At 40.2% G+C, this 288358-nt stretch overlaps 1 protein-coding gene and 2 pseudogenes across 2 annotated transcripts; 2 read left to right on the forward strand and 1 right to left on the reverse strand.

The window, feature by feature from the left end:
* Positions 1 to 388: 388 nt before the first annotated feature.
* Positions 389 to 128436, reverse strand: DCX (doublecortin). 2 transcript variants are annotated; one of them, XM_023553904.2, is made up of 5 exons: positions 128058 to 128436; positions 119671 to 120011; positions 19617 to 19719; positions 17287 to 17409; positions 389 to 694 (listed from the first exon to the last, which is right to left on the reverse strand). In XM_023553904.2, exons 1-5 carry the CDS (start codon positions 128419 to 128421, stop codon positions 489 to 491), a joined length of 1137 nt encoding a protein of 378 aa, XP_023409672.1. In that variant the 5' UTR covers positions 128422 to 128436; the 3' UTR covers positions 389 to 488. The 2 variants fall into 2 exon arrangements, with proteins under 2 accessions (XP_023409672.1, XP_010592984.2); XM_010594682.3 differs by having other exon boundaries at positions 17272 to 17409.
* Positions 128437 to 252235: 123799 nt separating this feature from the next.
* LOC100665337 (neuropilin and tolloid-like protein 2) lies at positions 252236 to 254607 on the forward strand (annotated as a pseudogene).
* Positions 254608 to 254860: 253 nt separating this feature from the next.
* On the forward strand, positions 254861 to 255759 carry LOC135227199 (neuropilin and tolloid-like protein 2; annotated as a pseudogene).
* Positions 255760 to 288358: the final 32599 nt, after the last annotated feature.

Here is a 288358-nt window from a genome sequence, read left to right on the forward strand (position 1 = left end):
CAAATGGTTAAAGCTCTGGGTTGCTAATCGAAAGTTTGACGGTTCGAGTCCACTCAGAGGTGTTTCAGAAGAAAGGTCTTAAAATCTACTTCTAAAAATTTAGCCATTGAAAACTCTATGAAGCACAGTTCTACTCTCACCTACATGGGATCTTCATGAGTTAGAATCAACTCAACAGCAACTGGTATCTTTATGTTACTTCCATCAACTGGTGCCTGGGGATGTAAATTGCCTTTACCACCTTCTTGGCTATGTCTCTGAATTGAGAGGTAAGTTCTAAATACAAGCCTGAAGCTACTGCTTTGTGACCCCTTGGCTCAAAATGGGTATTTGGGACCTTGGGACCTCTTTCTTTTGTTTAAATGTAACTGGAGGTAAATACACTGGAGGTCAGAGAAGTAAATAAAAGTGACTTAGTCTTTGCTGATATTCCCAGGACTTCAAGCTAATGGAGCCAGAGGAAGGGGAATTCTGGCCTTGATGTCCTGTTAAAGTATAATGGAAGAGAAAACCCTCACCCAGCCGTTGAAATAACTTCCAAGAAGGGGATTGGAGCCCTCAGTGCAAAGGGGTTTAGTAAGGTATAAGAGACATAATACCTTGTGCTTCCGGAGGCTGCCAGGACTGGTGGGCGTAGAGATGGGAGACTGCTTAGACTTGGGGGTAGAGAGCTGGCTGCTGGAGGTTCCATTTGCTAGTCCAAGGCAAGAGAAAAGGAAGGGATAAAAATCAACAGCACACAAAGGAACAAATAATCCTTCCCCTCCAAAGACACTAAGAACATTCAAACAAAGTACACAGACAACCTTGGTGATTTGATGAGTAGAAGGTGAAAAACACATTCCTCAGAGGGATAAAGACTGCAATCCTCAGTTAATTAGATCCCGACGCAGTACAAGGGGGTAATCTTCCCACCCTTTCTCTGAGTGCTTTCCAGTTGCAGGGGTCTGTTTCTTTTCAAAGCTTTTTTTTTCATATTCATTCCTAGCCTTGGCCCTAACAACATCCCTGGAAAGTAGTCTGGGAAAGTCTTATTTTGCTTCAATTTTATAGGTGAGAAAAGTGAGGCACAAATTCATCATGTACTTTACCTTAAAGGAGAAGAAATGGGGGTTATTTGGACCAGGGTGACATGGCAGATGAGGGACAGCTCACTGTCAATCTCTCTCCCCTCTCTTTTTCTGCTTATCTTTTCCATACTCTCTCTTCCCCTGCCTCCCTCCTCTTGGGTGAAAAGAACAGAAGGAAAGAAAGAGAAAAGGGGCTCATCAGGAAAAAGAATTAAAGAGAAAGTCAAAGAAAAACAGTGAAACACAAAGTTTCAAACAGCACAACGGGCAGAGGCAAGAGTCAAAAAAGAGAGAAAGAGATTAGGAATGGAGAAGAGGGGAGACAAGGAAAGTACGGTAAGAGGTTAGAAGAAGAGAGGAATGAGGAAGTTCAGTAGAGACAGAGAAGGGTAGGCTATGGTGGCCAGAGTCAGCGTGCTCACCATTTGTCTCTAGTCAATACAATGCTGAGAATGAGATGACACATGAGACTGTTTATGGAGATGATTTAGTATTTAACTTCTTCATATCCCATTGTGCTTTCAAATTGTTTTATAATCCCTGGCTAATGAGCTTTTTAACATTCAATCATGAAAAAGAAATGTGGTGCATTGAAATGGAACAATTAAGCAGCTTTCAAAGTGGATTCATGTTCAGACATCTTATGCTAAAGTAATTTAAAAAATCTAAGGGCCTTTTTTTTTTTAAGGGCCTAGCATTATTAAAAAGAAATATTCTGAAATGTGTATTTAAAAAAGGCAAATATCCCAAGGGGGATGAGGTAGGAGGGAGAAGAGAAGAGAGGGGAGGAGAGGAGAAGGGAGAAGAAGAAATAAATAAAAAATTTTAAAAGTAAGGCAGAAAGATGGCTTGAGAGTGTTGCTGTTAGTCTTATAGGTGAATCATAAACTGCTGCATAATGAATATTTCCTGAGGATATACTTCCTTTGTACCACTTAGGGTACTAGTCCCCTAGGTTCTGGAACCTTCACTTCAACTGCAGAGAGGGAGGAGACACCAGTACTATAGTGGTTGCTGAGCTTATCCAGGTGAGCTGAAAAGTGGGTACTTAGGCATCCATTGTCTGGCTCTGCCTGTGTGTTCAGCTGGCCTTGAACCCAGTCATTACGGGGCTTCCTCACAGTCAGGGCTTCCTGGAAGTCATTCACTCATTTACCCAGTAGTTAAGTAGCACTTTCTATGAGCCAGGAAAGGTATTAGACCCCGGGTTTCAAGATGAGTAAATCACTGCATGAGGGGAGGCAGGCACCAATACAGTGGTTTAAGTGGTATGACAGTCTTGCATAAGGTGTTATACCCACCCACTGCCGTCGGGTCGATTCTGACTCATAGCGACCCTATAGGACAGGGTAGAACTGCCCCGCAGAGTTTACAAGGAGCGCCTGGTGGATTTGAACTGCAAACCTCTTGGTTAACAGCCGTAGCACTTAACCACTACACCACTAGGGTTTCCATAATATATTATATAAAAAAAAAATGTATTATAGGAGCCTAGAAAAGAGGCTTCGAAACCAGGGGGCTGGGGAGTAGAACAAAGGGAGGCAACACCTGAAAAAATCTTGAGAGATGAACCAGAAATAGATCTATATAGACAGAATGTAGACCAATGGTTGCCAGGGGCGGGGTTGGGGGAAAATGGAGAGTGCTAATGGAGAATCCTTTTATGGGGAACAAAATGTTCTAGAATTAAATAGTGGTAATTGTTGCACAACTCTGTGACTCTGCTAAAACCCATTCAGTGGTACAGTTTAAATGAATGAATTGTACGCTATGTGAATTGCTGGTTAGGCAGAGGTGATAAGAAGGGTATTCCAGGCATGAGAATTACACCAGCAGGGGCAAAGACAAGAAGGTGGGAAATAATACAGCATGTTTTCAGAAGTGCAAATAGCTCATTGTGGCCCAAGGATAGGGTTCCAGCTAAGTTCTGAGAGAAGAGGCTGGAGACTAAAGGTGAGGGCCAGACCCTGGAGGCTTTATGAGGGCCAGACCCTGGAGGCTTTACGTGACACACTAAGAAGTTTTGGTTTGATTTCTGCAGGAAAGTCACGGAAAGATTTTTAAGCTGGAAATGATATGATTAAATCTGTACTTTAAAATCGTTAGTCCAGCTGTTCAGGCAAGATTGGGGTTCAGGGTGGAAGCAAAGAAATTGATTAGAAGACCATCACATTATTCCAGATGAAAGCTGATGACGGCTTGATCCAAGGCAGTGAGAATGGAGAGAAGGGAATGGACTTGATGGAACCACCCTGTGTCCCAGCACTGTGCTCAGCACAAGGTGGTAGATAGGGGCCCAGAGCCCAGATAAGCTTACAGTGCTGTGTGCCTACACCACAGAAAAACACATGGCTATCGAGCCAATTCGGACTCATAGTGACCCTACAGGACAGAGTAGAACTGCTCCATAGGGTTTCCAAGGAGTGGCTGGTGAATTCAAACTGTGGACCTTTTGGTTAGCAGCCAAGCTCTTAACCACTGTGCCACCAGGGATTCACACCACATAAGCCACCCCCCAAAAACCATGGCATGTACCAAACAACACAGAGAATGTGAAAGCCAGACTTCGCCAAAGCAGTACGCTTTCTGATGAATAAATGAGGCACTTGGGAAAGGCAAGAGCCTGTGGAGCCACAATGGGGCAAAACAGTCCATTACTCTTTTCAGGAAATGGAAGAAGTTAATGGTTGAAAGAGTTAATGGACCACCTACAGCGCCTGAGGGCCTCTCCAGCAGGACCTGTCCTATGGCATTCACGATAAGGAGTAATCTTAGAGACCTGTCAGAGCAGACACAATGGAAGTCTTCCCAAAAAGCCCTGACCTCTGCCGTGAGGTCTAGTGGATGTAGGAATCCTCAGGTAAGTTCCTCTGGCATTTTGTTCCACTTGATTGCTGTGTTATATAGAGCATCCTTCTGTAACAACAGATCGTAGTTTCCCAGCATTTGTTAGCCACACTACAAAGTAGGATGGTACTATGCTCTCCTAATACAGAAACTGTTTTTGTTTTTAACCTATAAAGTTATCTAGCTGAGAACAGGCCCACTGGTCTTGCCAGAATATGTGAAATGTTAAAAACAAGTATGTTTGTATGTGAGTCAGTTTCCATCTATGGGTTATAGATCTGAATGTAAGCTCTTCTGTAACTTCCAGTTCTTTTTTCAATATCCCCTGAAAATCTTTCACCAAACACTATAGGGGTAATATAGAGATACTTATTCCATATGTGCCCCTCCTATAAATTCTCTGTATATATTTATATGTTTAGTTTATATATGTTCCCCTCACTCTGCCCCCGTGTTTAATAAAAAATTAACCTATCTGTAAATAAAGGACATTACTTTGCCATCAACATTCAACCAGCGTTTCTGGAAATCGGTTTTTAATCATTTAACTGCCACTCACTGCATTGTTACAAAAAAAATTCAGGCACTTTCCCAGACTTCCCCGATGGAATGAAACCCAAAGATGGGCATAGAAAAAATTAGAAAATGTAGACATGTACAGGCAAATGTAGATTCCTTACAAGCTGAAGGAGTCCCTACATTTACAGACCAGATAAAAATGTATGCACATGCTTATTTTTCTATGGGTTCTGTGGGAAAAAATCTGGGAGGGTGCCCTTTGATATGGATTTTGGAACCAATTCATATACACATCAAGCAAAAGCAGCAGCAGGAAATAATGTAAATAGGGTCTGATGAACTGCTCCTGGTCTTGGATTGGTAAATGCATGTGGAAAGCTGTCACATTTCATTTTGAGAGTGGCTGGAACTAGCACCATTATTGGATATCCCTCATTTTCCTTCATTCTTCTTTATTAAGTGCCCTTAGTGCTTGTCTTTGAGCTTCCATTTCTCAGCTACAATTTGGGAATGCCTTGGGGGTCTTTTCTCTCTTGGATTTTTCTCATTTCCCTCCTCAGAATCACAGGACTATCTCACTACTGTCACCTTTTATTTACACAGAGCCCAAACCTTTCATTCTTTTCTTCTCTTTGTTCAGTTGTTTCCCCCCCCTCCCCCGCCCCTTGCCACAGTTAGGGGCAGCAAAGTCAAGATTCAAATGCAGGTCTCTCTCATTCTAAAGCCTATGCGTTTTTTGTTACATAGCCCTTCCTTTTGAAAATAAATTGTTTCTGGGACTCCTTCCTATGACAACTTTCTGATGAGGGTGGGGAGGAGGGAGAAAAGTATGGCAGAGAAAAGAGAAAGGAAGAAGGTAGAGGCAGATATCAGCGCTTACACTCATTTTCTGTGCTTCTATCCTATTTGATCTGTTTTAGATTAGAACGTGGTTAGCAAGAGCTTGCTTTCATTCTCTGAACTGACTGGATACCATACACCATGTTATGAAACAACAGCGGACAGAACAGCTAGTATGGCATGTAACTATCCTCGCATGCCACAGAGGTCTCTGGGAAGTTGGTATCTCTGCCCTGTCTGTCACCCTCCTCAGCTGGTGCCCTTCAGCTATGCAGCACAAGCTTGGCCCCACACAGTCTTGGCTCACTGGCTTTTCTGAATGATTACGCCTGTTGTTGTCTCAGAGTTCATCTTTAGTTCCCTAGATCTGTCAGCCTTTCCTGCCAGAAGGGAACTAGTCCAAGCGGGATGGCTGGTAGAGCAACCAGGCTTATTTACCTAGACTTTCAGAGATTTAAATGGATGGGGAAACCCTGGTGGTGGAATGGTTAAGGGCTAGGGCTCACCAAAAGGTCGGCAGTTCGAATATACCAGGCACTCCTTGGAAACCCTATGGGGCAGTTCTACTCTGTCCTATAGGGTCACTATGAGTCAGAATCAACTTGACAGCAACAGGTATGGGGTAACGGGTAAATGTATGAAGAGAAAATGGGTTGCCAGAAGTAAGGAATAAGGTGGCGGGAGTGGGGGGCAGGAGGTCAGTTCTCAAAGAACAAGGAGAGAGTCCAGTTTCTAGAGTGGGTGGCCAAGGATAGAGCAAGGTCACCAGCAGAGGAGAGTTGATGCTGAGCTCCCAAACTCTGGATCCAAAGAGTTATGTTTTTCGCTTGTCTAGAGGTTGGACTAATTCCTGGAAACCGGGATGTAGCTGCTTGTAAGTGGAGTACAAGAGGCCCCACGTGTAGTGATTAAAGAGCTGTCTGGGCAGCGAGGTAGACAAGTCATTATACTTCTGGGTTCAAGTTTGCATGGTCAGAATAGTATATGAAGGAAAGGTCCAGCTTGGCATATGCTTTTTTTCAACCTTTGATAGAGAGCAGACTGATTAAATGTTCCTCCACTTAGCCCAACTCAAAAATCAAGCCTTTTGGTTTTGGCTTGATGTCTATTTTGAAATATTGCTCACTGAAAACAACCCTAGTCTACCAAGAAAGCCATCATAATAATCTTGGAGCCCTCTTAATGACTGGAGTTATATTTCTGCAATTCTTTTCAAAGCATTTGACCATATATAAGCTCACCTGATTATCCTGATAACCCCAAGATATGGTGGCTAGGAATTATTGGTCCCCTTTTAATCACAAGGATAGAGAGGCTCAGACTTGCTTAAAGGGTATAAACTCTGCTTCTCTTCAATAGATGGTGGCTTCAGGGATTTGCTCACAGAATTCATTTCAAAATTCCCTTAAGGTTAGCACATTGCATACCTCCCACTGTGACCTTTTATGATTGGTTCTCTGCTTTGTCTCCTCTAACACCCTAATGCCTTGCAGTGGGAGCTCTCAATAGACAATTCAGCCACTTTTTCATTTTTCCTCATATTGTGAGATGCTCTAAGCTTTCCTTCATTCCAGTCCAAAGATACCCCATTTTCTCCCTACGTATACAAGAAGTTTTTTGGAAGGCAAGCCAAGTGGAAACAAGGTGGTTTCAACTTACTTCAGATGAAGGCCAAGAGACAGAGCCTGTGGTTTTCACACATTTATTTCAAAGAGCCTCTGGGCTAGATGTCTGGATTGGTTTGGTTAATTGTTTCTGCTCAGTGGAAAAGCTTTTGTCCTCCCCAGACTCATCCATTAGGGAAGTGAGAACTGAGAGCCTGGAAACAGTCCTTCACTGATTTGATCATAGTGTTGGCTCTTAGGCCAAACTCAACCATAAGTTGTGAGACACTGTAGCTTGAGAAGATGGAATTTGAATTTTAAATCTATTCCCTCCAGAGTCTTGGATGGCATGCAGCTGTAAATCCTTTAAATAAGAAAAAGTAAGAGTCTTCCCTGTTGCAAAACAAATATACACACCCAATCCTGCAATATTTTGACACAAATAACTTTCCCTCAAGAAGAGGACATCTGTAAGAGGGCTGATGGAAGTGCCAGGATTGTTTTCCCAGACCTGACAATGCTGTCAACATTTATTTCCTGTTGAAGGTGGCTCTGCTCTGAACACCCTTCTGGTACAGCAAGCTTGCTGTCAATGTGCACTACTGTTTTTAAGGGGCAGGAACTAGGACAAACTGTGCTGTTCTTAATTTGTGGAAAGAACACAGGCTTTGGAATAAGACAGATAAGGTTTTAAATCCAGGCTCAGCCATGTACTAGATGTTTGATCTTGGGCCAGTAACTTAACCTCTGAGCCTCAGTTTCCCCATTTGTAGCAAGTCAATAATAATAATGCATACATCAATTGTTATTTTCAGGATTACAAGACAGACCATATATAAAATGCTTAGGCCAGTGCTGGCACATAGGAATGACTCAATAAATGATATCTTCTATTGGTATTACTATCGCCATTACTAGAAATGGAAGGAATTGAGAAACTATGTAAGGTAGGTCCCAACTTAAGATGTATTTGAGTTATGATTAACCGCACTTACGACTGTCTTGGGTTTTTTTTTTTTTTGGTACATCTTATGGTTAGTAATATATACTACATACAACGTTGCAGGATGTAATGATGTTATCATTCTCAGATGTTTACTCCCAGATGTTCAAAGATCGGATTTATAAAGATACTGATAATAAAAGGCAATAATAACGAAAACTAAAAAAAGGTATTTGACTTATATCAGAACCAATTTAAAATTGAGTCATCAGAACGGAAACCTGTCATAAGTCGGGGACTACCTGTAACATGTAGGTCCCAGGCTACATCCAGTTCCACAGGGGATGATCTACCACTCTATGCAGGCTGAGAACCAATTCTTTGGCCTGCCCTTCAGGCATTAAAGGACTGAAGTTTTCCTCAGTGAAACCCACTATTACTGGTTCTTGCATTTGATTTGTTAAACAAAGCCTGGAAACCCTGGTGGCGTAGTGGTTAAGTGCTATGGCTGCTAACCAAAGGGTCAGCAGTTCGAATCCGCCAGGCGCTCCTCGGAAACTCTATGGGGCAGTTCTACTCTGTCCTGTAGGTCGCAATAAGTCGGAATGGACTCTACGGCACTGGGTTTGGTTTTGGTTTTTGGAAACAAAGCCCAGAAAACCTGGTGGCGTAGTGGTTAAGAGCTCGGCTGCTAGCTGAAAGGTTGGCAGTTCAAGTGCCCCAGGTGCTCCTTAGAAACTGTATGGGGCAGTTCTACTCTGTCCTATAGGGTCGCTATGAGTCAGAATCGACTCGACGGCAACGGGTTTGGTTTCTTTTTTGGTTAAACAAAGCCCTTGGCCCTTTGCTCTTCTCTGCTTTCACCCTCTCAGCATTATCATGGGAGTCAATGAACGCAACGTGGAGCCACTGAAGATTTTGGAGCAGGGGAGTGACATAATGAAACTGGTGTTTTAGGAAGAGAAATATGGTGGCATCATACCAGATGGATAAGGGAACAGAAATTTGGGGCAAAAATACTACTACTTAGGAGTTTGTGGAGTAATCGAGGCATCAGATAATGAGGGAAAGAAAGGGACTGTTGTGCTAATAATGTGGGAGATGTTTCAAAGTTTCAACAACAACAGCATGTGGTGGCATGGAAGATTAAAGAGTGGAAATGGTCAAAGATAGCACCAAGGTATTGAACCTGGCAAAAAAAAACACCAGTTGCTGTCGAGTCGATTCTGACTCATAGCGACCCTATAGGACAGAGTAGAACTGCCCCATAAGGTTTCCAAGGCACGGCTGGTGGATTCGAACCGCCCAGCTTTTGGTTAGCAGATGTAGTCCTTAACCACTGAGCACCAGGGCTCCATGGAACCTGAAGAGGATGAAAATTTTATTGTCAGACAGTTGGAAGGAGGAAATGATTTTGATTTTTAGATGCGTTGTATTTGACACATATAAACAGAACTGCCTGGTAGGCAACCAGAAGGAAGGTTGGGGCTAGAGATGTAGATTTATGAGCCTCCTCCCTCTACTCTGACATCCTGTATTCATCACCACCTCTGTTCCTTTCTTCATGCTTTTCCTCCTGCCAGAATCGTCCATCTCCTTATTAATCCAAATACAACCGTCCTTCAAGTTACAGTTCTTCCAGAAAGCCATCCCTTACACCCAAGTCCCAAAGACCTCTCTCTGCCACGAACTCCAGTAGTTGCAATAGCAATTACTGCCTGTATCTTTCCTTCATTTGGCATTTAAGCAAATCATTACCATGAACTCTTATTTAGCAGCACAGTGCAATGGCTAAAATTGTGGACTCTGGAGTCAAGCAGACCACCTGGGTTCAAGTCTCAGCTCTACCATTACTAGTTTTGTGATCTTGGGCAGATCACTTAACTTTCCTGTGCCTCAGTTTCTTCATCTGCAAAATGGGGATAATAGTACCTTAAATTAGTAATACAAACAAAGTGATGAGAACATTTGCCTGGCACATAGTAAGAACTATATAAATATTTGTAAATAAATAAAACTAAAACATATTTTGGAGCCCTGGTGGCACATATATACTGATTCTCCAAATAAATTATAATTTCTTAGTGACAAGGACTTGGCCTTATCATTCTTTTTCTTCATAGCACCTAGCACTAGTAGGTACTCCACCAAAACTTTGGAGATACAGTAGTGTTTAGACACAAGTCTCAGGCTGGGGCAGGCTTATAGGACTCCTGTTGTGGGAAGATGGGTAAACACCATCATATACCAAGCCCTCTGGAGTGTTCAGTAGCCACCATTATATTGCTTGCACCAACCATTTCCTAAGCGGCTCTCCAATGGCAACGGGAATGTTGTCTTAGATATAGGCCAGTTCTTCTACTTATACTGGATATGAACTATGGTTTTAGAAAGAATCAGAATGGGGGGGAGGTAAGGGAAGTTTTTTTCTTCCCACAGCTCTGCCAAGGGCATCACTTCCCCCTTGGAGTGACAGCAGGGAAGCTGATGGAACCTCTAGGACAGAGCACTGGAAACAAAGGCACCTAATTATTCATGGGGCTGTGCTCAATGCAGAACAAAGAGAATGACACAGACACCAACCCCACCCCCAGCCTCCCCACATCCCTGCCGGGGAGGAGGTGGAGGGAAGAAAGCAGAGAAGTAAGACTCATGCAAAACAGATCTTTGGATTCAGGAGACTGGAGACCCCGGACCCTCCCTGAAGTTAGTGGAACACTGCAAAGAATGCCTGCCTGGAAGTCAACAGAGCTAGCTAGCTCTTGGGTACTAAATAAGTACGTGACATTGGGAAAACCACACAATATTGAACCTCTTTTTATCTAACTTCCCCAATCTAAAAAAAAAAAAGGACAATTATCCTTTTCCAACCTAATTTATGGTGCTATTATGAGGGACAACTGAAATGATTACTTGGAACTGTTGTGCAAAGTTCAGTGCATTTAATACACATAAGGGATTGTTATCTTCAACCTCTCTTAGCTGGAGAAGAAAAGTATTCTTGTGCTGTCTAATACAGTAAAAAAAAATACAGTAGCCACTAGTCATATGCGGTTTTTGAGTACTTGAAGTGTGGTTAGTCAGAACTGAGATGACTGTAAATATAAAATACAACCCGATTTCAAAGAATGTAAAATATCTCATTGATAATTTCTCATATTGATTATGTGTTGAAATAGTAATATTTTAGAGGAATTGAGTTAAACAAAATATGCTATTAAAATTAATTTTATGTATTTGTTTTTACTTTTTGAATGTGGCTACTAGAAAATTTAAAATTACATGCATGGCTTGCACTTGTTTGCATAATATTCCTATTGGACAGAGCTGGTCTAGAGAGTTCTGTTCAGGAAGGTCAGAATGGCCAGGTCCCTCCAACTTAAGCAACCCAAAGCAGCTTGTTAGGTTCAGAAGAGAAGGGCCCTGGGAAAGTATTCCCCTAGATACCCTCTGCTGTTTTGTATCCCTCAACACCCCCACCCCCCTTTCAAAGGCTGTATATTTTAGTGGAGAAGCCATTCTTTCTTGGGTGTTTGGGAAGAGGGAAGGTTTAACTTTCGGGAATAGGTGCACGTGGGTTGGGGGAAGGTGGATGGGGAACACTGATTCGCTACAACAATGGCTTACTGTTAAAGAGTAGCAAATTAATTATCACATTATAATTCTCTCACCCTGCCTGGGTGGGTAATTAGCTTCTTTAGGGACTCCTTAAAAAAAAAAAAAAGGAAAGAAAGACAAAAAGGGGAGGGGGGGAGGAAGAAAAGACTCCTTCCCAGCAACTAGTTACTTTGTTCTTTTAATTCAATTTCAATTCAATTGGGGGCAGTTACATAAAGAGAAAAATTAACACATTAATGGCTGAAATGGAAACAGAGCAAGACACTGGAAATGTCTTCCTTTAGTTCTGCTGAAGCCATGATTACTTTTGCCCATCAAAATGGGAAGTCCTGGGTTAATCAAAATGTGGCACTGCATGAACTTTCCTCAATCCCATAGGAGTCTTCTGGGCTCCGATTTTAGTCACCTACCACCGTCCCTTGACCTGCTTTAGAGAAGACACGGCTAATGTGACGTGGATTCTAAGAGTCCATCAGCTCTGCCAGTGAGAATGAATTCCCTGGAGAAATATAGGAGCCCTGAAGGTCCAGTGGTTAAGTGTTTGGCTGCTAACCAAAAGGTCGGCAGCTCGAATCCACCATCCGCTCCTTGGAAACCCTATGGGGCAGTTCTACTCTGTCCTATAGGGTCGCTATGAGTCGGAATCGACTCAATGGCAACTGTTTTTTTTTTTATGGCAATATTATATGGACAATCAAATCCTTCCTTAACTTGAGTTTAGGGCTTAGCAACAAACATTCCATTTGGGACAAGCCTGATATCGGCAGGAGTGGAGATTGAATTTGAGAGGATTAAAGTAGAGGAGTTTTGATTTATTTATGGGGCAGAAGAGGAAAGAGACAACTTAAGGACTAAGGAATCAAATTATGATGCAAATAACAGACCAAGTAGCATCAATTTTAGCATCAATTTACTAAACCTCAAGTCAAACTGAACCCAGATATTAACTAAACTATGAATTGGATCAAATATATGTGTATATATATATATATATATATATATATATATATATATATATATATATATAAAAGTCTAGCAAACTTGTTCAAACCAGAATCAAACCTATATATTTTCTAATAAACTAGAACATCAAAACATTCCTTTAACTGAACCCAAACTGAACCAATGTTTCATTTGGTTTGAGTCCCTGCTAAAGAGGAAAGTTTTGGCTTTCTCTTGCCTTCAAAGGAAGGTAGTAAAAATTCCCTGGAAATGGTCTATCTTCTACAACCTTCAGCTACTTGAATTGATTTCAACTCATAGTGCCCCTATAGGACTGTCCTATAGGGTTTCCAATGAGCAGCTGGTGGATTCAAACTGCTGAACTTTTGGTTGGCAACTGAACGCTTAACTACTACACTACCAAGGCTCCTTCAGCTACTCAGGTTGAATGAAGTTATGTGAACTAATCTACAAGTTCCTGATCTAAGACAAACTAACACAGGATGAAAACTGGGTGGTACTCCCATGTCCTAAAAAGGACAAGGAATATCAGCAACACCCAATGTCATTATTCTTTGTTTAAATGTATATTATCCTGCATATGTCCCTTGCTAACAGCTCAGGAAAATGTTGACATTTTGGGAAACAATTCTTTCCTCCTAAATCTGAAGTGTCTATACAGGAAAAATTTGTGCTAATGGAAAACTCTGCATTGTCTATAGCTCATTCTTCTGGTTATCGGCCTCTGATTCTGTAGGAGCTATTTTATGACTCTGTGAATTATAAATACAAGTAGTCCCAGGGTTAGGAACAAGATCCGTTCTTGAGTAGGTCTTTAAGGTTTTGTATGGAAGTCGGGACAGTGCATATGGTTCTTACTTAGCCTTACTTTAGTGCAAAAAAAGGCTCAAAGTCTATTCAATGGTTTAAAAGCTGCACATGCAGCAAGTGAAGGTGATGGTGATGAATTTATTGGGAGTAGGGGTTGGTTCAATCATCTCAAAGTGAGGGCAAATTTACAAAACATTAAAGGACAAGTACTAGTGAGTTATTGAGAGGCCCGTAAGTCCGATGTTCGTGACCCCTAACCTGGGGATTAGCTGTAACTGATAACAATGGAAAATTATTCTTATCTATAGACATGTAAATTATATCTTGCCCAAAGAGGAAACCAAGGCTTAGAGAAGGTAAGAAACTTGCCCTAAGTCACAAAACTAGGAAGTGATATAGCTGACCTTAGAGAGATGTCTCCATCGCCTCTTTCATATCTCCCTCACATTCCAGCTTGGAACGGTCCTGAGTGAGGGGTGTAGGTAGGAGTTGAAAAGGGTGATGTCAAACTCAAACCTTACCTGAGGTTTCATTTTGCCTGAAACCAGCTTTGCTCCTAGGGAATGTTGACTGAATGGATGACTTTGACTGAGCTTCAAACTGCCATGGAATAGGCAAGTTAATATTATATGGATTCCCCTGCAACCTTTTATAACTGAAATCATGTGGAGGCTCTAGACACATCATCTGAGATGAGCCCAAACATTCTGGAAATTGTCATGAAGGCAGTCTAGGCTGGGGTTTGACTTCATTTGTGTTCATGAACTATCCAAAATAAAGATTCCAATTCTGTCTACCGAGAATACCATTTTTGATTGTCTGCTGCTAGGGAAGAGGAGCTGCTTGTAATCCTGGTACCGATCAAATAAAGTTCTCTTTTCTCTCTTAAATTGGTTGCTCTGTTTATATTGTTTATATTGTGAAAGAGAGGGAGTTGCGAAGGAGCAAGAGCAAGAGCAGATATTGCCTGCCTAAGTCTGGGTTGAGATCTATTATAAATCCTTTCAGTTTGAAAAATATTCATTAAGTCCTATATTCTGCTGTCTCTAATATCTTAGAATCAATGAGGTGCGTATTTTGTAAAAGAAGGAGAATTCTGTAGGTATCATGCTGGAGATCAATAATGTGAGTAGCCCAAATGGTTAAGTGTTCAACTACTAGCTGAAAGGTTGGTGGTTCAAACCCACCCAGAGGCACCTCGGAACACAGTCCTGGTGATCTGCTTCCAAAAGGTCACAGCCTTAAAAACGCTATGGAGCAGCTCTACTCTGTACATATGGGGTTGCCATGAGTTGGAATCAACTCCATGGCAACTAACAACAATGGCGAAACTATGTTTAATTACAGGTAAACCCCACTTGGATACAGTCTGAAAAGAGAATCTATTGGCTTTAAGCTGTCACCTAAGCATTTCTAACTAATGGGTTATGTGGTGGTTTAAAAATAGGTCCACATCTTCAGACGACGGGGATTGGACTGGATTATAAGATAGAAAATGATACTGGTGAGGAGCGAGCTTCTTGGCTCAACTAGACACATGAGACTATGTGGGCAGCTCCTCTATGGAGGGGAGATGAGAAGGCAGAGGGGAGAGGAGCTGGCTGAGTGGACACAGGGAATACAGGGTGGAGGGAAGGAGTGTGCTGTCTCATCAGGGGGAGAGCAACTAAGTGTATACGGGAAGGTGTATATAAGTTTTTGTATGAGAGACTGACCTGATTTGTAAACTTTCACTTAAAGCACAAGAAAAATAAAAATAAATAGGTCCACAAAGTCTTTGATACTCTTCCCTTCAAGAGTTAGAGCTTAATTACTCACCCCTTTGACTATGAGCTAGAATTAGTGACTGCTTCTAGTGAATAGAATAAAGCAGAAGTTTTTAACAGTGTGCAGCTTCAGAGACTAGGTCCTAAAAGGCACTGCACCTTATTCCGTGGTCACCTTCTTGAATCACTTGCTCTGGGGATAGAGCTTGCCAATGGCCATGTGAGTGAGCCATCAGATCACTGCAGTGGAGTCTTCATATCAATGCAGCCCCTGCCCATATCTTGACTGCAACCATATGAACGACCCTGAGCCAGAACCACCCAATTAAGCTGTTCCAGAATTCCTGGACCACAGAAACTGTGAGATAATATATGTTTGTTGTTTTAAACCACTAAGTTTTGGGATAAATCATTTCACAGTAAAAGAAAATTAATATAGGTGAGAAGTCTCAGAAATGGCCAGTGATATTTCTGAAAAATAATTAGCTAAGAAACTGTTGCTGGACATTATGAATTTGTTTGGCAAGGCCCTGTTGAGGAACTGGCCAAACAATTTCATTCTCAATCCAAGTGTTAAAACCTAGGTATTTGTCATTTCAGCAATAGGAATTTGCTTAGATTCATTTGCTACTCTGCGTACTTGACCAAATGTCAGCAAAGCACATATATTTTTATTCCTTCAACAAACATTACCTAAATGCTCACTGGGTCTCTAGCACCATGCTAAGTGAAGTAGGTGCCTTTATGCATCTATTCATCCATAAACATTAATTGAACATCTACTAGGTCCCAGGTACTTTGCTCAGCACTGAGGATACAAAGATTCCGAGCCCTTGAAGGGCTCATAATTTAGATGGGTCGGTAGACAGGTAAACATATACTTTACAACACAGTGTGATGAATGTTATCCCAGAAATGCGAATAGCATGCTATGGTATTGCAGAGAATGGAACGAGTATCTCTATGTGGGATCTTAAAGGATGAACTGGAGTTTTCAAGCAAAAAAGAGTGGTGGGATAGGGGGCTTGCATTCCAGGCTGGGGTAGGGAGGGCAGAGCGTGCAAAGACATGGAAGTATGAAAAGTCTGGGCCGTCTTTTCACACTTTAATTCCCTCTGCCTGAGAATAAAGAGATGGTTGGTGACATGCGTTCTCCTGGCAGTGTAAGGCAGGCCAGACAGGCTCTTTTTCTAGGAAACAGGAATTTCAAAGCCAACAGAAAGCTTAGGCTATTCAAGCTGCCTGGAACTGAAGGAAAGATAAAAGGCCCTTCTGCTCTCTCTCCAAGGCTCTCAGGTTAGATGAATTTCATGATGAAGCCTGAGCCTTGGGAAGACAAATGTGCAAGTCTTCGGGACCACATCATTTCCTTAGTGTAAAGAACTCAAGTTGTCTGTGTATGCGTCTACTAAGCATTTGAACTTGGACTTCTGTGGCTTTTATTTGTAACAACATTTGCTATACACACATGAAAAACATTGCCTTTTAGGTCAGTGTCGCTCAAACTGCAGATTCAAGTCAAGATTAGGAGCTTGTGTCAGAATGTAAATCAACATACTGCCTCCTACACCAAGAAAATTTTGCTATGAAAAGGAAAAGTCAGCTGAACTAGTTTGCTCAGTGGCATAGTTGATTCACATTTAGAACAAGCTCCTAATCTCATCACAGACTGAAAACAAATAGTTTATGGGTTGGCAGTGGCCCACAGGCCACACTTTGAGTAATATGATTTGAGATAACTCACTACTCACTAAATAAAATCCTATATGACAAATCTCTTTGATTCCTTTCAGAACCTGCTCTATGTTTTCTTTTCTCATTGTGTAAATGATGTGATTTCTCCTGTTCTCCTTTTTGTTTTGCCTTCAAGGAAATCCAGAGTCAAATTTGAAGCTCAAGTGCATCAACTATGTTGACACTTTTGGATGGCACTTTTGACGTTCTTCTTTTTGACTCTGTTTTTTTAATTTCCAATTTATATCTGACTTGATTATTCATTGAATATATTTTTTGCTGGACAATGTTGAAGATGATGACAATGATGACAACAAGCATTACAGAAACCATGGCAAATAGACCAAATTTCTGGTCTGCATCCATTTTAACAGAATAAGGACTGTGGCTGTGTCTCCATGACTCCACACAAAATTTGCCTGTTCTGTTCTCTGAATTGAGGGAATTGGTATCATGGAGACACAGTGGTGTTCATGAGGAACTCATTCCTCTGCATGCAGAGGGTGTCTGTTTCCATAAATGAAGTCAGCGTGCACAGTTAGGAGAAGGGCACTCACCGTCTTGGTCGTTACCTGAGTCAGCTGGAGACTTGCTCCGGCGCATAGGGCCAGGGCTCTTAGCTGAACTCTTCTGAGGCGTTGGGGATGCCTTTGGGCCAGCTGTGGCTGATGGATTTCCCTTCATGACTCGGCACTCTGAGGGGAAAGCACATACACAGCTTAGCAGAGCCAGGGGAGAACTGAGGCCTCTGGAAATTGGAATAACCACCATAGGCCAAAGCACCTATGTGGCCTAGGTGGTCCTCATTGAAGGAATGATGGCTCTGGCGAGAGGTGCTCAAGAAAGATTTTCAAAAGTTACCTGGTCTAAGCCAGGTGTTTAAATCCATAAAAAAGATTATGGAAATAAAGGGAAGAGTTCAAAAGCAAGTCAAGTCAGGAATTCAATAGTCAACTCAATCATTTGTGTATATAATCTAATCATGTATCAGGATAGCACCTGTTGACATGTTTAAATAATTTCCTTGGAGAAGAGATTGACAGCTCAGATGTTGCAGCTACGCAGATGAAACATCTATGAGTAATTTAAAAGAAGGGCAGGGAGTTACCATTTATTGTCTTATTGCCATGCATTATAATTGGCACTTTATGGATATCATGCCATTTTATGTAATATGAGCATTACCAGAACCACCACCTTGCAGTTATACAGTTCTTTTCAGTTTTCAGTGAACATTATCATAATCCCACATGCTAGTTTAATGAATAAATAGGCCAGCATTGAATCTGATAGTCAGAATTTATAGAAAGCTTGGCGGTGTGTAGGTGAATCTTCCAAATGTTCCTGCTACCTGTGCGAGCCCCAGTCTGACACACTTGGAGCACTCTTTCTATACAGGCCACTCAGCATTCTGTTATGATAAATCTGGGCACTGATACCAGTTACTGTTGAGTTGATTCTGACTCATGGCAACCTCATGTGTTACAGAGTAGAACTGTGCTCCATAGGATTGTCAATGGCTGATGTTTTGGAAGTAGATCGCCAGGACTTTCTTCCAAGGCACCTCTGGGTGGACTTGAACCTCCAACCTTTCAGTTAGCAGCCTAGTGTGTTAACGGTTTGCACCACCCAGGGACCTAAGCACTGATAATGATAATTTATTAGGAGAAGTATTATACCCATTTTGCCGATGAGGCTACAGAGAGCTTAAACCTCTTGCTTAGGGCTACACAGCAAGAAAGTAGCAGAACAAGGGCTAGAATCCAGGTCTCCTGAGTCTTAATCTTGTGGTTTTGCTATTACAGTTTTCTCAGCTTTGTGCTATGATGCTCAAAGTGGAACAAAAAAAGCTAGGTAGAGGGTAGTCTTCTCTTTGGACACTTCCTTATTGCCTCCTACTTAAAGGTACATTGCAATGTCAATTACCCAGAAAGATTAGAAGATTTGTTCTGGTAAATTGAATTTTATGGAAAACTGAGTTAATCAGAAAGTTCTTTTTCATTTGTCTCACCCCTTGTTTTGGTTGACTAAGGATCATGCAGCACTTTAGTGACCACTGTTCAGATCTAGAGATGTAGATGTTGTAGGAAATTGGACATTGCCTAGGACTTATTTAGCTATTTTATGGTCATTTTCCCTTCTTAAAGGTGACACAGCAAAAATGTCACCTCTTTCAGGGTGTTGGTCATTTGAGTTGTTTGTAAAGTCTTTTTTAGTAGAATTCCCTTTGTTTTTCTCATACTGTACTCTTCCTAAGCAGGAAACATGTATTGAATGTGTCTTTCCGTGAGGATCACATCCAGACCCTGTTGCTGTGTGAGGGAATTCACCGTTAACTTATACATCCAGAGTTTGGGCTCAAGCAAAGGGAGATGGGCAGATATACTCTCCTTCCTGAGATTAACAGTCCTCTGGAATCCTGAATCACAGAGCAGGCTGAAATGAAACAGCAAACCCAAAGGTGGGAAAAAGGAAAATGTTGATACTAAGAATACAAGTGGAAAATCTTCTAAAATGGAACTATCAACATGTGCCTAATAGCTGGAGCGCATTGAGTAGAAAAAAGTATAAGTACAATATCTATACGGTTTTGTTTCCATATGTTCCTTCCCATGGTCTTATTGGGCCTGTCAATCCATGTGACATGTTATGTGGCTCAAGAAATATGGCCACTATTGGGGCAGATGGTGAGTTTTATTGAGTTTGGAGGCTGGGCATCTGGGACATCCAGTCAACCTTTCGCTTAGTGACCCATGTAACCAAATGTACAAGAGAAAGTCTAATGAAATTTGCCCTTAAGGGACTGTGCATGGATGTTCTCCAGGCCATATGAATCCACAGGAATCCTAAGGGATGGGCTAGGGGGGACAATGGAGCAATAAAATCCAGTGGTGGTCCTTACCATTTTCATCCAGAGAAAAGTCATCCTGAGCATAGCGAAATTTTTCAGGACCACAGGCAATAAACACATCGTCATCACCAAAGAAATCATGGAGACAGGTAACCTGTGGAGAAAGCAGAAACATTGGATTGGTATTCGATGGTCTTGTGATAATGAAGCTAATACCATGTTCACAGGAGAGCAAAACTTCAGTTGTGGGCCATCATCGCCAGCACCCAGGGATCTCCTTTTTCTCAAAATACCTACCACACTCAGTCTGCACCATGGCCCCTAGTGAAGGGTTATATACTGTCATTGTCTTTCAGTGTTGCATATGTAGTAGTCTTGTTTCCATTGCATTAAGATTGAGACCATCTCCAAATGGAACGTCCCCTCTGAAAAAAAGTCAGCAGAGGGATAGCCCCATAAATATCACCCTTTTTTAGAGCCTCAAAGACAGGGTGCTCCTGGCCTAACTCTGGGACCAGAGGTCTAGGCTGAGGCTGATGAGAAAGACCTTCTACAGCCTATGGTTAATAGACGCTATGGATTACCCCAAGAGAAGGTCTTCTCTTTTTCTGCATGAGTTCTGAAAGAAGGATATCAGTTCTCAACTGCTCCTTTTGGACACACAAAAATTATATTTGTGCTAAAAAAGGGCTAAGAATCTGGTAGTGGCCCAGAAAACTGTTCCTCCCTGAGGACCTAGGAAGGGGAAACTGTGCTGACCACCTCAAATGTCATCAAGAGCAATGGGCCTAATAGGGTTGAGGCTCTACTGTTAAAGCCATGTTCCCAGAATATTTCCTGCTCTCTAATGCCCTACACATTGCTGCTTCTTCACAATAGAAAGACAATCTCCCCAATCCCTTTTCTGGACAAAGAAACCAGGGTCCTTGGGAAAGTATGCTGCTCCCTGCAGTCTCCCTACTTCTCGGCTTTCATAATTACATCTGATAATTAGTCCAGCACATCAGGGAAACCCCAGGAGAAACCAGAATCAAAACATGCTTATCCCAATCCTTAGCTTGAAAGTGTTCAAAGTCTCTAATTGTTCTAAGCTTCCCATTGAAGCTGCCAGCAATGGCTTTCCAAAGGCAGAGTGCTCACAAACTAACAACAGCTGGCTGGGTGCAGAGAGCAATATGTTACATATGAAAAATGTTTATATTAATAACATCATCCCCCCCCACCCAGGGTCTATTCAATCCCAGTTCCCCCAGCCAAGATGATTGCAAGCCTTACACAAAGGAAGAAATGCTTAAAGAGTATCCCCATTGTCTCAGCCTTCCAATCATCCAAGAGATGCTAAAAGAAGGGAGGGAGACTTGGAGGACATCCAGGGTCGTTCCCACTAAGCTTCTTCCCAACCCTGGGTCTTGAGCTCATCAAATAGGCCAACGCTATTCTTCAGCACACTTGTCCCTCACTCATTTATTCTCAAACATGTAATGACAATCATAGCTACCACTAATGAATGCTTTCTCTGGGACAGGCACCCTGCTAAGTACTTCCATTCATCATCTCATTTCACCCTCAAAATAACCCTAGCAGTAGACATTACTGTCATCCCTATTTTACAGGTAAGAAAACTGAGGCCCAGAGAACCTAAGTAAATTATGCAGGTGGAAAGTGGTGAAGCCAAACAAACTTAGATCCATCTGACTCCAAACCCTGTGCTTTTAACCATGAATGTATGGAGCTCACAGTCTGATAGGGTGAAAGACATCGAAACAGAGCATTTCAATTTGAGTGAGTGCTCGGATCCATGTGAGCTGCTGATTACCACATCCAAGCATCCCAGACACTGGCTGGCACTGTTAGTTCCATAAGCATCCTGAATATTGTGCTGGTAGCAGACCCAGTGGCAGAAGTTACATGGCTTTGAGCCCTACTGTAGGCTCCCAACTACACCTTGGGCCTTGCTTGGCTCAATAAAATCTGGAGCCACTAACTTTGATACATCGCTAGACGTCCAAATTGAGCGACTCTTGCCACTTCCTTGACCCTGAAGATCTCAGCTACACCCTCTTGTTCAAGACTGAAACCTGACCCTGGCTGGCTGGCTGCCTTTCGTTTGGGTCATGAGTGAAGGAAGTCTCACCATTGGGCAACCCTCTGCTAGTGGTCTCTAGGATATGGCATACTTCCAAAACAGCCTTGTTTCAAGACTTACCTATATTTTCGTGTGTATTCACCTAGTCCTTCCCACTAGAGCACAGGTTTCCTGACTGTAAAGGCCAAGTATACCCCTCCCTCTATATCTCTTCCAAGGAGCCCTGGTGGTACAGTGGTTAAAGCGCTCGACTGCTAACCAAAGTGTTGGTAGTTCAAACCACTAGCAGCTCCCTGGGAGAAAAATGTGGCAGTCTGCTTCCATAAAGATTTACAGCCTTAGAAACCCTATAGGGGCAATTTTACTCTGTTCTGTAGGGTCACTATGAGTCAGAATCGACTCAACGGCAGTAGGTTTGGGTTTTTTGGGATATCTCCTCATGGTTCCTGGTAGAGGGCTAATCACATAGTGAGGATTTAGCCAGGCTGTTTCTGCCTCAACTGCATGCAAAGGTGATAAGGAGAAACATCAGAGGCTTTGCAAGGATGTACAAAGGCAGAAAAATAGGAATGAGAGAGAAAAAATCACGGCCAACAATAGAGATTAGCATTTAGAGGTTTGTAAGGTAACACAAATACACAAATTGAGGAATAAGAAAGGAGAATTGACTGTGAATTGAGAAATTATTTTTTACCCAACTATACTTTTTTTATGCTTATTAATTTTAAAACTCAGATGAAAAGGATGTTTTTCACGGAAAACCTAAATAATCAAATTCACTGAAAAAGAAATAAAACCCACTGCCATTGAGCCGATTCTGACTCATAGCGAGCCTATAGGACAGAGTAGAACTGCCCCATAGAGTTTCCAAGGAGCTTCTGGTGGATTCGAACTGCTGACCCTTTGTTTAGCAGCCATAGCTCTTAACCACTATGCCACCAGGGTTTCCAAAAACCTAAATCAACTAATAGCCATAAAAAAATTTGTGAAGACTTCAAACAGCAACCTTCCCCACAAACGGCATCAGAGCATTCATTTTGGAGGTATTTGTGGAAATTTCTTCCCAAGAAGAAAAACCAAAAGCTTAAAAGCAGCCATCGAAGTCATATGCCATGATACTCTATTGTAGAACGATAAAGCCTTCACAGATTGCTCTGAGGGCTGCTGTTGCAATGACCCACCCTCCTTCAACCTCAGGCCTCTCCACCCCTACCGAGGCTTTAGGAAAAGCCTTCGAATAATCAACCACTCCTTTGGGGGAACTTCTAAGGAAGGTAAAGCTACGTATGCTTCTGACAAACTCGCAATGGTGTGGCTGGATTCAAACACATTCATTATGCAATCTAGTTGTTCAGCATCAGGCTTCTTGCGTGATCTTGCCCCATATTTTACTGGCTCCCAAATGTGGATACATTCACATTGTGCATGTAGATACCCAGCTTTCTCAAATGCCTTGGATATTGAGACATAGCAGGCCCCTTCTGTGTTACAGGGTTGGAAAAAATAGAATGATCTCCATCTTACATATGCGGAATCCAAGACACAAAGAGTCTAAGTGACCCAAGGATATACTACTGGCTTATGGAAAGTTGGGACTAACACTGAGGTGTCCTGCTTCAATTCAGGGCACTTTAATTCAATTGCCTGAGAAAACATGTCTTCCTAAACCCCTAACTTCAAAAGGTTGTATATAGCCTAGAGAGGAGAGTCCCCATTTGTTCTGATCAGTGCCCCATACGTGATTAGCTGCACTTAATCATTTTACTGGATTGAAAAAAGAAAGCTTATTTACAGATCGTATCTTTAATCTATGGACAAGAAAACTTCTATTCACTACTGTAACTGGCAACTAAGGTGGGAAGGGGAAGGAAAAAGAAAAGGAGTAGGAGAAGAAGGAAGAAAAAGAAGAGGAAGAAGGAAAAGAAAAGGGACAAGGAAGTGAAGAAGGAGGAGAAGAATAGAGTGTAAGAAATAATTCTCAGGTGAAACTCACACCTACTTACACCTGCTTTTTAAATTTCCATGGAGGTAATGCAACACAAAGAAATCCTGGTGGGGTAGTGGTTAAGAGGTAATGACTGCTAACCAAAAGGTTAGCAGTTCGAATCCACCAGGTGGTCCTTGGAAACCCTATGTGGCAGTTCTACTCTGTCCTAAATGCAACACAAAGTCCATGGTTTTGTAAATTAGTTTTTTTTTTGAGATAAAATGTCCATCATTAGATAGCAACAGAAGTGGTAACAACAATTGTCATTATGATACCACTTACAGCATCATCAGAGATCAAGGGTCTTACTGACATCAGCTTCAGCACAAGTCACACTTGGGTATTTAAGTCAGAGAAGAGAACACAAAAGCATGACACCTTGTCTTTGTAATTAATGAACTGCCAACATACAATCAATAAAGTCAACTCCCATTAACATTAACCCAATGTTCTTCCTTTTTTTTAACAGCAGGTGTTGGGGGAAGGGTGGCCAGCTTGGACGTGCAGTAATGTGAACAGTAGATTATATGGCTGGTCCAGTGGCTTAAATGTCAAAGAACCAATGGGGAAATGAAGACAACATACCATGGTGTGGGAAAAGTTTGAGTCTATTGGCTGCAAATGGAAAATTCACTCTATGACTTGATTTTTTTTTTAATTTTTATTGTGCCTTAAGTGAAAGTATACAAATCAAGTCAGTCTCTCATACAAAAATTTATACACACTTTTCTATATACTCCTAATTGCTCTCTCCCTAATGAGACAGCATACTCCTTCCCTCCATTCTCTCTTTTCATGTCCATTTGGCCAGCTTCTGACCCCCTCCACCCTCCCATCTCCCCTTTCAGACAGGAGATACCAACATGGTCTCGTGTGTCTACTTGATCCAAGAAACTCACTCTTCACCAGTATCGTTTTCTATCCCATTGTCCAGTCCAATCCCTGTCTGAAGAGTTGGCTTTGGGAATGATTCCTGTCTTGGACAAACAGAAAGCCTGGGGACATGACTTGATTTTTAACTTGATTAGATTCCCTATCTACATATTACAGATGCTGGCAACTAGTTCTTGGATGTGCCTGTTGCTGGTAGAGTATACATTTCACCAACCAATTGTTCAGAAAGAAAAATTATCTTGGGAAGCAAGGTTGTGCTTGTCTATCTATGAGATTCCCCTTTAAAATCCAAAATATTTTCATTGAAAGTTCAATTCCACTAATGTTCATTCATTAATTACTTACTTTGGAAAAGGAACTATGTGGGAGATACAAAAATATATTTAAAAAAAAGGCCCCTGCCTTCAAAGAGTTGACAATGTAATAAGCAAGTAAGAACTACACAAATAATTGGAATACCAGCCAGATTGTTTTTAATATCATTGTAGAGGCACAAAGAGCAAGGGGAACAACAGCAGGACAAACAAAACAATTTTAACAGTGAGAACTGGGGAAGGCTTCACAGAAATGACACAAAATCTTAGTCTTTAAGGATGGATGGGACACAGGTTGATGGAGATAAGAGTAAAGGCACTCCAGGTGCAGTAAGAGCATAAGCAAATGCAGAGATCCAGGAATGTGCCTTTTACTTAAGAGTCCTGGAATAAAGAGCTGTATCTTGTCTGCTTTAGTCAAAGAGATTCTGATCCCCAGTATGTACAACATAATTTCCCAGACCCATCTGCCAGCCTTCTGCACAGACAAAACAAATATTGCCTACTGGCAGAATTCAGGGTGAAGAGAAGGGCAGAGAACGTCTACGGGGAAAGGAGCCGCCCGAATGGTGAAGAAGAGGGAGCCCTGTGGCAAGGAAGACAAACCACACTGATTTCCCAGTCTTGCCTAGAGTTCGCACTGCTCATAGAGAGTGGCTGGCAACCTTCACAAAATGAGTTAATGAAAGAGTCAGTAAACATTACGGACGAGGCTTTTTCTAAAATTTACTGCTACTTTCATTCTGGAACATTTCCTGTCTGCCAACCCTGGACCAGTTCCAGTCAGAGGTTGGTACAAGTTGGATTGGTGAGCTGTGGCAATGTTTCTGAGACCCCAACTTTCTTATCAAACTTGTTTTCCTGGGGTTATTGTGAAGTTTTACTGGTGGCTTTCTAACGCAAATATTTTTGCCTGGGCAAGCAGCTGCTTGGTTCTGCAGTGCCTCTCTTTTGGCACAGATATCTCTGTTTATTCAATGCTCTAAAATCTCTGCTGAAATAATAACAATGCCACTTGCATTTGCATAATACTTTTACTGTTTTCAAAGCACTTCCACATTTACAATATCTTATGTTCTCTCCTACACCTCAATTCTCTCCTTAACCAAATCTAGTCTGTCTTCCATCTACAGAACTCTACCAAGACTGCTCTTATCAAGGCAATAGTGACTTCCATGTTGTCAAATCCAATGGTTACTTGCTTCTCTGGCCTCAACTTACTCAACCACTCAGTAACATTTGACATAAGTTGAGCAAACCCTCCTCCTTAAATGCTTTCTCCTCTTGGCTTCTAGGATACCATACTTGCCTGGATTTCCTACTACTTCACTTAAGCTCCTTTGCTGGATTACCTTCTTCCAGACCTCTCAATATTTGGGGTTTTGCCTTCAGGGCAGCCAAGCTTTTATATATTGCCTACTGCTCTGGTCAACTCCTGGTTCTTTCCCACTCTCTCTTCTTTTCTGCAAGCTTGGCAATGCATTAAAAAAATGTTTGTTGCAATTTATCCAAGATTTAGTTATTTGGAAGTAGAAAGGGTTTTTAGAATAGTCTGTCATATTACAGAAACTGAGGTCACGTTTAACCTATTCAGAGAGGTCTTCCTTACCAACCAATCTAAAGTAGCACTGCCCACCTTCACCATGAGAATCTAGGCCACATGAGAGCAGAGCCCTCATCTGTCTGGTTTACCACTGCACCCCACTAAGTTCAAATGTAAAAAGTCACATATTTAAAAAATAATAGCAAGAGTAAGAAGAGCCTGAAAGCCATAATTAAATCTTATTTTCATAATTAAGGGTACCAAAAACTCATTGCTTTTGAGTTGATTCCTACTCTTAGTGACCCTATGGGAGAGAGTAGAACTGCCCCATAGGTTTTCCATGGAGCCGCTGGTGGATTTGAACTGCTGACCTTTTGGCTAGCAGCCGAGCTCTTAACCACCGTGCCACCAGGGCTCCCTATAATTAAGGATAAATAAAACCATTTCCGTTGAGTCAATCCTGACTCATAGTGACCCTAAAGGACAGAGTAGAACTGCCCCATAGGGTTTCCAAGGAGCATCTGGTGGATTTGAACTGCTAGCCTTTTGGTTAGTATCCAAGTTCTTAACCACTATGCCACCAGGGTTTCCACAATTAAGGATATTGAAGTATAATAAGGTTATCTCTAGACCACTAGAGATCACTGTCCTCTGCAGCATGTAGAGGAGAAAGTCATAAAAGACAAGATTGACTTGTTTACTAAATTCTAGATCTATTTGTTTTCTAATTAATTTGCCTAAAAACAACACAGCACCAACACCATCCCCCACTAAGACCATTTGTTTAAGTGCCTCACTTACCCTGAGGGGTTTGGTCCTTTTTCACTCTTTCACTCATCAAAGCATGCTTTTCTTAAGAACACTGATCATGTCTCTAATTTCCTTTGTCATGCCTCGTGGTACCTAGTGACCCATCTAAGTATGTGACCCATCCCAGAACCTTAGGAAACAGTGTGGATGTTTGTGGAGGGAGGGATTGATATTCTCTTCCCACTATCTTGCCATCCTCTGAGAATTCCCAACCCCCTGCAGCCAGTGCAAGTCATATAGAGGTTGACTTTCTCCGATCCTCCTGTACTACATCTGATTGGGTCTCTCTCCATTCTTGCCTGGTGAGGAATGACTGGTCCTCAGAATTAGGATGAGAAACTGCAGGAATAGATCATGTCTCTGTCAACTGATTTGTTCACAGCTCTTCTTAGCCTCACAGCCAGTGGTGACCCTCCTTCTCACTCTATTCTGGAATTTCTCCTGAGAAAACTCAGCTAGTCTGAAATCTAGGTTATCAGATCTCAGTTGAGGATTTGGTCCTCCAGGTCTTTCTCAACCTTTAAAAAATTTATCATTGAATGATGAAAGGCCATGATGACTCCATGTAGCTTTTGTCGTTTTATACTTTGGCAAGTGCTCTCACCTCCACTACCTCATTTGGTTCATTAGTCCCATTTTTTACAAATGAAGCATAAAGGCCCATCAACGTTAGGCAATTTGTACAAGGTTATATTGCAAGTTAGTGACAGAGCTGATACTAAAACTTAAGACAGTGCATATTTCACTCTGACATACTTGGTGCCTAAGGTATCCAGCAAAGGCACTTATTTCCTAAACATGGAGGAAATAAAGTAGGGGACTCTGGGTATCATGAAAATACCAGTGGTCTGGGAAAGAGGGGCCCAGGAGGGGAGATAGGAAGGAATAAGACTTTCTTCCAATTTACCAGGAGCTCATTGTGATTTAATAACCCCAACTAGGCAGTGCCAGCTCCCCTGGAAGGCTGGCAACCCCTCAATGCTCAGGGGTGTTTTTTCCTTAGCCTTTCTTTGCCATTTCCAAGAGTCTCTGTGTCTGTTCCCACTGGAGGCCTCTCAGGATCAGAACAGCTGCAGAGGCGCTGGGGTTGAGCTCCTGAGTCCATGCCCAGGACCGACACCTGCCCCTCCACGGGGCCCTGGGGACAAGTTGGCTCAGAGAAACAGGGACGAGACAGAACTCCATTCATCAGAGAGAACTGGTGTGGAAAAACCCTGCTTGATTCCTTGGCACCACTAAGCTCTAAGGCTGGCCATGGGCCACACACAACTCCTGGTTCTGTTTAGTAGGGTCATTTAACATAAGAGAGTATGCTTGTAGGTCCCTTTGCAGTTATTGATTGCATTTCACGGTTATCTGGTGTCTACTATGCACAAAGCACGAAGGAGGTATGACTTTGGAACTCAGTAGGGGAAGGAAAGGTATGTTAAAAAAAAAGAATGAAAGTTTACCTAGATTCTAGGTTAAACCCTGCCGCTGACTTCACTGTGGAATCTTGGATAAGTTACTTTCTTTCTGGGCCTCAGTTTCCTCTGCTGTAAGGTGAAGTTGTTGGTCTAGAGCCTTTTAAGTTCTGTCTTTTGTATGTCACCCACAAGCCCTTTTGAGAATTTGATGAAAGTTATGGATTTTCTCCCCAGAAAAACAATGTGTATGCACACATATATAGCTACTTTTCCATATAATTTAGGGGGTTTAAGGATCCCCCTGAAGCTCGGCCATGGACTCCAAGTTAAGAACATCTAAACTAGTTGATTTTTGAGGTCTCTTCTAGCTCTGACAGTCTATGAAACATTCCAGGTTGGACACGGTTAATGAGCAGAGACACCAGGGCCAGAACGCTGGCAGCTGTCGTGGAATCCCAGAGGCTTAACTATACCCCCCTTCCCAGGCTTCCTGAGACTCCAGTCCAAGGGAAGCAAAAGGATATAAGCTCATTTTCTGCAAACTGAGTCCAAGGGAAGCAAAGGAGTGCAAACTGATTTACGGCAACCAGAGACTAGAGTGTGCATGAGATGATTGCCTCCCAGGTTGCTGGAATTTAGCAAGGAGACTAACTTTGTGGGAGAGAAAAGACACGTGAACCATGGCCTCTAAATGTTCCTCATGGTTTAATGGCGATAGGACAAAAAGCATGACTACCCAATTGGCAAGGAACACACAGCTCCAGTGTAGATGTTCTGAGATGGTGACTTAGGAGCTAAATCTCAACATGACTGCACAGAATACAGATGGCCATAATCCCCTCAATACTTACATAATATATTTTACCACACCAAAAAAAAAAAATGGGGGAAAAGCAAATAAAGTAATTGGGTGTATGTATCAGTTAGGGTCCCAGGAAACAAATGACACACTCAGAGCGGATAATTTGAGTAGAGCTTAATAAAGGGGGTTGATTTAAAAAGTATGGGCAGGGTATAGAGAAAAAACAAGAGATACTACAGTATTCTAGGACTAGTAACAGTAAGGTCCATTACCACCCTTAGTCCTGAAGGAAAGAAGGGAGGGAGCAGCTACCAGAACCCAGAGGGAGGGAGAGAAAGCATGACAACCATATAGAGAAGGTTCCCTTATGGGAGCTGTGACCTTCAGGCAGCACCCAGCAACCCATTAGGCCGAGTGCCAGGCAGTAAATAGCCTAACCTCACTCTTCTCTTTACTGGTGCTCCCCATTGGTCAAACTCAATTAGAAGTCAAAAGACAAAGGAGCCTATTGATATAGGTCAGCTTCCCAGGGCACAGAGCAGGGTAGAACAAGGTAGGTAGACAGTAGGTCTGGAAGGAGGGTCTGGAGAGTAGGTCTGCCACTGTGGGCAAGAAAAAGGGACTTTTGATGTAGCCTAGACGATGACATCTATCCAGTGGAGACTGTGACATTTGGGCAAGAATAATCAAAGAGGTGTGAACAGCAATTAAGCAATAATAATAATACCATTTTGCATTTATAAAAGCCTTTACACATTTCATGCTATTTTCACTCACTGTCTCATCTGAACCATATAGTTACCATGCAAACAAGCAACCGATTTAAAGATGAGGAAAGTGAGGTTCAACCAAAGTTAGGTGATTTGCAAGACTGAATGTCTATAAAGAAAAGGATGGAGACTAGAACTCAGGTTTGGAGTCCTGGTCCAAGGCCATTTCTACTACATCATATTGTCTGTATCACGTTTTAGTCCACAAAGCTGTTCTGGCAGGCATTCAGAGGATTCCTATTGCTTCTGAAAGATATGAAAATCCACCAAAAGGACAATCATAAGGAAAAAAGCACATAGAATTCTAAACCACATTTTTAGGAAAGGGTCAAGTATGCTGGATGGTGAGGGACAGGCTGAGTTGAAAGATAGATCACTGAGTACAATATCCTTTGCAACTACTTTCCAGACCAGAGGTTCTTAGACATAACTCTTGCCAAAGTGGCCTAGTCAAGGCTCTCAATCCTCTTTCTCTTTTGTCCCTTCTGGTCTCTGTGTGTCCCACCTCATCAGCTTCCAATACTTCTAATATTTATACTTCCAATATACAGGATATAGTTAAATGAAAGGAAAGAACTGAAAATGAATAAATGACAAGTTCAAGGTAAACATTAAGAAAACAGAAACTTAACATGCTTTTAGAATTCAACTGCAAAAAGTGAAAGTATTTCAGATTTGTCCCAATTTGAATGTAGACCATCTGTTAAGTGTTCAAGAATGAAAACCATGAGCAGATCAACCCCTATGTTTGCAATTAAATAGGATGTGAAGAAAATTCTGAGGGTTCAATGCTCTTAGGAACTGCAATAGTGTCTAATGGAAGAGATGAGCCAGGCGCTGGATATGAAAGAACATTTGGAAAGGATGAGATTCAGGTGTCTATATCTGCCCTTCATTTTGATCATCATTCTTAGACTCCTAGCTCTGAAGATGGTTTAGAAACCAGTGAATCCTAGAAGGCCCAAGACCAATAAATGTTCACAATCCACGCTTCTAAAGCAGTGGTTCTCAACCAGGGGCAATTTTTCTTCTCCCTTTTACCAGAGGACATTTGGCAATGTCTGGAGACATTTTTTTTGTTGTCACAACTTGGAGGGGGCCTGTTACTTGTATCTAGTGGTTAGAAGCCAGGGATGCTGTTGAACACCCTCCTATGCACAAGACAGTCACCCACAACAAAGAATTATCCTACCCAAAATGTCAGTAGTGCCAAGGCTGAGAAATCCTGCTCTTGGGCATTTGGTGACTGTTCAGATATTACCCTAGCTTTTTTTTTTTTTTTTTTTATGGTCACCACAGTCTTCACTAAAAAAAAAAAGTTGCTATGGAGTCAATTCCAACTTCTGGTGACCCCATGTGTGTCAGAATAGAAGCATGTTCCTTAGAGTTTTTAGTGTCTGATTTTTTTTAGATTGTCAGCCTTTCGTCCAACGCACCTCTGGGTGGATTTGAACTGCCAACCTTTTAGTTAGCAGCTAAACACTTATCCATTTGCACCACCCAGGGATTCCACACTCTTTACTACCCACCTTTAAAGATAAACTCTATGGGGCAGTTCTGCTCTGTCCTATAGGTTCGCTATGAATCGGAATCAACTTGATGGCAACGGGATTATTTATTTTTTTTTTGAGTTTCCTTGCTCTCACCTAAGGATTCCAGGTTGACCACTCCCTAGAGTTAGCTCCATCTCAGCAGACTTCTGGGCTAAGACAGAGTTTATCTCATTTCCAAGGTTTTGTTGTTATTGTTGTTACTATTGTCCATCGCTATTTAGTTTTTGACCCTTGGCCTTGCTTTAACCCTGATAGAAGCTTATTTCCTGGTTCCTAACTACTTGTCTGGTTAATAACTCACAGCCTGCTTAGACCTCTGGCTTTTGCAAAGCCCTTGGCTCTTCTAGTCCTGGCATCCTTCCCAGGCTCTGAGGTCCAGTTTCATCCATGGTTGCAGTATAACACTGCCTTACTCATTCCATTCTGGGATGCCAACTAAGGTTTGGGTTGGTAAATACACTAGACCTGCTGCCTCTTGAATTTGTGTGAGAAAATTGTCAGCTCCAGGAAAGAAACAACTCAATGAAATATCGCTAGTACAGGAGGTCTTCCTTCCATCGTTGTCAAAGAAAGCTGCAAGAGAGAGAAGATGCATTCTGGGAGAGCACATTTCAGAAGACTTCCATGTCAGTGTCAGTTGGCTTAAGCAGACAGAAAGATGTCCTACACAATGGTGTTTTAGTGCCAGTTAAGCATCCACTTCATATTTGAAGAAGGAAAAAAACAAAAAAGCTGAGAATAAATTGAATAAATTGCAACCTCACAGTTGAGATATTATCTGGTTTATCCATTTCTCAAATGTCTCCCTCACATGCCTGGAAAATAGCGTAAAGAAGGAATTTGAAAGAACAACAAAAAGTATAAGGATTATAACCATGAAGGCAGTAGGATCAACTGCTATTTTCCTAATAAACCTCCATTACTGAATTTTGAGATGCAGGGTGGTATTTTGGACAGGGGCTGTTCCTTGTCCTGGTTCCATCACACATTGCTGTGGGATCATGGGCAAGTCACTTAAACATTCTGTGCTTCAGATTCCTCATTTGGAAAATGGAATGAATGTTACTTTGAATACCTCATAGTGCTTTTTTTTTTAGAACAAAAAGAGAGTGTGCATATATGAAAGTGCTTTGAAAAGTATTAGTGGTATATGAATTGAAATTAATTTATTATTTTGAAAAAGATGTGTGACCCAAGGGGAAATGAAGGTGGATAAGGTGGGAACATGAAAAGGCTTTGGCAAAAAGAGAGAGAGAGAGAAAGGAGAAAGAGGGAACAAAGGAAATAAGGAAATACAAAAGAAAAGAAAAACCTTATTTGGATTGTCTTCATCCTTTTCCATAGCACCCAAGGACTAAGAAGGGTAAACCATTGTCTTTCTCTGCCCCTATGCTCAAATACTAGCCAAAAGATTGGCTGTTTGAAGCCACCCAGAGGTACCTTGGAAGACAGGCTAGGTGATTTGCTTCCAAAGGTCACAACCTTGAAAACTCTATGGAATAGTTATACTCTGCACACTGGGGTTGCCATCAGTCAGGATTGACTCGTCAGCAACTAACAAATATTAGTTAGGACTAGCAACTATAGTCCTAAATTCTGAGTATAGTAATATCTGTCTTCTTCTATAGCATCCCTGGGTGGTACAGATGGCTTGCAACCAGCTGCTAACCTAAAGTTTGACAGTTCTGGAAGAAAGGTCTGGCAAACTGCTTCTGTAAAGATTACAGGCAAGAAAAAGCCCTATGGAGCAGTTCTACTCTGTAACACATGGGTTGCCATGAGTAGGGGCTGACTCATTGGCAACTTTTTTTTTTTTTTAATCTTCTTTTATAAAATTTCTATGGAAAGAGACTCACCAAAGACACTTCATAATACAACCCAGAATTGATTTTTAGTCAAAAAATTCTTCTGAATTTGTTCACTTATTCAACAATATTCACTGAGTAGTCATGATAATTCAGCCACCATACTGTTAGGGGTACAGGAAATAATAAGATACAGCACCTATCCTCAAGAGATTGTAGTCTGGTGGAAATTTCTCAGCTGAGTTCCTTCTGTTACAGTTGAATTCTCTTCTTGCACCTGACCTACATTTAATGGTCCAAAAAATTGACTTTTGGACCTTGTTTATACAATCATCTAAACCACTTGGCCATTCCAAGTTTTGACTCATACCAATTGCTTTTTGAGCCTGTTAAAATTGTGGACTTACATGATTAAATCCATGTCCCCTAAGAATTGGGGAAAAAGTCCACGTGTTATATCCATCGGCAAAGAAGAGCAACTTTCAGGTTGCTGGAAAAGGACGAGCTAGCTGCAAATTTCTGATAAGCTAATTCATGCTAGAGTGTCCATAGTTTAATCTGCATCCTGCTCGGGTAGTGTGGGGGGCAGATGCCTAGAGTGGATCCTATCTGAACCCTAAGGAATGAAGCTCTAAGAGCAAGCATTTCATATCACTTAAAATTTAGTAAAAAAAGATTTGAGGACCTTTGAGAGCCTCTTCAAATCTCCCTCTACATGTAAAGCACCCTTAGAACTCTGTTTCCACCTCCTTTTAGTTCATCTTCCCATTATGCCAAGCACCATTTTTTAATGAGCCAATTGGTTCAAGCACAGCCAAAAGTCGAATCCACAAAGAACTAAGGCTGAGACGAAATATTTCTCTGAAGACATCTAAGAGGAAGAGCTAGTGAAAATCCTGCATCCTGCTCCCTCTTGAAATCCATTCCACCTCCCACAGACAGGCAGGCCTAGTCACAAGTTTCAGCAAGAATGCAAATTAAGGGATGTGTACAGGAAGACAGAAATAGACTGTATAAAATGGCAGCCAGTGTGATCACTTGGAAGGAGTTCAACGCAAACCTTTCCGTTGCAAGCAAACAGCCACTGTTTACAGTGGTCCCTTGCATGAGCTGCTGAGATCAGAGTCCTGCTTTCAAAGGTCCCCTTCTCACTGTTCCTCTTACCAAAATAAGTGGTAGGATCTACACTGAAGAGACAGGAACCTTCGCTGGACTAAATCTGCATGGTGAGATTGCCCAGTCACAATAAAGACCAGGTCCATTGCAGCCTCCACAAAGCAACCCACAACACTGGATGGGGAGACAAGCTGCAGTCTTTTTTGCCTCATTTTCTTTGCATTTACAGTAGAATCAAGGTCATTTAATTAAAACAGAGTTGGAACAGAAAGTTTGGATGAATTTCATTTTCCAGTTACTGAAGGTTAGCCTGAAATTCACTTATATTTTGGTTCCAAATCTTGTTAAAGACTTAAAAAAAAAAAAGAACCCCAGATTCTGGCTATTTGCCATTCTCTCATTAAAGTAGCAAAAAAAAAAAAAAAATTGCTACAACATTTTCAGGATCACATCTTTGAATCTCCTAGTACCTAACACAGGACTGGGCAATAGTAGGTCTACAACAAATCCATTGCTCTTAGGATTCCAATAAATCACTATTTTACTGTATTTTTTGTGTGTCTACATAACTGACGTCCTCTTTTTTTTTCCAGATATTTACAACCTGAAATGCATCTATCATTAACCTAATATCTTCAATTTTTTGGAAACTGTTTCCTGTTTTGCTTATTATCTCTGTCACTAACAGTCATTGACCTAGGCCCTAACCCAGAACTTGAGGGCAGATGTGCATTCTTCTGGATGTTTTTGTGCTGAGGCTACACTTTAGCCATCCAAATTCAGCTCAGAGGAACATAGCGCCAAGAGAAGGGGAAAGGAAGAGAGATAGGGAGGGCCATATGAAATGCTTGCTGAGCCATGGCTCAGAGAAAACTGCCTCCCTAGACTTGGCCGTCTTTCTAGGCCAGGCCTCTGTCAATAACACATTTATTGGCCATCCTGACTTCAGCCTCTGATTTGCCCAATTTAAATATACTTTTTCCAAGAAATAGCTCTCCTAGTCATGGCCCCTGACCATTACAAATAATGCTGTTGAAAGGTCCGAGTGAAAGAGGCCATTTTCTCCAAATGAGTCACCACCACCTGGAAAGTTCTTGGAAAATGGAAGAGGTGCCAGAAGGCTAAAGACAAGGAAATGCTGTCCTAATTTTTGAAAAGGGGGAAAAGTATATCTTAGAAAATATAAGCCAATAATTAACTTGATGTTAATCCCCAGAAAAATTCTAGGAAGATTTACTAGAATGTTGTTTGTGAGTACTCAAGAGAAATTATAATCAGTAGACATAAACAAGGACCGACACAAGCCATGCCCAGCTAACTTTCTTTTGATGAAGTTAGATATCTGGGGATTGGGGAGTCCATTCAAGAAAACATATTTTGAACACTAACTATGACCTGGACCAGCACTGGCAAAATATTTGTTTTCTGAGCCCATGGCAGATATCATTAACCCCTCAAAACCCTCTTTGCCATTGAGACCCTACTCAATCTCACAGTCCTTTTCAGTAGGCAGTCACCACAGTGCACCAATCACCCCAGGCTCAGGGCCTGAAGATGCAGAGAATACATAAGATCCTTAAAGAATTCACAAGAATAAGCGAAGTGAGCTAGGTATTATAATTTTGTTATACTATAGAAATGAGAGCTATCGATTCTGCTTCAAGGATAAGTAAGAGGGGCTGAGGAATACTTCACAGATGAGGTAATATTTGAACTGGGTCTCAGTAGTTGAGTAGGAGTTCTCTAGGTAAAGGAGGTGGAATGCCATAAAATGCAAGTCTACAGTTTTTTAAATTAGTTTTTGATTATATATTCGTTGACAAATTGAGGAACTGAGAGTTGCCTGTCTTTGTAATGAGTTATATCCTTAATTGAACAGTTATGCCAGAAGAAAATTGAGTAATATTTGATGACAGAGTCAAAATTCAGAAGGTTTTCAAAAGGCAGGACTGATGGGTCAAAGCAAGAGATTTCTAATGTTCCTTTGAGCTCTAGGAGAGATTATATTTACTATATTAATAAAAGTAAAGTCCTACATCTAGATTTCCAAAATTCAACTGTATAAGTATAGGGTGGTGCAAAATGGATATTTAGAGCCACCCTATTATTTTACTTGATCGTGGGGTTAATATGAGTCATTAAGGCAGAAGGTTAAATAGTGAGGAATAGCAATGGCACAGTTGAAAAGATCTTTGGAATGGGAAGTAGGAGAACCAAGTTTTAGTTCCATCTCTTCTACTAAGTAACTGGAATCTTTGAAAGTCATCTTTCCTCTCTGGGCTACACTGTCCTTTGAAGAAGTTGGACTCAATTAGTGGTTTTCAAACTATATTCTTGGGGTCTGATAAGAAGGAAGTTGAAAGGATGGAGGTTCTGCATCCTCTATTGCTTCTGTCATTTTGACCAGAGAAACTCTCTCTTACCTGTTTTAAGAATTAGGGTTCTGGCTAGAATTTTATTTGTAAAAAAGATTTCATTGCAAGAAATAGTATTTTTTCAACCACTTAGTTCTAACATCACAATCTTAGACTACATTGATAGGAGTCTGTGTGTGCATTAATGAAAGAAATAGTTTCTCTATACTCTGAAATGGTCAGATTATATCTGAAGATTCTCTTCTACTCTAAAAACCAACCCACTGCTGTCAAGTCAACTCTGACTGACAGCGACCCTATAAGACACAGTAGAACTCCCATAGGGTTCCCAAGATTGTAAATCTTTACAGAAGCAGACTGCCATATATTTTCCCATGGAGCGGCCACTGGGTTCAAATCTCTGGCCTTTCGGTTAGCAGCTAAGCACTTTAACCACTGCACTACCAGGGCTCCATTCTTCTACCCAAGGTACCAGGTTTTGAGAGGGACATTGGCAAAATGGACTGCATTTAGGGAAAGATGACCCAGAGAAAGGTGGTGTGAAGGAAGGGTCTGGGAAGCCCTGCCGTATATATAAGGAAATAGGAATGCATATCCTAGAAGACAGAAGACATGAAGGGTATGATAGCCAGGAGAAGGATTTGCCTTATTCTGTTTAGCTGTCGAAGACTGAACCAAAACTACTGGATAAAAAATTTTCAGAACACATTTTGATTCACCATAAGAGGGAGTATTTTAATGAGTAGACTTACAAAATAATGAACTTTCAATAAGATAAAAAATGAGGTATGTATTTTTCAAATTAAAAAATATCTGTTTTTATACTGTTTGTCTCCTCAGAAAAATCACAGAAAATGAACTAATTTTTTTTTTTTGCTCTAATAAGATAGTTCAGCAAGGTATGTACAAGGTCAACATGCAAAACCAATGGCCTTCCTAGCAACAGTCAATTTATAAAAAATGTTATGGAAAAAAATACCATTCGAAATAGCAATGAAAATCATAAAATACCTAGGAACAAATCTACAAGTGTATTAGACCTATGGTAAAAGCTAAATAAGTCGTTACTGGAGTAAACAAAAGAATATCTAAATATTTTAAAGATGTCAATTCTTCCTAAATTTAGCTGTAAAATTTAAAGTAATCCAAATCAAAGACTCATAAAGATATTTACAAAAATTAACCATCCAATTCTAAAGTTTATATGGAAGAGAAAATATAAAAGAACAGCCAATAACATTTTGGAAAAAAAAAATAACAAGAAGTGGAGACTTATAATACCTCACATCAAAATAGGCTATAAAGATATAGTATTTGAAAGAGGGTAGAATAAGTCCATGGAACAGAGATTATGGATGAGTCCAGAAACAGAACAGAACAGTGTGCATATGGAATTTAGTGTATCATCAAGATGACACTTCCAAGTAGTGGAGAAATAGTTATTTTATAAGTTGAATTGAGACATTGCCTATATATGTGGGGAAAAAAAGGAAACCCCCTTGACCCTCTAGGTCATACCAAACACAAAAAATAGATCATCTTTGTGTAAGGAAAGCCTTCTTCAGCAAGTCCCAAAACACAGAAACAAACAAAAAAAGGATGATGGTAAAATTCAAAACTTCTGTACAAAATGACATAGTAAATAAATCTAAAACACAAGCCATAAGATGAGAGAATATGTGCAACAATTTCAACAAAAGATTACATACTATAAAATATCCTATACATTGAAAGAAAAAAAAAACTATCCAATAGAAAAATGGGCAAAGGAAATAAGGATGCAATAAATTAATTAGCTAATTAATTATTAATGGCTAAAAATCATGCCCTTCTAACCTTGATAATATCAGGGCAATGCAAATTAAAAGGGCAATTATGTATTATTTTTTACCCATCAGGCTGTTAAAAACTTAAAAGACTAATAAGCAGTGCTGTTGAAAGTATGAGAAGCCGGGTGCTCTTAGACATGATGGATGGGAGTGTACATTTATTAAGTCTTTGGGAGGAAAATTTGGCAGAGTTTATCAAAATATAAATACATATTCCCTTTGATCCAGTAATTCTCCTTCTAGGAATCTATCCAATAGACCTATAGACCTGAACAAAACAAAAGAACAAAGACAAAAACAAAATGTACAAGGATGCTTATTGCGATATTGTATGTAATTGCAAAAATTGGAACCAAGCTAAACATCCACCAACTGGGGATTGTAACTATGATATATCTATACTATAGAGTACTAGGAACCCTGGTGGTATGGTGGTTAAGCATTTGGCTGCTAACCAAAAGGTCGGCAATTCGAATCCACCAGCCACTCCTTGGAAACCGTATGGGGCAGTTCTACTCTGTCCTATAGGGTTGCTGTGAGTCAGTATCAACTTGACAACAATGGGCATGGTCTGGGTTTTTTTAGAGTACTATACAGCTGTTCCCCCATGTGTCTGTCAGTTTGTCCTACTGTGGGGGTTTGTGGGTTGCTGTGATGCTGGAAGCTATGCCACCGGTGTTCAGACACCAGCAGGGTCACCCATAGAGGACAGGTTTCAGCTGAGCTTCCAGACTAAGACAGACTAGGAAGAAGGACCCAGCAGTCTACTTCTGAAAAGTATTAGCCAGTGAAAACCTTATGAATAGCAGCGGAACATTGTCTGATATAGTGCTGGAAGATGAGCCCCCCAGGTTGGAAGGCACTCAAAAGATGACTGGGGAAGAGCTGCTTCCTCAAAGCAGAGTCGACCTTAATGATGTGGATGGAGTAAAGCTTTCGGGACCTTCATTTGCAAATGTGGCATGACTCAAAATGAGAAGAAAGAGCTGCAAATATCCATTAATAATCAGAATCTGGGATGTACAAAGTATGAATCTAGGAAAATTAGAAATCGTCAAAAATGAAATGGAACGCATAAACATCGATATCCTAGGCATCAGTGAACTGAAATGGACTGGTATTGGCCATTTTGAATTGGATAATCATATAGTCTAGTATGCTGGGAATGACAACTTCAAGAGGAATGGTGTTGCATTCATTGTCAAAAAGAACATTTCAAGATCTATCCTGAAGTGCAATGCTGTCAGTGATAGGATAATATCCATACACCTACAAGGAAGACCAGTTAATAGGAATATTATTCAAATATACGCACCAACCACTAGGGCCAAAGATGAAGAAATAGAAGTTTTTATCAGCTGATGCAGTCTGAAATTGATTGAACATGCAATCAAGATGCATTGATAATTACTGGTGATTTTAATGGGAAAGTTAGAAACAAAGAAGAAGGGTCAGTAGTTGGAAAATATGGCCTTGGTGATAGAAACAATGCCAGAGATCGAATGATGGAATTTTGCAAGACCAACGACTTCTTCATTGCAAATACCGTCTTTCACCAACGTGAACGGCAACTATACATGTGCACCTTGCCAGATGGAACACACAGAAATCAAATTGACTACATCTGTGGAAAGAGATGATGGAAAAGCTCAATAACCTCAGAACAAGGCCAGGGGCCGACTGTGGAACAGACCATCAATTGCTCATATGCAAGTTCAAGCTGAAAGTGAAGAAAATCAGAGCAAGTCCACGAGAGCCAAAATACGACCTTGAGTATATCCCACCGGAATTTAGAGACCATCTGAAGAATAGATTTGACGCATTGAACACTAGTGACCAAAGACCAGATGAGTTGTGGAATGACATCAAGGACATCATCCATGAAGAAAGCAAGAGGTGACTGAAGAGACAGGAAAGAAAGAAAAGACCAAGATGGATGTTGGAGGAGACTCTGAAACTTGCTCTTGAATGTCAGGCAGCTAAAGCAAAAGGAAGAATTGATGAAGTAAAAGAACTGAACAGAAGATTTCAAAGGGTGGCTCAAGAAGACAAAGTAAAGTATTATAATGACACGTGCAAAGAACTGGAAATGGAAAACCAAAAGGGAAGAACACGCTCGGTGTTTCTCAAGCCAAAAGAACTGAAGAAAAAATTCAAGCTTCGAGATGCAATAGTGAAGGATTCCATGGGGAAAATATTAAATGATGCAGGAAGCATCAAAAGAAGATGGAAGGAATACACAGAATCATTATACCAAAAAGAATTAGTCAATGTTCAACCATTTCAAGAGGTAGCCTATGATCAGGAACCAATGGTACTGAAGAAAGAAGTCCAAGCTGCTCTGAAGGCATTGGAGAAAAACAAGGCTCCAGGAATTGATGGAATATCAATTGAGATGTTTCAACAAATGGATGCAGTGCTGGAGGTGCTCACTCATCTATGCCAAGAAATATGGAAGACAGCTTCCTGGCCAACTGACTGGAAGAGAGCCATATTTATGCTTATTCCCAAGAAAGGTAATCCAACCGAATGTGGAAATTATACAACAATATCATTAATATCACAGGCAAGCAAAATTCTGCTGAAGATCATTCAAAATGGTTGCAGCAGTATATCGACAAGAAACTTCTAGAAATTCAGGCCAGCTTCAGAAGAGGACGTGGAACCAGGGATATCATTGCTGATGTCAGATGGATCCTGGCTGAAAGCAGAGAATACCAGAAGGATGTTTACCTGTGTTTTATTCACTATGCAAAGGCATTCGACTGTGTGCATCATAACAAACTATGGATAACATTGCAAAGAATGGGAATTCCAGAACACTTAATTGCGCTCATGAGGAACCTTTACATAGATCAAGAGGTGTTGTTCAGACAGAACAAGGGGATACTGAGTGGTTTAAAGTCAGGAAAGGTGTGCGTCAGGGTTGTATTCTTTCACCATACCTATTCAATCTGTATGCTGAGCAAATAATACGAGAAGCTGGACTATATGGAGGAGAAAGGGGCATGAGGATTGGAGGAAGACTCATTAACAACCTACGTTATGCAGATGACACAGCCTTGCTTGCTGAAAGTGAAGAGGACTTGAAGCACTTACCAATGAAATCAAAGACCACAGCCTTCAGTATGGATTGCACCTCAACATAAAGAAAACAAAAATCCTCCCAACTAGACCAATGACAAAATCATGATAAACGGAGAAAAGGTTGAAGTTGTCAAGGATTTCATTTTACTTGGATCCACAATCAACAGCCATGGAAGCAGCAGTCAAGGAATCAAAAGATGCATTGCATTGGGTAAATCTGCTACAAAGGACCTCTTTAAAGTGTTGAAGAGCAAAGATGTCACCTTGAAGGCTAAGGTGAGCCTGACCCGAGCCATGGTATTTTCAATCGCATCATATGCATGTGAAAGCTGGACAATGAATAAGGAAGACTGAAGAAGAATTGATGCCTTTGAATTTTGGTGTTGGTGAATATTGAATATACCACAGACTGCCAGAAGAACGAATAAATCTGTCTTGTAAGAAGTACAACCAGAATGCTCCTTAGAAGGAAGGATGGCGAGATTGCGTCTTACATACTTTGGACATGTTGTCAGGAGGGATCAGTCTCTGCAGAAGGACATCATGCTTGGCAAAGTATAGCATCAGCGGAAAAGAGGAAGACCCTCAATGAGGTGGATTGACACAGTGGCTGCAACAATGAGCTCAAGCATAACAACGATTGTAAGGATGGCGCAGGACTGGGCAGTGATTTGTTCTGTTGTAGGGTCGCTATTAGTCGGAAGCGACTCGACGGCACCTAACAACAACAACAACAACAAACAACAACAACAACAACATGCAGCTGTTAAAAAGAATGCAGTGGAAATATATGTACCCACATGGAAAGAGCTCTAAAAGGTGCAAAAGCATATAACAGAAAAATAGATATTATGTGATCCTATTGTTTTTTTTTTGTTGTTGTTGTTGTAACCAAAAGGTCAGCAGTTCAAATTAACCAGCCACTCCTTGGAAACCCTATGGGGCAGTTCTACTCTGTCCTATAGGGTCGCCATGAGTCAGAATCTGCTAGGCGGCAATGGGTTAGGTTTAATTTGGTGTTGATTTAAGAAGAAAAACATATTTATATCTATCTATATATCAATATGTAAACCAAGGTTTCTCAATCTCAGCATTATTCAGGGTTTTCCATGCATTGTAGGATGTTTACTAGCATTCCTGGACTCTACCCACTAGGTGCCAGTAGCACCCCATACCCAGCTGTGACAACCAAAAATATGTGCAGACATTGTTAAATGTCCCCTGGGGGGCAAAATCACTCCAATTGAGAACTACTGCTATAAATGTATAGAAAAAAAGGCTAGAAGGATACATATTAAACAGCTAATCATGGCCACTTCTGGAGAGTGGAAGGGGGAGTAGGGAAGGAGAAAGTAGGGGACTTTTCACATTTCCTCTATATACTTTTTTATTTCTTGAATCACCTAACAAATTATAAGGGACTCATACGTTATGCATGTTTTTAAAAATAAAGCAATAAAAAAATGCCCTTCTTGTCTCTGGAGTTGTTCATAGTTTAAAGGATCCCTGGTAAGAGAATTTTATTTTGCCTGTAAGTTGAGACGGATTGACCTCATAAAATTTATTCTTTGGCCCTAAAAAATTCCGTGCTTCTAAGAGGAGAAAGGGTCAGTATCTTTAAAATGGCCTGACTTCAAACTCCTGCTTTCATTTCAACACATTTTAAAGTTTGGTTTTATTAATTTCATCTAAGCTCCTCCACTGTTATTATAAATCCAATCTTCAGGCCTGTTGGGAACTACCTCCCTGTAAAATAGGAAAGAAAGAAAGAAAGAGAGAGAGACACCAAAGGTTCATTTGTAGCTTCTTGCTTCCTCTGTTACTGGGTTTATACCATCCGTATATTTCATTTATAGTAAAATTTACAGTTATAATGCACAATTTTAATGCAGGGTTTACCCTTATCATAGCTGACTGGTTCTTGTTCTTCAATGAATGATGGCAAACATAAGCATGAAAATGAAATTAGTGATACCCAAGCCAACTGCTTTATCTAACTCCTGAGTTTATGGGATTAGCAATGGTCTCACTGGAAATCTCTGGGTTCATAAATAAGAGCTATTCCAATTAGCAGCAACTGTCAAGCTGATATAGTAAAAGCATTCATGGTTTTGGGGTGCTTGTCATCTCTGCATCAGGATCCTGGGTCATATGGGAGAAACTGAGGATTCAGTTAGAATCATATTTTTGCTGTTGATGGATAGAGGCATAAGGTCTTACAGTAATTCAGGGCAAAAGACAAGAAGTCAAGAGCAGGCGAGTGGAAGAAGGAGTAGGGGTTAGAAAGAGGTGAAATGGGATGGGTGAGAAGAAGTAGAGAGAGAATTCATAACAATTCTCTTGAATCAAAGCTTGAGTCAAAGTTTCTTTAGAACATTACATTTGTTCTATTTCCAGCATCTTTGCAACACCCTTCATCCTCTCCAACTTCCATGTCAATTTTCTTTGAGAGGCAGGATGAGTAATATATTGGCAGATTTCTGGAGCCATTAAAAGAAATGTCCTTGTCTCAGATTTAATGGTAATGCATTCCCCAAGTCGTTTAGTACCCCACCCCCTCACCATCCCAGCTCTACAGCTCGCTGGCACAATTTTCCCCATATGTCGCAAGGAGCAAGATGAGCCTGTGGCTCCTAACGAGCATCCCTCCTGGAGAAGACAGAGGCTTTGAGATCGTAGGAAAATCATAAACCATCAAAGGCAGGTTTCATCCTTGGTCATTTCCAACCTTCCTAGATGAAGGAGCTGTTGGTGGATTGAGGGGATTCCGGTGGCCTTATGGAAAAGTAAACTGTGTAACCACAGGGCCTATCTGGGGTGAGAGTAGAGAGATGATAAGGTACCCTACTCCTCACAAATGCCTTCACCCACCCCCTGCCTGAAAACCTGGGTTCCCCCATGCTGAGAGCGTCAGAGCCACAACTATTTGTTTAGTCAACACATGCTATTCGGTACTTATTATGTGACAGATACTGTGCTAGGTTCTGAGGATATATTGATGAACAAAAATAGACATGGTTCCTGCTCCCATGTTGCTTAAAGACTGATAGGGGAGACAGGTATCGACCAAAGAGTCACCCAAATAAATGTAAAATTACAACTATGATAAGGATACAATGGTGAGGTACATGGTGCATATAACAAAGGAACATGAGTTAGACCATCTACCTACCTATCTACCTCCCACCCACTTCCCACTCACTTAGAAAGGAAGATCATCACCATAGTAGTTTATGGTCAGGAAGGGCCTAGCCTGCCTGAACTTTGGGAAAGTTGCAGATCTCCCTGCTTTTCCCCTAACACCTTTGCTGGAACTCATGTGACCGGTTTTGAGGCTATTTGCTGCATCTCAGACACAAGCCAACTAAAAGTATGATCACACAGAAGGTGCCCCCTACAAGGGGGGTGGTGGCAGACAGGCAACATGTTGTAAGCAGAGATTGAAGTGTTTTAAACCCACGGTGGCCCTTGTCCTCCAGTAGAAAGCAGGGCTCCAAGAGGATAGAGTAGGAGGGTGTATGGGATGAGGTAACCAAAAGGGCTGGAGAGGATCAGAAACGCCAGATTGAGTACAGCCCGATTTGGCCAAGGGCCAGTTCTGGTTGAGTCTTTGGAACCCCTTCTGATCCTGAGATTCATCACAACTGAATCGACCATCTTCTACACCACAAAGGGGCATGACTTACAAGTCCTCTGGTTTCAAATAATGCCCAAGAGCCTTGAGGGAGCTTTCCATCTAGTCTTATTCCTCAGCCACTACATATCACATACTATAAATTTTCCTTGCCACATCTCTTTCCGTTTATGCCCTGGGGGGAGGGGGGAAACTAGTTGATACAACTACTTATTTGCAGTGGTCTCACTCACCCAACCCCATCTTTGGTTTTCTCCTGTGGGCTAGACAACAGATGTTCTTAATGAAGATTAACTGAAATGTAATGGTCCTAATTGCCATTTGCACAGGCTGCAGATACCATCCAGTTCACACGCTGCCTTTCATGGTCCTTTATGCCTCACCACATATCAGATTTGTATTTGACTGGAGCGAATCTGACTGGCAGTACCTGCTGGCTATTCAGTGTCAAGATGTTGGCATGGCAAAGGCTCACAGGCAGGGAAACATAGAGCAGTGGTGGGAATGGGCCTGGCTAGTTTGTTTACTATTACAGCTGCTTTCTTGAGTTCTTAGTAATGGCAACAAAGGGTCATTTGGTCTGGGTGGAACTCAGGATTTGCAAGATGATAAGTAGCCTGACTTCTGTGATTTTATGCAAACCTGATCCTGCTCTCTTTTGTTCTTAAAAAATATTAGAAAGGTATTATAATTAAAAAATGAGCAAAGGATGTGAACACCACTGTTCATAGAAGAGGATATATATGACAGGCTCAGTAAATACATGAAGAGGAGCTCAACCTCATTACAAACAAGGGAAATGCAAATTAAAACACCAACAAGATCGTATTATTCAGCCATCTGATTGGCAAATAAAACACTAAGAAAAATATCAAGAGTCGAAGAGGGTGTCAGGAAATTAAACTTGTGGCTCTTTGGAAGGCAATTAGTAGTAGCTGATAAGATTTTAAATGTGCATTTCCCAGAATCCAGCAATTTTACAGCCCTGGTGATGTAGTGGTTAAGAGCTATGGCTGCCAACCAAAAGGTTGGCAATTCAAATCCACCAGCCGCTCTTTGGAAACCCTACAGGGCAGTTCTACTGTGTCCTATAGAGTCTCTGTCTCAGTTATCTAGTGCTGCTAAAAGAGAAATACCACAAGTTGATGAATTTAACAAAGAGAAATTTATTCTCTCACAGTCTAGTAGGGTAGAAATCTGAATTCAGGTTGCCGGCTTCAGGTGAAGGCTTTCTCTCTCTGTCAGTTCTGGGGAAGGTCCTTGTCATCAATCTTCCCGTGGTCTAAGAGCATCTCAGCGCAGAAAACCTGGGTCCAAAGGATGAGCTCTGCTTCTGGCACTGCTTTCTTCGTGGAATGAGGTCCCCCTGTCTCTGCTCGATTTTTTCTTTTATATCTCAAAAAAGATTGGTTTAACACACAACCTAATCTTGTAGATTGAGTCCCGCCTCATTAACATAACTGCTACTAATCTCATCTCATTAACATCATAGAGATAGGATTTACAACACATAGGATAATCACATCAGATGACAAAACGGTGGACAGTCACACAATACTGGGAATCATGGACTAGCCAAGTTGACAGATATTTTGAGGGGACAAAATTCAATCCATGACAGTCGCTTTGAGTTGGAATTGACTTGATGGCATTAGGTTTGGTTTTTAAATGCATATAGAAAGCTCTGAAAGCCCACATTCACAAAATTAGTTACCTCTGGGAATAAGACTGGGATGGGAGGAACTAGGTTGGTCAAAGAGACCTGTATCAGTTTCCTAGGGCTGTCATAACAATTACCACACATTTGGGTGGCTTAAAATAACAAAATGCATTGTCTTACAATTCTAGAGGCTTAAAAGTCTGAAATCAAAATGGTAACAGGGCCATGCTCTCTCTGAACACCCTAGGGGATTATCCTTCCTTGCCTCTTCCTAGCTTCTGGTGGTTATTGGCAATCCTTGGCTTTCCTTTGTTTATGGTAGCATAACTCCAGCCTCTGCCTTCATCTTCACATGGTTGTCTTCCCTCTGTGTTTGTCTGTGTTAACAAATTTCTCTCTTCTTACGACACCATTCATATTGGGATTTAGGGCCCATCCTAAAGTATGATCTCATCTTAACTTGATTGTATCTACAAAGACCCTATTTCCAAATAAAGTCTCATTCACAGGTTCCAGGGGTTAGGACTTGAATGTATCTTTTGAGGGAACACAATTCAATCCAGTATAAGAAGACCTTCAGCCTTATCTGTCATACTGTAATTTTTTAAGCAGTATGTGTTCACATATTATGTATGTAATTAAAAATTAATTAAAAAAATTTTTATTAACTTTTATTGAGCTTCAAGTGAACGTTTACAAATCAAGTCAGTCTGTTACATATAAGTTTATATACATCTTACTCCATACTCCCACTTGCTCTCCCCCTAATGAGTCAGCCCTTCCAGTCTCTCCTTTTGTGACAATTTTGCCAGCTTCCCACTCTCTCTATCCTCCCATCCCCGCTCCAGACAGGAGATGCCAACACAGTCTCAAGTGTCCACCTGATATTAATTTAAAAATTTTAAAGCAATAGTTTCATTAGAAAATTTGTAAACCAGTGAAAAGGAAAAAAAAAAAGATATGCATAATCTTGCCACTCAGACACAATCTACTATTATAAATGTGATATATATTCTTCCAGTCTTTCTTTTTGTCATACTTTATAGAGTTGTGATCTATAATTTATACCTTGCTTCTTTATTTAATATGGGGTTTCTCAACCTTGGCACCATTGACATTTTGGGCTGGATGATTATTTGTCGTGGGGGTTGTCCTGGTGCATTGTAGGATCTTTAGCAGCATTCCCCCACTCCCAGTTATGACACCAAAGATGTCTCTAAACATTGCTAAATGTCCCCTGGGAGGTAAAATAATCCCAGGTTGAGAACCATTGGTTGAATTCATCATTAACATAGTGTCATGATAAGAATATTTATAACCTATTCCATGTTTCAAAACTTAATGCCAGTGTGTTGTATCTGTATTATCTTCAGATTCTAGTCTAGGATATCCAACCCCAGCTTTAATAATCTGCCCTTGCTTGATGATTACTCTTTTCCTAGGTAAATTGGCTTGGGATTCCTCAATCCTGAACTGTAATCTGAGTCATCAACACTAAAACAATTATACAACTAAAGCCAAGCCTTTTTCCCTGGCATGTGTGGACTAATGTTCAGACCATGGGTCAGGGAACAGGGATAGTAACCAGGAAACCCAGTGAGATTCTAGAAAGTAATCAGTTGAGACATAGCTGTGGGTCAAAGCCACAGGGCCAATGGCCAAGCCTGAGAAACCCAAAAAACCCAGTGCTGTCGAGTTGAAGGCTGAGAAGAGGAAGCCAAACAGCACTCATTCCAGGATCAGCCTTCAGAACAACCAAAATCATGGTTGCTTGGCTAACGATGCTTCTCCCTTCCCTGCCTGCTTTATATAGCCATTAACTAGGGTCCTAGGTAGTCAACCCAGAGGACAGACATAGGCTGCTCAAGAGATGATACCTTCCTGATGAGGTCAAGAGGCAGAGACTCCAATGCCTGTATTCCAAAAGGTAAAGAAGAGGCAATTGGCAGGTATCAGGGCCTACTCTTTAAAGAAACATTTACTGAAAACCACATAGCAAGCACTGTGGTAGGTGCTGGGATGCACAGATGACTATGGAATGATTTAGTTTAAAACCTATTTGTCTCCATAATCTCTGGAGAAAAACACCTCTCAGAAATCAAGATGTAAAAGCAGTGACCTGACCCCTCATTCTGAGCACTTAATTAGACCACATATCACCTTCCATGTTTATATCTTCAGTATTTCACTTTGCCTCCTACTCCCAGGGGATAAAAAAACCCAAACTAAACCCACTGCCATCAAGTCGATTCCGACTCATAGCGACCCTATAGGACAGAGTAGAACTGCCCAATAGACTTTCCAAGGAGCGCCTGGCAGATTCGAACTGTTGACCTCTTGGTTAGCAGCCATAGCACTTAACCACTACGCCACCAGGGTTTCCTCCCAGGGGATAGAGACAGTAAAAATTGCATTGTGAGGCTCTATGACTCCAAGACCCCAATTCAAGGAGAGGACTTAGTTAATTTTCAGAGCACAGGGAGGGGGTAACAAATTTCATTATGTGAACTCACAACATGGAAACTAGAATTTCCTGCTCCCCAAACTCCAAAAATGCTCCTAAGGCCCAGGCTTCTGTGGCTCTGAGCTAAGCTGGATGTACCCCCTCCCCGTGTCTCAGTCTGTCTGGTCCCTCACTCCCCAGTACCCTGCGGGAGTAGACAGGAGTTGAGCACTTTATTTCCTCAGGGGCTGGATCGCTTCCCTGCCTGCCCATCTGGCCTTTCCCTGACAAGATGTTCCCTGATAATTTGAGATCTACAGACACAAGGAAATTGGAGCCAAGAGACTGACCCTGATGTGAAATCTGGAGAGATGATAAAATCTCTTCTTAGTGGCAAAGGGAGCATTGCAGGATATCATTCTGCCTTGTAAATAATCTGCTATCCTCGGAAGAACAAGATGAGTTCACTCAGAGGAGGTTCCATGAGAACATTTTCTTGAAAACTGGGGTTTTATTGTACTCAGGATCAGTCACTGGCCAAACGCTAGACAACCTTCAATCAGCATCCAACAGAGACAATGCTTTGCTGTGAAATACATGTTTAATAACTCTATTGAATGCCTATTTCCTTTGTCTTCCTGTAGTCTTTCTTTTGTCCTGGGCTTCTCTAGCATTAATAGGACCTAAGGGAGTAACAAATTACAATATGCTGTGCAGTGGCCCTATGGGGCGGATGTCACAATTCTGAGTTCCAGCGATAGCCCCATTTCAATTTATAATTCCAAGTCCAGGAATTGCCGGTCATAGTCACAAATAGGAAAAGTCAAGAACAAAATTAAGAATAAGGCAAAGTTTGTCTTATTAGCCTCCAACTTCCTATTTTGCATCCCCTGCCCCAGGTAGAGAGGCCCTTCTTTTCCCAAGTCAGCTAAACCATCCTGCTGCACTCCTTAGAGCCTTCATTCATAATACTATATAAACATTGATGATAGCTAAGTGTGATTTTTTTTCCTCCCAATATATATCAAGCCACAAGTTGGAGAGTATAGGAAGAACTCTTTACCATGTTTGAAACCATCTTACTTGTGCATTCAACTAGCATAAGGCCAGCCGTAGGAGCAGGGGTTCTAGGTCTAGGCCCTGCCATTTCTGGTTTTTAAATAGAATTATTGAAATGGCCCTACCATTTCTGTTCCAATCGTGCCAAACCAACCTCCTGAAATTACAGTGGATTCTTAGAAAGCCACATGTGGTTAGATCGGAGCCCTTTACAAGTGGTTTTGGGGCCTTTGGCCACAAGGCTACATGAGATAATTATGGTTTAGTATCACTTCTTCCAAAACCATAGTCTCCATTTCAATGAAAAAAAAAATAGAAATCCATTTTTCTCAGGCCTCAGGTCCTGTAGCTCTTCACAGAAATGAACAGCGATCCAAGTGGCCTGATCTAATTTAGAGAGTTTCCAGAAGCCTGGGATAGTGCCAAACTATACCATGATTATTTTATCTTCGGGTACTTGGAGCTCTTTGTTTACCATATTCAGGAATTTTGTGGCTGCTTTTTCAAGCAAAGAATCTAATATTGAACAACTTGATAATTTATTTAGGACCATTGGCAATTAGATTAGAAAGAGTAGAAATGAGTTTATGAAAGTGGAGAAATTTAGGAAGAATCCCAATTCCTGCCCTTGTATCTCTTGTTTCAATGTTCCTTCCCTGTTGGTAGAATAATTCCTTTTCCTCTACTATGTGGTACCTAGGCTTCCCCTGTTATCTCTTAAATGAATCTGTATCATCTAATTTAACCCATATATATCTATATAATTTTATAACAGCCGTATTGAGATATAATTCAGATATATAATTCACCCATTTAAACTGTACAATTCAATAGATTTTTGATATATTCACACTTGTGCAACCATAACCACAATCAATATTAGGACATTTTCATCATCTCAAATTGACATATTACATATATCTTTCATATGGAGAAGACAAGGCAATATAAAAAACTAAAAGTTAGGTATAAACTTAGAAAAATGGGGTAAATATTAAGGTAACCACAAAAGAGACTAACAATCCTACTCATCGAAATAAAATACAAGGAAAAAATACTCAGCAGAAACAAAATCAACTACAATGAATAAGAGGAAAAAATATATAAACATAAGCTACTCAACAAAAAAAATTAAGTGGGAAATAAACTGTCAACAACACACAAAAAAAAGACATCAAAATGACGGCATTGAACTCAAACCTATCCATAATTACACTGAATGTAAATGGACTAAACGCACCAATAAAGAGACAGAGAGTGGCAGCATGGATAAAAAAGCACGATCCGTCTATATGCTGCCTACAAGAGACATACCTTAGACTTAGGGACACAAACAAACTAAAACTCAAAGGATGGAAAAAAATATATCAAGTAAACAACAATCAAAAAACAGCAGGAGTGGCAATATTAATTTCTGACAAAATAGACTTTAAAGTTAAATCCATCATAAAGGATAAGGAAGGACACTATATAATGATTAAAGAGACAATATACCAGGAGTATATAACCATATTAAATATTTATGCACCCAATGACAGGGCTGCAAGATACATAAAACAAACTCTATCAGCATGGAAACGTGAGATAGGCAGCTCCAAAATTATAGTAGGAGACTTCAACACACCACTTTCAGTGAAGGATAGAACATCCAGAAAGAAGCTCAATAAAGACACGGAGTATCTCAATGCCACAATCAATCAACTTAACCTCTTAGACATATACAGAACACTCCACCCAACAGCAGCCAAATCTGCTTTCTTTTCCAATGCACGTGGAACATTCTCTAGAATAAACCACATATTAGGTCAAAACGCAAGCCTTAGAAGAATCCAAAACATCAAAATACTACAAAGCATCTTCTCTGGCCATAGGCCATAAAAGCAGAAATTAACAACAAAAAAAGCAGGGAAAAGAAATCAAATACTTGGAAACTGAACAATACCCTGATCAAAAACGACTGGGCTATAGAACACATCAAGGATGGAATAAGGAAATTCATAGAATTCAATGAAAATGAAAACACTTCCTATCAGAACCTTTGGGACACAGCAAAAGCAGTGCTCAGAGGACAATTTATATCAATAAATGCACACATACAAAAAGAAGAAAGGACCAAAATCAAAGACTCATCCCTACAACTTGAACAAATAGAAAGAGAGCAAAAAAAGAAACCCTCAGGCACCAGGAGAAAGCAAATAATAAAAATTAGAGCAAAATTAAATGAAATAGAGTACAGAAAAACAATTGAGAGAGTTATCAAGAACAAAAGCTTGTTCTTTGAAAAAATTAACAAAATTGATAAACCACTGGCCAAACTGACAAAAGAAAAAGAGGAGAGGAAGCAAATAACCCAAATAAGAAATGAGATGGGCAATATTGCAACAGACCCAAATGAAATTAAAAGAACCATATTAGATTACTACAAAAAATTGTACTTTAACAAGTTTGAAAACCTAGAAGAAACGGTTGAATTTCTAGAAACACACTACCTACCTAAACTAACACAAACACATGTAGAACAACTAAATAAACCCATAACAAAAGAAGACATTGAAAAGGTAATTTAAAAACTCCCAACAACAACAACAACAACAAGCCCTGGCCCAGATGGCTTCACTGCAGAGTTCTACCAAACTTCCAGAGAAGAGTTAACACCACTACTACTAAAGGTATTTCAGAGCAAAGAAAAGGATGGAACACTCCCAAGCTAATTCTGTGAAGCCAGCATATCTCTGACACCAAACCAGGTAAAGACACCATAAAAACAGAAAATTACAGACCTATATCGCTCGTGAGCTTAGATGCAAAAATCCTCAACAAAATTCTAGCCAATAGAATTCAACAACATATCAAAAATATAATTCACCATGACCAAGTGGGATTCATACCAGGTATGCAGGGATGGTTCAACATTAGAAAAACAATTAATGTAATCCATCATCACATAAATAAAACAAAAAACAAGAACCACATGATCTTATCGATTGATGCAGAAAAGGCACTTGACAAAGTTCAACACCCATTCATGATAAAAACTCTCAGTGAAATAGGAATAGAAGGAAAATTCCCCAACATAATAAAGGGCATTTATACAAAGCGAACAGCCAACATCATCCTAACTGGAGAAAGTCTGAAAGCATTCCCCTTAAGATAAGGAACAAGACAAGGATGCTCTTTATCACCACTCTTCTTCAACAGTGTGCTAGAGATCCTAGCCAGAGCAACTAGGCTAGATAAAGAAATAAAGGGCATCCAGATTGGTAAGGAAGAAGTAAAAGTATCTCAATTTGCAGACACATGATCTTATACACAGAATACCCTAAAGAATCCTCAGGAAAACTACTGAAACTAAGAGAAGAGTTTAGTAGAGTATCAGGATACAAGAGAAACACACAAAAATCAGTTGGATTCCTCTATACCAACAAAAAGAACACCAAAGAGGAAATCACCAAATCAACACCATTTACAGTAGCCCCCAAGAAGATAAAATACTTAGGAATAAATCTTACTGGAGATGTAAAAGACCTATACAAAGAAAACTACAAGACACTACTGTAAGAAACCAGAAGAGACCTACATAAGTGGAAAAACATACCTTGCTCACGGACAGGAGGACTTAACATTGTAAAGATGTCTATTCTACCAAGGGCATCTATAGATACAACACAATTCCAATCCAAATTCCAATGACATTTTATAATGAGATGGAGAAACAAATCACCAACTTCATATGGAAGGGAAAGAGGCCCTGGATAAGTAAAGCATTACTGAAAAAGAAGAATAAAGTGGGAGGCCTCACACTACCTGATTTTAGAATCTATTTTACCACCACAGCCTGATACTGGTACAACTACAGATATATAGACCAATGGAACAGAATTGAGAATACAGACATAAATCCATCCACATGTGAGCAGTTGATATTTGACAAAGGCCCAAATTCAGTTAAATGGGGAAAATACAGCCTCTTTAACAAATGGTGCTGGCATAACTGGATATCCACCTGCAAAAAAATGAAACAAGACCCATACCTCACTCCATGCACAAAAACTAACTCAAAATGGATCAGAGACCTAAATATAAAACCTAAAACAATAAAGATCATTGAAGAAAAAATAGGGACAATGCTAGAATCCCTAATACATGGCATAAACAGTATATAAAACATCATTAACAATGCAGAAGAGAAACTAGATAACTGGGAGCTCCTAAAAATCAAACATCTATGCTCATCCAAAGACTTGACCAAAAGAGTAAAAAGATTACCTACAGACTGGGGAAAAGTTTTTAGCTATGACATTTCTGATCAGTGCCTGATCTCTAAAATCTACATGATACTGTAAAAACTCAACTACAAAAGGACAAATAACCCAATTAAAAAAATTGGCAAAGGATATGAACAGACACTTCACTAAAGAAGACATTCAGGTAGTTAACAGATACATGGGGAAATGCTCATGATCATTAGCCATTAGAAAAATACAAATCAAAACTACAATGAGACAGAAGAACTAGGTGGTGCCCAGCTACAACCAATGATTGTCCTGACAGGGAACAGAACAGAGAATCCCTGAGGGAGCAGGAGAGCAGTGGGATGCAGACCTCAAATTCTCGCAAAAAGACCAGACCGAATGGTCTAACTGAGACTAGAAGGATCCCAGTGGTCATGGCCCCCAGACCTTCTGTTGCCCCAGGACAGGAACTATTCCCAAAGCCAACTCTTCAGACATGGATTAGACTGGACAATGGGTTGGAGAGGGATGTTGGTGAGGAGTGAGCTTCTTGGATCAGGTGGACACTTGAGGCTATGTTGGCATCTCCTGCCTGGAGGGGAGATAAGAGGGTGGAGGGGGTTAGAAGCTGGTGAAATGGACACGAAAAGAGAGAGTGGAGGGAGAAAGCGGGCTGTCTCATTAGGGGGACAGCAATTAGGAGTACGTAGCAAGGTGTATATAAGTTTTTGCGTTGAGAGACTGACTTGACTTATAAACTTTCCCTTAAAGCATAATAAAAATAAAAATAAAAAGACGACAATGAGATTCCATCTCACTCTAATAAGGCTGGCATTAATCCAAAAAACACAAAAGAATAAATGCTGGAGAGGTTGTGGAGAGACTGGGACACTTATACACTGCTGGTGGGAATGTAAAATGGGACATCCACTTTGGAAATCAATTTGGTGCTTCCTTAAAAAGCTAGAAGTAGAGCTACCATATGATCCAGCAATCCCACTCCTTGGAATATATCCTAGAGAAATAAGAGCCTTTACATGAACAGATATATGCACACCCACGTTCATTGCAGCACTGTTTACAATAGCAAAAAGATGGAAGCAAGCAAAGTGCCCATCAATAGATGAATGGATAAGTAAATTATGGTACATTCACACAGTGGAATACTACGCATCGACAAAGAACAGTGAGGAATCTGTGAAACATTTCATAACATGGAGGACCTGGAAGGCATTATGCTGAGTGAAATTAGTCAGGTGCAAAAGGATAAATATTGTATAAGACCACTATCATAAGAACTCAAAAAATAGTTTAAACAGAGAAGAAAATATTCTTTGATGGTTACGAGAGCAGGGAGGAAGGGAGGGAGAGGGGTTTTCACTAATTAGATAAAAATTAGATAGTAGATAAGAATTATTTTAGGTGAAGGGAAAGACAACACACAATACAGGAGAAGTCAGCACAACTGGACTAAACCAAAAGCAAAGAAGTTTCCTGAATAACCTGAACACTTCAAAGGCCAGTGTAGCAGGGGCAGGGGTTTGGGGAGCATGGTTTCAGGGGACACCTAAGTCAGTTGGCATAATAAAATCTATTAAGAAAACATTCTGCATCCCACTTTGGAGAGTGGCATCTGGGGTCTTAAACACTAGCAAGCAGCCATCTAAGATGCATTAATTGGTCTCAACCCACCTGGACCAAAGGAGGATGAAGAACACCTAAGACACAAGGTGATTATGAGCCCAAGAGACAGAAAGGGCCACATAAACCAGAAACTACATCAGCCTGAGAACAGAAGAACTAGATGGTGCCCGGCTACAACCGATGACTGCCCTGACAGGGAACACAACAGAGAACCCCTGAGGGAGGAGGAGAGCAGTGGGATGCAGACCCCAAATTCTTGTAAAAAGACCAGTCTTAATGGCCTGACTGAGGCTAGAAGGACCCCAGAGGTCATGGTCCCCAGACCTTCTGTTAGCCCAAGACAGGAACCATTCCCAAAGCCAACTCTTCAGACAGGGATTGGACTGGACTATGGGATAGAAAATGATACCACTGAAGAGTGAGCTTCTTGGATCAAGTAGACACATGAGACTATGTGGGCAGCTTCTGTCTGGAGAAGAGATGAGAGGGTAGAGGGGTTAGAAGCTGGCTGAATGGACACGAAAATAGAGAGTGGAGGGAAGAAGTGTGCTGTCTCATTAAAGGGCGAGCAACTAGGAGGAGTATATAGCAAGGTGTATATAAGTTTTTGTATGAGAGACTGACTTGGTTTGTAAACTTTCACTTAAAGCACAAAAATTAAAAAAAAAAAATTACACCCTGTACCCATTAGCAGTCAGTCTCCATCTTCCCCAAGTCCCCCAGCCCTAAAAAAAAAATCAAAACCATTGCCCTCGAGTCGTATCTGACTCATAGTGACCCCATAGGACAGAGTAGAACTGCCCCATAGAGTTTCCAAGGAGCGCCTGGTGGATTTGAACTGCCAACCTGTTGGTTAGCAGCGGTAGCACTTAACCACTACACCACCAGGTTTCCACCCCCTCCCCAGCCCTAGACAACCGTTAATCTACTTTCTGTCTCTATGTTGTTGCATTATCTGCCATCAGGTTGGTCCCTGAGTCATGGCAACCCCATGCACAATGGAACAAAATGCTGCCAAGTCCTGTGCCATTTCCATGATCACTTGCAGATTGGACCATTGTGATCCATAGGGTTTTCATTGGCAGGTTTTTGGAAGTGGATCACCAGGCCTTTCTTACTAGTCTGTCTTAGTCTGGAAGCTCTTCTGAAACCTATTCAGCATCACAGCAACACACAAGCCTCCACTGAGAGATGCATGGTGGTTGTGCCTGAGGTGCATCAGCTGGGAATTGAACCCAGGTCTCCTATATGGAAGTCAAGTATTCTACCACTGAACCACCACTGCCCTCATGTTTCTGTCTCTATAGTAATCCATATATTTTAGCAGGGATTTAGAAAACCTGCATTATCTGAAGGGATGGTCATAGAAGGGGTGATTTCAGGTACCATGACAGGCCCATAAAAGGGAACTTGTGGAGCAGTGGTGGCCTGACAACTGGCACACATCAAATCACATTATCTATTAGCACACATTTCCAAGAGTCACAGATAGTGGGCAGAGGTACATGGACAGCAGATTAAGCCAGCACTGCTGGATGATTCCAATTCCTTCTCCCAGGACCTGGGCCTTCAATCCTTTCCACAAAGATTTCTTTCTTACTAAGGAAGAGGTGAAGTGTCAGTACATCCCCCTACATGCATACCACGTTCACCCTGATCTATAGGTTTCTAACTTACACCAAAGGGGAGTGAGAACACACATGTATTTTGACTGATCCTGCTGCCAGTCGGGGGTAACGAGTATATTCCCAGAGGATCCATCCATTTTTAGCACTACCCATTCCAATGGAAAGCTGCTAAAGGGCATTCTTTTCTGGGCTGGCAGGGTCCATGACAGTCCTCTAGTCCTCTTGCTCCAGTAAGTTCTCTTTGCTTTGTTGCTGTAGCAGCTATCTACAGAGCCGTAGGTGACTTGTCAAGTGGTTTAACAAACATTTTTTGAGCAGCTATTTGAGCAAGGCACTGTGCTAGCTACCAGGCATTTGAAGATAAATAAGACAGCCTCTACGAATCCACCCTTGGTACATCTGGCTTCTATTGAAAATCACACTAGAAATGTTGCCCTATTTCCCAAAAACCAACCAACTAACCAACCAAAAACCCATTGCCGTCAAGTTAATTCTAACTCATAGCGACCCTGTAGAACATAGTAGAACTTCTCCATAGAGTTTCCAAGGAGTGCCTGGTGGGTTCAAACTGTCGACCTTTTGGTTAGCAGCCGTAGCACTTAACCACTACGCCATCAGGGTTTCCAAAAGGTACCTTTTCCAACAGGTACCCCAAAATAAAAGGCATATCTATGTTTGGCTATGTTTAGTTCCTAAAATTCTCATAATGGTAGTCTTTGGTTTAAGACTTTGACGACCCTGTTAAATGCAAGAGACACACGCATCTATTTTCAGCCATGCACTCCTTAGTAGTTTCCCAAAATAGCCAGTTCCTGAGCAGAGCCTTGAGAGGATGGTATTCAAGATAGGCAGGATTTGGTGGAGGGATAAAGAGGGAAGTTAAAGGTCCCTGTTACTCGATGTGTGGTCTGTGGGTGATGCAAAGGCATCACCTAGAAGCTCAGACTTCCTGAATCAGAAGCTGCATTTTAACAAGATTCCTAGGTGACTTGCATGCGCTTTTAAAAAGTTTGAGTTCTCAACCTTTGCATTACTGACATTTTGGACCAATCATCACTTGTTGCAGAGGGCTGTCCTGTCCTCTACCCACCAGATGCCAGTAACACCCCCAACGCAATTGTGACAACCAAAAATGCCTCCAGATGTGGGGCCAAATATCCCCTGGGCGCAAAAATCACTGATCTAGAAAACCACTGGTTGAAAACAACTGGTCTAGAGCAGTCTTTCAGGAGCTCTCATGGCCAAATGGTTAAGCACTTGGCTGCTAACCAAAATGTTGGCAGTCTGAACCCACCCGGCGGCTCTGCAGGAGAAAGGACCTGGTGATCTGCTTCCCTGAAGATTACATCCTAGGAAACCCTTTGGGGAAGTTCTGCTCTGTCTTATAGGGTCACTGTGAGTCGGAATCGACTTGACAACACCAAACAACAAGAACAATCTTTCCTAATTTTTAGTCATTCGAGTATCAGCTTCATAATTTTTGCCATATCCACATATACTTTTATTAAAATTGACTCTGGTTTTTGTGGTCTAAAAAAGTTAGACTCATCCTAAGCAATAATATTGATGAAATAATAGGATTGGTATGCCATTTTTACTAATACATCTAAAAACAAACTCATAATTATTAGAATTTGAAACAATTATCTATAGGAATCATGTAAAAAAAAATCATATGCCCTTGGGTAGACAGTCTACCACCCTTTGGGAAATTTTGGCCTAGCATATAGGTATAGAATAGGGCACACCGAAGGTCCTGGGAGACTCTGGGCAACCAGGAATGTTAAGAGCTACGTGATACCTGGGAGGTAGAGTAGAGCCATTTAAAAGCAAATTTCTTTTTCTATCCAGCCTAGGCCAAGTTAGTAGGTTTGAGTATCAGAACATCACACCTACCTACATTTTGTTGACTCCATGAGTAGCCATTTTGACCTAATCTAACATATGGTTCTAATTTCATTTCCCTTGCTCGACACTACTGGTAACTGCGGGAGTTCCCAAAATTACTCCACTATACACTAACACAAATTTCACATAGTCCTTCTTTGGCCATGTATCAGTTTAATGAAGGAGTCCTTGCTTCTCCTGGCAGAGCTGCCTTCCATATACAGAAGAGAAACAACCTCCTCTACTGAGCTACATCAGTGACACAAAGGCCTGTTCACAGCTTCTCTGCTGCATCAGCAGCCTGTGACCCCTGACACATTGATCAAAGAAGGAACTGTTTCAATGTGACTTTAACTTACGAGTCATTTTTAGCATGAAACCATTCCCATATATGAACCGTTATGGATTTACAGTACTTCAGTTGAGGGACATAGAGAAAGTGTGTGAATGAATTCCTGAGTAGGGTCAGCAGAAAGCACATGGAACCTGCTCCTAGGAGAGCCCAGAATCTGAAACTCTGGAACCCTGAGACTTCTATCCCATTGGAGAAATCTAAATAGTGTTTGTTTGGGAACACAATCCCATACTAACTCCTTATAAATAATGGGCAACAGGACATGGAGGCAACCTTGAGCTTTCTCTTTCAGGTTCTAATCCCTCAGGCACCTGGGAACCAGGCTCAAGATTCCATGGCCCTCCACTCTGTGTTCAGCTCTAGTGGTCTGGTAGATCACTTAGCCAAAGGATGAGAGTGTCAGCCTCTCCAGGAGCTGCAAACTCCTCAGGTGGGGCACATCCTGAGGCAATGATCAGGTGGCTAGGAATGGGTAGGAGAGGGAGGTAGCTTCCATCTATAATTTCTCTGGCACTGTTCATTAAAATTTTCCCCAGATCTGCTTTCAGCTTGAGGAAATGTTTAAAGCTAGGGGCAGAGGGTAGTGAGTGGAGATATACAAATGAGAGGAGGGGTGTGCTATCACTGACTTACATGCAATCATGACATTTTCAGTTTAGTATCCAGGGGCACTGACCATGAACTGTCTTTGAGAGCCTAGAGAACATTGTGATGGTTTTAAAAGCCTGAGGTATGTTATTCATTTCCAAGTTCACACAGCAAAATTGGGCTTTACTCTAGCAGTGGTTCTCAACTCAACCTTGGCTGTGTATCAGCATCACCAGAGGACTTTTTAAAAACCACTCATACCCGGGCCTTATTCAGACTAATTATTTCTGAAACTGAGGTATCCCAGGCATTGGTATTCTTTTTTTCTTTGAAAACACAATCTTTTTTTTTTTTTGGAGGAAGTTTACAGAACAAATTAATTTCTCACTGAACAATTAATACGCAAACTGTTTTGTAACATTAGTTGTTAATCTGGCAATGTGTCAACACTCTCTCCTTCTCGACCACGGGTTCCCCATTTCCGCTCACCCAGTTTTCCTGTCCCTTCCTGCCTTCTAGTCTTTGGTTTTGGGCTGGTGTGCCCATTTCGTCTCATATACATGGCTGAACCACATGTGTTAATGTTTTGTTTTATAGGTCTGTCTAATCTTTGGCTGAAGGGTAAACTTCAGGAGTGACTTCAGTACTGAATTAAAAGGGTGTCCGGGGGACCATACTCGCAGGGTTTCTCCAGTCTCTGTCAGACCAGTAAGTCTGATCTTTTCTTGTGAGTTTGAATTTTGTTCTACATTTTTCTCCCACTCTGTCCGGGGTCCTCTATTATGATCCCTATCAGACCAGTCGGTGGGGGTAGCCAGGCACCATCTAGTTGTTCTGGACTCAGTCTGGTGGAGGCTGTGGTAGTTGCGGTCTTTGGTTTTCTTCATTCTCTTTTGCTCCAGCCATGATGGGACTAGTAGATGTATCTTAGATGGCCACTCACAAGCTTTTAAGACCCCAGACGTTACTCATCAAAGTAGGATGTAGAAAGAGAGAGTGGATGGAGATTATGGGCTGCCTCATTAGGGGGAGAGTAATTGGGAGGGTGTAGCAAGGTGTATATGGGTTTTTATGTAAGAGACCTACTTGATTTGTAAACTTTCACTTAAAGCACAATAAAAATTATTTTTAAAAAAGTAGGATGTAGAACATTTTCTTTATAAACTGTTACGCCAATTGAGCTAGATGTCCCCCAAGACTACGGTCCCCAGCCCTCAGCCCAGTAACTTGGTCCCTCAGGGAGTTTGGAAGTGTCTTTGAAGTTTCTATAACTTTGCCTTGGTCAAGTTGTGCTGACTTCCCCAGTATTGTGTATTGTCTTACCTTCACCAAAGTTACCACTTTTATCTTTCCCTCCCCACACCTCTCTTCCCTCGTAACCATCAAAGATGGTTTCTTTCTGTGTGCAAACCTTTTCATGAGTTTTTATAATAGTTGTCTCATACAATATTTATCCTTTTGTGATTGACTTATTTCGCTTAGCATAACGCCCTCCAGATTCATCCATGTTGTGACACATTTCATGAATTCATCATTGATCTTTATTCCATTGTGTGTATGTACCATAGTTTGTTTATCCATTTCATCTGTTGATAGGCACTTAGGTTGTTTCCATCTTTTTGCTATTGTGAATAATGCTGTAATGAACATGGGTGTGCATATGTCTATTCGTGTGAAGGATCTTATTTCTCTAGGATATATTCCTAGGAGTGGGATTGCTGGATCATAGGGTATTTCTATTTCTAGCTTTTAAGGAAGCACCTTATCATTTTCCAAAATGGTTGTACCATTTCACATTTCCACCAGCAGTGTATAAGGGTTTGCATCTCCCCACGGCCTCTCCAACATTTCTTATTTTCTGTTTTTTTGATTAGTGCCAGTAATGTTGAGGTGAGATGGTGCCTTAGTTCTCTAGTGCTGCTATAACAGAAATACCACAAGTGGGTGGCTTTAACAAAATTTATTCTCTCACAGTTTAGGAAGCTAGAAGTCCAAATTCAGGGTGTCAGCTCTATGGGAAGGCTTTCTTTCTGTGTCGGTTCTGGGAGAAGATCCTTGTCATCACTCTTACCTTGGTCTAGGAGCATCTCAGCACGGGAACCTTGGGTACAAAGGATGCACTCTGCTTCTGATGCTGCTTTCTTGGTGGTGTGAGGTTCCCCCAGTCTCTTTGCTCACTTCTCTGTTTTGTATCTCAAGAGAGAGTGACTGAAGACACAACCTACTCTTGTAGATTGAGTCCTGCCTCATTTAGATAACTGCCTCTAATCCTGCCTCATTAACATCATAGAGGTAGGATTTACAACACATAAGAAAATCACATCAGATGACAAAATGGTGGAAAATCACACAATACTGTGAATCATGGCCTAGCCAAGTTGACACGTATATTTTGGCGGACACAATTCAATTCATAATAGATGGTATCTCGTTGTGGTTTTGATTTGCGTTTCTCTAATGGTTAGTGATCTTGAACATTTCCTCATGTGTCTGTTAGCTACCTGAGCACCTTCTTTGGTGAAGTGTCTGTTCATATCTTTTACACATTTTTTGATTACATTTTTTGTCATAGTCTGTAGGCTCTCTTTTTACTCTTTTGGTGAAGTCTTTTGATGAGCACAGGTGTTTAATTTTTAGAAGATCCCAGTTATCTAGCTTATCTTCTGGTACCTGTGTATTGTTAGTTGTGGTTTTTTATCCTATTTAACAGGCATCAGTTTTTTTTTTAAAGTTCCCCAGGTGATTCCGATTTCTCTTCCAACATTTTATTGTGAAGTTTTCAAACATGTAGTAAAGTCTGTATCACCTGGATTCTACAATTAACATTTTGTTATATTTGCTTTATCACATATCTATCTCTTTGTCCATCCCTCTATAAGTTCATCTTATTTTTTTTTTACTACATTTCAAATTGCAGACATCAGTACACTTCACTATTAAACAGGTCTTCAGGAATATCATTAATTTGAGTTCAATATTTGTTTCTGGTTTCTTTTTTTAGATTACATTTACCTACAGTGAAAGGCACAAATTGTAAGCGTACCACTTGATGAGTTTTGGCAAATGCGTATACTTGTATAATGCAAACTCCTATCAAGATAAAGAAAATTCCCTCATTCATCTTCCCAGTAAATACCCAGCTCCACCCTCCAGAGGCAATCACTGTTCTAGTTTGATTTTTTCCAGGTGGTTCCAATTTGAAGCCAGGAGACCCACTTAAAGGCAGGCAAATGCTAGCTTTCCAGTCCTTTGTAATTGAGGCAGTAGAGCCTGTTGGTCAACTGCTCTGGTGTCAGTTTGATGCCAAATCTCAGCTCAATTAATTGAAAATTAAACCTGTGAGATTTTTGGTAAGCTAACCTTTGTAAACCTCAGCTTCCTCACTTATAAAATAGACACAATAAGAACATTTACCACACAGAATTGATTGAGAGATTTATATGAAATAATATAAGTAAATTAGTAACAAAGCTAACATTCATTAAGGGTTTACAATTTGCTAGTCAACGGCAACGGGTTAAGCTAATTGCATGGATTAGCTCATCTAATCCTCTCTACTGTTTTGGTCCCCGTGACAGATAGGGAAAGAGGCTTAGACAGGGTAAGTAACTTGCCCAGGACCACCACACAGCTAATAATTGGAAGAGCCAGAATATAATCCCAAGGGGTTTGATTTTAAGGATCACACTCCCTCACCATCAACCACCACACTTCTTTATGCCTGAAACACATCGTAAGAGCTCACAAAATGCTATGCAGTTATTATATGCACATTGTATTATAGCTATACTTATGAGTCGGAATCGACTCAATGGCACTGGGTTGGGTATCATTTATATAATCTATTTAGTTACAGTGTCCAAATGAAGGCATGGGACCTCTGACCCAAACACAGAAAAGCTGACAAATCTCAGCAGCCCAATGTTGCTGGTCCACACTTTGGCGTGAGTATCTATATCTATGAGTTTCCGTTGAGCCTTGAGAAACACCAACAATAAAACTAGCCACCATGCTGACCAATATACAAAGCTCCCAGTGACAACATCCCTCAGGAGGAGAGAACTGGGGGAAGCACTTTCTTCCCATTAACACATTCAGCTCCCTGGCACCTCAGTCTGATGCTGCTGCTGCAGTCACTCAGACAAAGGACTTGCTGGAAAATCAGTTACGTCATCGGCTTCAGCTCTGACAGACTCGCCTGGAGCAGCATGATTAACATCCCCCACAACCAGAGAACGGGCAGGGCTAGAGCTCACTCAGGCTACGTTATGCTGCCTTTCCCTGAATGAAAATCCCATTAACTTGTACAGTTATTCACACCTCATTCCAAATGGCTGTTTATGCACATCAGGGTCCATTTTCTTCCTAAGTAAGATGGCAATACATGGAACCATCTTACCCCTCAATCTCCCTTATTGGGTCACTCAATCTAGTAGCCGGGCCTCACAAGCTAGATGATGCTAGCTGGCAAAGAGAAGTGAGTGGCACGCTCTGGGCAGGGCAGCAGATGGGTATCTAGTAGTAAACTCTGTGACTGAGCCTTAAGAGGAAGCATGGTGACAGCTGAAAATAGAACAGTACTTCTTTTATCACTATCAGGAAGCCTATGAATGGCTGGTAAATCAATTTCAAAGCTCTGGAAGCTTAGTGCAGCAGGCAGGCAGCAAAGGGAATGGGGAGAGGATCCCTTCAAGCTCAGTGGCCTCCTTTGGAATTTCAGACTGCCAGGCTTCTTTTAATCATATGAAGGCTATTAGGGACCCTTCTGCCAGGGAAGGAGAATAGCTGGCAATTTAGTTAAATGAATGCCTAGGGTTATGATGAAGTCAGCAATCAAGGGATGCTTTCCAGAAGAGAAAAGTTGATAACACAATACATGAAATGAGAGTCTCTGTTAGGAAGGTCAATGTTCCATTATTGCAACACCGGTGGAATTAATGTCCCCAGTGTAATCACTATTATGATTTGACGCTATCAACTACTGGATCTGTGGTCAAAATACAGCAACACTGACCTCTCCGTCACTATCTTTCTAGCCCCTGAGGGGCTGAGCACCCACTTAGATACAGTGCTGTAGGAATAAAGGGACCAAGTTCAGGTATCAAGAAATCCCTGTCCTGGTTTCTGATTCCACAGAAGAGATACAAGACATTTGTGTGAGTATTGAACAGCAATGACTGGCCCAGCCCTTTAGAAGATTTTGTCTTTATGGATACTTCGACTCTTAACCTCAAGTTTCAGATATTTTATGGATAGACCTGGTCCCTGTTCGGGTTTGTTAAACCAAAAACTAAACCCATTGCCGTCAAGTCAATTCTGACTCATAGACCCTACAGGATAGAGTAGAACTGCCCCATACAGTTTCCAAGGAGTGGCTGGTGGATTCAAACTTCCAGCCTTTTGGCTAGCAGCTGACCTCTTAACCACTATGCCACCAGGGCTCCTCAGGTTTATTAGCATACAAATATGGTTTTTGCTGAGCCAAGAAATGGGAATAACTGATTGTATTTACTCTTGTCTCCAGGAATAATTATGGCTCCTGTGTCACATCTGTCAGGCATGCAGAGCTACCATTAGGCAGATCAACTCCTGGCCAACAAGAGTCTGATCCACCATGTCATGGCTCAGATTAATTCAGGTCTCCTCAGAAGTGAAGTCAAATCTTCGTTATTAATAATAATACTAATAGATGCTATTTTTGAGTGTCTTTACTATGCAACAGGCACTTTACAACAGTACAACTAATTATCACAAGAACCCTGTGAAGAAGGTAGAGAGACTGACATGTAGTAACTACTCAATAAATAGTATTAAATATTATTGTATTCAGTTTACAGATGAGAAAACTGAGGCTCAAAAAGGCTTAGTTATAATCTATTATTGTAAGAGATACTTTAAAGAGATTCAGAACTGGATGTATTTGCCTTGTTCTCTCCTAGACAAACCCAGGCTTACCAGAATAACAGCTATGGATGCCCTGGGTCTGTCCTTTTCCTACTCTGATCCACCAAGTGACTGAAAAATCCATAAAATTACACTGAAATCTGAGAGTAGGTACCCATGGAGGTTATAAAACCACTAGGGACACACAGGAATTTGTTCCAGAAGGTATTAAACCAGAACCCATGCCATAATAAGAACCTCAAAGGAGGTGAAAAAAACCAAGACCCAGTGGGTAGGGCTAGAGAGAGTGTGAGAGTTGGGCTATTCACCTCTATATGAGATCACTATCCACTCATTTAAGCACACCCCAGAGTAGCTTTAAGGAGCTTTCTGTGAGTGCCTAGGAAAGCACACCCTTAAGGCTGCTTGATGATTAAGATGATTTGTGAGCCCTACTCTAGGCTCTTGATTGCTAACTTCATATCTTAGTATTCTCTTCACTCATTCTGCTTACAGCGCAGTACTTGGGGAATGACCATTGCTCTTAAGTAAACACACACTTCACATAGAGCCCTCCCTGTCAGAATAAAATACAGTTACCCAAGCTAGCAGCCTCTTTCTCTGCTACTCCACTAGAAAAGCACCAGAGAAAGGCTCTGGCCTATAAAACAATAAAATTGTCCTGGTCATTCTGACTAAGTGGCATGATGTGATTACTAAATTCATTAGACTTTCTCCAGTAGGAAATGAAACAAGCAAAGGGCAGACTACTACAGCAATCCAACTTCCCCTCCTTTTCCTACATTTCCCACGACAATTTCCAAGGCTAAGAGCAAAACTACGTTCAGCACCATGGACAACACCATTGGATACCAGTTATTGTGAGAAAAGGGCTCGGGGTGGGGGGCTCATTAGCTCCCTGGGTTTCCCCTCTTGTTTCTAATTCCTCCCTTTAGTAATCAGATATTTATAAAGAATGGGGTGGGGTTCTGTACTGTTTTATAGGCAGAATCAGGAATGAGGCAGGGGAGGGCTTTTGGAAACAACAGGTTTTTAAGGAAAACTCAGAATTGAAAGCTTATGGTTGAAAACAACTTAAGTGGATGGAAATGTGTCCTTAGCCAGCTATTCCTGCTTACCAGCACTCCTCTAGACAATCCTTTGTGTAGTGGCGAGAGGAAGCATGCATGTAGCAGCCGGGGGTGTTGCTGAGCCTTGCAGAGACCTACACCCTGACACTGACCTGCTGGCAAGGTGTACTGTAGAAGTCCTTGCCAAAGGTGCCTTAGTAAGAGAGGGGGTGTATGAAAACAAAAGAGGCTACAAACACAAATGGAGGTGGAAATAAAAGGGAAATCTCTGTGCTACGAAATAGAGCCCCAAACAAAAGGAATGTTCGATAAATCCCTGAAGAGGATGGGAATGAGGAGAACCTGTGATTTCCAATAACCAGCTGGTCACTGGGGCTTGCTGAACAGTAAACATTGTTGGATCAATGAAAGTAAGAGCTGAAAGGGCCCTTAAAAATTCTCTAGCCCTGTGGTTCTCAAACTTGAGCTGGCATCAGAACCACCTGGAGGGCTTGTTAAACCACAGACTGCTTGGCCCCACCCCCAGAGTTTCTGAGGCAAAAGATAGTTTGCATTTCTCACAAATTCCCAGGTGATTCTGATGCTGCTAGGTGGGGTACACTTTGAAACTCTCTCTCTAGTCCAATGCCTTTATGATGTAGGAAAGGAAACTGAGGTGTAAAAGAGCAGCAACTTGTCCAAGATCACACAGCTGTTAACAGACCATCTGTCTAATCCTACAACCCAGGTCTCCTGATTTCCCATCATGTGTCTATCCCAGTGCATCACTAGGCTAGTATCTGATGTATAACTATGAGGACAACAATAAAAATGGATTCTGCCTTTTCTTTGTGTGACTCAATACAAATCCCTCTCTGACTTCAGCTTCTGGCATACTGGTAAAAACCAAACAAAAAGCCAAACCCGTTGCAGACGAGTCGATTCTGACTCATAGCAACCCTACAGGACAGAACGGCCCCATAGGGTTTCCAAGGAGTGGGTAGTGGCTTTGAACTGCCGACCTTTTGCTTAGTAGCTGAGCTCTTAACCACTGCTCCACCAGGGCTCCATGCTGGTCAAGGCACTGCCAATTCAGGACTGAGGCTTAACCCTCCATAGCAGCACCAGAATTGGTTTATGTCCCCAATTTTATTACTCTTTTGGTATTAATCTCATACAAAATTTACACCAAATTGATTGCATACCAGGTAGAGTTGCCAGATTTATCAAATAAAAAATACAGAATGCCCAGTTAAAATTGAATTTCTCATTGTTTATCTGAAATTCAAATTTAACTGGGCATCTTTTATTTAATCTGGCAGCTTTAATCCTAGGAAACTGCTGGTTAATTTGAAGAGAGGGAGTTACTTTTCAGCTTGTGGCTCAGCTGGTAATGCCCTCCCCCTGGTTCAAGTGCTAAAGAGGTTAAGGAACACCTGACCACTTTACCTCCCGCCTCTACTTCCAGCCTGCCAGGCTTGTTGGGGCTTTATTGAGCTAGAGTAGAAAGGCTGTGATTTGGAGAGCATCAAAAAAAAAAAAAAAAAAAAAAAGGCAGCAGCAGCTGAACTGATATCCTCCAGTATTTTCATTTCTATGAAAAGTTTGATTCTAGTTCCATGCCCTGTGATTAACCAAAACAAGAGGAAGAGAAATAAAAATTCTGTACAGCTGTTTCACATTGACAGACCTAACACTCTCAGCGGAGAGTTCTTTGTGCTGGGAAATTGTTACCTAGCAACCAGGCCTTGCAGCTGCCAGACTACAAACACTGAAAGCATGACTTATATAAAAGAAGCCAGGAGAAGAAGGGTAGAGTGGGGACTGTATCAATCTGAGCTTTGTCTTGGGGTCTAATGCTGCACTCTAGTGAGAAGATAAACAGGAATAGAAGCCCCTTCATGTGGAGAATCAAATGCCAAACCAGGCTGCTTGGGCTCAGCTTTCTGTCGCCTCCACCTGCTTTAGCAGATGCCCTTACTTGTGGAAATGGGAGCATTGAGGGAGGAGTGGAAATAAAGATGTTTCCCAGAGACTTCAATTACCCTGTGACCCATGTGGCTTTTACTCTTTGACATCAGAGCACATCTTCAATTTTCAATACACATCTCTAATAACTGGGGCCCTTTTTGCCTTGCCCCTTCTGCTCTTCTCTCTTTTTCCCCTCCACTGCTCCATCTCTCTCTCTCCCAAGTAGGAATCAGTGGTCTTCATAACATAACCATGGAAACCATGGCACAAATAACTAAAAGGACTTGGCTTATTTGAAAACCTCCTGGATTCTTGTTCTTGAAAGTGTGGTAAGACTTGAGCAACAGTGAGAAGACAGGATTGGGAGACCAAGAAAGGTTCAGGATGAAGGATAGGAGCCAAGCAGAGGAGCACACCTGAGAGAGCCTCAAAAGCAGGTCTTTGAACGGTTCAGCCGCAGGTGACGAAGTGAAACTGGAACAGACTTGGATTTTTTAAATTTTGGTGATCTGGAACCATAACTGGAATGGGAAAAATTACCGGTCAAAGCCCTGGAATGGGAGACTTGGAAGAGGCATAGTGAGCCCTTTCAGGAGCCTGATGTGTGCTGAATATACCACAGACTGCCGGAAGAACAAAAAAATCTGTGTTGGAAGAAGTACAGCCAGAATGTTCCTTAGAAGAGGATGGTGAGAGTTCTTCTTACTCACTTTGGACATGTTATCAGGAGGGACCAGTCCCTGGAGAAGGACATCATGCTTGGTAGAGGGTCAGCATAAAGGAGGAAGACCCTCAACAAGATGGATTGACACAGTGGCTACAACAATGGGCTTAAGCGTAGCAACAATTGTGAGGATGGCACAGGACCAGGCAGTGTTTCATTCTGTTGTACTGCTATGAGTTGGAACCAACTTGAGGGCACCTAACAACAACAATCTTTACAGAAGCAGACTACCACACCTTTCTGCCGTGAAGCAATTGGTGGGTTTGAACCATTGACCTCAGGGTTAGCAGCCAAGCACTTAATCACTGTGCCATCAGGGCTTGTTGTAACAAACTTAGCGGCTTAAAACAATGTCCATTGATATATCATAGTTTCCATGGGTCAGGAGGTCCTGCACAGCTTAGCTGGGTCCTCTGCTCAGGGTTGCACAAGGCTGCAATCTAGGTGCCACCTGGAACTTATCCAGAGCCCACGGCCCTCTTTCAACCTCATTCAGGTTATTGCAGAATCCAGTTTCTTGTGGTTGTAGGACCAAGATCGCTGTTTTCTTCCTGAATTTCAGCCAGTCAAGATTTTAACTTTTTGAAAATTAACTTTTTTTTAAATAATTTTTTATTGTGCTTTAAGTGAAAGTTTACAAATCAAGTCAGTCTCACACAAAAACCCATATACACCTTGACACACTCTTAATTACTCTCCCCCTAATGAGACAGCCCGCTCTCTCCCTCCACTCTCTCTTTTCGTGTCCCTTTCACCAGCTTCTAACCCCCCTACCCTCTCATCTCCCCTCCAGGCAGGAGATGCCAACATAGCCTCAAGTGTCCACCTGATCCAAGAACCTCACTCCTCACCAGCATCCCTCTCCAACCCATTGTCCAGTCCAAGCCATGTCTGAAGAGTTGGCTTCGGGAATGGTTTCTGTCCTGGGCCAACAGAAGGTCTGGGGGCCATGACCACTGGGGTCCTTCTAGTCTCCGTCAGACCATTGAGTCTGGTCTTATGAGAATTTGGGGTCTGCAACCCACTGCTCTCCTCCTCCCTCAGGGGTTGTCTGTTGTGTTCCCTCTCAGGGCACTCATTGGCTGTAGCCGGGCACCGTCTAGTTCTTCTGGTTTCAGGATGATGTAGTTGCTGGTTCATGTGGCCCTTTCTGTCTCTTGGGCTCATAATCGCCTTGTGTCTTTGGTGTTCTTCATTCTCCTTTGATGCAGGTGGGTTGAGACCACTTGGTGCATCTTAGATGGCCGCTTGCTAGCCTTTAAGACCCCAGATGCCACTCTTTAAAGTAGGATGCAGAATGTTTTCTTAATAGATTTTATTATGCCAATTGACTTAGATGTCCCCTGAAACCATGGTCCCCAGACCCCTGCCCCTGCTACGCTGGCGTTCGAAGCATTCAGCTTATTCAGGAAACTTTTTTGTTTTTGGTTTAGTCCAATTCTGCTGACCTCCCCTGTATTGTGCGCTGTCTTTCCCTTCACCTAAAGTAGTTCTTATCTAATTAGTGAAGCCTCTCTCCCACCCTCCCTCCCTCCCCCCTTTCATAACTACGAAAGAATGTTTTCTTCTTTAGTGAAGTGTCTATTCATATCTTTTGCCCATTTTTTAATTGGGCTGTTTGTCTTTTTGCAGTTGAGTTTTTGCAGTATCATGTACATTTTAGAGATCAGGCACTGATCAGAAATGTCATAGCTAAAAACTTTTTCCCAGTCTGTAGGTAGTCTGTTCATTCTTTTGGTGAAGTCTTTGGATGAGCATAGGTGTTTGATTTTTAGGAGCTCCCAGTTATCTAGTTTTTCTCCTACATTGTTTATAATGTTTTGTATACTGTTTATGCTGTGTATTAGGGCTCCTAACGTTGTCCCTATTTTTTCTTCCATGATCTTTATCGTTTTAGATTTTATATTTAGGTCTTTGATCCATTTTGAGCTCGTTTTTGTGCATGGAGTGAGGTATGGGTCTTGTTTCATTTTTTTGCAGGTGGATATCCAGTTATGCCAGCACCATTTGTTAAAAAGACTGTCTTTTCCCCATTTAACTGTTTTGGGGCCTTTGTCAAATATCAACTGCTCATATGTGGATGGATTTATGTCTGGATTCTCAATTCTGTTCCATCGGTGCATGTATCTGTTGTTGTACCAGTACCAGGCTGTTTTGACTACTGTGGCGGTATAATAGGTTCTAAAATCAGGTAGTGTGAGGCCTCTCACGTTGTTCTTTTTCAGTAATGCCTTATTTATCTGGGGCCTCTTTCCCTTCCATATGAAATTGGTGATTTGTTTCTCCATCTCATTAAACAATGTCCTTGGGATTTGGATCGGAATTGCATTAAATGTATAGATCGCTTTTGATAGAATAGACATTTTTATAATGTTAAGTCTTCCTATCCATGAGCAAGGTATGTTCTTCCACTTATGTAAGTCTCTTTTGGTTTCTTGCAGAAGTGCCCTGTAGTTTTCTTTGTATAAGTCTTTTACATCTCTGGTAAGATTTATTCCTAAGTATTTTATCTTCTTGGGGGCTACTGTAAATGGCATTGATTTGGTGATTTCCTCCTCGATGTTCTTTTTGTTGGTGTAGAGGAATCCAACTGATTTTTGTATGTTTATCTTGTATCCCAATACTCTGCTGAACTCTTCTATTAGTTTCAGTAGTTTTCTGGAGGATTCCTTAGGGTTTTCTGTGTATAAGATTATGTCATCTGCAAAGAGAGATACTTTGACTTCTTCCTTGCCAATCTGGATGCCCTTTATTTTTTATCTAGCCTAATTGCTCTGGCTAGGACTTCCAGTACAATGTTGAATAAGAGTGGTGATAAAGGGCATCCTTGTCAGGTTCCCGATCTCAATGGGAATGTTTTCTGGCTCTCTCCATTTAGGGTGATGTTGGCTGTTGGCTTTGTATAAATGCCCTTTATTATGTTGAGGAATTTTCCTTCTCTTCCTTTGAAAATTAACTTTTAACACTCATGATTTAGTTAGAACAAGCAGTATTTCTCCCATTTTATAAATGTGGAACCTGACAATATGAGTCGTTAAGTGACTGGCTTATATGTTGAACAGTAACTTAATAATAAAGCTGGGATTAAAACCCAGGTAAGACTCCCAGTCAAAGGTGTTTTCACCAGACCATTCTTTTGTTTCTTTAAGGCATTTTAAAATGGCAGAAATGATGTTATTCTTGAAAGAATCCTGTTAGGTTTCTGCTGGGAACCTAACTCCTTTTTTTTTTTTCTGCTCTCTCCCCTTGTCCAAACTATTAGCAATAAGAAATATTTACTGTGCTAGTTTGATTTCCTTGTGTTTTCACGTATATATTTATTTTGAGCTGAATGTATCAAGGTTGGAATATTTGCTTAGCATTTTTTTCTGAATCAAAAGATATTTGGAGAATCCATTTACTTCAAGTAAATGTTTATGCCTTGAGTTTTCCGGAACTGTGGTAGCATACTACAATGTAATTGATGAGGGCTTTTTCCTAGAAAGGCTGTCAAATGAAATCTTCATATCTTTTGGGATTTAGCTAAATAATTGCTTGATTTGCGGTAGGGGGGAGAAGATATTCGGAGAGTCTAAAATATATTGCAAAGGATTGGACGAGGCATAACAGTGAATGAAAGTACCAGTGAAACACAATCCATAATACAGGGGACCTCAAAGGAATATATATCTAATGGGTGAACTGTAAAACAGAATTTCAGGGGGTAGAGAATTATCTGTGTCCAGTTGTATTAGTAGTAAGGTTTTTGTGGGATGAGGTCGGGAAGCTGGCAGGAAAGAATGCAGAATTAGTCTCAAGAACCAAGCAGGGAGCCATCTGTCTGACTATTGTATGAAGACAATCCTGTCCAGAACCTATTTACAAAGACATCCTCTTTAGAAAACAAGTATATTTTATCCTTTAGTTTTATCTGTTGAAGCACAATATGTCATTCTCAAGTATTTCCTTGTGAATTGCAAATGTCTGTGTTAAGACAAGTCCCAGTAACTGTGGTTGTCCAAATTCGAAAACCTCAAACCCACTTATTCTGAAAATTAGGCTACGTGTCAGAAAGAATAAAAAAAAAAAAACTCAACAGAGAAGAGAGGAGGCTTCACGTTTCAGCTTGTATTAAAAGATATTGGTTCTTATTTCTAATCCATTCTGAAGGGATTTTGATGATGGAGGAACATTATTCTGGCTCCCTGATGTAACTACCAAAAGCCCTTGATTCTTCAAATGTACATGTAATCCAAATGCCTGCCAGGAGTTGATAAGGCTTCTGATACATATACATTCAAAACAGAGGAGTTTAGTTGTGTCTCTCTGACTGTTGCTGTATGCTTTAACTCAAATGGATGAGTAAGAGCTGGACAGGTTTAAGATTTTTACATCAGACTTCAGCTGGTTTCACATCTGAGCTTGCAGTAACCTAATTACCATCTAGTGACTACGTGAAATGTCTTTTACTACATCAGTCAGCAAGATAGGGCAGAAAGAACACTGACCTGAGAGTCGAGACATCTGGATTCTAGTTCTGGATGTGCCATCGACCAGCTTTGTAACCTTGGGTGAGTCCCTTCACTTCTGGTATTCGCTGAATAGCAGAGTCTTCTTCTGTCCGATAGGGATATTCATATCCATCCAGGCTTTTTCACAGGGTTGTTGTGACAACCAAAACGTATAATAGAAGTTAACAACTTCGAAAAGTATGAAGTACAAAAAGAAAGTAAAATATTTTTGTTGTTGTTAGGTGCCGTCGAGTTGGTTCTGACTCATAGTGACCCTATGTACAACAGAATGAAACACTGCCCAGTCCTGTGCCATCCTCACAATCACTGTTAGGCTTAAGCCCATTGCTGCAGTCACTATGACAGTCCATCTCGTTGATGGTCTTCTTCTTCTTCCATGACCCTCTACTTTACCAAGCATGATGTCCTTCTCCAGGGACTAATCCCCCCTGATAACATGTCCAAAGTATGTGAATGGTAGTTTCGGCATCCTTGCTTCTGAGGAGCATTCTGGTTGTACTTCTTCCAAGGCAGATTTGTTCATTCTTTTGGCAGTCCATGGTACATTCAATATTCTTCACTGACGCTGTATTTCAAAGCCATCAATTCTTCTTCAGTCTTCCTTATTCATTGTCCAGCTTTCGCATGCATAGGAGGCAACTGAAAATACAATGGCTTAGGTCAGGTGCACCTTAGTCCTCAAAGTGACACCTTTGCTTGTTAACTCTTTAAAAAGGTCTTTTGCAACAGATTTGCCTAGTGCAATAAATATGTTGTTTGATTTCTTGACTGCTGCTTCCATGGGTGTTGATTGTGGATCCAGGTAAAATGAAATCATTGACAGCTTCAATCTTTTCTGTGTTTATCATGATGTTGCTTATTGGTCCAGTTGTGATGATTTTTGTTTTCTTTATGTTGAGGTGTAATCCATACCAAAGGCTATAATCTTTGATCTTCATGAGTAAGTGCTTTCAAGTCCTCTTCACTTTTCATGAGCAAGGCTGTGTTATCTGCATATCGCAGGTTGTCAATGAGTCTTCCTCAAATCCTGATGCCATGTTCTTCTTCATATAGTCCAGCTTCTTGAATTATTCACTCAGCATAGAGTTTAAATAAATGTGGTGAAAGGAAACAACCCTGACACACACCTTTCCTGATTTTAAACAACGCAGTATCCCATTGTTCTGTTTGAACGATTGCCTCTTGGTCTATGAACAGGTTCCTCATGAGCAAAATCAAGTGTTCTGGAATTCCCATTCTTTTCAATGTAATCCAGAATTTGTTATGATCCACACAGTCGAATGCCTTTGCATAGTCAATAAAACACAGGTAAACATTTTCTGGTATTCTTTGTTTTCAGCCATGATCCATCTGACATCAGCAATGATAGCCCTGATTCCATGTCCTCTTCTGAATCCAGCTTGAATTTCTGGCAGTTCCCTGTCGATATACTGCTGCAGCGAATTTTGAGTGATCTTCAGCAAAATTTTACTTGCATGTGATATTAATGATATCGTTCGATAATTTCCACGTTTGGTTGGATCACCTTTCTTGGGAATAGGCATAAACATGGATATCTTCCAGTCAGTTGTACAGGTAGCTGTCTTACAAATTTCTTGGTATAGACGAGTGAGCATGTCCAGTGCTGCATCCGTTTGTTGAAACATCTCAATTGGTATTCCCTCAATTCCTGGAGCCTTGTTTTTCTCCAATGCCTTCAATGTAGCTTGGATTTCTTCCTTCCATACCATCAGTTCTTGATCATGTGCTACCTCCTGAAATGCTTAATATTAACAAATTTTTTTTGGCACAGTGACTGTGTATTCCTTCCATCTTCTTTTGATGCTTCCTGCATCGTCCAATATCTTGCTTATAGAATCCTTCAATATTGTAACTCGAGGCTTTAATTTTTTCTTCAGTTTTTCTACTTGAGAAATGCTGAGCATGTTCTTCCCTTTTGGTTTTCTTTTTTGTTGTTATTGTTGTTTATTGTGCTTTAGGTGAAAATTTACAAAGCAAATTAGTTTCTCATCAAACAATTACTACACAAATTATTTGTGACATTGGTTGCTGGCCCTGGCCCTGCCATGTGTCAACACTCTCCCCTTCTCCATCCCAGATTCCTCCTTTTCCAGTCAATTTTTCCTGTTCTTTCCTGCTCTCTTGTCTTTGTTTTTTGGGTGTGTGCCCGCTTAGTCTCTTATGCGTGAGTGAACTATGGAGCACATTCCTCACTTGTGGTGTTGTTTGTTTAATAGGTCTGTCTAATCTTTGGCTGAAGGGTGAACCTCAGGAGTGACTTCAGTACTGAGTAAAAACAGTGTCCTGGGGCCATACTCTCAGGGTTTTTCCAGTCTCTGTCAGACCAGTAAGTCTGGTCTTTTTTGTGAGTTTGAATTTTATTATGTATTTTTCTCTCACTCTGTCTGAGACCCTCTATTGTGATCCCTGTCGAACAGTAAGTAGTGGTAACTGGGCACCATCTAGTTGTTCTAGACTCAGTCTGGTAGAGGCTGTGATAGTTGTGGTCTGTTAGTCCTTTGGACTACTTTCCCTTGTGTCTTTGGTTTCCTTCATTCTCCTTTGCTTCAGAGGCGGTGGGACCAGTAGATGTATCTTAGATGGCCGCTCCCAGACTTTTAAGACCCCATATGCTACTCACCACAGTTAGATGTAGAGCATTTTCTTTATAAACTGTTATGCCAATTGAGCTAGATGTCCCCTAAGACCATGGTCCCCAGCCCTCAGCCTTCAGAGACTTTGGATATGTCTATGGAGCTTCTATGACTTTGCCTTGGTCAAGTTGTGCTGACTTCCCCAGTACTGTGTACCGTCTTACCCTTCACCAAAGTTACTACTTATTTACTATCTAGTGTTTTTCCCTCCCTACCCCTCCACTCCCTCATAACCATCAAAGATTGTTTCTTTCTGTGTGTAAACCTTTTCATGAGTTTTTATGATAGTGCTCTCATACAGTATTTGTCCTTTGTGATTGACTTATTTCACTCAGCATAATGCCTTCCAAATTCATCCATGTTGTGAGGTGTTTCACAGATTCATCATTGTTTTTCATTGTTATGTAGCATTCCATCGTGTATATGTACCATAGTTTGTTTATCCACTCATCTGTTGATGGGCATCTAGGTTGTTTCTGTCTTTCTGCTATTGAGAATAATTCTGTAGTGAACACGGATGCGCATACGTCTATTCATGTGATGGCTCTTATTTCTCTAGTATGTATTCTTAAAAGTGGGACTGCTGGATTCTATGGTATTTCTAGCTTTTTAAGCAAGCACCAGTTTTCCAAAATGGTTGTACCATTTTACATTTCCCCCAGTAGTGCATAAGAGTCCCAATCTTCCCACAGCCTTTCCAACAGTTCATTTTCTGTTTTTTTTTTTTTTAATTTGTGCCAGCAATATCAGGGTGAGATGGTATCTCATTGTAGTTTTGATTTGCATTTCTCTAGTGGCTAGTGATCGTGAGTATTTCCTGAAGTGTCTGTTAGCTGCCCGAATGTCTTCTTTGGTAAAGTGTCTGTTCATATCCTTGGCCCATTTTTTAATTGGATTTTTTGTCTTTTTGTTGTAGAAGTGTTCTATTTTCCTATAGATTTTAGAGATTAGACCTTTGTCGGATATGTCATAGCCCAAAATTTTTCTCTAGTCTGTAGGTTCGCTTTTTACTCCTTTGGTGAATTCTTTTGATGAACGTTAGTATTTAATTTTTAGAAGATTCCAGTTATCTAGTTTATCTTCTGGTGTTTGTGCATTGTTAATTATGGTTTGTATACTATTTATGCTGTATATTAGGGCCCCTAGTGTTGACCCTATTTTTTCTTCCATTATCTTTATAGTGTTTGGTTTTATATTTAGGTCTTTGATCCACTTTGAATTAGTTTGGTGTGAGGTATGGTCCCTGTTTCATTTTTTCATAGATGCACATCCAGTTTTGCCAGCACCATTTCTTAAAGACTGTCTTTCCCCCATTTGATGGACCTTGGGCCTTTATCAAAATCAGATGACCATAGGTGGATGTATTTACATCTGGGTTCTTAATTCTTTTCCATTGGTCAATGTGTCTGTCATTGTACAAGTACCAGGCTGTTTTAAGTACCATAGCTGTACCCTTTTGGTTTTCTAACTCCAGGTCTTTGCACATTTCATTATAACATTTTACTTTGTCTTCTTGAGCTCTCTTTGAAACTTCTGTACAGCTCTTTTACTTCATCATTTGTTTCATTCACTTTAGCTACTCTATGTTCAAGAGCAAGTTTCAGAGTGTCTTCTCACATCTGTTTTGGTCTTTTCTTTCTTTCTTGTCTTTTTAATGGTCTTTTGCTTTCTTCATGTATGATGACCTTGATGTCATCCCACAACTCGTCTGGTCTTTGGTCATTAGTGTTCAAAGCATCAAATTTATTCTTGAGATGGTCTCTAAATTCAGGTGGAATATACTCACATTTGTACTTTGCCTCTCATGGACTTGTTTTCTTCAGCTTCAACATGAATTTGCATACAAGCAATTAATGGTCTATTCCACATTCAGCCCCTAGCCTTGTTTTGACTGATGATATTGATCTCCGTTGTCTCTCCACAGATGTAGTCGATTTGATTTCTGTGTGTTTCATCTGGCAAGGTCCACGTGTATAGTCACCATTTATGTCATTGAAAAAGGTATTTCCAAGGAATAAGTTGGTGGTCTTGCAAAATTCTGTCATGCAATCTCTGGCATTGTTTCATTCACCAAGGCCAAATTTACAACTACTAGTCCTTCTTTGTTTCCACTTTTGCATTCCAATGACCAGTAATTACCAATGCACCTTGATTGCACACTTGATCAACTTCAGACTGCAGAAATTGGTAAAAAATTTCAATTTCTTCATCTTTGGCATTAGTGGTTGGTGCATAAACTTGAATAATAGTTGTATTAACTGATCATCCTTTTAGGCATATGGATATTATCGTATCACTAGCAGTTTTGTATACTTCAGGATAGATCTTGAAATGTTCTTTTTGACAATGAATGCCATGCCATTCTTCTTCAATTTGTCATTCCCAGCATAGTAGACCTTCACACTTTCACATAGACTTATATCATTTAAATTCACAATAACCTTGTGCATTAGGTAAGGCAGACAGTGAGTCATTCAGGGCAGAGAATTGATCTTATTCACCTTAATATAGTCCCATGTTAATATAAAATAAGTTGCCTTTTGTTTACCTAATGTCTGAACCTCTATGATCCTTATCTGTGATTTGAATTGTGGTTTTGGTGAAGAATATTGAATATACCATGGACTACCTGAAGAATGAACAAACAAGTCTTAAAAGAAATACAACTAGAATTCTCCTTAGAAGTGAGAATGGGGAGACTTCAGCTTACTTACTTTGGATACATCATCAGTAAAGACCAATTACTAGAAAGGACATCATGTTTGGTAAAGAAGAGGGTCCATGAAAAGAAGGGATCCCCTCAATGAAGATGGATTGACACAATAAGCACAACAACGAACTCAAACATACTAATGATCATGAAGATGGCACAGGGCCAGGAAATGTTTCATTCTATTGTACATAGGTTGTCATGAGTTGGAACGAACTTGACAGCAACTAACAACAACAACCACAACCCTCATCTATAGAAATCCAGTGTTTCAGAAATATCACCCTTGGTCCATTGCCTTCCTCTGTGGAGCTCACTATAGCCTCTCTTCAATTAGAAGGCCTTTCCAAATTAACCCCCACCTGGGCCTAAATGGGAGCCCTGGTGGTGCAGTGGTTAAGAGTTGGGCTGCTAACCAAAAGGTCAGCAGTTTGAATCCACCAGTCACTCCTTGAAAACCCTGTGGGGCAGTTCTACTCTGTCCTATAGAGTTGCTATGAGTCAGAATCAACTCCACAGCAATGTTTTTTTTTTAAGTTTGGGCCTAAATTGCACGCATTCCTTTAGTACTGAAACCAAACCCAACCCCATTGCCGTTGAGTCGATTCTGACTCATAGCAACCCTATAGAAGAGAGTAAAACTGCCCCCATAGGGTTTCCAAGGAGTGGCTGGTGGATTCAAACTGCCGACCTTTTGGTTAGCAGCCCAACTCTTAACCACTGCACCACCAGGGTTCCTCTTTAGTACTTGCTACTCACTAAATCACACTTCACTGCTTCATTCATTCACAACAATCATTGAACATATACCATGCTCCAGGAGCTGTTCTAGGTCCTGAGCATAGATCCATGATCAAGGCAACGCCCCTGCCCTCAGCAGTTGTTTGTATGTTACTCTTAAAAAATTTAAGGCTTTGTTCTAGGTTTAGAGCGTGCCATCCTAAGTAGATTGTAAATACCTCAAGAGTAGATACTCTGTTTCCTGTTATGTATGCAGTCTTCCAAGTGTTGTGTATTGTAGAGTACAATACTCTAAAAATAAGAGATTCCTACTCTTGTTTAACTACTGTGTAAGACTGTCACAGTTCATTATCCTTAATGGAATCTACTATTAAGAAAGCCACTAATGAATTGGAAAGGTCCGGCATTTTGTTTATTCTTTATATTACAGGCAATTAAAATTTATTTATGTCTGGGACTCTTGCCAGTTTGGAGTTCTCTCTAGACATCTCCAGGAAGCAGCTTAAGCTTGCGTATTTGGGATCTTCTAGATTTGAGTTACAGAATCATAGAATGTTAAGAATAGAGAGGATATAAGTATTTATAATGTTTGCATTATGGAAGGAACATTTAGGATATTATACCAAAGTAGAAACTGAGATCCAGAGTGAGGCAGTGATTATACTCTAGATTACGCAGCTTTTTAGTGGCAGAGCAAAAGTCTCTAGGTCCCATTGTCTAGGACTCTTTCCACTGCTCCTTTCTCTACTGCAGGGATCTGCAAATGGATTCTTTTTGTTAAGGGCATTATGGTAAAAACAGCGGGTATTGTGAACTGCATAAATATCTTGCTCATATTCTTTTCTTTTTTCTTAAAACAACTTGTAGTTTGCTGGCCCCTGATCTATTGTATTGTAATGGAAAATCAAGCTCTCCTTTGTATTCCAAAGGGAGGTGTTCTAAAGTCTGCAACTCTGCTCAGTCTTAATTCCTTCTAATTATATTTCACTCTGATTACTCTTGTTTTGTACCCCCACTGGCTGCGCCTTTTGTGTGAAGCTTTCGAGGGTCTGTGTCTTTGCATTTATGCTGTATGTGTTATATACACAAACCCAGTTACCCCACACCATTCTGTTCTGCTTCAGAAGGGACTTGACAAGGGCAAGGGCAATATGGAGAAGATGCTGTCATCCTTGAAAGGCACATTCAGCTGGGGGGATGGGAACTTATTGATTTAAACAGATTTTTTGTTTTGCAAGAAGGGAGGGAGAGAAAGATTCCTCAGTCTGACCTCAACGTCCCAGCAAGTTCCCTGTGGAATAGCCAACCTCCATATTGCTCTGTGAGCTGAACCAGAGCCCTAGCTGCTAAACTGGGGGTAGGGGGGTGGGGTCGGGAAGGTGGGCTGGGGGATAGAGGGCTGTGAATTTTTCAGCTTGCTCATTATCAGCTATTCTCTCTGGAATCTGAGTCCTAGCCACAGTTTGGGCCATGAGAAAAATCTGGAAGCAAGGGTGGCTATGCAAGGTAAAACCCCATGAGAAGGTCCCCTCTAAATTTTTACCTTCTACATCAGTTCCTCCCCAATCCTAGCCACCACCAGTTCTCAGGTGGTGTTTATTGGCAAAGCTTTTGCCAATAAACTCTTCAGAAGCTAACAAGACAGTACTGGTAGCATTCAGAACCCAACTCCAGGGTAGCATGGCTGTTGCTAAGGAAGATGATGGTTGGGGTTGAGATAGTGGGATTAATTACCACTGAAAATATACATGATTAAAACCAGTCCCACCTCCTTTTCTCTATATGAGCTGCAGTAATCCGTGTCATTGCTAATTAACTTCCATTCCGTCTTCTCTCAGCAGCCTTCTGCAGGGCTGCAGGCTAGATGACAGAAACACTTCTAGCCTGGAAATAAATTATGCCATCTATCAATCCCCAGAAGCCATTCCTTAAAGTTGTTGAGGAAGCAGATCACTATTTCCAACTTCGAGCCCACCAAGCTAGAAAAAATGCCAACTATCGACATGCGTTTTATTAGGTTTTGTACAATTGTTGTACTGTGACCCTGGAGAGCCCTTGTGGAGACACAGAGAAGACAAGCTTTTTGGCTTATTCAGATGCAGAGCTAAAGATGAGATGTGGAGTCTTCCCTCAGCACAAATGTGCAGCATGTGAGTTTTCTCTTTAGTTTCACTTACCGCCATGTTTCCCACAGTAGGCTGTCAATTTGGAAAGGCTCAGAATAGACTGTAAGAACTCTAGAGTAGTAATCAAAGAATGTTGCTGTTGTTAGTTGCCATCAAGTTGATTTCAACTCATAGTGACCCTATGTGACTGAGTAGAATTGCCACATAGGGTTTTCAAGGCTGTAATCTTTACAGAAGCAGATGGCCAGGTCTTTCTCCCGCAAAGCCACTGGGTGGGTTCAAGCCACTAACCTTTCAGTTGACATCCGAGTGTTTAACTGTTGCACCACCAGAGCCCTATGAATGGAGTTGCTGGTGCTACGCTGACCTGATAGCCCAGTGGGTGAAATATGTTGAAACTAAGGGACGGGAAGGAACCTGCTTGGTATTTCTCAATTCACAATTGGTAGATACAAGAAAGTAGCCCCCTCTGGGACTGAATCCTAGGTAATAGCATTCTTACTCACTACTTAGCTCAAGTGAGCTCACAATACCAGCCCAGGAATCAGATAATCCAGGATATGCAGGGCCAATTTTCCGTTAGATACAGTAGGCAAAGTACCTAGGGACCACAATACTTTTAGGGCCCAAGAAATGTTTTAATTTATTTTAAAATCAGGAAAATATATAAACTGTTAGGTCGTGGAAAATGTTTAAATATATAATGTTAACATATTCGTACATATACCAACACAGTTGTAATTTTTTATAGAAGAAGGGACCAACAAAAGAGAAAGTGTCTAGTACCAACAAAGTCATAATATATCCCTAAGTATTATCACCTGTTCCTGAAGACCCAAAATCTAAAGGGTAGGATGGCCTTCCAGAGAACCTACACTTCTTTTAATCAGGGGAGTCCCTGGGAAAGCACAAACCTCAATTCCCAGCAGGCGACAAGCCAAATGCTTGAAACTTCAAGCAAGGCAAGGCTCTATCCTTTTTGCAAACAGCTAGAGGAAGTTCACCTATCAACTGCCACATTAAATAAACTATGGAGGCAAAGACTGCCAGAGGGAAGCTTTTTATCAAGGCTGCAATGTCTCTGGTGAGTAAGACCAGAAATGTCCTGACATAGAAATATTTATATACTACTTCATCAGATGAGACAGCCAATACTTAGCAGAAACAGGGGCACTAGTGTGCCTATGCAGACACAAAGAGACTGCGGGAGGTACTGGTCTCTGGCCCAAAACCTCTTTTAAGGGATATTGTCATGCTGGGTGAGCTACTCAGCCCCCTAGGGCCTACCAAATTGTTGCCAGCTGGAGAAGCCTGCACTTGGTACAATAGAAAGTGTGCAGTCTATTTAAGTGGCAATCACTACTTAATGGCAGTTAGGTCTAATTAGTAAACCTGTCTCTGATTCCTCCAGCGAGATCACGGGATAGTGGGAGGAGTGCTGGTTTCTATAGGACTAAATCTATTGTGAAAGCTCTAAACCTGGCAATGGAATGGATATTGCTGCCCCTTAACACTTAACACTGGGTTAGAAAATCCAAACTTTAATGCCTGTAATCAAAAGAACTCTTCTAATCTCTTACAACTTTGGGAAACTCTTGAAAGATCCTGCCAGACAAATCTCCCTTTTTATTCAGTTTCTCCTTTTCCTTCTAGAGTCTACATCAGAGATGATGCTCTCAGGCCCTGCCCTGGCTATACATGAGTAGGTATTACCTTTGTGGTGACTGTTGGTACTCTGTCCACAAAGGTCCCCTCGCCCCAGTTTGGTCCCCTTGTCAAAATATCATGGTGTCTGTTTTCTTTCTTTCCATTTATGTATTCCTTTGAGCCTTGCAGGTTTTTTCATTTTTCAAAATTCACTGATTAAAATGCAAATAAATACCTGAGGGAGAAACCAATGAGTCCCAAAGTGGATTCTACCATATGGTCATAGATATTATTCAAAGAACACAGCTTGGGATTCAAGGGATTTTATGGAACAGTAACCTAAACAAAATCAAGCAGATTTTTTAAAGGTCTTCTTGGAGTCTTTGCAATGTCACTAAGCTTATTTGACCAAAGAACAGCTGACCAGGCTAGTGTTATATGTGACACAATTTGGAAAACATGGTCTGAGCTGATGGGAGCTAACATAATAGTGAGGATTGATTTGTTAGAGCCTTACCAACTGAATCTGTGAGCTGAGATAAAGGCTCTGAGAAAATCAGACCCAGACAAAGGTTTGATCTATCTGAGGATAGGGTTTTAAGAGATGAGGTCGGACAAGAGTACAATTGGACTAAGGGGCTAGCCCTGTATATTAAAGTGCATATGTGATGTAAGTTATATGAGAAGGGCATTTCAGCACTCATGTATAATAAAAAAGCTGACAAAGAGTAAGACCCTAGGATACTGGGCAGGTAAATTTTGCTAGACCTGGAATATGGGGAGCTGCCAAGCCTGACCCAATCGTGACTCCATCTGCCTATTCCTGACCCAAACCTGGTTCCATCTGCCTGTTCACCTCTGTGAGTCTTCCTGAGTCAGGCCTTGCACTCCAGTTTACTGGAGAATTTTGCCTCCTGTTCCCAACAATAATGACTGTTCAAATCACTGGGACTTAAGTGGCCTAATACCTTAAATCTTCATCTTAAATAGACCCTGATGGTTACATTTGATACAGCTGCCCACTCTTGCCTCAAAACTACTCTCTTAGCCTGTTTGGACTTCATATAGTTCTCCATGGTTCTTTCAATTTGGGGAGTTTATGACTTTTTGGACTGGATGTCTAGTCTATTTAGAAAGCCTCTTTCATTCTGGAGGGTTAGAAAAGCTAGAATGGGACTCAGATAAAAAGATGAAAACTGACTTCTTGGGATTTCCTCTATTCTAAAAAAGATGTTAAATACACCTTCATGTGTTCCTTTTTACTGTTTAGGCAAAAACACTGGGCCGAATCCCTACCCAGAAAAGAGTGTACATTTGGTTTTTTAGATGATCCCTTAGGGTATATATTTCAGAAACCTGAGTTTGGTGGGCAAGTGATAGGAGGTCAAGCAACCCTAATACTCAGCAATTCCATTTCTAGGTACATACCCAAAAGAATTGAAAACAGATACTCAAACAAATCCTTATACACAAATGTTCATAGCAGTGTTATTCACAAAAACCCAAAGATGGAAACAGCCCAAATGTCTATCAATGGATGAATGGATAAACAAAATGTGGCATAACCATACAACGGAATAGTAAAAAAAAAAAAAAAAATTCAGCAATAAAAAGGAATGAGGTACTGATACACACTATAAACATGGTGAACCTTGAAAACATACTAAGTGAAAGAAGCCAGTCATAGAGGACCACATGTTGTATGATTCCATTTATATGAAAGGTCCAGCACAGGAAAATTTATAGAGACAGAAAGAAGATTAGTGGTTGCCTAGGGCTGGGGGAAATCAGAGAATAAAGAGATGCTCCAAAAACCAAACCCGTTGCCATTGAGTTGATTCTGACTCATAGCAACTCTATAGGACAGAGTAGAACTACCTCATAAGGTTTCCAAGGAACACCTGGTGGATTTGAACTGCCGACCTTTTGGTTAGCAGCCATAGCTCTTAACCACTATGCCATCAGGGTTTCCTAGATAAAGAATACAGGTTTTCTTTTTGAGGGAATGAATATGTTCTAAAATTTATAGTGGTGATATGAATATACTAGAAACTGTTGAATTATACATCCAAAATAGCTGAAATGTACAGTATGTGAATTATATCTCATGAAAGCTGTACATAAATAAATACCTCCCCCCAAAAAAACCCAACATTTCTGGGCATCTCCCTAGATACCCACCACCACCATCCCTACTAAGCTTTACCCTGAGAAGATGGGACAAGCACTTTTTTTTTTAGTGGGAAATCTAGGGATCCAGAGAATGAGGGGCACTGCCAAGAGACAATAGCCCCTTTTATACTCTCTTAAAAGCCCTCTGTTGCTTCTCCTAATGAATGATACTTAGCCAACTTCACTGCTGTGGCCTTGATGTGAGTCTCTATTTCAGAACATCTATATAGGAAAAGTTCCTACTTTTTTGTTAGTTCACACCTACAGTTCTTAGAAATTCTGGAAGCCTTGAGGGGATTGGGCTACTAATCTTTGCTGCCAATGTGGCATCTGGATATAAGGATAAGGGCCACTGCTATTTCTAAGTGTCAGATTATATTTTTAAAAATCTGCTTTATCGGTGGCTGTGGCAGGGTGGTGGTAGTGTTCGGCCGCAGTTTTCTCAGGGAGAAGCAGCCACCCACACAGCCTACTCACACCTCCGGAACCAGAGAAAGAATGGTACTCTCAGCAAAAGCTAAGTACTTGCATATATTTTACCATGCCACCCACCCCCAAGCTGGCTTCAGTGGCTGTTGATTTCCCTGGGCCTGAAATAGGCCCATTTGAGCACCCTGAGCCATGCTCTCGGACTTGGAGAAGGAATAAATTCACAACAGGGGGAAAAGATAATTTGCTAGCTCCACTAACCTGGGGATCTCAGGACAGAAGCGGTTCCTGTCCAGGCATAAATGGTCCGTGGGTTTGAATACCTTTCCCCCTGCATGGACCTGTGTGGGCTATTCCAGGAGAATAGGCCCTTGCTGGCAAACTGCAACTGTTTCAGCTGTGCAGTGGAGAGGTGGGTGTTTGATATCTGACACGGCTTTGCCTATTAAACAGGGTCCTTACCTACCCACGGCAGGGGCCTAAGGACTGGTGGCTCCTCTGAGGTAACCCAGCCCCCATGACAGAGGTCCAAGGATAACTGGTACCTCCCAGTACTTACAACCAAAAGCACTGGGTGCCCATGGTCCATCTGCAGAACCCACCCACCTGCACGGTCTAGGGAAGAGGAATGCACTTTCCTCAGAGACACTCAGGGGACAGTTCTCAGCTCCCTGCCTTGTTCAGAGCATGACACCCTGCTGCAACCAGATACCGGTACCTACACCAAACATCCCTGTCCCTCTAAGACTGTACAACAGAGCCTGCACTACACACTTGATGACCAGCAACCTGGACACGTGAGCTGAATCCACACAAGAAAAATGAATGGACTCATAAACTCATATACTTGATAACAGCTCTAGCCATCTGGTGACAGGACGTCAGAGCCCCAAAGGCAAAAATAATGAAGCTAGCTCACTCAAGCAACCCGTTTGGGCATACCAAAACAAAACAAAGCGAGAAACTAGGATATGGTAAGCAAACATAAAATAAACTAATATAATAACGTATAGATGGCTCGGAGAAAACAGTCAATATTAAACCACATAAAGAAGCAGACCATGATTGCTTCAACAAACTCTCAAAACAGAGAATCAAAGGAACTTCTGGATGAAAGTGCCTTCCTGGAATTACCGGATGCAGAATTCAAAAGATTAATATAAAGAACTCTTCAAGACATAAGGAGGGAGATCAGACAATACGCAGAGCAACCTAAGGAACACACAAATAAAACAGTTGAAGAAATTAAAAAGGTTATTCAAGAACATAATGAAAAATTTAATAAGCTGCAAGAATCCATAGAGAGACAGCAATCAGAAATTCAGAAGATTAACAACAAAATTACAGAATTAGGCAACTCAATAGAAAGTCAGAGGAGCAGAATTGAGCAAGTGGAAGGCAGAACTGGGGGCCTTGAAGATAAAGCACTTGGCACCCATATATTTGAAGAAAACTCATAAAAGAATTTTAAAAAATGAAGAAACCTTAAGAATCATGTGGGACTCTATCAAAAGAAATAACCTACGAGTGATTGGAGTAACAGAACAGGGAGGGATAACAGAAAATACAGAGAGAATTGTTAAAGATTTTTTTGCAGAAAACTTCCCTGATAGAGTGAAAGATGAGAAGATATTTATCCAAGATGCTTATCGAACTCCCCATAAGGTAGATTTTAAAAGAAAGTCACCAAGACATATTCTAATCAAACTTGCCAACACCAAAGATAAAGAGAGAATTTTAAGAGCAGCTAGGGATATATGAAAAGTCACCTACAAAGGATAGTCTATAAGAATAAGCTCGGACAACTCGGCAGAAACCATGCAGGCAAGAAGGCAATGAGAAGACTTATATAAAGTTTTGAAGGAAAAAAATTGCCAGCCAAGAATCATATATCCAGCAAAACTCTCTCTCAAATATGAAGGTGAAATTAGGACATTTCCAGATAAAAAGAAGTTCAGGGATTTCGTGAAAACTACAAGAAATACTAAAGGGAGTTCTTTGGTTAGAAAATCAATAATATTAGGTATCAACCCAAGACTAGAACACTGGACAGAGCAATCAGATGTTAACCTAGACAGGGAACACAAAAACAAATCAAGATTAAAAAAATGCTCAAAATGAAAAAACAGCGATGTCATTATGTAAAAGAAGACCACATTAAAATAATAAAGAGTGACCAAGAAATGTAGTCATAGATCTTTCATATAGAGAGGAAGGCCAGGCGATATAAAGAAATAAAAGTTAGGTTTAAACTTAGAAAAATAGGGGTAAATATTAAGGTAACCACAAACGAGACTAACTATCCTACTCATCAAATTAAAATACAAGAAAAAATAGAGACTCAGCAGAAACAAAATCAACAACAATGAATAAGAGGAAAAGACAATATATAAACTACTCAGCACAAAAAAATTAAGTGGGAAAAAGAAACTGTCAATGACACACAAAAAAGACATCAAAATGACAGCAGTAAACTCATACCATCCATAATTATGCTGAACGTTAATGGACTAAACGCACCAATAAAGAGACAGAAAGTGGCAGAATGGATGAAAAAAAAACACGATCCGTCTATATGCTGCCTACAAGAGACACAGCTTAGACTTAGAGACACAAATAAACTAAAACTCAAAGGATGGGAAAAAATATATCAAGCAAACAACGATCAAAAAAGAGCAGGAGTGGCAATATTAATTTCCAACAAAATAGACTTCAAAGTTAAATCCACCACAAAGGATAAGAAAGGACACTATATATTGATTAAAGGGACAATACACCAGAGGATTAAACCATATTAAATATATATGCACCCAATGACAGGGCTGCAAGATACATAAAACAAACCCTATCAGCATTGAAAAGTGAGATAGCTCCACAATTATAGGAGGTGACTTCAACACGCCACTTTCGGTGAAGGACAGGGCATCCAGAAAGAAGCTCAATAAAGACATGGAAGATCTAAATGCTACAATCAACCAACTTGACCTCTTAGACATATACAGAACACTCCACCCAACAGCAGCCAAGCATATTTTCTTTTCTAGTGCACATGGAACATTCTCTAGAATAGACCACATATTAGGTCATAAAGCAATCCTTAGAAGAATCCAAAACATTGAAATATTACAAAGCATCTTCTCTGACCATAAGGCCATAAAAGTGGAAATCAACAACAGCAAAAGCAGGGAAAAGAAATCAAACACTTGGAAACTGAACAATACCCTGCTCAAAAAAGACTGGGTTATAGAAGACATTAAGGATGGTATAAACAAATTCATAGAATCCAATGAGAATGAAAACACTTCCTATCAGAACCTTTGGGACACAGCAAAAGCAGCGCTCAGAGGTCAATTTATATCAATAAATGCACACATACAAAAAGAAGAAAGGGCCAAGATCGAAGAATTATTCCTACAACTTGAACAAATAGAAAGAGAGCAACAAAAGAAAACTTCAGGCACTATAAGAAAGGAAATAATGAAAATTAGAGCAGAACTAAATGAAATAGAAAACAGAAAAATGATTCAAAGAGTTAACAAGACCAAAAGCTGGTTCTTTGAAAAAATCAACAAAATTGATAAACCATTGGCCAAACTGACAAAAGAAAAACAGGTGAGGGAGCAAATAACCTGAATAAGAAATGAGATGGGCGATATTACAACAGACCCAACTGAAATTAAAAGAATCATATTGGATTACCACGAAAAATTGTACTCTAACAAATTTGAAAACCTAGAAGAAATGGATGAATTCCTAGAAACACACTACCTAACTAAACTAACATAAACAGAGGTAGAATAACTAAATAGACCCATAACAAAAAAAGAGATTGAAAAGGTAATCAAAAAACTCCCAACAACAACAACAACAAAAAAAGCCCTGGCCCGTTGGCTTCACTGCAGAGTTCTACCAAACTTCCAGAGAAGAGTTAACACTACTACTACTAAAGGTATTTCAGAGCAAAGAAAAGGATGGAATACTCCCAAACTAATTCTATGAAGCCAGCATATCCCTGATACCAAAACCAGGTAAATACAACACAAAAAAGAAAATTACAGACCTATATCCCTCATGAACTTAGATGCAAAAATCCTCAACAAAATTCTAGCCAATAGAATTCAACAACATAACAAAAAAGTAATTCACCATGACCAAGTGGGATTCATACCAGGTATGCAGGTATGGTTCAACATTAGAAAAACAACGTAATCCATCATATAAATAAAAGACAAGAACCACAGGATTTTAATCAATTGATGCAGAAGAGGCATTGACAAAGCTCAACACACATTCATGATAAAAACTCTCAGCAAAATAGGAAGAGAAGGGAGGCGGAGCCAAGATGGCGGACTAGGCAGACGCTACCTCGGATCCCTCTTACAACAAAGACACGGAAAAACAAGTGAATCGATCACATACATAACAATCTACGAACCCTGAACAACAAACACAGATTTAGAGACGGAGAACGAACTAATACGGGGAAGCAGCGATTGTTTCCAGAGCCTGGAGCCAGCGTACCAGTCAGGTACGGCACAAGCACAGAGAGCGGCTCCACCCCCCTGAACTTACCCCGGGAGGGGGACCAGCCGGTTCCACGGGCGGCGTGGGACGCAGCCGGTAGGAGAAGTCCCCGGGAGGCAGTGACTGGTCTTGGAGCAGAAAGAGCAGCGTCCGAGCCGGGGAACCGTCCCGCAGGGATTTGGACTGGACGCAGGTACGGCATAAACACGGAGAGTTGCTCCACCCCCCTGAACTAACCCCGGGAAGGGGACCAGCCGGGTCACGCGGGCGGCGTGGAATGCAGCCGGTAGGAGAAGTCCCTGGGAGGCAGTGACTGGTATTGGAGTGGGGAGAACAGCGTCCCAGCCAGAACACTCGGTCACGGCACAAGCACAGGGACCTGCTCCACCCATCTGAACTAACCCCGGGAGGCGGCCCAACTGGTTCTTGGGGGCGGCACGACCACGTGGCTGGAGGGACGAGAAGTCCCCGGGAGGCAGCGACTGATTTTGGAGTCGAGAGTGCACCGTCCCAGTAGGGGAGCCTTGACGCTGGGCGTGGGGCTGGAAGTGGAGGATCTGACCGTGACTCCAGCGGGCCAGACCCCCCCCCCAGGCAATCTCCACACAGCCAGCACACATAGGCGACGCGCCCCGCGGGAGTCTCAGATATAATAGTCATTCCAAGCAAGACAAGCAACTCTGGCTATATTCTGAGGTGCTACTCTCCTATCTCTCTGTTCCCTCCCCCACCCTCCCCAGGCGGCTTCATTAACATCTGAATAGCCTGAGCCAGAGGGAGAACTCTGATAGGGATTTGACTGCATTTTTTTTTTAGCGGATTTTCTGGAAAAACTAGTTTCCCAGTGATGGCTCGGAGACAACAATCCATATCAAACCACTTAAAGAAGCAGACCATGACAGCTTCTCCAACCCCCCAAACAAAAGAATCAAAATCTTTCCCAAATGAAGATACAATCTTGGAATTATCAGATACAGAATATAAAAAACTAATTTACAGAATGCTTAATGATATCACAAATGAAATTAGGATAACTGCAGAAAAAGCCAAGGAACACACGGATAAAACTGTTGAAGAACTCAAAAAGATTATTCAAGAACATACCGGAAAAATTAATAAGTTGCAAGAATCCATAGAGAGACAGCATGTAGAAATCCAAAAGATTACCAATAAAATAACAGAATTAGACAACGCACTAGGAACTCAGAGGAGCAGACTCGAGCAATTAGAATGCAGACTGGGACATCTGGAGGACCAGGGAATCAACACCAACATAGCTGAAAAAAAATCAGATAAAAGAATTTAAAAAAATGAAGAAACCCTAAGAATTATGTGGGACTCTATCAAGAAGGATAACCTGCGGGTGATTGGAGTCCCAGAACAGGGAGGGGGGACAGAAAACACAGAGAAAATAGTTGAAGAACTTCTGACAGAAAACTTCCCTGACATCATGAAAGACGAAAGGATATCTATCCAAGATGCTCATCGAACCCCATTTAAGATTGATCCAAAAAGAAAAACACCAAGACATATTATCATCAAACTCACCAAAACCAAAGATAAACAGAAAATTTTAAAAGCAGCCAGGGAGAAAAGAAAGGTTTCCTTCAAGGGAGAATCAGTAAGAATATGTTCTGACTACTCAGCAGAAACCATGCAGGCAAGAAGGGAATGGGACGACATATACAGAACACTGAAGGAGAAAAACTGCCAGCCAAGGATCATATATCCAGCAAAACTCTCTCTGAAATATGAAGGCGAAATTAAGATATTTACAGACAAACACAAGTTTAGAGAATTTGCAAAAACCAAACCAAAGCTACAAGAAATACTAAAGGATATTGTTTGGTCAGAGAACCAATAATATCAGATATCAGCACGACACAAGGTCACAAAACAGAACGTCCTGATATCAACTCAAATAAGGAAATCACAAAAACAAATTAAGATTAATTAAAAAAAAATACACATAACAGGGAATCATGGAAGTCAATAGGTAAAAGATCACAATAATCAAAAAGAGGGACTAAATACAGGAGGCATTGAACTGCCATATGGAGAGTGATACAAGGCGATATAGAACAATACAAGTTAGGTTTTTACTTAGAAAAATAGGGGTAAATAATAAGGTAACCACAAAAAGGTATAACAACTCTATAACTCAAGATAAAAGCCAAGAAAAACGTAACGACTCAACTAACATAAACTCAACCACTATGAAAATGAGGATCTCACAATTTACTAAGAAAAACGCCTCAGCACAAAAAAGTATGTGGAAAAATGAAATTGTCAACAACACACATAAAAAGGCATCAAAATGACAGCACTAAAAACTTATTTATCTATAATTACCCTGAATGTAAATGGACTAAATGCACCAATAAAGAGACAGAGAGTCACAGACGGGATAAAGAAACACGATCCATCTATATGCTGCCTACAAGAGACACACCTTAGACTTAGAGATACAAACAAACTAAAACTCAAAGGATGGAAAAAAGTATATCAAGCAAAGAATAAGCAAAAAAGAAGAGGAGTAGCAATATTAATTTCTGACAAAATAGACTTTAGACTTAAATCCACCACAAAGGATAAAGAAGGACACTATATAATGATAAAAGGGACAATTGATCAGGAAGACATAACCATATTAAATATTTATGCACCCAATGACAGGGCTGCAAGATACATAAATCAAATTTTAACAGAATTGAAAAGCGAGATAGATACCTCCACAATTATAGTAGGAGACTTCAACACACCACTTTCGGAGAAGGACAGGACATCCAGTAAGAAGCTCAACAGAGACACGGAAGATCTAATTACAACAATCAACCAACTTGACCTCATTGACTTATACAGAACTCTCCACCCAACTGCTGCAAAGTATACTTTTTTTTCTAGCGCACATGGAACATTCTCTAGAATAGACCACATATTAGGTCATAAAACAAACCTTTGCAGAGTCCAAAACATCGAAATATTACAAAGCATCTTCTCAGATCACAAGGCAATAAAACTAGAGATCAATAACAGAAAAACTAAGGAAAAGAAATCAAATACTTGGAAAATGAACAACACCCTTCTGAAAAAAGACTCGGTTATAGAAGACATCAAGGAGGGAATAAGGAAATTCATAGAAAGCAACGAGAATGAAAATACTTCCTATCAAAACCTCTGGGACACAGCAAAAGCAGTGCTCAGAGGCCAATTTATATCAATAAATGCACACATACAAAAAGAAGAAAGAGCCAAAATCAGAGAACTGTCCCGACAACTTGAACAAATAGAAAGTGAGCAACAAAAGAATCCATCAGGCACCAGAAGAAAACAAATAATAAAAATTAGAGCTGAACTAAATGAATTAGAGAACAGAAAAACAATCGAAAGAATTAACAAAGCCAAAAGCTGGTTCTTTGAAAAAATTAACAAAATTGATAAACCATTGGCTAGACTGACTAAAGAAATACAGGAAAGGAAACAAATAACCCGAATAAGAAACGAGAAGGACCACATCACAACAGAACCAAATGAAATTAAAAGAATCATTTCAGATTATTATGAAAAATGGTACTCTAACAAATTTGCAAACCTAGAAGAAATGGATGAATTCCTGGAAAAACACTACCTACCTAAACTAACACATTCAGAAGTAGAACAACTAAATAGACCCATAACAAAAAAAGAGATTGAAACGGTAATCAAAAAACTCCCAACAAAAAAAAAGCCCTGGCCCGGATGGCTTCACTGCAGAGTTCTACCAAACTTTCAGAGAAGAGTTAACACCACTACTACTAAAGGTATTCCAAAGCATAGAAAATGACGGAATACTACCCAACTCATTCTATGAAGCCACCATCTCCCTGACACCAAAACCAGGTAAAGACATTACAAAAAAAGAAAATTATAGACCTATATCCCTCATGAACATAGATGCAAAAATCCTCAACAAAATTCTAGCCAATAGAATCCAACAACACATCAAAAAAATAATTCACCCTGATCAAGTGGGATTTATACCAGGTATGCAAGGCTGGTTTAATATCAGAAAAACCATTAATGTAATCCATCACATAAATAAAACAAAAGACAAAAACCACATGATCTTATCAATTGATGCAGAAAAGGCATTTGACAAAGTCCAACACCCATTTATGATAAAAACTCTTACCAAAATAGGAATTGAAGGAAAATTCCTCAACATAATAAAGGGCATCTATGCAAAGCCAACAGCCAATATCACTCTAAATGGAGAGAACCTGAAAGCATTTCCCTTGAGAACGGGAACCAGACAAGGATGCCCTTTATCACCGCTCTTATTCAACATCGTGTTGGAAGTCTTAGCCAGGGCAATTAGGCTAGACAAAGAAATAAAAGGTATCCGGATTGGCAAGGAAGAAGTAAAGTTATCAGTATTTGCAGATGACATGATTATATACACAGAAAACCCTAAGGAATCCTCCAGAAAACTACTGAAACTAATAGAAGAGTTTGGCAGAGTCTCAGGTTATAAAATAAACATACAAAAATCACTTGGATTCCTCTACATCAACAAAAAGAACACCGAAGAGGAAATAACCAAATCAATACCATTCACAGTAGCCCCCAAGAAGATAAGATACTTAGGAATAAATCTTACCAAGGATGTAAAAGACCTATACAAAGAAAACTATAAAGCTCTACTACAAGAAATTCAAAAGGACATACTTAAGTGGAAAAACATACCTTGCTCATGGATAGGAAGACTTAACATAGTAAAAATGTCTATTCTACCAAAAGCCATCTATACATTTAACGCACTTCCGATCCAAATTCCAATGTCATATTTTAAGGGGATAGAGAAACAAATCACCAATTTCATATGGAAGGGAAAGAACCCCCGGATAAGCAAAGCACTACTGAAAAATAAGAAGAAAGTGGGAGGCCTCACCTTACCTGACTTCAGAACCTATTATACAGCCACAGTAGTCAAAACAGCCTGGTATTGGTACAACAACAGACACATAGACCAATGGAACAGAATTGAGAACCCAGACATAGATCCATCCACGTATGAGCAGCTGATATTTGACAAAGGACCAGTGTCAATTAACTGGGGAAAAGATAGCCTTTTTAACAATGGTGCTGGCATAACTGGATATCCCTTTGCAAAAAAATGAAACAGGACCCATACCTCACACCATGTACAAAAACTAACTCCAAGTGGATCAAAGACCTAAACATAAAGACTAAAACGATAAAGATCATGGAAGAAAAAATTGGGACAACCCTAGGAGCCCTAATACAAGGTATAAACAGAATACAAAACATTACCAAAAGTGATGAAGAGAAACCCGATAACTGGGAGCTCCTAAAAATCAAACACCTATGCTCATCTAAAGACTTCTCCAAAAGAGTAAAAAGACCACCTACAGACTGGGAAAGAATTTTCAGCTATGACATCTCCGACCAGCGCCTGATCTCTAAAATCTACATGATTCTGTCAAAACTCAACCACAAAAAGACAAACAACACAATCAAGAAGTGGGCAAAGGATATGAACACACACTTCACTAAAGAAGATATTCAGGCAGCCAACAGATACATGAGAAAATGCTCTCGATCATTAGCCATTAGAGAAATGCAAATTAAAACTACGATGAGATTCCATCTCACATCAGCAAGGCTGGCATTAATCCAAAAAACACAAAATAATAAATGTTGGAGAGGCTGCGGAGAGATTGGAACTCTCATACACTGCTGGTGGGAATGTAAAATGGTACAACCACTTTGGAAATCTATCTGGCATTATCTTAAACAGTTAGAAATAGAACTACCATACAACCCAGAAATCCCACTCCTAGGAATATACCCTAGAGATACAAGAGCCTTCATACAAACAGATACATGCACACCCATGTTTATTGCAGCTCTGTTTACAATAGCAAAAAGTTGGAAGCAACCAAGGTGTCCATCAACGGATGAATGGGTAAATAAATTGTGGTATATTCACACAATGGAATACTATGCATCGATAAAGAACAGTGACGAATCTCTGAAACATTTCATAACATGGAGGAACCTGGAAGGCATTATGCTGAGCGAAATTAGTCAGAGGCAAAAGGACAAATATTGTATAAGACCACTATTATAAGATCTTGAGAAATAGTAAACCTGAGAAGAACACATACTTTTGTGGTTACGAGGGGGGGAGGGAGGGAGGGTGGGAGAGGGTTTTTTATTGATTAATCAGTAGATAAGAACTGCTTTAGGTGAAGGGAAAGACAACACTCAATACATGGAAGGTCAGCTCAATTGGACTGGACCAAAAGCAAAGAAGTTTCCAGGATAAAATGAATGCTTCAAAGGTCAGGGGAGCAAGTGCGGGGGTCTGGGGAACATGGTTTGCGGGGACTTCTAAGTCAATTGGCAAAATAATTCTATTATGAAATCATTCTGCATCCCACTTTGAAATGTGGCGTCTGGGGTCTTAAATGCTAACAAGCGGCCATCTAAGATGCATCAATTGGTCTCAACCCACCTGGAGCAAAGGAAAATGAAGAACACCAAGGCCACACGACAACTAAGAGCCCAACAGACAGAAAGGGCCACATGAACCAGAGACCTACATCATCCTGAGACCAGAAGAACTAGTTGGTGCCCGACCACAATCGATGACTGCCCTGATAGGGAGCACAGCAGAGGACCCCTGAGGGAGCAGGAGATCAGTGGGATGCAGACCCCAAATTCTCATAAGAAGACCAAACTTAATGGTCTGACTGAGACTGGAGGAACCCCGGCGGCCATGCTCCCCAGACCTTCAGTTGACACAGGACAGGAACCATCCCCGAAGACAACTCATCAGAAATGAAAGGGACTGGTCAGCGGGTGGGAGAGAGACGCTGATGAAGAGTGAGCTAATTATATCAGGTGGACACTTGAGATTGTGTTGGCAACTCTTGTCTGGAGGGGGGATGTGAGGATAGAGAGAGAGGGAAGCCGGCAAAAGTGTCAAGAAAGGAGAGACTGAAAGGGCTGACTCAAGATGGGGAGAGCAAGTGGGAGTAGGGAGTGAGATGTATGTAAACTTATATGTGACAGACTGATTGGATTTGTAAACGTTCACTTGAAGCTTAATAAAAGTTATTAAAAAAAATAGGAAGAAAAGGAATATTCCTCAACATAATAAAGGGCATTTATACAAAGCCAACAGCCAACATCATCCTAAATGGAGAGAGTCTGAAAGCATTCTCCCTGAGATAGGGAACCAGACAAGAATGCCCCTTATCACCACTGTTATTCAACATTGTGCTGGAGGTCCTTGCCAGAGCAATTAGGCTAGAAAAAGAAATAAAGAGCATCCAGATTGGTAAGGAAGAAGTAAAAGTATCTCTATTTGCAGATGACATAATCTTGTACACAGAAAACCATAAGGAATCCTCCAGAAAACTACTGAAACTAACAGAAGAGTTCAGCAGAGCATCAGATTACAAGATAAGGATACAAAAATCAGTTGGATTCCCCTGCACCAACGAAAAGAACATCGAATAGGAAATCTCCAAATCAATACCATTTACAGTAGCCCCCAAGAAGATAAAATACTTACGAATAAATCTTACCAGAGATGTAAAAGAGCTATATACAGAAAACTACACAGAACTACCATACGATCCAGCAGTCCCACTCCTTGGAATATATCCTAGAGAATAAGAGCCTTTACATGAACAGATATATGCACACCCATGCTCATTGCAGCACTGTTTACAATATCAAAAAGTTGAAAGCAACCAAGGTGCCCATCAATGGATGAATGGGTAAATAAATTATGGTATATTCACACAATGGAATATTATGCATCGATAAAGGACAATGATGAATCTGTGAAACATTTCATAACATGGAGGAATCTGGAAGGCATTATGCTGAGTGAAATTAGTCAGGTGCAAAAGGACAAATATTGTATGAGACTACTACTATAAGAACTCAAGAAATAGTTTAAACAGAGAAGAAAATATTCTTTGATGGTTACAAGGCGGGGAGGGAGGGAGGAAGGGAGAAGTGTTTTCACTAATTATGTAGTAGGTAAGAAGTATTTTAGGTGAAGGGAAAGACAACACACAATATAGGAGAGGTCAGCACAACTGGACTAAACCAAAAGCGATGAAGTTTCCTGAATAAACTGAACGCTTTGAAAGCCAGTGTAGCAGGGGTGGGGGTTTGGGGACCATGGTTTTAGGGGACATCTAAGTCAACTGGCACAATAAAATCTATTAAGAAAACATTCTGCATCCCGCTTTGGAGAGTGGCATCTGGGGTCTTAAACGCTAGCAAGCAGCCATCTAAGATGCATCAGTTGGTCTCAACTCACCTGGAGCAAAGGAGAATGAAGAACACCAAATACAGAGGGTGATTATGAGCCCAAGAGACAGAAAGGGTCACATAAACCAGCGACTACATCAGCCTGAGACCAAAAGAATTAGATGGTGTCCGGCTACAACCAATGACTGCCCTGACAGGGAACACAACAAAGAACCCCTGAGGGGGCAGGAGAGCAGTGGGATGCAGACCCCAAATTCTCGTAAAAAGACCAGACTTAATGGCCTGACTGAGACTAGAATGACCCCGGAGGTCATGGTCCCCAGACCTTCTTTTAGCCCAAGACAGGAACCATTCCTAACGCTAACTCTTCAGACAGGGATTGGACTAGACTATGGGATAGACCATGATACTGGTGGAGACTGAGCTTCTTGGATCTAGTAGACACATGATACTGTGTTGGCATCTCCTCTCTGAAGGGGAGATGATAGGGTAGAGAGGGTCAGAAGCTGGCCGAATGGACATGAAAAGAAATAGAGGAGGGAAGGAGTGTGCTGTCTCACTAGGGAGAGAGAAATTAGGAGTATATAGTAAGGCATATATAAATTTTTGTGTGAGAGTCCAACTTGATTTGTAAACTCTCATTTAAAAATTTTTTTTTCTTAAAGCACAATAAAAATTAAAAAAAAAATCTGCTTTATCTTTTCGACAAATGGGGCTAAAGAAATGGTTGGATATCTATATGCCAAAAAGGAAAAAGAACCTAGCCCTTACTACATATCGTACACAAAAAGTAACTCCAAATGGATCAAAGATCTAAGTATAACAGTCAAAACAATAAAACCTCTATAAGAAAACATGGAAGAAAATCTTTGGGGCCTTTGGTTAAGCAAAGAGTTCTTAGCTATGACACTGAAGCATAGTACATGACAGAAAAAAAAATAATAAACTGGGCATCTTCAAAATGAAAAGCATTTGCTCTTAAAAGGTTAAGAAAACCATTAACAGAATGAAAAGACATGCTAGAAACTGGGAGAAAATAATTGCAAATCATAAGACTTGTGTCCAGAATATATAAAGAATTCTTGCAACTCAATAATACAACAAATACCTCATTTTAAAAATGGGCAAAGGAACCAGAGTAATTATGAAAGAAATAAAGGCATGGAAATCATGAAGAAATAGTATTCATTTTCACAAATGACATAATATCCCAAGAATCCACAAAAATGCCACTAGAGATAATAAATGAATCCAGTAAAGTGGTAGGTATAAGATCAACACACAAAAATCAGTTGGGTTTCTATACACCAGCAATGAGCAATCTGAAAGGAAATTAAGAGAACAATTCCATTTACAATAGCATCTAAAGGAATAAAATACCTAGGAATAAATTTAACCTGTGAGGTGAAAGACTTGTACACTGAAAACTATACAACATTACTGAAAGAAATTAAAGACCTAAATAAATTGAAGGACAGTCCACAATTATGTATGGAAGACTTGCCATATTTTTACACAAACAAGTGTCTTCTTTGTTTGCCAACCGCACTTTCCCCCTGAGAGGTATTTTCATGAGCATCACTATTCCAATTTTTTTTACATGTTGCTGTAAAAAATTAGCATAGCCTGCTTAGAAAAATACCTTGTGGGAGGAGGGAGCAGTTGGCAAAAAAATGTAGAAAATGCATATTATTTGCATATAAAATGGTAATATTGTTAAGATGCCAATACTACTCAATGTGACCCATAAATTCAACACAATCCTTATCGAAATTCCAACAGTATTCATTGCAGAAATAGAAAAGCCAATTTTCAAATTCACATCAAATTTCAAGGGGCTTCAAATAGCCAAGGCAATCTTGAAAAAGAAAACCAAAGTAGGAAGATTCACATTCCTAATTTCAAAACATATTATAAAGCTACAGTAATCAAAACAGTCAAGTACTGGTATAATAATAGACATGTAGACCAATGCAATAGAATTGAGAGTCCAGAAATAAACCTACACATTTATGGTCAACTGATTTTCAACAAGGGTACTAAGTCCATCCAATGGGGGAAGGGTAGTCTCTTCAATAAATGGTGCTGGACAACTGGATCTCCACATGCAAAAGAATAAACCTAGACCCATACCTCACGCCATATACAAAAATTAACTCAAAATGGACCAACAACCTAAATGTAAGAATGAACACCATAAAACTCTTCAAAAAAAACATGGGGCAATGCTTTGCAACCCAGTTTTTGACAACAGATTCTTACATATAATACCAAAAGCACAAGCAACAAAAGAAAAAATAAACTGGACTTCATCAAAACTAAAAGCTTTTGTACATCAAAGTAGTTTATCAACAAAGAGACAACCTACAGAATGGGAACAATATTTGGGAACCATATATTGGGTAATGGTTTAATAGCCAGAATATGTGTGTATGTGCATACACATATAAAACTCCTACAACTTAATCAAAAAACAGGCAAAGGACTTTACCAAAGAACATATACAAATGGCCGATAGACACATGAAAAGTCGTTCAATGTCATTAATCATTAAGGGAATGCAAATCAAAACCACAAAGAGATACTACTTCAACCCCCACTAAACCAGACTAAACCCATTGCCACTGAGTCAATTCCAACTTATAGGGACCCTACAGGACAGAGCAGAACTGCCCCACAGGGTTTCCAAGGCTGTAATCCTTACAGAAACAGACTGCTACATCTTTCTCCCATGGAGCATTTGCTGAGTTAGAACTACCAACCTTTCAGTCAGCAGCCAAACACTAAACCACCATGTTGCCAGGGCTCCCTCACCCCCACTTGCCAATGCTTGTTATTGTCCATTTTTCTGACATAGGCAGAAAAAAGCACAATAACAAGCGTTGGCAGGGATATAGAGAAATTAGAACACTCGTCCATTGTTTAAAATAGTCTGGTGATTCCTCAAAAATTAAACACAGAATTGCCATATGACCCAGCAATTCCACTCCTAGGTATACACTCAAACAAACAGAAAACAGGAACACAAGCTGATACTTGTACACCAAAGCTCATTAAAACATTATTCAGAATAGCTCAAATGTAGAAACAACCCAAATGTGTTTTAACAGATGAATAAATAAAACGTCGTACGTACATACAATGGAACGTTATTCAGTCATAAAGAGAAATGAGGTTCTGAAAAACGCTACGACATCTATGAACTTTGAAAACATGCTGAGTGAAATAAGTGAGACACAAAAGGACAAATATTATATCATCTAACTTTGATGAAATATCTAGAAAAGGCAAATGCATAGAAACTAAATGTATTAGTGGTTACAATAGGTGGGCAGGAGAGGGAAATGGGGAGTTATTGCTTAAGGAAGGGGCACTGAATTTCTGTTAAAGGTGATGGAAAATTTTGGAAACAAAATGGAAACAGTCGCGGGGCCAAGATGGCGGACTAGGTGGACGCTACCGCGGATCCCTCTTGCAACAAAGACTTGGAAAAACAAGTGAATCGATCACATACATAACAATCTACGAACTCTGAACAACAAACACAGACTTAGAGACGGAGAACGAACAAATACGGGCAGACAGCGATCGTTTTCAGAACTAAGAGCCAGCGTACCAGGCAGGTGACCTTCGGAGCCCGGGCTGGGGCAGAGCCCAGGGGGGCAGCTGGCACAGACAAGGGGCCCAGCCCTACCCCCCCGAACCCATCCCGGGAGGGAGTCTAGCTGGTTGGCGCGGGTGGCATAGCGGCACAGCCAGTGGGAGAAGCACCCGGGAGGCAGTGACTGATCTTGGAGCAGGGAGAGCAGCATCCCAGCCGGGGAGCCGTCCCGCCGGGAGTTTGGCAGGAGGCGGGGGTGGGGCGAGCGTGGGGATCAGCTATATTTCCCTAAAGCGACCCCGGGGGGGGGCGCCCAGACGTTCGTGAGGGCCACGCCCACCCAGTTCGCGCAAGCGGTGCAGCGCAAAGGAGGGAGAAATCCCTGGGAAGAAGTGACTGGTCTCGGAGCGGGGAGAGCAGTGTCCGAGCCGGGGAGCTGTCCCGCTGGGATCTTGGCGAGAGAAGGCGGGGTGTGAGCGCATTCCCCTGAATAGACCCCGGGGGCGGGCCCAGCTGTTCGTGAGGGCCACGCCCACTCAGTTCGCGCGAGCGGTGCAGCGCACCGGAGGGAGAAATCCCCGGGAGGAAGTGACTGATCTTGGAGCAGGGAGAGTGGCGTCCCAGCTGGGGCGCCGTCCTGCCGGGATTCTGGTGGACGGGGGCGGAGCGTGAACGCGGGGATCAGCTCTATATTCTGTGGTGCTACACGCCTAGCTCTCTGATCCCTCCCCCACCCTCCCCAGGTGGCTCCATTAACATCCGAATACCCTGAGCCAGAAGGAGAATTCAGATAGGGATCTGACTGCATTTTTTTTTAGATGATTACCTGGAAAATCTAGTTTCCCAGTGATGGCTCGGAGACAGCAGTCCATATCAAACCACATAAAGAAACAGACCATGACAGCTTCTCCAACCCCCCAAACAAAAGAATCAAAATCTTTCCCAAATGAAGATACAATCCTGGAATTATCAGATACAGAATATAAAAAACTAATTTACAGAATGCTTAAAGATATCACAAATGAAATTAGGATAACTGCAGAAAAAGCCAAGGAACACACGGATAAAACTGTTGAAGAACTCAAAAAGGTTATTCAAGAACATAGTGGAAAAATTAATAAGTTGCAAGAATCCATAGAGAGACAGCATGTAGAAATCCAAAAGATTAACAATAAAATTACAGAATTTTCGCAATAGAAAGTCAGAGGAGCAGACTCGAGCAATTAGAATGTAGACTGGGACTTCTGGAGGACCAGGGAATCAACTCCAACATAGCTGAAAAAAAATCAGATAAAAGAATTAAAAAAAATGAAGAAACCCTAAGAATCATGTGGGACTCTATCAAGAAGGATAACTTGCAAGTGATTGGAGTCCCAGAACAGGGAGGGGGGACAGAAAACACAGAGAAAATAGTTGAAGAACTCCTGACACAAAACTTCCCTGACGTCATGAAAGACGAAAAGATATCTATCCAAGATGCTCATCGAACCCCATTTAAGATTGATCCGAAAAGAAAAACACCAAGACATATTATCATCAAACTTGCCAAAACCAAAGACAAACAGAAAATTTTAAAAGCAGCCAGGGAGAAAAGAAAGGTTTCCTTCAAGGGACAATCAATAAGAATAAGTTCAGACTACTCAGCAGAAATCATGAAGTCAAGAAGGCAATGGGATGACACATATAGAGCACTGAAGGAGAAAAACTGCCAGCCAAGGATCATATATCCAGCAAAACTCTCTCTGAAATATGAAGGAGAAATTAAGATATTTACAGATAAACGTAAGTTTAGAGAATTTGCAAAAACTAAACCAAGACTGCAAGAAATGCTTAAGGAGATTGTTTGGCCTGATGACCAATAATATCAGGTACCAGCACAATACAAGGTCACAAAACAGAACGTCCTGATATCAACGCAACTCAAATAGGGAAAGCACAAAAACAAAGTAAGATAAATTCTAAAAAATAAATAAGTAAACAAAATAAAACACATAACAGGAAATCACGGAAATCAATAGATAAACGATCACAATAATCAAAAAGAGGGACTAAATATAGGAGGCATTGAACTGCCAGATGGAGAGTGATACAAGGCGATATAGAACAATACAAGTTAGGTTTTTCTTAGAAAAATAGGGGTAAATAATAAGATAACCACAAAAAGGAATAACAATTCTATAACTCAAGAAAAACGTAACGACTCAACAAACATAAAGTTAAACATTATGAAAATGAGGATCTCACAATCTACTAAGAAAAACATCTCAGCACAAAAAAGTATGTGGAAAAATGAAATGGCCAACAACACACATGAAAAGGCATCAAAATGACAGCACTAAAAACTTATTTATCTATAATCACGCTGAATGTAAATGGCCTAAATGCACCAATAAAGAGACAGAGAGTCACGGACTGGATAAAGAAACACGATCCATCTATATGCTGCCTACAAGAGACATACCTTAGACTTAGAAACACAAACAAACTAAAACTCAAAGGATGGAAAAAAATATATCAAGCAAATAATAAGCAAAAAAGAAGAGGAGTAGCAATATTAATTTCTGACAAAATAGACTTTAGACTTAAATCCACCACAAAGGATAAAGAAGGACACTATATAATGATAAAAGGGACAATTGATCAGGAAGACATAACCATATTAAATATTTATGCACCCAATGACAGGGCTGCAAGATACATAAATCAAATCTAACAGAATTGAAAAGCGAGATGGACACCTCCACATTTATAGTAGAAGACTTCAACACACCACTTTTGGAGAAGAACAGGACATCCAGTAAGAAGCTCAATAGAGACATGGAAGACCTACTTACAACAATCAACCAACTTGACCTCATAGACTTATACAGAACTCTCCACCCAACTGCTGCAAAATATACTTTTTTTTTCTAGTGCACATGGAACATTCTCTAGAATAGACCACATATTAGGTCATAAAACAAATCTTGGTAGAATCCAAAACATCGAAATATTACAAAGCATCTTCTCAGACCACAAGGCAATGAAGCTAGAAATCAATAACAGAAAAACTAGGGAAAAGAAATCAAATACTTGGAAAATGAACAATACCCTCCTGAAAAAAGACTGGGTTATAGAAGACATCAAGGAGGGAATAAGGAAATTCATAGAATGCAACGAGAATGAAAATACTTCCTATCAAAACCTCTGGGACACAGCAAAAGCAGTGCTCAGAGGCCAATTTATATCGATAAATGCACACATACAAAAAGAAGAAAGAGCCAAAAGCAGAGAACTGTCCCGACAACTTGCACAAATAGAAAGTGAGCAACAAAAGAACCCATCAGGCACCAGAAGAAAACAAATAATAAAAATTAGAGCTGAACTAAATGAATTAGAGAACAGAAAAACAATTGAAAAAATTAACAAAGCCAAAAGCTGGTTTTTTGAAAAAATTAACAAAATTGATAAACCATTGGCCAGACTGACTAAAGAAAAACAGGAAGGGAAACAAATAACCCGAATAAGAAATCAGAAGGACCACATCACAACAGAACCAAATGAAATTAAAAGAATCATTTCAGATTACTACGTAAAATTGTACTCTAACAAATTTGAAAACCTAGAAGAAATGGATAAATTCTTGGAACAATACTACCTACCTAAACTAACACATTCAGAAGTAGAACAACTAAATAGACCCATAACAAAAAAAGAGATTGAAACGGTAATCAAAAAACTTCCAACAAAAAAAAGTCCTGGCCCAGACAGCTTCACTGCAGAGTTCTACCAAACCTTCAGAGAAGACTTAACACCACTACTACTGAAGGTATTTCAAAGCATAGAAAAAGACCGAATACTACCCAACTCATTCTATGAAACTACCATCTCCCTGATACCAAAACCAGGTAAAGACATTACAAAAAAAGAAAATTACAGACCTATATCCCTCATGAACATAGATGCAAAAATCCTCAACAAAATTCTAGCCAATAGAATCCAACAACACATCAAAAAAATAATTCACCCTGATCAAGTGGGATTTATACCAGGTATGCAAGGCTGGTTTAATATCAGAAAAACCATTAATGTAATCCATCACATAAATAAAACAAAAGACAAAAACCACATGATCTTATCAATAGATGCAGAAAAGGCATTTGACAAAGTTCAACACCCATTTATGATAAAAACTCTTACCAAAATAGGAATTGAAGGAAAATTCCTCAACATAATGAAGGACATCTATGCAAAGCCAACAGCCAATATCACTCTAAATGGAGAGAACCTGAAAGCATTTCCCTTGAGAACGGGAACCAGACAAGGATGCCCTTTATCACCGCTCTTATTCAACATCGTACTTGAAGTCCTAGCCAGGGCAATTAGTCTAGACAAAGAAATAAAGGGTATCCAGATTGGCAAGGAGGAAGTAAAGCTATCACTATTTGCAGATGACATGATCGTATACATGGAAAACCCTAAGGAATCCTCCAGAAAACTACTGAAACTAATAGAAGAGTTTGGCAGAGTCTCAGGTTATAAAATAAACATACAAAAATCACTTGGATTCCTCTACATCAACAAAAAGAACACCGAAGAGGAAATAACCAAATCAATACCATTCACAGTAGCCCCCAAGAAGATAAAATACTTAGGGATAAATCTTACCAAGGATGTAAAAGACCTATACAAAGAAAACTATAAAACTCTGCTACAAGAAATTCAAAAGGACATACTTAAGTGGAAAAACATACCCTGCTCATGGATAGGAAGACTTAACATAGTAAAAATGTCTATTCTACCAAAAGCCATCTATACATATAATGCACTTCCAATCCAAATACCAATGTCATATTTTAAGGGGATAGAGAAACAAATCACTAATTTCATATGGAAGGGAAAGAACCCCCGGATAAGCAAAGCATTACTGAAAAAGAAGAAGAAAGTGGGAGGCCTCACTCTACCTGATTGCAGAACCTATTATACAGCTACAGTAGTCAAAACAGCCTGGTACTGGTACTACAACAGGCACATAGACCAATGGAACAGAATTGAGAACCCAGATATAAATCCATCCATGGATGAGCAGCTGATATTTGACAAAGGACCGGTGTCAGTCAATTGGGGAAATGATAGTCTTTTTAACAAATGGTGCTGGCATAACTGGATATCCATTTGCAAAAGAATGAAACAGGACCCATACCTCACACCATGCACAAAAACTAACTCCAAGTGGATCAAAGACCTAAACATAAAGACTAAAACGATAAAAATCATGGAAGAAAAAATAGGGACAACCCTAGGAGCCCTAATACAGGGCATAAACAGAATACAAAACATTACCAGAAATGATGAAGAGAAACCAGATAACTGGGAGCTCCTAAAAATCAAACACCTATGCTCATCTAAAGACTTCACCAAAAGAGTAAAAAGACCACCTCCAGACTAGGAAAGAATATTCAGCTATGACATCTCAGACCAGCGCCTGATCTCTAAAATCTACATGATTCTGTCAAAACTCAACCACAAAAAGACAAACAACCCAATCAAGAAGTGGGCAAAGGATATGAACACACATTTCACTAAAGAAGATATTCAGGCAGCCAACAGATACATGAGAAAATGCTCCCGATCATTAGCCATTAGAGAAATGCAAATTAAAACTACGATGAGATTCCATCTCACACCAACAAGGCTGGCATTAATCCAAAAAACACAAAATAATAAATGTTGGAGAGGCTGTGGAGAGATTGGAACTCTCATACACTGCTGGTGGGATTGTAAAATGGTACAACCACTTTGGAAATCCATCTGGCGTTATCTTAAACAGTTAGAAATAGAACTACCATACAACCCAGAAATCCCACTCCTCGGAATATACCCTAGAGATACAAGAGCCTTCACACAAACAGATATATGCACACCCATGTTTATTGCAGCTCTGTTTACAATAGCAAAAAGCTGGAAGCAACCAAGATGTCCGTCAACGGACGAATGGGTAAATAAACTGTGGTATATTCACACAATGGAATACTACGCATCGATAAAGAACAGTGACGAATCTCTGAAACATTTCATAACATGGAGGAATCTGGAAGGCATTATGCTGAGCGAAATGAGTCAGAGGCAAAAGGACAAATATTGTATAAGACCTCTATTATAAGATCTTGAGAAATAGAAAAAACAGAGAAGAACACATACTTTTGTGGTTACAAAGGGGGGAGGGAGGGAGGGAGGGAGAGGGTTTTTTATTGATCAATTGGTAGATAAGAACTGCTTTGGGTGAAGGGAAGACAACACACAATACAAGGAAGGTCAGCCTAACTGGACTGGACTAAAAGCAAAGAGGTTTCCGGGATAAAATGAAAGCTTCAAAGGTCAGTGGAGCAGGGGCTGGGGTCTGGGGAACATGATTTGAGGAGACTTCTAAGTCAACGGGCAAAATAATTCTATTATGAAATCATTCTGCATCCCACTTTGAATTGTGGCGCCTGGGGTCCTAAATGCCAACAAGCGGCCATCTAAGATACATGAATTGGTCTCAACCCACCTGGAGCAAAGGCAAAGGAAGAACACCAAGGTCACACGACAACTAAGAACCCAAGAGACAGAAAGGGCCACATGAACCAGAGACCTACATTATCCTGAGACCAGAAGAACTAGTTGGTGCCCGGCCACAATCGATGTCTGCCCTGCTAGGGAGCACAACAGACAACTCCTGAGGGAGCAGGAGGCCAATGGGATACAGACCCCAAATTCTCATAAAAAGACCATACCTAATGATATGAATGCGACTAGAGGAATCCCAGAGACAATGCTCCCCAGAACTTCTGATGGCACAGGACAGGAACCATCCCCGAAGACAACTCATCAGGCATGAAAAGGACTGGTCAGCGGGGGGAAGAGAGATGCTGATGAAGAGTGAGCCAATTAAATTAGGTGGACACTGGAGAGAGTGTTGGCAACTCTTGACTGGAGGGGGGATGGGAAGATAGAGAGGGAAGATGGCAAAATTGGCACCAAAGGAGAGACTGAAAGGGCTGACTCAATAGGGGGAGAGCAAGTGGGAGAAGGGAGTAAGATGTATGTAAACCTACATGTGACAGACTGATTGGAATGGTAAATGTTCACTTGAAGCTTAATAAAAATTAATTAAAAAAAATGGAAACAGTCGTGATGGTTATGCAACACAGTGAAGGTAATTAATGTACACGTAAAAATGATTGAAATGGCAAGTGTTTTAGAAGACGCATTTTACCATGACGAAAAAAAATGGGCAAAGGATCTGAATAGACATATCTCCAAAGACGATCTACAAATGGTCAATAAAAAAACCAGTTGCCATGGAATTAGTTCCAACTCATGGTGATCTCATGTGTGTCAAAGTGGAACTGTGCTCCCATAGCATTTTCAATAGCTGCAGTTTTGGAAGTAGATCGCCAGACCTTTCTTTCAAGGCATCTTTGGATGGAATTGAATTTCCAACCTTTCTGTTAGTATCTGAGCACATTAATCATTTGCATCACCCAGGGAACCCACAGATGGTAAATAAGCATGTGAAAATATGTCCAACATCATTAGCCATTAGCCGAACCAAATGGTTGCCGTCAAGTCAATTTCGACTCATAGCGACCCTATAGGAAAGAGTAGAACCGCTCCAGAGGATTTCCAAGGAGCCGCTGGTGGATTCGAACTGCTTACCTTTTGGTTAGCAGCCAAGCTCTTAAACCCTGCACCAAAAGAGCTCCTCGTTAGTCACTAGGGAAATGCAAATCAAGTATTACTTCACAACCACTAAGGTGGCTCTAATAAAAAAAGACAGACAATAACAAGTGTTGGTGAGGATGTGGAGAAACTGAAACCCTTAATCATTTTTGTTGAGGATGTAAATTGGTTCATCCACTTCGGAAAACACTTTGACAGTTTCTTAAAATTTTAAACATATACATGTTATAAAACCAAAAAACCAAACCCAGTGCTGTCGAGTCAATTCCGACTCATAGCAACCCTACAGGACAGAGTAGAACTGCCCCATAGAGTTTCCAAGGAGCACCTGGCAGATTCAAACTGCCGACCCTTTGGTTAGCAGCCATAGCACTTAACCACTACACCACCAGGGTTTCCAATACATGTTATACAACCCATCAATACCAATTCTAAGTTTTTACCCAAATGAAGACATATGTCCACATAAAAATCTGTGCACAAAATTTCCTAACACTGTTATTTGTAATAGTCAAGAAGTGGAAACAACCCAAATGCCCAACAACTGATGAATGAATAAATAAAATGAGGGATATCTCCATAAAATAGAATATTATTCAGCATACAAGAAGTTAAGTACGATATATGCTAGATGTATGAACATCCAAAACACGCGGTGAAGTGAAAGAAGACAGGCACAAAAGACCACATATTTTCTGATGCCATTTATCTTTAATGTCCAATATAGGCAAATATATAAAGACAGAAAATAGATCAGTGATTGCCTAGGGTTGGGGAAGGATGGAGGGATAGTGGGGGGTGATAACTAAGGGGTATGGGGCTTTTTTTGGGGGGGCAATAAAATATTCTAAAATCGATAGTGGTGATGGATACACAACTATGTAAATATACTAAAAGCCATTGAATTGTGTGCTTAAAATGACTGTATGATATGTGAATTACATCTCAATAAAGCTATTTATAAAAACATTTTTTGGAAACAATGCTTTCTCTGCCACTTTGAGGGGATGACAATAATGAGAAAGATGAAAATTAAGAACTGAGAACAAGAGGCCAGTTACTCCCCTGGTTAGTAATGGTAAAGCCTGCATTCTTGGATAGATCAAACCCCACTTTTTAGTTTATTCAAGAAATACCAGTGCAGTTAGGTCTACTGCCAGCCCACCCTCCTTGGCAGTGATCCCTCCCCAGCACTGAAAATAGCACCAATGTGGTAGAGAAGCCTTAATAATGGCACTGTCAGATACTTGTCACAATTCCAGCAAGCTGGCTTTTGTCTTTGTTTTCTGAGCTCTCCCCTCTCCCCCCACTCCCCGTATCATCTACGTTGGACAGAAAATGAGGTCAAAACAAAATTACTAGTCTGAAGATATTCTTTGGTCATGTCATTATGGGTGGCAAGAAAGATCTGAGTGTAAGAACTGTGTAAATGCCCTTTAGGGACCATCCTATGAAACAATATATCCACCAACATGTCTATCATGTTGGAGATCCTAAGAAGATAGAGAGGTGGGGGGTTTTCAGTTAAAAAAAAAAAGTCTAGACAGAGCCAATGCTGTGAGATAAACACTTTATCATCGTGAACCTAGAAGTACCCTTAAAGGTCTTGTACTAATCTTCTCAAAAACTAAGGCCCATAAAATATATGTCATTGACCTCATATCATACAGCTAGTGGGGAACAGAGTGAGGACTAGAACTTAGATCTTCCAAATCCCTGTCAAAAGTTCTTTCCATTTTCAGAATATTAAATATCAATAGACAAATCAGTATGGGAGTTTGGAACACTAAGCCAAAGCTTTTTAAAAAATTATTTATTTATTTTGTTGTTGTTGAGAATATACACAGCAAAACCAAAACCAAACCAAACCCAGTGCCGTTGAGTCGATTCCGACTCATAGCGACCCTATAGGACAGAGTAGAACTGCCCCATAGAGTTTCCAAGGAGCGCCTGGCGGATTCGAACTTCCGACCCTTTGGTTAGCAGCCGTAGCACTTAACCACTTAACCAGGGTTTCCATACACAGCAGAACACACACCAATTCAACAGTTTCTACATGTATATACCATTTAGTGATATTGATAACATTCTTCAAGTTGTGCAACCATTCTCATTCTCCTTTTTTGAGTTGTTCCTCCCCCATTAACATAAATTCACTGCCCCCTAAGGTTCCTATCTAATCTTTCAAGTTGCTGTTTTCAATTGGATCCCACATAGATGGCTCTTAAAAGAGCAGAATGCTCAAGGCAGACATTTTTTACTAGTTAAGCTAAACTATTGTTTGGTTTTGAGAAGACTTCAGGGGATATTTTTGGTTTAAGGTTGAAGATTATCTCAGGGCAGTAGTTTCAGAGGTTCATCCAACCTTCATTGATATGATATGTCTGGACAAGGCTTGCTTTTATCACCACTCAGATCCAGGAGCGTCTCATCAACAATAAAACTCTAAGAGGCTAAATGACTGAAGAAATAACATATCACCAGGCTACACTTGGTCATTTCTTTCTGGAAGGACACTATATTTGATGTTTTGGCTACTTCCATCACAAGCCCTCTTTTAAACTGCAAAATCTATCTTGGAGTGAGGCATCTTGAAGTATACACCACGTATGGTGAGGCAGTTTGCAAAGTGTCTCCTTTCACAGAGCCCAGCCTGTGGCTTCCCATCTCAGATCTTTTCCAGCTCATATTCAAACCAATCCTCTCAAAGCCTGGCTCGAGGAATCTGGGTAAGGTTGGGGAGGGGCAAGTTTAGTAATACAAACATCACGTTTCTAGCCTTGATTTTCTCAAGTGAAGGTCAATAATAAATGAATACCCTCTTGGGGGATAATCTACAGCCACGTGGCCTTTTCTATTTAGCCTAAAGTTGACTGACAGGGTCATAGCACTAGAAGGAGAGAAGGAGACCTGGAGGTCATGGAATGCAAATAAGACCAGATGTGACTAAAGCGGGGAGAGATGGTGGAGTAGGGGATAAAAATGGGCTTCACAGTCAAAGGAAAGGTACATCCACTTTGGTAAATTACACACATCATTTGCAAGGTTAAATCAAACCTGTCCTCCTGTGTTTCGCGCAATTGCCTGCATGTGTGTACCACTCAGTTTTGTTTAGTATGGCAAGATGGAAGGGACAAGGCTTTCCTGGAATACTTAGCAGCAGCCGCAACATCCTTCGTGCTCTCACCTTCCTATTCCACCATCTTATGCTTCAAAACATTTCCTTAAAACTCCTGTTCTAGCTTCCGAGGTATGGAATAAGCTTAAAGAAGCTTCTCTGTTTTTCTGAAACCTAAAATCCCTAGTCCAAGTAGTTGGTACTAGAAAGGTGCAGACAGGAACAGAAAATAAATCATCCAATTGAAAATTTGCCTAACAAAGTCAACACAAATACTAAAGGCCATATTTATTCCTTAGGCATGTATCTTGAGGCACTATTACATCTTTGATGAAACTGCACCTAGAGATGCCAGTCAGTGTACCATGAAAATGAATGGTGCAAGGACCAGCTGCATTCCTATGTAAGATGCAAGAAAAGCTGGAAGTCTATTATTAGAGCTCTGTAACTCTAACAGAAGCACTATGATCTCTGCTTTACAGAATTGAATTTAAGACTATGCCATGTATCTATTTAGCCATTACCATCAAGCGAACCAGAAATCTGGGTTCCAGTTTTTATCCGTCCATCTCCTTTATGCATAAAGATCAACATGTTTTTTAATTATGGAAATTAATAGTTGGATAATTTGGTTGACACATCACAACCACTCCAGCTGCCAAGGAATCAAAAGAGCGACCTCACCTGAGAGGAAACTAATATGGATCATCATCCAACCCTCCTTATGCCCTCACCAGACCCAGTGCCGTCTTATGCCCTCAACCTCCTAGAAATCCTTTCAGCCCCTGGGGATATCCAGGAGCCCAACCAGCCGTTCTTTACTCCATTAGGTACTTCTTATTTTGAGGTGAGGAATACATTGGAACTCCCTCCTATATTGATGGTTAGCTTCCTTACCTACACAGATCACCAATATCTCAGAGACAAGAGGTTAGGAAACCAGTCTTTAACCTTGACAAAACATAATCGCTGAAAAGATCATGGGCTCCAAGAGCACATCCAAACAAAATGAAAACGGAAAGAGATGAGAGCCATGTCTGCAGATTGCTTGTCAATCAGCATAAACCATGAGTCAAGTGGTACACCCTTTTAGCAGATCATTACTTAAATGAAGGGGGGAAAAAAAAACACTTGATTTGGTGGATTTAGGATTCAAATAGAGCATACACTGAACTCAAGTGATGGCCTTGATTTCACGATTAAAGCGTTCCATAGCAAATGGCTTTGACCATACTTTGTCCTTTCCAACTCAGTGCCTGGTGCCACATTTAGCCAAAGGCAGGCGTGGAATCTCATCCAAGCAAGTCCAAGCTATTGAAACACATGTGTCCTCAGTCTCCATAGAGGAAGATCATATTGCCAAGTAGTAAGAATACCCACCAGTAATCAAAGTGACTGACAGGTGTTTACATTAGAGTTGTCATCACTAGAATTGGGAAATGGGCTGGGCTCCAAAATTTTTGAATTTGGCACCAACCTTCTGTATACGCAGCACCTATTTTGCAATTAGTAGATTTGTTCCTGTACCCCCAAATTTTGTTATTTAATGTCCATGTCGTAACCACACAACAATGTTTGATTTATGGGTTGGCTCATACATACCAATTTTACCATTGAGGTTAGACTAGTTCCCAATCATTCAGCATCTTCTTAAACAGCGTTTATATATATTCCATTAAAAAAGTTTGTGGTTAAATAAGATTGGGAAATCCTGGGTCTAAGCTAAATGGGTTTCCTTTCTGCAGGATTTCTCAGATCATTTAATATGCCAATGAGCACTGGGAATCCCTAAGAAAGGCATATAATTTGCAGCATTTCACAATCTTATTTAACCACAGAACTCTTTTTTAAAGAGCTTCCAGGGTGTGAGGAGATGGGAGCAGTTCTTCTTAGAATATACTTTAGGGAAACATTGCCTTAAATGTCTGCCCTCTGTGACTTCCCAGTAAGTAACAGATAGAAGCTGTCTGCGTAGCATACACACTAGTTTGGGGGCCCCCAATCTCTTTGGATAGACAGACTTAAAGATAATGAATGTCTGGGGCACTGAAAGCGAAGGGCTTCTCAGAACAACTACCTGGGCTATGTGAGAATCTCTTTATGGCAGTTCATTTTGTCAACAAATATTTATAGAGTATCCACAGTGTACCAGGAACTGAGCATTAAAAAAAAATTAAGACTGCTTTAAATCTGCATTGTGATGACGGAATTTTTCTGAGATGAAGTGGCATTTGAACCAGGTCTTAAAAGATAACCTCCAGGAGTCAGGATGTGTGGACGAAGACATTTTAGAGAGAAGGAACAGTATGTACAGAGGCACAGAGGTCTGAAAGGGCATTTTTTTCTGCTCCTCTGATCATTACTTCCTGGCATTACTGTACACACACACCATAGCATACGCTGGCATTTTGTGATACATTCTCTAAAGAAATGGGAACCAACATTGGAGGGAGCTGGGGAGGGCTTGCCACTCTGCATGGACTGCCGTAGGAAAGAAAATCTACTGATCACTGGAACTGGTGCTTACTTACCTAGGTGAAGATGTCCCTTTATTAGGAGCAATCACCCAAAATTTAACAGATCACAGAATACCAGGGTATGGAATATCTCCACAAAATGTTGGAAATTCCTTCTAAGAATGATAGAGGTAAAGTAGGGGGAAGAGAGCTAACATTTATCAAGAACTTACCACATGCCAGTCAATTTAGGCATATTATCTGATTTAATGCTTAATTATATAATAATCATATGCATATATATTTACATAATGTGTTTTAATTTACAGTGTTTTCATATCCCTATTTCATTTGTACCTCACAAGAATGCAGTGAGCATGGGCAAGCCAGGTATGATCAGACTCTTTGTCCAGAGAAATGTGAGGCTCAAGATGGTTAGCCCAGGGTCACATAGTAAGTGGCAGTACCAAGACTAGAAACCTATTCTTCTATGTCCTTGATTTGCATTTGTTCTGTATCACTTCAAGAGGCTGAAGGTATAGAGAAGCAGATTTATACCCAATATAAAGAAAATCTAAAAATCACAGCTGTTGGATAGTGGAACACGTCTTGTGAAATGATTGTAGAGAATATCCCTGACTTAGGTGGGAGGTTAAATGTTATAGCTTCTAGGGTCACTCTCAACTCTAAGATCCAATGAGTCTAAAATTCCTGGGTCCTATTTCTCCCAGATGAGGGTTCCAGTGATTAAGCCTGTTCCTAGGCATCTCCTGTTTATTACATACTTGGCATTCAGAAGAGGGATACCCTCAGAGAAATGCTTGAGGGTTGGGACTTTTCCCAATATCACAGGTAAAACCCATTGCTTTGGTACAACAAGCATGAATCACATATAAACAGCACCTCTAGGTGTCTTTCAGATAACAAAATGATGGGGAACAGATTAAAAAAAAAACAAAACCCAAACCAAACCGACTGCCGTCAAGTCAATTCCAACTCATAGCAACTCTATAGAACATGGTAGAATTGCCCCCATAGAGTTTCCAAGAGGCACCTGGTGGATTCAAACTGCCGACCTTTTGGTTAGCAGCCATAGCACTTAACCACTATGCCACCAGGGTTTCCAGGGAAACCGATAGAAGCCACATATTTATCAAAATTTCAAAGTATATGAGTTTTTTGAGTTTGCCCTGAAACTTAAAATCTTGGAGTACATAGTATATGTCATAAATGATGGAAGGAAACACAGTTCTGCATTGAACACTCATCAATTATTTGGATGTATAGTCAATCTGATTGTTTAGAATCTATATAGATGGTCAAACACCAAGGGTATTTCAAGAGGTGAAAAGTTTGGGCTGATAAGAAGCCACACTTGTCTTCTCTGACAGAGGACCAGGATTCTCTTTAGGGCCAATAGAACCAGCCACCGTTCCAATTCCCTTGGAACATTTTTTGTCATATATTTACAACTCCCTATGCTCAAGAGAATAGTGCATCTGTCTGATGGAGACGCCTGGCTGCATTCTTTCCCAGATATTAATATAGGTAGCACTTTAGTAGCAGAACCAATGACATGAAGAACCTGATTTGGAGGGGAACAGATGGCAGCATCTTTCTTGGGCTAATTTTAGGATCCTGAAATAGTCCCTTTCTCACACAAACCATCAGTGGAACCAAATTAAGATAGCTATGTCACATGGAAAAGGGAGAGAGAAAAAATGTGGTCTACTGTGAGGCAAAGACAACAAACCAGAGACTTCAGTGCTTCCCCGTATCTGACTCTCTTCATAGCATAGGAGAGTCACTTCAACTGCTTTTCATTAGAATGGATGCTGAATACCAAAGAAAGGGCATGTAAGAAGAAAAGAGTGGACAAGTCTCATTCACAGTCACATGCATTAAAACACCAATCACATAATCATGATTGTATCATGCATTAGCTAAAGTCATATTCGTAAGAATGTATAAGACCTACATTCTAACACACCTTTTCTTAGCAGATAAGGAAACTGAAGCTAAGTAACCATTCTACTTGGAAAATCAGAAGCAGATTGGATTTCAAAGCCTTAGTGTCCTCTTCCAGTGCTTTGCTCTCTGAAAAGGCCTTCCCTCCAAACGAGGACATATAATATCAAGCAAGTAGGGATAATGAGATATCGAGAAAGGGTCCCCCAAGTAGAAATGATGTCTTAGGTACAAGATGGTCATCCAAGTAGAACAAATGAGAAAGAAGAGCTATTCTACAAAGGTACCTACTTGTTTTCCATCCAGAGTGTAGAGTTTTTTGACAACCCCGGTCTCTAGTTTGATGGCTTCAGTGATATCAGTGAGGACTTGCTCAAATGAGTGGGCTGTCTTCTTGTTCAGAAGCACTCGCACAGCCTTCCGAGGCTTCACCCCACTGCGGATGATGGTCACCAGTTTGGGACGCACAAAGTCCTTGTTCTCCCTGGCCTGGCCACTGTTGCTGCTAGCCAGGGATTGAGGGGCTTTCATATTGGCTGATGTCTTCACATTGACAGACCAGTTGGGATTGACATTCTTGGTGTACTCCACCTTTTTAAAGAAGTTGTCTGAGGAACAGACATAGCTTTCCCCTAAAGAAGGAAATAAGTGGTCAGATGATTAGTTTAATAGCAGATACATATGAACCATTCTAACCAAATGAATACACATTGATATTGGGGTGGGACTTTTGGAGAACTGGCAATAATAACCAAGCTTAGGCACAATTCCTGATTGGGCTCTTTAGCAATTTGACTTATTCAAATTCAAGAGCAATGATCAGCAAAACATCCTTCAATATAATGGCTTACCTCCTTGAAGAATGATGTAAGGCTAAGGGGTCTAAGGACAATGAGCACACCTGTGTACCACCTAATGAGTGGACTCCTCAAGCCTGATGTGTTTTCATTGGATCTGAAACATTTATGGTAGTTTTTAGAATTACAGAGTTTTTAAAATCATTTTATATGTTAACTTCTAGGGTCATTACTGGAGTGTTTTTAACGTGTCTCTATTTCTTAATGCTCCTGTCCTATGTTCCATCACTCCCTCCCTTTGTTATATTATGAACCAAGGAGAGCTTTAAAAGCTTGTTCATTTAATGCCAAGTTAAAGTGACCCATGTAACCTTGCACATTTGGCATACAGTATATACTTGACAAGAAGCCAGGTGGCCCTTTGCTCAGGGTATGTGGCTAAGCAATGGAACTGTGAAAGTTATGTGGGTGTGCAGGTGTGGTGAAAGTATATATGCATATATACTGTGTCCTACACTGTTCATCTGTATACCCAGGTAGAGAAACTCTCTGAACAGCAACCTGCATGCGCGCGCAAACACACGCACACACACGCTTCCTTTTATTTGCAAGTCTAACTCCTGCTTGTGAACCTCACAGTCTGCCTGAAGCTTGAAAAACACTCTCTCTTGTTTCCATCACCCATCCCTCATCTTTCCATCCTCCCAAATGCTGCACACTAGATCTGCGTATACAGGGCTGTCTTCACCAGTGCTCACCCTTGGCTGCCATAAATAATGAGGTGAATATGTGAGAATAAATTATACACCCTGATTTATGGATTGGAGGGATCTAGTGTAATTTTCAATGTACCTTGGGCTAGAGGAAATGACTAATACAGCGGAAGAAACATAGGGGCCAGAGGCAAGAAGAAGGGTTTGGACACCCAAGGACTACAAGCTAGAGAAAATGCAAAGAGAGGTAGGCTCAGCCTCAGGGATAGAATATCGGAAAAGGTTGAATTTGTTGAGTAAAACATATTAGCCTTGAGGTATACAGAAGTTTATCCAGAGGTTGAGCTGCAGAAAACCAGTGTGATTTAATCAAGTTTAAGTCATCAGTAATAACCCTAAATAAATAAATAGATCAGTGCTAGGCAGTGCAAAGAAAGCATTAAACACGATTATAGCCAGTTGGCTCTTCTCCTTCCCTTGGCCTCACCGGGAAAACCACAGAGACATTCAGAAACCCCGGGCTGATAATTCACTCCCTTTGCAAATATTGATTACTTTGCTGTAGCACAAAATCCTTTAAGTCATGTTAATTAATAAATTTCTCAGTTAGTACTAAGATTCAGTCAGATTCTCTAGGGCACCTTTGAGGACATTTGAGTTGTGTGGAGGGGGAGGGTAAATGGCTTCCAAAATCTGCAAAGTGGCTTCCAAAGCTGCTCTGCATACCAGAAGCCTGGAGTCTTCTGTCTTGATGGTGGGGGTGAGGGGGGATGGTTTCTAGGCGAGCACAGGCACCCTCCCCCACCTGGTGCACACGTGCATGCCCAGGAATGGAATGGTTAAATGTTCTCTCTGCTGCCTCTAATCACCTGGATTGGGTAAGATTAGCCAGCAAGGGCACCAGAGAAATTAGGGTGTCTCTTGGTTGGGAGTTTTTCATTTGTGAATTAAAAGGATGAAGTGGGCCCTTTCAATTCCTCTGTATTGTCACAGCCACCATCCCCCATACCTTAGAATGGTCTCTTGCCTTTAGCACTTCACCAGTTTCACAGGCACCTTGCAAGAGGTCACTGCCTTTGAGTCAGATGTTTTCCGTAATTTGTCATGTACTTTGAAATCCTGTCTGACAACTGGTGGTGTGGAAATGTGTGAGGTTATATATTTATGATTTCACTCACCCACAGTCTTCTCTGGAGAGTCAGCTGTGTAGCCCTATTAGGACTCTGGACTTTTTTTGCTCCCATCTCTTAAACCTCTTAAGCCTCTGACTATAAGTATGATTAACCACCTCCGATGAAAATGAACATGATGGCAAATAGCTATAGTATCATATGACACCCAAGAACTTTCCAGAGGGTCCAGGCCTCAGTCAAATCTATGTTAAGCACCTTCCAATGGTACATTTTAGTCAGTCTACTCTCTCCTTTTGGTCCCAATTCAGAGTAGTGGGGGAAAAAGCAGTTGAGGTGATGTCAGTCAGAACTGGGGCCTGGTCCTGTCCCCAACACTTCCTAGTTGTGTGTCCTGGGACTGATTACCTAACCTCCATTGGCTTCAGTTTGTCAGCAAAATGGGGATGGTAATAATACCTACCTCACACGTTTGTTTTGAAGCTTAAATCAGATGACGATCATACAATGCTCAGCCCAGAGCCTGGCATACAGTAAGCACTTAATAAATTCTAGCTAAGGGCTTTTTTTTCAAGGGCTTAATTTGAAGGAACAGAGATGAGAATGAGACAGAAAGAGCAGAGAGAGAAAGGAAGAAAGAGCTGAGAGATAAGGAAAGAAAGGAGTAGCAGAAGTTGAAGGAAAGAGAGAAGCAAAGACAGCCATCTAGGAACTGGGCTGTGATTATAATATCACCTGACCACTACCTGAGTCCCACACCTCAAAGATAAGAGCTCCTGCTGATTGGCAGGAAGCCTCCAGTTGCTGCAAAAGCCAAATGTGGATCTGTACAGGTAACACCCAGCAAAGCCACTCCTGAAGCCCACCAAGGGCAAGATATCCATAATGGATAAGAATGGCAACTCAGGAGTCAGACAGACCTGGATTCAAAGCCCAATCAGGTATTTACAAGCCGTGTGACCTCAGACAATTCACTTAATCTCTCTGAATTTCAGCTTTCCTATCTATAAATTGAAGGTATGGCACTAGGTAACATCTGAGGTCTCTTTCAGCCCTTATAGGTCTACAAGAAGAAATTTTCTTCTCCTTTCCATTCCAAATAGGCCTTAGGAAACAATATACCAAAGCTGTTATGGTAATTACAGGTTAAAGAAACAGTGTTCATCACTGAGGACTCTCTACTTCTCATACTGGAAAGGTATCAATGTGCCGCTTCTCTAAACTAAGGCTTCCTTGTTGTGATTTGGCAGACATCTGCCAGAACTCAGTGCTTCCTGCATGTCTGGCTGCCTGGCACTTGGAGCTGGGTGAGGTGGGTTGCACCTTTACACAGCTGGGTTCCTATCCTACCACAGCTTCCAGGGGCCATTTCCCTCCCGCTGGGAGCCTAGAGGGAAAACTGGTTTCAGAGCCAAGCAAGGTGACAATTTTGTGGAATTGACAACCTGCTTTGGGGAGAGTGGGAAAGGAAATGAAGTCATGGAAGACCAGCTGTAAGGGCAGGAGGGGACTGAGCTGTGAGCTCAAGATGATCTAGTCTGCCTCCCTTTGCTTTCAGGAGGGCTCCATTTCCAACAGCATTAAATGTATTTCCATATTCTCAGTGCAGAAACACTTCTGCCTGGGCTGTCTCCTCTTCTCTGGGGCTTCCTGACTCAAGAAGAGAAATATTAAATGCTACTTCATTATATTATTATACATATTAACAATGCATCCCTTCCAGGTATCTTACAATTCTCCTCTTTGGCAATGTGCTTGCGTCAGTAGTTACAGGACAAATTAGTGAGAAGGTGGTTTTATCTCATTGGAACAAATGACCTATAGGAGATGAAACTGGATCATAGATGGTGTCACCATACAGCTCAGGTTGTCTAAAACAACCCTAATTGTAAATATTGTCTCACGGCCTGATTGATAATGCTCAAACATATCTCAATATGGGTTCAGAAAAGCTGGCTAGTCACAAGTAACACCCCTAAGATTGATCCGAGTACTCTCATACAAGGAAGTGGGGAGAGTAGAGAGAATATGAGGGGAAGGAGAAGAATTCTAAAGTGAAAGGCTAAGCAAGAAAAAAGGAAAAGCCACCAAAGGATTTTATTCACTGACCTACTACGAATACAGTAGGACCACATCTTATACAGCTTCACTAAGACCCTAGGTCTTTCCAAGGAATTATGGGAAAGCTGACATCAATCATCTATCTTTGGTCCAAAATGCTTCCCTTCCTACTTTCAGTATGCAGCAGCAGACACTAGACATTCGACAAGGCCAGAGTGATTATTAATCAATTTTTTTTCATTTCGTTATAGGCTAAATAATTATTAATGTGGCCATTTGGAAACATAATATGTTCTATTCTCCATTCTTCTAAGAACTAAAAAGTAAAAAACAGATATAAGGATTTCTGCATTCCTAGGAATTCTCACCACTGAAATTAGCTGAAGGGGAACATCAAGATCACCTAATCGAATACTTCCAAAGTCTAAGTGCCCATAGGAATTACCTGAGGGTCTTTGAAAAAACATAGATTCCTGGGCCTTACCCCTGGGTACTCTGATTCAGTAGGTCTGGGGTGTGGCCCAGAAATCTGTATTTTTCTTAAGGCTCTAAATATTCTGAAAGGCAGCACAGGTTAGAGAACCGGTGGTCATTCCAACCCCTCATGAACATCATCATTGTCATTATTATCATATTCATAGCATTATTTCTTTACCTTGTACATGTGTTTTCATATCCATTATCTATTTTTATCCTTACCAGCATCCTATGAGATAGAGCAGGCAGGTTTTACTAGTCTCATTTTACAGTTATGAAATGGAAAATATCCATAGAATGGATAGACATATCCATACAATGGAATATTATTCAGCAATAAAAAAGAATAGCAACAAACAAACAAAAAAGAATGGCAGACTGACACATGGTACAGCATGGATAAACCTTGAAAACATTATGCTAAGTAAAAGAAGACAGTCACAAAGGACCACATATGGTATGATGTCATTTACATGAAATGTCTGGAAAAGGCAAATCTATAAAGATGTAAAGCAGATTGATGACTGCCTAAGGCTGGAGAGGTTAGGGGGAAACAGGAAGTGACAGCTAATTGGTATGGGTTTTCATGGGGGTGTATGAAAATAGTCTAAAATTGGATTATGGTGATAGTTGCACTACTTGGTAAATTTTCAAAAAATCATTGAATTTTACACTTCAAATGGGTGAATTTTATGTTATGTAAATTATACCTTAACAAAGTTGTTTAAAATAAAGACAACATTAATCACAGTGATGTTAAGGGCAAACCTATGATCATGTAACTTACCAGCTACAAACTATGACCGCTCAAATAATAATAAAATTGGGAATGCCAAGCAAAATACTAAGTAAAACACTAGGTACTTCATATCCATTGTTATATCTAATTCTCAAAATTGTTACTTCCATTGTACATATGAGAAACTAAGGCTCAGGGAATCTAAACAGTTTCTCCAAGGTCACACAAATTAGGAGGTTGCAGACCTTGGATTTGAACCAAGGTTTGTCTGATTGCAAAGACTTCCCATTATAATCTGCTCCCTCTAAGACTAGAACACAGTGCCCCTGATTCTTCATTGAGGTATTTCCAAGCTTTTGCAATTTGAAGCCTCATGGGAAGCAATGCATATGAATTCTTTGATCTTTCATTAAACCTTTCCGAAGGAGAAGAAAGTGAAGGGACTTCTGTCCTCCATCTCTAGATTTACTGAGTATTTCTAAAGGACGAAATAGAAGAGAAGAGCCATTTTCTCTACTCTCCTCGCCCCACAGCCCTCTCCTGTCTGACTCTGTGGTCATTGGAAAATTGGTCACATTTCTCAACACTATCCCAAAGATATCTCTGAATTTTTCTTGACTGCATGGGCAGTACTCAGCTCAGGGAGGCCATTGAGAGCCACTGTAGCTTGTGTTTGTAGATATTTATAAACAAATGCAACTGAGCCCCAATCACACTCTACATATTCCAGAATTTACCAGAAAGTACCACTGCTCCCTGGAGTGGTAGATGAGAGGAGTCCAATCCAGCAGGGCTCAAAACAACTCAAGGGAAAAGATGTGTTTTTGTTTTTCAAAATTACATTTACTAGCACTATTGAAATGAGATTGTTTATCAGCACACCCCCCTCCAATACACACACATACACACATCCAGGGAGAAAAATCAATATCAAGGGCTTATTCTTGAGTAGGATATGTAAAAAAAAAACTGGATTGGGGAGGAATCTGTGCATGACAGCTTTCTTGTGTTACACACAAGAACATTCTAATCCTTGCTCTTAATACAATGCGACTTGCTTCAGAATTCTGCCCTAGCATCCATTGTGACCTTCGGATGATCACCGCTAGTGTAAATGAGGATATATTTAGTGGTTCAAGTTGCTTTGTTTGAGAAAGTTATTATAGGGAAAGCCCTTAAATTCAACTGAGATATGGATTTTACAGTGACAAAAGATACACACCCAATTGATTACTTTGTTGGACAGCTCCCTCAACCTAGCTTTAAACCCTACGTTTGCCCTGACTCTTATTTTAAAGATTTGTGCTAGGATGGCTAATCCTTCAATGGTCAGGAAAGGCCTAGGATTAACATCTACCTGGCCATACAACACATCATCAAATAATCTAAGCCTCCTTGGCATTGCTTTTCAAGATCAGTTATGTAGACACCCCTCAGATTTGAACCCTGAGACCCAGATCCAGGATTCACATGGACACTTTCCTTTATAAGCAACTGCCCCAATCACTTGGCCTGACTTGGGAAACTGTAGCTACTTGAGAAAGCTATAGTCTTGCACAAGGGAAACTCTGCATACTCCTTTTGTTTAGGAACATAAGAAACCCAGAAGCAGTGAAGCCAAGGCTGGCACTCCCACACCAAGTCATTTAATGTGCTGTTGTTTCTTCTTCCTTCTTGGCTGGCTCATAAGTTGTTTTCCTTAAAGATCTACTTGCTCTAAGCTCACCTTTCTTTGCTCAGGGAATGCAGGGAGCTGGGAGGGAAGGCTGGCGAGTGGGGGAGGGAACCGGGGGAACATTTTTATTATTGTTGCTGTCTTTTAAAGCATTGTGTCAGGTTAAAATGATCCCATATGTTATACTTACCAATTTAAAAGTGGAAGTAGGAAAGCACCCTCAATAAAATTGGTTTGCTAAAGTAGAATATTAAGGATGCGTTCCAAGATTTATTTTCTAAATGATCACAAAGGAGACTTTACAGCTGAGCAGTTTTGGTAAGAGGTTGGATTTTCCCTATTTTCCAGTAGGTTCACAGGTTGTCTGGATTTTCAGCAATCTTGCCAGAAAATATAGTTAAAAAACCAAAATCTAGAGCAGACTTAAAGGGATTTGGGTACAGTGAGTCAGTTCCTATTCTAATAGGAATGGTCTTCATTAAAATACCAGACATACCTACAGCTTTCTTTGGTATTTCTCTCAATGACCTCAGCCTAAGGGACACACCCTGGAGTGGGCTTTTTAGAAGCAACAGCTGAGCAGTGACCACTTACCTAAAAGTATAATCCTCTGTGAATATGTCCAGGAAGTCTTGCTTTTAGGGTACATATTTCCAATGAGTTGCAATTCACCAAATAGTCTCTTAGCAGTTCACAGGAAACTTGGGTATAAAACCTTCTCTCTGTTAACTCAACCAACCTTCCCTCTTTGTTACACCCGTAATGATTATAGGGTCTGCCTCAATAATGCTACACAGGGTAATTATGAACAAGATCTAGAGTAAACACCACAATTCAGATTTTTCTTTATATACCACAGCAGAGAAGCACAATACATTATCACCAGCACCAACACCTCAACCCCAGCTGGCAGAAACTGAAGGCCGTAGAGAGTGGTTGCTAGTGGCATGTAGAATGAGAAGTCTGAGCATCAACCTGGTGTCTTGACAAATATACTTCCTAATTTCTTTCCATGAAATTAAAAAAATAGAACCTTAATCATTGTGCCACCTCCCACTAAGGACAACCACCCACTCCTTGAATTACCTTCCTCCAGTTCATCCATGCTTCCGATCTTCCTGGATCCATCAATGGTGTATATGTAACGTACTCCCTGAGGCAGGTTGATGTTGTCGGACAGAGATCTAGTCAGGTCAGCCAGCAAGGCGTCGAAGCTGCGAAAACGGTCAGAGGATACAGCGTACACAATCCCCTTGAAGTAGCGGTCCCCATTGCGGTAGAAACGTACCTTCTTGGCTTTCTTCTCATTGCTCAGTGCCTGCAAGGTTCTGGTTCGGTAGAAGCTACAGTGGGCGCTGTGAGTGGGGCTGGGCAGCCCATTCATCCGTGAGCCTCGCATGTTCCTGGATGCCTTATCTCTTTCGTCAAAGTGTCCAAAATCAAGTTCCATATTTTGGTGGAACCTCAGAGACCTGAGTGTTGGAGAAAGGGGTTGGGGTGGGGGGTGGGTAAAGAGAGGCAAAGAAAAAGGGGTAAGGAAAAAAGGAGGGGGGAGGGATTTTAAATATTAGCCAGATCCAGATCCGCAACCTGCTGCCTGTGAAAAGACCTGGTTGAAAAAGCCCGTGACCCATCTGCTGCTTGCCACTGACCTGCAGGAATATTGATCTGAATAGAGAAGAAGGAGGGGCTGGGAGAGGCTGGGGGTGCTGGTAGTTGTGGGGGTTGGGGGTAAGAGATAGGGAGGGAGGCACGTTTGGCACTATTCCAAGCAGAGGGGAGGAGGGATTTTGGAATAGCTTAAAACCCTGGGACTTACTGACAGTGGCTCCTATCAAATTGTAACTTCAGGCTAAATGCATTAAAACTGGCATCTGTTTCCTCACACATGCCCACATGACTAACAGTTGTAAATGAATTCATAGCCTGACAAAATTCCCCTTGAAGACAACAGAAGGAACTAGCCAAGGTTAGCATCTCTAGCTTAGGAAGCAGTCTCTGCATCTCAGGACAATGACTATGAAGAGGAGCGCTTTAATTTTATTCCAAACCCTCTTTCCTACTCTAATGTGTGCATCCCCTCCCCCCAGAATAAACTAGGATTCTTGTTTAAAGGGACAGCCTCCAGGGAATAGCCAGCCTCTTTGTGCTATTCATCAAACCCTTTCCCTACCAAGCTGGTGCAGCTATCAGACATTCATAGAAATACGCTGAGAAAAAAAAAAAAAAAAAGGATTAGAAAAATCAGTTATTTAATGAGTTATTAGCTCTGCTTTCCCCTTGGTACCATTTGGTCACAAAATCCTTTTCTTTTTTTTAGGTGCCCCATCCCCTCCCTAGCGCTGCATCCACGCCTCTTAATAGAATAATTTAACTGTTGAAAGACTCCCAAATGAGTCCCTGAATGACATATGAGACCTTTAGAAGCAAGCACACCTTTCATTGTTCTGTGTTTCTACCCCGACTGAAGAGGCATTTTGCCCTCACAGCAGGCAATTCACCCCAAACTTATCTATTGCCCAGGTGTGTTAACTGAGGCAGAAGATGGTCATTTGTCAGGCTTTGCTTTTTCCTTTACTGCTGAACCAAAAAAAAAAAAATCAAAATATGAAACCAAATACAATCAAAGCCCCCAAATGCCAGCAAATGTAGTGACAACCTAGGAACCAAACTATGAACATGCATCTCACAGATGGGGATAAAAGGACTCACAAAGCAACCAGGGCTCAGCTGCTACACACTGCCACATGGAGATACTTGTAAGGGAACCAGGAGGACAGAAGATAAAGAGGGACTGGTGCCTAGTAGGTTTGCCAGGCTCAGTCCCTCTTTTCTTCCAATGTCACCATGACCTGTGCTGAGCTCAGCATTGTCTCTGTCAGACAACCTGCAGTGGTAAAAGACCCCACCTCCTCAAGACGAGTAGCAAGCATTTCCCCAGACATGCCAGTTCCGTTCTGCTTTGCTTTGCTTTAGAATCAGGGGTGGTATTATTTTAAATCAACATTACATTGAAAACAAAGAAATGTCAAACTCACTTTTCCAAAGGAAAATCCCAGGTAGAGATTTAGGACAAAATCCAACTGAATAAAGAAAAAAAGGAGAGAGAGAAAGACACACATACAGAGAGACAACTAGCTTTGCCTTGTGCTTTTCCCGTTTGACATCTGTTACATTCTGCCTGAAAATCACTCAAAAGCCCCACTCACCGGTTTTCTGCTGGTTGGGTGGAGATGCTGAGAGAAAGAAAACCAATCTCTCTATGCCTTTGTTGTCTGAGCTCCAAGCAAGAAATTCCTGCCAGGGTGGATAGATGCCTTCTAGGTCCTAGTGCCTTGTCCAGCTTCTCCCATGTAACTCAGGCTTAGTGAATCCCCCCAACCTCCTATGATTAATTACAGGCTTTTTTTTTCAAATCACAAGCTGCATTAACAGCTAGAAAGGTTTCATTTATAACCAAGAGGAAATTGCAGGGTAGCAAAAAGATTGCACAGGCAAGTTCAGAATGCTCTAATGAGCAATGTGCTAGCTCTTTCTTTTAGAGAATTGAAAAATTCACTTGGCCAAATCCTTGGCCTAATCAGCCTGGGGGCCAGATTCAGACAGCCAAAGCTGGATTCTAAGATTGTAGCTCTCTTCCTACCACTCCCTTGAGAGAAAACAATCAAATCTGCAAATTCTTTAAGACATTTTAGCTCATTCATCCAACAACTGGTTATTTTGTAAATGGAGGTAGTAGAGTATACTAAGAGGGAGCGGGAAAGGTGTAAGACAAGTGGGAAATAGTTCCAAATTTTCATGGAGAATGAGGTTGAAAAGGGCTCCAAAGATCTTTCAGCTGGGTGTAAGAATTTGGTTAATGGTATCTATGGCCTTTACCTCTATTTTGGCAGTTCAAATCCAACTCAGAGACCTTTCTATGTAAAGACGGTTTGATGGCATAAAAAAAACATTAATAGATCTCTCCTCAAACTATTTGCCACTAATTGTCTTCTTTATATCAAGTATGTTATGAAGAGCAAGGAAGCATCAAAACTGAACTCATTGGATCAGACCAAACTACAGGAAAAAGAAGAGAAAGGTGAGAAAGTAAAGGGCGAGTGGGCTCCATTCCATCTTTACAATTGAGGCTACATGAATTAATATGTAACAGTCTTGAACTAATTAATATGTAACAGTCATGATTCCATTTTTACCTGGCTTCCAGGAAGCTCAGCGCTAATAGCTTGTTCCTTAATTTTTTATATCTGATTCCTAGTATAATTAGCCCTCCCTTTTATATTTTTTTTTAGCTGTTGCTTTCTTCATATTTAAGTAATTTCTGCACATGTGTCTTACTGTAAGTTGTCTCAAAGTGAAATAAAAATATTAGTGTCTTCCTTCTCTGGAAAGTGTGGGTTCAGCAAAGCCTAAGCTATATATGTTAGTAAAACCTCAAATGCCCAGTCAAGTCCTCCCAACACCTTTCTACTGCTCTCCTGGTTCCTAAATAAGTGCATCAAAGGAGTGCATCTGTCTAATTTGTTCCCTTCCATGTGTTTCTACCTTACATTGTGGCGACCTCTTCATAAATCAGGGTTATTCTGATCAGAGGCAGAGAAATATCAAGGAATAGCAGCAGGGAAATGTGTAAAATTCCAAACAGTGGTAGACTAGCAGTTGCAATTTCATCGCCCAGTGAGACTAATGTCTCAAAACTTCTTTTTTCTTACATATCAGTGTGTTGTTGTTAGGTGCCATCAAGCCCATTACGACTCATAGTGACTCTATGTACAACAGAACGAAACGCTGCCCGGTTCTGCGCCATCCTTACAATCCTTGTTAGGCTTGAGCCCATTGTTGCAGCCACTGTGTCAATCCATCTTATCCAAGGTCTTCCTCTTTTTCGATGACCCTCTACTTTGCCAAGTGTGTTCTTCTGCAGGGACTGATCCCTCCTAATAACATGTCCAAATATGTGAGACGTAGTCTCTCCATCTTTGCTTCTAAGGAGCATCCTGGCTGTACATCTTCCAAGACAGATTAGTTTGTTCTTTTGGAAGGCCATGGTATATTCAAAACTCTTCACCAACGCCATTCAAAGGCATCAATTCTTCTTCAGTCTTCCTTATTCATCGTCCAGCTTTTGCATGCATATGAGGCGATTGAAAACACCATGGCTTGAGTCAGGTTCACCTTAGGCTTCAAGGTGACATCTTTCTTTTTTAACACTTTAAAGAAGCCTTTTGCAGCAGATTTGCCCAGTGCTATGTGTCTTTTGATTTCTTGACTGCTTCTTCCATGGGTGTTGATTGTGGATCTAAGTAAAGTGAAAACTTTACTTGGTCAAAAACCTTTAAGAAAACTTTTAAGAAAAGATGGGCTAAACAAAGTTAAACAATTCTCTTTATCACAAGACTTCTCAGAGCCTTTAATATACTTATAATATGATACATGTCTCCAAGAAGACAATTTAGTATAAAGGGCTTCCCACTTTTTTTTTTCTAAATCATAGATCCTTTACCCCAGCCCTGAGCATCCCATAGGCTAATACTCTGTAGAAAAGCTTTTACAAAATCTTGACTAGATCATCTCATAAATAAAGACATTTCTTTTCAAAGAATTCTAAGCTATTCACCAACATCTTCTTCCTCACTTTCTCAGAGAAGAAGGGCTACAGGAAGAATAGAAGATCTCAGGCATAAGTGGGAAACTGCATCTTTAAATATGGAAGTCACTGTTGAAGATCAAGGGATAGTCACAGAAGCAGGCTCAATAGAATGAAGAGATTGAAGGAAAAGCCCAGTAATCCTATTGTGAGTAATTTAGCAATAAGTCCCTTTGAGCAATTACCATGTGCCCAGTAATACAGGCACAGTGAGTGCAGAGTATGAGATATCCATCACTGCCCCTGAGGGGCTAAAAGACTCATCGAGGAAAAAGGGGCAAGAACATGCATCTTGCTAAAATCATGAAGAAGAAGGGCTTAGATTTTTCTTGATATACTACAATCTGGGTTAACCGAACTCAGCTTAAAGAACAGGTAAGGAAAAAAGACCATCCATCAAACAAGGAAGTAATCATTAGTTTATGGCACTTACCAGAAGCACAGAAAGCAGGATCTGTGGTGGAGTGGGGTAAACAGGAAGTGAGCTTGGAAAAAAATAAATATACATATATATGTTGTTTATAGAGGACACAAAACTATAAAGGACAAGAATAAATCCAAAAAATATGTCTAAGACCTTGATTGAGAAAATAAGGAAACTGTATAGGAGAACATAAGCAGTGAATAAATGTAGGGCCAGACCATGCTCATTGACATCGAGATGCAATATTGTAAGGGTATCAATCCTACCCAAATGAAACTATATGTATGAAGAATTTCCAGTAAAAACTCTAACAGAAATTTTTGTGAAACCTGAAAAACTGACTCTAAAACATTTATGGAAGAACATAAAGCTCTAAAATACCTAAGACAATGATGAAAAAGAAGAATTGCAAGGGGAGCTTTGGCCTACCCAAATTTATTATAAAGCTATAGTAATGAAGACAATGTGGTGTTAGCCTCGGGGACAAGGATCAATGGAACAAAAGAGATCCTAGAAAGAGATATCAGCCTAAATGGGACCTTGGCAAATAATAGTGTAGTAGTGAGAACACAGATTCTGGATCCAGACTGCTTGGGTTAAATTCTGACTCTACTAGTTATCAGCTTGTAACCTTAGGTGAGTTACTTAACCTCCCTGTACCTCAGTTTCCTGTCACATGGGGGTGATGATAAAAGTACCTGTATCAGTTGTATTGAATGAATTATTACATGTAAAATGTTTAGAACAGACCATGGCACATAGTGTATATGATGTAAGTATTAGTTTTTATTATCCTCCAGATTTTCACATGACTAACTCCTTTTCTTTCAAGGCTTTGCTCAAATGTCAACTTCTCAATGAAACCAACTCAAACCACTCTATTAGAAGTTACAACCTGCCCCCCAAAAATCCATCACTCCCAATTTCCTTTGCTCTATCCTTTCTCTAACACTTGTCATCTCCTAACATATTATATAATATACCTATTTATTATCTATCGCCCTAAAGTAGAATATAAGTTATATGAGGGCAGGTATATTTTAACTGCTTTAATGACATGTAATTCTTTTACCATATAATTCACCCACAGGAATATTTTAATTTGTCTTATAATGCTGTATTCTACGTGCCTAGGACAATGTCTGGTATATAATAGGTGCTCGTTGGATTATTTGTTGAATTGACTAGAATAAGGAAAGCATGCAGTATTCAATATATGGGATTGGTACAATGAGGGTTTTCAAAATCAAAAAAATTAAATTAGATTCCTGCATTTATTCACTGCTTAATATGTTCTCCAATATAGTTTTCTGATTTTTTCAATAAAGGTCTTACACACATTTTTTGGATTTATTCTTAGTACCTTATAATTTTGTGCCCTCTGTAAACTTTTTTGTACACTACATGTATATGTATATTTATTAAATACACAAAATTTGCATATTAAATACACAAAGATCAATTTCAGATGTTTTAAAGACCTGAATGTAAAAAACAGAACGTTAAAAATTTTAACAGTAAAATGGAAGAGAGTGTCTTTGTTTTTTAATGTTCATCATAGCTTCATTTGTAAAAGCCAAAAACTGGGAAAAAGCCAAATGTCTATCAAGAGATGAATGGGTAAACATATTGTGGTATATCCATACAATGGAATACTATTCTGCAACAAAAGGGATGAACTTTTTTTCCCAAATTTTAAAAATTTTTCTGGTAATATATTACAAAACATTTGCCATTTTAACTATTTTTAAGTGGACAATTTGGTGACATTAATTACATTCACCATATTGTACAACCATCGCCACTATTTTTAAATGTTTTCACCCCCCTAAACAGAACCTCAGTACCCCTTAAGTAATAATTCCCATTTCCCTTTCCCCCCAGCCCCTTTTAGCTCCATGCATTCCCCTATTCTAAGTATTTCGTATTTATGCCTAGTCTCAAGATAGGTGATCCAACCAAATGTGGAAATTATCAAACAATATCATTAATATTACACACAATGAAAATTTTGCTGAAGTTCATTCAAAAGCATCTGTGGCAGTATATCCACAGGGAACTGCCAGAAATTCAGCCCAGATTCAGAAGAGGACGTGGAACCAGGGATATCATTTCTGATGTCAGATGGATCCTGGCTGAAAGCAGAGAATACCAGAAGGATGTTTACCTGTGTTTTATTGACTATGCAAAGGCATTCAACTGTGTGGATCATTAACAAATTATGGATAACATTGCAAAGAATGGGAATTCCAGAACACTTAATTGGGCTCATGAGGAACCCGTACATAGAACAGGAGGGAGTTATTCAAACAGAACAAGGGGATACTGGTTGGTTTAAAGTCAGGAAAGGTGTGCATCAGGGTGTATCCTTTCACTATACTTAGTCTGTGTGCTGAGCAAATAATCTGAGAAGCTGGGCTATACGAAGAAGAATGTGGCATCAGGATTGGAGGAAGACTCATTAACAACCTGTGATAGCAGATAACACAACTTTCCTTGCTAAAATTGAAGAGGACTTGAAGCACTTACTGATGAAGATCAAAAACTACAGCCTTCAGTATGGATTACACATCAACATAAAGAAAACAAAAATTCTCACAACTGGATAAACAGAGAAAAGATTGAAGTTGTCGATTATTTCATTTTACTTGGATCCACAATCAACACCCATGGAAGCAGCAGTCAAGGAATCAAACAACATATTATTGCATTGGGCAAATCTGCTGCAAAAGACCTCTTTAAAGTATTAAAAAGGAAAATCCCACTTTGAGAACTAAGGAATCTCTGACCCAAGCAATGATGTTTTCAATTGCCTCATGCACATGTGGAAGCTGGACAATGAATAAGGAAGACTGAGGAATTGATGCCTTTGAATTATGGTGTTGGTGAAGAATACTGAATGGACTTCCAGAAGAACCAACAAATCTGTCCTGGAGGAAGTACAGCCAGAATGCTCCTTAGAAGCGAGGATGGCAACACTTTGTCTCACACACTTTGGGCATGTTATCAGGAGGGACTAGTCCCTGGAGGACATCATACTTGATAAAGAGAATCATCAGAAAAAAAAAAAAGAGGAAGTCCCTCCAGGAGATGGACTGACACAGTGTAACAATGGGCTCAAATATAGTAATAACTGTTAGAATGGTGCGGGAATCGGCAGTGTCTCATTCTGTTGTATATAGGGTCACTGTGAGTCAGAACCAACTCCGCAGGACATAACAACATTCATATGTTGATGGACATTTGTTTTTTTCTCATCCTTTGGCCATCATAAATAGTACTGCTATGAATATTTGTGTACAAGTTTTTTTTTTTTTTTTGAACATCTGTTTGTATTTCTTTTGGGTATATACCCAGAAACTATGTTTAACTTTTTTTTTTAATTGCACTTTAGGTGAAAGTTTACAGCTCAAGTTAATTTCTCATACAAAAACTTATACATACATCATTATGTGACCCTGGTTGCTATCCTTATAACGTGATCGCACATTCCTCCTTTCCACCCTGGATTTTCTGTGTCCATTTAACCAGCTCCTACCCCTTTCTGCCCTCTCATCTCACCTCAGGACACGAGCTGCCCATTTAGTCCCATGTATCTACTTGAACTAAGAAGCTCTCTCTTCATGAGTATCATTTTATGTCTTATAAAAAAAAAAAAAATAGTCCAGTCTAATCTTTGAAGAGTTGGCTTTGGGAGTGGTTTTAGTTCTGGGTCAACAGAGAGTCTGGGGGCCATGTCCTCCCGGGTTCCTCCAGTCTTAAAAAAATAAGTCTGGTCTTTTTACTCCAATTTGAGTTCTGCACCCCACTTTGCTTCTGCTCCATCAGGGACTCTCTGTTGGGTTCCCTGTTAGGGCAGTCATTGGTGGTAGCCCGGCATCATCTAGTTTTTCTGGTCTCAGGCTGATTGAGTATCTGGTTTATGTGGCCCCTTTTGTCTCTTAGGCTAATATTTTCCTTGAACGAAGAATTCTCCTTTGCTCCAGGTGGGTTGGGACCAATCGATGCAGTTTAGATGGCTGTTCGCTAGCTTTTAAGACCCCAGATGCCACTCACTAAAGTGGGATGCAGAACATTTTCTTAACAAATTTTATTATGCTAACTGACCTAGATGTCCCCTGAAACCATGGTCCCCAGACCCCCACCCTGCTACGCTGTTCCTTGAAGTGTTTGGTTGTGTTCAGGAAACTTCTTAGCTTTTGATTTAGTCCAGTGGTGCTGACTTCCCCTGTATTGTGTATTGTCCTTCCCTTCATCTAAGATAATCCTTGTCTACTATCTAATTAGTGAATTCCCCTCTCCCTCCCTCCCCACCTTCATAACCATCAGAGAATGTTTCCCTCTGTGTTTAAACCTTTTCTTGAGTTCTTATAATAGTCATCTCATATAATATTTGTCCTTTTGTGACTAATTTCACTCAGCATATTGGCTACCAGATTCATCCATGTTATGAGACGTTTCACAGATTCATCATTGTTCTTTATTGCTGCATAGTATTCCATTGTGTGAATATACCATAATTTATTTATCCATTCGTCCATTGATGGGTACCTAGTTGTTTCCATCTTTTTGCTATTGTGAACGGTGCTGCAATGAACATGGGTACGCATATATTTATTTGTGTGGTGGCTCTTCTTTCTCTAGGATATATCCAAGGAGTGGAATTGCTAGATCGTATGGTACTTCTTTTTCTAGCTTTTTAAGGAAGTGCCATATTGATTTTCAAGGTGGTTATACCATTTTACATTCCCATAAGCAATGTGTAAGTGTTCCAGTCTCTCCGCAACCTCTCCAACGTTTATTGTTTTGTGTTTTTTGGATTAATGCCAGCCTTGTTGGGGAGAGATGGAATCTTATTGTAGTTTTGATTTGCCTTTCTCTAATGGCTAATGGCTAATGATTGTGAGCATTTCCTCATGTATCTGTTAGCCACCTGAATGACTTCTTTGGTGAAGTGCCTGTTCATATCCTTTGCCCATTTTTTAATTGAGTTATTTGTCTTTTTGTGGTTGAAGTTTTGCATTATCTTGTAGATTTTAGATATTAGACCCTGATCGGATATGTCATAGCCAATAATTTTTTTCCCATTCTGTAGCTTGTTTTTTAACTCTTTGGTGAAGTCTTTTGATGAGCATAAGTGTTTGATTTTTAGGAGCTCCCAGTTATCTAGTTTCTTTTCTGGTATGTTTAACTTTTTAAGGAACTGTCAGACTGTTTTTGAAAGTGGCTGCACCATTTTACTTTTCTACCAGAAATGTATGAAGGTTACAATTTCTCTATATCTTCGCCAACCCTTGTTATTTTCCATTTTTCTGATATAATTCATATCAGTAAGAAAAAGTTAAAACTCCAATAGAAAAAAATGGGCACAGAATATGTACAGGATGGTCGTAGGAGAGAAACAGAGAGTTTTTAAGATGACACTAAAATAATATCTTATCTCTTATAGCCACGGAGCTGATATAGCCTAAAATCTGACTTAGAATCTGATCTAGCAAGTTGCTGAATTACAACAGAAATTGAATTCCAATCTCTCCAAGACTCTTATGTAAATATTAGGGCATTAAATGGGAAAAGACAAGACCCTAAGAATTGGAATGGGGACATCTGTATTCACTTGGATGAAATTAAGTAACCTTAACTCTCATTTTTTTTTTTTTAACTCTCAAACACTACTGAGCCTCCCTTGCAAGCAGAAGCAGCCCGTTCTTCATGTCTGATGAGGCTGGTCCTACCTTGATAAGACATGCAATGTTGTGGACTGAATTGTGTCTCCCCCAAAATATGTGTTGGAATCCTAACTCCTGTACCTGTGGATTAATCCCATATGGGAATAGGGTTTTCTTTGTTATATTAAGGAGGTCATATCAGTGTAGGATGTGTCTTAAAACTAAGGACTTTTTTTTAATTGCACTCTAGATGAAGGTCTACAGAACAAACTAGCTAAACCTAAGGACTTTTGAGATATAAAAAGAGTAGATTAGACACAGACAGAAGCAAGCACAAAGGGGAGAAAGATAGATTCCACTTGGAAATCTCCAAGGAATGTTGAGAAGAATGCTAGAGAAACTGAGACAATGGTTTTCTTCCAGAACAAGGCTTCCCCTACAGCGGGTGCCTTGAATTTGGACTTCTATCCTCCTAAACTGTGAGAAAATAAATTTTTGTTTGTTAAACAACCTTGTGATATTTGTGTTACAGCGGCACTAGGTAACTAAGACACCCAGTAATGACCTCACTTGAAGTGGTTACCTTGCAAGTAGCTGCTAATTATCTTCATTTTCCACCTTTATCACTATGATGTTCTCCATATCTATAACTCAAGTCAGATTCCAGCATGGCACAGTGGGAAAAAGTGGAAATCTGACCTAGAAGGAGAAAGCTTACACACTAAAATATTTACACAAGTTTGTTATTTTATTTTGGCAGAAATCTAAGGACTATGTGAAGAGATTTTAAGGGATAATGGAACATAATTTTAGACTTGATCAAATTTATCATATGCATATGCTTATCAGAGAGTTTTAGATTTAATATGCTGTCTTAATCAGACAAGAGTGGTTCTGTTTCCTCTTTTGGTTGATCAAAAACTGGATTTAACAATGTCTCAAAGGCCTAAATAAAACTGAGATGCCATAAATTCCCAGGGATTGTGAGAAAGAAATTAAAAGACAGGGAGATAAGAGTGTTGTTGGATTTATCATGTCCCCACTTACCCATCCCTATCCCCCAAAATACATTCTCCAAGAGAGCCCAGAGAATATCCCCTTCATCCATGAAGGAATTGAAAAATACATTGGTGAAAGGAGAACTACCATCCTTGAAAAACTCTGTAGTGGCTATCTCTTGGAGGCCTAGATAAAGGTGGAAGATGCAACCACTGAAATGTGCTCTCTGACTTCAGTGAGGATGACAAGAATCCCAGTGTGACAAAGGCCAGGTGGTAATCAGAGATAAGATAGACATGGTAATCTAAAGGGTGTAAACCACAAGGCTCTTTGTTGATGGTTTACTAATCGTGAGGAACCTAGAGCTGAAATACAGAGGCAAACTACTAAAGTCTTGCTTGATCTGATTAACTAAAAAAAAAAAAAACAAAAACTCTGGTCTTGGAAATAGAGGCCTAACTTGAATCACCACAATGGAGAGTCACAGCTCCTCATTCAATACTCAGACTTGAGTCACCTCCAGACCAAGAAACCACTGAATGAAGGAAGTTGCTGGGGTTGGAGGCAGTGACCAGGTACCTTTCTGTGACACAACCACAAATACATATTCTATAAATCTTCTTCCTAGCCTTCCCTGAAGGAACTCGTGACTAGCTACTAGGATAACCGTGCACTGGGGAAAAAGAAACATGGGGACTTTTCAGGGATTATTAGACATCAGTTCTCAACTAACACTAAAACTGGAGATCCAGAATGCCATTGCAGCTCACCAGTGGCAGAGGGGACTCGTGGACGTCAGGTGACGAACGGAGTTTTTGCACAAGTTCATTTCATAGTGCATCCACAAATCCATCCCGTGGTTATTTCCCCAGTTTCTGGTTACAGTTAAAGTAAATATACAGAGCAACTATCGCAATTGCCATAGTGGCTCTCTGAGCCATTAAGTGAGGGATATATGGTAAGAGGGGACAAGTGAAAGACTCTGAAACTGCCCCTTTCTACCAAGAGAGTTATCCAAATCAATTCCATATCCCTTGAGGTAAGGGCAAAGGTTACTGGCCCCATGAAAGAATTAAAAGATGCAAGAGTAGTGGTTTTATCACATTTTCATTTAACTCACTTGTCTGGCATATGCAAAAGATGGATGAATCTCAGAAAATGAAAGTGAATTATCATGAACTTAATCAAGTGATTAATTGCAAACAACTCTTCCAGATACGGTATCTTTACTGCAACAAATCAGCACAGATCTCAGAACCAGATATACAGTTATCAGTCTTTCCCCCCCCCACCACCACCATCCCAATAAAAAGAAAACAGAAAATAAGTTGCTTTTACCTCGTGGGAACATGGACATCATATACCCTTACTGTCTTATTTCAGAGGTACACCAACTTTCTGCATCTTTGTCACAATTTAGCCCATAGGGACTTTGACCATCACACTATAATACTGTCAGGGCCTGGCTGGTTCAAGTTAGCTCTACCACTTGGGCTTTATGACCCAATAGATCCAGTGGTGCTCAAAATATCTATAATACTTCAGGTTGCTGTATCAAAAACTGGGAAATCTGAATAGGGAAATCATGGTGTAACTCCCTCACTCCCACCAAGGTTTTGAAGCAAAGACTCTTGGTAGATAACTATTCTTTTGAGAAAGAGCTCTTGATTTGCCAGTGTTTCCTCGTTAGGAGCTGAATGCCTGATCATGGGAAACAAGGTGACCCTGGGGCCCAAGCTGTCCATCGTAAGCAGATCTTATTTGATCCAACAGATCATAAAGTTGAGTGTACACAGCAGCATTCCAACATCATATGGAAGTGATATAGACAAGGTCAGGCTTAAGCAGGTCTTAACTTTTCTCGAGAAAGTAGGTATTTCATCTCTAGATGAAACTCAGCCTTTTTGCCCAGCCACACCAGAGTTTGCCCAATAAGGTTCATGAATAAAGTAGCCATGATGGCAGGGATGGAAGACACATACAGCTAAACAACATGAACTTCCCCTCATCAAAACTAATCTAGCTACAGCCACTGCCGAGTGCCCAATCTGATAATACCTGAGACCATTGCTGAGCTGCTGATTTGGTACCATAACCCAGTGTAACCATATAAATGTCTGGTGATAAGATAATTACATTGGCCCCCTTCCATCATTTGGAAGGCAGATATTTGCCCTCAATGGAATAGACACTTGTTATTTATATGAATTCACCTTCCCAATGTGCAATGTTTATGCCAGCACCACCATGTATGGATTTACTGAATACCTTGTTCGTCATCACAGTATCTTTTGGAACACTGCTTTTAATCGGAGAACTCATTTAACCTCTGATGTTACCATGGGTGCCATCACCCAGAAGCAGCTAGCCTTATAGAATGGTGGAATTATCTAATGCAGAATCAGTTCTAGCCTCAGATGGGAGATGACCCATTGTGAATTTGAGGTACTGTTCTATGGAAATAATATATTCTCTGAACCAGCTACCAATATGTCTCTTATAGGCAGTTTGTCAATGGATGAAAATGGAATTGGCATCTATCACTATTATGTACACCTAATAATCCACTCACAAAAAGTTACTTCAGTTTCTGCAAGTTTGGAATCAGCTGGATAATAGGTCTCAGATCCAAAGAAATAATATTTCCACCAGTTGAAAGAGGAATACAATGCAGACAGACTGTCTAAGGCTCAGACCTTCTTGAAATGAAAATTTGTATCCAACACAAGTTTTTTTATAAAAAAACCTAGTTAATATAAAATATGTGATAGAAAAAGGAAGTTATAAATACAAACTATAACCATATGCAAAAATTAACTCAAAATGGATCAAAGGCATAAATATAAGAGCTGAAACTATTGGAATAAAACATAGGTGTAAGTCTTCATGACCTTGGATAGGGCAATCATTTTTTTAGATATGACACCTAAAGCACAAACAACAAAAGGAAAAATATAGATGAAATGGACTTCAAAATTAAAAACTTCTGCGCTTCAAAGAACACCAGCAAGAATGTGAAAAGACAACCCACACAATGAGAGAAAACATTGGCAAATCATATATCTGGTAAGGGTCTAGTGTCCTGAGTATATAAGAGCTCTTACAACTCAACAATAAAATGACAAATAACCCAAATAAAAAATGAGCAAATGATTTGAATAGACATTTCTCCAAAAGAAGATATACAAATGGCCATTAAGCAAATGAAAAAATGCTCAACATCATTAGCCATCAGCATAATGTAAATTAAAATCATAATGATATATCACTTCATACTCACCAAGATGGCTAGATGAACAATAATATGCAAGGGCAAGGCTGTGGAGAAATAGAAAGCCTCTTGCACTGCTGGTGGGAATATAAAATGGTGCAGCTGCTGTGAAAAAGTCTGGCAGTTTCACAAATGATTAAACATAGAGTTACTATATGATCTGGCAATCCCACTTCTAAGTATAAAAAAGTATATACCCAAGACAATTGAAAATATATGTCCACACAAAAACTTGTACATGAATGTTCATAGCAGCATTATTCATAATAGCGGAAAAGTAGAAACAACTCAAATGTCCATCAACTGATGAATGGATGAAAGGAATGAAGTACGGATACAGGCTACAACATGGATGAACCTTGGAAACATTATGTTAGATGAAAGAAAACATAATGCCGTAAAGATACAAAAAAAATGAAGTCTATTTTTTATTTTATTGTGGTAAAATATATATAGCAAAAAATTGCCATTTTAACCATTTTTTAAGTGTGCAATTCAGTGACATTAATTACATTCACCATGTTGTACAACCATCACCACTATGCATTTCCAAATGTTTTTTATTACCCTAAATGGAAACTCAGTACCCCTAAGCAGTAACTCCTCATTTCTCCCTCCCAACCACCCCTGGTAACCACTAATTAACTTTTATCTCTATACACTTGCCTATTCTAGATATTTCCTGTAAGTGGAACAACACAATATTTGTCCTTTTGTGTCTAACTTATTTAACTTAGCATAATATTTTCAAGGTTCATTCATGTTGTAGCGTGTATCGGAACTTTATTGCTCTTTATGGGTGAATAATATTTCATTTCAAGATCTGTACTGAAGCACAACGCTGTCAGTGATAGAATAATAGCCATATGCCTACAAGGAAGACCAGTTAATAAGACTATTATTCAAATTTATGCACCAACCACTAAGGCCAAAGATGAAGAAATTGAAGACTTTTACCAGCTTCTGCAGTCTGGAATTGATCAAACATGTGATCAGGATGCACTGATAATTACTGGTGATTGGAATGTGAAAGTTGGAAACAAAGAAGAAGGATCGGTAGTTGGAAAATATGGCCTTGGTGATAGAAACGATGCTGGAGATCCCATGATAGAATTTTGCAAAACCAACAACTTCATTGCAAATGCCTTTTTTCAACAACGTAAATGATGACCATACATGTGGACCTTGCCAGATGGAATACAAAGAAATCAAATCAAATACATCTGTGGGAAGAGATGATAGAAAAGCTCAATATGACCACTCAAAACAAGGCCAGGGGCTGACTGCAGAACAGACCATCATTGCTCATATGCAAGTTTAATCTGAAACTGAAGAAAATCAGAACAAGTCCATGAGAGCTAAAGTATGACCTTGAGTATATCCCACCTGAATTTAGAGACCATCTCAAGAATAGATTTGACATGTTGAACACTAATGACTGAAGACCAGATGAGTTGTAGAATGACATCAAGGACACCATACATGAAGAAAACAAGAGGTCATTAAAAAGACAGGAGAAAGAAAAGACCTAAAGGGATGTCAGAAGAGACTCTGAAATATGCTCTTGAATGTCGAGTAGCTAAAGCAAAAGGAAGAAATGATGAAGTAAAAGAGCTGAACAGAAGATTTCCAAGGGTGGCTCAAGAAGACAAAGTAAAAGTATTATAATGACATGTGCAAAGAGCCGGAGGTAGAAAACCAAAACAGAAGAACACGCTCAGCGTTTCTCAAGCTGAAAGAACTGAAGAAAAAATTCAAGCCTCAAGTTGCAATAGTGAAGGATTCCACAGGGAAAATATTAAATGATGCAGGAAGCATCAAAAGATGAAAGGGATACACAGAGTCATTACACCAAAAAGAACTGGTTGACTTTCAAGCATTTCAGAAGGTAGCAATGGTACTGAAGGAAGAGGTCCAAGCTGCGCTGAAGGCATTGGCAAAAAACAAGGCTCCAGGAATTGATGAAACATCAATTGAGATGTTTCAAGAAATGGATGCAGCGCTGGAGGTACTCACTAGTCTATGCCAAGAAATTTGGAAGACAGCTACCTGGCCAATCGACTGGAAGAGATCCATATTTATGCCTATTCCCAAGACAGGTGATCCAGCTGAATGTGGAACATCATTAATATTACATACAAGTAAAATTTTGCTGAAGATCATTCAAAAACGGCTGCAGCAGTATATCAACAGGGAACTGCCAGAAATTTAAGCTGGATTCAGAAGAAGACACGGATCCAGGGATATCATTGCTGATGTCAGATGAATCTTGGCTAAAAGCAGAGAATACCAGAAAGATGTTTACCTGTGTTTTATTGACTATGCAAAGGCATCAGACTGTGTGGATCATAACAATTTATGAATAACATTGCGAAGAATGGGAATTCCAGTACACTTAATTGTGCTCATGAGGAACCTGTACACAGATCAAGACGCAGTCGTTTGAACACAACAAGGGAGTACTGTGTAGTTTAAAGTCAGGAAAGGTGTGTGTCAGGGTTGTATCATTTCACCATATCTATTCAATCTGTTTGCTGAGCAAATGATCTGAGAAACTGTACTCTTTGAAGCAGAACGGGGCATCAAGATTGGAGAAAGATGCATTAACAACTTGCATTATGCAGATGACATACCCTTGCTTGCTGAAAGTGAAGAGGACTTGAAGCATTTACTGATGAAGATCAAAGACCACAGCCTTCAGTATGGATTACGCCTCAGCATAAAGAAAACAAAAAATCCTCACAACTGGACCGATAAACAACATCATGATAAACAGAGAAAAGACTGAAGTTGTCAAGGATTTCATTTTGCTTGGATCCACAATCAACAGCTATGGAAGCAGCAGTCAAGAAATCAAAAGATGCATTGCATTGGGCAAAATCTGCTGCAAAAGACCTCTTTAAAGTGTTGAAAAATAAAGATGTCACCTTAAAGACTAAGGTGCAACTGACCCAAGCCATGGTATTTCAATCACCTCATACGCATGTGAAAGCTGGGCAATGAGTAAGGAAGACTGAAGAAGAATTGACGCCTTTGAATTGTGGTGTTGGTGAAGGATATTGAATATACCATGGACTGCCAAAACAACTAACAAATTTGTCTTGGAAGAAGTACACCCAGAATGCTCCTTAGAAGCAAGGATGGTGAGACTGTGTGTCACATACTTTGGACATGTTATCAGGAGGGATCAGTCCCTGAAGAAGGACATCATGCTTGGTAAAATAGAGGGTCAGCCAAAAAGAGGAATACGTCAAAGTGATGGATTGACACAGTGGCTGCAACAATGAGCTCAAGCAAAACGATTGTGAGGATGGCTCAGGACCTGGCAGTGTTTCATTCTGTTTTACATAGGGTTGCTATGAGTCGGAACCAACTCGACAGCACCTAACAAAAAAGACAACAATATTTCACTGTATGGATGTCACATATTTTGTTTATCCATTCCTGTCTTGATGGACAACTGAGTTATGTCCACTTTTTTGGCTATTGTAAGTAGGATTGTTTGTTTTTATAATGTTGAGTATTGAAAGATCATTATATATTCTATATACGAGTCCTTTGTCAGATAGGTGGTTTGAAATATTTTCTCCTAGACTGTAGCTTTTATTTTCATCCTCTTTTAACAAGGTCTTTTGCAGAGTGGAAGTTTTTAATTTTGATGATTTTTAGAATTTTATTGAACGTGTTTTTGGTGTCATGTCTAAGAACTTTTCCTGCGAGTAGGCTGTGAAGATTTTCTCCTATGTTATATTCTGTTAAGTTTTATAGACATACTCTGGTTTCTCTTCAGTTCATATAAATCTTTTGCCTTTTACTAAAAGTTCTATAGATTTATATTTTGCATTTAAATCTATAATTTTAAGTAAACTTTTGTATAAGGTATGAGGATAGGTCGTGGTTGTTTTGTTTTGTTTTTTGCCTATGGATATTCAATTGTTGAAAAGACTAACCTTCCTCCATTAAATTGCTTTTGCACCTTTGTGAAAAATCAGTTGGCTATACTTGTATGGGGCTCTTTATGGGTTCCCTGTCTGTTGATATATGTGTCTGTCCCCTTGGCTAATACCAACAGTTTTGATTACTGTAGCTATATAGTAACTCTTGAAATCAGACAGACTGATTCCTCCAATTTGATTCTTATTTCTCAAAATTGTTTTGGCTATTCGGGGTCCTTTTCCTTTACATTTAAAATAATCCTGTCTAATATTAAAAAAAAAAACTCACTGGGATTTTTGATAGGAATTCTGTTTAACCCGTACATCAATTTGGCTGAGAATTGACGTCTCTACTACACTGAGTCTTTCAATCTATGTACACTATATGCCTCCCCATTTATTTAGATCTTGCTCAATTTCTTTCCTCATTGTGTTGTAGTTTTTAGCATACAAACTCTACATAGGTGCGGTGCAATGAATTACTTAATATGGCCCTTGTAGCCATAGTCTTTGTGGCTCACACACAATGATTGAGTGGGACTGTGCAATAAGGTATATGGAACCTGTGATGGCCGGGGTTATGTGTCATCTTGGCTAGGCCATGATTCCCTGTATTGTGTGGTTGTCCTCCATTTTCTGTGTTGTGGATCCTGACCTCTACATGTTGATGAGGCAGGAGTGGTGTAAGGTGTGTCTTTGGTGGCAGCCTTGCAGGAGGGCCTGACTCAAGCCCCACCCTTATTCAAGTTATGCCCTTCCCTGGGGCATGGCCTGCATCTAAGATAAATGTGTGTGACCTGGCAAGGCTCTGCACCTGGATCCTGAGTCCAGTTTGTGCTCATTTGACCTCCCCAGAGATCTGCTGTCTAACCTGCCAATTCTGGGATTCACCAACCTCCACAGCCCCTTGGGCTGCTGGCCTAACATGTGGCCTGAGTCCCAGCTTCTACAGCCTTGTGAGCCAGCAGCCTGTGGTCTGAGCTGCCAGTGTGGGTTCCACTCCTGCAGTCACGTGGGTCAGGAGAACCCTACCCTGACCCATGAATTTGGGACTTGCCAGCCTCCACAACAGCATGAACAATTTCCTTTATATGTTTGTGAGTTCTGTGAGACATTGCAGTGAATTAGGGAACCCAAAGGCAGGAGGGAGAATACTGAGAGAAGAGGGAGTAGGTGCTGTTAGCAATGATGGAATGGTACAGCAACTTGGAAAAGTTGGACATTTGGGACATCTTTAACCTCTACCCCATAGGAACCAGCTTTGTGCTGATCCTTATAAAAGAAATTATTAGTTTAATATATTCACTAGATTTATACTTATTTCATTTTTTAAAAAAATTTATTGTGCTTTAAGTGAAAGTTTACAAACCAAGTCAGTCTGTCGTACAAAAATTTATATACACCTTGCTAAAAAAAAAAAAATATACTCCTAATTGCTCTCCCCCAATGAGAAAGCACACTCCTTCTCTCCACTCTCTCTTTTCATGTCCGTTTGGCCACCTTCTAACCCCATCTGCCCTCTCATCTCCCCTCCAGACAGGAAAAGCCAACATAGTCTGATGTGTCTACTTGATCCAAGAAGCTCATTCTTCACCAGTATCATTTTCTATCCCATAGTCCAGTCCAATCCCTGTATGGAGAGTTGGCATTTGGAATGGTTCCTGTCTTGGGCTAACAGAAAGTCTGGGGACCATGTCACCGGGGTCCTTCTTGTCTCAGTCAGATCATTAAGTCTAGTCTTTTTATGAGATTTCGGGGTCTGCATCCCACTGCTCTCCTGCTCCCTCAGGGGTTCTCTGTTGTGTTCCCTGTCAGGGCAGTCATTAGTTGTAGTCCCCCCCGACAAAAGCCCAATGCCGTCGAGTCGATTCCGACTCATAGCTACCCTATAGGACAGAGTAGAACAGGCACCGTCTAATTCTTCTGCTCTCAGGCTGATATACTCACTGGTTTATGTGGCCCTTTCTACCTCTTGGGCTCATAATTACTTTGATGTTTCGTGTTCTTCATTCTCCTTTGCCCCAGGTGGGTTGAGACCAGCTGATGCATCTTAGATGGCCACTTGCTAGCGTTCAAGACCCCAGAAGCCACTCTCCAAAGTAGGATGCAGGATGATTAAGTAAAAGATTTTATTATGCCAGTTGCCTAAGATGTCCCCTGAAATCATGGTTCCCAAATCCCAGGCCCTGCTACGCTGGCCTTCAAAGCATTTAGTTTATTCAGGAAACTCCTTTGCTTTTGGTTTAGTCCAGTTGTGCTGACGTCGCCTGTATTGTGTATTGTCTTTCCCTTCACCTAAAATAGTTCTTATCTGCTATCTAATTAGTGAAAACCCCTCTCCATCCCTCCCTCCCTCCCCCCATCAAAACTATCAAAGAATATTTTCTTTTCTGTTTAAACTATTTCTCCAGTTCTTATAGTAGTGATTTTATACAATATTTGTCCTTTTGCACGTGACTAATTTCACTCAGCATAATGCCTTCCAGATTTCTCCATGTTATGAAATGTTTCACAGTTTCATCATTGTTCTTTATTGATGTGTAGTATTTCATTGTGTGGATATACCATAATTTATTTACCCATTCATCCGTTGATGGGCACCTTGTTTGCTTGCATCTTTTTGCTATTGTAAACAGTGCTGCAATGAACATGGGTGTGCATATATCTGTTCGTGTAAAGGCTCTTATTTCTCTAGGATATAGTCCAAGGAATGGGATTGCTGGATCCTATGGCACTTCTATTTCTAGCTTTTTAAGGAAGTGCCAAATTGATTTCCAAAGTGGTTGTACCATTTTACATTCCTACCAGCAGTGTAGAAGTGTTCCAATCTCTCCACAGCCTCTCCAACATTTATTAATTTGTGTTTTTTGGATTAATGCCAGCCTTGTTGGAGTGAGATGGAATCTCATTTTAGTTTTTTTAAATAATTTTTGTTGTGCTTAAAGTGAAAGTTTACAAATCAAGTCAGTCTCTCACACAAAAACCCATATACACCTTGCTACACACTCCCAATTACTCTCCCCCAATGAGACAGCCCACTCTCTCCCTCCACTCTCTCTTTTCGTGTCCATTTCACTAGCTTCTAACCCTCTCCACCCTCTCATCTCCCCTCCAGGCAGGAGATACCAACATAGTCTCAAGTGTCCACCTGATCCAAGAACCTCACTCCTCACCAGCATCCCTCTCCAACCCATTGTCCAGTCCAATCCATGTCTGAAGAGTTGGCTTCGGGAATGGTTCTTGTCCTGGGCTAACAGAAGGTCTGGGGGCCATGACCACTGGGGTCCTTCTAGTCTCAGTCAGACCATTAAGTCTGGTCTTATGAGAATTTGGGGTCTGCATCCGACTACTCTCTTGCTCCCTCAGGGGTTCTCTGTTGTGTTCTCTGTCAGGTCAGTCATTGGTAGTAGCTGGGCACCATCTAGTTCTTCTGGTCTCAGGATGATGTAGTTTCTGGTTCATGTGGCCCTTTCTGTCTCTTGGGCTCGTAATTGCCTTGTATCCTTGGTGTTCTTCATTCTCCTTTGATCCAGGTGGGTTGAGACCAACTGATACATCTTAGATGGCTGCTTGCTAGTGTTTAAGACCCCAGACACCACTCTTCAAAGTGGGATGCAGAATGTTTTCTTAATAGATTTTGTCATGCCAATTGACTTAGATGTTCCCTGAAACCATGGTCTCCAGACCCCTGCCCCTGCTACACTGGCCTTCGAAACATTCAGTTTATTCCGGAAACTTCTTTGTTTTTGGTTTAGTCCAATTATGCTGACCTCCCCTGTATTGTGTGCTGTCTTTACCTTCACCTAAAGAAGTTCTTATCTACTATCGGGTTTTTTTAAATCTAATTAGTGAAAACCCCCCTCCCACCCCCCTCCCTCCCCCGTCTCATAACCACGAAAGGATGTTGTCTTCTCAGTTTAAACTATTTCTCAAGTTCTTATAATAGTGGTCTTATACAATATTTGTCCTTTTGCAACTCACTAATTTCACTCAGCATAATGCCTTCCAGGTTCCTCCATGTTATGAAATGTTTCACAGGTTCCTCACTGTTCTTTATTGATGCATAGTATTCCATTGTGTGAATATACCATAATTTATTTATCCATTCATCCGTTGATGGGCACCTTGGTTTCTTGCATCTTTTTGCTATTGTAAACAGTGCTGCAATGAGCATGGGTGTGCATATATCTGTTTGTGTAAAGGCTCTTATTTCTCTAGGATATATTCCAAGGAGTGGGATTGCTGGATCGTATGGTAGCTCTATTTCTAGCTTTTTAAGGACGCGCCAAATCAATTTCCAAAGTGGATGTACCATTTTACATTCCCACCAGCAGTGTAGAAGTGTTCCAATCTCTCCACAGCCTCTCCAACATTTATTATTTTGTGTTTTTTGGATTAATGCCAGCCTTGTTGGAGTGAGATGGAATCTCATTGTAGTTTTGATCTGCACTTCTCTAATAGCTAATGATTGTGAACATTTCCTCATATATCTGTTAGCTACCTGAATGTCTTCTTTAGTGAAGTGTCTATTCATATCTTTTGCCCATTTTTTAATTGGGCTGTTTGTCTTTTTGCAGTTGAGTTTTTGCAGTATCATGTAGATTTTAGAGATCAGACACTGATCAGAAATGTCATAGCTAAAAACTTTTTCCCAGTCTGTAGGTAGTCTTTTTACTCTTTTGGTGAAATCTTTGGATGAGCATAGGTGTTTGATTTTTAGGAGCTCCCAGTTATCTAGTTTTTCTTCTACATTCTTTATAATGTTTTGCATACTGTTTATGTCATGTATTAGGGCTCCTAACGTTGTCCCTATTTTTTCTTCCGTGATCTTTATCATTTTAGATTTTATATTTAGGTCTTTGATCCCCTTTGATTTAGTTTTTGTGCATGGAGTGAGGTATTGGTCTTTTTTCATTTTTTGCAGATGGATATCCAGTTATGCAAACTGTCTTTTCCCCATTTAACTGTTTTGGGGCCTTTGTCAAATATCAACTGCTCATATGCGGTTGGATTTATGTCTGGATTCTCAATTCTGTTCCATTGGTCCATATATCTGTTGTTGTACCAGTGCCGGGTTGTTTTGACTACTGTGGCAGTTTAATAGGTTCTAAAATCAGGTAATCTAAGGCCTCCCACTTTGTTCTTCTTTTTCAGTAATGCCTTATTTATCTGGGGCCTCTTTTCCTTGCATATGAAATTGGTGATTTGTTTCTCCATCTCGTTAAACAATGTCCTTGGGATTTGGATCGGAATTGCATTAAATGTATAGATCGCTTTTGGTAGAATAGACATTTTTGTAATGTTAAGTCTTCCTATCCACAAGCAAGTATGTTCTTCCACTTATGTGTCTTTTGCTTTCTTGCAGAAGTGTACGGTAGTTTTCTTTGTATGTCTTTTACATCTCTGGTAAGATTTATTCCTAAGTGTTTTATCTTCTTGGGGGCTACTGTAAATGGCATTGATTTGGTGATTTCCTCCTCGATGTTCTTTTTATTGGTGTAGAGGAATCCAACTGATTTTTGTATGTTTATCTTGTATCCCAATACTCTGCTGAACTCTTCTATTAGTTTCAGTAGTTTTCTGGAGGATTCCTTAGGGTTTTCTGTGTATAAGATCATGTCATCTGCAAAGAGAGATACTTTGACTTCTTCCTTGCCAATCTGGATGCCCTTTATTTCTTTATCTACCCTAATTGCTCTGGCTAGGACTCCCAGCACAATGCTGAATAAGAGTGGTGATAAAGGGCATCCTTGTCTCAGTGGGAATGTTTTCTGGCTCTCTCCATTTAGGGTGATGTTGGCTGTTGGCTTTGTATAAATGCCCTTTATTATGTTGAGAAATTTTCCTTCTATTCCTATTTTGCTGAGAGTTTTTATCATGAATGACTGTTGAACTTTGTCAAATGCCTTTTTTACATCAATTGTTATAATCATGTGATTTTTGTCTTTTGTTTTCTTTATGTGGTGGATTACATTAATTTTTTTTCTAATGTTGAACCATCCCTGCATACCTGGTATGAATCCCACTTGGTAATGGTGAATTATTTTTTTTGATATGTTGTTGAATTCTATTGGCTAGAATTTTGTTGAGGATTTTTGTATCTACATTCATGAGGGATATAGGCCTGTAATTTTCTTTTCTCGTGGTGTCTTTACCTGGTTTTGGTATCAGGGAGATGGTGGCTTCATAGAATGAGTTTGGTAGTATTCCGTCCTTTTCTATGCTCTGAAATACCTTTAGTAGTGGTGGTGTTAACTCTTCTCTGAAAGTTTGGTAGAACTCTGCAGTGAAGCCGTCCAGATCAGGGCTTTTTTCTGTTGGGATTTTTTGATTACCTTTTCAATCTCTTCTTTTGTTATGGGTGTATTTAGTTGTTCTACCTGTTTGTTTTAGTTTAGGTAGGTAGTGTGTTTGTAGGAATTCATCCATTTCTTCTAGGTTTTCAAATTTGTTTGAGTATAGTTTTTCATAGTAATCTGATATGATTCTTTTAATTTTAGTTAGGTCTATTGTAATATCGCCCACCTCATTTCTTATTTGGGTCATTTGCTTCCTCTCTTGTTCTTTTTTTCAGATTGGATAAAAAGTCAGATTCACCTATGTTTTTTTCACAAGAAACCTACCACAAACATTTTGTTGTTGTTAGGTGCCATCGAGTCGGTTGCGACTCACAGCGACCCCATGCACAACAGAACAAAACATGGCCCAGTCCTGCGCCATCCTTACAATTGTTGGTATGCTTGAGCTCATTGTTGTAGTCACTGTGTCAAGCCACCTCTTTGAGGGCCTTCCTCTTTTCTGCTGACCCTGTGCTTTAGTAAGCATGATGTCCTTTTCCAGGGACTGATCTCTCTCACCATCCTTGCTTCTAAGGAGCATTCTGCTGTATTTCTTCCAAGACAGATTTGTTTGTTCTTTTGGCAGCCCATGGTATATTCAATACACTTTGTCCACACCACAATTCAAAGGCGTCAATTCTTCTTCAGTCTTCCTTATTCATCATCCAGCTTTCGTGTTCATATTATGTGATTGAAAATACCGTGGCTTAGGTCAGGTGCACGTTAGTCTTCAAGGTGACTTCTTTGCTCCTCAACACATTGAAGAGGTCCTTTGCAGCAGATTTACCCAACGCAATGCATCTTTTGATTTCTTGGCTGTTGATTGTGGATCCAAGTAAAATGAAATCCTTGACAACTTCAATCTTTTCTCCATTTATCATGATGTTGCTCATTGGTCCAGTTGTGAAGATTTTTGTTTTCTTTATGTTGAGGTGCAATCCATACTGAAGGCTGTGTTCTTTGGTCTTCATTAGTAAGTGCTTCACTGTTGGTGATATTAAATAATAGCTATGATTCATACAGCTGTGCTTAAAAATTATCCTACGCATACGTTATTAAATTTGTGTGTATGCCACCTGTTCCAGTTACTATGGCTGTATAACTAATTACCCCAAAACTTAGTGGCAGAAAGCAGCCGTTTATTATGCTCATGGGTTCAGGAATTTGGACAGGGTATATTGGGGTGGCTTGTCTCTGCTCCAAGATGTCTGGTGCTTCAGCTGGAATAGTCAAAATGCTGGGGGCTGGGATCAACTCTTGGCTAGTTCACTCACTTATCTAACAGATGATGCTGGATGTTAGCTGACAGCCTCAGTTCCTCTCCAAGCGGGTCTCTCTATGTGTTCTCTTCACAAGAGCTAGTTTGGGTTGTCTCAGAGCGTGATAGCTGCCTTCTGCATATTAAGCATCTCAAAGAAGTTGTATCTTTTCTATGGCCTAGCTTCAGAAATAATTTAATACAACATCACTTCTGTACTCCAATGATTGGATCAGTCATAAGTCTTCCAAACAGATTTGAGGGAGGGAACATAGAGCCCACCTGTCATGGATTGAATTATGTCCCCCCCAAAATGTGTGTATTAACTTAGTTAGGCCATGATCCCCGGTATTCTGTAGTTGTCTTCCATTTTGTGATTGTAATTTTGTGTTAAAGAGGATTAGGGTGGGATTTTAACACCCTTACAAGGTCACATCCCTGATCCAATATAAAAGGAGTTTCCCTGGGGTGTGGCCTGCACCACCTTTTATCTCTCAAGAGATAAAAGGAAAGGGAAGTAAGCAGAGAATTGGGAACCTCATACCACCAAGACAGCAGCACTGGGAGCAGAGTAGGTCCAAAGGACCTGAGGTTTCTGCACTGAGATGTTCCCAGACCAAGGGTAGACTGATGCAGCACAAGGACCTTCCTCCAGGGCCGACAGAGAAAGAAAGCCTTCCCCTGGATCTGATGCCCTGAATTTGGACTTGTAACGTACTGAACTGTGAGACAATAAACTTCTTTTTGTTAAAGCCATCCAGTTGTATTATTTCTGTTATAGCAACACTAGATAACTAAGACACCACCCTTCAGTGAGAGGAGTGTTAGAGTCATATATAGGATGGCAGATTTTATTGCAGTCATTTGGGAAAATACAATCTTTCATAGAATCCAAGTTCAGGAGTTCAAATGGGCAAATGTTAGATGGGACCCCAGAGTTCCCTCTGTCTACATAGTGGGGCAATTGCTGCCCTTAATACCAGTCAGCACCATTCAAATACTTTGGCTCTCAAAAATGAAGATTGTGGTTCCCTTTTCCCAGATGCTTGGATAGAAGCTCGATTTTTTTTTTTTGGACATGCCTGTATGTCTGGCCATGGAATAACCTGCCTAATGAGATAGTGAGGTCTCTACAATTTATTTTGTGCCATACACTTTGTATTCATTATCATATTAACCACAACAACCTTTAATGATTATTACTGTGCCCATTTTGCAAACTGAGACTCAAAAAGGCTAAGGTAAAGGTAGAGTCAGGATTCAGCTACAGACCAGACTGTCATGGATAACTTTTCCTCATTGCACCCATTGCCTCTCCACTGGAAATATTTAAGTAGAGAATAGGAGACTTCAGTTAGAGATGTTGTAAAGAGCACTCCTGCACCAAGTGGCAGGTTGGATCAAGACATCCAAGATTCCTTACAACTCTAAGATTCTAAGTTTCTCTTCTAAACTTATACATGTACTATTTGCCAGTACAAAAAATGATTTCTACTCTTCAGGGCCTTATATGTTACTCTTCAGGGCGTTATATGTTATAACATCACAGATTCCTAGTCCTGCATTGAAAATACGTCCATTCAAACAGACACTTTTGTATAGTGATTAAGAGCGTATGTTTTGGAGCCAGTCAAGACTGTGGTTTGACTTCTGGCTCTCCCATTTTACTACCTATTTGTATTAGACAAGATGATTTTAACTGCGGGACAGAAAGCCCAACTAAAAATGGATTAAACAATAAACTTGGATAAAAGATAATTCCAGCGTTTTTAATTCAGTGGCTCATCAAGAATCCAGTGCTTTCCATACATCCCCTACACCCTCCCTAGATTGTCAGCAATGTCTTCTCACATGAGCCACAATGTTACAGATGGTCTAGGCAGCATATGCGGAACCAACAATTTTTTTAGGACTTTCTTCCCATTAGTCTTTTTATGAGCAATGAAAATCTTTCCTACAAACCCCTCAACAGACTTCCCTTCAGGTTCTATTGGCCACCATTGAGACTCATTTCCATGCTGAAGCCAATTACTGGCAAGGGGAATGAGATCTCTGATTGGCTAAAAGTAATTATGATTCACCTTCTGAGTCCAGGAAAGAGCTCGGCCTTCCCAGAAAATCAAGGCTGACCAGAAGGTGAAAAAACTGAGTTTCTGTTAGCAAGGTTTGCCACAGTACTTAACAGACTCTGAGCTTTGTTTTCCTAATTATTGGGGGTGGGGGAAGATTCCTCGGAGTATGTTTTTTTTTAAGGAACTGTTGTAATTGTTAAATGAGATAAATCTTGTTTAAGTGCTCAAAAGAAGTTAGCTGTTAATGTTGTGGTTGACGTTGTTATTATTTGGCTGTTATCTCAGTAGGGCAAAGGTAGCTGGTCCTTTCCATATTTTCCCTCTCTTCCCCATAGATTGACATCAATGCTTAATTCATGGTTAGAAAATGGCTATGGCAATTCTGGAGCCGTGGTGGCTCGGCTGTTAACCAAAACGTCAACAGTTCAAATCCACCAGCTGTTCCTTGGAAACCCTATGAGGCAGTTCTACTCTGTCCTATAGGGTCGCTATGAGTTGGAATTGACTTGATGGCAATTTTTGTTTGTTTGTTTACGGCAAGTCTATGCATCACATGCAGATAATGTCTCTGAGCCTCAGTTTCCCTATCTGTAAAATGCTGATATTCATATTTACCTAAAGGGTTTGTTGTGAGGATTGAATGAGTTCACACATATAGTCGCTCAATAAAGTTAGCTATTATTATTGCTGTTATCTTCAACAATACCCTCTGTAAATGGAAAACGTCCAGCTCAAAGCAAGTGTTCAACACAAGGTAGATATTGTTTTAAATAAACATTTGTCCAGCCTGTGAAAAACTGGGCCAGGAAATTTTTGGAACCTTATCTAAGCCAAAGCCTCTTAGATAAGATATCAAAAGCACAAGCAAAGAAAAAATAGATACCTTCAACTTCATCAAAATTAAAAACATTTGTGCTTCAAAGGATACCATGAAGAAAAGACAACATACAAGATGGAGAAAATATTTTCATATTATAGATCTGATGAGGGACTTATATCTAAAACATTATAAAGAACTCTTACAACTCAATAGTAATAATCCAATTAAAAAATGTGCAACGGGTAGACATTTTTCAAAAAAAAATATACAAATGACCAAAAAGCGCACGACAAGATGCCCAACATCATTAATCATTAGGGAAATGCAAAGCAAAACCAAAATTAGATACCACTTCACACATACTAGGATGACTATAATAAAAAAGACAGATAAAAACAAGCTTTGCCAAGGATGTGGAGAAATCGGAACCCTCATACACTGCTTGTGGGAATGTAAAATGATGCAGTCATTTTGGGAAACAGTCTGGCAGTTCTTCAAATGGTCAAACATAGTACTAACTGAACAGTTAACATAGCAGTTCTTAATTCCTCCATTTCTTCATTGTCTTTCTCTAGATTGTCTCAAAACTGAGTAGCTGCTGCTAAGATTTGAGTAATAAGGTGTCCTTGCCATCCTACCACCCTTTCCTTGAGTTTGGGTAGTTGGCAAGAGAGCTGAGGCAAAGGTGGATGGTGAGGGCCCTTAAATCCATGCCAATAAGTTTAGAGAAAGCCTCAACCAATCACTGATGGAAATCAATGGAGAGCTCACCCCTCTTCTGTGTACTTTGTTACAACTTCTCCCAGCTCACCTTTAGCAGAAAGGATTCAAGTACAGCTGCTAGCAACTCCTCTCCATGGGTGCCCAAAGTCCTTAGTTCTTGCATAACTGTGGTGGTGGTGGTGACGACTAGACTTCCCTTGGCCACCGTCCTCCTTAATATGGTGATCTTCCAGTAGCTGAGGTACTTGCTCCATGAAAGGAGCAAAGTCAGCTGGTCGCAGAACGCCACACAGAAGCCAATGCACATCCCCATGCGTGGGGCTGTAAACTAAAAACATGCTACATAGTACTTCTGCAAACTTCTAGGGCACAGGGAAAAGCCTTTAAATAAGTGATATCAGCTGGTGAGAAAGGAATGTGGATTACCCAGGAAGCCTGTGTAGCTTCTTAAGGGCATCAGCTTTACCGGTGATCTGAATAGGAAGGGCTGGTTTTCCTCACACTGAAATAAAGAAACAAAATGTCAATTATATGGCACTTTTGTTTCCATTCCCATGTTGACATTCATCAATTTAGTGCTTTGATTTTTTTAACTTTTTTCTAAGTGACTAGTGCGACTGTTCTCCAAACTATTGCCTTCATATAGGGACAGTCTTTTACCCAAATTTTTAATTATTCCATGATCAGATCTCTTTCATTTCTGCTTTCCTAGTTTTGAGGTGTGTGAATGGTAAGGGACTGTTAGAGGTGGAGTCTGTGTTAAGACATGAAGTAGACCCAAGATTAGGCCAAAAAAAAAAAAAAAAAAACCAAACCCACAAGGAACACAAATATATGTCCTCAAACAGGTAATGCATTACCAGCTAAAGAAGTTGTACCCTCATCCTTCTTTGTAGGGAAATCAACTAATGAAGACAGTCACCTCTCTAAAAGATTGTCACCTCCCCTTTCCTAGATTCAGTTTGAGTCAGTAAGGGATAAAGTGACAAGAGAAAGAAGGGTTCCATGAAAGAGAATTCTTGCATTTCCTCTTCCATTTGTCTGAATCTTCCCTTCTGGCTAACCAAATCATTGTTTATTTGTTTGTTGATTTTTACTTATCTCTTAGAATGCTATTGATCCCATAAATACCAACAATTCATTTGCTTGGGATGAGGTCTGTCTAAAAACCCCAGGAAATACTTTATCCAAATTAAAAAAAAAAAAACTGTCCTTGGTACACTGCAAGACCAGATTCTCATATACCTATTCCAAATATGACAGAGATATGAGCCTCGTAAGAGAAAGACCTGTAAACAGCACTCCTGGCTCTTTTTCCAACCATGTGGTGATCCTGATGGGATTTTAAAGCCCATATCATTGTTGTTTTTGTTACTTGCTGTGCAGTCGATTTCAGCTCATGGCAACACCATGTGTACAAAGTAGAACTGTTCCATAGGGTTTTCGAGGCTGTGATTTTTTGGAATCAGATCACCAAGCCTGTCTTCCAAGGCATCTCTGGGTGGGTCCGAACTGCCAAACTTTCAGCTAGTGAGCAAGAGCTTAACCATTTGTGCCACCAATTATCCTTGCTTATTTAATACTAAAATCTTGAATTTTACTTTTTAAGAGAGTGGTTTGTCTGGTTAGTATTCCAAAACAGTGGAGAGCTAGAAGAGAGACTTTTTTATAATTCAGGGTCTTTTACTTGACTTGTGTAGCCATAGACCTTCAGCTGGTCCACTCAATTCAGGAACTGCCAGACAATCCCATCTTAGTTGCCAAAATTTCTGGGGTACTATAATTAAAAACAAAATCTACTCCCAACCTAGAAACCCTCTCCACAAAAATAGAACAGAAAGAAAAGTTTTATTATTGAATAAGCTAAGCATTAAACCAGACTGTGACACATCTCAGGCAATCTGCTAAACAGATTGCAGACAGAAAGAAATCTTACTCTTTATATAGCCAAGTGGATACAACCCATCACATTCAGGTTTTCAATGTATTTTTATAGTATCTTTGTGGCAGGATACCTGAAGTTATGCTAATCTCCTTTTAGGAAACTGGGAGGTAGGGGCATGATCTTCCCTGATGGCTACATTTCAAAAAAGATGGCCCCCAGGGCCTTGAGGAAATTTAGATACTTTGTAATTTAAAATTACAAGATTTCTAAATTATTGAAAGAAAGAGGGAGAACTAAGACTTTTATTTTTAATTTATATTTACTCTCAAACACCAATCAAAAATTTGTACATGAATGCACATAGCATCTTTATTTATAACAGCCAAAAAGTGGAAAACCCAAATGTACATCAACTGGTGAAGAGATAAACAACATGTGGTATATCTATACAACGGAATATTAATATCAATAAAAAGAATGGAGTACTGATACATGGTACATGGATGAACCTTGAAAACATGCTACTTGAAGCATGACACAAAAGACTATATATTATGATTCCATTTATACGAAATGTGCAGAATAGGTAAATCTATATCGACAGAAGGTAGATTAGCGGTTGCCAGGGGCAGGGAGGAGGGAGAAATAGGAAGTGACTGCTAGTGGTTATGGGGTTTCCTTTTGGCTTGAAGAAATGTTAAAAACTTATTGTGGTGATGGTTGTACAACTCTTATTCTAAAAACTACTGAATTTTACACTATGGGTGAATTGTATGATGTGAATTATATCTAAGTAAAGCTGTTTAAAAAAAGAAAAGAATGGGCTGAGCCTTGTGAGAAATATAAACCAAAAAAAAAAAAAACCAAACCCGTTGCCGTCAAGTCGATTCCGACTGGTAGCGACCCTATAGGACGCCACCAGAGTTTCCAAAAAATACAAAGATGAATAAAATATAGTCCTTTCTCTTATGGCCCTTACTATTTAGCAGGACAACTAAGAAATGTACAAAAATAGCACCCCTTGCTCCATTTTATGTCCCCACCTTTTTTTTTTAATTCTACTTTTAATTTATGATATCTGGCTGTATTTGATTTATCCTTCTAAGTTGCCTCAAATCCTTTCTGGGACAAGGAGGGGTGTTAGGTAAACAAATGTCCTCAAATAGAGATGATACAGGGTAGAAAGCATCCAGTGCCATAAAACAGGCACTGCTGAAGTGCTATGGGAGGGGGTAAAGAGCATTTCTGGAAGGGAAAAAACAAGAGCACTCCACTTCCCAGTGCACTTGGTACCCTTGATTTCTAATCAGCAATGGATGAAAGAACTCAGATGACCCATATATGGATCCCAGAGGAACATGAGCAGATCCAGTCAGTAACTGTATGTTCAAATGTGATGAACTCTGAGAACATGGGTTGTGTTGAGGACTCCATTCTCAGGTGGTTTGGGCTCTGCTGGGATGTATCCGCTATTCATAGCTAAATCAATGGTAAGATGAAGAAAGTGATGCAAGCCCCTTAAGCAAGAGTGTGCCTGCAGCCTGCAACTGACCAGTGCCAATCATGCAGGAACATGAAAATCCTGGACCATTAAGCAGACCTACAAACGAAGAGCCAGGTGTTGGGAGATGTGTCTTCTGTAAGGTGTCTTCAAGCTGAGCTCAGCTGTTGGTACAGCAGACACTGGGCTCTCTGCTCCAGAACTGTCAGAAGCATTATAATTAAACCTCTCTGCTTCCTCCTGACCAGGGCTTACAGCTGGGAGAGAAGAGCTGCTAGGAGAGGCACCCATATTCTAGACATAAATTCTGATCCAGGAAGTGGGTGGGAATCATTCCACCTCCACAATTTCTACAACAAAGGGCATTTCTATTCCTGGGAAAACCATGAGTCGGAGAGGCCTAAGTCATCTTGGATGAAAGAAGTACTTCTATACACTTGGGAAAAGATATGACAGTTTCTTCTAAAGTGAAACATATACCTATACTATGACCTCAGCAATTCAACTACTAGGTATTATTCAAGAGAAAAGAAAACATATATCCAGAAAAAGATTTGTTTATGATAATCCATAGGAGCTTTATTCATAATAGCCCAAACGGGAAACAGCCCAGGTGTCCTTCAGTAGGTGAATGGATAAACAGATTGTGCTATATTCATACAATGGAATACTAAAAAAACAAAAAACCAAACCCAGTGCCGTCAAGTCGATTCCAACTCATAGTGATCCTATAGGACAGAGTAGAACTGCCCCATAGGGTTTCCAAGGAGCGCCGACCTTTTGGTTAGCAGCCATAGCACTTAACCACTACACCACCAGGGTTTCCGAAATGGAATACTACATGACAATAAAAAAAGAAAATTACTGATACAATGATGTGGATGAATTTCAAAAACTTTATGCTAAAAAAGAAGCTTTATACAAAAGAGTACATATTGTATGATTTCATTGACATGAAGTTCTTGATTAGGCAAAACTGATCTATGGTGGAAGAAAAATCAGAACACTGGTTACTTCTGGAGGGTCATTGAGCATAGGGAATAGCTGGGAAGGGGCATGAGGGAACTTTCTGGGGTGATGGTCCTATTGCATAACTTCACAGGCATTTAGTTTGCACCAAAACCAAAGCCATTGCTGTCAAGTTGATTTTGACTCCTAGTGACTCTATCACAAAAAACAGGTGTATGCATTTGTCAAAACTCAGTGAGTGTGCACATAGAATTTGTAAAATGCACATGAGAAAGAAAAACTCAATGAGAAATAGTGTCACGTGCAGGGGGAGGGAAGAGGAGATCGTCATCAGATTTGGATTTTTAAACGCCAGTTTGGAGCAGCCAATTTAAAAAATGAGCAAAAATCTTTATCAGACACTTTACCAAAGAGGATATAAGAATTGCAAATAAGCACATAAAAAGAGGTTCAACCTCATTAATCATTAGGGAAATAGAAAGTAATGCCATAATGAGATATCACTATACACTCACTAGAATAACTAAAAGAAAATAGTGACAATACCAAGCGCTGGTGAAGATACAAAGCAACAGGAGTTCTCATATATTGCCTATGGGAATACAAAGCTGTACAGCCACTCTGGAAAACAGTTCGACAGTTTCTTATAAAGGTAAATATACATCTACCATATGGCCTAGTGATTCCACTCCTATTTACCCTACAGAAATGAAAATGTCTGTTCAACATAATACCTGTACATGAATATTTATAGCAGCTCTCTTCATAATTGTCAGCAAGTGATGGATAAACAAACTGCGGTACAGCTATACAATGCTAAATTACTCAGCAATAGGATGAAAAAACTACTGATATACACAACAAATTGGATGAATCCCAAAGGTATGTTAACAGATCATTTTCAATGTTCTGGACATAGTAGTAATTGTTATGCTTGGTAAATATACTTTAAAAATAAAATCCACTGAATTGTACATTTTAAAAAGGTGAGTTTATTTATTTATTTATTTATTTTAGTCAATTTCTAAGGATTTTGTTTTATTCCATTTTTTTTTTATAATAACTTTTATTAAGCTTCAAGTGAACGTTTACAAATCCAATCAGTCTGTCACATATAAGTTTACATACATCTCACTCCCTACTCCCACTTACTCTCCCCGTCTTGAGTCAGCCCTTTCAGTCTCTCCTTTCTTGACAATTTTGCCTGCTTCCCTCTCTCTCTATCCTCCCATCCCCCCTCCAGGCAAGAGTTGCCAACACAATCTCAAGTGTCCACCTGATATAATTAGCTCACTCTTCATCAGCGTCTCTCTCCCACCCGCTGACCAGTCCCTTTCATTTCTGATGAGTTGTCTTCGGGGATGGTTCCTGTCCTGTGTCAACTGAAGGTCTGGGGAGCATGGCCCCCAGGATTCCTCTAGTCTCAGTCAGACCATTAAGTATGGTCTTTTTATGAGAATTTGGGGTCTGCATCCCACTAATCTCCTGTTCCCTCAGGGGTTCTCTGTTGTGCTCCTTGTCAGGGCAGTCATCAGTTATGGCCGGGCACCAACTAGTTCTTCTGGTCTCAGGATGATGTAGGTCTCTGGTTCATGTGGCCCTTTCTGTCTCTTGGGCTCTTAGTTGTCATGTGGGCTTGGTGTTCTTCATTTTCCTTTGCTCCAGGTGGGTTGAGACCAATTGCTGCATCTTAGATGGCTGCTTGTTAGCATTTAAGACCCCAGACACCACATTTCAAAGTGGGAAAAAGGTGAGTTTTATGGTATGTAAATTATATCTCAATTTTAAAAAATGGGAAAAAGAATTTTCAGAAAAAAGTAAAAACCGTGCCTCTCATACAGATATAAAAATGAGCACGTTATTAAAGATTTATTTTATTCATATGAAGGAAGCAGGCAGATGTTATAACTGGCTTAAAGGAAGAGTTAAAAAGCAAAAATGTATATGAAGTAAAGGAATTGAACTACAAATGGAGGCAAACTGTTTTTTCTACAGAGAAAAGGGAAGTCAGTTGAAGCTTTGCTGGACAAGACAGTTTGCATATCTGCCAGTTACCCTATAACTTAAAAAATAATTTTACTCTTTGCAAAATAGCCCAAAGACAATGAACAGACCTGAATTAGACAGCTAGGAAGGGTGTGTGATGAACAATGCATAGTTTCCTATTAAAGTACAAAATCATTTTTCTACATTGTTTTAAAATTCATAGAACTGCATACCCCCAAAGGAGGACTGGTGGTGTAGTCCTTAAAGCAATCGTCTGCTAACCAAAAGGTTGGTGGTTCAAAACCACCAGCGGCTCCACGGGAGAAAGATGTGGCAGTTTGCTTCTATAGAGATTTACAGCCTTAGAACCCTATGGGGCCACAATGAGTTGGAATCAGCTCGATGGCAGTGGGTTTGAATTGGGTTGGTATACCCCCAAGATAATTTTACTGTATGATAATTTTAAAAATTTAAGTACCACACAGCAACTTTGTGATAATAGGTGACAAGAATGGAAATGAAGACATGTAATAGCAGCTTATTGCAGTTGCCCAGACTGAACATACTGGAAGGTAGGGTTAGGGTGGAACCTGTAGACAAGGAGTGAAGTTGCCCGATTTGAGAATTTGAAGGTAAAATCACATAGAATGCAGCCGTTGAATGATGTCAGGCCTGCTGCAACAGAAAATCTATGAATTGAGAGGAGCTGCATCCAGGGGTGCTGGCATCCCTTTGTGCTGGGCCGAGGTGAGGCTAGGGAGTGAAGCCATCTCAAGTGGTGCAGGATGACCCGTAAGGGGCATGAGGCAAATTTGCCGTGGTGTTGATCATGTTCTGTATCTTGATAGAAGTTTGAATTACACAGTTGTATGTGTATGTCAGAATTTGACCAATGTACCACTTAAGATTTATACATTTTGTTGTATGTAAATTTTATTACATCAAAATAAAGAATCCTGAACAACTATTGAACTCTAGCTAATAACACGCATATTGAAATACTTAGAGTGAAGTGTAAAACTTTGTAAGTAAGCTTGCGACTTACTTTGAAATGCATCAAAACAACAAGATACATAAATGTGTTTAAAAGCAAGTACAATAAAATGTATACTGCAGAATCTAGGTGGAGGGTATATAGATTCTCCCTGTAAAATTCTTTCAACTTTTCTGTATATTTGAAAATTTCACAAAAAATACTGGAAAAAAATGTAACTGGAATCTACCTCCCCAAAACAATAAGCAACAAGGAAGATTCTCCATGAATCCAAGCCAGCAACTCTTATCTAAAACTGAAAAGCCACATGCTTTCAGCACTAGGTTAGAATAAGGTGAACTAAGAAATTAATCAAGGGCAAACCTTGGTGTCTTTCAAATAGTTTTAAGGGCTTTGCTTTGTCATTTAGGAAAGGGAAGGGCACTCATTCCTTAGAAGACAAGAATCAGCATTTCTAGAAGAGAAAAGCCAGGTGCCTATCTCCCGATTCATTTGTAAAGCTCTGTGGGTGAGTGCAAAAAAAAAAAAAAGAAAAAGAAAAAACAAGTGTGACCACCTTCCAGGTTGCTACAGATAACCTTTGCTCATCTCCGAGGTTGTGTATTGTGTATTTTATCAAGTGGTATAGCAAAGGCCCTCATACCCTACTCTCCAAATCCTCTATATCCTCTCTCTATCCTTTTTTCCCAGATTGAAACCCGAAATCTGTTCTCAGATCCTAGCCTTAAGGGAAGGCTTTGATCTCTGCTAAGTGTGGGGAAGACTCTATATGTAAATGCAAGATCCAAATACAGAGGAAGGTGGGGTGGGGGTGGGAGGCTGGTGGGGAGACTGCTTTAGTAACCTGGGTGTCTTAGAGCTTATTTTAGACAAATTTAAAAATCCTTTAAAGCCCCAAGAAAAAAATAAAAGTCAGCCATAATCCTATCATTCAGAGATAGTATATTGCTGTCCAGACTTTTTTTCTTTCTATGCTCTCTGATTTTTAATTACACTTTTTATTTTGAGATAATTGTAGATTCACAAGCAGCGGTAAGAAATAATACAATGAGATACCGTATACTCAGTTTCCCACATTTCTCCAACAGTGGCATCTTGCAAAGCTAAAGTACAATATCACAGCCAGGATATTGACATAGATACAGTCAAGGCACAGAACATTTCCATCACCAAAGGAGTCCTTCATGTTGTCCATTTATAACTTCCCTCACATCCCCATTCCCTTCTTTTTTTTTTATTAACTTTTATTGAGCTTCAAGTGAACGTTTACAAATCAAGACAGTCTGTCACATATAAGTTAATATACATCTTACTCCTTACTCCCACTTGCTCTCCCCCTAATGAGTCAGCCCTTCCAGTCTCTCCTTTCGTGAAAACTTTGGCAGCCTCCAACTCTCTCTATCCTCCCTCCCCCCTCCAGACAGGAGATGCCAACACAGTCTCAAGTGTCCACCTGATATTATTAGCTCGCTCTTCATCAGCATCTCTCTCCCACCCACTGTCCAGTCCCTTTCTTGTCTGATGAATTGTCTTCGGGGATGGTTCCCGTCCTGTGCCAACAGAAGGTTTGGGGACCATGACCGCCGGGATTCCTCTAGGTACATCCAGACCAAGTATGGTCTTTTTATGAGAATTTGGGGTCTGCATCCCACTTATCTTCTGCTCCCTCAGGGGTTTTCTATTGTGCTCCATGTCAGGGCAGTCATCGATTGTGGCCGGGCACCAACTAGTTCTTCTGTTCTCAGGATAATGTAGGTCTCCGGTTCATGTGGCCCTCTCTGTCTCTTGGGCTCTTAGTTGTCGTGTGACCTTGGTGTTCTTCATTCTCCTTTGCTCCAGGTGGGTTGAGACCAGTTGACGCATCTTAGATGGCCGCTTGTTAGCTTTTAAGACGCCAGAAGCCACGTTTCAAAGTGGGATGCAGAATGTTTTCATAACAGAATTATTTTGCCAATTGACTTAGAAGTCCCCTTAAACCATGGTTCCCAAACCCCCGCCCTTGCTCCGCTGACCTTTGAAGTATTTAGTTTATCCCGGAAGCTTCTTTGCTTTTGGTCCAGTCCAGTCCAGTTGAGCTGACCTTCCCTGTATTGAGTGTTGTCCTTCCCTTCACCTAAAGCAGTTCTTTTCAGCTAATTAATCAGTAAAAAAAAAACCCTCTCCCTCCCTCCCTCCCTCCCTCCCCCCCTCATAACCACAAAAGTATGTGTTCTTCTCAGTTTATACTATTTCTCAAGATCTTATAATAGTGGTCTTATATAATATTTGTCCTTTTGCCTCTGACTGAGTTCACCCAGCATTATGCCTTCCAGGTTCCTCCATGTTATGAAATGTTTCACAGATTCGTCACTGTTCTTTATCGATGTGTAGTATTCCATTGTGTGAATATACCACAATTTATTTAACCATTCATCCGTAGATGGACAACTTGGTTGCTTCGAGCTTTTTGCTATTGTAAACAGAGCTGCAATAAACATGGGTGTGCATATATCTGTTTGTGTGAAGGCTCTTGTTTCTCTAGGGTATATTCCGAGGAGTGGGATTTCTGGGTTGTATGGTAGTTCTATTTCTAACTGTTTAAGATATCGCCAGATAGATTTCCAAAGTGGTTGTACCATTTTACATTCCCACCAGCAGTGTATAAGAGTTCCAATCTCTCCACAGCCTCTCCAACATTTATTATTTTGTGTTTTTTGGATTAATGCCAGCCTTGTTGGAGTGAGATGGAATCTCATCATAGTTTTAATCTGCATTTCTCTAAGGGCTAATGATCGAGAGCATTTTCTCATGTATCTGTTGGCTGCCTGAATATCTTCTTTAGTGAAGTGTGTGTTCATATCCTTTGCCCACTTCTTGATTGTGTTGTTTGTCTTTTTGTGGTTAAGTTTTGACAGAATCATGTAGATTTTAGAGATCAGGCGCTGGTCGGAGATGTCATAGCTGAAAATTCTTCCCCAGTCTGTAGGTGGTCTTTTTACTCTTTTGGTGAAGTCTTTAGATGAGCATAGGTGTTTGATTTTTAGGAGCTCCCAGTTATCGGGTTTCTCTTGATCATTTTTGGTAATGTTTTGTATTCTGTTTATGCCTTGTATTAGGGCTCCTAGGGTTGTCCCTATTTTTTCTTCCATGATCTTTATCGTTTTAGTCTTTATGTTTAGGTCTTTGATCCACTTGGAGTTAGTTTTTGTGCATGGTGTGAGGTATGGGTCCTGTTTCATTCTTTTGCAAGTGGATATCCAGTTATGCCAGCACCATTTGTTAAAAAGACTATGTTTTCCCCAATTAACTGACACTGGGCCTTTGTCAAATATCAGCTGTTCATACGTGGATGGATTTATATCTGGGTTCTCAATTCTGTTTCATTGGTCTATGTGCGTGTTGTTGTACCAGTACCAGGCTGTTTTGACTACTGTGGCTGTATAATAGCTTTTGAAATCAGGTAGAGTGGGGCCTCCCACTTTGTTCTTCTTTTTCAGTAATGCTTTGCTTATCCGAGGGTTCTTTCCCTTCCATATGAAATTGGTGATTTGTTTCTCTATCCCCTTAAAAAATGACATTGGAATTTGGATCGGAAGTGCATTGTATGTATAGATGGCTTTTGGTAGAATAGACATTTTTACTATGTTAAGTCTTCCTATCCATGAGCAAGGTATGTTTTTCCACTTAAGTAAGTCCTTTTGAATTTCTTGTAGTAGAGCTTTGTAGTTTTCTTTGTATAGGTCTTTTACATCCTTGGTAAGATTTATTCCTAAGTATTTTATCTTCTTGGGGGCTACTGTGAATGGTATTGATTTGGTTATTTCCTCTTCGATGTTCTTTTTGTTGATGTAGAGAAATCCAAGTGATTTTTGTATGTTTATTTTATAACCTGAGACTCTGCCAAACTCTTCTATTAGTTTCAGTAGTTTTCTGGAGGATTCCTTAGGGTTTTCTGTGTATAAGATCATGTCATCTGCAAATAGAGATAATTTTACTTCCTCCTTGCCAATCCGGATGCCTTTTATTTCTTTGTCTAGCCTAACTGCCCTGGCTAGGACTTCTAGCACAATGTTGAATAAGAGCGGTGATAAAGGGCATCCTTGTCTGGTTCCCGTTCTCAAGGGAAATGCTTTCAGGTTCTCTCCATTTAGAGTGATCTTGGCTGTTGGCTTTGCATAGATGCCCTTTATTATGTTGAGGAATTTTCCTTCAATTCCTATTTTGGTGAGAGTTTTTATCATGAATGGGTGTTGGACTTTGTCAAATGCCTTTTCTGCATCAATTGATACGATCATGTGGTTTTTGTCTTTTGTTTTATTTATATGGTGGATTACATTAATGGTTTTTCTGATATTAAACCAGCCTTGCATACCTGGTATAAATCCCACTTGGTCGTGGTGAATTATTTTTTTGATATGTTGTTGAATTCTATCGGCTAGAAGTTTGTTGAGGATTTTTGCATCTATGTTCATGAGGGATATAGGTCTATAATTTTCTTTTTTTGTAATGTCTTTACCTGGTTTTGGTATCAGGGAGATGGTGGCTTCATAGAATGAGTTGGGTAGTATTCCGTCATTTTCTATGCTTTGAAATACCTTTAGTAGTAGTGGTGTTAACTCTTCTCTGAAAGTTTGGTAGAACTCTGCAGTGAAACCATCCGGGCCAGGGCTTTTTTTTTGTTGGGAGTTTTTTGATTACCGTTTCAGTCTCTTTTTTTGTTATGGGTCTCTTTAGTTGTTCTACTTCTGAATGTGTTAGTTTAGGTAGGTAGTGTTTTTCCAGGAATTCATCCATTTCTTCTAGGTTTGCAAATTTGTTAGAGTACAATTTTTCGTAATAATCTGATATGATTCTTTTAATTTCATTTGGCTCTGTTGTGATGTGGTCCTTCTCGTTTCTTATTTGGGTTATTTGTTTCCTTTCCTGTTTTTCTTTAGTCAGTCTGGCCAATGGTTTATCAATTTTGTTAATTTTTTCAAAGAACCAGCTTTTGGCTTTGTTAATTCTTTCAATTGTTTTTCTGTTCTCTAATTCATTTAGTTCAGCTCTAATTTTTATTATTTGTTTTCTTCTGGTGCCTGATGGATTCTTTTGTTGCTCACTTTCTATTTGTTCAAGTTGTAGGGACAGTTCTCTGCTTTTGGCTCTTTCTTCTTTTTGTATGTGTGCATTTATCGATATAAATTGGCCTCTGAGCACGGCTTTTGCTGTGTCCCAGAGGTTTTGATAGGAAGTATTTTCATTCTCGTTGCATTCTATGAATTTCCTTATTCCCTCCTTGATGTCTTCTATAACCCAGTCTTTTTTCAGGAGGGTATTGTTCAGTTTCCAAGTATTTGATTTCTTTTCCCTAGTTTTTCTGTTATTGATTTCCACTTGTATGGCCTTGTGGTCTGAGAAGATGCTTTTTAATATTTCGATGTTTCGGATTCTGCAAAGGTTTGTTTTATGACCTAATATGTGGTCTATTCTAGAGAATGTTCCAAGTGCGCTAGAAAAAAAAGTATACTTTGTAGCAGTTGGGTGGAGAGTTCTGTACAAGTCAATGAGGTCAAGGTGGTTGATTGTTGTAAGTAGGTCTTCCGTGTCTCTGTTGAGCTTCTTACTGGATGTCCTGTTCTTCTCTGAAAGTGGTGTGTTGAAGTCTCCTACTATAATTGTGGAGGTGTCTATCTCACTTTTCAGTTCTGTTAAAATTTGATTTATGTATCTTGCAGCCCTGTCATTGAGTGCATAAATATTTAATATGGTTATGTCTTCCTGATCAATTGTCCCTTTTATCATTGTATAGTGTCCTTCTTTATCCTTTGTGGTGGATTTAAGTCTGAAGTCTATTTTGTCAGAAATTAATATTGCTACTCCTCTTCTTTTTTGCTTATTGTTTTCTTGATATATTTTTTTCCATCCTTTGAGTTTTAGTTTGTTTGTGTCTCTAAGTCTAAGGTGTGTCTCTTGTAGGCAGCATATAGACGGATCCTGTTTCTTTATCCGGTCCGAGACTCTGTGTCTCTTTATTGGTGCATTTAGTCCATTTACATTCAGTGTAATTATAGATAAATAAGTGTTTAGTATTGTCATTTTGATGCCTTTTTATGTGTGTTGTTGACAATTCCATTTTTCCACATACTTTTTTGTGCTGAGATGTTTTTCTTAGTAAATTGTGAGATCCTCATTTTCGTAGTGTTTGACTTTATGTTTGTTGAGTCGTTACGTTTTTCTTGGCTTCTATCTTGAGTTATGGAGTTGTTATACCTCTTTGTGGTTACCTTAGTATTTACCCCTATTTTTCTAAGTAAAAACCTAACTTGTATTGTTCTATATCGCCTTGTATCACTCTCCATATGGCAGTTCTATGCCTCCTGTATTTAGTCCCTCTTTTTGATTATTGTGATCTTTTACATATTGACTTCAGTGATTCCCTGTTATGAGCATTTTTTTAAATTTAATCTTAATTTGTTTTTGTGATTTCCCTATTTGAGTTGATATCAGGATGTTCTGTTTTGTGACCTTGTGTTGTGCTGGTATCTGATGTTATTGGTTTTCTGACCAAACAATATCCTTTAGTATTTCTTGTAGCTTTGGTTTGGTTTTTGCAAATTCTCTAAACTTGTGTTTATCTGTAAATGTCTTAATTTCGCCTTCATATTTCAGAGAGAGTTTTGCTGGATATATGATCCTTGGTTGGCAGTTTTTCTCCTTCAGTGCTCTGTATATGTCGTCCCATTCCCTTCTTGCCTGCATGGTTTCTGCTGAGTAGTCTGAACTTATTCTTATTGATTCTCCCTTGAAGGTGACCTTTCTTTTCTCCCTGGCTGCTTTTAAAATTTTCTCTTTATCTTTGGTTTTGGCGAGTTGGATGATTATATGTCTTGGTGTTTTTCTTTTTGGATCAATCTTAAATGGGGTTCGATGAGCATCTTGGATAGATATCCTTTCGTCTTTCATGATGTCAGGGAAGTTTTCTGTCAGGAGATCTTCAACTATTTTCTCTGTGTTTTCTGTCCTCCCTCCCTGTTCTGGGACTCCAATCACACGCAAGTTATCCTTCTTGATAGAGTCCCACATGATTCTTAGGGTTTCTTCATTTTTTTTAATTCTTTTATCTGATTTTTTTTCAGCTATGTTGGTGTTAATTCCCTGATCCTCCAGATGTCCCAGTTTGCATTCTAATTGCTCGAGTCTGCTCCTCTGACTTCCTATTGCATTGTCTAATTCTGTAATTTTATTGTTAATCTTTTGGATTTCTACATGCTGTCTCTCTATGGATTCTTGCAACTTATTAATTTTTCCAGTATGTTCTTGAATAATCTTTTTGAGTTCTTCAACTGTTTTATCAGTGTGTTCCTTGGCTTTTTCTGCAGTTTGCCTTATTTCGTTTCTGATGTCTTGAAGCATTCTGTAAATTAGTTTTTTGTAGTCTGTATCTGATAATTCCAGAATTGTATCTTCATTTAGGAAAGATTTTGATTCTTTTGTTTGGGGGGTTGTAGAAGCTGTCATGGTCTGCTTCTTTATGTGGTTTGATGTGGACTGCTGTCTCCGAGCCATCACTGAGAAACTAGTTTTTCCAGAAAATCCGCTAAAAAAAATGCAGTCAGATCCCTATCAGAACTGCCTTTGGATTATAACCGCCGTCTTGTTCCCTGTAAGGATGGAAGTCTGAGATTTGGATCATATATGCTTGGCTGTAGCTGGTTCTGTGTTTTTAGTCCAATTAGGGGTGGATTTTTGGTCCCTGGGTTTTTTGTGTTTCCTTCTCTCAGGCTGGAAGAGTGGGTTAGGAAAAGACCAAAAGAGGAAAAAAAAAGGGGGGGGGAACAAAGCAGCTGCGGAGCCGGAGGCATTCTCCCTCTGGCTCAGGAAATTCCAATGTTAATGAAGCCGCCTGGGGAGGGTGGGGGAGGAGTCAGAGAGATAGGAGAGTAGCACCTCAGAATATAGCCAGAGTTGCTGGTCTTGCTTGGACTGACTATTTTATCTGAGATTCCTGAGGGGCGTGTCGCCTATGTGTGCTGTCTGTGTGGAGATTGCCCCCGGGGATCTGGCCCACTGAAGCCCCAGTCAGATCCTCAGCTGCCAGTCCCACGCCCAGCGTCAAGGATCCTCTGGTGGGACGGTGCACTCCCAACTCCAAAATTAGTTGCTGCCTCCCGGGGACTTCTCGTCCCGCCAGCCGCGTCACTACACCGCCCCCGCAAACTGGCTGGGCCCCCTCCCGGGGTTAGTTCAGGGGAGTGGAGCAGCTCTCCGTGCTTTCACCGTGACAGCACCCAGTCAAATGCCTGGCGGCAAGATTTCCCGGCTGGGACGCTGCCCTCCCGGCTTCAAAATCAGTCGCTGCCTCCCCGGGACTTCTCGTCCTGCCCACCGCATTGTCGCGCCACTCCCGCGGACTGGCTGGGCCCCCTCCCGGGGTTAGATCAGGGAAGTGGAGCAGCTCTCCATGCTTGTGCCGTGACCGTGCCCAGTCAAAACCCCGGCGGCAAGATTCCCCAGCTGGGACATTGCACTCCCAGCTCCAAGACCAGTCACTGCCTCCCGGGGACTTCTCCCACCGGCTGCGTCGCCACGCCGCCAGCGTGGACCAGCTGGGCCCCCTCCCGGGGTGAGTTCAGGGGGGTAGGGCTGCGCCCCTTGTTTCCGCTGTCAGCTCCCCTGGGCCCTGCCCTAAATCGGGCAGCAAAGGTTACCTGACTGGGACGCTGGCTCCAGGCTCTGAAAACAATCGCTGCTTCTCCGTATTTGTTCATTTTCCGTCTGTAAATCTGTGTTTGTTGTTCAGAGTTCGTAGATTGTTATGTATGTGATCGATTCACTTGTTTTTCCGAGTCTTTGTTGCAAGAGGGATCCGAGGTAGCATCTACCTAGTCCGCCATCTTGGCCCCGCCTCCCCCCATTGCCTTCTTAACATACAGCAACCATTAATTTGTTCTCTATGTCGATAATTTTGTCATTTCAAGAATGTTACATAAATGGAATCATATAATATGTAACCTTTTGGGAATGGCTTTTTCACTCAGTGTAATTATTTGGAGATCCATCCAAGTTGTTCTTTGTATCAATAGTTTATTCATGAAAGACAGCCAAAGATGGCAGCTTAGTCAGGCACACCATGCTATCCCACTACACCAAAGACCTGAGAAATCAAGTGCAGTAGATACAGATGACAAACCTAGAATCCTGAGCATCAAAAGGAAGGATGAACAATTAGATTGAACAGCAAACGGAAGGAGAAACTGAACGAAATCAGAAAACGGGGAGAGTTACAGATCAGAGGTGCCCTGCTGGCCTTCTTGGTGCAGCATGGTCATCCTGAGACAAAATGAGTAGCAACCCTGGGTGAGAAGCACAGGAAGGCAACTTCACGGAATTCCTGGTAGGAGACAGAGCAACTGTGTAGACAAATCCAGAGTGAAGCAAAGCAAGCAGGACATGAACCAGATCTAAGAAGGGAAAAGTACAGGAAGGTAGATGAGAATTCCAGTGATCCTGGTGACTACAGAGCAGGGAGGGAGCCAGGAACCAGAGGCAGGACCACTCAACAGTGGTGGTCCCTGACCATTAAGGTGGGAGGCACACACACAGTAGTAGATCCATAGAAGGTCAGCAGGAGGTCCCTCACTAGACTGGACTCCAGGCAGCCACCTCCCTCCTTGCATTTGATCAGGACCAGGTACCAATGGCTGGCTGCAACCTATAGGGAGTGCCCCAGCACCCAAGACTGGTGACTAGATGAGCATGCCTCCCCTCTCCCCCGGCTCCTGATGAACATTGTCATAAGCTCTACCACCCCCACCTGTCCAGTGGCTCTGGTACAAGCCTCCCTACACCCCTCCCACTCATAAATGGCAATGCATGTCTGCCCTGACCACCACTCCCCACTGCCCCCCACCTGGTGAGCAGCACTGCACGCATGTTACTGCACTACTGGTCAGATGACTGGCAGTGGCATGCACCTGCCCTGTCCATCACCCCCACCACCCCGCCCACCCGGCAAGTGGCAGTGTACACTCCTGCACCACCAGGCTGATGACTGGTGGCAGCATGTGTCCATCCCACCTGCCCTCTGCCGATGACCTGCCTGCCCAGTGATCAGCACTTCATGCCCATCCCACCTAATCCTCCCCTCCCCACCTACTGCCACCATCCTGCCCATCTGGCAATAGGTGGTGAGTGCTCCCATTCTGGCAGACCAGTGATCAGGACAGCATGCCCATCTCACCTGCACTGGTACATCAAAAAAAAAAAGAGAGAGAACAAAACAAACATACAATCAATCAATATATAAATAAATAAAATAACACCTTAATGCCTCGGAGACAGGACACAATAACAAATCATATGAAGAAATAGGTTGAGGTGACTGAAAAAGTGAGCAAAATAAAGGGAAGGAAAGAATTCTTGAGGAAGAATGATACTAGAACAACTTGAGGAAGAATTCAAAATATTTATATTTAGGATTCTCAAAGAGAGGAAGAAAAAACCCTAGAAGAATTCAACTCAATAGACAATTAGAAACCATATAAAAACAACTAGAGGAGGTGGGGTCAAGATAGCAGAGAAGTCAGATGCTTCCGGTGCTCCCTTTTACAACAAAGACCTGAAAAAGCAAGTGAATACATTATATATGACAATCTAGGAGCCCTGAACATCAAAGGCAAAGTTGAGGAATTAGACTGAGTAGCAGGGAGAGGGAGAGATGGTTCAGAGGCAGTGAAGAGTTGCCAGACCTGACCTGGCGTGAACCAGCACCCTGCATACCAGATCAGCTGACTAGCATGGTGAGGTAAGAAGGGGCATTTGGGATGCATTTTCTGCATCAGGAGAGACCAAGTGGTGGAGAGTCTGCTCAACCCTCCAGAGCCAGCAAGAAGCAGCCCACAGTCGGCAAAAGATAAGAACATGTGTCAAACCTATCACGTGGATCCCAACACACCCCTTTGGGAAAAACCTCTCTCCCAGCTCCCTCCCTGCTCTGCACCTGGTCCTGGGCCACCTTCAGCGATTGCCAATTGCTGCTTCCCCTGGGCCAGAAGTAGGGCCCATCACACTCCCTGAGCCATTCTCCCAGCCTGGGAAAGGGCACAAATTAACAAACAGGAAAAAATAATCTTCCAGCTCCCTTAAGCTCGGAACTCAGGGTAGACACAGCTCCTTTGCTAGGTGCAGGCATAAGGGGCCCATGGATTTTGAATGCCTTTTACTCCTGCATAGACCTGTGTGGGCCCATTACAACACCATAGGCCCTCATCAGCACTGTACAACAGGGTGTATACCTAAAGCCTACCTTCATTTTATCAGCTATATGGTGGAGTGGCAGGTTGGTGACATTTGACACCACTCTGCCCATTAAGAAGGGTCCTTGCCTACCCACATCAGGGGCCTGAAGACAGGTGGCTCCACCCATGCCACCTAGCCACCTACAACAGGGGTCCAAGAATAAGTGGTGCCTCCCAGCCCCTACAGCCAACAGTATTGGGTGCCCATGGTCTGGCTGCAAAACCCACCCACCTACACACTCTAGGGAACAGGGACACACTTCCCTCCCAGACACTCAGAGACAGTCGTCAGCCCCCTGCTTTGCTCACCATTTGACCCCCTACTGCAGCCAGATACCTGTGCCTACTCCTGCCCATCTAGGACTATAAGTAAGAGACTACACCACACACTTGATGACTGACTATCTGGACTCCTGAGCTAAATCCATACAAGAAAAGTAAATGGACTCCTGGACTTACATACCTAGTAACAAATATAACCACCTGGTGACAGGACATTAGAGCTTCAAAAGTGACAATAATCAAACTAGCTCACATGAGCAGCCTATTTGGGTGTATGAAAACATAACAAAACAAGAAGTTAGGACACAGTAAGCAAACATAAGGTAAATAAATATAATAACTTATTGATGGCTAGGAGACAATAGTCAATATCAAATCACATAAAGAGGCATACCATGATGGCTTCAGCAAGATCCCAAACCAAAGAATCAAGATATCATCCACAGGAAGAGAACTTCCTGGAATTACCAGAGAGAGATAGATTGCAAACAATTAATATACACAACTTTTCAAGAGATCAGGAAGGAGACCAGGCAAAAAGAACTAGTCAAGGAACACACAGACAGAGCAGTAGAGGAACTTAAGATTACAGAAGAGCACAATGACAAATTTAACAGGCTGCAAGAATCCATAGAGAGACAGCAAACAGAAATCCAGAAGATTAACAATAAAATTTCAGAATTAGACAACTCGATAGAAAGCCATAGGAGCAAAACTGAGGCAATGGAAGTCAAAATTAGTGAGATTGAAGATAAAGCACTTGACGCCAACTTATTTGAGGAAAAATCAGAAAAAAAAAATTTTTTAATATGAAGAAACGCTAAGAATTATGTGGGCTCTATCAAGAGGAATAACCTACGAGTGACTGGCGTACCAGAACACGGGGAGATAACAGAAAATACAGAGAGAATTGTTGAAGATTTGTTGGCAGAAAACTTCCCTGATACCGTGAAAGATGAGAGGATATCTATCCAAGAAGCTCAGCAAGCCCCACACAGGGTAGATCCCAAAAGAAAGTCACCAAGACATATTAAAATCAAACTTGCCAAAACCAAAGCTAAAGAGAGAATTTTAAGAGTGTATAGGGATAAACAAAAAGTCCTCTAAAAAGGGGAGTCAATAAGACTAAGCTTGGACTACTCAGCGGAAACCATACAAGCATGAAGGCAATAGGATGACATACATAAATCCTTGAAGGAAAAAAATTGCCAACCAAGAATTATATATCTGGCAAAACTATCTCTCAAATATGATGGTGAAATTAGGGCATTTCCAAATAAGCAGAAGTTTAGAGAATTTGCAAAAACCAAACCAAAAATTACAAGAAATACTAATGGGAGTCCTCCAGTTAGAAAATCAACAACATCAAATAACAAACCCAAGACTAGAACACAGGACAGAGCAACCAGATATCAACCCAGATAGGGAAGTCACAAAAATAAATCAAAGCTAAAACACCGAAAATAGGAAAACAGAGACTTCGATACATAAAAGACAACAACATTAAAACAAAAAAGAGGGACTAAAAAATGTAGTTAAAGATCTTTCATGTGGAGAGGAAGTCAAAACGATACAAAGAAATAAAAAATTGGTTTAAACTTAGAAAAAATAGGGGTAAATATTAAGGTAACCACTAGGGAAACTAATAATCCTGCACATCAAAATAAACAACAAGAAAAACATGAAGACTGAGCAAACACAAAATCAATGACAATAAAAAAGATGAAAAGAAAATACATAAAGAAAAATGACTCAGGACAGAAAATGAAGTGGAACAAAGAAAATGTTAACAGTACAAAAAAAAAGACATCAAAATGACAGCACTACACTCAGACCTATATATAATTATGTGGAATGTAAACAGACTGAATGCACCAATAAAGGGACAGAGAGTGGAAGAATGGATAAAAAAACATAATCCATCTACATGCTGCCAACAAGAGACACATCTTAGACTTAAAGGCAAAAACAAACTAAAACTCAAAGGATGGAAAAAATATATCAAGCAAACAACAATCAAAATACAGCAGGAGTGTCAATATTAACTTCTGACAAAATAGACATTAAAGTAAAATCCACTACAAAGGATAAAGAAGACACTATATAATGGTTAAAGGGTGAATACACCAGGAGGACATAACCATAATAAATATTTACGTACCCAATGACAGGGCTCCTAAATACATAAAACAAACTCTAACAGCATTGAAAAGAGAGATAGACAGCTCCACAATAACAGTAGGAGACTTCAACCCACCACTTTCAGTGAAGGACAGAACATCCAGAAAGCAGCTCAATGAAGACACAGAATATCTAAACGCCACAATCAACCAACTTGACCTCATAGACATATACAGAACACTCCACCCAACAGCAGCCAAGCATACTTTCTTTTCCAAACCACAGGGAACATTCTCCAGAATAGACCACATATTAGGCCAGAAAAAGCTAGGAAATGAAATCAAACACATGGAAACTGAACAACGCCTTGCTCAAAAACTCCTGGGTTATAGAAGAAATTAAGGACAGAATAAAGAAATTCACAGAATCAAATAAGAACGAAAACACATCCAACCAGAACCTTTGGGATACACCAAAAGCAGTGCTCAGAGGTCAATTTACGCCAATAAATGCACACATTCAAAAAGAAGAAAGGGCCAAAATCAAAATATTAACCCTACAACTCAAACAAATAGAAAGAGAGCAGCAAAAGAAGCCCTTGGCACTGAAAGAAACCAAATAACAAAGATTAGAGCAGAATTAAACGAAATAGAGAAAAAAAATTGAAAGAGTTAACAAGACCAAAAGCTGGTTCTTTGAAAAGATCAACGAAACTGATAAACCATTGGCCAAACTCATAAAAGAAAAACAGGAGAGGAAGAAAAAAAATAACACAAATAAGAAATGAGGAAATTCTTCAAAAAGTAATTCACCATGACCAAGTGGGATTCATACCAGGCATGCAAGGATGGTTCAACATTAGAAAAACAATTAATGTAATCCACCATGTAAATAAAACAAAAGACAAGAACCACATGATCCTATCAATTGATGCAAAAACGGCATTTGACAAAGTCGAAAACCCATTCATAATAAAAACTCTCAGCAAAATAGGAATGGAAGGGAAATTTCTTAACATAATTAAGGGCATTTATACAAAGCCAACAGCCAACATCATCCTAAATGAAGTGAGTCTGAAAGCATTCCCCCTGAGAACGAGAACCAGACAAGGATGTCCTTTATCACCAATCTTATTCAACATTGTGCTGGAGGTCCTAACCAGAGCAACTAGCCTAGAAAAAGAAATAAAGGGTGTCCAAATTGGTATGGAAGAAGTAAAAGTATCTCTATTTGAAGACTACATGATCTTATACATAGAAACCCCCCCCCCAAAAAAAAACTACAGAAAAACTACTGGAACTAACAGAAGAGTTCAGAAAAGTATGTAGATATGAGATAAACATACAAAAATCAGTTGGATTCCCCTACACCATCAAAGAGAACATTGAAGAAGAAATCACCAAATCAGTACCATTTACAATAGCCCCCAAGAAGATAAAATACTTAGGAATAAATCTAACCAGAGATGTAAAAGTCCTATACAAAGAAAACTACAAGACTCTGCGGCAAGAAACCAAAAGAGATCTATAAAGTGGAAAATCATACCTTTATCATGGATGGGAAGACCCAACATCGTGAAAATGTCTATTCTACCCAAAGTGAACTACAGATACAATGCAATCCCGATCCAAATTTCAATGGAATTTTTTAAGGAGATGGAGAAACAAATCCCAACTTCATATGGAAAGGGAAGAGGCCCTGGATAAGTAAAGCTTTACTGAAGTATAAAAACAAAGTGGGAGGCCTCACACTACCTGGCTTTAGAACCTATTATACCACCACAGTAGTCAAAACAGCCTTTTACTGGTACAACAACAGATACATAGACCAATGGAACAGGATTGAGAATCCAGACCCAAATTCAGCCACCTACGAGCAGCTGATATTTGACAAAACCCCAAAGTCCATTAATTGGGGAAAGACAGTCTCTTTAACTAATGGTGCTAGCATAACTGGATATCCATCTGCAAAAAAATGAAGGAAGACCCGTACTTCACAGCATGCAAAAAAACAAACTCAAAATGGATCAAAGTCCTAAATATAAAATCTAAAACAATAAAGATCATGGAAGAAAAAATAGGGACAACCCTAGGAGCCCTAATACATTTCATAAACAGAATACGAAACATTATTAACAATGTACAAACACCAGAAGAGAAACTAGATAAGTGGGAGCTCCTAAAAATCAAACATTTATGCTCATCCAAAGGCATCACCAAAAGAGGAAAAAGACAACCCACAGACTGGGAAAAAACTTTTGGCTACGACAAATCCGATCAGTGTCTAATCTCTAAAATCTACAAGATACTGCAAAACCTCGACAACAAAAAGACAAATAACACAATTAAAAATGGGCAAAGGATATGAACAAGCACTTCACCAAAGAAGACATTCAGGTGGCTAACAGATACATGAGGAAATACTCACAATCATTAGCCATCAGAGAACTGCAAATCAAAACTACTAAGAGATACCATCTCACCCCAACAAGGCTAGCGTTAATCCAAAAAACACAAAATAAGAAACGTTGGAGAGGTTGTGGAGAGGCTGGAACACTTATACAGTGTGGCGGCAATGTAAAATGGTGCAACCACTTTGGAAATTGATTTGGCACTTCCTTAAAAGCTAGAAATAGAACTACCAAATGATCCAGCAATCCCATTCTTTAGAATATATCTTAGAGAAATAAGCGTCCTCACACCAATAGATATATGCACACCCCTGCTCATTGCAGCACTGTTCACAATAGCAAAAAGATGGAAACAACCTAGGTGCCCATCTATGGATGAATGTATAAACAAATTATGGTATATTCACACAATGGAATACTATGCAGTGATAAAGAACAATGACTCCATGAAACATCTCATAACATGGATGAATCTAGAAGGCATTATGCTGAGTGAAATCAGTCAGTAGCAAAAGGACAAATATTGTACAAGACCACTATTATAAGAATTCAAGAAAAGGTTTAAACACAGAAGAAAACATTCTTTGATGGTTACAAGGGTGGGGAGGGAGGAAGAGGGGTATTCAGTTACTAGATAGTAGATAAGAATTATCTTAGGTGAAGGGAAAGACAACACACAATACAGGCGAAGTCAGCACCGCTGGACTAAAAGAAAAGCTGAGATGTTTCCTGGACACAACCAAACACTTCAAGGGACTGAGTAACAGGGGCAGGGGTCTGGTGACCATGGTTTCAGGGGGCATCTAGGTCAATTGGCATAGCAATATTTATTAAGAAAATGTTCTGCATACCACTTTGGTGAATGGAGTCTGGGATATTAAAAGCTAATGAGCGGCCATCTTAGATACAGCAACTGGTCCCAACCCACCTGGAGCAAAGGAGAATGAAGAACACCAAAGACACAAGGAAAATGTTAGCCCAAGAGACAGAAAGGGCCACATAAACCAGAGACTATAACAGCCTGAGACCAGAAGAGCTAGGTGGTGCCTGGCTACCAGCAATGACCACCCAGTCAGGGAACACAACAGAGAGTCCCTGATGGAGCAGGAGAAAATTGGGGAGCAGAACTCAAATTCTAGTAAAAAGAAAAAAAAAGACCAGACTTAATGGTCTGAATGAGACAGAGAAACCCCCGGAAGACATGGCCCCGGGACTCTCTGTTAGTGCAGAACTGAAACCGTTCCCAAAGCCAACTCTTCGCATAAAGATTAGACTGGACTATAAGACATAAAATGATACTCATGAAGAGAGTGCTTCTTAGCTCAAGTAAATATATGAGACTAAATGGGCAGTTCCTGTCCGGAGGTGAGATGAGAAGGCAAAAAGAAACAGTAGCTGGTTGAATGGGCGTGGGAAATATGGGCTGGAAAGAAGCATGCTGTCACATTACAGGGAGAGCGACTAGGTTTACATAACAATATGTGTATAAATTTTCCTATGAGAAATTAACTTGAATTGTAAACTTTCACTCAAAGCACAATTTAAAAAATGTAAAAAAAAATAGAAATGACTAGAAATTCAAGATTTACAATAAAACATCAGAAACTGATAACATAATGGAAGGACACAGAAGTACAATTGAATCAATGGAAGAATCAGCGAATTAAAGGATTGTTTGCAGAACAATTAGAAAAAGAATGAAGAAAGCCTATGAGTTATGTGGGATTCCGTCCACCATGAAGAGGAATAATTTATGCATAACAGTCACATAGTCTACTATGCTGGGAATGACAACTCGAAGAAGAATGGTGTTGCATTCATCGTCAAAAAGAACGTTTCAAGATCTATCCTTAAGTACAACACTGTCAGTGATAGGATAATATCCATATGCTTACAAGGAAGACCAGTTAATACGACTATTATTCAAATTTATGCACCAACCACTAGGGCCAAAGATGGAGAAATAGAAGATTTTTATCAGCTGCTGCAGTCTGAAATTGATTGAACATGCAATCAAATGCATTGATAATTACTGGTGATTTTAATGGGAAAGTTGGAAACAAAGAAGAAGGGTCAGTAGTTGTTGGAAAACATGGCCTTGGTGATAGAAACAATGCCAGAGATCGAATGATGGAATTTTGCAAGACCAACGACTTCTTCATTGCAAATACCTTCTTTCACCAACTTAATGGCGACTATACACATGGACCTCACCAGAAGGAACACACAGAAATCAAACTGACCACATCTGTGGAAAGAGACGATGGAAAAGCTCAATATCATCACTCAGAAGAAGGCCAGGGGCCGACTGTGGAACAGACCATCAATTGCTCATATGCAAGTTCAAGCTGAAACTGAAGAAAATCAGAGCAATTCCACGAGAGCCAAAATATGACCTTGAGTATATCCCACCTGAATTTAAAGACTATCTCAAGAATAGATCTGACGCACTGAACACTAGTGACCAAGGACCTGAGGAGTTGTGGAATGACATCAAGGACATCATATATGAAGAAAGCAAGAGGTCATTGAAAAGACAGGAAAGAAAGACCGAGATGGATGTCACAGGAAACTCTGAAACTTGCTCTCGAATGTCGAGCAGCTAAAGCAAAAGGAAGAATTGATGAAGTAAAAGAACTGAACAGAAGATTTCAAAGGACAGCTCGAGAAGACAAAGTGAAGTATTATAACGACATGTGCAAAGAGCTGGAGATGGAAAACCAAAAGGGAAGAACATGCTCGGCGTTTCTCAAGCTGAAAGAACTGAAGAAAAAATTGAAGCCTCGTGTTGCAATAGTGAAGGATTCCATGGGGGAAAATATTAAATGAAACAGGAAGCACCAAAAGAAGATGGAAGGAAAACACAGAATCATTATGTCAAAAAGAATTAGTCAATGTTGAACCATTTCAAGAGGTGGCATATGATCAGGAACTGATGGTACTGAAGGAAGAAGTCCAAGCTGCTCTGAAAGCACTGGCGAAAAACAAGGCTCCAGGAATTGATGGAAACAGATGCAGGGCTGGATGTGTTCACTCATCTATGCCAAGAAATATGGGAGACAGCTTCCTGGCCAACTGACTGGAAGAGATCCATATTTATGCCTATTCCCAAGAAAGGTGATCCAACCGAATGCGGAAATTATAGAACAATATCATTAATATCACACACAAGCAAAATTTTGCTGAAGGTCATTCAAAAATGGACGCAGCAGTATATCGACAGGGAACTGCCAGAAATTCAGGCCAGTTTCAGAAGAGGATGTGGAACCAGGGATATCATTGCTGATGTCAGATGGATCCTAGCCGAAAGCAGAGAATACGAGAAGGATGTTTACCTGTGTTTAATTGACTACGCAAAGGCATTCAACTGTGTGGATCATAACAAACTATAGATAACATTGCAAAGAATGGGAATTCCAGCATGCTTAATTGTGCTCATGAGAAACCTTTACATAGATCAAGAGGTGGTTGTTCAGACAGAACAAGGGGATACTGATTGGTTTAAAGTCAGGAAAGGTGTGTGTCAGGGTTGTATTCTTTCACCACACCTATTCAATCTGTATGCTGAACAAATAATTCGAGAAGGTGGACTGTATGAAGAAGCACGGGGCATCAGAATTGGAGGAAGATTTGTTAACAACCTGTGTTATACAGATGGCACAACCTTGCTTGCTGAAACTGAAGAGGACTTGAAGCACTTACTAATGAAGATCAAAGACCACAGCCTTCAGTATGGATTGCACCTCAACATAAAGAAAACAAAAATCCTCACAACTGGACCAATGAGCAACATCATGATAAGCGGAGAAAAGATTGAAGTTGTCAAGAATTTCATTTTACTTGGATCCACAATCAACAGCCATGGAAGCAGCAGTCAAGAAATCAAAAGACGCATTGCATTGGGTAAATCTGCTGCAAAAGTTTTTTTTAAAGTGTTGAAGAGGAAAGATGTCACCTTGAAGACTAAGATGCACCTGACCCAAGCCATGGTATTTCCAGTCGCATCATATGCATGTGAAACCTGGACAATGAATAAGGAAGACTGAAGAAGAATTGATGCCTTTGAATTGTGGTGTTGGTGAAGAATATTGAATATACCATGGACTGCTAAAAGAACGAACAAATCCATCTTGGAGGAAGTACAGCCAGAATGCTCCTTAGAAGCAAGGATTACAAGACTGCGTCTTACATACTTTGGACATGTTGTCAGGAGGGAATAGTCGCTGGAGAAGGACACCATGCTTGGCAGAGTACAGGGTCAGCGGAAAAGAGGAAGACCCTCAACGAGGTGGATTGACACAGTGGCTGCAATGATGAGCTCAAGCATAACAACGATTGTAAGGATGGCTCAGGACCGGGCAGTGTTTTGTTCTGTTGTGCATGGGGTTGCTATGAGTCAGAACTGACTCTATGGCACCTGACAACAACAACAATAGGAATTCCAGAAAAGGAGGAGAAAAAAGTACAGAGAGAATTTTTGAGACATATTGGCAGAAAGCTTCCCAAATATCAAGAAAGGTGAAGTTTTCATCCAAGAAACCCAATGAACTCCATATAGGATAGACCTCAGGAGAAATTCACCAAGACATAAACCAAGAAAATGAAACCTGTTGCTGTTAAGTTGATTCTGACTCATACTGACCCTATAGGACAGGGTAGTACTGCCCCATAGGGTTTCCAAGGAGCAGGTGGTGGATTCAAACTGCTGGCCAAAAAAATTTGGTTAGCATCTGAGCTCTTAACCATTGCATCACCAGGTGTTCTCACCAATACATATCATAAAAAAACTTTCCAAAATGAAAGAAAAGGAAAGGATTCTGAAAGCAGCTTATTAAAAAAAAATCACTTACAAAGGGGCACCAATAAGACTAAATGCTGATTTCTCACCAGAAACCATGAAGGCAAGAAGGCAATGGAATGATATATACAAAGTCCTGAAAGAAAAGAATTGATAACTAAGAATCCTAAATCCAGCAAAATTGTTTTTCAAAAATGATGACAAAACTAAGACATTCCCAGATAAGCAAAAATTATGGGAATTTGTAAAAACCAGACCAGTCTTACAAGAAATATTAAAGGAAGTCCTTCAGATAGAGAACCAACAACATCAGACAACAATCTGAAATAAAGACATATGACAGTGTCTACCCAGCTTTGTAGCCAGATAAAGATTTCATAAAAGTTAAATAAAGTTACAAAACTGACTACAGGGAACCACAGGTGTTAAGCTGTAAACAACTTCAAAACAAAAAGGAGAAATAAAAGATATAGTTATAGCACTTCCATATGGAGGGGAAGGCAAGGTGATTTCAAGATATAACAGTCTTTTAAATTGAAGAGGATAAAGGTAAACTTGAAGATAACCACAAGGAAAATTAATAAATCTCACTGAACTAAAGAAGGAAATCAAAAAGACTCAGTAAACACAAAAACAACAACAGCAATTGCTAGGAAAAGAAAATCCACATGCAAAAAGAACTCAGCACAGAAAATTAAGAGGAACAAAGAAACTGTTAACACTACAAAAACAGTACACTAAAATGACAGCAATGAATTAATACCTATTGTTAATCATGCAGAATGTAAATGGATTAAATGTACCCGTCAGGAGACATAGAGTGGCAGAATGGGTAAATATACATGACTCGTCAATATGTTGCCTACAAGAGACACACCTTAGACACAAAGACATAAGTTAAAAATCAAAAGATGGAAAAAATATATCAATTAAACAGTAACCAAAAGAGAGTGGGAGTAGCAATGATAATTTTGAGTAAAATAGACTTTAATTCAAAATCCATTATAAAAGACAAAGAAAGGCATTATACAATTCACCGAGGAGACATAGCAATAATAAGTATTTATGCATCCAATGATGAAGCTCCAAAATATATAAAACAAACTCTAACAGAATTGAAAAGAAATAGACTTCTACAATAATAGTAGTAGACTTCAATGCACCACTTTCAATGATAGACAGAACTAGAAAGAAACTCAACAAAGATACAGGAGATCTAAATAACACAATCAACCAACTTGACCTCAAAGTCATATACAGAACACACCACTCAAGAGCAGCACAGTACGCATTCTCCTACACATATAGATCATTCTCCAGAATAGACCATATTCTAGGCCACAAAGCAAGCCTCGATAAATTAAAAAACATCAACATAATACAAAGCATCTTCCTGACCTGAATGCTGTAAAACTAGAAATTAATAACAACAAGGAAAAAAATTCAATACTTGGGAACTGAATAACACCTTACTTAAAAACTATTGGGTCATAGAAGAAAATTAAAAAAAAAATTCTTAGAATCAAACGAGAATGAAGACGCAATATACCAAAACTTCTGGGACACAACAAAAGAAGTGCTGAGAGGAAAATATACAGCAATAAAGTCACACATCAAAAAAGAAGAAAAGTCCAAAATCAATAATTTAATCCAACAATTTGAACAAATAGAATAGCAACAGCAAAAGGAGTCCACAGTCACCAGAAGAAAAAAAACCCATTGCGTCGAGTAGATTATGACTCATAGTGACCCTATAGGACAGAGTAGAACTGCCCATGTGGTTTCCAAGGAGCACCTGATAGATTTGATCTGCTGACCTTTTGGTTAGCAGCCATAGCTCTTAACCACTATGCCACCAGGGTTTCCTCAGAACAGAAATAAATGAAATAGAAAACCGAAAGAATCAACAAAACTAGAAGTTGGTTCTTTGAGAAGGTCAATAAAACCGACAAAGCAATGCACAAATATATAAAGGAAAAAAAATGAGAAGATGTAAATAACTAAAATAAGAAATGAAATGGGCGAAATTACAACAAAACCAGCCAAGATAAAAAGAATCATAACAGAATATTATTAAAAATTGTACTCCAACAAATTTGAAAATCTAAAAGAAATGGACAAATTTCTAGAAAAACAATACCTACTTTAACCCAAATCGAGGTAGAAAATCTAAATAGACTCATAACAAAAGAAAAAATTGAAGTTGTCATTTAAAAAAAAAAAAAAGAAGAAGAAGAAAACTCCCCTGAAGGCTGTGGGGACCATGGTCTCGGGGAACATCTAGCTCAATTGGCATAACATAGTTATAAAGAAAATGCTCTACATTTTACTTTGGTGAGTAGCATCTGGGGCTTTAAAAGCTTGTGAGCTGCCATCTAAGATACTCCACTGGTCTCACCCCATCTGGAGCAAGGTAGAATGAAGAAAACCAAAGACACAAGGGAAAGATTAGTCCAAAGGACAAATGGACCACAAGCACCACAGCCTTCACCAGACTGAGTCCAGCACAACTAGGTGATGCCCGGCCACCACCACTGACTGATCTGACAGGGATCACAATAGAGGTTCCCAGAGAGAGCTGGAGAAAAATATAGAACAAATTCTAACTCACAAAAAAAAAAAGACCAGACTTACTGACCTGACAGAGACTAGAGAAACCCCAAAAGTATGGCCCCCATACACCCTTTTAGTTCAGTAATGAAGTCACTTCTGAGGTTCACCCTTCAGCCAAAGATTAGTCAGGCCCACAAAACAAAACAAGACTAAAGGGGCACTCCAGCCCTGGGGCAAGGACTAGAAGGTAGGAGGGAACAGGAAAAGTGGTAATAGGGAACCCAAGGAACCCAAGGTCGAGAAGGGGAGAGGGTTGACATGTTGTGGAGTTGGTAACCAATGTCACAAAACAATATGTGTACTAAGTGTTTACTGAGAAGCTAGTTTGTTCTGTAAACCTTCATGTAAAGTACAATATAAAAAAAAAAACTCCCAACAACAGCAAAAAGCCCTTGCCCAGACAGCTGCACTGGAGAATTCTACCAAACATGCAGAGAAGAGTTGACACCAGTTCTACTCAAACTATTCCAGTACATAGAAAAGGAAGAAATACTCCCTAATTCCTTCTACCAAAGCCATGTAAAGATACTACAGAAAAACAAAATTAAAGACCAATAACTCTGATGAATATAGATGCAAAAATTCTCAACAAAATCCAAGCCAATAGAATACAACAGCATATAAAAAAAATAGTAAATCTTGATCAGGCATGATTCATACCAAAGATGCAAGGGTGGTTCAGCATTAGAAAACCAATCAACATAATTTACCATGTAAATAAAACAAAGGAAAAGAATTACATAATCATCTCAATCGATACAGAAAAGGCATTTGATAAAGTCCAACAACCTTTCCTGATAAAAACTCTCAGCAAAATAGGAATAGAAGGGAAATCCCTTGACATAATTAAGGGTATATATGTAAAACCAACAGCCAAATTATTCTCAACAGAGAGAGATTGAAAACATTCCCCTTGAGAACAGAATTGAGACAAGGATGTCCATTATTACCCGTCTTGTGCAACATTGTACTGAAAATCCTAGCCAGATCACAAAATGGTGAACTACCCCACAATACTGGAAATCATGGCCTAGCAAAGTTGACACACATTTTGGGAGCACACAATTCAATCCATAACATTCCACACTTTGGGACCCAAAAATTCATGTCCGTGGCACATGTAAAACACATTCACTTCATCACAGCATCCCAAAAATCTTAAATCAACTCCAAATCCAAATTTCAAAAATTCCTCTTCATCTGTGAAATCTACAATACAAGTTATCTGCTTCTGAAGTACAGTGGTAGAACAGGCACAAAACAGACATTTCCATTACAAATTGGAGAAATTGGAGAGAAAGAAGGGACAACAGACACCAAGCAAATCAGTAGAACACATTACATTAGCTCTCAAGGCTTGAAAAATAATCCTCTGTTCTTTGAGACCATTTAGGAAATGGCCATGCCCTCCAGACTCTGGGTGTTGGTCACACTCTCTGAATTCTGGTGGATGCCCCTGGGCCCTGGGCTTCAGTCCCACCCTCCAGGCCCACTGGGACAGCAACATTGCTCCCTCAGATTTGGGCAGCCCCATTCTCCTAGTCAGTATGAGTGGTGACCTTACTCTGTTGACCCCAGCAGTCCCCATTCTTCTGCTTCTTGGGCATGATAGCCCTGCCCCCTCAGTTTTGGGGAGCAGATCTGGCCCCCATTCTCCCTGCACTCATGAACAGCAACCCCACACTCTGGAACCAAGTTGGTGAAAATCTTACTCTTTGAAATCTAAGAGGCCACGGCCCCGCCCTTTGAGACCCACTAGGCCATGGTTCCACCCTTTGAGACCCCAGAGGTTGTGGCCCTACCCTTTGAGGCCTAGGCAGCTCTGCTTCCTGGGCTCGTTGTCTCTTCAGCTTCTGCTTCCTTAGCCTCTTGGCCCCTAAGCCCCTCAGGCCTCTTAGGCCCAGCTCAGCCTCTGCCCTGCTCAGACAAGTGTTACAGAGCTCTTCAGCTCTACTGATAAGTGCCTGGAGGCACCCCACTCCTCCAATAAGCCTGGGCTGGAAGGCACTCAGCTCTTGCTTCATGGGTCAGTAAGCCTAGCTCCATTGATAAGTGTTCAGAGGCACATCACTCCACCAGGAAGCCTCCTGCGCAAAGGCACTCAACTCTTTCACACTGTGGATCGGCTCCCATGCAGTCTCACACCAGTCTCCTTGTTCTGCTGCTGCCATTTTTCTGCCACTACTTCTCGCCGTCTGCACCATCTCCGGTATTACAGCTCTCCTCACTTCCTTCTGAACCCTCACCAGAATTGCCTTTGACTTCCATAATTCCACCAACAGTCTCTTCAAGCCTACCTAGGCTTTTACTATTAGGCTCTTTAAAACTCTTCCAGCCCCTACCCATTGCTCAATTCCAAAACCACTTCCACATTGTAGGTATCTGTTAGAGCAGCACCCCACTCCTGATAAAAAAATTCTGTCTTAGTTATCTAGTGCGGCTATAACAGAAATACCACAAGTGGATGGCGTTAACAAACAAAAATGTATTCTTTCGCAGTCTAGGATGCTAGAAGTCCGAATTCAGGGCACCAGCTCCAGGGGAAGGCTATCTCTCTCTGTCAGTTCAGGAGGAAGGTCCTTGTCATCAATCTTCCCCTGGCCTATGAGCTTCTCAGGGTAGGGTTCAAAGAACATGCTCTGCTCCAGGTGCTTCTTTCTTGGTGGTATTAGGTCCCCCTCCTCTCTGCTTGCTTCTCTTTTTTATATCTCAAAAAAGATTGACTCAAGACACAACCTAATTCTATAGATTGAGTCCTGCCTCATTAATATAACTGCCTCTAATCCTGCCTCATTAACGTCATAGAGGTTAGGATTTACAACACATAGGATTATCATATTAGACCACAAGATCGTGGACAATCACACAAGACTGGGAATCATGGCCTAGCCAAGTTGACACACATTTTTAGCTGACACAATTCAATCCATTACAGTAAGGAAGAAGTAAAACTATTCCTACCTGCAGATGACATGCATCATATATATAGAAAACCGCAAAGATTCCACAAGAAATTTACTGGAAATAATAAAAGTGTTCAGCAATATAGCAGGGTACAAGACCAACATACAAAAATCAGCTGGGTTTCTCTACACTAACAAGGTTAACTGCGGAAAGAAAGCCAAGAAAACAATACCATTTACAATAGTTCCTAGAAGGATAAAATACTTAGGAATAGATCTAACCAGGGACATAAAATATTTATACAAGGAAAACTACAAAACACTACTGCAAGAAATCAAATGAGACCTACATAAATGGAAAAAAAAGATCCCATGCTCATGAGTTGGAATCGACTCAACGGCACTGGGTCTGGGTTATGCTCATGGATCGGAAGACTTGTGAAAATGTCAATAGTACCCAAAGCAATCTATAAATATAATACAATACTGATCCAAATTCCAACAAAATTCTTTAAAGAATTGGAAAAACTAATCTCCTGCTTTATATGGAAAGGAAAGAAGCCCCAAATAGCTAAAGCAATACTGAAGAAGAACAAAGCAGGAGGCCTCACACTTTCATATCTCAGAACTTACTATACCACCACAGTAATCAAAACAGCCTGGTACTAGTACAACAACAGACACACAGACCAATGGAACAGAGTTGAAAAACCAGAAATAAATCCATGGAGCTATGGACAGCTGGTCTACAACAGAGGGTCGAAGTCCACTAAATGAGGGAGACATACTTTCTTTAACAAATGGTGCTGGCAAAATTGGATATCCATTTGCAGAAAAATGAAACAGAATCCATAACACCATACATAAAAACTAACTCAAAATGGCTCGAAGACCTAAATGTTAAAGCTAAAACTATAAAGTTTCTGAAAGATACCATAGAGACAAAGCTACGGGTTCTAATTTTTGGCACAAATATGCTATCAAACACAACTAAAAATGCATGGACAACAGATGATAAAAATTAGATAATTGGGACCTTCTAAAAATTAAATATTTATGCCCATCAAAAGACTTCACCAAAGGAGTAAAAAGAGAACCTCAGACTGGGAAAACATTTTTGGTAATGACCTGTCTGACAAGAGTCTAATCTCTATAATATACAGAAAACTTCAACAATTCAACAACAACAAAAAAGAGCAATCCAATCAAATAATGGGCAAAGGACATAAACAAATGCTTCACCAAAGAGGACATCCAGGTGGCTAGCCTACACATGAGGAGGCACTCTCAATTATTAGCCATTAGAAAGATGCAAATCAAAACTACAATGAAATATCATCTCACCCCAAGATTACCGACACTAATCAAAACAACAGAAAATAACAAATGTTGGAGAGATTTCCAGGAGATTGGAACTCTTATGCACTGCTGGTGGGAATGTAAAATGGTGCAACCACTACGAAAAACAATAAATGGAAATACTATATGATCCAGCAATCCCATTCCTAGAAATATATCCTAGAGAGACAGGAGCCGTCACATGAATAGACATATGCACACCTATGTTCATTGCAGCATTATTCACAATAGCAAAAAGATGGAAACAATCTAAGTGTCCATCATTGGATGAATGGATAAACAAATTTTGGTACATACATACAATGGAATACTGTGCAAGGATGCAGAATTATGATGTGTCCACAAACATCTTATAACATGGATGAATCTGGAGGACAATATACTGAGTGAAATAAGTCAAACACAAAAGGAGAAATGTTACATGATACCACTTTTATAAAAAGTCAAGAAAAGGTATACACACAGATGGTTTTACCAGGGATGGGAGGGGGTAGGAGTGGTAATCACTTAATAGGTAGTAAAAAACAAAAATTGCTGTCAAGTCAATTCCGACTAATAGCAACCCTATAGGGCAGAGTAGAAGTGTACCATAGCACTTCCACATGCTAATTCTGGTAATGGGAAAGACAATACACAATATGGGGGAAGTCAGCACAACTTGACCAAAGTAAATGAAGACACTGAGAGGCACACAAGAATAAAGGACAACTAACGTAAATACCATAACATATACAATTTTCCAACAACAGCAATAACAAGCAAAAAATATGTGAGTGGTTACATAGGTAGATATGTATGCTATATGGTGTATGGGAGTACACGCCCATGCAAATATAGGTGCATTTGTGGGCATATGTATATACATGTTCGTATTGCTGCAAATATATTCATATATACAATAAAAGACATAGGGAACAGAGTTAGGAATATTTTCCAGACATATCCAAACACCTCATGGAACTGATTTACTTGAAGACTCAGGACCATAGTCTCATGGGGCAACTAGGTGAATTGGCATAACTTAGTTCATTGTAGTTTGATGAGTAGTGTCTGGGGTCATAAAACTTACGAGCAGCCATCTAAGACAAGTATTGGTCTCTCTTCCCGTCTGGAGCAAAGGATAGTGAAGGAAACCAAAGACTCAAGGAAAAAATTAGTCCACAGGACTAATGGCCCATGCGAACCACAGCCTTTTCTAGCTGAGACCAGAAGAACTAGATGGTGCCCAGCTACCAGTACTATTCTGATCAGGGATACCATGGAAGGTCTCGGTTAGAATGGGAGAAAAATGTAGAACAAAACTCAAATTCATAAAAAAAGAATAGATAGAGACTACTGGAACCCCCAAGACTATTGCCGTAAGATACACTTTTAACCTGGAATTGAAGCCACTCCCAGAGGTCACCTTTTAGTCAAATAATAGATTGGTTGGCCTAAAAAATAAACAGTACTACTTGTGAGGGATGTTCTCCTTTAAACAATCAACTATAGGAGACCAAATGATCAGCATTTACCCAAAAGCAAAGATGAGAAGCCAAGGAGGGGCAGGGAAACTGGATGATGAAAACGGGGCAGGAGGGATAGAGATGGTGAGGGATAGAGATGGTGAGAGTGCTGACATATTGCAGGGATAGTAACCAATGTCATGGAAGAGTTTGTGAATGGTAATCTAATTTGCTGTGTAAACTTTCACCTAAAATACAATAAAATATTGTAAAAAGAAAAATGGTTCACTCATTTTTATTCCTGAGTAATGTTCCATAGTATGGATGTATCACACTTAAACTATTCACCTGTTGAAGGGCATCTGGGCTATTTCCAGTTACCAGCTATTGTGAATGAAGCTATTATGAACATAAGTTTTTGTGTGAACATAAGTTTTCATTTCTCCAGGATAAATACCCAGGAGTGTAATTGCTGGATAATATATATTTTTTTTATGGTAGTTGCATGTTTAGTTTTTTGTTTTTAAGAAACTGCCAAACTCTTTTCCAGAGTGGCTGTACCATTTACATTTCCACCATCAATGTATGAGAGATCCAGCTTCTCCACATTCTCACTAGCATTTGATGTAGTCACTATTTTTTTTTTAACCCATTTTGATAGATGTGCAGTGACACCTCATTGTGGTTTGAATGTGCATTTTCCTAATGTCGGATGGGAGCCCTGGTGGTGCAGTCACTCCTTGGAAACACTATTCGGCAGTTCTACTCTGTCCTCTAGGGTCACTATGGGTTGGAATTGACTCAATGGCAATGGTTTTTTTTTTGTTTGTTTTTTTGTTTTCTGTTGTAGAACATCCTTTAGACATTATTTTATGGTAGGTCTGCTCCCAACATTCTCTTTGTTTGCCTTCATCTGAAAATGGATTTTTTTCTCTTTTATTCCTGAATGATATTTTTATGGTTACAAGAATTGGACTTGACAGTTCTTTTCTTTCAGGGCATGAGGCAAAAAGAAAATCCAGGGAACTCACTACTATGTTGTTCCTGAGGTCTCTAGACAGCCTGCCTTCTTCTCTTCACCTTTTGGACTTTTCTCATGTTTGTTTTATATATAATGTCCAGTTTTTTTTAGCCGTACTTAGTAAGATGAATAGGAAAAAGTACATCTACTTCATCTTCCTGGACCTCGATTTATGTTTAAATTGCCCTAGTCTCTTTCAGTCCTATAGTTTGACAGTCAACATTATTTTACACAATGACAACAGGACTGAAAAAGTAACAGATCTTAAATCATGAGTGTCCTTGATAATGAAACAAAGAGGGAAAGGAAACAGAGCTGGATCTACCTGCACCTGTGTGTTTTTACAGACAGGACCAACCCAAGAGTAGTCACTCTCATCACCACTGTCCCCAAATCAATCTGTGTGAGGATGGGACACAGAATGAAATTTTTTTTTTAATGTAGTGGCAGGGTAGTATCAAGATGGGTTCAAAGCAAGAAAAGAGCAGTGATATCTAAGTGGTAATGCCAAGGGTTGTCCCATTCAATAAGGACAATTGACTTTTTCTTAATCTCCTATAAAGTGTAATGCAGACAAGTCTCTTGGCAAATGCTGTCTCCACAGAGATTACTGCTCCCAAGCCCCTCCTTATATTTCTGGAAGTTACACTGGTCCAGAGCATAGTCCAGAGCAAATGTATGCAGAAAGATTGTCAATGTGGGTGTATAGTAAATGGTAACTTCAGTGCTAGTCCAAGGAGGTATCATTGTTCCAGGAGCTGAGTTATTAGGGAAGGATATGCCAGTTAAGCTAAATCTTGAAAGATGAATAGAAGTTTGCTGAGTAAAGAGGTACAGGGAGGCAACTCCGGACTGGATGCATGCGAGTCCTCTGGGAACCTTGCTAAAAACGAGAATTGAAGAGCCAGCTGAACCTCCCAAAGAATCTGATTCAATAGGTCTGAGGTGCCCCCCATAAGTCCATGTTTTGAACAGCAATGCCAGCTGATTTTAATGGAAAGCTATGATTGGGAACACAGCAGAAGATGTCAGTGACATAAAGGAATAGAGATGCTACAGCAAGATGGCATGAGCTTTAATGGTATTGACAATATATTTGGGAAGTCAAAGCTGATATGTGAAATAACAGTGTCTGTTACAAGAACGTCATTACGTGTTAGTTCAGCTAGTACAAGCACTAGTGGTGGTAGAAGGTGGGGAGTATTGAGCGCACAAATGCGAGGAGATGGAGTTTCTCTGAAATTGGTGGATTGGTGGTGGGCAGATATAGAGGACCTGGAACATCAGAGGGAAGCATTTCCACTTGATATGGTAGGCAGATGGGTCAGGACTTGTTGAAGAGACCACATGAAGGAGAAGCCAAGCTGCAATCATGTTGGGTTTCTGCCCTCACTCCTCTACCAAGCTTGTTGGCAGCTGCAACTCCCTCAGGCTTGGTGTGTGAAATATGGTGAGGCTGAGGGAGAGCCATCTCCATGTGAGAGACCATACCTAGAGAAGTGGTGGGGACAAGAGTCTGTCTGGGCCAAGAATAACTAACTAATTACAACCTGAGAGCCCCAGGATTAAGTGGTTGGACCTTGAAAAATAATCTTTCTAGAGGAAAAGGGTAGTGCTACAAAGATACAAGAAATAATGAGGTGTCTGTTTTTTAAACTTTCTTGTGGTAAAATAGATATAACAAAAAGTTTGCCATTTGAATCATTTTTTTAAAGTATAGAATTCAGTGACATTAATTACATTCACCATGTTGTGGTGCCATCACTACTGTTCATTTCCAAATGTTTTTCCTCACCCTAAACAGAAACTAAGTGCCCCTTAAGCAAGAACTCCTCGTTTCACCTTTCCTCCAAACCCCTGGTAAGCACTAATACACTTTGGTCTCTATGTACTTGCCTATTCTAGATATTTCATTTAGGTGGGATCATGCAATATTTTTCCTTTTATGTCTGATTTATTTTACTTAGCATGTTTTTGAGGTTCATCTGTATGGTAGCATGTATCAGACCTTCATTTCTCTTATGGGAGAATAATATTCGACCGTATGGATATACCATAATTTGTTTATCCATTCATCTGTTTCCACCTTTTGGCTATTGTGAATAATGCTGCAATGAACATTGGTGTACAAGTATCTGAGTCCCTGAATCTCCGCTTTCAAGTCTCTTGGGTATATACCTAGGAGTAGAATTGCTGGGAAGATGAGATCTGTTTTATACATAGTGATTCACCCAAGACCAGAAACTTTTGGGGAACTATCATTGACTGATTTCATATCTTGTGTCTCCCAAAAGGTTTATCAAAAAGCCACATGCACTGATGGTATTCAACAAATTTGAGTGGAAAGGAAATGATTCATTTTTATTTAGCTTGTAGGTTCATACTATCTTAAAGCTCCTAGAGTACAGTTGACTGAATAGAATAAGACCATCAAGAAATTGATTATTGAGCATCTACTATTTGCAAAGCTTAATACACTGTGCCTCTATGGTGGCTATATACCTTCACCTTCCAGGAAGATTAATAACATCTATGATTTCAACTTTCAAGGGAAGAAACAATCAAGAGAGGTAGTTTTGCATAACGGTTAAGAGGACAGACTCCTGAGTCAGGCTGCCTGTGTTTAAATCTTTGCCGTGTCTATTACTTGCAGTTTGACTTTGGTCAAGTTACTTAACCTCTCTGTGTCTCCTTTTCCTCAATTATAATGTGGGATAATAATAATACCTACCACCTGTGGTTGTTGTGAGTGACAAATAAATACATGCAAAATGTTTCATTAGTTCCTGGCACATTATAAGCCTTTGGTAAATGTTAGCAGCCATTATTATCATTGCCCAGCCTCCCTTAAGCTTTCTTTTAGTAATATTGGTTATTTATACTAGTCAGTTGCACTAAGCAACAGCCTTATTGACTGTAAATATGTTGTTCTTATAGTTTTATGATAACTGCTATAGTCCTTGTTGTTCAGCTGAGAAAAGCACAAAGAAATTGCCATTTTGCAGGCTTTGGGGTCAACTTCCTTGGGTTCCAAACTAAGTTCTGCTTTTTACTGACAGTGTGAGCCAGAACAAGTTATTTCAGCTCTCAGAGCTTTGATTTCCTTGCCTGTAACTCAGGGATAATATTATATACCTAATAGAATTATTGTGAGGTTTAAATGGGATAATGGGTATAAAGTGTTTGATACAGTGCCTAGCACAGAGTAAGTGATCAATGATAACTAAGTGCACACACTGTATGTCTTGGGAGGGAGAGAAATGGGGGACTCAGACGCCCTCTTCCTGCTCAGAGTAAGAGTTCTGGTGTGAATCAAGTATAGAATGGAGTTCTGGAGTCCACAGAGCCACACAATTAGACCACCCTGCTAGGGCGGCGTATAGGAAATATAAATAGAATTGGCCTAAGACAAACCCTTGCTTTCTTTTGAGTCTCTTGGATCCTTCTTTTTTGCATGGTTTGTTTTTTATTCTTTCTGATCCCAGAGGCCTGGTACAGCAAGACACCATACCCCAGCTCATGGAAATTTGAGTAGGATTAGAGTTGGACTCAGGGAAAAGGAGACAGAGAGTCAGTGGTTTAGTTCAGTTAAGCTTCAGGTCTTATAGTAAACAGAGAGGGAGGAGAGAGGGAGCTTTTTACATCCTCACTTGCTTCCTCCTTTCAGGACCAAATCCTGAAATCTAGTAAACCAAGATATGGTGTGAGCCATGGAGAGTAGGATCAAAGAACATCTTGCTTCGCTTACCCTCTTGTCTGGGCCCCAAGATAGACGGGAAAAAGGAGTCCTTTGGAGTATACATACTCCAATCTGGGATTAAATAAAGAATGTTCCCTCAGCGCTATTTATCTCCTGGGTACATAGAGGTTGTAAGAAATGTTTGAAAATTCATTGACACTCCCAGTATTGAGAAATGGAGTCTATGCGCTCTCCTCTTGGATTAATGTGGACTTGGGACTGCTTTGAGCAATAGAACACGGCAGAAGTGATGCTATATGACTTCTCATGCAGTGTCATAAGAGGCCATGCAGCTTCCACCTGGTCCTATTAGAATTATACCTCTGAGGGAAGCCAGTATACATGTAAGAAGTCCAATTACCCTGAGACACCACCATACTGGAGAAGCCACATATAGGCTCTCCAGGCAATGATTCCAACTGAAGTCAGCCTTCCAGCCATCACCACCAAGGCATCAGATATGATAGTGATGGCATTTTGGGTCCTCCATACTATCCCATCAATCACCTAAGCATCCCTGAGTGACCTTAGTTGACAGCATGAGGAGCAAAAGAATCACCCAGCCAAGTCCTGCCTGAATTCCTTAACCACAGAATTCATGAACATAATAAATCATTGCTGTACCACTAAGGTTGGGAAGGTTTGTCATGTAGCAATTATAATTGGAACAGGTACTTACCTGGGGGCGCAAATTGTTAGCTGAGGTTTGTTGAACTCAAGATACCACTCGAATCTCTCTCTTCCTATGGGATATGACCCTGTCCTTGTGGTGATGCTTCTCTTTTTCCTCATTTTAGCTCATTTTCAAAAATAAATCATAGCTAAACACTAAATGGCAGTAGGGCCAACATGACCGAATCCCAGAGATGGAAGCATGGAAAGAGAAAAATAAACATCAGCTCTAAAGTTAGTGCTTCTTTGGCGATATTGTGTGGAGGAAGTCCCAGGTGGACTTGGATCAGCTTCTGAAACTGTCCCTAGCTCTTCTTATCTTGAGAATGTACTTCTTTTCTCTCCAGCTCTAGGGGTAAGCCATAGATATTGGTTCCTTCCCATCATCAGCACAGTTGCCCCATGTTGTTACTTCATGTTGGCTCATTCTGAAAAACTGAGAGTGGTGATAGCAATGACCATCCCATCTCAGAATCCCTGGAAGAGCCAGTAGGGTTGGGGCAAACTGAGAGGATGAGTTGGAAACGGCCAAGGAAGCCAATCTTTTACCACCTGGGGTTTCAATCACAAACTTTACTAATCTGAAGGAAATTGAGCTATTTACAAGGAAGTATCAATTTTTTTTTTTTTATCCTAGGTCAGGATTCCACTGTTAATTAGAATCCTAGATTTTGGGGGATATAAAGACCCATAGAGGTCTTCTAGTCCGATTTCCTTATTTTACCCATGAGGAAACTGAAGTTCAGAAAGGGGAAGTGACTTGGATAAAGTTATTAAACCGATAAGTAGCAGAAGCAGGAAAAGAAGCCACGTTTTCCAACTCCTAATCAAGAGTCACTCTCACTAAACACTAAATTAGTGTTTCACAAACTTTAATGTATACACAAATTCCTTGGAGATGTTGTTAAACTTCAGGTCTGGGGTAGAGGCCTGAAAATTTATCTTCCTAACAAATTCCTAGGTGATGCCAGTGCTGCTGTCCTCGACCACATCTTGGCTAGTCAGGCCACTAGGCGTAGTTAGTGAAGCAACCAACTAACCCTCTTTTTCTTGAAGTATCGGTATCACAGCCAGTGTTCTGTCATTTATGCCTCTCACCCCACAAGTAGACTATTTTTCATTTGCCATCTCCTTATAACCCCCTCCTTTGCTTTTGATCTTTTCCACACTCACCTTGGTATTAGTACCAGGGAATGATGAACAAACACAAGAGAAAAGATAAAAATGTGTTGGCATGGCTAAGTCAATTTTGCTTCTCCTTCATGGCATTATTCAAAAGGTTTGTTGAAGGTAGAGGTAGAAACTGGCTTCAAAATAATTTGGGGGGTTATTTCTGGATTTCCTGTCCCCTGTATTCATGGAAAATCCAGAGTATGCAGTATGAATATAAAATAGTGTGCCCAGTTTTCTTGTGTGGTTTGTGGAAACTGGTCACATTGCTTTATAGCCACACCACATATATTTAAAGGCTATAGCTATGCAATGGGGTTTCTGCATAAATGATTCAGAAAATTGCTTCAATCCTTTACTTTGTCGGTAGAGTTCTGGCTGATACTTACAGAAGGGGAAGATGAAGAACGGGGAAACATGTCTTCTATTTAAGCTAGCCAGGACCTTCAAATTATGCAAGATTCTTTTCCTTTCTATTTGTTAGCAGAAATAAGCTCACATTGGAGTTGATTCTACCCCTTTTTAGCTCTGTGACCTCTTTGACCTTGGATAGTTCTCTTGTCTCTCTTGGCCTCAGTTTACTCACTTGTAAAAAGAGAGACTGGACTACTTCTTGTATTTCAATTACCATCTCCAGGTCTGGACTGTGGTCATTGTTGATGACAGTAGATTCAACCTTGCCCTCCAGGTTCTCCTACTTCTTAAAGCAGAAATGAGGACATACATGTTAGAAAGACTTTCAGCCACGAGGTTTGAAACAATGATACCTTTTATGAATACCCGTTAATTATCCAGAAAAATAAATTAACTGGAACCCTTCTATCAGACACTAAGAGTTCTGGTAATCTGGGGCTTCTCTCTGGTAAGCTCTTGTACCTGTCCTTTATTTATTGGTGACAAGAAGCAGGACTAGGTGTGGGAATTGGAGCAACTGGAGGCTGGACTCAGTGGGATGCAGGGCGAGCTGACAATCACATTTGCTTATCAGGTGTCAGGAGTGACCTTGGTCATATATGAAGTATGAGTAATACCAAGGAATGTTTAGCAGTTCTTTCAAAGGTAATTCAGACTCAAATTTTTTTGTCACCATTTTAGAAAGAGAGCAGAGGAAAAGGAAATATCAGGCTAAGGTTGACTCCCTCACCTTGCAACTCAGACTTCTGGAGAATCTCTTTGGTGAACCAGTACCGTGCCGTCCATGCATATAGCAAACCAAAAACCCATAGACATCAAGTCGATTTCGACTCACAATAACCATATAGGACAGAGTAGAACTGCCCCATAGGGTTTCCAAGGAGTGGCTAGTGGACTCACTTTTTAAAGAATTGACCTGAATGTTTCTTGTCTAAGAAGAAGTTAAAAAGCAAATATAAAATAATAGTAATAAAATTAAAATAAAATCATAAAATGTGGATTAACCCAGATAATCCATCTTTTCTCTATAGGCTCTCACCCTGGCTTCTTTGCAGATACTGTCTGGTTTATTTTTGTGTCTTTGTTTTTCTTGCATCTGGCTCACGTGAGAAATCAAAAAGCCCATCTAAGAGGCCACATTATTTCACTGGGATCTAGTTCTATATAAAGCAGAGTTTCTTGACCTCCAAACTATTGACATTTGGGGTTAGTAAGTAATTCTGTGTAATAAGGAAGAAGAATTGATGCCTTTGAATTATGGTGTTGGCGAAGAATATTGAATATACCATGAACTGCCAAAAGAACAAACAAAACTGTCTTGGAAGAAGTACAGCCAGAATGCTCCTTGGAAGCGAGGATGGCGAGACTGCATCTTATATACTTTGGACATGTTGTCAGGAGGGATCAATCCCTGAAGAAGGACATCGTGCTTGGTAAGGTAGGGGGTCAACAAAAAAGAGGAAGACCCTCAACGAGATGAATTGACACAGTGGCTGCAACAATGGGCTTGCACATAGCAACAATTGTGAGGATGACGCAGGACTGGGCAGTGCTTCGTTCTGTTGTACTTAGGGTCACTATGAGTCGGAATCAATTCGATGGCACCTAACAGCAACAACAAAGGTCCAAGAGGACCCACCTTCCAGTTCGAGGTTATCAAAGCAGATTTATGTGTGCACCTTGGAGCTTGCTGATGGTTCTTCTCCTCTGCCTGCAGATGTCCTCATCCATCAAGGAGCCTCTGCAAGGGTCCACTTTACAAGGACAGCGATTCTTCATCTTATCCTGACACTTCCATTTGCCACATGGCTCTCTCCAGCACATCCTTTGCAACAATGACAAATGAATCATGACAAAGTGGTAGTGTTTGGTCTGTTCAAGAGAGCCATTGAATTTGATTTTGAGGTTTTGGTCCTGGGAAACATTGGTGATTCCAGTGGTTCAAACAGAGATAAGATATTAAAGGAAGTAAGGAAAGAAGCATGGATGGATGAATGGCTAGAAAGAAACCTAGACAAGTCGTCTGGTCTGTCCTGTACATCTAGGGAAGTAGATACTTAAGTCAGCTCAGACAGAATAGGCTATGTGATTTAAAAAAAAATATCTACATAAGGAAATTTCACACTACAGCCTGTCAATACTCCCAATTCTAGTCATGGATTTTCTATTCTGTCTGGGACTTCTGTTTTCTAGAGTTGTAAAAGAAGGACACTTCTTGGTAAAGCCTCTCTTCCAGAGCATGGTAGGAAGGAGCGAGAGCTGAAAATAAGAGCTTTTAAGTAGCTAAGTGTGGCAGAGAAGGCTGATAGCCCAGAAACCTGAGTTTTAGGCCTTTGTCTTCTAACCAGTAGTGTGACCTTGGCCAAGTCGTCCTTCTATGGCTTCATTTTTTCATGTGAAAAATTAGAGGTCGGACTATAACATCTCTAAGTTCTGTAAAATCTCACTGTTTTCTCTATTTGAACCATTGTCTCTTCTAAGAAAAAAAACAACACACCAAATGTTTGGTTCTTAAAATGTTTGTGTTGAAGCACCCTGGCATCTGATTTCCAGGCAACTAACGCTGCCATCGTGTGGCCAAAATGGGTTTTTCTTTTTGTTTTAAGGATGACTTTCTCCTTCAGCTAAAACGAGGATCTTTGTATTCATTCAGTACATTTTATGTACCTATCTATTTTTTTTATCTATTACCTGTCTATCGATCTTACTTATTTTTTTACTTTTTTATTGAAATATACGTACAAAAAGTCCACTCTTCATATAGGTACAGCTTGATGAATTTTCACAAATACCTAGTACCCAGATCATGAATCATTATCAGATCCCAGAAACCCCCTCATGTCCCTCTCCAGTCACTACCCCCATGCCAATGAAATTCACAAGCACAATGTTGAGAAAAAGGAGCCAGATGTGAAAGTCACTACCCCCCCCCCACACACGAGACTTACCACTATCCTAATTACTAACAGCATACGTTGGCTTTGCTTGTTTTTGTACTTTATATAAAGGAATCATACATTTGTTGTTTATTGTTGTTAGTTGCTGTCAAGTCAATTCTGATTCATGGTGACCCATGTGTGCAGAGTAGAACTGCTCCATAGTTTTTTCAAGGCTGTGACCTTTCAGAAGCAGATTGCTAGGCCTGTCTTCCGCGGTGACTCTAGATGGGTTCAAACTGCTAACCTTTCGGCTAGTAGTCAAGTGCTTAACTGTTTGTGCCACCCAGGGATTCCTGGAATCATGCTCTAGGTAGTATTCTTTTTCATTTGCTTCCTTTTGCTTACAATTATGCTTGTGAAATTTATCCATATTGCTCCATGGCATTGTAGACCATCCCCATTCCTGTAGAGTATTCACCAAAAGACTTCTTATAAATCATTCCATAATTAAATTTAAATTATTTTTTTTTTCAGTATAAAAGTAATGCATGGTAGAAAAGTAAAAAAAAAATTTACTCATAACCCTCCACTCAAAGGCAACCATCATTAATATTTTGGTGTATCTCATTTCAGTATTGTTTCTAGACATGTATTTCAGTATCCTTAAGATAGTTGTATATAGAATTATACATGTAATTTTTTTTACCTTAATACTATAATGTAAACACTTAACTACGTTATTAGAAGTCTTCATGGATGTCTTTTTCACAGCGTGCCCTGACTTTTAGATATTTGGGGTGCTTAGAATATTTTTGTTCACTATTAACAAACAGGTAAAAGTTTACAGCTCAAGTTAATTTCTCAATCAAACATTTCTACACACACCCTGTCTGGAGCAAGGGAGAATGAAGAATATCAAAGACACACAGGAAAGATTAGTCCAAAGGACTAATGGACCACAACTACCACAACCTCCCCCAGAATGAGTCCAGCACACCTAGATGGTGCCCGGCCACCACCACAGACTCCTCTGTCATGGATTCCAATAGAGGGTGCCAGAAAGAGCTTGAGAAAAATGTAGAACAAAATTCTAGCTCACAAAAAAAGGCCAGACTTACTGGCCTGACAGAAGCCAGGGAAACCCAGAAAATATGGCCCCCGGACACCCTTTTAGCTCAGTAATGAAGTTACTTCTGAGGTTCACTCTTCAGCCAAAGATTAGACAGGCCCATAAAATAAAATGAGACTAAAGGAGCACACCAGCCCAGGAGCAAGGACTAGAAGGCAGGAGGGAACAGAAAAGCTGGTAATAGGGAACCCAACATAGAGAAGGGAGAGTGTAGACATGTCGTGGGGTTGGTAACCAATATCACAAAACAATACGTGTACTAATTGTTTAATGAGAAGCTAGTTTGTTCTGTAAACCTTCTTCTAAAGTACAATAATAAAAAAACAAAAATTTATACACACATTGTTTGGTGACGTTGATTGCAATCCCCACAATGTGACAGTAAGCTCCCCCTTTCCGTCCTGGATTCCCTGTGTCCATTGGTCCAGTTCTTGTCACTTCCTGCCTTCTCGTCCTGCTTTTGGACAGGAGTTGCCCATTTGGTTTCACATACTTGATTAAACTAAGAAGCACGTTCCTCACGTCTGTTATTTTTTGTTGTATGGGCCTGTCTTTGTGGTTAAGCGTTCGGCTATTAACTAAACGGTTCCAGTTCGAATCCACCAGTTCTGGGGCAGTTATACTCTGCCCTATAGGGTCACTATGAATTGGAAAATGACTCAACAGCAACGGGTTTAACAGGTAATCTTTGTCTGAAAAGTGGGCTTTGGGAATGATTTCAGTTCTGGGTTAGCAGAGCAACTGGGGCCATAGTTTTGGGGGATCCTTCAGTCTCTGTCAGACCAGTAAGTCTGGTCTTTTTTCGTGAATTTGAATCCTGTTCTACATTTTTCTCCCGCTCTGTCTGGGACTCTCTGTTGTGTTCCCCGTCAGAGCAGTCACTGGTAGTAGCTGGGCACCATCAAATTCTTCTGGTCTCTGGCTGGTGGAGTCTCTGGTTCACATGGTCCTTTAGTCCTATCAGCTAATATTTTCCTTGTGTCTTTGGTTTCCTTCATTCTCCTTTGCTCCAGGTGGGATGGGACAAATACATGTATCTTAGATGGCCGCTCAAAAGCTTTTAAGACCCCAGACGCTACTCACCAAAGTGGGGCATAATACATTTTCTTTATGAACTGTGTTATGCCAATTGACCTAGATGTGCCCCGAGACTATGGTCCCAGGCCCCAGCCCCAACTACTCAGTTCCTCAAAGTGGATGTGTCTAGGAAACTTCTGTGCTTTTGCTTTGGTCCAGTTGTGCTGACTTCTCCTCTATGGTGTGTTGTCCTTCCTTCACCAAAATTGACACTTGTTTACTATCTACTGAGTGATTTCTCTTCCCCCTCTCTCATAATCATCAAAGAATGCATTTTTCTGTGTGTAAACCTTTTCTTGAGTTCTTATATTGGTAGTCGCATACAATATTTGTCCTTTTGTGACTGACTTATTCCACTCAGCACAATGCCCTCCAGATTCATTCATGTTGTCAGATGTTTTGCAGGTTCATCGTTGTTCTTTATTGTTGTATACTATTGCATTGTGTGTTGCTGTTGTTGTTAGGTGCCGTCCAGTCGGTTCCAACTCATAGCAACCCTATGCACAACAGAATGAAACACTGCCCGGTCCTGCGCCATCCTTACAATCGTTGATATGCTTGAGCTCATTGTTGCAGCCACTGTGTCAATCCACCTTGTTGAGGGTCTTCCTCTTTTCTGCTGACCCTCCACTCTGCCAAGCATCATGTCCTTCTCCAGGGACGGATTCCTCCTGACAAAATGTCCAAAGTATGTAAGACGCAGTCTCGCCATCCTTGCCTCTAAGGAGCATTCTGGCTGAACTTCCTCCAGGACAGATTTGTTCGTTCTTTTGGCGGTCCACAGTATATTCGATATTCTTCGCCAACACCACAATTCAAAGGCATCAACTCTTCTTCGGTCCTCTTTATTCATTCTCCAACTTTCACATGCATATGATGTGATTGAAAATACCATGGCCTGGGTCAGGCGCACCTTAGTCTTCAAGGTGACATCTTTGTTCTTCAACACTTTGAAGAGGTCCTTTGCAGCAGATTTGCCCAATGCAATGCGTCTTTTGAATTCTTGACTGCTGCTTCCATGGCTGTTGATTGTGGATCCAAGTAAAATGAAATCCTTGACAACTTCAACCTTTTCTCCGTTTATGATGATGTTGCTCATTGGTCCAGTTGTGAGGATTTTTGTTTTCTTTATGTTGAGGTGCAATCCATACTGAAGGCTGTGGTCTTTGATCTCCATTAGTAAGTGCTTCAAGTCCTCTTCACTTTCAGCAAGCAAGGATGTGTCATCTGCATAACGCAGGTTGTTAATGAGTCTGCCTCCAATCCTGATGCCCCATTCTTCTTCATATAGTCCACCTTCTCGGATTATTTGTTCAACATACAGATTAAATAGGTGTGGTGAAAGAATACAACCCTGACACACATCTTTCCTGACTTTAAACCAATCAGTATCCCCTTGTTCTGTCCGAACAACTCCCTCTTGATCTATGTAAAGGTTCCTCATGGGCACAATTAAGTGTTCTGGAATTCCCATTCTTCGCGGTGTTATCCATAGTTTGTTATGATCCACACAGTCGAATGCCTTTGCATAGTCAATAAAACGCAGGTAAACATCCTTCTGGTATTCTCTGCTTTCAGCCAGGATCCACCTGACATCAGCAATGATATCCCTGGTTCCACGTCCTCTTCTGAAACTGGCCTGAATTTCTACCAGGTCCCTGTCGATATACTGCTGCGTCCATTTTTGAATGACCTTCAGCAAAATTTTGCTTGTGTGTGATATTAATGATATTGTTCTATAATTTCCACATTCGGTTGGATCACCTTTCTTGGGAATAGGGATAAATATGGATTTCTTCCAGTCAGTTGGCCAGGAAGCTGTCTTCCATATTTCTTGGCATAGACAAGTGAGCACCTCCAGCATTGCATCCGTTTGTTGAAACATCTCAATAGGTATTCCATCAATTCCTGGAGCCTTGTTTTTCTCCAATGCCTTCAGAGCAGCTTGGACTTCTTCCTTCAATATCATCGGTTCCTGATCATATGCCACCTCTTGAATATCAACTAATTCTTTTTGGTATAATGACTCTGTGTATTACTTCCATCTCCTTTTGATGTTTCCTGCATCATTTAATATTTTCACCATGGAATCCTTCACTATTGCAACACGAGGCTTGAATTTTTTCTTCAGTTCTTTCAGCTTGAGAAACGCAGGGCATTGTCTTCCCTTTTGGTTTTCCACCTCCAGCTCTTTGCACATGTCATTATAATACTTTAGTTTGTCTTCTCGAGAGGCCCTTTGAAATCTTCTGTTCAGTTCTTTTACTTCATCAATTCTTCCTTTTGCTTTAGCTGCTCGACGCTCAAGAGCAAGTTTCAGAGTCTCCTCTGACATCCATCTTGGTCTTTTCTTTCTTTCCTGTCTTTTCAGTGACCTCTTGCTTTCTTCATGGATGATGTCCTTGATGTCATTCCACAACTCGTCTGGTCTTCGGTCAATGCGTCAAATCTTTTCTTCAGATGCTCTCTAAATTCAGGTGGGATACACTCAAGGTCATATTTTAGCTCTCGTGGACTTGCTCTGATTTTTTTCAGTTTCAGCTTGAACTTGCATATGAGCAATTAATGTGTGTGTATGTACCATAATTTGTATGTACCATAATTTGTTTATCTTCATCTGTTGATGGGCCTTTAGGTTGTTTCCATCTTTTTGCTATTGTGAATAGTACTGCAATGAACATGGATGTGCATGTATCTATTTGATGGCCCTTATTTCTCTTAGATGTATTCCTAGGAGCGGGATTGCTAGATTGTATGGTATTTCTATTTCTAGCTTTTTAAGAAAGTGTCATATTATTTTCCAAAGTGGTTATACCATTTTACATTTCCATCAGTAGCGCATAAGAGTTCCAATCTCCCTACAACCTCTCCAACATTTGTTAGTTTGTTTTTTTGGACTAGTGCTAGTATTGTCGGGAAGAGATGGTATCTCAATGTAGTTTTGATTTGCATTTCTCTAATGACTAATGATCTTGAGCATTTCCTCATATGTCTGTCAGGCGCCTGAATGTCTTCTTTGGTGAAGTGTCTGTTCATATCCTTTGCCTATTTTTTAATTGGATTTTTTGTCTTCTGTTGTTGAAGTGTTGCAGTATCTTGTAGATTTCAGAGATCAAACCCTTGTCAGATATGTCTTCGCCAAAATTTTTTCCCAGTCTGTGCGTTCTCTTTTTACTCTTTTGGGGCAGTCTTTTGATGAGCATAAGTGTTTGATTTTTAGGAGCTCCCAGTTATCTAGTTTCTTTTCTGGTGTTTGTGCATTGTTAGTAATGTTTTGTATACTGTTTATGCCATGTATTAGGGCTCCTAGCATTGTCCCTATTTTTTCTTCCATGATCTTTATCATTTTAGGTTTTGTATTTAGAACTTTGATCCTTTTTGAGTTAGTTTTTGTGCATGGTGTGAGGTATGGGTCTTGTTTCATTTTTTTTTTTTTTTTTTGCAGATGGCTATACAGTTATGCCAGCACCATTTGTTAAAGAGACTGTCTTTTTCCCATTTAACTGACTTTGGGCCTTTGTCAAACATCAGCTGCTCATATGTGGACGGATTTATGTCTGGATTCTCAATTCTGTTGCATTGGTCCACGTATCTGTTGTTGTACCAGTACCAGGCTGTTTTGACTACATGGTTGCATAATAGGTTCTAAAATCAGGTAATGTGAGGCCTCCCACTTTTTTCTTCTTCAGTAATGCTTTAGTTATCTTGGGCCACTTCCCTTTCCACACCAAGTTGGTGATTTGTTTCTCCATCTCGTTAAAGAATGCTTTTGGAATTTGGATCAGGATTGCATTATATCTTCCAGCAAAAGAGAGAAAGATCTTCAGTGAGATGGATTGACGCAGTGAGTTCAAGCATAACAGCAATTGTGAGGATGGCACAGGGCTGGGCAGTGTTTTGTTCTGTTGTGCGTAGGGTCACTATGAGTCAGAAATGACTCGATGGCACCTAACAACAACAGTGTGATTCTTGGCTGGCAATTTTTTTCCTTCAAGGCTTTATGTATATCATCCCATTGACTTCTTGCTTGCATGGTTTCTGCTGAGTAATCTGAGCTTAGTCCTATTGGTTCTACTTTTTAGGTGACTTTTTGTTTATCTCTAGCTGCTCTCAGGATTCTTGTCGTTGGTTTTGGTAAATTTGATCATGATATGTCTTGGTGACTTTCTCTTGGGGTCTATCCTGTACATGGTTTGTTGAGCTTCTTGGTTAGATATCTTCTTGTCTTTCATGATATTAAGGAAGTTTTCTGCCATCAAATCTTCAACAATTCTCTCTGTGTTTTCCATTATCCTTCCCTGTTCTAGTACTCTGATCGCTCATAGGTTTTTCCTCTTGATAGTATCCCACATCCTTCTTAGTCTTTCTTCATTTTTTTCCCTGATTTTTCCTCAAACAAATTGGTGTCAAGGGGTTTATCTTCAATCTCACTAACTCTGACTTCTGTTGCCTCAATTCTGCTCCTACAACCTTCTATTGAGTTGTTTAATTCTGCAATTTTATTGTCAATCTTTTGGATTTCTAGCTGCTGTCTCTATATGGTTTCTAGCTGCTGTCTCTATATGGTTTCTAGCAGCCTGTTTATTCTATTTTTTTTTCTTGTACTGTTTTCCTGAATTCTATTGCTTTGTCCATGTGTCCCTTGATTTGGTATGAGTTTTGCCTGATCTCCTTCCTGATTTCTTGGAGATCTCTGTATATTAGTCTTTTGAATAATTTATCAGGTAGTTTCATTGCTTCATCTTCCTCTAGAGGGTTTTCTGCTTCTTTATTTTGGTTGCTTGCTGGAGCCGTCTTGTCCTGCTTCTTTATGTGATTTGATATTGAATGTTATCTCTGAGGCATCAATAAATTATTGTATTCATTTATTTATTGTATTTGTGTTTACTGTGTCTTGTATTTTTGTTTTGTTTTGATATGTGCAGGTAGGCTGGGTGTGTGTGCTACTTTGGTTGTTGGCATCGTTGAAGCTCTCACCTCCCATTTCCAGATGGTCGGAGCAGCTACTAGGTGTGTGAGCCCAGGAGTCTTTCACTGTTCTTGCGGGGGTGCAGTTGTCTGGGGCACAGGTGTCTGGGTTGTTGGTTACCAAGTGTGTGGTGCAGAGACTCTCACCTACAGTCCTAGGCAGGCAGGGCTGTGTGGGAGTGTTTGGAACATGTACAAGTCTCTGGTTGCAGTAGGGGGTGATGTGTAGTATAAGGCAGGGGGCTATTGGCTGCCCCCCAGGTGCCTGAATGGAAGGTGTGTCCCTGTCTGCTACAGTGCATAGTGGTGGAGGTAGTACAGCCAGTCCTTGGGCACCCAGTGCCATTGGCTGGAGGGATTGGGAAGCATCACTAATTCTCAGGCCCCTGTTATGAGCAGCTAGATGGAGTGGGTGGTACTGCTGGCCCTCAGGTCCCTGGTGTGGGTGGGCGAGGGCCCTTCTTAGGGAGTGAGGTAGTATCGAATGTCACAAATCTGCAGCTCCCACTTGGCTGCTGCAGGTGAAAATGGGCTTCAGGTGGATGCCCTGCTTGTTTTATGCTAATGAGGGCATGTGGTGTTAGATCAGCCCGCAAGGCACCTGGGCGGGAATGAAGGACGTGGGTGAAGGGCACTGCAAGTCAGTAGGTCCCCTATGCCAGTAGCTGCTGTGAGTTCCAGATTAGGGGGCATAGTGCTGTTGAATGCCACAGTACAGGTATTGGAGCAGTGTAGGGGTGGGTGAGGGGAAAGGAGTGATCCTCGACCGTAGAGCTCTAGTAGGGGGAAGGGTTTTTGTGCCAGCACACGGTGAGTTGGGAGATTCCACTTAACTTTTGCAGGTCTGGTGTCTCTCCTGTTTGGTTCTGGAGGTGTGTGTAGATTTGTTACTGTTTGGTTGCACCAGATGGGGTAGGTTTCAGCTTGGAATGTTGCTGCTTGCCTTAGCCTATGTGTGCTGTGCAGATTCAGCTAGCAGGTTGCTGGCAATTTGCAGTTTCCTATCTCTGCTGTTTTTGAATTGTCTTTCCTTCCACCTTCCACTCAGTCCAGTTCTTCAGCTTTGTCTTTGATGGCCAGGGTTCCTAGGTTGTCATATATACTTGATTCACTTGCTTTTTTGGGTCTTTGTTGTAAGAGGGACAACACCAAGAGTCTGACTTTCCACTGCCTTGGCCCTGCCTCCACAATGTATACTCTTTTATACTCTTGTGTGTGTGCGTGTGTGTGTGTGTGTAATTTAGGTGAAAGTTTACTGAGCAAATTTGTTTCTCATTCAAAATTTTATACACAAATTGTTTCATGGCGTTGGCTGCAGTGCTGCGTTGCATCAGTACTCTCTCCCTTTTCTTTTCCACCCCAGGTTCACCATGTCCATTGGTCCGTTTTTCCTGTCCTCTCTCACATACTCATCTTTGTTCCTGGGCAGGTGTTGCCCATTTGATCTCATATACTGGATCGATCTAGTGCCAGCAATGTTGGGGTGAGATGGTATCTCATTGTAGTTTTGATTTACATCTCTCTAATTGCTAAAGATCATGAGAATTTCTTCATGTTTGTTAGCACCCTGAATGTCTTCTTTGGTTAAGTGTCTGCTCATTTCTTTTGCACATTTTGTAACTGGATTATTTGTCTTTATTTTTGTTGGCATGTTGAAGTTTTCTATAAATTTTAGAGATTAAGCTCTTGTCAAATATATCATAGTCAAAAATTGTTTCCCAATCTGTGGGTTCTCTTTTTACTTCTTAGAAGAAGTCTTTTGTTGAGCATAAGTGTTTCATTTTTAAGAGGTCCCATTTATCTAGTTCATTTTCTCCTGTGTGTGCATTTTTAGTTATACTTGGTAATCTATTTATGCCGTATATTAGGGCCCCCCTGGTGGTGAAGTGATTAAGAGCTACAGTTGCTAACCAAAAGGTCAGTGGTTTCAATCCACGAGCAACTTCTTGGAAACCCTCTGGGGAGTTCTACTCTCTCCTGTAGGGTCACTATGAGTCGAAACTGGCTCAACAGCAAAAGGTTTATGGGTAGCATTGTCCCTAATTTTTCTTCCATGATCTTTATAGTTTTAGGTTTTATGCTTAGGTCTTTGATCTATTTTGAGTTATTTTTTGGTGTGTTTTTTTTATGAGGTATGGATCCTGTTTCATTTTTCCAGGCAGATAGCTAATTTTGCCAGTACCATTTGTTGAAAAGATTGTCTCTTCCCCCATTCATAGCCTTTGGTCTTTTGTCAAGGATCAGTTGTCCATAAAAAAAAAAAAAAAAAAAGAAACCAAACCGGTTGCCGTTGAGTTGATTCCAACTCATAGCACAATGTATATTCTTGACTACAAAATGTTTTCTATTCTTTGGGCTGTTTCCTTGTAATAGCACTTTACCAGTTGCCATCGAGCTGATTCTGACTCATAACGATCCCGTGTGCATCAGAGCAGAACTGTGCTGCGTAGGGTTTTTAATGGCTGATGTTTCAGAAGTAGATCTCCAGGCCTTTCTTCTGAGGTGCCTCTGGGTGGACTTGAACCTTCAACTTTTCAGTTAGCAGCCAAGTGTTTTAACCATTTACATCACCCAAGGGCTCCTAATATTATTTTAGTAGAATTATTGGGCTGAAGCCTTTAGAAACAGACAACTGCTTCAGAATGCAGTGATAGGAGACTGGGGGAGGAACTGGCATACACTGAGCACCTAATAGATGTACTAGCCATTGTGCTATATGGTTTATTGACATTGTCTCATTTAATTCTCACAAAAACCCTAGGTGGTAAGTATAATCTGAATTTTGGAGAGATAAAACCCAAGACTCAGAGGAGTTAATTAACTTGTCCAAAAGTACACAAGGAAGGAAGTGGTAGAGCCAAGATTTGGACCCACGTCTGGCTGGCTACAAAGCCTGTGCTTTTTCAACAATACCACTTTCTCCCAAAGCACAGTTTGACTGATGCCACTGAAATATACCCTCTTCTCCAATTATTTTCTTCACAGGCCTGTTATAGTCCTTAATAAATTGCATATGATATTCAGGCAGGGGGCAATGACACCTTTCCTAGACTTTATACAGGGGCAAGAGTATCACAGTAGCTTTGGTCTTCTAGAACAGCCCTAACAGTTAGAGGTTAGGCCCCAAGGGAGTATGGATAACGTGTATCTGAGTAAAGGACAAAACTCCATCCTCACCTATGTTCATACTTCTGCAGTTCTGTCTATAGTGAGACGTGAGTTATTTCTTCTGCTGCTGCCGCTTCTTTTGTTTCCCTTCTATTAATGTATCTGAGTGCTCTTTCCTCCATGCCACCCTAATGTCTTTTCTCCAACATAAATGTTGTAGCCATCTGTGCTACTACTGAAGTTCTTCTCTGTCTTCTCTGCCATAGCTAAAGCCTTACTGCTGGGTTTTGAACGTCCTTCTTGCTTATTCCTAGCTACATTCTAGTTTCCCTATTCCTCTATTCTCCTCTCTTCCTGCCAAATCCATCTTCTTTATTTCTCCCTATCTCTTCTTATTATCTGCTACTACTGCTACAACTGCTGCTACCACCATCAATAGGATTTTAGTTGATCTTTCAGATAACTTGCAGCCACTTTGAGAAGCAGAGGGTAGAGTCCTGAGAGAATGCGATAAAAGAGGAGAGAAAGATCTGTGCTTGGGACATCAATTGCTACATGTTAGATAAATGTTGGGCAATTGGAAGGCAGCATGAGCACTTTAAATACTTACGATGAACAACTAGATGGCGCCTGGCTACCACCACCAACCGCTCTGACAGGGATCACAATAGAGGGGCCCAGAAAGAGCTGGAGAAAACTGTAGAACAAAATTCAAACTCACACACACACACAAAAAGACCAGACTTACTGGTCTGACAGAGACTGGAGAAACCCCCAGAGTATGGTCCCCAGACACCCTTTTAACCAGTACTGAAGTCACTCCTGAAGTTCACCCTACAGCCAAAGATTAGGCAGGCCTATAAAACAAAAATAAATAAATAAATAAATTTTTTTTTATAAAACAAACAATAGCACACGTAGCTCAACCATGTATACGAGACTAAACGGGCACACCAGCCCAAAAGCAAAGATGAGACGGAAGGAAGGGAAAAGAAAGCTGGACGAATGGAAAAGGGGAAACTGAAGTCAAGAAAGGGAAAGTGTTGACACATTGTGGGATTGGTAACCAATGTCACAAAACAATATGTGTACTAATTTTTTCGTGAGAAACTAATATGCTCTGTAAACTCACCTAAAGCACACACACACACACAAACACACACACACAAACCTATCATGAAGACAAATGCCAGCCCTACTGCACTCTGGCCCAGGGTTCAGTCTGAGGGAGATGACAATATGTCCTGCCTTGTTCAGAACTGCCCAACAAGTAAAATGTTTCTGAGATAGCTGTACTCACTCTCATCACCAAACTGACATCAATCTAAACCTCTCTCTGCTACAGTCTATACCAGGTGTGGCAGACTGATGGACACAAGGCTGATGGCCACCAAAATCCTCTCAGTTTCAAAAAATGGTGCTGGAACAATTGGGTATCCATATGCAGAGTTAAATAAACAATAAACCTCAACCCTTACCTCACACCATACACAAAAATCTAATCAAAATGGGAGATAGTCCCACATGTAAGAGCTAAAACTATAAAAGTATTAGAAGAAAATATAAAAGTAAATCTTCATAACTTTGAATTAGGCATTTCTTAAAAATAACAATAAAAGCATAAGCAAAAAAAAATAAAGTGGAACTCATGAAATAAAAAAAAAATCTTTTGTGATTCAAAAGATACCAAAAATAAAGTGAAGCAATAACCCACAGAATGGGAGAAAATGTTTGCAAATTTTATATCTGATAAAAAAAAAACTATAAGGGACTTTTATTCAGAATATATTAAAAAAATTATTTTTTATAGAGATGTTATAATTCAACAATAAAAAGACAAACAATCCAATTAAAAATGGGCAAAGGTATTGAATAAATATTTCTCCAAAGAAGATATACAAGTGGAAAAGAAACACATGAAAAAATGCTTAATATCATTAGTCATTGCTGCTGTGTGCCACTGAGTTGACTCCGACTCATAGCAACTTTATAGGAGGGAGTAGAACTGCCCTGTAGGGTTTCCAAGGATGTAATCATTTTTTTTTTATTGTGCTTTAAGTGAAAGTTCAAGTTATTTTCTCATACAAAAATTTATACACACATTGTTATGTGACCCTATTTGCTCTCTTTATAATGTGTCAGCACACTCCCCCTTTCCACCCTGTATTTCCCGTGTCCAAGGCTATAATCTTTATGGAGGCAGATTGCCACATCTTTCTCCTGTGGAGTTGCTGGTGGGTTTGAAGCACTGACCTTTTGGTTAGCAGCTGAGCACTTAACCACTGCTTACGGAAATGCAAATCAAAAAGAAAATGAGATATTACTTTGCATCCAACAGTATGACTATAACTGAAAAAAAAACCGGATAATCACAAATGTTTGAAAAGATGTAGAGAAATTGGAACCCTCTTGCGCTACTGGTAGGAATGTAAAATTCTGTAGCCACTTTTGAGAACAGTCTGGCAGTTCCTCAAAAAGTTAAACACAGAGTTACCATATGACCCAGCAATTCCACTGGTAGGTATAGATCTAAGAGAACTGAAAATCAGTATTCAAACAAAAGCTTGAACATGAATGTTCATACCAACAATATTCATAACAGACTAAAAATGGAAACAACCCAAATGTCCATCAACTGATGAATGAATGAATAAAATCTGGTATAACTACACATTAGCATAGTATTCACCTTTTAAGAGAGAGTTCAAATCTATAAAACCTTTTCTGATTCTTCCCCACTTCAACTCCAGGGGTCATTGAGCATTCCCTCCTCCATGCTCCCACAGTACTCCATAAAAAAAAAAAAAATCAAACCTGTTGCTGTCAAGTCAATTTGTATTCATGGCCACCTCGTGTGTTACAGAGTAGAATTGCTCCATTCGGTTTTCATGGCTGTGATCTTTACAGAAGCAGATCTCCACGCCCTTTTTCTGTGGCGCCACTGGATAGGCTTGAGCTGCAAACCTTTAGGTTAGCAGTCAGAGCACAAACCATATGCACCAAAATCTACCACCGCAAAGTTTACTGCCCACATTAACATAACTTTACTATTCTACTATCTTCATCAATGTAACTTTACTATTCCAGGAAACTCTTGCCTATGAAGATAAAAGTTGCAAATAAATGCTACTGTTCATTCCAGAAGCCCCCTGAAAGAATCATCAACTCTTCAACAGAAAACCTCATCCACCACTTTACACCCCCAAGACTCTTTGAACCTTTCCCCTCAAAATCCTCACTTGCTGGGACCATCAATCCTGAACATATGAAACTTACTCAGTCATAACCAAGACCCCTTCTCATTTAAAGACCCACTTTAAACTAAACTTGAAAATCTCCTAAATATTCCAACTTCACCCTCCCCACTTATAAAGATACTACTAAATTTCTGTTGAAGTAGTGCTCTCCCTTATTGCAGAAAAAAATTTTTTTTTTTTTTTTTAGAGAGAACAAAATTCCTTTGTCTCATCAAAAGATTGCTTTGGTGATATTGTAAAGAAGCCAGAATTATACATTTGTTTAAATGTTTCTCTCCCTCTACTAGACTTTGGGTTTCTTGAGAGCATTGACTACATCTACTTCATTTTTTAATTCTCCATATTTAACATACTGCCTGAAAATTGAAAGGGTTTAACCAAAATTTTTATTGAATGAATAAATGAATTAAAAGTGAGAGAACCTTAAGAGGCTATTGAAATAATACAGGCTTAAAAAAAGAAGAAGCCTTATCTGTCAAGGGTCTAAATGGAGAAGAGGGTGAAAGAGACTATATATTTTATGTCACATGGTGTCACTATGAGTCAGAATCAACTCGATGGCACCGAACAACAACAATAACAACAACAATGGAGAGGACAGAATTAAAACTGACTTTGGAGTTTCTGTTCTGGGTGACTGGGTAGATGCTACCAGTAATTCTTTTAATGATGATATTGAATTTAGGAGGAAGAACAAGTTTTGGTGCATGATAGTAAAATCCATTTGGACATTTGAATCAAATTCATTATTTTTTTACTTCTGTATCGACATTCTGATTAAAGATCACTGAACTCAGAGTCAAAAAGCCTAGGTTCTGGTCTTGGTTTGACTGATTTTAGACACTTCACCATTGTGTTCATGCTTTGCTCTCTCATCTTTAAAATGAGAAAGTTAGACTAAGTGATCTCCAAGAATCATTCCCACTCTAGTAGTCTTCGAATGACGATATAGGCCAAGTCTCATGCATGGTCTGAAATAAAGATATACAAGAGAACAGCAGAGGGCATCATTATATAAAATGTAGAATCAAGAGAAAAAAGCAGTCTGAAGAATGGATCAGCATTTTCAGACTGTAAAGGATCTTTAAAAACAACCTTATGTTTGTGCAATACTTTATAAAATTAACAAAATATAAAATGTGAATAAATTTACAATAGTCTTTTAAATACATCATTTGCCTTCAGCATAATCATGTGACCTGGATAGGAGATAGGAGTATCCCATTTTATGGTCAAGGAAACAAGCTTTGAAAAACTAGCAAGGTTTCCAGGCTCATCTTTTTAATTCACTGTCTTGAAAGTTGACCCAAATACCATAAAGCGGTTTGGAATAGTTTAGTTAAAACTAAATATATTAATCTCTACTTTTCTGCATGGTGAATAATTTATATACTACATACAGATGTACAAAGAGAGTATGGTTTCTTTATTTATTGTAACTTATCTAATCTTTTTTAGGAACTGTTAACCCCAGTGGGTAGTAGATAGCATAAGGGAAAGTCTTCAGATCTTTCTAGAAATTGGAGGAGAAATAGTCTAGCCTCAGTGATATACATCCCTCTCTGCTTACCTAGGCTGGTCTTTGCTCACAATGGATGGTACCTTCTGGTTTCTGGACTGGCATCACACAAGGTGCAACTGTTCCATCTTTTTGACATGAAATAGCATCCACTGCTGCTGCTTGCTGATTATACCATTTCCTTAAGATATTGAGGTTCCCACCCTCAGTGACCCTCTCCTACTTCCAGGTCTTTGTTGCTCTAGTGGTCGTAGCAGTATCTTTACGTTCCTTCACTGGGGCACATGATATGTAGTTCAGTTTGAGACTTTCCAGAAGCAGATGTCATGATGGATTTAGATATGCAAAAGATTTACTGGGGAAAATGCCTATAAAGTATAAAGGGAGGGAACAGGAGAAAGCAGGGAGAGTCTTCAAATCCCAATGCTGTCGTGACCCCTTTGGAAGGAGAAAGGAATAGAAGGAAGCTTACGAAGAAAGACTCTCCTACTACAGCACAGTTCTAAAAAAGTTTTGGTATGTCAATAGAATTTCCCAAGCCTGATAGAGGAGTCCTGCATCCCTCAGGAATGGGCCAGCACTAGTATATCTGCAATGCTCAATCATTGGCTAGGAGCAAACTGGAAGAAGCATGACATTGGCACAAACACAATAGTGTATCCAGAGGGGTGTCACCTGGGGCTGTCAATTATGCTCCCTGCAAGAGGGTCTCTTTCTTTTTAATAATTTTTATTTTGCTTTAAGTGAAAGTTTACAAATCAAGTCAGTCTCTCACATCTTAACTTATATACACCTTACTACATACTCCCATTTACTCTCCCCCTGATGAGTCAGCCCATTCCCTCCTTCCAGTCTCTCCTTTCGTGACCATTTTGCCAGTTTCTAACCCTCTCTATCCTCCCATTTCCCCTCCAGGCGGGAGATGCCAACATAGTCTCAAGTGTCCACGTGGTGCAAGTAGCTCACTCCTCATCAGCATCTCTCTCCAACCCATTGTGCAGTCCAATCCATGTCTGATGAGTTGGCTTTGGGAATGGTTTCTGTCCTGGGCCAGCAAAAGGTTTGGAGACTCTGACCACCAGGGTCCTTCTAGTCTCAGTCAGACCATTAAGTATGGTCTTTTTATGAGAATTTGGGGTCTGCATCCCACCATTCTCCTGCCCCCTCAGGGGTTCTCTATTGTGTTCCCTGTCAGGGCAGTCATCAGTTATGGCCGGGCACCATCTAGTTCTTCTGGTCTCAGGATGATGTAGTCTCTAGTTCATGTAGCCCTTTCTGTCTCTTGGGCTCATAATTACCTTGTGAGCTTGGTGTTCTTCATTCTCCTTTGGTCCAGGTGGGTTGAGACTCATTGATGCATCTTAGATGGCCGCTTGCTAGCATTTAAGACCCCAGATGCCACACTTCAAAGTGGGATGCAGAATGTTTTCTTAATAGATTTTATTTTGCCAATTGACTTAGATGTCCCCTGAAGCCATACCCCTGCCTCTGCTTTGCTGACCTTCGAAGCATTCAGTTTATTCAGGGAACTTCTTTGCTTTTGGTTTAGTCCAGTTGTGTTGACCTCCCCTGTATTGAATGTTGTCCTTCCCTTCACCTAAAGTAGGTCTTATCTACTATCTAATCAGTAAATAACCAAGAGAGTCTCTTGAAAGATCTGAGCAGAGCATTTCTGTTGCTGCCACGACAGGGAAAATGAGAGCAAATACATAGACAATTCACTGTATGATATAATTTCAGATAGTAATAAGTGCTAAGCAGAAAATACAAATCAGGATAAGGCCATTAAAGTGATTTTTATTTGAATGTGAGGAAGGGGCTTCTATTTTAGATATCATGGTCATGAAGACCTCTCTGAGGAGGTGACATTTGAGCAGAGGTCTGAATAAGAAAGAAGGCAAGCCATGTAAAAGTTTGGGGAGAGAGCTTTCCAGGTGGAGGGAATAGTTAGTGAAAAGGCCCTGAGGCAAGAATGAGTTTGGTGGTTTGGAGGAAAGAGAAGACCAATATGTTTAGAACAGAGTGAGTAATGGGAGAAGTGGTGGGAGATACAGTCAGAGATGAGCAGCACCTTTGAAGGTCATGGTAAGGTGTTTGACTTTTATTTTGTGATAGGAAGTCATTGAACAGTTTTGTCAGGAGAGTGATGTGATCTATGTTTTTAATTATCACTCTGTTTTGTGGAGAATTGACTGAGGAATGGAAGTAGGGGTACCAGTTAGGAGGCTATTGCAGTAGTCCCGACTTGTCGAGAATGGGAGTGGTGAAAGTGGAAGAAGGTAGTAAAATTTGTGATACATTTTAAAGAAAAATCTGTCAGAACTTGCTGATGAATTGGATGGGGGGTAGGAGCCAATGAAGATTCCTAGGATTGGGGCTTAGAAAATGGGGCAAGATGAGGAAGAATGAAGGTAGCGTTTCTTGGGTGGTGGGATGGGAATCAAAAGTCTGTGAATACACTAACAGCTATTGGATGGTACACTTTAAATGAGTGAATTGTATGGTATTTGAATTATACTCAATAAAGCTGTTACCAAAAAAGAAACTATGTTAAACATGTCAAATGCCTATTAGCCATCCAGTGGAGATATATAAAGCTCTTGGGAGAGGCTGGAGTTGGAACTAGAAGTTTCGGAGCCACCAGTGTACTAATGGTATTGTTTTCAGTTATCTGCTGCTTTGTTACAAGACACCCCAATAATTAATAACTTGAAGCAATGATGATTTAGTATTTCTCATGATTCTATGGGTTTCTCATGACTCATGTGGCTACATTTAGCTGGGACCTAAGCTGTGGCTGCTGCACCTGGACAGGTCTCCCTCTCATGTTTGGGGTTTTGGTACTGCCTATTATCTGCTGTGGAGGCTTGTGTGTTTCTGTGACACTGGAAGCATTGCCACAGATATTTCAAATACCAGCAGGATCACCCTTGGTGGACAGCTTTTAGTAGAGCTTCCAGGCTAAAACAGACTAGGAAGAAGGACCTGGCAGTGTACCATCCAATAGCTGTTAGTGTATTCACAGACTTTTGATTCCCATCCGACCACCCAAGAAACGCTACCTTCATTCTTCCTCATCTTGCCCCGTTTTCTAAGCCCCAATCCTAGGAATCTTCATTGGCTCCTACCCCCCATCCAATTCATCAGCAAGTTCTGACAGATTTTTCTTTAAAATGTATCACAAATTTTACTACCTTCTTCCACTTTCACCACTCCTATTCTCGACAAGTGGAATAATTAACCAGTGAAATGATTGGCTACTGAAATAGCAGCAGAACATTGTCTGATACAGTGCCAGAAGATGAACCCCTCAGGTTGGAAGGCACTGAAAATACGACTGGGGAAGAGCTACCTCCTCAAAGTGAAGTCAACCTTAATGATGTGGGTGGAGTCAAGCTCTTGGGACCTTCATTTGCTGATGTGGCATGGCTCAAAATGAAAAGAATCAGGTAATCGTGCAGTCTACTATGCCAGGAATGACAAATCGAAGAGGAATGGTATAGCATTCATCATCAAAGAGGCCATTTCAAGATCTCTCCTGAAGTGCAACCCTTTCAGTGATAGGATAATATCCATATGCCTACAAAGAAGACCATTTCATATGACTATTATTACCAACCAAACACTAAAGCCAAAGATGAGGAAATTGAAGGTTTTTACCAACTTCTGGAGTCTGACATCGATCAAGCATGCAATCAAGATGCACTGGTAATTACTGTCAATTGGAATGTGAAAGTTGGAAACAAAGAAGAAGGATCTGTAGTTGGAAAATACGGCCTTGATAATAGAAATGGCACTGGAGATCACATAGTAGAATTTTGCAAGACCAATGACATCTTCATTGCAAATACCTTTTTTCAACAACATAAACATGGACCTCATGGATGGAATACACAGGAATCAAATCAACTACATCTGTGGAAGACACCATGGGAAAAGCTCAATATCATCAGTCAAAACAAGGCCAGGGGCTGACTACGGAACAGACCATCAGTTGCTCACATGCAAGTTCAAGTTGAAGTTGAAGAAAATTAAAACAAGTCCATAAGAGCCAAAGTACAACCTTGAGTTGTGGAATAACATCAAGGACATCATACATGAAGAAAACAAGAAGTCATTAAAAAGACAGAAAAGAAAGAAAAAGACCAAAATGGATGTCAAAAGAGACTCTGAAACTCGCTTTTGAATGTAGAGTAGCTAAAGCAAAAGGAAGAAATGAAGAAGTAAAAGACCTGAACAGAAGATTTCAAAGTGTGGCTCAAGAAGACAAAGTAAAGTATAATGAAATGTGCAAAGAGCTGGAAATAGAAAACCAAAAGGGAAGAATATACTCAGCATTTTTCAAGTTGAAAGACATGAAGAAAAAAATCAAGCCTCGAGTTGCAATACTGAAGGATTCTACAGGGAAAATAGTAAACGATGCAGGAAGCATCAAAGAAGATGGAAGCAATACACTGAATCACTAACAAAAAGTATTGGTCGATGGTCCACCATTTCAGAAGATAGCATATGATCAAGAACCGATGGTATTGAAGGAAGAGGTCCAAGATTCACCAAAAGTATTGGCGAAAAACAAGGCTCCAGGCATTGACTGAATACCAATTGAGTTGTTTCAACAAACAGATGCAGCCGTGGGAGTGCTCACTCGTCTATACCAAGAAATTTAGAAGACAGCTACCTGGTCAACCAACTGGAAGAGATCCATATTTATACTGATTTTAAAGAAGGTGACACAACAGAATGCGAAAATTGTTGAACAATATCATTAATATCACACAGAAGTAAAATTTTGCTGAAGATCATTCGAAAGCAGCTGCAGCAGTACATAGACGGAGAAGCGCCAGAAATTCAAGCCAGATTCAGAAGAGGACGTGGAACAAGGGATGTCATTGCTGATGTCAGATGGATCCTGGCTGAAAGCAGAGAATACCAGAAAGATGTTTAACCTGTGTTTTATTGACTATGCAAAAGCATTCGACTGTGTGGATCATAACAAATTATGGATAACATTGCGAAGAATAGGAATTCCAGAACACTTAATTGTGCTCATGAGGAATCTGTACATGGACCAAGGTAGTCATTTGAACAGAACAAGGGGATACTGGTTGGTTTAAAGCCAGGAAAGGTGTGCATCAGTGTTGTATCCTTTCACCATACTTATTCAATCTGTAGGCCGAGCAAATAATCCAAGAAACTTGACTCTATGGAGAAGAACGGGGCATCAGGATTGGAGGAAGAGTCATTAACAACCTGCAATATGCGGGTGACACAACCTTGCTTGCTGAAAGTGAAGAGGACTTGAAGCACTTACTGATGAAGATCAAAGATCACAGCCTTCGGTATGGATTACACCTCAACAGATCAACAAGCAACATCACAATAAATGGAGAAAAGATTGAAGTTGTCAAGGATTTCATTTTACTTGGATCCACAATCAATACCCACGGAAACAACAGTCAAGAAATCAAAAGACACATTGCACTGGGCAAATCTGTTGCAAAAGACCTCTTTAAAGTGTTGAAAAGCAAAGATGTCACTTTAAGGACTAAAGTGTGCCTGACCCAAGCCATGTTTTTTTTTTTTTTTTTAATTGTACTTTAGATGAAGGTTTACAGAACAAGCTAGTTTCTCATCAAACAGTTAGTACACTCATTGTTCTATGACATTGGTTAACAACCCCAGGACATGTCAACACTCTCCCTTCTCAACCCTGGGTTCCCTATTACCAACTTTCCTGTTTCCTCCTGCCTTCCAGTCCCTGCTCCAGGACTGGTGTGCCCCTTTTGTTTCATTCCATTGGCCTGTTCAATCTTCGGCTGATGGATGAACCTCAGGAGTGACCTCATTACTGAGCTGAAAGTGTGTCAGGGGCTTATACTCTCAGGGTTTCTCCAGTACCTGTCAGGCCAGCAGGTCTGGTCTTTCTTTCTGAGTTAGAATTTTGTTCTACATTTTTCTACAGCTCTATCTGGGACCCTCTATTGTGATCCCTGTCAGAGCAGTCAGTGGTGGCAGCGGGCACTATCTCATTGTACTGGACTCAGTTTGGTGGAGGCCGTGGTAGATGTGGTCCATTAGTCCTTTGGACTAATCTTTCCCTTGTATTTTTAGTTTTCTTCATTTTTCCTTGCTCTCGAAGGGGTGAGACCAGTGGAATATCCTAGATGGCTGCTCACAGGCTTTTAAGACCCCAGAAGCTACTCACTAAAGTAGAACGTAGAACGTATTCTTTATAAACTATGTTATTCCGATTGAGCTAGAAATTCCCCGAGATCATCAAGCCATGGTGTTTTCAATCGCCTCATATGCATGCGAAAGCTGGACAATGAATAAGAAGAACAAAGAAGAATTGATGCCTTTGAATTATGGTGTTGGTGAAGAATATTGAATATACCATGGACTGCCAGAAGAACGAACAAATCTGTCTTGAAAGAAGTACAGCCAGAATGCTCATCAGAAGCAAGAATAGTGAGGCTTCATCTCACATACTTTGGACATGTTATCAGGAGGGACCAATCCCTGAAGAAGGACACCATGCTTAGTAAAGTAGGCGGTCAGTGAAAGAGGAAGACCCTCAACAAGACGGATTGACACAGTGACTGCAGCAATGGGCTCAAACATAACAACGATTGTGAGGACAGCGCAGGACCAGGCAGTGTTTAGTTCTGTTGTAAATAAGGTCACTATGAGTTGGAACTGACTCAAGGGCACCTAACAACAGTATTGGGATTCTCTTTCATGTGGCCTCTTTCCCTCTACATGGTCTCTCATTATTTAGTCATGTAGCACAATCTTCATACATAGAAGCTGGCTTACAAGAGAGCACTTGCAGAAGCTGCTAAGCCTCTTAAGGCCTAGGCCCGGAATTGGCATATTCCAATTTTACAATATTCCACCATATTCTATGGGTCAAAGCAAGTTATAAGGCCAGTCCATATTCAAAAAGGAGGAGAAATAGAATCCACCTCTTGATAGGAGAAATAATTTACATATGCAGGGATGGGAGAAATTTCTGGAGGTTATCTTTGCAGACATCCTACCATAATACTTGATATTGGATGGGATCACTAAGGGAGTGAGTATAAATAGACATAAGGTCTGTGGAGTGAGCTCTGGAGTACTCCAGTGATTAAGAAGAACCATCAAAAGATACTGAGAGTGACCTATGAGGCAGTAGGAAAACCAGGAGACAGACCGGGGTCCAAATTCTGGCTCTGCTACTTACTAGCTGTGTTACTGTGGATACCTACTAGACCCCGAATAAGTTTCTTAACCTTGCTAAGCCTCAGTTTCCTCATATATAAAATGAAGATAATAATAACACTTACTTTTCTATTCATTTTCTTTATCACAAGACAGAGAAAGAATGAATAAAAAATGAAAAAAATATATAATTGTCCTTTGAATCTAACACAAGGAGACCATTGGTGACCTTGGAAAGTAGAGTGGTGGGAGCAGAAGGCAAAATGACTGAGGGATGAATAGGAGCTTCTTTCAGGAAGCTTCTCTGTGAAGGAAAGAAAGTGTAGGGGCAAGAGTGGAACAGAGCAGCCCCAGTGGTGCAGTGGTTTAGCACTTGGCTGCGAACTGAAAGGTCAGCGTTTTGAACCCACCAGCCACTCTGTGGGAGAAAGATGTGGCAGTCTGCTTCAATAAAGATTACAGCCTTGGAAACCCTATAGAGCAGTTCTACTATGTCCCATAGAGTCACTATGAGTCGGAATTCAACTTGACTGCCATAGGTTAGAGTGGGGTAAAGTATCGACAGTCAAGTTTTTTAAAAAGATAGGTATTTTAATATGTTAAATGATGATGAGAATGAGCTAGTAAAGAAGGAGTGGCTGAAACTACGAGAGAGAGAAAGGATAAGAAATGGAACATGGTCCTCAGAATATGAAAAGAATGGGATCTATGTACAGGTGGGATGATTAACCACCAAATAAGGATGCAAAGAGATAATAGAGAAGTGCAGCTACAGATAAACCTGTAGGTGGCATCTGTGATGGCCTGTGATGGAGAAAGGATGGGGGTGAGGTAGAGAGACAAACAAAGTTTGAATGGTGGTTGAAAATGAAAGACAGAGCTGAGGAGGTAGAACAGGTCAAAGGGCAGTTCCATGTTGAGAATGCAGTTGAGTTTGGAGATCATGTGGTGCCAATGTTCATGTTGGTGTGGTTGTTTCCAGCAGAGCTCTGCAGTCCTGGTGAAAGAGCAGAGATGGCAGACAGAGAGGAATGATCCAAGGTTGGGTTTTACAGGGCAGTACATGTTAATTTGTTAATTTTAATTTGTTTGTGTTAATTTGTTAATTTTAATGCTGCCTTTTAGCAAGACTGAGAATGAAGAGCCAGGTCTGTGCTGCGCTTAAATTCTTATTGTTGGTAATAACCAGTGACCTAGAAATATCCATTGACTGAGGAAAATGGAACTGAAAGTTCTGAGTACCTACTTACAAGGACCTCATGACACATACGTACATTTTTTCATTTAAGCCTTCCAGGGGTGGATTAACCAATAAGCGCAGTATGCACCAGCTTGCATTGAGCAAGGTATGCACAGGCTTCATTGTGTTTACTTGCTAATCTTTGATGTGGTGGGGGGCAGGTGATATTGTGCATTGCAGATTGGTGGGAAGGCACAATTGGACCCGTGTGTACCTTTCTTATTGGGTAATCCGGCCTGGCCACAAGGACAATGAAAAGCAGGTAGAATTATCCTTGTTTTAGAAATGAAAATAATCAAGGCTCAGGGAGCTTATGGAACTTGTCTGAACCTGGTTATATTGTGTGTTTCCATGGGAATGCCAAGATAGACTGAATATTGATGGGGTAAAGTGAGCATTGGAGTGTGATTAGTTTTATGCCATTATTTTGAGTCTCCACACGTACTGCATGTTTGGGGTTCCTCTGGGAAATAACAGAGAGGAGGCCGATCAGCAGGCCTCTCTCTGCCTGGCAGAAGGGGCTATGCTCATTTATAATTCTGTCTTTTAGGTTGCCAGTATTGCTGCTTAGAGACTTCATCTGGGTTTTCTGTCTTTTTCATTATATTTTCTTCTAGGAGCCTGTCTCTTCTGTTTGTCAGCCCTAGTTCAGACCCTGTCATTTCAAACCACGTTGAATGGCTTATCCGGTTCCCTTTTTTGGAATGGTCTCCCTTAAATTTCCTTTTTACTAGGGTCAGGATGGAATTCTTTACTTTCAGAGTTTTATATCTGGTTAATGGCATCAGTTTCCCTTCCTTGCCAGCTTCCTGACTTAATTACAAAGGGGATTTCTCCCATTTCAGGGATAGAGAAACCAAGACAGTGTCAGCCATGACCAAGTCTGTGGGGTGTTTTTCTACTTCTAGTTCTCAGCTGTGCATAACCAAGTGAATGAAAACCACCCAGTTAACTTGCTGCTGGAGCTTCTCCGCGTCTTTAGTGCAAAAATGAGAGTCAAAATATGTAACAGCCTGTATTGGCCTGCAGTGAGGAATCAGAATTGACACTGGCCTAAAAAAAAAAATTTTTTTTTTTTTTTAGCCCTAGAGCAGGGACCTAGAAGTTCCTTGCTGGGCAGGCATTAACCCTTTAGTTACTGGATCTTGGGGAATATAGAGCAGCTCAGGAAAAGATGGGTCAACAGGCATGGGGAGAAGGGTAAGTGGGGGTCTTGGATCAGGAGCTATTTACCAATCGGTATGGAAGGATTTTAAGAATTTAGAAACTGGAATAGTCTCACTGGGACATACGTGCTATCAGTCCTGCCTTCGTGGCTGTAAATGCTGCCTAGGGGTGTTCATGGTCTGAAATGCTGCCTAGGGCTGTTTATGGTCAGAAGGCAAGCAGATTAATGCTCTCCTCCTAAAAGTTCAAAGACACGAGCAATTTTTAGTTTTTTTTTTTTCCCTTTAGCAGGCCATGGGGACATTAGTGATAATATGGCCATTTTCTCAAGACTGTTCATTGTTTTCTTATATCCATTCGCCCCCATCTTCCAAAGTAAAAGGATTATTAGCTGGGCACATGGTCACTCAGCCAAAGACTACATTTCCCAGGCTTCCTTGAAGCTAGTTGTATTCATGTAATTAAATTATGGCCAATAGGATTCAACTGGAAGTAATATGACAAATCTCCTGATCGTACACCTAAAGGGAAACAGCATCCCCCTCCTTCTCTGGCTTCCTTCACTCTTCTACTTGGTATATGGACATGGTGGAGAGCCATTTTGAGTCACGTGGACATAGGAAATACTCTTGGAATGGCTGAACTACAGGATAGAAGGAGCCTGGATCCCTGGACAGCCTCATGCAGCAGAGCTGCCATGCAGCCCTGGACTGCCTACCTGGACTGTTATGTGTGAGAGGAATAAAATTCTATTTGCTTAATCCACTGCCAATTTGTTTCTGTATTACAAACACCAAAATTATATCCAAACACGGGAAAGTTTTGTAGGTTTCTCTGTTACTCTTTTGATGCACCTGAACTACATATGTGTATATATACCTGTTGCCAGTCGAGTAGATTCTGACTCACGGCGACTCTATATTCCTTTTGGAATACCAGTTAGGTGAGAAGTAATGCTAGATAGGTGCAGGTCCTGAGATCTTTCATTATGCCCGCCTGTTGAGTGACGGTAATAAGACCAATTCCTTTTCCACTCAATGTCATTCCCAAGGTGGATATTTGGTGCTCTTACAGGTTGTATTGATCATTTTTATGGCCCCATGTACCTCTTTTGGATTAGGAAGCTGTTTTTAAGGTGATACACCCTGGAAGTGGAATGGAGCAGACTTTGACCTTAGTTTCTATAGTCTGTAGCTCAAGCAAGGACGGATTCATATTCCCCTGCTGTAGTTGTTGGGTGCCGTCAAGTCAACTCCATTTCATAGAGACCCCATGTGACAAAATAGAACGGCCCCATAGGGTTTTCTTGCCTGCAATCTACAGAAGCAGATGACCAGGTGTTTCTCCTGTGGATCTGCTGGGTGAGTTTGAATCACCAGCTTCTCAGTTAGCAGCCAAGCAGTTAACCATTTTGCCACCAGGGCTCTTTTGTATTCCCCTAGAGCGTTAATATTCCCATGGGAAGGAAACACAACACAAAACACAGAGCAATGGGAGAGGGAGGGGCCACCTGCTCAGCCAGCCAGGCCGAATTAGCCCTGGTGATCACTGGGCTGAGATATAACACAATTGGAATGGAAGTCTATTTGCCCAAACTGAGCAGTGGGAGTAGTGATTCTATACATTAAGTAGTAACCTGATACTTGTTAGATTTACTGCTTACTTTGCTGTGGAGAAGCTGCTAACTCCTACAATAATAAAGGCAAATTGACAGAACTGAAAAAAATAAAATCCATAAAATATCGCACTGCAAGACCTGGGCTCTTTCTCTGTAGAATTTAAGCTGCAGTTCCAAAGCTGCTTATCAAGAGTTCATTGTAAGTTTACAGCTGACAATTATAGTGTTATCAAAGTCTAAAGAATTATAGGGCAAGGCTTGGCCTCCAAGTAGCAAAGATAAATATTTTCCAATTCCCTTAACACTTACTGATCGTTTGTTCATGTGTAGTCTTATGTAATGCTCACAACAACTCTGGTAGGTAGATAGTACTACCCCTTGTCTCGACGTTGATGAAACTGAAGCTTGGAAGGAATGGTCAAACAATCTCAAAATTACCCTCGGTTAGTATTATGAGAGAGCCAGGACTTAAACTCAGGCCTCTCTCTCTTCAAAGCACAACCGAAAGTTAAGTTCTGCATGTGATGGTAATTTAAGAAGGGCATGAGATGGGGCAGACTTACTTGCCAGTCTGGTTCACCTCTGGGAGCACAGAAGCTTAGAAAGAGCCAAGCAATTAATTGGAGACCTGTTTTCACAACAATACCTAGTTTCTCATAGTTCTTGAGATCTGGGTGGTAGTTGTCAAGGACAATATTTTAGCTCTAATGGGGCTGCTGACATACTGTGAAAAGTCCAAAAAAGCTAGCAGCATGGGGAGATTGAGGAGAAACCAAAAGTCTGAAGAATCCACAACCTAGATTACCACCTAGCCTAGAAAGAAATATGATTGTATCTCCAGTTGTTTTGGAGCTCATCACAGTAAAAGAGACACCTGAAAAATGGAAAATTTTATTCCAGGAAACAGCTTTATTTCCAGGCACAGGACTTGCTTATATGTTTTCCAGAAAGTGTTCCTCTCCCTTCAAAGTAACCTGCAGGGTCTTTAGTGGTCTTTTCAGCACTTCTCTGTAACTCCCACACTCCCATCTGGGAGTAAAGACAGGAAAGCCAGTTTTAACATCAACTCTAGACATCAGGAGAGGAAGGGGGAAAAAAAACGTGTCTGTTTTAAGGTAAAAATATCTGCTTGTCCAAGAGGGAATCAGGCATAGGGAACTAAGAGGCATTATATACTTCAATGATGATTTGGGGACCTGGGCCAGAAATATCCAAGGTGAGTGGACCAAGCCCCTTTCCTCTGGGACCTGATGAGAAAGATCTGTTGTTTGGGTGCTTGGCTCAGCCTAGTGATTTAACAACAAATAACAGGGAAGGGAACAGTCCCTGAGGGAGGCAAGATAGAGTTTGCAAAAGAGCCTTAGTTTATAAGAAAAGCCTCTGGGGCAATAAGCAACTCCTATGCATGTTCAACCTCAAACACACATGCCAAGCCAGAGCTTGGTGAGGAATCCACATCCCCCAGAAATCAGTACCACAGAATCACTGAACCCAGGAGGAAATTAAAAACATCCATAATCGAATTAAGCAAAAATAATGGCATTCATTCTTTAAGCAAACATTGAGTATTATTCCGGTTGTTCTCAAACCATCATGGACATTATCAACATTAGAATTCCTTTTCCCAGCCAGTCCCACCTGTTGTGCAACGACTGCCTATTATCAACCTCCCCAAATACGGCTGCTCTGTAGTTAGAATTCATTGAAAGTCTGGGATGCATTATCTTATTATTGGTTTATCCAGCATATCAATTAGGATGATCTTGGCTGCAAATAACAGAAAACCCAACTTACACTGGCTTAAATAACAAGGTAGTGGATTTGTTTCCTATGCTGTTGTAACAAATTATAACAGATTCAGTGGCTTAAAATAATATAGATTTATTATCTTATAGTTCTGGAGGTCAGAAGTGTAAAATGGGCCTTACAGGGTTAAAATCAATGTGTTAGCAGAGCTGTGTTCCTTCTGGAGGCTCCAGGAGAGACAACAATCCTTCACTTTCCGCCTTCTAGTGGCTTCCCACATTCTTTGGTTCATAGCCACATCATTCTAATCTCTGCTTCCATTGTCGAATCTCCTCTCACTCTGACTCTCCTGCCTCCCTCTTATAAAAAACCTTGTGGTTATATTGGTCCACGCAGATAATTCATAAATCCATAACTCAAAATCCATAACTTATCCCATCTGCGAAGTCCCATTTGCTATATATGGTTTTACATTAACAGGTTTCAAGGGTTAGGACATGGGCATCTTTGGGGAGGAGATTATTCTGTCTATTACAAATAATTTATTGAATCACATAAGTGGGAGTCCAAAATTAGAGCAGGCTTCAGGGTTGGTTGATCCAGCAGTTCAAAATTGTCATCAAAGACCCAGGTTCTTTCCCTTTCTGTACTCTGTTATCCAGAGCACCAGCATTTCTCTCATGAGTTGTCAACAGCAATCCAAGCCCCATGTGTAGTTGTTCACAACCAGGAGGACAGTCTATCTCCTAAAAGCAAGGACTAAGTTTCCAGTAAATATCTCTTTCAACCTCAGGCAGGTTGAGTGTCTGAGCCACAGCCGGCAAAGAGGGTGAGTTTATCCTTAGACCAATCAGATTCACCCCTTGAGCTGAGGGCAATTCCCCAATTGCTGAAATTCAATGGGAGAGGGGTGGAATGAGTTCTTGGGGGTCAACTATAATGCCTGCTGCCCCCCACTTTACAGCTTTTGTAGCTACTTCACTCAAATATACAGACTCAAGTGCAAAACCTCCACGCAAAACTCAAACCCTCCCATCAACTCCTTCCCAGCTGTCCCATCCCAGTGCCTACAATACTTTCCTGCATCTCAGTTCTGATACCTTCCCATATCTCACCCTACAGCAACAGAGATCACATCTGCGGGGGACAGGTGAGTAGATCAAGGAGGACATCAGAAAAGAGGCCGCATTGGCATTTGCATCAATGAAAAGTGCCTTGAAAATAAAGATTCTTGGATCCAACCCCAGAAAGGTTGAATCAGAATCTCAAATAAAAATGAAATTACATTTTTTATTTCCCTTTCATGAATTTGCATTTTAAGGGGTGCCCTAGGTAATGATGATGCTGATCCACAGAATATGGTTTGAGAAGTACTGGCCCTGTCTGTGCCGAGAACGGTCCTAGACATGTAGTAATGAAAATGATATGGGTCATACTCTGGAGAAGCTCACAGTCTATTTGGAAAAACAGTTACTTAAATGATTATGACAGGAGTTGTAGTAGAGATAATGACTAGAATGTTATGAGACTGATACTGCCTGAGGGAGTCAGGGAAAGCCTCACAGAATTGTTGCTACAGTGGGGTAGCATTGGGGTAGCGTTACAGGTCCATCTACCTTGAAAACAGAAGGAGACAGAGAAGAGTAACAACAATTTTAGTAATTTAGGCTATCAACCAGACTCGGTGAGTCTCAGAGTTATGTGAGTGCAAGAAGACAGAAATGCATTTGTGATTCTCTCCAGGGGTCTCAGTTCCCTACTTCTCACCACTTTGCATCTCACTGCACTGCTCTAAATGTGATTCTAGTATTTAACTATGTATCTTTTTTCACATAAATATTTATGTAGAAGGTCATATAAACAAAACCGTGTGTCTTATACTTTGGGGTGGTTTAGTACATTTTCAAAGGTAGTTTTGACTGTATGTGGTTAAACCTTATATTGATACCTTTAAACAGAATCTTACATCCCTATCCCTACCCCATCCTGGCATCTTAAGCAACTATCCTAGTAGTGGCAATTTTCCAGGTGGAAAAGTAGGAAGAGAGATTCCAGGCAGAGGGACCGAACTTGTTAGATAATAGAGTTATTAAAGGCACGACACATTCGGGGAACAGCCAGTCAGAAGTTTGGGAAGGCTCTCAGAGGTTGTATGAAGCAAAGGGGCAGGAGATGGTATCAGGCAGGTCAGGTGGGGTACGATTATTAACGACAGTGCTAAGGACTTTGGCCTTTAAATGGAGGAGAAGAGAAGGCACTGAAGGGGTTTAAATAAGTAAATGACAAGATCAGGTTTGCATTCTAGAAAGATCCCTTATTGGCCAGGTGGTGAATACTCTGGAGCAGTAGAGACAGAGCCTCTCAGAGGTCCAGGAATGATCAGCTCAACTCCATTTTGTTAAGGCTCTTAGTATAATAAGGAATGCAGAAATGACAGAATAAGTCACAAAAAAATATGAATTACAGGAAATGATTGTTTTAACAAAATAACACTTTTAACACACACAAACGTGATGACTGTTTCTATGATCTCATTTGGAGATGTCATAAATCTAAATAGGCCACCTCCCTATCCTAAACCTGGTTTTATTTCCAGATTCCATCACATTCTAAAACCTTGAGCAAGCAACTTAATCTCCCTGAGCCTCAGTTTCCTGACTATGGGGATAATAATAACTACATTGTAAGGACTGAGTGAGATAAAACGAGTACAGTGCCTGACATACTCAGGAGCTGAACAAGTGTTAATATTTCTCCAGAATCTTTATAAGAATGAAGCCCTGCCCATGCCCATTCCTATAGGAGCACCCCTGCACACAAATGCAGATTCTGATCCTCTGCCCTGCGGCCAAGGTTAGAAAGGGGTAGGGTCCATCAGGCCTACCAGTGCCTCTCTCCCCTTCTGTGTTAAACCCCCATCACTGAAGAGAGTATATTCTCTACCTCAGGTACTACTACTCAGGTATTCTGCTATTAGAGCCCTCTGCCTGCACATTCACCTCAGTATGGATGAGTTGTGCCATCACCCTATTCCCTCTCCTGAGTGTTTGCATAGCAATCTTTAGTTCCGATTGTAGAATTAAAGAATGCCCTTTCCCGTCTTAAAGAGATTTCAGGCCTCCATTAATCTAGACCAGAAATGCCTCAGAAGTAAGGGGGCACTTTATCCTGCTACTCCTGAGGTTACACCTAGGAGGATACTTACCCTCAAGTGCTTTTGGGGTCCCTGTCCTTTTCCCCTGCTCAAAGATCAGCACTCCCTTTGGGCTCAGTGTTTTTGTCTGGGGCACAGAGACCTGTAAGTCACCGTAACAACTCCCTAGCTGAACAACAGCAATAACTCACAGTGCTGCATTGGACTGCCTGGGTTCCTGTTAACTTTGCAGAATCAAGTTATTGAGTTGGCATGAGATCTGGCACTTAGATGCTCTGCTTCACAATCAGGGTGATTTCAGAACACAGCATCAGCTAAATGGGTCCCTGGGTCAAAGCCAACCTCCCACAGCATCAGTTCCAAGGCGCACCATTTGCAGGATCTTGTCACTTAGAATTCCTTGGAGATGGTATATTTTAAGAGCTAGTAAAAATCCCAATCTGAAAAAGAAACTTTGGAGATTTTATTCATTCCATTGTGGGCAAAAATGTCCATTTATCACCACTACCTGCTGATAATAGATAGCTCTTGATTTTACCCTGATTATATCCAAATCTCTTACCAATAAGTGGCAAAGGGTAGAGAAGAAAATACAAATGGCTCCCAGCTCCCATTAACTTCTAATTGCCCTTTCTCCCTTAAGAAAAAGATGCTACCATCATTCTTTATATCCTTCTCAAGCATGGAATCATAGGATTTAGGGATTAAAAACCTTGTATGAGATCATTTAGTTCATCCCCTCACCATTAAATAAATCTAGACTTAAAATCACCTGCCATAGCTGAATATTTATCTATTTCTTGGTGACCCACTTTGGAGTTTAATAATCTTTACTACCAGTTGTGTTTGCAATGTCTTACCCTAAGTCCCTCCAGCTGCTATTTAATCTTCTATATTTTTTTTATGGTAGTCTTCAGTGGAAGATAAATCTTCCCATTAAGTATCTTCCAGTTGCTAACTGGTTATATTCCATCCCTGTGGGTTTTCTTCCCCCACAGTTCTCATTCTTTAAATGTCCCTTATTGCCTCTATGACAACCCTTTTAATCATCTCTGTTAATCTTCTTAAAAGCCTCTCCGAATCATCCTTGTATCTGATAGGTTGAATGAATATGAATAGTAACAAAAAAGAAAGAAAATTCAGAAAGATGAGAAGAGGTGAGTCTAAAGGGAGTTTTTCCCCATTTCTCTGTTTTATACCATTCATGTTTCAAATCTTTATTTTTTTTTTGTAGAATACATGTAATACATGTCCATAGTAAAAAAAAAATTAAATAGAGAAGAGTATAAAGAAGGGAAAAAAAAAGACCCTTCTGTACTCTGACCACTGAGCCCCAAGTGTTAGGATTTCCTTCATGCATACATATGTGTGTGTGCACGCACGTGTGTAGGCGCATGTGTGTGTGTTTCCTCAAATTGGGGTCATACTATATAATTTTGTATCATGCTTTGTTCAGGTAACAGTATCTTACGGGTATTTTCTATATTATTATTTGTTCTTCTAAAATATGAATTTTTAAACGGCAGCATAATTCCCCCACCATATGGATGTATCTTAGCTCATTTAAGCATTCCTCCATCATTGGGCATTTAAATGACTTCTAATTTCCCATCGTCTATAAATAATGATGTCTGAATATCCTTGTACATAAATCTTTATGCACATTTCCGATGTTTTAAAAAAGCAGCACTATATTGTATAAAACTAAAACCAAACCCACTGTGGTTGAGTTGATTATGACTCATAGTGACCCTATAGGACAGAATAGAACTGCCCTATAGGGTTTTCCAAGACTGTAAATCTTTATGGAAGCAGACTGCCACATCTTTCTCCCATGGAGCAGCTGGTAGGTTTAAACCACCAACCTTTCAGTTAGTAGCTGAGCACTTAACCACTGCACCACTAGTTCTCCTATTTATCTACATATAAAACAAAAAAATCCAACCGGTTTCTGTGGAGTCCAACTCATAGCATCCCTATAGAACAAAGTAGAACTATCCCATAGGGTTTCCAAGGAGCGACTGGTAGATTTGAACTGCCGACCTTTTGGTTAGCAGCTGAGTTCTTAACCACTGTACCACCAGGACTCCTTATCTACATGTAAAACCCATTGCCATCAATTTGGTTCCAACTCATAGTGACCCTACAGGACAGAGTAGAACTACCCAATGGGACTTCCCAGGAGCAGCTGGTGGGTTTGAACTGCCGACCTTTTGGTTAGCAGCCGAGCTCTTAACCACTGAGCCACCAGGGTTCCTATCTCCATATATATATAGTGCTGCTTTCCTGACTCCCATAATCTGTGAATCTATGGTTCATTCAGAATTCCAGGTATCTAGATAACTTTCTATCAAACTCATATGTAGACACCAAATAACAAATTAATAATCAGTTCTTAAATAGCTCCCTTCTCAACTACAGGATAAAGCTCCAATTCCGTAGCTGGCCTTTTAAGCCCTATCTTTTGCCACTCTCGCCTGGAACTGTGTACTCTAGTAATTCAGAATTGCTTCTAGTTACTTGCACACTCCATGGTACTTAATACCTCAGTACCTTTGATTTACCCTGTCTTTTCTGCCTAGAATGCCTTTCACACTTTCCTTCATCTTCCCGATTCCTAAGCATTCCTTCAAGGTTCAGTTCAGGTGTCATCTCCTTCAGGTACTCTTTCTTGAACTGCTAAGTTGGGCTAAGCACACCTCCAGTGTGCACTCATAGCTTATTATGCAAGTTTCTAAAACATTTTATTGAAATTTGTCTTTGTCTCTGCCTCTGCCACTACACTATAAGCATGCGGAGGACAGGGACCATGACTAACCAATTCCCCAATGCCTAGCAGAGTGTCTGACAGATGGTGGGTGCTCATTGTCCATTGAACTAAACTAAGTATCTTTTTGTGCCTGTGCCAGATGCTGGTAATTCAAGGAAGAATTACTTCATGAAATGTCAAACTCATAATCAAATAGAGGAGATGGCCACATACAGAATAAGTATAATTAAATGCTACAGATTACTCTAGGTTGACCGAGAAAGGTGCAATTGATTCTGCTTGGAGCTGGGTAGCAGTCTGGTCCTTATGTTTCTTTTTCACTGCCTCTGAAGCATAGCAATCTAAAAGAGTCCCAGTGATCCTTGGTCGGTTGGCATTTGTCTTCTTGAATTAAAATTACCATTTTAATTTTAGTGTGATTTTTACTGTTGTCCTTGAAATTTTCATCCCCATAGTCGACCAATCTGACACCATTTTGCCGCCCTAGAAATGTATTTTGGAATGTAGAACTAGCAGAAGAAAATGAGAGACTAGATAGAAGTACCTCTGGACAGAAAGAGGCACTTTTATATTTTGAGAAATATTCCACATCCTGTATTTTTCTCCTGACCCACTCCATCAGAAGCACAATGGCTGCTCTACGAGAGGCAAGGCCCTGGTTCAGTCACGCAGGGTCCGCCGCAGCTCCCTCCCCCTTCGGCATTATTGTGATCCCCAACGCCAGTTAATTGCCAATTACCTACCCAGGTGGCACAGAAAGCTAATGTTCAGGAGGAAGGGTATGGAGAGACCAGAAACACTTGCCAGATGGCTAACTGACAAAGCAGGACTGTAGGAAACTGCATGTAGCCAGTGAGAGGGCATTAAAAAGGCCTTCGGTACATCAGGGTACGGAGAGTTTAGGGGTCCTGAAAGGGTACTAATTGACTGTGCCCAGCATGTTCCCAAGCCTGCAGAATGGCAACTAAGCCAAAGCATCTCTCTACCAACTGCTTTTTTCTTAGCAAAAAGCAGCAGCTGGAGGCCCAGAGTAACAGAGGTCTCCTTCTAGGTAGGAGCCTAGGGGCTATAGACTGAAGTAGGTAACACCTGTTGGAAAGTGCCTTGGCACAATGTCCTCAAGAGCTGTGTCAGCCAGGACCCTTAATCAAGAGCAGATGGACCAGCAGTCAGCCAAATTATTAAGCTGATACTGGGGCCTCCACATGGAAAACAGATTTTTTCCTATATGCTTTAATATCCTCTAGCTTTCTGGTATGGCTGAATTTACTGTAACAGGTTAAATTATAAGTATGATTTTAATAAAGCAGTCTCCAGCTTACAAATGAGATGTGTTCTGAAGGTTTAATGATTTGGAACTCAAAACACAACCAACCCATAAAAAGCCTATTAATCTTCCAGTGTAGCTGCATTGTAACGCTATATCTAGTATTAGTCAAAATTCTGAGTCCTGGTTGCTAGGGGTCAAGTAATATATAGGAAAGAGGAGAAGGAAAAGAAAGAGGAAGAAAATCCCACAGTCCCTGCTCCTCTCCTGGGAGTGGTCTTGGACAGCTTGAGGCAAATTTTCAAACCTGCCAAATTGTTTCTGAAAATTGTCTACCTTCCTTTCCACACCTTTCACAGGCAGGACTCTAGTCCTTTTTGGTTACCCTAAGTCCCCCATCTTGGCAGCTCTCTAAACTCCTCTAGCATCTCCAGTCTCCTGGCTTCCAAATCCCATATTCTCCCACACCTTCATAAAATTACTCTTTTCTCATAGAAGTTGCCCAAAACGTAGTTCATTCATCCCCCATTCCAAACCTGTTCTTCTTTCTGACTTTCCAAGTTCTGTCATTAAAAATAAAATTCCTATTCAGTTAAGTTAAAAAAAACCCAGAGCCCTCTTTCATGCCCTGTTTACTTGCTCCGTGCAGCCTATCAGTCAAGCTTCTTATGATTCAATTTCTGGAAGGTCTTTGGATATCACCATCCCCGATTGGGCTCTCATCAGTATAAGGGATTCTTTTATGGCTCCATTTTGGGAAAGCATATCTATTTTTTTTTTTTCATTTGAACCATAGCAGCAGCCTCCTGACTGATTTCATTGGCCAGCTCCTCCCTCCTCCCCTTGCTGCTGTATGAAGTTTCTAAAGCATGACTTTAATCACCTCCTCTATCCCTCACCAAAACCTACCAATGGTTCTCTCAATACCTAATAGTTACCATTAGTACATTTAGTTCTCACAACCACCAAGACATGGCAGATATCCTTTTTCCCATTTTGGAAATTAAGAAAAATAATTTGCTGGAGGTCACTGGCCTGTTTAGTGACCCAGTCAGTATTTGAACTCAGGTCTATTTGTTTCTAAAGGCCATGCTCTTTTCACTCTCAAACATGTTCCAATTTAATCCAAATACTTTAGGTTGGCTAGCAAGATATTCCATGATCTTGTTCCATTTTACTTTCCCATCATTTCTCACATTACTCCTCCTTATATAGACTCTACTCTCACCTGATCAGACATCTTGCTGCTTCCCAAACATGTCCTGTACTATACTGCCTTTGTCTATGCTTTTTGCTGGGTGATGAGTCCTTTCCTTGTCCAGGTCCAATTCACACGCTACTTCCTCCATAAAGCCTTCCCTTCTACCCCCATCCCACTTCCACAAATACACTCAACACTGGCAGAAAGTTCTCTTTCTTCTTTCAATTACCACCCAAAACCCATTGCCGTAGAGTCGATTCCGACTCATAGTGACCGTATAGGACAGAGTAGAACTTCCCCATGGTTCCTAGGAGGGCCTGGTGGATTCGAACTGCCGACCCTTTGGTTAGCAGCTGTAGAACTTAACCACTACACCAACCAGTGTTTCATGAATTATCACAGCACTGCATACTTCTCTAGTTCATGTGACACTTATCTATTGTAGCCTGTATTATAGTTATCTCAGTGGGGTTATTGCCCCAATTACTACTTAAAGTCCTTGAGGACAGGCACCCAACTTTCAACCCTCAGTCCTAGTAAGTGCAAGTGGACATTAAAGATTAAGGAATGAATGATTAGTGGAAATTCAGATTGCATAGGTAAAATGAGGCTGAATGTCACAATGAAGAGTTTCTCTTTGATGAGAAAATCTTGTCAATTTCTGCAAAAAAAAAAAGGCAGCTAGGATTTTTATAAGGATCGCATGAAATCTGTAGATTAATTTTGGGGAGTATTGCCATCTTAACAAGATTAAGTCTTCTAATACAAGATGTTGGGGCAAATCATTTAACTTCTCTGAGCCTCTTACATTTTATTTCTCAAATGGGAAAAATAATACCTGTTCTATCTATCTCACAGAGTTGCTATGAAGACTGAATGAGAAAATGCTTCTTAAAATGGAAAACAACACAAGTATAAAGGATTATCTATTACAGCATCATGGAAATCAGTATACAGCCTTTTGAGGTGACAACTCTGAGGAGACTAAGAACATCAGTTCTTTTTTTGTGTGTTTTTAAAATAAGTTTAATTTCTTTACACCACATTTTTTAATTCTAAAACACCTACTCTGTGGTTGGTGCCACAGTAGTTTCCATGGCATAGCAATAAAGAATACAGGCTTAAGAGCCAGACAACTTACCTTCAGTTTCCAACTCTACCACCCCATTTTGACCTTTGACAAGTTACTTGGCCTCTCTGTTGCTCAGTTTTCTCATCTGTAAAATGGGGATAATAGTAGTACCTACCTCATAGGGTTCTTGTGAAGATTAAATGAATTAATTCATATAAAGTGCTTAGACAAGTGCCTGACACATAGTCAGCACTTAATAAACGCCAACCATAATTAAAGCATCATATAGAAGTACTTGAGGGCCCTATGCCAAGTGACATTTATAATCAAATACATACAAAACTGCCTCCAGTCCCTAGGTTTGCATGATTAGAGTAAGTCAAAAATTTGCTTGGAGGTGGAATGAGTACCCTTTTCAAAGAACCAGACTGGAGTGGAAATTCTCACACAATAAACTGGAAAGTACAATTTCCCTGGGAAGATATATGAAAAAATAATTGCTTTTGAAATGCATTCAGCATTGTGCAATGTAAAGTCCTTCTTAGTTGGTTAAACAGAAAACATGCAGATTGCTTGGGATAACTGTTTTGTGGGAAACGAGTACAATGATTTTTTCCTTAGGATTCTATTTCTCTCTGCTCCTAGGTTTAGCTTATTAGAAACAGCTAGGGGATAGAGTCAGAGCTGTATATGCACATCCATGCTGTGCCTGTCTCCAGTCTCCTCAGATGCAGTCTGATCCCTGATGGCATCTGGTTCTAGAAAGATTGTGTTGGGTTGATTGGTGGTAAAGCACTCCACCTGTCGCCAATCTTCTTGACGCTGGAGCTCAGGGAAATCATTAAGCTGCTGCGGTCAGAAGCAGACAGGGAATCAGGGCACCCAACCCATGACTACAGCTGGAAAAAGACACAGAGAAATTTCTCTTAGATCCAGGGGATCAAGTGGCTCAGTGGCTCACTGTGTTCCTCAACAGGCCATTCAGATCCCCTTCCATTCCTTGGCCTCTAGGAAGGCCTATAGTGAAACCATTTCGGACAATGATGAAAACAATTCGGACAAACTGAAGTGTAGGGCCTGCCCGCCTCCCCCCATTCCTGCAGTCTCTGCTGTTTAATCCATTTCCTAACTCAGGAGAGATGGACTTTAGGACATTTGAGTGTTTAAATGGAATTTAGAGGATGAAGCCCTAGATAGAAAACCTCCCCTCCTCAAATCCCTCATTCCCCAGCATGGAAAAGTGAAGAAACAAAAGGACAGGGGAGAAAAAGCCAAATAGCAACAGATCCCCTGTGCCGTCTTGGCTAAGTGTTGCTTAGCAGAGCAACCAGGGTATTGGATGTAGGCACAGTCACGTGGAAGCAGTAAAGTAAGTAAGTCAGAGGCAAGGAAAGTCGCAGCAGCCTTGTAGTCCAACCTTAGAGGAAAGCTCTGATGCTCTTATTAGTATTTGAGACATTTTGATGAAATTATTCGCCTTTGCTGCTGAAAATAATTAAAAATAATGTATGGAGCCAAAGGCTGTTGAGTACTGGTCAAAAGCTTGCTGTGAGCCCCGAAAATAATTACATTAGTTTCTTTTTATTATTATTTTATTGTGGTAAACAAAACATTTGCCTTTTCAACATTTTTTACACATATAATTTAGTGACATTGGTTATGTCCATCATGTTGTGCAACCATCACCACTATCTTTTTCCAGATTATTCCACCACCATTAACAGAAACTCAGCGGACCCCAAGTGGGGACTTCCCTTCCCCCCTCTCCCCTACCCCTAATAACCACTATTCAACTTTGGTCTCTGCACATTTGCCTGTTTCATGGAAGTGGGGTCATGTAGTACCTGTTCCCTTGTGACTGACTCACTCAGTATGTTTTCAATGTTCATCCATATTGTAGAATGTATCAGGAATTTTTTTTTCTTTATGGCTGAGTATTATTCCATAGAATGTATTTACCATATTTTTTTATCCATTCATCTGTTGATGGACATCTAGGTTGTTTCCACTATTTGGCTATTGCGAATAGTGCTGCAATGGACATTGGTGTACTTGTGTCTGTTTGAAATACTACTTTCAAGTCTCTTGGGTATATACCTAGGATTAGAATTGCTGGGTCATATGGTGTTCTATGCTTAACTCTTTGAGGAATTCTCAAACTGCTTTCCACAGTGGGTGTACCATTTTGCATTCTGCCAGTAATGGATGAGGGTTCCGATTTCTCAACATCCTCACCAACACCTATTAGTTTCCATTTTTGTGATCGTAGCTATTCTAATTGGGGTGAAGTGGGATCTCACTGTGGTTTTCATTTGCATCTCCCTAATGACCAATGCAAGGAGCCCTGGTGGTACAATGGTTAAGCACTTGGCTGCTAACCAAAAAGTTGACGGTTTGAACTCACCCAGCTACTCCACAGGAGAAAGACCTGGTGATCTGCTTCTATAAAGATTACAGCCAAGAACACCCTAAGGGGCAGTTCTACTCTGTCTTGTAGGGTCACTATGAGTTGAAAACTTATGCTATGGCCTCAAACAACAACAACAAGGACTAATGGTATTAGTTTCTTTTAAGCTCAAAGATTGTACTCTTAGCCTCCCTGTCCTCTCTCAATTCTGCTCTCCAGTTGGCTCCTGTTTTATTCCTCTCAACGAAAAGTTCTCCCATTCTCCATGTTTAAAAATTAGGCCCCTATTCTCCCTATCCATCATTAAAATTTGTGTTCCCTGTAGTGCAGCTCCAACTAAATAAGAGGTGGAAAGCAATCTGATTGAATTAATTTAAGCTAAGGTAGGAATAATTGAAAAGCTCTTGAACCATCTCAGGACTCTCTGCATTTTAAAACAGGATTGGGTTCATCCAAATTAATTTCTAATCTTAGAAATATTTAATACTAAGTGATTTAATGAAGAATATTTTTGTAGGAAAGATTTGGGGGAAAGAGGGTGGCCATACTATAACTGATACTCAGATGCATGGCTCTGTTTCGGCTGGTCTTCAGAGGACAGAGCTAGGTTCTGTCTCAGGGGATTTTCTTGTCAAGTCTGTGGCTTGTTCCACCCAAAATACCTGCAATTAAATAGATCCATCTCTGGTCATGAGAAATTCACTTTCCTCCGTTACATAAATTGGACTCTACATCTTGTGAAATAGCACCCCTGCCTTATTAAGCTAAGAAAATATTTGCCATCTCCCAATCCTGAGTCAGGCTTGTTGCTAGGTAGCTTCTTTCTTCCCTCCCTCCTTCCCTCCCTCACTCCTTCCTTCTTTTTTTCTTTCTTTCTGGCAGGGGTGGAGGAGAGGGGGTGGGGGAAGGATGGTGAAGATAGTTAAACTAGCTTGCTATGTATTTTATCTGTCTAAAGCTGAGATCCCAATAAAGATAATTTCTCTTACCAAAATACAATTCCACAAACATTCATTGAATGCATTCTATATGTCAGGTAGTATACTGATTGTGATTTGTTTCAATGAGCCACTTGGGCCAAATTAGGGGACTTAAGACTGGATACCAAACCCCAGGATTTCCTCTGATCAATATGTTTTTTATACAAGGGCAATCACACTCAACACAGCCAGAAAGTCTGATCATTTGGTAGCAATCTAGAAGTATTGCTTTTAGTGTTCTGTATGGACTTATCGGAAACCCTGGTGGCATAGGGGTTAAAAGCTAAGGCCGCTAGCCAAAATGTTGGCAGTTCAAATCCACCAAGTGCTCCTTGGAAAATCTATGGGGCTGTTCTACTCTATCCTATAGCGTTCTATGAGTCTGAATCGACTCGACGGCAATAGGTTTATAGTATGGACTGATCACCTACTATGTTCCAGGCATTGTATTAATCAAAGTGGCCACAATGATGAAACAATGTCCCTGTGTCATGGAGAAGGCAAATACATAAATTACTAAATGCATTACAATGTGTTGAGTGATATAATCAAAGTATAAACAAAGTGATTTAGAAGGGGGCTGGGCAAACTGCTAGTCACCTGCTTTTGTGAATAAAGTTTTATTGGAACACAGTCATACCTATTTGTTTACTTATTGTCTATGGCTACTTTTGGCTACAATGACAGAGTTGTGATAGAGACTATGGCCTGAAAAGCCAAAAATATTCACTATCTGGCCCTTTACAGATAAAGTTACAGACCAGTTTCACAGAAACTAAGTCCACCTGAGGTAATCAGTGAAAGCTTCAAAGAGGTGACAGGTGAGCTAGATCTTTTAGAATTAGTCTTTTTCAGGTGGACAAGAGAGGACACAATATGATAGGCAGAAAGATCATAGGCAGAAGTTGAGCAAAGATATGGAGGTATCGAAAAGCAAGGTTTTTGCTAAAAACCATTGAGTCATACACATTAAATGGGTGAATTGCATAGTATGTAAATTATACGTCATAAAGTTTTTTTTTTTTAAGGCATTACCTATTTGGGAATCAGTCTAGTGTTTTTCTCAGTGGAGCACTAATGCTCCACTGAGTGGGACAATTCTATGCTGTGCATTGCCAGATGTTTAACCTCCCTAGTTCCCACCTGTAAATGCCAGTAGAGTCCTCTAGCTCTGTGACAACCAAAACCAACACCACTGTAACAATGGCGTGGTGGGGGCATCTGACCTCCTTTAACTTCACAAGAAGGAAGGAGAATCAAGATCAACAATCCAAGGCTGATTCCTATAAGGCAGAGATCAGATATGCCCCACCCCTCCAACCTTTTTACCAATTCTGACACCAACCATCCCTCCCATGACACTCTCTACTTCTCTGCTGGGTTCGATAACTTGTTGCAATGGCCTCATAGAACTCACAGACAATACTCATGATTATGGGGTTTATTAGGGAAGTAACAGGTTACTATTCAGGTTCAGGAACATTCAGGATACAGATCTTCGATCAGGACAGCCTTTTCTCATTCTTCATGTTGCAGGCATGTCTTTCTCTGGCCCCTCGTCCTCTGCCCTGCTTGGGCAAGTGTTACAAATCTCTTTTAGCTCTGCTTATAAGTGCCTGGAGGCACCCTACTCTGCCAGTAAACCTTGGCCCAAAGATGCTCAGCTGTCTCGCTCCATGGTTTGGTGAGTTTAGCTCCTACGCCAAGTGTGCAGAGGCACCCCACTCCACCAGGAAGCCTCCTGCCGGAAGGCATTCAGCTCTCTAGTTCCATTAGTAAGCCTAGCTCTGACAAGTACCTGGAGGCACCCTACTCTGCAAGTAAGTCTCCTGCCCAAAGGCTCTCAGCTTTCTCTGTGGGCCAGGAAGCCCACCACACCATTTCCTGCTTGTCTCCTGGTTCTGCTGCCTCTGTTTCTCTGCTGCTGTTTCTTGCCATCTCTCACCATCTCTGGTGTTACAGCTCTCTCTGTCTCCTAGGTCTAGAAGGTTCTTAGCACAGGGATCCCAGATCCAAAAGATGTGCTCTACTTCTGACTCTTCTTTCTTGGTAGTAGTGAGATGCTCCCTTCCCACCTCTGGGATGGCTCATTCTAAGCCTAGTGGGATGACAAACCTGCCTAATCCCCTGGTTAAGGTTCCATACACCTTATTTGCATGGTCCCATCCCCACAAGGGTGCCATGCACCTTATTTACATTATTAGCAAGCTATCCAATCCCCTTGGTGGGCCACAAGCACCCTCTTTGCATAGTCCTACGCAGTCATTTGGTGGGGGTTACAAAGACTATGGTTAGAAGGGGCATATTAAGTAATTCACTGCACCGCACATTTCAAATGCCCCTAGGAGGGTAATAATAGACTCACTGAGAGCCACTGATTGTCCAATGTAGCTTGAGTACAAGTTGTATGGAAGAAGTGACAGGAAGTGCCAGGTTAAGGAGTTTAGATATTATCCAGAAGTCAATTCTCTTCCATGGGTTAAGATCTCTCCCCTTGGGAGAAGCTGCTCCCTATAAAGGAAGCCCTTCCATGATATTCCAAGGGTCAGCCTGAAGGAGACAGCCTGGAAAAAAAAGATGGCTTCCATCATTCCATCCTTGCCATTGCCCATCCTGCAGAATGCTGACCATCCTACAGAGCTGTGGCCAATTGAAATGAACAAATCTGTTGCAATCATATAGACACAGCTGGAATATGCAGCTCCTTATTGAAAAAACTGGGCCATTAAGCATGCATTAGCAGCTGGTGACCCACCCTTTAAAACTGCCATTAACATGCTGATAAGACATTTTAAACACTCAATAAATAAAAGGCACCATTAAGAATGATGTGAATGTATTTATGTGTTCCAAAGCCCCACAAAGTGAGAACGATTTATTTTCATTAGTGCTTTTAATCCTTGCAACCCCTGCTTTTTCCACATTTATTCATAGCACATTTGAAAGCAGGCTTAAAGAGGCATTCTCAGGAGGGAATAGGTTAACGGTATTCAAATATAACATTTCAACACGTAAGGGTATTGAGGGGGGTAGATATCAATGTCTCTCTTATCCTCCCCAACTTCCAAGGTCAGTCAACTCCAGTACACTCTGGGCCTTGATGAGAGGGGAATGTGTCAGTTTTGAACAAAATGGCAGTTACATTATCACATGGGTTGTGTGTCAGGGAGCACTCAGGGATAAAGTTCATTTGTCCAGTATATTGGCAAGAGAGGTTCAGTGAAGATTTTAGCTGCTTCACTTTTAAAGACCCTTTCCTGAGTATGTCGCAATTAGACCCTAATCAGCCTACTTTCTCTCTGTGCCTCCACCTCATTCACAAATTAAAACAACATTTTTATGGGGTCCAGTTTACTCCAAATTGTTGTAATTATTGCTTCATTGATTGCAAACCAGGAACCACCCACTTCTCTTAAATACAGACAGCTGGGCCATCTGTTCTCTATGACTCATATAAACAGAGAAGACTTGAGAGAAGGATTTAAACACTTCCCAACCTGGTTCTGCCTTATTTCAAAAATGCAATCAACTGTCCAGAGACTTAACAGATGCAGTGTTTAAGATCTGACCTGCCAATTTGATCCTCTAGTGTAACATAGAAAGTTCTGGTTAGAAAATTAGGTCAAAGCCTCCAAACTAGTCACTTTTTTTTCTGCTCATTTAACTAAGCTTTTTTATTATATAAGAAATATATAATATATTTAAATAACTTAAATATTTAATAATTTTAGAAATTAAATAATAGAAATGGAAATAAAAATTCAAGCAGTAAAGAATGGTAGTACAAAATAAAAAGTAAAATATTCTCTTCCTGCCCCTGCTCCCAGACTAATCACGTTTGACCTTTGACTTAGCGACTTTAGTACTTTTGATGTTAATTCCATTACCCTAGTCCTTGGTTGACGCAGTGGTTAAGCGCTGGACTGCTATCTTTTCAGTTAGCAGTTCAAACCTAGTAACTGCTCCATGGCCTTACAGCCTTGGAAACCCTATGGGGCAATTCTAATCTGTCCTAGAGAGTCACTATGAGTTGGAATCAACACAATGGTAACAGGTTACCCCATAAAAAAACATTATTTTAGATTGTATTTGAACTCATAGTGACCCTATATGACAGAGTAGAATTGCCCCATAGGGTTTCCAAGGCTATAATATTTACAGAAAGCAGACGGCCACATCTTTCTCTCACGAACAGAACCACCAACCTTTCGGTTAGCAGCTGAGTGCTTAACCACTGTGCCAACAGAGCTCATTGACAATGGGTTAGTCCTTGGTTTATCAGTACTTCGGTTTATCAGTATCTACTGAGGCTTCTCATTAAGAAATATGATGAATTTGGTTCCCTAGTCTTTCTTCTTGATGTGGCCAAGACCTTAGCTCATTAATTCTACCTCCCCTTCCCTGCCCTTTAAATTTTTATTACAGTTTTTAATTTTAGCTCTTATTATCAGTGAGCTTTAAACTTCAAATAATACACTTAATTTTTGAGTCCATCCACTTGGCTGTTATTATATTTTAATGTAGTGAAGTTTAATATCTTCCTTCTTAAAGTTTATACCTTTTGTCTTGTGGAAGAAATCCTCCCATTCTGCAAGATCATAAAAATATTCTATAAGTTTTTAAATTTTTGTCTTTTACACTTAAGTTCCAGAGCCAACTGGGATTGATTTTTGTATATAGTATGAAGTAGGAATCCAATTTCACTTTTCCCCTATGGATAATCATTTGTTTCAGCACTGTGTATTGAATAGTCCAAGCCTTCCGCACTGATTTGCAATGCTACTTCTGTTATATATCATATGTGATATAACAGTTTCAATATAAGGACTGGTCTGTCTCTAGGCTCTCTCTTCAGTCCCATTGGTCGATTTGTTTAAATTGAATTCATGTCTTTTGTTCACCATGTTCTCTGAGACTTGATTCCCTCATCGTTAAACCGGGATAACAATACCTCACCCTAATTCCCTCAGAGTGTTTTTGGGAAATCAAATACAATAATGCATGTAAAGACATGGAAAGGGTTATTCAAATTATGGAATCATAGTATGCTGGCATCAAGGTGATATTAGATATCACTTAGTTAAATCTTTTATTTTTACAGATGAGGAAATGAGTTCAAAGCCAGGGAGTGATCACCCAACATATAAATTATAATTATTATGCTCCTAAAGTAGGCTTCCCAAACATGCACACTCTATCCATCCCAGAGGCCTCAGCATAAAGCAAAGGGCATTTGATCTGATCACACTAAAAATCAAGTCAGACTTAATCTTCTAAGACTATCTGTTGCACATTGTTCATATTGCCCCCAAAATGTGATATAATCTCTGAGGTTTGACATATTTCTTCTGTAGAAGCCTATGCTTTATGGCTAATTTCAAGGTTGAATGGTGCAAATGCAATTTTATACAGAGCCACCTCTGATTTAGCAGCAGAGATTGATGTACATAACAGCCACTTAACAAATGGCAACTGTCCAGTTGGTGTCTGTCATGCAACTATTATGTGTTAGATATAAATTAGGTGATTTATATTGCAACTTTACGTAAAACAAGAACATTTATTTATAGAGATGGGCTTATTTGCAAATTGGCAAACAAACCTGAAAAAGAAGACAAAAGTTTGATTTAAATATTAAATTGCAATAAAAATAATTAAAAACTTTCACTTTCATTAAATTGAAAAAAAAATCTGTCTTTAGACTGATAGTCTACAGCAGGGAATGACTATCAGCATACAATAAAGTGGAGTTATATAAATCATTGTTTTCATTTTATTGTGAAATATATCATTCACACAAAAGAGATTAAAATTGTATACCTACAGTTTAAGGAATAATAATAAACAATAAACCAACCACTTGTTCACCTACCACTCAGGTTAAGAAGTAGTGTATTACTGGAAGTGACATTATCACGATGGTGGAGTAAAAAACTATGCTCCTGTCCACTAAAGAAACATCACAAAACAAATTGAAACTGTCAGAACTAATAACCTTGTAAAAAATCTGATAAAAAGTCAAAGGTTCACAGAAACCAAGATGATGCTAAATCAAACAAAAGGCAATGTCAAGAAAATGGTAGGAAACCTTTGTGGCTTTGTGTTACTGGACCATTCCCTTCCTCCTTCTCAGCTCCAGCTCGGCAGCCAGCTTGAAGCCCACATTTCCATCCTGGGACCCTGGTTAAGGGTTCTGGAGAGAACAGACCATACCTTATACATGAATTACTGTGTTTGTCTGTTTGAACCTGTCGTGTGGCTACCTAAAGGACTGAAGCAAAGAATCGATCTCTGTTTCATCCATCTTGGATATAGCACTGGGTGGAGGGGTAGCAAACATACTTGTCTTAGGCTGGGTTCTCTAGAGAAGCAAAACCAGTAAAGCATATAGATAGAGAGAGAGATTTATATCAAGGAAATGGCTCACACGGTTGTAGAAGCTAGAACATCCCAAGTCCGTGGGTCGGGACAGAGCGTTCTCCTGATTCACGTAGCCGCAGGGGCTGGCGAACCCAAGATCAGCAGGTTGGAGAGCAGGGCACTTGGTCATAGGCTATGAAGATCAACGAATCCCATGATCAGCAGGCAAGGCTGCAGGTAAGCTGCTAGCTCAAGTTCCAAGAACTGGAGATCAGATGAACAAGAGCCAGCTACAGGATTCAGAACCAGCGAAAGCCCACAAGCCTTGCCAGAATATCCACTAATGTTCAATGAAGGCCACACACCCAAGGAAACTCCCTTTCAACTGACTGGCTACTCAGAGCAGATCCCATCATGGAGGTGATCACATCATAACGAATCTCATCATGGAAGTGATCACAACATCATTTGACTGCCAAACCGGTGAGAATCATGGCCCAGCCCAGTTGACACACAGCCTTAACCATCACAATACTAAAAGGCCTGTAGCTGCCTGGAGCAAGAGAGGGCAATTGAGACATACAATGGAAAGCTTAGGGCCAAGGCCACGGAATCCAGAAGAAAGTTTCTTTGTGAAGTTAGGATATTCATATGTGCCTAGGGCAAGACACATGACCATAAGAGACCTAATAAAATCCTAAACTTTTACCTTGGGTTGATCTCTAGGCTCACTGTAATCCTGCTAAGTGTTAAAGGAGTACTGTCCCAGGATAGAGCCAATCAGTAAAGACTGCAAGAGGTGTTTTTTGCCTGTTTGTTTGCCTGGTTTTCTTTTCTTCTTTAACTCCCAGCATTCAAGAAAATCTCTGTCAGAACAATTACTGAACACAAGCTAAAGGAACAGACTTCAGTGAACATACAGATGTGAAGTAATCCAGTATTTGGAAAAAGTTTTGAAAAGTCACTAAATGAACAAAGTACTATAGCTTTCAAAAATAAAAACAAAAAAAGAAAGAAGAAAATACTGAGGAAGTGGGAGAATCAAATTTCCAGAGTTACCACATTATATCACTCAAATATTTTATTTTGAACAAAAAAAAATCACAAGGCATACAGAGAAACACAGGAGGATGGTTCATTCAAAGGAACAAAATAAAGTGTTAGAAACCATCCCTGAGGAAGCCACACATTGGAATTACTATATAAAGACTTTAAAGCAACTGTCTTAAATATGCTCAAAGAGCTAAAGGAAAGGAAACCCTGGTGGTGTAGTGGTTAAGCCCTACGGCTGCTAACAAAAGGGTCGGCAGTTCAAACCCGCCAGGTGCTCCTTGGAAACTCTATGGGGCAGTTCTACTCTGTCCTATAGGGTTGCTATGAGTCGGCAACGACTCCATGGCACTGGGTTTGGTTTTTTTTTGGGGGGGGGGTTAGCTAAAGGAAAACACAAAGAACTAAAGGAAATCTGTGAACAAAATGAGAAAATCAATAAAGAGAAATTATAAAAAGAAACCAAACAGAAATTCTGGAGTTGAAAAATACAATAACTGAAATAAAAAATTCACTACAGGGGCTCAACAGTAGATTTGAACTGGCAGAAGAATCAGCAATCTTGAAGTTAGGACAATTAACACAATCAAGTCTGAGGAACAGAAAGAATAAAGCAAAATGAACACAGCCTAAGGAACCTGTAGGACACCATGAAGTGAACCACCAAATGCATTATGGGGGTTGTAGAAGGAAAAGGGAAAGAGAAGGGCACAGAAAGAATATTTGAGGAATTAATGGCTGAAAACTCCTCAAATTTGATGACAGAGACATCAGTCGAGCCTGTGTCATGCCCACAGGTGGCGCAGTCCCGGGGACCGCGTCCCGGGGCAGCCAGTGCCAGTTCCCTCCCCTCGCATCCACACTCCTTGGCTCCAAGATGGTTGATGGGACAGAGCGCCATGGGGCAGGAAGCAGCACCCACAGGGGTCTTGGCCACTGAGAGCCTCAGGACCTGAGCCCCACTCCGAGGGGATGGAACCTGGTGGCTGGTGATGGGAATGGAGCGGGGCTGGCGCCACCGCAGCTTAAGCCTCTCACGGTAACGTGGCCCTGAAGCAGTTGTGTCTGGTCCTCAAAGTGTTGTTATAACAGTACTTGTAGTGGAAGGGATTGCTGTAGCCCAAAAGACCCAAGATACACAAAATATTGGAATCAAACACTTTCCTGCAACACAGTGTGGCATTTGGGTTCGAACCAGCAATGGAGGTCATTTTGCTTCCCCAAATTATCCTGACTCATATCCACCAAACAAGGAATATATCTACATTTTGGAAGCTGCTCCACGGCAAAGGATAGCGTTGACCTTTGATGAATATTATCATATAGAACCATCATCTGAATGTCGGTTTGATCGCTTGGAAGTTCGAGATGGGCCATTTGGTTTCTCTCCACTTACAGATCGTTACTGTGGAGTGAAAAGCCCCCCACCCCCATTCCCCCGCCATTAATTAGATCTATGGGTAGATTCGTGTGGAGTATGTTTAGCTCTGATAAAGGACTAAAAGGACTGGGATTGCAAGCAAAATATTCATTTATTTCAGGTCCAGACTTTACTTACCTGGGAGGTATTTTAAACCCATCCCAGATTGCCAGTTTGAGCTCTCAGGAGCTGATGGAATAGTGCCTTCTAGTCAGGTAGAACAAGAAGAAAAAACAAAATGTGGCCAAGCCTTGATTAAAATAAAACCAAACCCACTGCCGTCGAGTTGATTCCGACTCATAGTGACCCAATAGGACAGAGTAGAACTGCCTGGTAGAGTTTCCAAGGAGCGCCTGGCTGGATTCCAACCTTTGGGTTAGCAGTGGTAGCACTTATCCACTATGCCACCAGGGTTTCCAAGCCTTGATTGCATATGGACAATTAAAGCTAGTCCAAAAGCTAGGATTTTATTGAAGATCCTAGATTATTAAAAATAACCCTGGTGGCACAGTGGTTAAGAGCTACGGCTGCTAACCAAAAGGTCAGCAGTTCAAATCCACCAGGCATTTCTTGGAAACCCTGTGGGGCAGTTCTACTTTGTTCTATAGGGTCGCTCTGAGTCGTAATCGACTCCATGGCAACCGGTAGTAGTTAGTAGTAGATTATCAAATGGAGCAATCAGATGAATGCAAAAGAAACTTCATGGCAGTCTATGAAGCAAGCAGTTCTGTTGAAAATACGCAAGTCAAGTTTTGCTTAAAACAGGACTTGGAGTAATGTGGATGTGGCAGATGAAGGTAGCTGGTTTAGCAGGTTTAGAATGTTCTTTATGTCCTTTGGGGAAAATCTCCGCACAGGATGCACTTTCTTTTGCCATAGCAACGTGTGCATCTCTAATTCCTTAGTCTGCAATGATGAAAATCACTGTAAGGAAAAGAAAAACGCAAAACTGTTTGAACAAATCACTAAAACTCATGGAACAATTATTGGCATTACATTAGGGATTGTCTTGCTACTTCTCATTATTGCTATTTTAGTACAAGTGAAACAGTCTGGAAGAAAGGTCATGGCTTGCAAAACTGCATTTAATCAATCTGGGTTTCAAGAAATGTTTGACCCTCCTCATTATGAACGGTTTTCACTAAGGGACAAAGAGATACCTGCAGACCTGGCTGACTTATCAGAAGAACTGGAAAACTACTAGAAGATGCAGCACTCCTCCACTGCCTCCCCATCACTGTGTGTCAGAACCATCCAGTGTCAAACAAAGCAGGACCAACCTCAGTTCCATGGAACTTCCTTTCCGAAATGATTTTGCACAATCACAGCCAATGAAAACATTTAATATCACCTTCAAAAAAATGTAGCTAGACTTTCAAACAGGCACACTAGTGTCCTGAACAGGCCCTAGAAAACAGAGTAATGGAGGAAATTCCTTGTAAAATTTATGTCAGGGCACGAGAAGATTCTGCACAAGCCTCCATATCCATCGATTTCTAATCTTCTACTGAAGGTGATGTTGATGATTAAGTGTGTGTGTGTGCAGCCGCACGGCTCCTGTACTGCATTCAGCAGCTAACGCTTTTCTCCTATCAAAAATAGGAAGACCTGCATTTACCATTAACCTATTGTAATGGTGAAGTTTTTATTATCTCAGTCAGTCTATATATGTTAAACCGACCAAGGCACTTACTCCATGCAGTGAAAAAAATAATCATCTGTTGCATGGTGGCATATAAACAAAGCACCAGTGTAAATAGCTTTTGAGGAGGAGAGTGGTGGTGTGGAGCCAGGCCCTCAGGCTGCCTGTTAGTTTCAGCAACAGGAATACTGCTCTTGATCGATACAGTTCTATCAATGTTTTAATCCACAATAAACTTAAAATTAAGGATTTTCTTTACATTTTAAATTCCCTTTATTTTTCTTTTCTCTAAATTTGTTTTACAAGCCAGTAATTTTACCACTTCAGTTTCTTACATAAATACAAGTGGTTATTGCACCACATATATTTGAATATAGGTATTTGTTCTTGAATTTGTTGAATTATAGCTAGTTATTGTGATAAGCGTCAATTAAGGCCCAGAGTTATATTTCACCCATCTGTTTCTTTCTTTACTAATTTCCATATTGCTGCTTTTTAATTACCAGATTCTTGGTCTTTATTTTCTGAGAAGTAGATGATATGATTCACTACTTTTTAACCATATTTTGTCTTAGTTATACTGAAAATTTTCATAACCTTGGGGTGTATGCACTATTACCAGTTATAACTAGAAGCTTGAGAAAGATAAAAACTTATAGCAAGTCTTTTAAATTTCCCAAATTTGGTCACATTCAGTGATGGCCCATTGATTGGTAAGTAGCCCACTGTCGCCAAGTCAAGTTGAGTCAATTCCAACTCATAGCAATCCTATGGGACAGAGTAGAACTGCCCCAGAGGGTTTCCAAAGGCTGTAAATCTTTGCTAAGGCAGACTGACACATCTTTCTCCTGAGAAGCAGCTGGTGGGTTTGAACCGCTGACCTTTTGGTTAGCAGCCGAGTGCTTTGACCACACGCCACCAGGGCTCCCTCCAGTAATCAGTCATCCAGTTCACTTGGAAAGAAGCCTATAATTATGGTTTTTTTTTTTTTTGCAATTTTATCATCTTCAGCTCTGTGTTGCCTATTAAGTTTTGTAAAAAAAAAAAAAAAAAACAGCTCACGTAGCTCCCTTTGTATTGGTATATGGTAACCAAGGTCTATATGAGATTTAAAGGGAAATTCCTAAGAAAGTAAGAAGCAATCTAAAGGCTTAGACAGATATTTTTCTAGCTCTTATCAAGAATAACAACTTTCACTTTTTTTTAAAAGGCACTTTTGACCTTTTTTTATGGTATATAAAACAATAATGTATAAACATGATATAAAAACTCATTGTGTTTTTTTAGACTTTTAGTATTATTTGATACTGTACCAACTTTATTAAATCAAGATTTTAAAGACCTACATGACAGATTTCTTTCATTGTTCACATTAGCAGCTTTGGATACAAATATGCTGTGATGGAACAGTATACTATAATTTATTGTAAAGACCTTCGTAGTGTGTACATAAGATTTTTGTTTCCTTTATTACCCTATTTAGTTTGTGATAAATTTGTCACTGTGTGATATTTATTGCTCTAAATCACAACACAAATCCTACACTAAAATACACATTGTTACATGATCCTTCAATCATGTTATTTATAGCACTGAGATTTTGGATCTTAGGATATGTATGGCAAAGAATCCATGTTTAGAATTATAACTAATATAGACATGCCATTTAAAATAGGTCAATCATTTTTTCTATACTTTTATAGTAAATTCTCGATGAGTTTCAGTGGATTTTATTAATTCTTTCAAATATTACATAGACATGTTCTCAGATTAGTAAAAATTGTGACAAATATAAAATACTCCCTCAAAATGTGTTTCTTACATCACATCTTTTATTTTTTGAAAAGCGTAAATACCCAGGAAATATGAAAACCTACAATAGTATATCTATGACTTATTTTTTTTTACGGAAACATAATTTCCTCTGTTTTAAAAATATAAACTTTGAAAGGTAAAAAGACTTAATGAATGTAGTATTCAATGAACTAACACCAGAGCCAGGTAAGCTCTTTTCGTACCTATATCGAATAGGCTTTCTAGTAGGCAACTTATACCAACCCAACATTTGAATGGCATAGTAAATACTTAATAATAATAACTGTGATCTCATTCTTCATGATTATGAAAGGAAATTAGCATATTTTCTATGTAGAATTATATCCATTATAAAAATAGCTGTTAAATTCATCTTTAACCTCTATAGCAGGAAAAAAAAAAGTATGCTTAACTGCATTATCTATTGTCAGAAGTAACTGTATTTTTACTTTTGAAATTTATGTCCTATCTTCTTTTTAAGGACTTAAAGAGGCTTACAGAATACAGAGCCTTTAATGCAGACATTAGAGTTAAAATAGCACAGAGGTACCTGGTTTCAGACAACTCAGGTTAGCAAGTAAAGTTTGGAAAACAGCCTTTGGTTCTACATTTCCTGGCTGCTAAAACAAATGCAACAGTTTTTGCTTTTTACAATAGAAAAAACAAAACTTATCTACAGAGTTTCATTTTCTCTGGAACTAAAAGCAAGAGAGAGCCTTTACATGAGACGATATTTCCTCAAGATTTAAGAAACATAAAAAATACGAGAGAGATCATAATGGTAAATCTTAATGAAGTGAAGGCATGGCTTAACATAGTCTAGGAACATTGGTTTCTGATCAGTCTATCTGCAGAGATAGAATCAAAAACCTCGATAGATAATAAATAGCTAAGTCAGCCCTAAGCAGTCATATATGCCTTCATTGAACTATAGATGGGTATTAACCAGTTGCCACAGGGTTGATCCAATCAAGAACTACTCATTGCATTGCCATGTCTAAAAAAATCAGTTGCCATTGAGTCATGGCAACCCCATGTGTTTCAGAGTAAAGCTGTGCTGCACAGGGTTTTCAATGGCTGATTTTTCAGAAGTAGATCACCAAGCCTTTCTTCCAAGGCATCTCAGTGGACTCAAACCTCCAACCTTTTGGTTAGCAGCCAAGCGTGTTAACCATTCCCACCATCTAGGCAGTCCAGATGAATATTAGACCTCATTTATTTCTTACTCAAACACTTTACCGGTATACTATATGAAGAAAAGAGACTAGAACTGATGAATTTTAAGCATTTTAACCAGCATAAGGCTAATTGCTATATATATATATATATATATTCTTTAAAAGGAGCCCTGATCAAAGGATATGAACAGGCACTCTACCAAAGAAGACATTCAGGTGGCTAACAGATAAATGAGGAAATGCTCACGATCATCAGCCATTAGAGAAATGCAAATCAAAACTACAATGAGATACCATCTCACCCCAACAAGGCTAGCATTAATCCAAAAAACACAAAATAAAAAATGTTGGAGAGACTGGAACACTTATACACTACTGGTGGGAATGTAAAATGGTATAGCTACTTTTGGAAATTGGTTTGGCACTTCCTTAAAAAGCTAGAACTAGAACTACCATATGATCCAGCAATCCCACTCCTTGGAATATATCCTAGAGAAATAAGAGTCATCACATGAATAGATAGATATATGCACACCCATGTTCATTGCAGCACTGTTCACAATAGCAAAAAGATGGAAACAACCAAGGTGCCTATCAACAGATGAATGGATAAACAAATTACGGTGTATTCACACAATGGAATACTAGGCAACAATAAAAAACAAAAATGAATCCATGAAACATCTCATAACACGGATAAACCTGGAAGGTATTATGCTGAGCAAAATTAGTCAGTCGCAAAAGGCCAAATAGTGTATGACACCACTATTATAAGAACTCAAGAAAAGGTTTAAACACAGTAGAAAACATTTTTTGATGGTTACAAGGGTGGGGAGGGAGGGAGAGGGCTATTCACTAACTAGATGGTAGACAAGAATTATTTTAGGTGAAGGGAAAGTCAACACACAATACAGGGGAAGTCAGCACAACTAGACTAAACCAAAAGCTAAGAAGTTTCCTGAATGCAGTCAAACACTTCGAGGGACAGAGTAGCGGGGATGGAGGTCTGGGGACCATGGTTTCATGGGACATCTAGATCAATTGGCATAACACAGTGTATTAAGGAAATATTCTCCATCTGACTTTGTGCGTGGCCTCTGGAGTCTTAAAAGCCAGCAAGTGGCCATCTAAGATACATCAATTGGTTTCAACCCACCTGGAGCAAAGGAGAATGAAGAACACCAAAGACACAAGGAAAATATGAGCCCAAGAGAAAGAGAGGGCCACATAAACCAGAGACTACATCAGCCTGAGATTGGAAGAACTAGAAGGTGCCCAGTTTCCACCAATGACCGCCCTGACAGGGAACACAACAGAGAACCCTTGATGGTGCAGGAGAAAAGTGGAATGCAGACCTCAAATTCTAGTAAAAAGACCAGACTTAATGGTCTGACTGAGGCTGGAGCGACCCCAGAGGTCATGGCCCCTGGACTCTCTGTTAGCCCAAAACTAAAACCATTCCTGAAGCCAACTCTTCAGACAAAGATTAGGCTGAACTATAAGACATAAAATGATACTGGTGAGGAGTTTGCTTCTTAGCTGAAGTAGACACATGAGACTATGTGTGCTGCTCCTCTTTGGAGGCAAGATAGGAAGGCAGAAGGGGACAGGACCTGGTTGAATGGTAACGGGAAATACCAGGTGGAGAGGAGAAGTGTGCTGTCACATTGTAGGAAGAGAAACTAGGATCACCTAACAAGGTGTGTATAAGTTTTTGTATGAGAAACTGACTTGAATTGTAAACTTCCACTTAAAGCACAGTAAAAAAAGAAAGAAAAAAAGGAGCCCTGGTAGCATAGTGGTTGAAGCGCTCAGCTGCTGACTGAAGGGTCGGCGGTTCAAACCCACCAGCCTCTCCACGGGAGAGGGATGTGGCAGCCTGTTTCAGTAAGGATTTCCATAGAATTTGTAAAGCGTCGGAGGCAGTCCTCTGTCTGTTAATGTTGCTGTGAGTCGGAATCGACTCAACAGCAATGCATTTTTTATAGTCTTCAATCTTTGAAGTCAGTGGGAAAACTTTACAAAATGTTTAGTATAGTGAAGTCCATAATTTTGGCAGGAAATTTAGCTACCTTGTGGAAGTTACTACATCCTGCAAGGAATATATATTACCCCAATATTAAACCTAAATCTTAACAGGAATGCAAATCTGGACAAGGAATATCTCCAACTCAGGAGGAGCATTAAGGAAAAGATCTACACAGCTCTGCAATATTGTCATTATCTTCCATCTGTAACAGTTGATTCCAAATTTAACACATGATATCAACCCCACGTGCCCACAAATTACAGGAAATTTACTAACCTGAACATCTAAAATATTTAGGAATAAAGTACAATATTCCTTTTCAGGGAGGAAAATATTCAATCTAAAGAATTAGCAAAAAGCAAAGAATTTTTCACATTTCACACCACGAAAGAGATGTAAAAGTGTCCTTTAACGTTGACTTGTTAGCATCTCTTGTGTCAGTGTCTTTGTTTTATATAATTACTAGTCATTAAAAGAATCTCCCAAACATCTGATTCTGAAGATTTTTATACTTTGGCTATTGTCTAATCATGATAAACGGAGAAAAGATTGAAATTGTCAAGGATTTCGTTTTCTTGGATCCACAATCAAAAACCAGGGAAGCAGCAGTCAAGAAATCAAAAGACGCGTTGCATTGGGCAAATCTGCTGCAAAGGACCTCTTTGAAGTGTTGAAAGCAAAGGTGTCACCTTGAAGACTAAGGTCCTCCTGACCCAAGCCATGGTGTTTTCAATTGCATCAAAGCATGTGAAAGGAAGGCCAAAGAAGAATTGACACCTTTGAATTGTGGTGTTGGCAAAGAATATTGAATATACCATGGACTGCCAAAAGAACAAACAAATCCCTCTTGGAAGAAGTACAACCAGAATGCCACTTACAAGCAAGAATGGCAAGACTGCTTCTTACATACTTTTGACAGGTTTTCAGGAGGGGTCAGTCCATGGAGAAGGACATCATGCTTGGTAAAGTACAGGGTCTGCAGAAAAGAGGAAGACCCTCAACAAGATGGATTGACACAGTGGCTGCAACAATGGGGTCAAACATAACAATGATTATGAGCATGGCACAGGACTGGGCAGTGTTTTGTTTTGTGGTACATAGTGGGTTTTTTTTTTTTTAGGGTCACTATGAGTTGGAACTGACTTGAAGGCACCTAACAACAACATTGTCTCATTGTCTAATGAGAAGGATGCTTCCTTGTTTCAGAATTGTGTCAGCTGACAAGACAGGATGGGAAAAGCCTGGCGGTGGTTCCAGGAATAATCCTCAGTCAAAGTAGGATGTGCTTTCATTACAAAATAGTGCCTCCTTTATTGTTCACGTTACTTTATTTCAAATACTAAAAATAACATGCCTTGAATCAGATTGACTAGACACAGAAGGAAACTTTGTTGATTTGCTTTTTTTTTTTTTTTTAAGATCCAAGAAAATCCAACTTTATTAATTAGAAGACTGAAGCCCAGGGGAGTAAAGTGAGTACCCAGGTCTCAGTACTCCTAGCCCTGGTTTGTGCTATCTCCCTGCTTTAGCTAGCTGTAAGTTTTAAAAGCCAAGCAGTTCTAAATGGTAGCCCAGATGTTCCAGGTAAACTGTCAATCATTCTGATTTAAAATGTAATTTTTCATAATGATTCTTCTTTCACATCATTATATTTCACCTTTTTAAAAAATATATGTAACAACACCTTGTTATTCCACAGTTTTGTTGCCATGATTTCTTAGCACCTGCAAGCTCTGCAAGGCAATTGTTGTGAATTCTTAGTAAATAATGTTTGCTAACAATTTATAGGTTTAAAATTTTTTTATGAAAGACTTGAATCTATACATCCAAAAAGCTCTACAAACTCTGAGTATGATAAACCCAAAGAGATACACACTGAGTCATAATCAAACTGTTGAAAACCAAAGATAATGAAATAATTTTGAAAGCAGCAAGAGTGAAGCAGATTGTCACACGCAAGGGATCCTCAATAAGATAGTGCTGATTTCTCATAAGCCATGGAGGCCAGATGGCAGTAGTATGACATATTTAAAGTGCTGAAAGAAAAGAACTGTCAACCAATAATTCTGTATCTGGCAAAAATGTCCTTCAAAAATGGGAGTGAAATTAACACATTCAGAGATAAACAAAAGCTGAGGGAGTTTGTTACCACTAGACCTGCCCTACAAAATATGTTAAAGAGAGTCCTTCAGGATGAAATAAAAGGACACTAGATAGTAACTATGGGGTCCCGGTGGCACAGTGCGGAGTTAAGGCTGCTAACCAAAAGGTCAGCAGTTTGAATCCACCAGCCGCTCCTTGGAAACCCTACTGGGGCAGTTCTACTCTGTCCTATAGAGTCACTATGAGTCAGAATTGACTCAATGGCAACAGGTTTTTTAGATAGTGACTTGGATTTGTATAAAGAAATAATTATCTCCAGTAAAGGTAATTTCATGAGTAAATATAAAGGTCAGTTTTACTGTATTTTTGGTTTGTACCTCTACTTGTTGTGTCTTATATGATATTAAAGACAAATACATAAGAAATAATTTTTGTTGTTGTTGTTAGTTGCCATGTGTCACCTCTGACTCATAGAGACCTTATGAGTACCAGAACAAAACATTGCCTGGTTCTGTGCCGTCCTCACAATCATTGGTATGTTTGAGCCCATTGTCGCAGCTATTGTGTCAATTCATCTTATTAAGGGTTTTCCTCTTTTTCACTGATGCACTATTTAACCAAACATGATGTCCTTTTCTAGCAGCTGGTCTTTCCTGATGACATATTCAAAATAAGCATGATGAAGTCTCACCATACTTGCTTCTAAAGAGCATTCTGGCTGTATTTCCTCCAAGACTGATTTGTTTGTTCTTTGGAAGCTCTTGATATATTCCATAATCTTCACCAACACCAGAATTTGAATGCATCAATTCTTGTCTCCCTTTTTCATTGTCCAGCTTTCACATGCATATGAAGCAATTGAAAATACTGTCCCTTGGGTCAGGTGTACCTTAGTCAATTAAGTTACATCTGTACTTCTTAACTCTTTAAAGAGGCCTTTTGCAGCAGATTTTCCGAATGCAATATGCCATTTGAATTCTTGACTGTTGCTTCCATGGGTGTTGATTGTTGATCTAAGTAGAATGAAATCCTTGACAACTTCAATTTCTTCACCATTTATCATGATTTTGTTTATGGGTCCAGTCGTGGGGATTTTCATTTTCTTTATGTTCAAGAGCAATCCACATTGAAGGCTGTAGTCTTTACTTTCGTCACTAAGTGCTTCAAATCATCATTTCCAGCAAGCAGGTTGTGTCATCTGTATATCACAGGTTGTTAACGAGTCTTTCTACGATCCTGATGCCTCATTCTTCTTCATGTACTCCAGCTTCTGGGATTATTTGCTAAGCATATAAATTGAATAAATATGGTGAAACGATACAACCCTGACATACACCTTCTTGACTTTAAATCACGCAATACCCCTTGTTCTGTTCGAATGACTGCCTCTTAAACTACGTACAGGTTCCTCATGAGCAAAATTAAGTATTCTGGGATTCCCATTCTTCACAATGTTATCCATAATACGTTATGATCCACACAGTCGAATGCCTTTGCATGGTCAATAAAACATAGGTAAACACATTTCTAGTATTCTCTGATTTCAGCCAGGATCCATCTGACATCAGCAATGATGTCCCTTAACGCACATCTTCTTCTGAATCCAGCTTGAATCTCTGGCAGTTCCCTGTTGATATACTGCTGCAGCCACTTTTGAAAGATCTTCAGCAAAATTTTGCTTGCACGTGATATTAATGATATTGTTTGATAATTTCCACATTTAGTTGGATCACCTTTCTTGGGAATAGGCATAAATATGGATCTCTTCCAGTCAGTTGGCCAGGAAGCTGTCTTCCATATTTCTTGGCACAGATGAATGAGCACTTCCAGCCCTGCCTGTTTGTTGAAACATCTCAATTGATATTCCATCAATTCCTGGAGACTTCTTTTTTGCCAGTGCCTTCAGAGCAGCTTGGACTTCTTCTTTCAGTACCATTGGTTCCTGATCATATGCCACCTCTTGAAATGGTTGAATATCGACTAATTCCTTTTGGTATAATGACTCTGTGTATTCCTTCCATCTTCTTTTGATGCTTCCTGAGTTGTTTAGTATTTTCCCTATGGACTCCTTCACTATTGCAACTTGAGGCTTCAATTTTTTCTTCAGTTCTTTCAGCTTGAGAAACGCCGAGCGTGTTCTTCCCTTTTGATTTTCTATCTCCAGCTTTTTGCACATGTCATTATACTTTATTTTGTCTTCTCAAGTCACCCTTTGAAATCTTCTGTTCAGTTCTTTTACTTCAATTCTTCCTTTTGCTTTAGCTGCTCAACATTTGAGAGCAAGTTTCAGAGTCTCCTCTGACATCCATCTTGGTCGTTACTTTCTTTCCTGTCTTTTCAATGAACTCTTGCTTTCTTTATGGATGATGTCTTTGATGTCATTCCACAACTCGTCTGGTCTTCGATCACTGGTGTTCAATGCGTCAAATCTATTCAGATGGTCTCTACATTCAGGTGGGATATACTCAAGGTCATATTTTGGCTCTGATGGACTTGCTCTGATTTTCTTCAGTTTCAGCTTGAACTTGCATATGTGTTCTTCTCAGTTTATACTATTTCTCAAGATCCTATAATAGTGGTCTTATACAATATTTGTCCTTTTGCCTCTGACTAATTTCACTCAGCATAATGCCTTCCAGGTTCCTCCATGTTATGAAATGTTTCACAGATTCGTCACTGTTCTTTATCGATGCGTAGTATTCCACTATGTGAATGAATATACCACAATTTATTTAACCATTCATCCGAAGATGGACACCTTGGTTGCTTCTAGCTTTTTGCTATTGTAAACAGAGCTGCAATAAACATGGGTGTGCATACATCTGTTTGTGTGAAGGCTCTTATTTCTCTAGGGTATATTCCGAGGAGTGGGATTTCTGGGTTGTATGGTAGTTCTATTTCTAACTTTTTAAGAAAACGCCAGATAGATTTCCAAAGTGGTTGTACCATTTGACATTCCCACCAGCAGTGTATAAGAGTTCCAATCTCTCCACAGCCTCTCCAACATTTATTATTTTGTGTTTTTTGGATTAATGCCAGCCTTGTTGGAGTGAGATGGAATCTCATCGTAGTTTTAATTTGCATTTCTCTAATGGCTAATGATCGGGAGCATTTTCTCATGTATCTGTTAGCTGCCTGAATATCTTCTGTAGTGAAGTACGTGTTCATATCCTTTGCCCACTTCTTGATTGGGTTGTTTGTCTTTTTGTGGTTGAGTTTTAACAGAATCATATAGATTTTAGAGATCAGGCGCTGGTCAGAGATGTCATAGCTGAAAATTCCTTCCCAATCTGTAGGTGTTCTTTTTACTCTTTTGGTGAAGTCTTTAGATGAGCATAGGTGTTTGAATTTTAGGAGCTCCCAGTTATCTGGTTTCTCTTCGTCATTTTTGGTAATGTTTTATATTCTGTTTATGCCTTGTATTAGGGCTCCTAACGTTGTCCCTATTTTTTCTTCCATGATCTTTATCGTTTTAGTCTTTATGTTTAGGTCTTTGATCCACTTGGAGTTAGTTTTTGTGCATGGTGTGAGGTATGGGTCCTGTTTCATTTTTTTGCAAATGGATATCCAGTTATGCCAGCACCATTTGTTAAAAAGACTTTATCTTTTCCCCAATTAACTGACACTGGGACTTTGTCAAATATCAGCTGCTCATATGTGGATGGTTTTATATCTGGGTTCTCAATTCTGTTCCATTGGTCAATGTGCCTGTTGTAGTACTAGTACCAGGCTGTTTTGACTACTGTGGCTGTATAATATGTTCTCAGATCAGGTAGAGTGAGGCCTCCCACTTTCTTCTTCTTTTTCAGTAATGCTTTACTTATCTGGGGCTTCTTTCCCTTCCATATGAAATTGGTGATTTGTTTCTGCATCACATTAAAAAATGTCTTTGGAATTTGGATCGGAAGTGCATTGCATGTATAGATGGCTTTTGGTAGAATAGACATTTTTACTATGTTAAGCCTTCCTTTCCATGAGCAAGGTATGTTTTTCCACTTATGTAGGTCCCTTTTAGTTTCTTGCACTAGTATTTTGTAGTTTTCTTTGTATAGGTCTTTTACATCTTTGGTAAGATTTATTCCTAAGTATTTTATCTGCTTGGGGGCTACTGTGAATGGTATTGATTTGGTTATTTCCTCTTCAATGTTCTTTTTGTTGATGTAGAGGAATCCAAGTGATTTTTGTATGTTTATCTTATAACCTGAGACTCTGCCGAACTCTTCTATTAGTTTCAGTAGTTTTCTGGAGGATTCTTTAGGGTTTTCTGTATATAAGATCATGTCATTTGCAAATAGAGATAATTTGACTTCTTCCTTGCCAATGTGGATGCGCTTTATTTCTTTGTCTAGCCTAATTGCTCTGGCTAGGACCTCTAGCACAATGTTGAATAAGAGCGGTGATAAAGGGCATCCTTGTCTGGTTCCCGTTCTCAAGGGAAATGCTTTCAGGTTCTCTCAATTTAGAGTGATCTTGGCTGTTGGCTTTGCATAGATGCCCTTTATTATGTTGAGGAATCTTCCTTCAATTCCTATTTTGGTGAGAGTTTTTATCATAAATGGGTGTTGGACTTTGTCAAATGCATTTTCTGCATCAATTGATAAGATCATGTGGTTTTTGTCTTTTGTTTTATTTATATGGTGGATTACATTAATGGTTTTTCTAATATTAAAACAGCCTTGCATACCTGGTATAAATCCCACTTGGTCGTGGTGGATTATTTTTTTGATATGTTGTTGAATTCTATTGGCTAGAATTTTGTTGAGGATTTTTGCATCTATGTTCATGAGGGATATAGGTCTGTAATTTTCTTTTTTTGTGATGTCTTTACCTGGTTTTGGTATCAGGGATATGGTGGCTTCATAGAATGAGTTAGGCAGTATTCCATCATTTTCTATGCTTTGAAATACCTTTAGTAGTAGTGGTGTTAACTCTTCTCTGAAAGTTTGGTAGAACTCTGCAGTAAAGCCATCCGGGCCAGGGCTTTTTTTTGTTGGGAGTTTTTTGATTACCGTTTCAACCTCTTTTTTTGTTACGGGTCTATTTAGTTGTTCTACTTCTGATTGTGGTAGTTTAGGTAGGTAGTGTTTTTCTAGGAATTCATCCATTTCCTCTAGATTTCCAAATTTGTTAGAGTACAATTTTTCATAATAATCTGATATGATTCTTTTAATTTCAGTTGGGTCTGTCGTGATGTGGCCCATCTCATTTCTTATTCAGGTTATTTGTTTCCTTTCCTGTATTTCTTTAGTCAGTCTGGCCAATGGTTTATCAATTTTGTTAATTTTTTTTCAAAGAACCAGCATTTGGCTTTGTTAATTCTTTCAATTGTTTTTCTGTTCTCTAATTCATTTAGTTCAGCTCTAAGTTTTATTATTTGTTTTCTTCTGGTGCCTGATGGATTCTTTTGTTGCTCAGTTTCTATTTGTGCAAGTTGTCGGGACAGTTCTCTGCTTTTGGCTCTTTCTTCTTTTTGTATGTGTGCATTTATCGATATAAATTGGCCTCTGAGCACTGCTTTTGCTGTGTCCCAGAGGTTTTGATAGGAAGTATTTTCATTCTCGTTGCATTCTATGAATTTCTTTATTCCCTCCTTAATGTCTTCTATAACCCAGTCTTTTTTGAGCAGGGTATTGCTCAGTTTCCAAGTATTTGACTTCTTTTCCCTAATTTTTCTGTTATTGATTTCCACTTTTATGGCCTTGTGGTCTGAGAAGATGCTTTTTAATATTTCGATGTTTTGGATTCTGCAAAGGTTTGTTTTATGACCTAATATGTGGTCTATTCTAGAGAATGTTCCATGTGCACTAGATAGAAAAAAAAAGTATACTTTGCAGCAGTTGGGTGGAGTGTTCTGTATAAGTCAATGAGGTCAAGTTGGTTGATTGTAGCAATTAGGTCTTCCGTGTCTCTATTGAGCTTCTTACTGGATGTCCTGTCCTTCTCCGAAAGAGGTGTGTTGAAGTCCCCTACTATAATTGTGGAGGTGTCTATCTCACTTTTCAGTTCTGTTAAAATTTGATTTATGTATCTTGCAGCCCTGTCATTGGGAGCTTAAATATTTAATATGGTTATATCTTCCTGGTCAATTGTCCCTTTTATCATTATGTAGTGGCCTTCTTTATCCTTTGTGGTGGATTTAAGTTTAAAGTCTATTTTGTCAGAAATTAATATTGCTACTCCTCTTCTTTTTTGCTTAATGTTTGCTTGATATATTTTTTTCCATCCTTTGAGTTTTAGTTTGTTTGTGTCTCTAAGTCTAAGGTGTGTCTCTTATAGGCAGCATATAGACGGATCGTGTTTCTTCATCCAGTCTGAGACTCTCTGTCTCTTTATTGGTGTGTTTGGTCCATTTACATTCAGCGTAATTATAGAGAAGTATGTGTTTAGTGCTGTCATTTTGATGCCTTTTTATGTGTGTTGTTGACAGTTTTATTTATCCACTTATTTTTTTGTGCTGAGACGTTTTTCTTTGTAAATTTTGTGTTCCTCATTTTCATAGTATTTGACTTCATGTTTGCTGAGTCGTTATGTTTTTCTTGGTTTTTATTTTGAGTTATGGAGTTGTTATACCTTTTTGTGGTTACCTTAATATTTACCCCTATTTTTCTAAGTAAAAACCTAATTTGTAATGTCCTATATCGCCTTGTATCTCTATATGGCAGTTCTATGCCACCTGTATTTAGTCCCTCTTTTTGATTATTGTGATCTTTTACATATTGACTTCAATGATTCCCTGTTTTAACGTTTTTTTTTAAAATTAATCTTAATTTGTTTTTGTGATTTCCGTATTTGAGTTGATATCAGGATGCTCTGTTCTGTGACCTTGTGTTGTGCTGGTATCTGATATTATTGGTTTTCTGACCAAACAATTTCCTTTAGTATTTCTTGTAGCTTTGGTTTGGTTTTTGCAAATTCTCTAATTTTTTTTTGTGTGTGTGTGTTTATCTGTAAATGTCTTAATTTCGCCTTCATATTTCAGAGAGAGTTTTGCTGGATATATGATCCTTGGCTGGCAGTTTTTCTCCCTCAGTGCTCTATATATGTCATCCCATTGCCTTCTTGACTGCATGGTGTCTGCTGAGTAAAAAAAAATGATTCTCCTTTGTAGGAGACCTTTCTTTTATCCCTGGCTGCTTTTAAAATTTTCTCTTTACCTTTGGTTTTGGCAAGTTTGCTGATAACATGTCTTGGTGATTTTCTTTTTGGATCAGTCTTGTATGAGGTTCAATGAGCATCTTGGATAGATATCCTTTCGTCTTTCATGATGTCAGGGATTTTTTCTGCCAACAGATCTTTAACGATTCTCTCTGTGTTTTCTGTTATCCCTCCCTGTTCTGGGACTCCAATCACACGCAAGTTATTCTTCTTGATAGAGTCACACATGATTCTTAGGGTTTCTTCATTTTTTTTTAATTCTTTTATCTGATTTTTTTTAGCTATATTGGTGTCAACTCCCTGGTCCTCCAGATCTCCCACTCTGCATTCTAATTGCTCGAGTCTGCTCCTCTGACTTCCTATTGCGTTGTCTAATTCTGTAATTTTATTGTTAATCTTTTGGATTTCTACATGCTGTCTCTCTATGGATTCTTGCAACTTATTAATTTTTCCACTATGTTCTTGAATAATCTTTTTGAGTTCTTCAACTGCTTTATCAGTGTGTTCCTTGGCTTTTTGTGTAGATTGCCTTATTTCATTTCTGAGGTCATCCCTGATGTCTTGAAGCATTCTGTAATTTAGTTTTTTATATTCTGTATCTGGCAATTCCAGGATTGTATCTTCATTTGGGAAAGATTTTGATTCTTTAGTTTGTGGAGTTGTAGAAGCAATCATGGTGTGCTTCTTTATGTGGTTTGAGATCGACTGCTGTCTCTGAGCCATCACTAAGATATTGTAGTGATTTATTCTATATTTGCTCACTGAGTCTTATCTTGTTTTGTTTTCTTTCAATATACATAGATGGGCTACTAGATTGTGCTGTCTTGATTGTTGTAGCCCTTGAATCACTTATGTCCTATTACCAGCTGGTTTGGGCTGTTACCAGATATATAAGCCTGAGTCTGTTCACTATTCTTGAGTAGAATCTGATTTTGGGTCATCAAGTGTGTGATGCACACTGTCACCTATCCACCTCGAGAAGTAGTGGTGATGGTTGTGTGCACCAGATTCTAGTAGCAGCAGGGGTTCACACTCTGGGCGGGGCAGGATGCTGACAGGCTTCCCCCAAGTGTCAGTGAGGTAGGCGTGTCTCTATTCCTAAAGCACCTTGGTGCGTGGGCTCTGCAGCTGTACCTTAGGCCCCCAATGCAAGTACCTCTACAGATTGGTAAGTGTCACCCTCCTTAGACCCCTAAGGCAGGAGGCTAGGTGGTCTGGGGGGAGCTTCAGCCCTCAGTTCCCTGTTGTGGGTCAGTGAGGGCTCTGTTGAATAGGCAGAGATATCATACCTGGGAAACTTGTCTTTCCAGTAATCCGCTAAAACAATTACAGTCAGATCCCTATCAGAAATGCCTTTGCATTATAATAGCCACCTTGTTCCCTGTAGGGATGAAAGCCCAAGACTATGGATCACATATGCTTGGCTGGAGCTGGTTCTGTGTTTTTAGTCCAATTAGGGAAGGATTTTTGGTCCCTGGGTTTTTTTTAGCTGCTTCCCTCAGGCCAGGAGAATCAGTTAGGGAAAGACCAAAAAAAAAAAAAAAAAAAAAAAAACAAAGAAAGAAAAACCCGCAGTGCAGTTCACTCTCTGGCTCAGGAAATGCCAATGTTAATGAAGCTGCTTGGGAAGGGGAGGGAAGGGTTCAGAAAAACAGGAGAGAGTAGCACCCCGGAATATAGACAAAGTTACTTATCTTGCTTGGGATGACTGTTTTATCTGAGATTCCCGAGGGCCGCGTCGCCTGTGTGCGCTGGCTGGGTAGAGATTGCCCCCAAGGGTCAGACCCGCGTCCTGTGCTTGCGCTGTCTCAGAAGCCGTGGTTAGTTCCTCTGCTCCCAGTCCAAAGCCCAGCGTCAAGGTTCCCTGGCTGGGACGCCGCACTCCAGGCTCCAAAACCAGTCACTGCCTCCCGGTGACTTCTCCTCCTGTCAGCCGCCTCGCTGCGCTGCCTGCGTGCACTGGCTGGGCTTCCCCCGAGGTCAGTTCAGGGGGCTAGGGCTGCGCCCCATGTTTGCCTGTCTCAGGATGCCGTGCTCAGTTCCCCTGCACCCAGTCCAAAGCCGGCGCCAAGGTTTCCTGACTGGGACACTGGCTTCAGGCTCCGAAAACAGTCGCTGCTTCCCCGTGTTTGTTCATTCTCAGTCTCTGTCACTCAGGTCAACTCTTTAGATCTGTGTTTGATGATCAGGGTTCATAGATTGTCATGTATGTGATCGATTCACTTGTTTTTCTGAGTCTTTTTTGCAAGAGGGATCCGAGGTAGCTTCTACCTAGTCAGCCATCTTGGCCCCACCTCCCCCAGTTATGTTTTAAGTGCCTTCCACCGGAGAGTCTCATATTCTGGCACTATATCAATGTTCCACTGCTATTCCTAAAGCTTTCCCTGTCTAATTCTTTTCAGAATTAGACTGCCAGTTCCTTCTTCCTAGTGCGCCTTAGTCCAGAAGCTCAGTTGGAACCTGTCCACCATGGGTGACCCTGCTGGCATTTGAATACCGATGGCAGACCTTCCAGCATCACAGCAACACATCAGCCCCCACAGTTCAACAAACTGAGAGACGTGGGTGGGGCCACCTGTGCATGATTACTTAAAAAATTCATTGCCTAGTTTTGCCTGGTTTTGAAATCTACATAAAAAGGAATCATTCTGTTTGTATTCATTTGTCATTCTCCCCCTTCACTCAACAGTGTAACTTGATTGGCTGGGCCTTAACTACATTTTTAACATACACAAATTCAACTATATGATGGCGAAAAGAAGAATAAAGAAAGAAATAGCAGAAATAGCAAAAGAGAGAAGAAGAAGAATTTAAATAGTGTTGGCAAGTCAGCCCCCCTATTTAGGGTTGCCAAATAACATAAAGGACAGACCGTTAATTTTAATTTCAGCTTTATAAAAATTTTTTTAGTATTACTAATTCCCTAATATTACATGAGATAAGCTTATAGTAAAAAATTATTGGTTGTTTATACAATATTCAAATTTCACTGGGCGTCCTATTTTGTTTTGTTGTTTCCTAAATCTGGCAACCCACCCAATGAGCCTACGCCCCAGAGTGAATGGGATATGGAAAGTGTAACTCTCTTATTTTTTCAAGCATTTTAAAATTCCATGTGACTTTCATTGTGTGACAGTATCACAGTGTTGTGTGTGAATCCAGTACTCAACCATAAGAACAACTACTTGTTCCAATGTGGAGGTAAAACTGGCTTGTTGAAAGATCTGTGGGCCTCTAACATAGCACCTTTGTAGGATATTGTTGAAGGTAATTTTGATTATCCACAATTGTATCAGGAAGGGCATTCAGCTACTAGTAACAGAGACGAAACTACAGCAATTTGAAAACAAGAATGTATCCCCTCATATGAAGGAATTCAAGAAATAGGCAGTGCAGGGATGTTATGATGGCCCCAAGTGTCATCAGGGACTCACTCACATTCCTATCTTTCTGCCCTACCATCATTAGTGCTGACTTCTATCCTCAAGGTCACTCTATGGTCCAAAATGGATGCTAAACCTCCAGCCATTAAGTTCTCATTCCAGGCAGGAAATATGAGGGGTAGAAGGGCAACATCTTAAATAGCTGTCCTGCAAGTCCCTCTTAATAAGGTCCAATTAGATCTTATCACTTAAATCTAATTAATCATTCTTAGCTGAAATGGAGGCTGAGAAATGTAGTCCTTCGTGAGCACATTACTGTACAGAAAACACTCGGGGTTTTGTCACTAAGAAAGGAGAAAGCGGATCTTGGCTAGGCAATTAGTATTCTCTGTCACAGTGACTCTTGCCTTACCTACTGAATTAAAAACACAACTCCTGAGTAAGATGGGATTCCACTGTAACTATTGTAAGGGTAATTGTCTACGTGCTTATTCATTGCTTTTTGGATCCAATTACATTACCATCTCAGAAAAATAATGTATAAATATGTCTATGAATTTGACGTATGTTTTAATGAAAACTATGACAGTGGTATAAATATCTACTTTTAAAAAAAGCAGGAGTTTAAAAGCAGCCACTTTATTTAAATACTCATTTCACAAGCAACATTTTCATAATACTTAAATATTAATGGTTGGCACTAATGAATACAATCAATCCTCATAAAAGAATACTTTAGCTGTATTAGCAAATCTGACATCAACTTTTATAACAGGAATCTATACTTAAAGGATCTTGGGCATAACCTTGGAAAGGAAGAATCATCATGCTTCCCAAATTCCCTGAAGGGTGATCAGAGGTACACTATTGAGCCATGCTTTTTGTCTAACACAGGGTATGTTGGATGCTACACCTATCCCCTTTAATGAGTCAGCAGACCATCATATCTAGTTTGTGTGTTTTCCAGAATCTTTGTTTCCCCTCTGGCCCAAGATGCAGGGGGACACAATGTAAATAAAAGACAAACAAAAGCATTTTTCTTTTAAGAAGTTACAGACCAAATCAGGTGAGCAAAGATATTGAAATAATAAGATAAAATTTAATTTTAGAGCTACTTGGATATTTACTAGTTTACAATTTACTAATGATTTCCTGCATAATCAAGAGTCTATTATATGACAAACTGTATGATATGCCATAGGATTCCTGCTAGCCCCCTAATTCCTAACTTTTCCAAGTGTAAGAGCCAACCCTGAGAACAGAAGGGCCACCAACTATTTCATCAGATTATCCCCCATTAGACTCCAAAGCAAAAAGTCCAGTAATAAAAGTAGTGAGAGTCACTACTGTTCAGGGCTTGGCTCCTCCTTCCAGACTCAAAATCACCAACCTGAGCAAGTGGTTGCATACAGTATGTGCTCCAACCACATAACTATATACATTAATATTTCCAAAAGGGAAAACAAAAAACGGCATCCACTTTCACATATTTGTTTTTTTCATTATGTTATTTCCTGAGCCTTGAATATTCTTCCCTGCATCTTCTTTATCAAATCTTAACTCATTTTTCAAGTCCCAGGTCAAGGGCTAACACTTCTGTGAATTCTGTGAAGCTTTCCCTAATTTCCTCAGGCAGAATTAACTTGTCCTTCCTCTATGCTTTCCCATCACTTTGATTACCACTAATAACTCCATCTAGCGTGCATTTAATTCACTTCGTATCAAGCATGTTTGTCTCTTGTGAGCAATTTCCGGTTTGACAGCAGATGGTATTTCACCTTTGCTCATAACTTAGTTCCCAAGGCTCTTTGTTCAAAGTGGTCTTCACCTCATTATATTATTTGGGGAAAAGGTAAACAGTCATTCTTTTCTTACTCACAACTGATGACGCATGCATGCATTGAAATTGAGTCACAGAGTCCCTCCAAGAACGTAATATGAGACATTATTATATTTAACAAAAGACCATCTTATGCCTTATCCAGAGGAGTGTTTGTATCACAAGTACCAAAAGCCCTCCTTAAGATGTACACCTAAAATCCAACCTATGGAGAGTATTATGGAATTTCTCCAGAGTAATCTTCAAGAAATATGGCCCAATCACCTCTAAACTGTTTGTCTATGTTTATTACCTACCTATTCCTCGACATCTGTTATTACTGTCTTCTTGGAAAATAAAGGATTTTTTTTTAATGTACAGAGCATAATATTCCCCATCTTATCAGCCAGCTTCATAATCAATTGGTTTTTAGGCTCTGTCCCAGAGATGAAGTCCGATGAGTAGCCACGTATTTCCAATACACAGATGTTGGAAAGAACGTTATACTGATCTGGTTCTTATTACAGTCTAGAAGGACGCAAGGCAGAAGCAATCTACCCAGGCATCAATTGGGCGTCCATCTGTCATAAGCACAGACACATTCTCATAAATGCCAAACCTCTAAATTCAGCACTTTGAATCACAGTTTATTCTACTGTCTGGACCTAGTTAGGACTCTGGGAACGTATATCCCAAACTGAATATCAGAGTATTCACCACTGAAGTCCTTTTGGCCAAATAATAGGATGAGAAACTGGGCAGGGAAGGGCAATAATAAGAAAAAACCTCAGCAGTCTCACTGTTTCTTCTTTAGCTAGGCTACCAGACAAACCTCTGCATCCCCCAAGTGATTGTACTCAATGACACTGTGTTCTGAGACAAAAAACTCTTTAAATGTGGTAAAGCGGAAAGAGCAGTGGATTTGAAATTAGATAAATCTGAGCTTAAATCTTGGCTTCATAATTTATAAGCTACGCGAGGTTGGGACAAATTACTCAAACTTCTTGAAGTATATACCTATTTTTTTTAATGTGCAAAAAGGAGTTCATGCCTACCTCATAGGGTTGTTGTGATGTATAACTGAGATGATGTGGGGCTCAGAATCATCCAAAGATGAGGAAGTACTCATTAAATACTGTTTCTATTCTACCATGTAAGTTGCCAACAAAGGCTGGTGAGTAACAGGGAGTACTTCCCACTGGGTATTTAGTATTTGAATGGTATTTTTAACTTGAAAAGATTTTTGCCTATATCCATGGCTCACATTCTGCACACAATAACTATGAAATACTAAACAGGGCCTGTGAGGTTGACTTTCCAGTGGCGTGATTGCCACTTAAAAGCCCCACAGGCTTCACTCATCCTTAATCTGAAATCTGAAATTCCCTTTTGTTCCAGCTTACAGTCCAGCTAAATTGCAAAGCCTCAAAGACAGCTAAACTTTTGTGGAGCTTTAATAAAATAAGGGTCTGAAAGAATGTTTTGAAAAAGGAAAGTAAATTTAAAAGAGGAAAAAGATGAAGGTATTGAGCCTTAGAAGGAGGCTAACACCAAAGAGTAGAGGTGGGTAAAGCCAGAAAAAGGAAATCCCTGAATATAAGGTTGATCTACATCAAGACTTTGGGGTAAAAATAATAACAGTTATTAAGCACTGTCCATGTTCCAGCCACCATTCTAAAGCCTTTTACCTGAATCGTTTCATGTAATCCTCATAAAAACGCACTGAAGCCATCGTAATGACTATCCTCATTTTGCAGATGAAAATAGTGTGGCACAGAGAGGTTAAGTAATTTTTCCAAGGTCATTATTTGGCAAAGCCTGGAATTTCAAGTGTCATATATGAGCGTACCTAAGGTTTGGTAAATGTTGGTGGCAAAATGTGTAAGACGTCATTCCAAGCACTTCACATGCATTGTCTCACATAATAATCCTCCAACAGCTCTCAGGAGTCAATGCTATTATTAACCCCATTTGATAGATTAAGAAACTGGTTTAGAGAGTTAAGTTACTTGCCCAAGGCCACATAGCAAATATGTTACAGAGCCGAGTTTCAAACCCAAGCACTTTGATTCTGTGGCCTGCATTCATAATCACTATCTTATATTGCCTCTCCAGGTAAAACAGATATTAACCCCATCAAACAGATGAGAAACTGGTGTCCAGTGGCTGAGCGCTAAGCACAGACAAATTCTAAATCCAAGGTTCCTGAATCATTGCTTTTAATAGATCACCTGACCCCTTCCCATAAAGACTATCACATGGTTTGAGACTTTTGTTTCTAAGGCCTTTCATAGTTTTGCCTCTTTGTCAATGAAGTATCTCAAAGGCAGCTTCTCTGCCAGTTATTCCACAGTAGTTTGGTTGCTATTCTTTTCTGGTGTTGCAAACCTGAGAATTCCTAAACAGTTTATCTAAGATGATTATAAGGAATGAAAAGCCTGGGATGTTCCTTCCTAACCCTCTCCTTCTCTCTCTTCTGGCCTTACAGGAAATACATTGGCAATTATCACAGGAAAACCAATCATTCAGCCAGTGCTACCTAACAAATTGCCTAGAAACTATTTTAGATGTGACAGATGAGCATAAGGTCCTGGAAGGCACATGCTCTTGCTTCCTTAATTGCTGCCTGACTAAAAGCATGAGGCGAATAATATTGAGAATCTTATCTCTGAAATACACTACTCAGATGGCAGAAGAAGCTGTGCATATACCTATTAAACAGGCCTACTGAAACCTTGTTTGCTCAATATTAATTAAGAGATGCTAATACAACAACCCAGCACTTGTGAACGAGCTAAGAAGATATCCGTGAATTACTGGGACAGTTATTTTGTATTTTTATAACCCTTTTAATAGCTTAAGTACCTCAAGGTACTTTTATAAACACTGGAATTTAGCCTTCCAATGTCCCCAGGCATAAGAATGGGGCAAATATTTAGTCCTTCCTATTTCAATTTAAAAACAATAATAATTTGAGACACAAAGATATTAAACAAAACAGGTCTCCATCTTCTTAACTTACTGATAGGTCCTTACACTAGGGGTTCTTCATAGCAGGACTGATTATAGGCAAAAATATGTGGGTGAAATTTGTCTTTTGGGCCCTTCAGCATTTCCTTTTAGCCATTCAGCAATTTTCATCCCCTTCCTCTGATTATCTCTTCACTTGCTCAAATGGCCTATTGCACAATGACTTTTATTATGGCTTCCGATGTGGACCAGTTCCATTCTCTATGCCACTCTCTCCACATTCTCCACTCTAGAAATTACCTGGGTCCCATTTCAATAAGGCTTCTTACAAAGTGTCATGTACAAAAGCAGTCAGACAACCTGGCAATCCCACTTCTGGAAATGTATGTGACAGAAACAAAAGTACCAATGGATAAAAATCGATGTAGGAGTGGGGTGATCAACTGTCCCAGTTTGCCCAGGAATTAAGGGTTTCCTGGGATGTGGGACTTTCAGTGATAAAACCAGAAAAGTCTGAGATAAACCTAAATGAATTGGCAACCTAAAGAATATTGTTTACAGTAAGCAAACAACTGAAAAAATAATAATGAACTGGAAGTTCATCAATAGGGTAATGGTTAAGTAAATTATGGAACAACATTCTATAGAATACTACCCAGCTATTAAAAAGAATGAGGTAAATCCATACACTTTGAAAAAGGAAAGATGACTATTACGAATTATTAAATGAAAAATCAAACTATATAATAATATTTCTAGCAAGATACATTTTGTGAAAAAATTTTAAAAAGACAATAAAAAGTGGGAAAGTGACATGATTAGATTTGCATATTAGATCCAATCCTAAAAATGAAAAGAAAATAACATGGCATTTGACAAATCCATTTTTTACTAGATAACAAAGAGATGAAAATGGTCCATAAATTTTGAGGTCACTGGGACAATTATTAATAGTTAGTCATATTTTGGTGCATTAAATTATAGCCTAAAATTTACTACAAAGCTATAGTAATCATAAATAGTATGGTACTAGCATAGGGACAGATATATAAACCAAAGAAATAGAATTAAAAGTTCAGAAATAAGACCACACATTTATGGTCAACTGATTTTTTACAAGCTTACTAAGTCCATTCAGTGGGGGAAAGAATAGTCCCTTCAGTAAATGTTACTGGGACAATTGTATTTGTACATGCAAAAGAACAGAGTTGGACTCCTACCTCATACCACATGTAAAATTAAATTCAAAATAGATCAATTACCTAAATATAAGGACTAAGACATAAAACTCTTAGAAGAAAACAGGCGTATATCTTCATGACCTTGTATTTGACAGTGGATTTTTAGATATGATCGCAAAAGCTAGGAGCAACGAAAAAAAAAAAAAGATAAATTGGATTTCATCAAAATTTAAAACTTTTGTTCATCAAAGAATATTATCAAGAAAGTGAAGAGAGTAGCACCTCGGGTCTTAAAAGCCTGTGAACTGCCATCTAAGATACTCCACTGGTCTCACCCCTTTGGGAGCAAGGGAGACTGAAGAAAACTAAAGACACAAGGGAAAGATTAGTCCAAAGGAATAATGGACCACAAATATCACGGCCTCCACCAGACTTAGTTCAGTACAATTAGATGGTGCCTGGCTATCACCACTGACTGCTCTGACAGGGATCACAATAGAGGGTCCCAGGCAGAGATGGAGAAAAATGTAGAACAAAATTCTAACTCACAAAAAAGACCGGACTTATTGGCCTGACAGAGACTGGAGAAACCCTGAAAGTATGGCCCCCAGACACCCTTTTAGTCACTCCTGGGGTTCACCCTTCATCTTGTTGGCAAGAATGTGTAGAAATTGGAGTAGTCATCCATTGCTAATAGGATTGTAAAATGGTGTAGCTGCTATGAAAAACAGTTCGGCAGTTCCTCAAAAATATTAAACATAGACTTGCCATCTGACCCAGAAATTCCACTCCTAGGTATATACCCGGAAGAATTGAAGGGAAAGCCTTCAACAGATACATGTACACCAACATTCATAGAAGCGTTATTCACAATAGCTAAAAGGTAGTGTTCTGGATTGAATTGTGTCCCCCCAAAATATCTGTCAACTTGGCTAGGTCATAATTCCCTTGTATGACTGTATGATTGTCTACCATTTTATCATCTGATGTGATTTCCCTATGTGTTGTAAATCCTATCACTATGATGTAATAAGATGGTTTAGTGGCAGTTATACTGATGAGGTCTAAAACATTAGATAGTGTCTGAAGCCTATTTCTCTGGAGATATTAAAGAGAGAAGTGAGCAAAGACACAGGGGACCTCATACCACCAAGAAAGCAGCACTGGGAGCAGAGCATGTCCTTTGGATCTGAGGTTCCTGCACTGAGATGCTCCCAGACCAAGGGAAGACTGATGACAAGGACCTTCCTCCAGAGCTGACAGAGAAAGAAAGCCTTTCCTGGGAGCCAGCACCCTAAATTTAGACTTCTAGCCTACTGGACTCTAAGAGAATAAACTTCTCTTTGTTAAAGCCATCCACTTGTGGTATTTCTGTTATAGCAGCACTAGATAACTAATACAAGTGGGAATAACTCAAGTTGCCATTAACAGATGAATGGATAAACAAAATATGGTATATACATACAGTGGAATACTACTCAGTCGTAAACAGAAATAAAGTTCTGATACATGCTATGAGATGGATGAACCTTGAAAACCAAGGCTGAGTGAAAGCAGCCAATCACAAAAGATGACATAGTATATGATTCCATTTATATGAAATGTACAGAATAGGCAAATCTACAGAGACAGAAATTGGATTAGTGGTTGCTTATGGCTGGCGAGGATAAGAAGTTATTGCTTAATGGGCAATGATTTTCTGCTAAGGATGATAAAAAAAGTTTTAGAAATAAATAGTAGTGATGGTTGTACAACATTGTGAATGTAATTATTGCCACCGAATTACACACTTAAAAATGGTAAAAATGGCAAATTTTATGTTAGATATATTTTACCACAATATTTTTTTATTATTGTACTTTAGATGAAGGTTTACAAAACAAACTATCTTCTGATTAAACAATTAGTACACATATTGTTTTGTGCTATTGGTTACCAATCCCATGACGTGTCAACACTCTCCCTTCTCAACCTTGGGTTCCCTGTTACCAGCTTGCCTGTCCCCTCCTGTCTTCTAGTCCTTGCCCGTGGGCTGGTGTGCCTCTTTAGTCTCTTTTTGTTTTATGGGCCTGTCTAATCTTTGGATGAAGGGTGAACCTCAGAAGTTACTTCATTACTGAGCTAAAAGGATGTCTGGAGGCTCTCGGGGTTTCTCCAGTCTCCGTCAGGCCAGTAAGTCTGTTCTTTTTTTGTGAGTTAGAATTTTGTTCTACATTTTTCTCCAGCTCTTGTTCTCTTGCTCTCTACGGGGTGAGACCAGTGGATTATCTTAGATGGCTGCTCACAAGCTTTTAAGACCCCAGATGCTACTCACCAAAGTGGAATGTAGAACATTTTCTTTATAAATTCTGTTATGCCAATTGAGCTAGATATTCCCTGAGACAGCGGTCCTCGCCGCCCTCAGCCCAGTAATTCGGTACCTCAAGGGGTTTGGATGTGTCTATGGAGCTTCCATGACCTTGCCTTGGACGGGTTATGCTGGCTTCCCCAGTACCACAATAAAATTTTTTTTTAAATTGTTATCAGCTCCTATCCATCACTGGAAGGAATATGTGGGAAAGTGTGTTGTTTCAATAAAACGTTGATGGGAATATAAATTGACGACCTCATTTTGGAAGGGAAAACAAAAATTTTAAACTTGAATTCTCTTTAACAATTCCACTTTTTGTGCAAAGATACATATGCATAAGGATAATCATTGCAGAGTTGTTACAATAGCAAAGCATTGGACAACCCAGTATTCATCAACATGACATTGGTTAAATAAATTAAGGTATATATGTACTAAGGAACAAAGGGCAGACATTTAAAAGAACAAGGTATATCTGTAATGACATAGAAGGCTGTCCATAGTACGTGGTTTAATGAAAAAAAAGTTAAGGAACAATGTGTATAATCCTATTCCTTATATGTGTACACACACTCACACACATTTGCATGTGTATAAAAGTCTAGAGCTACAGAAATTAAACTGTTAACAGGGGTCACTTCTGTAGAGGTAAGAGGGAAAAAGTGGGGAAGGCTCTTACTTTGCTTTATATACTTACATACAGTGTGAGGATTTTTATAACCATAAGCATGTATTGTCTTGTAAAAACATGTTTTTAACCAAAAGTAAGCATTCTGACAGGAAAATGGATAAATTATATTGTATCATCTCGAAAGAAAAGGCCTGGCAATCTACTTCTGAAAATTCAGCCATTGAAATTTGTATGGAGCACAGTTCTACTCCACACACATAGGGTCACCATGAGTCAGAATCAACTCAAAGGCAACTGGTTGGTTTAAACAATAGAATATTCAACAGATAGTAAAAACACAAATTCACATTAAAGTATTAAAAGCTGATTGAAACCAGAATAAGACCCCCTGAATGGCAGATGCAATTCAGCTGAGGCTCTCTAAAAATGCAAAATACTCCTCCCCATTCCCACCACCCCCCCCACCCCCCGCCCAGGAATGAATGAAAGAATGACATTTTAGGCACTAGGAAGAAGGGGTTAGGAAGAAGGGGAATCTTTTGGGGTAGATCAGGAAAGGAGTATTCCTGGTGTTTCCACATTACATCACATTACATGGGGAGCAGCTAACACTTTCCAAAGGGTTTAGGAAGTTAATGACTATACTATAAAACTTATCTTCCGGGTGGTTGGGTTGTGGCTGATGTTAGCGGCTGTTGAGTCAGCCTCCGACTTATGATGACCCCATGAACAACTAAACAAAACATTGCCCATCCTGCACCATCTGACCACTGTGATTCATAGAGTTTTCATTGGTTGATTTTCAGAAGTAGATTGCCAAGCCTTTCTTCCTGCTCTGTCTCGGTCTAGAAACTCCACTGAGATCTGTTCAGCATCGTAGCAAAACGCACGCCTCCACAGACAAACAGGTAGCAGGAACAAACCCGGTCTCCCGCATGGAAGGAAAGAATTCTGCCACTGAACGACCAATGCCTCCACTTCAGCATTAATACCAAGAAACTGTGCTTAAAGTTTGAATTACCGACTCCACCTGTGTCTATAAAGGTCTTCCAGAATAACCAGTACAGTTTAAAAACTTGGCTAAATATTTCTTTGAACTGAGCCCAAATATTTTAACTGGTGGTCCTATGATGGCATCTTTTTTTTAATTTTATTTATTTTGTTGTTATTGTTGAGAATATACACAGCAAAACATACACCAATTCAACCGTTTCTGAATGTACAGCTCAGTGACATTGATTACATTCTTCGAGTTGTGCAACCATTCTCACCCTACTTTTCTGACTTGTTCTTCCCTCATTAACATAATCTCACTGCCCCCTACGTTTCCTATGTAATCTTTCAAGTTGCTGTTGCCAATGTGATCCATTTTTGCTCTCTACGGGGTGAGACCAGTGGATTATCTTAGATGGCTGCTCACAAGCTTTTAAGACCCCAGATGCTACTCACCAAAGTGGAATGTAGAACATTTTCTTTATAAACTCTGTTATGCCAATTGAGCTAGATATTCCCTGAGACAGCGGTCCTCGCCGCCCTCAGCCCAGTAATTCGGTACCTCAAGGGGTTTGGATGTGTCTATGGAGCTTCCATGACCTTGCCTTGGACGTGTTATGCTGGCTTCCCCAGTACCACAATAAATTTTTTTTTTAAATTGTTATCAGCTCCTATCCATCACTGGAAGGAATATGTGGGAAACTATAGATAGTTCTTAAAAGAGCATAATACTCAAGGCAGACATTTTTTATTAGTTAAGCTAAACTATTGTTTGGTTTTAAGAAGGCTTCAGGGGATATTTTTGGTTGAAGGTGTAAAGATGATCTTAGGGCAATAGTTTCAGGTGTTCATCCAGCCCCCATGGCTCCAGAAAGTCTGGTGGATGGCATAGTTTTTGGCGTGCACATTTTTCCATGAAACACTATACTATGAGTTCTTGTTAATTACATTTAACCTAAAGAACACTAATCATCCTCACCAACTTCAGTCCCTTCAAATAAAAGAAAATAGAAAAGACCAAAGAAGGCTTCAATTTGCTCAGACACCCTGGTTTTGTTGAAATGATTTTAAAACTTTTGGATTTTAATTGATCTTTTTCCCTTAGCAATTAAAGCATAGCAATAAATAAGGATGACGCCTTTTATATTACTTGACAATGAAGGGGTCAGGCTCTCAGTCTCACATTCATCAGCCTGAGATGGGAAGCAGCAGCAGGATGGGGAAAACCCATCTGTCTTTATTAAGACTTGGCACTAAGGGAGCATAGAATAGAGAAGGGCTCATTTAGTAAATGGCAAAGGGACAGAAAATTTACTGCACTGTCAGCAAGAAAAAATAATCCACTCAAAGAAAGTTGTTATATTAGGAAGATTTAAAGAGAAAGACCTTTTCAGTGATATTAGAGAGGACAAAAATTTCCCTCCAAGCAATTGTTCATGTTGCTTTTTCCTCCTCTAAGACTCCTCCCTCTCTTGACCTATTCCTATCTTTCCCATCAGTTAAGGCTAGAAACAAGCCCCCGCTCTACTGAAGCCTTCCTTTATTTCAAGCCAAACCCTTTTCACCTTCCTGTTGCCGTATTTTTTCTATTGGACATAATTTAACATTCTAACAACTCAGTATTTTACTATGTACTCTCATTGTCTAATTGTTTCATGTACTGGTTACTTTGCCCAACTAAATTCCAAGTTCCTCCTTAACAGAGACAGATAAGTATCTTCAAGGCTCTTGGAGCTCTCTTGCAACTGGCAGGGTTTTAGGCACATAATAAGTGTTCAACAAAGGCTAATCAGTTTATTTTTTCTGACTTAAATCCTATTATCTAACGTGACAATCTTCACTGGGCAAAAACCTGAAAAAATTAAATAGCTTAATTTCTTAAATAATTAAAAAATATCGAAGTAATACATGCACGGAATGTAATTCTAATAATAGAATACAGAATCGCTTATGACGAAAAGTAACAGAATTCTGCTCCACTAGGCCACATCCCGGAAACCCTGGTGGCGTAGTGGTTAAGTGCTACCTACGGATGCTAACCAAAGGGTCGGCAGTTTAAATCCGCCAGGCGCTCCTTGGAAACTCTACCGGGCAGTTCTACTCTGTCCTACAGGGTCACTATGAGTCGGAATCGACTCGAGGGCAGTGGGTTTTTTTATGCCACATCCCAGATTTCTACTGTAACCAAGACCAAAAACCAAACCCACTGCCGTCGAGTCGATTCCGACTCATAGCGACCCTACAGGACAGAGTAGAACTGCCCCATAGAGTTTCCAAGGAGCACCTGGCGGATTTGAACTGCTGACCTCTTGGTTAGCCAGCTGTAGCACTTACCCACTGCGCCACCAGGGTTTCCTTCTACTGTAAGGATAAGTACAAATAGAAAATAAATGAGTAAATTCCCCAGGGGAAAATAAAGGAAGGAACTCCTTTCCTCCATTGCTTTCTCTAGATTTTACTTTAGATAATTTTTAATTGTAAATTCTTTGTCTTTCTACAATGTATGTAAATGTAACTTAAGGTAATTCTCCTATAAACCAAAAAACCAAGCACACTGCCATGGGGTCCCACTCATAGTGATCCTGTAGGATACAGTAGAACTGCCCCATAAGGTTTGCAAAGCTGTAAATCTTTACAGCAGCAGACTGCCACATCTTCTCCCAGGGAGCAGCTGGTTGGGTTTGAACTGCTGGCCTTTCAGTTAGCAGTCCATTGCTTAACCAATGTGCCACCGGGGCTCCAGTTCTCCTATACCTTCTTATTTTTCCTGGAAGGAGATTAGCATAAACTCAGGTGGCCCAGCCCTATCTCCAGGCCAGAAGGATTAGAAAAATTAACAACTATCATTAAAATACCAATGCAATGGTTTTACCCCTTACTTTTTTTTTTTTTTTTCTACAGGTTAAGATTTCTTTCTGTCTTTGCAATCTCTTTAGTGGATTGCCTGTGATGCATCACGTTCTGGTAATGCTTATTAAATAACAAAACTTTTCTTTTCTTCTATTTTTTGTGGAGAGGATTTCTGGGTTGGGAGTAGATTTTGATGTTAATAACTTTTCCCCAACACTACTCTCCAGGGCAACCACTGGAAAGGCAATTTGTTTTAACTGTTTCTTCTCATATATTTCTCCTCCTAGCTCTACATAAGATGTTTATACACTAAGTCTAATTTATACCATTCCCTCGTCTCTGTTCCCATTCATCTAATATAATTATATGCTTATTTTGGATTTTCTATCAATCACCTAGAATTTTAAATATTAATGGGTATAGAATTTTTTAAACTGTACTTTAGGTGAAGGTTTACAGAACTAGTTTCTCATTAAACAGGTAGTACACATATGGTTTTATGACATTGGTTAAGCACCCCACAGCATTCTGAACCTTAGGTTCCCTATTACCAGCTTTCCTGCCCCCTCCTGCCTTCTAGTCCTTCCCCTGGGCTGGTGTGCCCCTTTAATCTCATTTTGTTTTATGGGCCTGTCTAATCTTTGGCTGAAGGGTGAACCTCAGGAGTGACTTCATCACTGAGCTGAAAGGGTGGCCAGGGGCCATACTCTCAGGGTTTCTCCAGTCTCTGTCAGACCAGTATGTCCGGTCTTTTTTTGTGAGTTTGAATTTTGTTCTACATTTTTCTCCAGCTCTGTCCAGGACCCTCTATTGCGATCCCTGTCAGAGGAGTCCGTGGTGGTAGCCGGAAACCATCTAGTTGTATTGAACCCGGTCTGGTGGAGGCCGTGGTAGATGTGTCCATTAGTCCTTTGGACTAATTTTTCCATTGTATCTTTAGTTTTCTTCATTTTCCCTCGCTCCTGAAGGGGTGAGACCAGTGGAGTATCCTAGGTGGCCACTCACCAGCTTTTAGGACCCCAGACACTACTCACCAAAGTAGAAAGTAGAACATTTTCTTTATAAACTATGTTATGCCAATTGAGCTATATGTTCCCTGAGACCACAGTCCCCACAGCCCATAGCCCAGCAATTCAGTCCTTCAGGGAATTTGGATTTATCTATGGAGCTTCTGTGAGCTTGCCTTGTACAAGTTGTGCTGGCTTCCCCAGTATTACATGTTCTTTCACCTCGCTTCCTTTCACTTCCCAACTTTCGTCATCTGCACTTTTCTTTTACATTCTTGCTATAACCGTAATTAAGTCTTCTGTGCTTTGTCTGTAGGTTAACCTGAAAGTTAAAATCAGTCACCAATGTTTACATTGTTGTGACTATGCAAATAATGTTCACTTCAGGGACAATAATTGATTATATTTCCTTTCTTGTACAGCTTTTCACTTTTTCCTGGGGTTTCTAATGGCCTTTTTTCCCATCTTGCACTATTTGCCGATATCACATATCCTAAGTTGGTATGTTGATTTCTTTCCAAACTCTCCATCATAACAGGTAGTCTATCTAGTCACCCCACCCCCCTTTATCTGGAAACTTCTCTCCCTTCAACCTCAGGCTCCAGTGTGGCCAGTTGCTCTCTAGGCATATTTCATGGAACTTTGCTGCTTTTCTGTGTTGGATCTGCTCATTTCGAGAACTCACATCTTCCTTTTTTTCTTGGCATAGTTCTTTTTTGCTGCACTAACTCCTCAAATTTTTAAAAAAACTGTTGCAGATCAATTTCAGAAGTCATTTCATGGCTGAAAATGCTTTTATTCTATTCTCACACTTCACTGGTAGCTCAACTGGTTATAGCATGCAGGGTGAAAAAAAAATATTCCTCCAGAACTTTGAAAACATTGCATCAGTGTTGACTCATCTGCAAGATTGCTGATGAGAAGTCTGATGTCAATATCATCCTCATTTTTTTGTAGGTGACCGGTTTTTCTCTCTGAAAACTTTTAAGAGAT

This window comes from Loxodonta africana, chromosome X, assembly GCF_030014295.1.
Source record: "Loxodonta africana isolate mLoxAfr1 chromosome X, mLoxAfr1.hap2, whole genome shotgun sequence".
Taxonomy (NCBI): domain Eukaryota; kingdom Metazoa; phylum Chordata; class Mammalia; order Proboscidea; family Elephantidae; genus Loxodonta; species Loxodonta africana.

Bases quoted from the DNA above. Each gene is read 5' to 3' on its own strand.
- DCX (XM_010594682.3), bottom strand. From the start codon at position 128,421: ATGGAACTTGATTTTGGACACTTTGACGAAAGAGATAAGGCATCCAGG. The intron at 120,012-128,057 runs GTAATTCAAGGA...TTCCTTCTTTAG, and splicing joins CATGGATGAACTGGAGGAAG to GGGAAAGCTATGTCTGTTCC. The intron at 695-17,271 runs GTGAGTGCCCTT...GCCTTGGACTAG, and splicing joins CTCAGGTAACGACCAAGACG to CAAATGGAACCTCCAGCAGC.